We start from the raw sequence: 288,358 nt of genomic DNA, 5'->3' as shown, positions 1-288,358 counted from the left end.
GTATCTGAAGAAGTGTGCATGCACACGAAAGCTCATACCAAGAACTGACTTAGTTGGTCTTTAAGGTGCTACTGGAAGGAATTTGTTTTTATATGGGCCTGTGAGAAAAATTGGGAGGCCACTTTCATGCAACTTCTTATGAAAGTGAAGGGGGAGTCAGACTGAACCCTGACCAAAGGCCTGGCGGAACAGCTCCGTCTTGCAGGCCCTGCGGAAAGATCCACCAGAGGTAGTGCTTAGAGGAAGGTTTGTGGACTGTAAATATTACAGTGGTACCTCGGGTTACATACGCTTCAGGTTACAGATGCTTCAGGTTACAGACTCCATTAACCCAGAAATAGTACCTCGGGTTAAGAACTTTGCTTCAGGATGAGAACAGAAATCGTGCTCTGGCAGCGTGGCAGCAGAAGGACACCCCATTAGCTAAAGTGGTGCTTCAGGTTAAGAACAGTTTCAGGTTAAGAATGGACCTCTGGAACGAATCAAGTATTTAACCTGAGGTACCACTGTAATAATTAAGACTCTGCTATAGTTGGGATGCACCAAAGAACTCAACCGATACCTCCTTTCACTTCTAACAGCACTTGCAATTTTACTACAGCATTGGTTCATGTTCAATCTTCACAATTTTTAGCTATTATCCTAATGACTTTAAATATATTTAAAAGGTAGTGCACATAAAATTCAACTTATAATCTCATTGTGTCCATCCGCTTTTGCCAGCAGGTGCTTCTATGCTGAATATCAGCTACTTTGAGGGGGGGGGGGTGTCTCAGTATTAGCAACTTAAGTTGACAAGAAGCCAAATTGTATTGTTACATTCAGTTGAGTGGAGGAAAGGCTAACAAATCAGCTAGTCTATATCTCTCCAGCAAATATGCTGCAGATGATATAGTACCTTTCATACTAAACTGCTTTACAAACTTAAATTGATACTTACTGATCGCCTCATCTCAAATGCGTTATCTGTGGCTTCTATAAGATGGACGTATTAACCGATCAAGTCAAACCAGTAGTATTCGACCCAATGTGATTTGTTTTCACTAGCCTGATCCTGTGGCTTGCAGTTAGCTGTCGTGACACAAGCAAATGCTTGCAAAAGTTGCAATTTCATATTATATTGGTAAATAGCATGCACTACAACAGGGGATAATCTTTTTTGTGTGGTATTTGTTCCTGGTAAATCACAGTTCCCGTTCTCTGCCTTTGGGAGATTTGACAGTGTGATTCTTTAGCATTTAGCTGCTTCCCCTGGCTCTCTAAGAGTGAAATCACTGAGTTGGATGGAGATAGTTGTATTTGTTCTCTGGTACACAGGCACATAAATGCAGGTAGGTGAACAATGCAGCAGAGAGCCTGTTGTTTTGTATATGGGAGCTGCTCAGGTATATTTTGAGCCATGGCAGGATATTATGAGATAATTATGTTCTCCTAAAACATGGTTAACACCACCTTGTTTTTATACCAATGAATGTGACTCATGAAATGGCTTTCTGTAATGCACACTAGTGCAGATGGACTTCAGACAGCATGAGAGCAGGAGTGTCACAAACAACCCTTCATTTGCAAAATGTTGGATGATATGAAATAAGACAGAGACTTCTTGCTCTCCTTTGCTTAGGCTATGATCCTTTTACTGTCACACGGTATTAACAACAACAAGGCGTCCCCTGCTCTGGTGATGATGAGCAGTCTACTTAGAATGGTGGCTTCTGCTTTCCTGAGAATCTGAAATGATTAAACATGAAGTAAAAATATTTGGCCACCTTTTTACAGTTTAAATGTACACCTTTCTCTTTCATCCAAGTAATGGTGCTACTAGTACCCTACCCTAAGCCATGCCCAGTCTACCCAGGGCTGGATGAACTTTTAAGCAAAATAAGTATACCTGAGGGAGCGCCGCCACCCCCATCATTCAGCCTGGACACTGAGGTCCAGCTCCAAGGGCCTTCTGGTGGTTCCCTCACTGCAAAAAGTGAGGTTACAGGGAACCAGGCAGAGGGTCTTCTTGGTAGTGGAATGGTAGTAGCATGCCCACCCATTAGATGTCAAAGAAATAAACAACTATCTGACTTTTAGAAAACAACTGAAGGCAGTCCTGTTTAGGGAAGTTTTTAATGTTTGATGTTTTATCGTGTTTTTAATATTCTGTTGGGAGCTACCCAGAGTGGCTGGGGAAACCCAGCCAGATGGGTGGGGTATAAATATATTATTATTATTATTATTATTATTATTATTATTATTATTATTAGGCATCAAAGGAAGGTGGGCACCTCAGAAATTTTCCATTGCTGGATTTACCATGGACTATATGGTGCAGCTGAACCAGGTTCTACAGAAAAGAATCCCACAATAAGTTCATTGTAACAAAAAATGTAAAAGCAAGATTCATTAATGCTCAACTTTATAAAATTATACAATTGTATAATTGTAGAGGGCAATATTTTACAGTTTATTATTGTTCTGAATTGAATATATATGGAGGCACCAAAATCTTTTAAGTGCTTTGCAGGCGTCAGTAACCTTTTTCAGCCATGGGTTGGTCCACTGTTCTTCAGACCATGTGGTGTGCCAGACTATATTTTCAAAAAGAAGAAAGAATTCATATGCCCCACAAATAACCCAGAGATGCATTTTAAATAAAAGCACACATTCTACTCATGTAAAAACACCAGGCAGGCCCGACAAATAACCCAGAGATGCATTCTAAATAAAAGGACACATTCTACTTATGTTATAAACACGCTGATTCTCAGACCGTCCGCAGGCCGGATTGAGAAGGCCATTGGGCCGCATCCGGCCCCCGGGCCTTAGGTTGCCTACCCCTGCCTTAGGGCCTCTAAAGGTCTCCCATTTCCTCACACTTTGCCCAGGATATTTGCCTCCCTCTTTGCTATTAACAATTAAGATATATCTACAACAATCTGTTTGAGTCAGTAACCATAGCTACAAATTTCACAACTTGAAAACGTGGAATAATTTTCATACCCCCACCTCCACTCAAATTATAGATAAAATGTGTGATGGGGGGATGCAGCAAAATCTGTTTTTGCCATTCTCTCACCCTTATAATGTAACCTTTGTTCTTGGGAAAACAGACTTGATCTGCAAAACTGTGCTTCTGTTTGTTCAAAGTGAAACATCTATATCATAAAAAGTAGTAAATTTATCATATGCTCACAACAATTTATTGCTGTGGGACACCCTTTGCAGAAAAGTTACTCATGCCAGCTCAATCATCTATTTTTTTAAAACAGCAACAACAATGCATATAACTAAGAAAAGGTACACAACATAGATACATAGAATTGTAGAGTTGGAAGGCACCCTGGAGTAAAGCATCCATGACAGATAACCATAGAACTTCTGCTTAAAAACCTCCAAGGAAGGAGAATCCCCCACCTTCTAAAGGAGCCATTTCATTGTTGAACAGCTCTTACCGACAGAAAGCTCTTCTTGATGTTTGGTCAGAATCCCCTTTCTCGTAACTTGAAGCCATTGGTTCGGGTCCTACCCTCTGGAGCAGGAGAGAACAAGTTTGCTCCATCTTCCATGTGGCAGCTTTAGATATTTGAAGATGGCTGGCATATCTCTTCTTAGTCTCCTCTTATCCAGGCTAAGCATATCCAACTCCCTCAACTGTTCCTCACAACAAGCCTTGGTTTCCAGACCCTTGATCATCTTGGTTATTCTCCTCTGCACACATTCCAGTCAATATCCTTCTTAAATTGTGGTGCCCAGAACAGGACATAGTACTCCAGGTTTTGTCTGACCAAGGCAGAATAGAGCAGCACTATGGCTTCCCTATCAGGAACACGGGTGGTGCTGTGGTCTAAACCACTGAGCCTCTTGGGCTTGCTGATCAGAAGGTCAGTGATTCGAATCCCCATGACAGGGTGAGCTCCCGTTGCTCAGTTCCAGCTCCTGCCAACCTAGCAGTTCAAAAGCACGTCAAAGTACAGGTAAATAAATACTCCGGCAGGAAGGTAAATGGTGTTTCCTTGCGCTGTTCGAGTTTCGGTGTTCCATTGCGCCAGAAGCGGCTTAGTCATGCTGGCCACATGACCCGGAAAAACTGTCTGCGGACAAATGCCGGCTCCCTCAGCCAGTAAAGAGAGATGAGCGCCACAAGCCCAGAGTCGTCTGTGACTGGACTTAATTGTCAGGGGACCTTTACCTTTACCTTATATGGCTTCCCTTGATCTGGACACTATACTTTTTCTACCTTCTGGGAAATAAAATTTTGAGCAAGGCAGTTGAGGAATTTGTTGGACCTTACTTATAAAATTAACTATATATGTATGTAGCCATCTGCTGCCTTTTTTATATACATTTCAAGGCTTTTATATGTTATTTTCTCTTTTATGGTTTTATTTGCATAATGCCTAATAAAGGTTTGATAATATATCTATACTTATAAAATTTATAAAATCATGCTGCAGAAAAAGGGGTTTGGGTATTGTAGTACAATATACAATTTTTTGCATGTAATAGTGGGAGCATCTTTGCCTTTCCCCACCCCAGAAGGAAAGGAGGCATGAGGTTTTCTCCTCTTCTTGGAGGGGGGAGGGATTTCAGCCCACCTTGGCTGGGAAGCACATAACCTGTATGCTTACATGCCATGGGGTGAGGGATGCTTCCCTCCCATGGAAGCACTGATTTCCCCTACCCAGAATTTGGCTAATTTTGGCTAATTTGGCTAATTTTGGCTAATTTGGCAGATGTTCTAACTTGTTGTATTTTAATAAATATGACCTTTTTACTCCTTAACCAGGTTTCTTGAGACTGCTTTTTGGGTGTTGGGGTAAAGGTAAGTACACAAAAAGAGGTGGTCTGATGCAAGGTGGCTGAAACCAGCAAACTCCATGTTTAAATCCATTTGAAACAGATTCCTCCCCCATTCCTATCTTAGAAGCCACAAACACTTTATCTTTCTGGTTTTATAACACAATATAGGATGTCAGAGGTGAGGAAATGTCCTGAAAACATTTTTTTTTGTCAGATAGGGAACAGAACCAGCTATCAATTGTTGGTACTTTTCGGAACATTTAGAAGAGCTTACTTGCATAAGTTGGTTGGTTTGGGTTGTTTTTTTGTTTTTGTTTTTGTTTTTAGTGAACAGGTGCAATGGAAAACAATTCTTGATTCAGCACTTTCTTTGATCCCTTACTATACAGTGATTGATCATAGCAATTTCTTCCACATAAACAGAATCCTCCAGATAAGCTGGTTTCAGGCACCCAAGGCTATAAATGCACTACAGACCAAAAACAACAAGAACTCCTAATATTTTGCTTGCAGTATTAAACTTGTTGTCACCAGGGCTCAAAACAGTTGTCATAATGAAAAAAAAGAACTCTTTTAAGAGCCCTGATTTGATCAGTTTCAAAGAGGGAGGAAAAGAGCACCGCTGAAGTTTGTTATAGCTGGGAGAGGACATCAGTCTTTTCATTCTGTACATTTGGGGAAAGCTAACTAACAGCAACAAAGGACACCAATTGAGTACAGGCCCTCATATGCCAGAACTCACACAAGGATGCACAGCTATGAGGAAATTATATGGCTACAACAATTCAGATAAGGGCTTCTTAAAGAGTTATTTAAAGGAGATAAGTGGATTGACAGACACTGCTGTATGTAAGCAATGGTGTGTTTTCTAGATACTTAAATGCAGCCTGATTCAACAGTAGATAGGGATGCTTGAAGCTTTTAATCCTTGTAAATTCCTATGTGCAATTACCTGACCCATGCTTCTCAAACTAACGTGCAGATTGAAATTTAGTTGTCTGCTGGATTATGCATTTGAAACTAGATTCTGAGAGGTGTGTTACCATCCTTTCAGTAATATACATTCTAAAAGACTGTGAAAGGGTAGGGAAAATGTTGGCGAAATTATCAGGAGGGTAAGGGATGGAGGCTTTTTGTTGTGCTTTCTTTACTTTTCCTCAAATCATATTTCCAGTGGTCTGCACCGTGCAGCCATTTCTGGTACCCGTATTCCCTGAGGAAAAACATGACATCCTCAGATGGGCTTTCCTATAAGCATGGAAAGGCATGTGTGCTGCCTACTGTATGCTTCCTCAGTGTTTTATTAAAATGAACCCTTTTTAAACAAATCATTGAAATCATGGTGGATTTTTTAATGGTATGGTGGTGGTGGTTACTAAAAATCAATGCACCAATCTTAGTCGCTTAGTATCTCAGTGGTTCAATCAAAAGTCACAGGAAGACCTCGTCATGAAGTAACTGATCCCATGGGGCTTTTACAGATCGATGTGTGTTCAACAGGGAGGTAACAGAGTGCTAGAAATACATTGACCGGAGAGGAAACAATAACTAGAAACAATATGGTAAGCTTAACCTCACACCCACTGAAATTCTAAATAAATTCTATAGCGTGTTGAGAAAGAGGCGGCAAGATGGAAGCCTCTTTCGCAGCAGAAGAAAGCACTCAGAAAACAACAGGACAGGTTTCAGCACAACACTGGAGATTACTCAGGCTGCACTGAGCTGCTCTCACCAATCAAAGACATGTGGCTTCAGTCTCTTTTGCTAGAGGTCCTCAGGGAGTCCGTCTTAACTCAAAAGTAGCATATAGTAAGGTAGCGCATAGTGATGTTTTCATAAAAATGCATAGAAGATCTAAGCTTAGTTATACATATTGCAATTTCTTACAGCGTCGCTGATTTAGGAAGGAATAATAGTGATGCTCCACCAGAACGCCAGTGAGTTATGCGAGACTAGTTTGCACATCGAGTAATGATTTCTTCCCTGCAATTCCACCTGCCCGCTGCACCCGTTATTTCTCATGAAGTATATCGAGCTTTAAAACTTTAAAATCAATGTGGAAAAGACATAGCTGCAAAGCAAATAAATTCCCTTACAGTACTTTACCTTCCTCCAACTCTCACTTCTGGCTCAGAAACTCTGATTCTTAGTAACCTTGAAGATTAAAAACAAAACAAAAAAATGTGCTAATGATATTCCTGTCTCTCCCAGCTGGTGTTGGCAACTATTTTACTACTCGGCAGGAAACATTAAAGTCTAAATGCAAGTATGAGCTCCTCAGTGAAAGTACAATGTCCCACATTCCAATTTAACCATTGCAACTGAAAGATATATAATAAAACAGTTTCTGCTCTGAATGAATAATTGAACTGCTTCTGTGGCGAGGCCTCTAAAGATCCACGTGGTTCAATATTTTTGAAAGCAATCCCAACTGGAGGCCTTTTTCCAAAAAGAGCTTGCAGGGTTCTTCCTCACAGCTGCTTTAATTGCTTGTTCACCATCTTCGCTTAATGCTAATTTGTACAGTGCAGATGGTGGAGAAATCATGGCAAGGAACAAGTAGCCTTCTTAATGTGATGGTGGCTTTGTGGAAGGCTTTTCTGGGCTGGGTCTAGCAGGGAACATTGGCTGCCAAGCTTGTCAGCACACTGGTAGCAACTGGTTAGCCTCTCTCCCTTACAATTCTATTGACTGCTAAGCTATTACTTTCAAGCCTCTTATTGCTGGATAAATCCCATGAACTATGACTGAATAAATTAGCTGACAATTGCACTTTAAACTCCCCTTAGATTACAACTTTGGATATTTTACAAGATAGGAAGTTTGGGCCAAAGGATTGCATTAGCTACTGATCCTGCATGTAAGTATGGGATAGATTGTCCATTAACACATTAGATAATGTTTTGGGAAGTCTGCTCACCATCATTGGTGGGAGGTGCTGCTGCTAGACCATGGGCCATGGCACTGGTCCGGTGAATGGCCAGAGCTGGACAGCCTGCCTGCTGGCCATTGGCCAATGCCACTGGGTTTTAGGGTGGGCAGCCTTAGTCTTGGCTGGAGGGGAGGTTGTAGTCTCTGCCTGCCCCTCCTTGGTTAAGGGTATCCTGTTAAAGGGATCCAGGAGAAGTGATGGCCATAGCACTCCAATGGGGACCTGGGGGGAATACCCCTAGTTGAAGTACAGTAGGTCATAGGGCCTCCCCTAATGGTGGTTTGCCCTTAGATGCACTCCCAGCAGATGGACTGGAGTGGAATTATCTGGCCTTATCCAATGTCTATGCCAAACCGTTCACACCTGTAACCAATGAAAGTTGTGGCCTTTTTGAATCCATAAACCTATATGCTGTTTCTTGTTTTGTTATTTACTCCACAGGGTCCTGGCACACAAATATGCCCCCCTTTGCTGAGCCTGAAGATATGAGTTACAGGAAATTCAATGACCATCTGAAAAACTATTATTAAGGCACAAGACCCTTGTCATAAACCCAAGCAACCACCAATCAACACTAAAGTAGGACCAAGCGATGTTGCCTGTATATCTACTATGGTGAAGGTATCTCCATCAGAATCATTACTAATGTAATAAAACATACACGTGAACAGCAGTGTGGCTCCTGCACAAGCATAACATGCACATTTCTGAAGTGTTACATCTTTGTAACCTAACTAAATCAGGATCGATGGATGGTCCTTACTGAACTGATGTTGCTCTTCTTCTTTACTTTTCTTTCTGTTATATGTGCAGTTAAAATAAAACAAATAAGCAGCACAAGAACATAAGAAGAGTCTTTTGAATCATGCCAATGGCCCATCTAGTCCAGCCTCTTGTTCCCACAGTGGCCAACCAGATGGCAAACAACAGCAGCATAATGTGGGATGTAGTTTTAATTCTAAGGAAAATATGAGATTCAGCAGCTTCCCAAAGGACCTCATTTATAAAGGAAATGTTTTAAAGAAGATAAGAGCTCTCGGCCAACAAGCCTGCGTGTGCTCAAGAGATAACATCAGTTGCAAATTTCACCTCACAAATGTGGAGGGTGGCCTTGAAGTGGCATCTTTTCCATGTGTTTTTAATTAAGCGCAGTCTCCAAATATAACATTTATGAGATCCTCCAAACGATGTATGGTTACTCTAATTTGCTTTTGTAAGCTATGAAATTATTTACCAAACAAATAGGGAAGCACTCTTAGATCAAAGAGGGCTCTTTAATGAGGCATATGCAGCCTCAACTGTTTTTTTATGGTCCCATATGTGTGAAGTGGAAAATAAAAGTCCTAATCCACGAAGACAAGTCACACACGAGAGAGGAGAGAGAGAGAGAAAGAGAGAGAAACTTATTGTGACAAAAACACTAGATGCGGTTCCAAAATCCCTTTCAAGGAGCTTCCCTCTGGTATGCATTTGGGAAGAAATATTGTTACCCACTGCCTTTGTTTACTCTTGTTCCACCACTGCTTTGTTGACATAATTTGTGGAGTGGCCACCTCAGCAAGCCCAAGCTCAGAAAGGGATATTACTCTCCGGTAGTAAAAATGCTGATTAGCTGGAACTATGGCACAGAATCATACATCAGAAATATACCTACTGCGAATGATGTCAAGTCACAGCATGTTGGCAGGATGCTTGAGTTACTGAGATGCCTGTGGTTATCTGATAATGCAATAACAATCCATCACTAAAATAATGCGGAACCTCCCTCTCCTATGCTACAAAGCTAACAAGATCTTTATATTTATATATAAAAAAACTATGAATGAAATCACTACCTGTTCTGAATTTTTTACTTAAGTAAAGAATTGGACCACAATGTGGGGGGGGGGGGAGAGGGAGGGGTGGGGAGGGGGAGAGAGAGAGAGAGAGAGAGATTTACAAATTCTATCGTGTCTGAAAAGCAAATTTTTCCAATACATTATCTCTTTGGAGTCCAACTTTTTTTAATGTAAAACCAACTGAAGTCAAGGTAATCTTTCAATGTTTGACAGTCTATTGTATTTTAATATTTTGTTGGAAGCCGCCCAGAGTGGCTGGGGAAACCCAGCAGATGGGCGGGATATAAATAATAAATTATAATAATAATTTAAAAAAACAAATAAGGGTTCTTCAAAATTGGTATTTTCTTCACTTTTAAAACTTAGTTACAGTGGTACATTGAATTACAAATGCCTCAGGTTACAAACGCTTCAGGTCACAAACTCCACTAACCTGAAAGAGTTACCTCGAGTTGAGAACTTTGCCTCAGGATGAGAACGGAAATCGTGCGCCAGCAGCGCAGCGGCAGCAAGAGACCCCATTAGTGAAAGCACGCCTCTAGTTAAGAACAGTTTCAGGTTAAGAACGGACCTCCGGAACGAATTAAGTTCATAACTAGAGGTACCACTGTACTTAGAAAGCCCTTTAAGTTAGCTTAGTGTTTTGTAACCTTTCACTCGCTATCAAAACAAATATTTCTATTTATTTATTTTTTGCTGGCAGTATATGACAAAATTTTATTAATTTTCCAATATTACTGTTTCCATATTCAATGAGGACTGGATAACTAGAGACCACGATTTCTACTCAGTCACCTTTAATACCTATAATTGAGCTGTTGCTCCATTGTAATTTCACATCTTCTGAGGTCATGCCACATGCAAGTTGGGGAAAAGGAAAGAAATTATACTGACATACATTAGGTTTGCCATATGTTTGGGGTTTCCCAGACATGTCATCTTTTCAATGGCCAGAATCTCTGTCCAGATAGATTTTTACAATTTGCAATAAATGTCTGGGTTTTTTGTTCTTGAGGGGTTTTTTTGCTTGGGTTCCTGATCCACAACTGAACCAGCCCTGGTGCTCCCCCTGCTCACGTGCAAACAGAGGGGGGAGCATTGGGGAACTTTTGTTTGGCTCGATTGGGGAGTGGGAAGAGAAAGCAAATAGAGTAAAAATATTCCAGGATGAAAATGTATGTGGTTTTGTATAGCTAAGGAAACAATTTAATAGATGTCACTGTGGAAAAGAAATTACATTGTGTACAACATCAAGATCCATTTTCCTGTTACTGTATCTCCATCTCCTAAAACAGAACTAAAAATTCCTTAAACTACTTTAAAGGTAAAGGGTAAAGGGACCACTGACCATTAGGTCCAGTCGTGACCGACTCTGGGGTTGCGCCACTGATCTCGCTTTACTGGCCGAGGGAGAGGGCGTATAGCTTCCGGGTCATGTGGCCAGCATGACTAAGCTGCTTCTGGCGAACCAGAGCAGCGCACGGAAACGCCGTTTACCTTCCCGCTGGAGAAGTACCTATTTATCTACTTGCGCTTTGACGTGCTTTCGAACTGCTAGGTTGGCAGGAGCGGGAACTGAACAACAGGAGCTCATCCAATCGCGGGGATCTGAACTGCCAACCTTCTGATCGGCAAGTCCTAGGTTCTGTGGTTTAACCCACAGTGCCACCTGCATCCCTTTTAAACTACCTTATTCAGGTACTATTTTTCTTAAGATTGTTTAGATTGAGGTGAACATTAGAACAGGAAATATTTCAGTTCATTTTTCTAAATGTTTCTCTGAATCTTTTGATGAAGAGAATAATTGACTACCATGGAAGACAGATGAAGAAACAAAACCTATTATTCACCGCATTCCCATCAAAAAAGGGTCTTTTGAAGCAATCACCATTCCTATGTATGTATAGATACAGGTATTAAAACTGCTCTCCCTACAACAGAGGAGAGAGCTCAGACCATCCCTGAAGGAAACCCCCCCCCCTATAATTTACACCAACCAGTTTTCTGAGAGGTGGGGGGATAAACTCCCATACCAGGCATGTGTTCTGGACCCCCAGCTGAGATAGGAGAGAAGCAGCAGCCAGAACAACAATAGAGCAAATAAAATGTCTGCCATCTCTTCCTGCTCTGCATTTGTTACTGCTATCTCTGCAAGAGAAGAGAGCCGCTGGACCATCCCTGGAGGAGGGGCCCACACCCCAGTAATTTACAGCACCTGACCTTGACAATGGAGACCTGGGTGAAATGGTGAGTTAAAAATAAAAAGACGAAACAAACAAAGCTGGGCTGATATGGCTGATCTCCGGGCTAGGGAGGGGGGCACCAGTATTTGAGGGGTTTTTCAGTTTTATCTACTGGTTAGTGGGTGGGAATATATATTTTTGTTACTCTGCTGCCAGTGTTGTTATTAAGGTCATGGAGAGCCGTGTATTTAACCTTTAAAAAATGTTGAATGAAATGTTAAGGTTTATATATATATATTCTTTTCTATTTTATAATGTATTTCTGTATACATTCTTCAGTGTAAGTTGCCTAGAGACCTGTTTGGTGACAGGCGACTAATAGGTTTAATGATGATAATAATAAAGACGAAGCCACACAGCTTTCTATGACCACAAAGGCCACTTTCCTGAATACTCATTAATTCTCTGTGAAGCAGATATAAGTCAAGGGTTCTTCACAAATAATGATGAACTAATGGAAATCATTATCTGATTGTGGATATTCTTTCAAGAGAATGGGATAGAAGCATTCAGTTCTGAACGTTTCTTTCACTGTTTGCCTGTGAGGTTCCCATAGACACCTGGTTGGCTATTGTGAGAACAGGGTGCTGGACTAGAGAGTTCTTTTGTCTGATCCAGCAAGGCTCTTCTTATGTTATCATTTATTTATTTTATTTTAATTAGCTGCCTGCTATATTAGCTGCTTTTCTCACAGAGTGAGCCAAAGCAACTTGCATTGAAACCAGTTAAGAGCATCCAGTAGAAGCTCAGCTAAACAGACAAAACAGATCAGGACCTAGTAATCCCACTGTGCTAAAAAAGGAAAAAATGCCACAATGCCACCCTTCAGAGTAGAGGCTAAAAAATTTAGGGAAAGAGTAAAATATTTGGTGCCTAAAAATAGATGGTGCTAATAGTAGGCATGCTTCACTAGGGACAGCCTTCAACAAGTGTTGTGTTAATTGTTTTTCTGATCTTGGAGTAAACGTGGGGTTGGATCCAGATGAACTTAGTTCCCATTGAAATCAATGGGCGTCCACAAAATTTTCACATTGATTCACATGGGACCTCGAGTTCACTAGTCCTGTTATACTGCCTGTTGAGTGCAACCCATTCCTGAAGAATTTCTTTGACCTTCCAGTGGATCATAAGACTGAGTTGACTGTCATGAACAAAATGCATTTTAGAGATCTGCTAAAGGACAAGGGTGAATATAATGAATAAGCATCTTAATTTGCTGTGTTCAATATGTTTTGATGAAACATTCAGTCATGCTGTGGAAAGTCTAGCAGTATCGTTGTGGGTGACAAGAAAATTAATTAGACAAAATGGAAGCACATCACAAATGCCTTGGCATCAATAGGGGGGAAGAAAGATCTGAAATATGTACTGTACACAGAAACTAATTGATTGTCACCAATGAAAACAGCCTGTGACTCATTGACTTCAATTAAAAACAAAAGGGCAGCCAGAAATACTAGTACATTATTAAATAATTAGCCAATAGCGTGCCTTGAATTTGATCCAAACCCATCACTCAAGCTGATCTGCTCTAATGGTCATTAGTAGTAGATATAGATAGTAGACAACAGTAGTCTTTATTTCAAATAGTAGCCACCTGGCTAGTATTCAATAGTAAACAAAACTAGATTTTAGAACTAGATTCTAATAAGAGATTATATCCAATCCCTAGCCACTTCATCCACTGTACAGTACATCCATATATGGAACCTATAACTGCATTTATGCATATACCCTTTAAGCCCTCCTTCTGAGCGCCTACAAACAGCTGGTTACTTGCTACAGGGAAAACAATGTTGGACTAGAAACATGTTCAGATAATCAAGCAATGCAGTCTTTATGCACATAGCAGCCTGCAATTTAATATAGTGGGTAGTACTGATGAGCAGTGCCATAAGAGCAGGCTAAACAGAAACCCACTACAAGGTTCTACAATCATCAAACCCAAGTGATGACATTACACATCTTCTGTGGAAATGGTACGCACGACAAACTCATCACACACACCAAACAGGGAGAGCAGAGCACAGGTTGTCAGAAACCAGAAGGATGACTTTGCAAGATCAAGCTGACTGTGGGCCAAATAGCAGCCAGAACCTAGGACGGTGTCCTCAGACAACATCCAAGAACCTTGTGTGTCACTGGGTGTGAGAAGAGCTATAGGGGCAAAATACCAGGGACAGGATGTTACAAAGCTTCATCAGGACACATCTCTCTCTCTCTCTCTCTCTCTCTCTCTCTAATTTTAAAACATCTATTCAGAAGTTACAATACAGTTACAATACAATACATTTTCAATCAATATATCCCCTCCACAGGCACCTCTGTGGTGATGATGGTGGCATTAAAATAGCCTGTTCTTCAGTAAAAGAGAAAAAGGGAGACCAGATCATGTTTTGGAGATGCCTTTGATTAGTCACTGATGGTATGTGAGGTGTTCTGACTGAGCAATGCCCCAGATGTTATTAACCCAAGCCTCTATTGGTATTTTAGAAGTTTCCTTCTATCATTGAGCAAAAACTAGTCTAGCTGCTGTGAACAGGAAAGAAATTAATTCTTTAGATTTAAAGGTAGAATTTGGAGTCAAATATAATGACAAGTCTTTATATATGCCTGAAATCTATTTTTCTTTGTGCAGGAAATAAACACGGGAATTCACATCTCATGCTAGGGGAATCATTTTGCCTCGACAATCCTGGCTTTATTCTGCAAGAGCACAGAGAGTGCAGCTTAATTTAGGCAGAGGAGTGCCCTCCCAATGTATCTGGGGAAAAGTTATAGACTCTAGTGCTGTCTTATCTCTAGCTTCTATATGATGCAAAAAGAATGTCCTGATTTCAAGAACATTTCTTGTCCATATGGCAATCATAGATGCCCTTGAATGAGATGAAAGGAGGAAGAAGGTAATTCTGCAAAATGTTCATAACTGTAAAATCTGCACTGCTGTAAAAAAAAAGAAACAACCCCCCCCAAACCTGCACCAGCTTAAGTGAGTACATCTTACTAAGCATTGCATGTCAAATTCTTTCCTTCCAGCCATAACACAAAAACAATAAAGATCTTGTTAATAGCTCTGCCTTGAAGGGGGTGAAGAAACAATTACCTTGACAAAATAAGGCTCAAGGCAACTTCTTTCTTTCACAATATGAACTAGAGAAATAATAGCAATGTGGGCTCCCCTCCCCTAAATGTTCTATTTACATAAGGAGTTGTCAGTTCAGCATCATACACCATTATTTACAGGTAAATAGAATCTGTTGACGGCGCCACCTACAATGAAGCACTACACTGCTGATGTATTAATATCCCAAACCCTTCGGCTTTCATTCACCGTATCCATCATTTTATTTTGTCTGCTACTTACTGCATTCAGGCAGATTGTTTATAGAACTCAGCTGTTCATCATCACAGGTAATCTCCATGTCTGGAGCTATTTGCAAAAGTAAGTCCAGTAATAATTACAGATGCATGTGGTCTCACGGGCTCCGGGGTGGAAAATCTTTTAAAAATGATATTTCATTGCACTTTTTTTGAAGACGAAATGAACACATAAATCCAAGGAAGAATAGGAAGTTCAGTCTAGGGACCCACATATTATAAACAAAACTGGACACTGTCATTCATTAAGACAAATCTTTGTAGTGTTATATCCCTTAGAATTATGTCCTAATGCCGTTTTGACAAGGAAGTGGCACATTAATTAATTAATTAATAAACAAACAAAACTTTGGAAAAGTGAGAGACACAGTAAAGGAAAATAAAATGGCCCTATATCAATCAATCACCAGTCAAAACAAGATTGAAACATGAGGTCCACATGGTAACCTGCCCAAGGTGAAGACGGCTCTTGCCAGCCCTATATCTCTCACACTTGAAACCTTAAGAGGTGATTTCTAGCAACACATCTAACAATACAGCTGTCACTTGGCACCAGCCAAGACTATAATAGATGAGAAGAAGACAAGTGTTGCAGAACTCCTTAGGAAGGCAGTGGGCTCCCCTTCCTTGTAGATTTCTAAGCAGAGGTTGGATGGCCATCTGTCATGGATGCTTTAGCTGAGTTTTTTGCATTGCATTGACCCCTTGGGGGTCACTTCCAACTCTATGATTCTTTGATTCTATGATCACCACAAGGGACTCAGGATTGCATAGTAGTCTTTTCCCCAGTCTCCTTTTGGATATTCATCCCGTTCAGGTTCAGGTTCATACTCATTTGCCAGTTCCAGTTGACCTATTTCCTAGAACGGAGAAAGCTCAATAATACCCTTTAACCTAATTACAAATATTTTAATCTGGAGTTGCCCTGGGGATTAATATGAGAGGTTTTCTTAACAGTGCAGCCTGGTTTTGCTCAGCCATGCAAGTGCTGCAGGGAAAGGCTTTGCCCCACCCAATGCCCCAATTTGTGGATTATTCGCGGCACTGCCAGATCCATTTTGTAAATGGAGTTTAGAACACTCTCAGGTGCTAGACCTGTCTTGCCCTGCTGTTTAGCAACATCTCAGCAGCTGTGGAAAAAATGGCAAAGTTGTGGGTGCATTTGCTGTTCAAATTATTTCAAGCGCAACATCATAATGACAACAAGAACAATTACCTTTGACGAAGCTAGATGTGTGTACTTTTGTGTTTATCAACATAAAAGCCTTTACAACATGGAACATATGTGCATAAATGGCACAGATATGGCCAAAGCCTTTACATTATGGAGCATCAGGCTCATCAGATAAATGAGAGCTATTTTATGCTGCGTTATTGAGTTGAGCATTTATCATTTCTACAAAGAATTAGAATTGCTCTGCACTTTCACAAAATTCCAAAGGTGGCTGCTAGCTCCAAAGTTTTGTGACCTGTGTTCTAATCTCAAGAGCAAAACTAAACATCAGCACTGAAATCAGATTTCTCTCACACAAGCAGTGGATGTTGAAAACTGTTTCAGAGGTTCCATATATCTGAAATCAAAAATTCACCTTTTAAAAGTTTGCATTTCCATAATTACATTCACAATTAACAATAAATTCATAACTGCATTTCACAAATGCTGATTCAAGGAGATGTTTTATGTGTGTTTTGAGAGAAATGAATGCTGGGAGCCAGTGTGGTGTAGTGGTTAAGAGTGGTGGACTCGTAATCTGGTGAACGGGGTTCGCTTCCCTGCTCCTCCACATGCAGCTGCTGGGTGACCTTGGGCTAGTCACACTTCTCTGAGGTCTCTCTGCCTCACTCACCTCACAGAGTGTTTGTTGTGAGGGAGGAAGGGAAAGGAGATTGTTAGCTGCTTTGAGACTCCTTAGGGTAGTGATAAAGCGGGATATCAAATCCAAACCCTTCTTGCAGATTGAGAAGACTGGGGTTTTTAAAACAGAGGTTGGATGGTCATCTGCTAGAGATTCTTTAGCTGTGAATTATGCATTACAGGGGGCTGCACTAGATAACTCTTGGGGTTCCTTTCCAACCCTGTGATTCTATGAGACTAGCAGGGAGTGAGCCATTAAGAATGAACCAATGCTCTGGTGAGACAGAGGTGTGAAAATGTTGAATAAAGTGGTTCTGAAATGTTAGGGATGCCTCTAACCACACAAAAAGGCCCCCAGGAATGGTTAGCCCTTTATAAGTCATGGAAATGTTGCCCTAGGACATGGTGGATTGTTATGCTATACACCTCTGTAATAAAGCTAAATTAGGTGGGAATTCAACAGTTTACAGGTGGATAGATTGGAGGCCATATTATTAATGGTACAACACTGATAGCCAGGGCTAAACAAGGTTATTGCACGTAATGAGCCTGACTGCAAAGTAGAGTGGATATTTGCAGAGGTAATGAAAACTGTGCTTCCCAAATTAAGGTGTTAGTAAGCAGCAAAAGAACTCAGCTGCATCTAATTAAAAGTGCACACTGAGGCCGAGAGAGAGAACACAAGGGTAAACAAATCACAGGGAACACATTTTAGTATATATAGAGAGAGAGGGAGACGGGGGGTGGGGCAAGCGCAGCAGATAACTACGACACAGCTAACTGAGAGTCTTGATGCCATCAAACATTTGTATGCTTATCATGCTAACATTTGCTGTATCCCTCTGGTGAATACACCTACCCACAATCATTTGTTGTACTGTAGTTTGCAAGGTGATGAGGACAGCTTCTTTAACTCATGTTCATAAACAACAAGCACACCATGCAGTAGTTTCAACGAGTGTCAATCACAGGTCAGCATATTAAAAGGAAAGCAGGCACAGGGTAGGGTGTCACACTAGGAGTGGGGGAGACCGAGCTTCAGATCCCCCACTGGGCCATGAAGCTCACCTGGTGACCTTGGGCAATCCGCACTCCCTCATCCTAATCTACCCCAAAGAGTTGTTGGGAGGATATAGCGGGGAGGGGAGAAGAATGTAGTCTTTCTTGAGATCCCAGGAGGAAACATAGGATGGAAATGAAATGAAACGAATACATAAAACAGTGCTCATTGGAGTCTAGAGCCATGGTTGGTATGGAGAGAGAACATCTTCTAAAAAAATAATATGGAGTAGGACAATTAGGAACTGTTAGTTGGGACACTCAAATGGATCTTCCTGTTCAGAGGCAACATGCCTGTCACTAGCAGATGCTGATGGCAAGCAACATGTGCTCTGCTTGTGAGCTTCTAGGATGGGAAACCTCGGGTTCAAGAGGCATATGTGGGCTTTCAGACCTCTCCAGTTGACCCCCAGGACTCTCCCCAGGCCACCCATCCACCCACCCCAGGAGTACTCGTCATCTCCAGGTCAGATCCTTCACCAATTGTGCTTTGCAGCCTCTTTGAGGGTGCATTATAATGTATTATATTGGGGGAAATTGCTTACAAAATATATGAGCATTAGGGTATATGAACAGTAAAATGCTGATGCCATTTTTATGAGGACTTTAAAAAAATGATGTGGAAATGTGAAGAACAAAATATAAGTGCTGAACACAAAACAAAAAATATATATATAATTTTTTGGGATGGATTCGCTCATCCCCACTTGACACTCAGAAGAGAATGCATTCCACAGATGACTCAGCAGTTTGAGACATGCAGGGTTTTTGCAAAAAGCTTTTCCTTTTTTCCTTTCTCCCCATTTGCTTCTTTGGGGACGAGGGCTTCTGTACAATCTGGTTCCAATTCTCTATTAATATTACTTTGTAACGTAGTAGAATAGGGTTGTTGAAAAATAACCAAATCCCATTTGCAATAATCCTCTTAAGGAACTCAAGCTTCACTTTGCAAAGCATTATGCCAACACAAACCCATTTTCTGCAATGGATACCGTAGCTGTAAATGCATAGCACTCCAGCTGTCCTCTTCACAGTTTGCTGAGCAGGGAACTGCTTAGTGTAGGCAGCTTCTTATGCTGCTCGAAATGATAACTGTTTGTCATAGATGACAAGCAATAAGGATGCTGCTCATGTTGCCCACCTCCTATATTGGACAAATTCATTCACATGATCCATTGGTTGGCTTAATTTCAAATTAAGTTGACACGAAAAGTCACAACCAAGGAACTGCGCTTGCCATCAGGACCTGGCTGCTTCCACCTCCTGTGTCCTGGGAGCCATTACTAGGGAGCTGCTGACTGAAGAATTATGAGGGAATTTCTGGAATTTTGAGTCTAGGTATAATATGGGGCAGGGGTGCTGCTCAACATTAACACCATCACGTTTCTGGCTACCTTGGAATGTTGTTAACTGACCTATTAGTGAGTTTTATGCTGACATAATCTTGATATATTTTAAATTAAAATATGATGATGACACCACCTTACCTCCCAGAGAAGCCTGGGATGGCAAAACATTCAATACTCCTCAGTGCTCTGTAAGCCAGCATACCAGACAGCCTTAGTTGTCAGAAAGTTCTTCCTGATGATAAAACACAGAAGTGAGAAAACGATTAAGGCATCTGTAAACATCTAAAATCATTTATTGGTAGTGCTGTGTTGCAATGATGTGTATTTAGGCTATTGTGCTATTACTTTTTTGTTCCTTTTCCCTGTAAATTGCTTTGAGCACAAATCTACTTGTGGTAAATACAGTGTATTAATAAATTATGAAAGCCGCTATCTACATCTAACCAAAGAACTGTAAAGCTCTGTCACAGGAGAACAGGATGTGTGGTGGAGAGATGCACTATTTTGTGACATGCTGCCCATGCTCCCTTGAGAAAGCACCAGCAGACCCAAGATGCCTTTCAGACATACTCCTATTCCATTGGAAGAAGCACAGCAATGTGAATAAGAAGTGGCATAGAGGTGCCTTGCATGCTTCTTTTGACCCATGCAGTACTACTCTCAGAATCCATCTTTTCCAAAGCATTATGTTCTTCTACAGCCATGTGAAATAAACAAAAAATGTATAAGAATTGCTCTTGCTAGATCACACCAAAGGCCCATTGCATGTAGCATTCCATTTCTAGTGCTAGACAGCTACCAACATGGAGGCCTCTAGATGCTGTTGAACTAAAACTCCCACCAGCCCCAGCCAGCACGACCAATGATCAGGGATTATGGGAAGTGGGGTCCAACAACTTTTGGAGAGCAGCACATTGGCTATGACAGAGCGTGCTACTGGAGTGATCCACACGGCGGGTGGCTCTTCAGTTCTGGGAAGCAAGCACCGCACATAATTGTTTCCAGTAGTTTCCCATATTGGTGTTACAAAGTGAGAATTAGTTTTGGGCAACTTTCCTAGCCCTGCCTCCTGATATCCTTTAAGGAGAGATAGTGGAGGTTGAAACTGGGTCCTCAGAGTTATCCATAAAACATTGGATTGTTACCGAGCTTTAGCGCCTCAAGAAGGTCTTGGCAGGCTTGTCTAGAGATCTCCTTGCGATTTACCTCAGGGAAACATACTGAGGTTCTCCTTCACAACAGAATCTGAATCTGGCATTATGTCTTCTGAAATTGCAATATATACTCCACCCATCCGGAGTCTCAGAAACTTAGTCCAGATTTGCTTGCTGCTAATTAGCTAACCTGTTGGTTAGAAGATTGGCAGATAATCTTGATGTGACACTAACCCATCTGCCGTAAAAGCATTCAGCGCACCTTGTTTTACTTAGCCTTCCCTCATTAATCTTGCAAGACTTAGTGATTGTTGATGAGAGTGGAATTCCCTGATGCAATAGAGAAAGGCTTCAATATGAAATGAAGTGTTATCATATTAAGAAGGTGATAAAATGATCAGACACACTGGGGTAGTTTGACAGTAATTTAGCCAATATTGTATATGTGCAAAATAATGTAAATAAATTAATATATTGGCAGGCTCAGACTACACACTTGCAATCTGCAAAATCTGGATAAAATTAGAAGAAGAAGAAGAAGAAGAAGAAGAAGAAGAAGAAGAAGAAGAAGAAGAATTGATGAAGTATGTGTAAGGAAATGCAGATAAGGTTTTGAAATGTTTTTTGTGTGTGTGAATGGGAAGGGTGTGTGTGTGTTTTGTAGTTAATTGTGCAAATTTAATTGTGAAAAAAACAATAAAAAATTATTTACAAAGAGAGAGAGAGAGTAATTTAACCGATATTATGTTATGGTAGTGTAACTGATCTTTAAGCTACACTGCATCAAATCGGCAGCAACTGTTTTCCTACATAATGAGAACATTGAGAAGAATTCAGGTTCATACCTTCATTGAGTGGAATTTAAGAGATTTTGGTAGTGGAGCACAGTATTTGCATCATGATTCAAGCACCTCCTCTTAGATGCATGCAAGACTACAAAGCATCTGATGGCATTTTCCAGCAGTGGCAGGAGTTGCAGTAATATACAGGGGATTTGGAGAATGTAGAAAGCCTCATGTGGCCCAAGGGATTATCTACTTGAGTAACATGCATATTCCTGAATGGCTTCCATCATCGAAGGCCTTTTAGAGAGAGAGAGAGAGAGAGAGAGAGAGAGAGAGAGAGAAAGAGAGAAAAGAAGAAGAAGAAGAAGAAGAAGAAGAAGAAGAAGAAGAAGAAGTAGTCCCATCTTTTTCAGAAGGTTACATCAGTCAGTAAGATGCCACCTAAGGGTTCCTCCTAAAGGTCAAACTACAGGGAAGGGCCATAGCTCAGTGGTAGAGCATCTGCTTTGCATGCAGAAGGCCACAGGTTCAATCTTTAGCATCTCCCGGTTGGACTGGTTGGACAGAGGAATGGTGAGCGGAACCAGCTGGGGAACCACCAAGGGAAGAAGGCTCAGATCCCAGGAAGTGGTGGTGGAACAAGGTTGAATGGTCACAAGGAGAAGAAGGAGAAAACTAGGAAGAGGAGGTGTAAGGAGCTGAAGGTGTTACAGGGCTCAGTGAATTGGGAAAGTCTATACCAGAGAGGAGTCATGAAGTAGAGGCAGAAGCTGAAGCAGTTGAGTGGGAGGAGGGAAGTCTAGAGGCAGAGATGAGTCCGGTTGGTCATGGATGTCTCCCCCTTCTGCTGCACCAAGCTCCCCTCCCCCCACTGACTTACAGAACCAGAAGAGGCATGAAAAGGGCAGAGGAGGTCTTAGCTGCACACAGGCACAGTCTTCATTGGCTTGGGATAAGCCCTGGAGAGGAGGAGACTTCGACAGCTATGGGAAGGCAGGGACCTTGTGGGAATGTTAAGGATAGTAGGAAAGGACATACAGTATTGAATAAGTATTATCTTTCCTTCACTCATGCTAGTGAGTGATGTTAGCAGAGCATATTCCCCTGAATATACCTGGAAGCTAGTTAGCAGGTTCATTTGAATCTCTTAGTTAAGATTATTCCTGGTGTCCCCTTTTATTCCTCCTAAAAGAATAAAGACACAAGCATCTTTCTGAGTAAAGTAACAAAACGTTTGCTCACATATCCGTTCACGATTTGATCCTCAAAAAGCAGGCTTTTCTTAGCAGTTACACAAACCAAGTGTGAGTTAATCTCATATGGAGACTGAACTCATGTGCTGCTGGCTAAGAGCCAGCAGACAGCAAAATTACATTAATAGAACAAAATGGCTGCATGAGAGCAGCAACAAGACAGCAAGAATCAAGACTGAGAAAATGGCTGCATGACTCGGCTCTTTTATGGAGTCAGTCAGAGCCACACCTATCTCCCAGGTCACATGCAGGTGGAGGATGCTCCAGACCAGTGGAACAGGAAGTTACACTGGCTGGATGTACCCCTGCCTGTGCCCACGCTAGGGAAATAAGGCATGTTGCATTTGACTGCACCAATGGATTACATCCCACAAGTCTCAGCCACTGATTTCATGGAGGAAGACCCAGTGGGAGTGAGTTGCCATGCTTATTAGGCCTGAAACTCAGCTAAGTCTGTGAAGATCACATTTTTTTGCCAATAAAGAGTGAAATCCAACTATGAAATTTACTGACTGGCTCTCTGGGACAAGAGGGCTGGGAGGAATTCTGCTTGAAACCCCGGAAAGCTGATTCCAGTACAGGAATCTGTAGACAGTACAGAGTTAGATGGACGCAGTGATTATGACTCAGCTTAAGGCAGCTTCCTATGCTCTCTTCTGAATCCTATTACAGCAACATCTATTAACTTTTAAGGTGCAAGAGGACAAATACGAACAGACAAGTTGAAATGAAGGCCGTTATACAAGCCCCATTCAAGCAGCGACTCCCAGGAACAGGCCATAATAGTCCATCAGTGGATCAGACTCCATTACAAGGCATTCCTTTTATTACAGCCACTATTATTTCTAATGTTATAGGATTAATATTGCAAAATTATCACCATGTAATTGCCGTATGCATGGCAATATTTGTTGGTGAAAATTTATGTGCATATGAAATGATGACAGATGTATCCATAAGTATTAAATGCAGACATCAGATCCACACTGTAGATTTAGTATAATTTACTTTCACCTACTTATGATAATATTTGGAATAATTAGTTACAACTGAGCCTAAAGGATTCAAATTGCATTTAACTAGAAAAAATTTTACAAGCACTGCACACTAACTGTTATAAATGTCATAGCAATGTTTAATCACACCACCCAATGCATAAAATTCTTCAAAAAGTACTCTTAATTGGCAATGCACAAAATGCTTCGTGAAGAAATAATATGAGCGGCAGACACTATGATTAAGGTTGTAGCCTTGAAATTTATGAAACTGAGAACAGGATTGTAACTGAAATGGAAATATTGCTTGCAACCCTAGCACCGCTTGACCAGATAAATCTTGACCTTGAAATTATGAGCATGATTGGGAGTGAGGATTTACAGCATTTCTTAGAAAATTCAAGTAACTTCATTTTTTGTTTGTTTAGACTCTTGATTTCTTTATTAATTACTCTAATAATATGACAAGAAAGGTCACACAAATGTAAAACCAAAGCTTAAGTACATGAATCAGGATTACTATTCTTAGCACATAATATGGATTGCCTGGATTCTGGTTTTTATTTTTAGCACAACTTTTCTGATTCTTGTAATAAGTGCATCTAGATTAATATACATTTTCTGTATTAATTAAAGACCAAGAAACACGGGTGGTGCTGTGGTCTAAACCACAGAGCCTCTTGGGCTTGCCAATCAGAAGGTCGGCGGTTCAAATCCCCATGAAGGGGTGAGCTCCTGTGGCTCAGTCCCAGCTCCTGCCAACCTAGCAGTTTGAAAGCATGCCCAAAAGTACAAGTAGATAAATAGGTACCACTCCCGCGGGAAGGTAAACAGCGTTTCCGTGTGCTGCTCTGGTTTCAGTGTTCCTTTGCACCAGAAGCGGCTTAGTTATGCTGGCCACGTGACCCAGAAAAACTGTCTGTGGACAAACACCGGTTCCCTCGGCTTGTAAAGCGAGATGAGCGCCACAACCCCAGAGTCGTCTGCGACTGGACTTTACCTTTACCTTTTTAAGAAAGGCAGGATTCATTTAATGAGTCCTCTGCTTGCTCAGTGGGGCTTTCTCTCCCTTTCCTCCCCCTTTCCTCTCCCCAAGTCCCCCCAAATTTGCACTGAACGGGTCAAGAGAAACCCCAGAACAGCATATAGGGAGAAAAGTGGGGTGGGTGTCATTCCATCTGGCAAGTCAAAATGGTTGAGGGACGATTGTCATAATAATAATAATAATAATAATAATAATAATAATAATAATAATAATATTTATACCCCACCCATCTGGCTGGGTTTCCCCAGCCACTCTGGGCGGCTTCCAACAAAAGAATAAAATACAATAGTCCCTCAGATATTAAAAGCTTCCCTAAAGATGGCTGCCTTCAGATGTCTTCTAAAAATCTGGTAATTGTTTTTTCCTTTCACATCTGGTGGGAGGGCGTTCCACAGGGCAGGCACCACTACGGAAAAGGCCCTCTGCCTGGTTCCCTGTAACTTCACTTCTTCCAGTGAGGGAACCACCAGAAGGCCCTCAGCGCTGGACCTTAGTGTCCGGGCAGAACGATGGGGGTGGAGATGTTCCTTCAGGTATACATGACATTTAAGTGAAATCACGTATATTTGAAACACCATTGAAGAAGCCTTCAAACACCCCATTCCACCTCTGCTCTCCCCTTTTTGTGACATTTCTGCAATGCTTTTGGCTCACTTTTGGGTACAGCGCAATGCACATGTGCACAGTCGCACACATATCGGACATGCCAGAAATGGTCATTGCTCCCATGGCTTTCCAGAAAGTGCATCTGGAGAAAACTGCATGCAGTATGTTTAAAAATAAAATAAAATAAAATAAAATAAAATAAAATAAAATAAAATAAAATAAAATAAAATAAAATAAAATAAAATAGGTGAGCCTGTTACGATATAGAAGCAATGCAGCTGCAAACTGCTAGCTTGAAAGCAAAACATAATGGGAATGTTGGGACTGTCCTTGGGAAACAGAGGGACAGTCAATTCACAGTGTGAAGTACCGGAATTAGCTCAGAGTGTAATATGAGCTCTTCCGTTTATTCCTGTCCAGGAAGTGCAGGAAATGTTTGTCACTAGACTGCTGGAGTTTGAAGAGAGCAGTCATGTTTTTTGTAATGCTGCAAAGACAGAAATAAAGGCATGAAAATACGTTTCTGTCTGACTCTTTCCCCTGCCAGAGGGCAAGAAAGGGGGGGGGGTCTTCTCAAGCTGAGAAGGATCGCCTATTGCGACCTAGCCTGGATCTTGCTGGGGAATGCAGCCAGGGAGGTCAACAGGAGATCAAGCCGGGTGCCTGGGAAAGTTGCCAGTTTCTCCTGATATGGGCTTGATTTCCGACAGAGCCATGGTGCAATTTCATGAACATAGAAAATGCAATGTCAGAATTAAAGCATTAAGCCTTATCTGTGACTCATGAGATTGCGTAAACAGGATAAGACGCATGTATGTGGGAAGAGACCAGTTTCATGGGGTTGTGGGCCCTCCAAAATTATGCTTGGGTCATGTGTGATGTCCGTTAAGTCATTGCATTTTGACAGGTAAGAAGGACAACAACACTGTGAACAATGCGAAACTGTTTAGCACCAAGCAGTGGAGATAGTCCCATCTCAAGCTCTGTCAACTAGTAGCTATGAAGAGGTAATTGCCATCTCCATCCAGCCAATTCAATGGAGCCTGGATAAGGTTCACAATGCCAATGAGAACACACTATGCATGGATCTCCCTTCCACAATTGAAGTGTTAGTATTTTTCATACAAAATTGAACACTGTAACATTGCTAGGTAAACAACAATATACTTTTGGGGACAATTTAATTGATGGCCACAAGCATCTACTATGGTGAACAGCCTACAGAGAAATAAGAAGAGAGGGGAAGAGAGAGAGATAACAAATACCAGCTATATTGTTGAGTATTTCAGTTTGATCTGTTACCTCTTTTGTTGCAAATAAGTCCTAGGCTTTTTCATACCACTGGGCTTTAGTAGGCAATAAAGAACATTTCCATTTTAAAGCTAAAGGCATTTTTGCAGCCACGAGGAGTATCAAGATCAATTCTTTATGCAATAAAAACAATGGATAATTATCAATCTTATTTAAAGAGATCCATACTGGGTCTCCAGGGAGGAATTTGCCAATAGCATTCTTGATTTCTTTTATTAATGCTGTTTTAGTGGTTTTTTTAATAAAAAAATATTATATGGAACTTTCAAATATTGCTATTATAAATCATATATATGGAGCTTTTATTGTGAAAAAGTGTTTTACCCTCTGTGTTATGTTCCAAGTCCTATGAGGTGACTCACTGTTGTCCCAAATCTACAGAGTACAAGTGGACTTGGTAGTGGTGAAGAAATTTAGGGTTATTTTTCCAGGATAAGATCTGGAAACCCAGTATTCAACGCAGCAGTATTAGTATAGCACTTTTAAAATAATAATGTGAAGGCCATATTTTGCAGAGGTATCCAAATTTGGGGGGGGGGGAGTGGCATAGGAAGAAAGGCCAGCATAGCCCTCCTCTCCCTATTGTTTTATTTTGTGAACCAGCGATGTACAATTTTGCTAACACTTACTGAATTTGGAAGTCCAGAAAACAGTACAATTCTGGGAGTATGCTTTCTTTTGAATAAAAATAACAACACACATCCATGACACCTAAGCGAGAAAAAGGAAATCCTTAGGATCAACATGTTAAGACTATATTTTAGAAATGACCCTAAAGAAAAAGAAGTTAAAGCAAATAATAATAATAAAGCCCAAAAGCTTCTCATGCATCTCATGAAGCTGAGAAAAGTAAGCCAGAGTCATTTTGGATATTTGTTGTTGTTGTTGTAATTTAAAATGTTTTAAATAGCGTAATAACTGTGGTGTAATATTAATGTTGTGTTTTAATTGTGGTAACCCACCCAGGGACCTTAGGGGTGAAGGGCAGGTTGTAATGATAATACAATTTATTTCAGCTGGTGAATTCCCGCTGGGGGGAAAGAATCCCTGAGTGTAAGGAAGAGAATGATGAGATTTGATTGCTGTTCAGCGCTCCTCACCTGTGACAGACAGCCATGCGTTCCTTTCCGCACAAGGTGCTGCCTGGCTAGAATTTTCTCCCTCCCCCAACTCCCCCAAAATTGTACATCGCTGGTTCACAAAATAAAGATATGAAGGCTGCCCACAACAGAAGCCAGACTCTGATGGAGGAAGCTGTCAGCGCATAATGCTCCCATTACAAAGTGTTAGCAGCTATGTTCGAGGATAACTGTGGCATCAGGTGGGTTTCAGTCTTTAAGAATTATATGCCTCCAGCATCCTGGATGGTTAATAAAGGTGTAGTAATTGAAGCTACAGCTGCCATGCCTATAGCTTTTCAAACCACCTTTCGCTTATGAATTACCGAGCCTTTTTCTTCATTCATTTAAAAGTCTAGGGGGAATTGCTGCTTTTTTGTCCTACTTTTTGTGGCTTTGTTATGCTCTCCCCCCCTCCACACCCCACGCCCTGTAACTTTTATTTTAACCTTCTCTTCCTTTTCATTGCTTTTCAAGAAAGATTTCCCCCTAGGGAGGGCTGCTGCTCAGGTGAAGTTCAAAAGCATCACAACCGGCTTGTCTCGCTCACAGCTTTTCATAATAATTGACTGCAGCTAGTTTGAGGCAAAAAGAGAGGGAGACACCACTTTTAACAAAACAAAAAATATAAATAAATTATTCGGCAGTTTACACTCCACTTTTATTACTAGCGCTGTCCTTGTGGTGCTTTCTGAAGTGTGCAACACAAAATTGTATGCTCCGGCGTCTCCCTTCTTCCTTTTGTGCTCCAGGACAGAGTCAGCGGCCACCTTCTCCTTGGGACATGTACTAAGTGCATATACCGTCTTGCTATGATATGCATTCTCCCTTCCCCCTGTAGTTAACACAACTGGTGAAATTACGACTGTCCTTGAAAGAAAAGGGTAGGCATAAAGCCTTTAAATATGAAAGTGGGCAGCCAGAGGATTTGAAGCTGCAGATCAAGGTAAAGAGAATAAAGGGACGAGCTAACCATAGAGAGGGTTTTGTTTTGTTTTTCTATAGTTCTACCTTCAAGCAGTAATTCCTAACCATAGGCATTCCAATCTAAGCTTCGCAGGATTCAACTGAGACTTAAATGACTACATCTCCGGACTGAATTCCAGTGGAATAGCTGTGTTTTAGTCAACTGCAGCAGAAATGATGTCCTTGTGGTACCTTAAAGAGCCTTCCCACAGATACAGGCAAGCTGGTGAGGGAGACTCTTATCTGTAAAAAGAGATGGAGTGGAGGCTGCTTCTCCACCCTGTGATAAGGGTAGTTACCTAAAGGAATGTGTAAACGGTCTGTCCTCTGTGTGTGGATGTAAACACAAATCCTATCTTTGTAACCATCTTTCTTTGCTCCTTGTCCACATCTTCTTAAGAACATAAGAAGAGCCTACCGAATCCAACCAAGGGCCCATCTAGTCCAAGTTGGTGTCATTCTCTTAATGCAACAGTCTTTGTTTTTTAATGGGAGCCTTGTTCTGTGTGTAGTGGAGCATTCAGGTTGGTATTACCTCTTGTGGGGACGAAAGAATACCAGGGAAGATTCTGGAGCAGATCATTAAGCAAACAGTCTGTGAGCACCTAGAAAGGAATGCTGTGATCACCAATAGTCAGCATGCATTTCTGAAAAATAAGTCATGTCAGACTAACCTGATCTCTTCTTTTGACAGAATTACAAGCCTGGTAGATGAAGGGAACGCAGTGGATGTAGTCTACCTTGATTTCAGCAAGGCATTTGACAAGGTGCCCCATGATATTCTTGTAAAGAAGCTGGTAAATGCGGTCTTGACTATGCTACCACTCAGTGGATTTGTAACTGGCTGACTGACCAAACCCAAAGAGTGCTCATCAATGGTTCCTCTTCATCCTGGAGAAGAGTGACTAGTGGGGTGCCACAGGGTTCTGTCTTGGGCCCAGTCTTATTCAACATCTTTATCAACGACTTGGATGATGGACTCAAGGGCATCCTGATCAAATTTGCAGATGACACCAAACTGGGAGGGGTGGCTAACACCCCAGAGGACAGGATCACACTTCAAAACAACCTTGACAGATTAGAGAACTGGGCCAAAACAAACAAGATGAATTTTAACAGGGAGAAATGTAAAGTATTGCACTTGGGCAAAAAAAATGAGAGGCACAAATACAAGATGGGTGACACCTGGCTTGAGAGCAGTACATGTGAAAAGGATCTAGGAGTCTTGGTTGACCACAAACTTGACATGAGCCAACAGTGTGACGCGGCAGCTAAAAAAGCCAATGCAATTCTGGGCTGCATCAATAGGAGTATAGCATCTAGATCAAGGGAAGTAATAGTGCCACTGTATTCTGCTCTGGTCAGACCTCACCTGGAGTACTATGTCCAGTTCTAGGCAGCACAGTTCAAGAAGGACACTGACAAACTGGAACATGTCCAGAGGAGGGCAACCAAAATGGTCAAAGACCTGGAAACGATGCCTTATGAGGAACGGCTAAGGGAGCTGGGCATGTTTAGCCTGGAGAAGAGGAGGTTAAGGGGTGATATGATAGCCATGTTCAAATATATAAAATTATATATATATATATATATATATATATATATATATATATATATATATTTGCTTTCGTAGATTTTCACGGGTACAGGAATGCAGGTTTTGGTGTCCTCGGGTGTCTTCCCGTGTAAAAGTTGGGGTGTCTAGGCGACGTTTCGACGAGGTCTCACTCGTCATCTTCAGGCTGGTGCTTTCGGCTTCTTGTTACTGGAACAGAGCAGGATCTCAGTGTTTGAGTTCCTATAAATACTGTAGAGGGGGTGTGGTGTATAGCCTCCAATGTTCTGGGCAGAGAGGAAGTTCCCAGGCTAGTGTGCCTTTTCTTCTTTTGTTCCTTAATTACTTGAGAGATATCTTGAGTGATTTCTTGAGTGATATCCTGAGTACCACTTAGGTGGGTCATTAGGTGTGGATTAGTTGTTAAAGTCTTTGTGTCTTGACCTCTTGAACTTTGTGAAGAGTTTTCCTGAGAAGATGGCTGTACTGTACTTAGTTGTGCTCTGGCTTGGCTTCGTGTATAGGGGCGAGCTGTGGTTTTGTGGCTTGTGTCAGCCAGATCTGTGTAGGGATTGCAGGGGGGTGCAGCATCCGGAGGTGCCACCATGGATTGGCTACTGGATGGTGTCTGTAATTCATCTGTGGAGAGGGTCTTGGTTTGGGTCTGGTGTGGTTGATTGGTGTTGGCGTTCTGTGTGCCTCTGGATCTGGTGTCAGTTTTTGTGGGGAGGGCTAATTTCCAGATGTCTGGCAAGCGGGATGTGTCGTCACGCTTGTTCATGTTGTGAGGGTGTTTCTCTATCTCGATGGCTTCCATGATTATTCTCTTGTGGTGATGTTCCGTGTTAAAGAGCAATTTGGAATCTGCAAAATTAATTTCGTGTCCTGTTTCTTTCATGTGTTGGAAAAGAGAGGAAGTTTTTTCTTCTTTTTTGACGGCATTCTTGTGTTCTGCGATACGTGCATTTATTCGTCTGTTTGTTTGTCCAATGTACGTGGCTGGGCAGACTTTGCAGGGTATTTCATAGATCCCTTGGTTTTCCAACTGGATTTTATCCTTGGGGTTTCTGAGGATATTGGCTATTTTTTGGTTGGTGCAAAAGGCTGTTTTGATATTGTGTTTATGGAGGATTTTGCTAATTTTATCTGTAGTGCCCTTGATATAAGGAAGGAGGGCCATGCCATTGTTTTCTTCTGTGTCTTGGTTTTTGGGGGGTGTTTCCTTTTGGATTAGCTTCGTAATCCTGTTTTGCTGGTATCCATTGGCAATTAACACGTTTGAGAGATTCTGTAACTCAGTTGTCAAGTGGTCTTTGTCAGCCAGGCGTTTGGTTCTGGAGATGAGAGTCTTGGCTACGGAGTTTATTTGTGCAGGGTGGTGGTGTGATTGTGCATGTAAGTAGCGGTTGGTGTGTGTTTTTTTCCGGTAGATAGTGTGTCCTAGGGAGCCATCAGGTTTTTTGTAGATTAGGACGTCAAGGAAGGGAAGTTGGTTGTTGGCTTCTATTTCCATAGTGAATTGTATTTTGGGGTGTAAGTTGTTGAGATGTGTGAGGAAGCTATCCAGTTTTTCTTTCCCGTGTGGCCAAATTACAAAGGTGTCGTCAACATATCTGAGCCAAAGTTTGGGTTTGTGTTCTGACTTGTCTAAAGCATTGGTTTCAAAGTGTTCCATGTACAGGTTTGCGATGACCGGTGAGAGGGGTGATCCCATAGGTGCTCCTTCTATCTGTTTGTATCTTTGTCCATTGTGGATGAAGTACGTGTTGGTTAGGCAGTGGTTGGTCAGGTCCAAGATGTATTCGGGGGGGATTGTATTTGTTTTGAATAGCTGTCAAGGCTTCATTAATGGGCACTTGTGTGAAGAGAGATACAACATCGAAGCTCACAAGTAGGTCATTAGGATGTAGGTTTTGCTTCTTTATTGTTTCTATGAACTGGAAGGAGTTTGGTACGTGTGAAGAGATGGATTCTGCATAGGGCTGAAGTTGCTTGGCGAGAAATTTAGCGAGATTTTGTAGAGGTGAGCCTATGGAGCTGACTATTGGTCTGAGTGGTGTTCCTTCTTTGTGTATCTTGGGGAGGCCGTAGAGTTTGGGGCATCTGGATGATTTTTCTCTGGGGATGATTCTTAGCTGGATTTCTTCACTGATAGGAGAGGCTTTTATTTTGGATTTGGTGGTTTTTTCCAGGTAGGTGGTGGGATCTGTTTTTATAGGTTTGTAGGCAGGATCTTGGAGTAGATTTGATAGTTTTGCTTGGTAGTCCGATGTGTTCATCACCACTGTGGCATTACCTTTGTCTGCTGGGAGAATGATTATGTTGTTGTCTTTCCTCAGGTTGGTGAGTGCTTTCTGTTCTTCTTTGTGTAAATTGCTTCTGGGTGGTTTGCTGGAGCAGAGGATGTTGGTGACTTCAAGTCTGATTTTATTTATAAATCCAGTTGGAAAACCAAGGGATCTATGAAATACCCTGCAAAGTCTGCCCAGCCACGTACATTGGACAAACAAACAGACGAATAAATGCACGTATCGCAGAACACAAGAATGCCGTCAAAAAAGAAGAAAAAACTTCCTCTCTTTTCCAACACATGAAAGAAACAGGACACGAAATTAATTTTGCAGATTCCAAATTGCTCTTTAACACGGAACATCACCACAAGAGAATAATCATGGAAGCCATCGAGATAGAGAAACACCCTCACAACATGAACAAGCGTGACGACACATCCCGCTTGCCAGACATCTGGAAATTAGCCCTCCCCACAAAAACTGACACCAGATCCAGAGGCACACAGAACGCCAACACCAATCAACCACACCAGACCCAAACCAAGACCCTCTCCACAGATGAATTACAGACACCATCCAGTAGCCAATCCATGGTGGCACCTCCGGATGCTGCACCCCCCTGCAATCCCTACACAGATCTGGCTGACACAAGCCACAAAACCACAGCTCGCCCCTATACACGAAGCCAAGCCAGAGCACAACTAAGTACAGTACAGCCATCTTCTCAGGAAAACTCTTCACAAAGTTCAAGAGGTCAAGACACAAAGACTTTAACAACTAATCCACACCTAATGACCCACCTAAGTGGTACTCAGGATATCACTCAAGAAATCACTCAAGATATCTCTCAAGTAATTAAGGAACAAAAGAAGAAAAGGCACACTAGCCTGGGAACTTCCTCTCTGCCCAGAACATTGGAGGCTATACACCACACCCCCTCTACAGTATTTATAGGAACTCAAACACTGAGATCCTGCTCTGTTCCAGTAACAAGAAGCCGAAAGCACCAGCCTGAAGATGACGAGTGAGACCTCGTCGAAACGTCGCCTAGACACCCCAACTTTTACACGGGAAGACACCCGAGGACACCAAAACCTGCATATATATATATATATATATATATATATATATATATATATATATGATGTCACATGGAGGAGGGAGAAAGGTTGTTTTCTGTTGCTCCAGAGAAGCGGACACGGAGCAATGGTTCCAAACTACAAGAAAGAAGATTCCACCTAAACATTAGGAAGAACTTCCTGACAGTAAGAGCTGTTCGACAGTGGAATTTGCTGCCAAGGAGTGTGGTGGAGTCTCCTTCTTTGGAGGTCTTTAAGCAGAGGCTTGAGAACCATATGTCAGGAGTGCTCTGATGGTGTTTCCTGCTTGGCAGGGGGTTGAACTCGATGGCCCTTGTGGTCTCTTCCAACTCTATGATTCTATGAATTGTTGTTGTTATTATATTATGTGCTTTCTTTTCCTTGTCCTGAATCTTCCAACATTCAGCTTCTTGGGCTGACAGCAAATTCTAGCATTTGGAGAGAGGAGGGAAGAAAAAAAAAACCCTATCCATTTTCTCCAGATGATTTTATAAACCTCTACCATGCCTCCTCTTCCAAAACAGGACTGGAGGCTGAATGTCTCCATGTGAGCACAGACTTAGATGGAGAGGAGTCAGGGGTTGCCCCTGTTACACAGCAGCAGGACAGTTCCAATTCTGCTGGCTCTCTTCTCACCCCAATAACCCACTTGAGGAGAGTCCTGCATGTTACTGAGCAACAGGCCAGGTGGGCCCAGAGGAGGAGCCCACCCCCTCTCTGCAGCCTCCATCTGCTTGGGAAGGATCCAGAGTGAGAGGCTCAAAGGGAAAGGTGGGGCCAGTGGTCATTTTCAGCAACATTGCCAACTAGATGAGACAAGCCGGTAGAACTCTACTGTGTTCTGTATTCACTTTCTGTGAGTAAAAGCTAATTGCATTTTGTGTCTCAAGTTCTTTCCTGCCCTGTTGATGACCTGTGTTCACCTGCCAGCTCCTTGATGTAATGCTATTCTAGGCTGCATCAGCAGAAGTATAGTGTCCAGATCAAGAGAAGTAATTGTCCCACTCTATTCTGCCTTGGTCAGACCCCACCTGGAGTACCTTATCCAGTTCTGGACACCACAATTTAAGAAGCATATTGAGAAGTTGGAATATGGGCAGAGGACGGTGATCAAGATGATCAAGGGTATGGAAACCAAGCCTTGTGAGGAATGGTTGAGGGAGTTGGGTATGCTTAGCCTGGATAATAGGAGACTGAGAGGAGATATGATAGTCATCTTCAAATATCTAAAGGGCTGTCACATGGGAAAGGAATCAAGCTTTCTGACAGTAAGAGCTGCTTGACAATGGAACAGAGTCCTTTGGAAGGTGGTGGTCTTTCCTGCCTTGGAGGTTTTTAAGCAGAGGTTGAATGGTCATTTGTCATGGGTGCTGTAGTTGAAATTCCTGCAAGGGTCTGAAAACCAAGGAATGGTTGAGGCAGTTGGGTATGTTTAACCTCCAAAAGATGAGAATAAAAGGAGATACCTTCAAATATCTAATATCTAATTCAAATATCTAAAAGGAGATATCTTCAAATATCTAAAGGGCTGTCACATGGAAGATGGATTAACCTTGTTTTCTCCTGCTCTGTAGGGTAGAGTTTGAACCAGGAGATTCCCACTACATATCAGGAAGAACTGTCTGATTGTAAGAGCTATTCAACAGTAGAACAGAATTCTTTGGAAGTTGGTGGACTCTCCTTCCATAGAGGTTTTTAAGCAGAGGTTGGGTGGTCATCTGTTATGAATTCCTTATTTGTAGGACTGGATGACCCTTTGGATCACTTACAACTCTACAATTCTCTGATTCTAAGTGATGGACTATGTAATATTTCAATTCCTTTGTAAGAGAGGCTCATTAATATTTCCAGTGTGTCTGATAGCATTTAACTATTCTGTATTTATACATTGGTAACCACTTAAAAGCTGTGTACAGTGGCTTTACTGGATACTTCTAACATCCTTGACTGGCACAAATATGTTGCTTCAGCTGCAATACAAAGACACTCGGGGTACTTATAACAATAAGTGGTTTGGCTAATGATAGACAGCATAGCCTTATGAATTTTTTATTTACCCTGAGCTCTGATTTATGTTTCCTTTCTTTGAAGAATGGTGCTCAAGGCTACTTCCAGAAAACAGAAAAATCTGGAAAGGAAAGCTGTTGAACTTTTTGGTGGTCCGTTACTAAAGTGGTGCTTTTTAAATCCTTCAGCTGCAAACCACAGATACTCCCGCCACATCCAGCCAACCAAATGTGAGTGACATAATCTCTCTGCTCTCATCTTACCTTTGCTTGGGTCTAATGTAGGTACCATGTTTTACATTTACGGGATGTTGTACGCTGGGTGAAACGTGGAGGCTGCGGCTCGTTCCTGACATGAAGCTCTTATCTCTGACAATTATTTCTGCCGAGAGCTACCATTGTTGTTGTTTTATTATCATGGCTGGAAGACAGCTTGCTGGCTGTAGCATCACATCTAATCTTTGTTTTCTGCTTTGGGTACATAATGTGGTCCTCCTTTCGAGCCACAACAGCTACACACCACAGTGTTCTTTAATATTGCTATACAATCATCCCCAGCATAATCAGCATAATCTCTGATCCAGCAAATGCCTCCATCAGTGGAATGGGGAGAGAAAGCTTCTTTGCCAATACCCCTGTTCCAAAACCACAGCAAATGAATAGAATGCTTCCTTTTTAACCAGGTAAATCTTGAATCTATCCAAGCACAAGGATCTGAGCAGAATTGCTGTTGATCTTAAATCACGTTTAACCCCCTACATTTGAAATTCCGCACCTGGACTTGCACTGATTGTAATATATCGCCAACCAAAGATCAGCAGATGAAATACCTGCCATAACATAACTCATTTTTACACCTCCTGGTACTTGAGCTCTTTGCATGGATTAAGGTTGGTATTGGAGGAGAGCAGGGCTGCCATGCCTTTAACAACAAGTTAGTATTCTACGAACAAAAAACAGTATTCTAGCTTTTGTACGCTTTAAAGTATGGTTGTGAATATTTCCTGATTTTATTGTTTTATCGTTTTGTCAACTGCTTTGAGTTTTGTTTTGTTTTTACAATCAAGCAGTGTATACATTTTATGATGCAAACAAACAAATAGGTGGGAGGCAGATAATAAACTGAGTAAGGCTTTTCTAGTATGGAATGACAATCATGGGAAAAGCTTCCTCTGTTGGTATTCTGTCAGGCATCTTATTACTGGTGCTTCACCCTGATTTATTTAGGCTGCTCCTCCCTACCACCATCACCTACGAAAGAGGGTACAGATTTGCATCTGAAAATAAGTGCATGCACATTTTATGTAAGTTTATATCGTCCTTTGTGGATGCAGCAGGAGACCCAATCCACATACAGCATACCAGGCCAAAAAAATCCTGTTGGCAATATTTCCAAACAAGGAGAGTAGCTGGAAGGATGTTCTGCCTGCCAGAAATATGGTACTTAGCACTGCCAGTGAGGGCACAGGTAATAAGTCCTGTGCTGTCTTTTGGTTAATTTTGTGAAACACAGATTCCCAGAAGGAGGCGACCGTAGGACATTCCCACCAAAGGTGGGAATACTTTCCTTTATGCTGCCTGCATCACCAGCCCCAATCCCACAACCACTTCTTTCTTCTATTCTGCAGCCTCAATTTACACCTCTGCTTTCACTTTCATACCAATATCCTTACCTCCCAATCTTCCTGCTTTTGTGCAAGCACCCCATGTACACATTCCTGCATCTTCCTTCTCCCACACATTGCAATGACTAAGCACCCTTTCCGCCTTCTGCCCATTTACAAAGCCAATGTTGCCTCCTTTGCTGCTGCTCATTTGTGCCCCCACTGTCATGCCTCCTCCTCTCTCCTATTCTGCAGCTCCTGTAGATCATCAACAGATTCATACCTCCCACCTCCATGGGACTGCTCTACGCAAGATTAAGCCAAAATTTGCGGTAAGAGGTGTGCTTTAAATTGGGGGTGGGGTGGAATACAAGACGGAAAAATATGCAAATAAAATTCCAGACATAAAGAGGAGAGGGAGGGGACTAGTCTTTTAAGAGAACACGGTACATTTCATGGTGGGAAAGGTTATGGGGCAGGGAGGAAATATCAAGGCACAGGAGCAGAAAGGAAAAATGGGTTAGGCCTCTGGGATTGTTTTGTGACAGCTCAGAATATGAGAAGATGGGATCTCTGACAACAAGGACTTTTTAGCCACTGGTCTTGGCCTGTGCTTTTGAGCAGAAGACTCTCATTTTTAAAAAATGATTTTTGGGACTCCCTTTTTCAAACTGGCATGCATTCAGCACACACACAAGTGCTGATATAGTGATGCATTTGGTTTTAATTTCTATCAACAACTATGTGCAAAAATAGACTGCCATCACTTTCCCAGCAGTGTGCATCGAAAAAGGTTTACCTAAAAGGAAGGAGTGGGAGGAGATCTCTGAGATGATGTGCATTGTTTGGCAGAGGCTTGTGCTAGCAGGAAATATTTTATTTATAAACCACTTTCAGAATGTGCTGTGTCTTGTCAATAAGAAATAGTGGGAGAAAAATTATTTGTTTCTTTGCCGTGGGCTAAGTAAATGGATAGATTTATTTATTTTCATCTGCACTGTTTTAGTACAGTATTGGCTTCTCTTTGTGGAAAGCCAGAGCAGTGCTTTGATGTGAGCACTTTTAAAATAACTTAATTGCACGGCAGATGGTTAGAAGCTGAAAACCTGTGTGAAGGTGAAAAATTGCTTAAGGAATGCTCCTGCCCCATAGGGAGAAAGCCTTCTATTTGTAGGTGTTAGCTGCAGTTTCCATATCTGCGATTAGTCCTTAATATAGAAGGGGTAGTGTGGTGGAGCTGACAAAAACATGTCATCACAGCATGAGGAGCAGAACAAAGTGCCAGCGTTTCCATCAAATCAATCCCTCTTCTTCAAAAAATGCTCAGTAATAACCACTAGCAAATAACTTCAATCAGCAGGCTACAAGCATGAGATATTCATGTTTTTAGGAGCTCTTTGGGAAAATGTGTTTGAGAGAGAGAGAGAGAGAGAGAGAATTTTTTATACCTCCTAAATTAGGGCATGATTTTAAAACATTTAATCCAGATGGAATGCTGTTTCTTGAGGCAGACTGCTCCTGTATATTGAAAGCATTCTTGTGTTTAAAAAGCAGCAACCTGCTTATAAATGCTGGGTTTTTTGTTGGCTTGGTGGGACTTGAACCAGCAGCCTGCCTATCAAACCTTGGCTCCCTCAGCTGGTCGGGTAGGCGGTTTGAGCTGTGCCATTCTCACAACAGCCAACGCTTGGAGGGTCACATGAGCCTCACAGGCCAATCCAATGCCATGGGCTAAAATAACTATCCCCACATCTTCTAACTTCCCTCAGTCTGAGGGCCAAATCAGGTGACAAAATGGGAGCATCACACCTAAGGGTAATGGGCTGTAGCTCATTGGACCTATGCATAAGGTCCAAGGTTCAGTCCCTGGCATCTCCAGGAAGAACTGGGATTGTTCCCTTGCAGAAACCCTGGAGAATAATAATAATAATAATAATAATAATAATAATAATAATAATAATAATAATAATAATAATAATAATAATTTATTTATATCCCGCCCTCCCCAGCCGAAGCCGGGCTCAGAACAGCTAACATCAATAAAAGTAACACAGCATTCTAAAATCAATTCATTTTAAAATCAATTCAGAATCAAATTAATGGCAACCATTGGGCTAGAGTTCTGTGAGGATTACCAAAGGAGGGGGTCAGACTGTGCCTTGGCCAAAGGCCAAGGAACTACTTCCAATCACTGTAGACAATGCTGAACGAAATGGACCAGCTTGAAGGAGTGTCAGGGGGAAAGGGTAAAACTTCCTCTGATGACAGTCCCAGTTCCATTTCCTGTTTAGAATTTTGTCAGTTCATGCATTTAGCATCTCATCTGATTTGTCACTAACCTACTTTGGCTCATGAGAGGCACCCAACCTTCCTGTTCCATGATCAGCTTCTGAGACTTCCACATGCTTCTCTCGAAAGTCCTTTCCTTATTTTTACTTACTGAACAGCATTTCTAAACCACTTCATATGTGAAAATCTCTAAGCAGAATACAAAAATGCAACATAAAAAGCAATAAACGAGTATCATAAAAAAGAGGTGTGACATTAAAAAAGCAGTAAAGCAGCATTATAAAAACAGGAATTCAGAAATAACAAGGTCCAATCTCATGAGTGAGGGAAAGCTTGGCCAAAAATATGTCTTTGCAAGACATCTGAAGCAAGTGATAGATGGTGTTTCATGTATATAAGAGGGGAGGGCATCCCCAAGTGAAGGAGCAATGACATTAAAATGCCCTTTAGAAGGTCACCTTACACCTATAGAAGGTCACCTTACACCTTCTATACAAACCGCACAAAGCTTAAAATCACTACAGTGGTCAGGTTACAGACGCTTCAGGTTACAGACTCCGCTAACCCAGAAATAGTACCTCGGGTTAAGAACTTTGCTTCAGGATGAGAACAGAAATTGGGGCACAGCGGCAGCGGGAGGCCCCATTAGCTAAAGTGGTGCTTCAGGTTAAGAACAGTTTCAGGTTAAGAATGGACCACTGGAACAAATTAAGTACGTAACCAGAGGTACCACTGTATTATGGCTTCCCCAAAAAAAGTCCTGGGAACTGTAGTTTGTTAAGGGTGCTGAGAGTTGCTAGGAGACACCTCCCCCCACAAAGCTACAATTTTCAGAGTAGTTCAACAATCATTACTTCTTCCAATTCTGAGAATTGTAGCTTCCGGGGGGGGGGTAGAGGTTTCCTAACAATTCTCAGCACCCTTAAAATGCTATAGTTCCCAGGATTCCTTGCAGAAAGCCATGACCACTGAAGTGGTATAATCATGCTTTAAATATATGGTGTGGCTGTGTCCTTAGGGAAAGCAGTCCTCTCCCTGGAAATATTAAGAGTGGCTATGTTTTAAATATATGGCACAGACATGGTCTTAGTATTCAAAGCACTTTATTATCTCACCATCCCTTTAAGGATGGCTAGCATTAATAGCCCCATATTGTAGCGAGAAGAAAAAGAAGAGAGAATAGCTTGCCTAAGGCTATCCAGTAATTTCATGACTGAGATTATTTTTCTTTCTTACATACTTACCTGGGAGGAAGTCCCACTGAACTCATTGAAGCTTACTTTGGGGTAGATATCATAGGCGCCGACTCAATGGGGCCTGAGGGGGCCTGAGCCCCCTCAAAAATTCGTTTGGGGGGGCTCTGCCCCCCCCAATAATTTAAGAAAATTATTAGTTATATTATGCTTTGTAAAATCACAAAATTATGTTGGTATTTTTTATTTTCCTTGTTTGACGATAGTTACCTTTTAAAATACATTCAGTAATGAGTTAAAACAAAGCCACTCCCAATCTAGAGAGGGGGTGGGGTTGCGGGCTCTCAACCCATCAACAATCTCGCGGGGCTGGCGTCAGCCCCGCGAGAAGCGGGGATTCCCCCTAGCTCATTAAGATTCACCGCCCACAGCGGCAGCCAATCGGCTGCCGCAAAGGGCGGGCCCTCACAGGTTCACTTAAGGTCGGGGCAGCCCAGGGCTCGCCCCTTTCGTTCCCCCAGCAGCAGCGGTTTGGAGGTCTTGGACCCCCCCAATATTTTTTATAAGTCGGTATGGGCCCCCGCCCCCCCAATATTTTTTATAAGTCGGCGCCCCTGGTAGATATGCATAGGATTGGACTGTAATATGAAGATGAAGTCTAGGAAATTCCTCCTTCCGTATAAAACATGAATAAAGTCACTGTTATGGCAGAGTGTTGTTCACTTGATTTAGAACCTGCATCGTAAAGTTCGGCAGTAGTTGTTTAAAGTAAAAAAAAAGTCCTTTTTATAGATCAAACTTCTTGAACCTTCATTCATAAATCTCTTCTGTCCCACATGAGATATAAAAAGGATGTTGTGCTCTTGTAGAATGTTTCTGTAGCTCTATTTGGACCCTTAAATTATGTATGGAGAAAGGGAGAAAAACCTGTAATGGCAACATAAAAGATCTTTGGGATCATTTATAATCTAAGGCATTGCAACAGCACATACTTTCCCATCTCCTGCAGTGGTTAAGTTTGCAAACCTATTCACACAACCTGGAGTAAGTCCTACCAAACTCAGTAGGGCTTGATTCTGAGTAGACATACATAAGTGATACAGCTTTGGAATACTGCTGCATTAAAAATGTAGATTTAGATCTGTAATAAAAGAGCTAAAATGGATTCTTGTTCAACAGCATTTTCACGAATTTGTATGGGGCCCACTGGCATTTGCAGTAACGAGATTTTCTTTTTCCTTTTCTTACTACCTCTGTTCTTTTTTTCCACTGCAATAGACATTTTGATGCACACATACATTATTCAGCATTATTGAAAGGGGAGCAATGCTGAGCTGCTGCAGAAAGATGACTGTATCTAAATCAGTGCCCCCAATGTCCATACGAATCTCTTTCCTAGTAATCAGTCATAGGTTTGGCTCCAAATTTGGTTAAATATTCATCAAGTATTTAAACATTACTGTATCCTGCTGTAGGACAAAGGCATGCCAGGGTCTGCATCAGACATATAAATTATCTACCATCACGACCTGAAATATATTTTACATAAGGCTAAGGGAAAGACGGGAAGTTGGGTACTGGTGCCTTGTCATCACCATTCTTTATAATGTCTCCCTGAATGTGACTTTGAGGATGCTGCATAGGTTAGAAGCCTATGGAGTTCACAAGTGTTCACCTGATAACTCACCTCAGGTACTTTGTCCATAATCAAATTTACCTCCACCTGTGTAGGAGCTGCTTCTGCGTAGTGCAATGACCTAGAGCCTAAGCCCATGTCCTACTCACATGGTTAAATTAATCTTGTGTCCTCTTGCAATGAAGTAGAAACAGGAGGAGAAGGAGAAGAAGAAGAAGAAGAAGAAAGTTCTTATGCAATTAATGTCAGGTCACATAATTAGAAATGTGTATATATTTTTGGGTGATGTGGAAGATGGCTGACTTTGCCACAGATTCAAGGCCACCGTGCAAATCCTTCTGCAGATGCTTGCCAGTGTCATCATTTCCTCCCACTCATTTTCAGCCATTTGATGTAATCCAGAAGCCATTTCCAAAGTCTGCATTGAAAGCAGCTTGCTGAATGGCATATGCCAGGATTGACTATTACAGTGGTACCTCGGGTTACAAACATTTCGGGTTACAAATACTTCAGGTTACAGACTCTGGTAACCCAGAAATAGTACCTCGGGTTAAAAACTTTGCTTCAGGATGAGAACAGAAATTGGGCACCAGCGGCACGCCAGCAGTGGGAGGCCCCATTAGCTAAAGTGGTACCTCAGGTTAAGAACGGTTTTAGGTTAAGAACGGACCTCCAGAATGAATTAAGTTCATAACCAGAGGTACCACTGTAGTTTATCGAGTCCAGTACTATAAACTCTGACTAGCACAGTTCTCTGGGGTCTCAGGAACAGAAGTGGAAATTCCAAGAATTAATCCTGGGACCTTCTGCACACAAAGCGTCAATTCAAGTTTCTCTCAGCTTCCTGAACTATGGCATAATCCCGCATCAATTTGCCCATTTATGTTTTAAATAGAAGCCTCATAAAAATTCAACAGCATTTTCGAGTGCATTTCTTATAATATTTTTGGGTACGCATCTGGGCCTAAAAATGCATATTTGGGCAAGCAAACGAACATAATGCATGTTATTTCCATTAATATATGCATTTTAATGCATATTTTCACTAATATATGCATATGCATGCCATGTACCTGTGCATAGCTGTCAACTTTTCCCTTTTCCGAATAGGATTCCTCGCAAGAAAAGGGAAAGGTTGACAGCTATGTACCTGTGTTTTTGTACCTGTGTTTTGATTGGAAATTACACTGAATTTTTAGGGTTTCAGCTCGTTTATTGTTTTGTTAAGTCCTAAGATAGGTGTGCATTAAAATGCAAACCAAACCCAAATTTCTCCCTTATTCCTATCCAAAACTGAACTGTTTAATGGGGTTTCAAGATGCTTGAGGAATTCGGTGTGCAAATTCCAAAACAAACTGAACTGATTCACAAGTTTTAGACTAGTAGGCAGATTGGAATGCTGCTGTGGATTTCATGGTTTTCTGAATGTTTTGACTTGGTTCTCAGCTCTAAGCAGTATCAAAATGCATTTTAAAGTATCCAAATACATTTAAAAATAAGCATTTAAATAAACGTAACCTTTTTTATTGCTTCACAGAACCAGGACGGAACAGACTTAACACATGCAAAATGACATGAAACAGAAATAGATCTGGGTACCACAATTTAAACGTGCACAGAGGAGAGCAACCAAGATGATCAAGGGTCTGGAAACCAAGCCTTATATGGAACAGCTGAGGAGGTTGGGTGTGCTTATCCTGGATAAGGGATAAGAGGAGATTGACAGTAGATACGATGGCCATCTTCAAGTACCTAAACTCTAAGAGGCTGTCACATGGAAAACGGAGCAAGCTTTCTGACAGTAAGAGTTGCTTGATAGGGGAACAGACTCCCTCAGAAGGGAGGTTCTTAAGCAGAGGTTAGATGGCCATCTGTCATGGATGCTGTAGTTGAAATTCCTGCATTGCAGGGGGTTGGGCAAGATGACCATCAGGCTCCCTTCCAATGTTACAATTCTGTCATTTGTCCATCTCAAGCTGGAGGTATCTGCTCCAAGCTCAGTGTGTGCAGATTCTAACCTTTGGTCCATGAAAAGGCAATAATCATTATACAATATTTTAATTGCTAAATAGCACTTTAAGAATAGCACCTACCATTCCATTTAATGAAGTAATCAATCAATCAATCAATCAATCAATCAATCAATCAGTTCTCCTTATGTCTGATTTTCATTAAGGCCATCCCATTCACCCTTGACACATTCTCAAAGACCAGTTTTGATTCAACTTTTACAGACAGCATGGCGGGGGGAGACTATTCAATGTGTTTGTGGAATATAGTTAGGCATTTGTTCAATCCTCTGACCTTGAAAACCTCTTAATTCAGCAAGCATGTCAGTGGCATAAATGAGGTCAAGTCTTGAGTATTGGACAATTTTTGACAATCCTGTTTCTTTAGAGTGCTTAAAGAAAGGCTTTCAGAATTCAGACACAATTATCATTGCTTGAGGGACATGTAAGACCAAAGGTCATTTTAAAGGCTGATAGAGTGATGTTAAGCCCTTGATAATACAGCCATTCACAGCTGGCATGCATACACATACAGATACTTTTGGAAATGTGCTATTTATGTCCCTCATGTTTCAGTTAGAAACATGAGATTTTAAGACAAGCAGGATTCAGCAGGGGCTCCAGCAAAATTCCTTTGCATGAGCTTCCATTTACCTGTAGCTTACCTCTCTGAATTTTGGAAGCTTCATTCCCTTGGAAGGTATTGCCTGAATTGATCTGGGGTGAATTGGCCTCCTGTCTGAAATGCTGCAGTGAGATTTATTCCGCTGTGCACAACTCTAATATACTTAGCTCATAGAGACCTATTTTATAACCAATGCATCTCAAATGCATAAAAATCAATGAGCTGGCCATAGATTTCTGTGGTATAATCATGTGGCCCTGTAGCATAGGTCAAGCACTTCAGCATAACTTATTTACTGTAAAATATACAGCCATCTTTCACATGGAGCCTCAATGGCCAGTTCTAATCCAGATTTTTATTTGATTCACAGTTTCAGAGTGTTGTTCACAAATGGTGTTAAAAGCAAATCCAGGAGTCGGGAGTCATATCAATGCCTACAGTAGTTCCAAAAGACTTCCAGGTCTAGCTTGTTTTCACTACCAAAAACAACCATATAAGGATACACAATCCTTTCTATGGGCTCTTTGAGGTATATCTCATGATGCCTTGGTGAGAAAAATGTGCAAAGAAGAAACACTAAAATGGCGGCCAGCACCATATGCCCAAGAGAACTCAGCAATAAAGGTGGGCAGATCAAAACTTTGAGAAGCCATCATAGATCGGAAAGAACTATAGACAGAAAATTCCAAGCAACTATTCACAGAAACATAACCGTCTTCAGGGATTACAGCAAATTCTGTTTTGTTTGAGGCTGGCACTGTCCCATCTAGAACTGTTGAATCTAGAGAGAATTCCAGCTGGGGCAAAATGCAATAGTTATTCCTATTCTTTAAATGGCATGTAAACCCTCCACAAGTTTAATGTGACTTGTGCTGGAACACACCTTCTAGTAGAAATGGATTTGTTCCAGAAGTGGTCTACTGGATTGTCTGGTTCATTTCTGGAAAAGAGCCTTCTCACCAGAGCCAAGTTGTAAGGCTTGACATTATCAACACGCATCAACATCCCAGGCCTTAGCTTCTTTTGGGAATTATCTTAGACATTTGAAAATAGCGGGCCCTTGCAGTTTGAAAGACTATTCATCCCAACTCCAAGTCTAAAATCAACCACCAGGTATTACTAATCTGCAAACCCTAATCTCCAATAATCTTTATTGTATTTTTTTATCTTTTTGTAAACTGCTTTGAGGTTTGTTTTTAGAATAAAGCGGTGTATAAACTTAATGAAATAAAAATAAACCCCCCATGAATTCTGAAGTAGAATAGTTGTGTAAGATAACCATAATCAGTGAGTGAAAATTTGAATTTATCCTTAGAGGACCCCCCGATTTAGATGATTTAGATTATATGAAATATAAATTTGACATGGAAATAAAAGGTTAAATACCAGTCTGCAGATTCTATGCTAGAATGTAACACTTATTTACACTCACTTAATCTTTCTTCTCCCAGAGCCCAAATCATGCTTCCCCAGAAAAGAACACATCAAAATATTTATAGTTACAACATAGCAAGTGGGATGCATAATTCTGATAATAGCTTTTGGAGTACTCAATACAGGACATGCTAGTTTGGTAGATGTATATGACCATTTATTTATATTTATTTACATCTCTCTCTCTATTTACAGAGCCACTTTATCAGCAACTGGAACCAGCAAAAACACAAATATGTGAGAATTAAAATGACTTCTTGAAGAATCTGATGTACCACCTTCATCCTAGAACAAACAAATCATCTGTATCATCCATTAAACTGACTATATTATGTTGGGACAAGAGCTGTGTGATGCATGGACACTAACACCCAGAGAACAGTTTTTCACAGTTTCTATTTCTTTCCGTTTCTATTTTTCATCCTGAGTGTGCCAACAAACAGAGGCAATTTGGTTTCAAAATTATAGAGAAAGCATGCTCTGGGTTCTGAGACTCAAAAAGCGAAATCTACAACTGGAACAAACTGGGCATACATTTTCTTCACTTTATTGCATCCTACATTGAAGGCACTTCTGCAGTTACATGGTTTGTTTTTGGAAAGGTTTTTGCTTCTAGAGTTTTAAATTTCAAGTAGAATCACTTTATGGGAAGAATGAAGACAAAGAGAGGAAAACAGGTCTTTAACCAATAGGTCATCGGCTTGGCAGAACAGAGAGGTATGTTAAATGAAGTCACAATGTGCGGTGAGTCTAGTAGCCTCAGTAGCCTCTGAGCACTGTACTCACACCAAGCAGAGCATGATTCTTCAGCTCTCCATAACTGTTGCCCTAAGGAGGACTTCAGGCACAACAGCAAAGAGAAGACAGCCACAGATGGGGCCAACAGATTCCACTTCAGGCACTTTGCCCAATGCACCGGTGTAAAAGCACTATCAACCCTTTTTTTTTTAAGCATTTGCCACATTCCATACTATCTATGCAAGAAGATATAGCAACGAGAGATTGACAGAATTTATTCCATACTGACTTAGAAAATGGAAAGGCAGCTATTCTTCTTCTGCCTTTTCAGACCTTCTAATGAAATTTCAATCTGTCTTCTCCGAGAATCTGCCGGTGCACAGGGAATATATTTCTTAAGTTTGTAACAAAAATACACTACCAAGAGGACACAGTCATACCTAGAAAAATATTGCAAAAATGATAGATCAAATGCAACAAACAGTTAGGAATTTTACCAGCACCTGGATTCTGGGCAACATTCCCTGAGACATTAATATAATGAAGGAGGCAGAAAACAAAAACACCCCAAAGCAGGTAGAATATGGGGGGCTGCAAAAAGAGTGAGTTATTTTAATAATGGGACTAAGATCACATTGGGAGAGATTGGTGTGTAGAGCACATGTTTTTCATGCAGAAGGTCCCAGTTTTCAGTCGCTGGCATCTCCAAGTAGGATTGGGAAAGTCTTCAGTCTTGGGAAGCTACAGCTGGTCAGACATTACTGAGCTAAATGGGCTAATGCTCTGATGAAGTCAAAAGCAGCTTTCCTTAGCCTCAAAAGCATTTATAGTGGGTTTCAGTCTAGGCTATGTTGTGTCCTATATCCCAGCCTGTGCTACACACATGCCGGCAGCACCAGGATCCCACAGTAGGGATGGACCCCTGGCAGTGTGGACCAAAAAGTGAAGAATGCAAAACCAGCATGAGCCATGAAGGGAAATTCTGGGATTGATCCTGATCTGTACCTCATCTATCTTTCTGCTTCTCCAGCTTTTGCTTTCCAAACAGTGCCCCCCCCCCTTTTAAACAAGAGGCATTGGAAGGGCAAAGAGTGGGGATAACATAAATTTCAAGAATGATTCTTTGAGCTGGTCGAGCACATTTGAAATGTCGCGAGCTCAGGGACTCTGTTCAACCTATGGTGACTTTCCTTGTCTGCCTCTGATCACTGCATTGTGTCTCTCTAATGTCGTTTGTTGTGAACAATTCATGTTTCAATCCTAGCAGGAAATTCTAAAAAAAAAACCACACGTATGAAGTTACATGGTGGAGTAACCAGACATTTTGCAATAGACAATATCTTCAGAATTGCTCCTTGTTGTGTTGCTTAAACCAGCAAGAAAGAACACGACAGAACACCACATGTTACCTACAGATCTCAGGTAAAACCACAGCAGTGATCATCAATCTACCCTGTTCTTGTTTAAGCAGCTAACTAATCTAAAACAACGTCTCACCAGAAACAAAAAACGACATAAATGAGGAACCAACACAGGGATCAAACCCTGAGGAAAGAAACCAATATGGCAGCTTGATTAGAGGAGGTAATCATGTCAGTCCTCATACCGAGTTGTCATTCACCTCTTCAGCTTCCAGTAGGGTATGTCACCACCCTCCAGCAATGGTCTTCTGAATTCCACAAAGGACAAACAACAGTCCCTGAGTGGAAGAATAAATGCAGGTAAAGCTCATCTTAGAAATTGCCACATTCGAAGTCAGTGGGTGATGTAGCATTTGAGTCTTCCAAGATGCTTTACTGAAGACCAGAAAGCTGCTATTCGCCCGCAAAATAATTTTAGAGCTACACTACAAATTGCTAGATGGTGCAGAGTCTTGGATCTCCAAGGCCAGGGTTCAAATCTCCACTCAGACAAAAAGCTCTCAGGGTGACCTGGTGCCAGTGACTGTCCCTCAGCCTAACCTACCTCACAAGGTTGTTAGGGGGATACAATGGGGACAACGACTGTTGAGTACCTTGGAGGAAAGGTAGAACAGAAATATAATAAACACATTAATAAAATTTCAATGGGTTTTTGTTGTTGTTTTGCCATTTGTGTTGGTTTTAACAAAGACAATGAATCCACAGTTCATTAACATAGCAAAACTGGCATGACAATGTTATCACAAATTTCTGCAGTTGTGAATTTACCTTCAACTTCAAACAGAACTGTCACATGCTGCACTTTTTGCACTTCATTGCCATTTGGCTCCTTTCCCCCCATCTGTAGCTGCCAACTGATAATACTTCATGCACCTGATGAAGTGGACTCCAGTCCACAAAAATTTATGCTACAATAAATCTGCTAGTTTTTAAGGTGCCATGCATCTATTAGTAGTTATATGGAGTCTAAGGACTAAACGCATTAATAGCATGTGTTACCACCCGAGAGAAAGAAAGATCAAAACTTTAAGCAGAATATAAGAACAGTCATGTCCTGCCCAGAGAAGATTTTATGGAACAACAATTGTCAAACCATTAAGTTCTGCCCAATATGCAAAGGGCAGAGTACACTATAGGCCAGGGATGGGGAATTATACAGTCTAAGGGCCAACTTTGGCCTACCAGGCCTTCCTATTTGCTTCCAGGCCCATGGTCACATACTCTACACTTGATGTCAGATATAGGGTGGAAGAGGAAGTGGCCAAAAGTGGCTTTGCAGATACGGCTGATTGGCAGTGCCTGTAAAGCGCCATGCACAGTGTTCCCCAAGCATCTAACAACCAGGGGGTTAGGGGGAGGGTTCAGGGCTACCGGGGAGTGGGCCCCAGCCCACAAAATGGCTGGGGCATGTTCCACAGGGGTGGATGCACTGGGAAAACCGATCTCAGTGATCACGGGTAGGAGGAGGAGTTACGCTAAGACTAGACCATGTCATTACAGAGGGGGCAGGTTTAGTCGTTGTCTGAGGACTATCCCTGCCTCCGGGTCTGGTCCTGACCGGATGGATACTAGAATCAGCAAGGGATACCCACATGAACTGAAGGTGCTGCGGTGCAATGCTAGGTCAATGATTCATAAGACCACTGCCATCCATGACTTGATCATGGATGGAGGGCTTGCCCTGGCATGTGTAACAGAGACTTGGTTGAATGAAGCAGATGGGCCTGTCCTTGCCGCTGCTTGTCCACCGGGTTTCTCTTACACACAGCAACCCAGGTCATGTGGGCGGGGAGGGGGGGTTGCAGTGAGTTTTAGGAAGTCATTAGTTTGCACCAGGCGTCCTGTTGGGAAGACCCAGTTTTCCGAGTGCATGTTCTGGAAGTTGGGCAATAGGGGCAGTACAGGATTCCTTTTGGTGTACCGAGCTCCCCGCTGCACCTGTCCGAGCTGCTTCAGGTCATGGCGGATGTTTTCCTGGAGACACCTAGTTTGGTCGTCCTAGGGGATTTTAACATCCATGCCGACACGACCTTACAAGGGACCGCTCGGGACTTCGTGGAAAGCATGGCCTCCATGGGGCTGTCCCTGAATAAGTCTGGCCCAACCCATAGTCACGGACATGCCTTGGACCTGGTGTTTACCTCTATGGATGTTGGTGATCTGACACTAAGTAAAAGCGAAACGAAAGAAGTGCCATGGTCAGATCACTTCCTGGTGCAACTGGACTTCTCTGCGACCCATCCCCTCTGCAGGGCGGTGGGACCAATTCGGATGGTCCGCCCCCGCCACTTAATGGATCCAAATGGTTTCCAGAGAGTGGTAGGGGATGCTTTATCCCATGTTGAAGGCCTTTCAGCCGATTCCCTGGTGGCCCGCTGGAATGTGGAGTTAACCAGGGCTATTGACTGTTTGGCTCCGAAGCGCCCTCTCCGATTGCATGGAGCCCGGACAGCCCCGTGGTTTTCCACGGATCTGAGGGCAATGAAACAATCGTTGAGACGGCTAGAGCACCGGTGGTGGATAACTCATTCCGAATATGACCGGACACAGGTTAGAGCTCAACGTCGAGCCTACCAAGTGGCAATAGCGACGGCGAAGAAGAATTTCTTCACCGCCTCTATTGCATCTGCAGAAAACAGCAGCAGGAGACTTTTTTCAGGTGGTTCACAATTAAGTGGAGCCACCTGCAACATTGGGGCCCAGTACGGGCCACATGTTCTCCTGCAATGATTTTGCAAAGTTTTTTGCAGATAAAATCGCTCAGATTCGGGAAGAAGTAGACTCCACTATGGGAGCAGGGCCGGGGCGGGAGAGTGCTAGAGTTCTGTCTAGTCAAGTTGAGTGGGATCAATTCCAATCTGTTACCTCCGAGGATGTGGACAGGATGCTTGGACGAGTGAAGCCAACCACCTGTCTCCTGGATCCATCCTGGCTTATAAAAGCTAGCCGGGAAGGACTGGGCGATGGGCTTCGTGGGGTGGTGAATGCTTCCCTCCGTGAGGGAACCTTCCAAAACCGCTGAAAGAGGCGGTTATTAAACCGCTTCTTAAAAAACCATCTTTAGATGCGGCCACGATGGCCAACTATCGCCCAGTTTCAAATCTTCCATTCTTGGGCAAGGTGATTGAGTGAGCGGTGGCCGAACAACTCCAGGCACGCCTGGAAGAAGCGGACCATTTGGATCCCTTCCAGTCGGGATTCAGGCCTCATCATGGGACTGAAACTGCCTTGGTCGCACTTGTTGATGATCTTCGGCGGGCTAGGGACAAAGGTGAGAGCTGTTTCCTAGTTCTGCTGGATCTCTCAGCGGCGTTTGATACCATCGACCATAATATCCTTCTGGACCGTCTTGAGGGGCTGGGAGCTGGGGGCACTGTCATACAGTGGTTCCGCTCCTTCCTCCTGGGCCGTGTTCAGAGAGTGGTGGTGGGGGATGAGTGTTCAGACCCCTGGGCTCTCACTTGTGGGGTGCCTCAGGGTTCTGTCCTCTCCCCCATGCTTTTCAACATTTACATGCAGCCGCTGGGAGAGATCATCAGGAGGTTTGGGCTGGGTGTTCATCAGTATGCGGATGATACCCAGCTCTACCTCTCTTTTAAATCAGAACCAGTGAAGGCGGTGAAGGTCCTGTGTGAGTGTCTGGAGGCGGTTGGAGGATGGATGGCGGCTAACAGATTGAGGTTGAATCCTGACAAGACAGAAGTGCTGTTTTGAGGGGACAGGAGGCGGGCAGGTGTGGAGGATTCCCTGGTCCTGAATGGGGTAACTGTGCCCCTGAAGGACCAAGTCCGCAGCCTGGGAGTCATTTTGGACTCACAGCTGTCCATGGAGGCACAGGTCAAATCTGTGTCCAGGGCAGCTGTTTACCAGCTCCATCTGGTACGTAGGCTGAGACCCTAGCTGCCTGCGGACTGTCTCGCCAGAGTGGTGCATGCTCTGGTTATCTCCCGCTTGGACTACTGCAATGCACTCTACGTGGGGCTACCTTTGAAGGTGACTCGGAAACTACAACTAATTCAGAATGCGGCAGCTAGACTGGTGACTGGGGGCGGCCGCCGAGACCATATAACACCGGTCTTGAAAGACCTACATTGGCTCGCAGTACGTTTCCGAGCACAATTCAAAGTGTTGGTGCTGACCTTTAAAGCCCTAAACGGCCTTGGTCCAGTATACCTGAAGGAGCGTCTCCACCCCCATCATTCTGCCCGGACGCTGAGGTCCAGCGCCGAGGGCCTTCTGGCGGTTCCCTCATTGCGAGAAGTAAAGCTACAGGGAACCAGGCAGAGGGCCTTCTCGGTAGTGGCGCCCGCCCTGTGGAACGCCCTTCCAGCAGATGTCAAAGCGATAAACAACTACCTGACATTCAGAAGACATCTTAAGGCAGCCCTGTTCAGGGAAGTTTTTAACGTGTGATATTTTATTGTATTTTTGCTTTCTATGGAAGCCGCCCAGAGTGGCTGGGGAGGCCCAGCCAGATGGGCGGGGTATAAATAATATATTATTATTATTATTATTATTATTATTATTATTATTATTATTACCAGCTGATTGATAGGCATTTGGGAAGTGTTCTGAAAAATGCTTTGCTTTGACAGGTATCCATCACCTGGTGTCATTAGGATGGCAGATGACTGACAAGTGAGTGGTCAAAGCTGACCCATGGAAGGAGATAAAGATCTGACCTGTGTGGCCAAAAGGGTTCCCTGACCTTGCTATTGGCCAACAGCAAAGTACTCTATATGGGGCAGCCCTAGAGATTGGTCCAGAACCTGCGGCTGGTGCAGCAAGCAGTGCATAAGTTTGCTTAGCTGGACAACAACCTGCATGTGTGTAACACCGCTGTTGAAGGAACAGCACTGGTTGCCAATTTGCTACCAAGAAAAGTTGATAAGGCCCTAAATAAAGTGGGGCCAAGTTGCCTTAGGGGGCATCTTCTCCCAAACCTGTTCCGTGGGGTCATCAGCTGAAGCCATTTCTAGTGGCTGCTATAACTGCTGGAAGTTGAATAGTACATTTTTCTCACAATATGGACCAAAGTTTGTTACACATATCCCACGTGTTTTGTTAAGGTCAATATTTTAAAATCTAGTCTCCCCTTGTTCCTGCTCTTTTGTTCTTTGAATTGTTGCTTATGTCGCTGCTTCTGCCACTGCAGGCTTTAGGAACCTCAAGCTATCAGAATAGGGCTCAGTCAGCATGCATTAAAAAAAAAAAATCCCAAGCCAAATCCTAAAAAAGAAAAGCATTATGTTACAATCATTTCCATAGGCTGATTATGTATTGTGTGAACTTATAAGTACTTCATTTTGCTCATCAAACTTTTTAAAAGAAAAACTTTGAAGTGCATCCAGTCCAATGCCTGAGGTTTTAGTGAATGCTTCCAAGACAGAATGACTCATTTGACTCTATTCATTGTCTCCAGGCTATGCACGGTTTTTAAAACTTCTGCCTGGCCACTGGATTTTTTTTTTATCTCTGCTGCATGTCTTTTCACACATCTGTGAGATATCCACTTTATAGTTCTTGCCTATGCCCTCCACTCATTTCCAATTTCCTAGGCAGCTGAGCTCTAGTGATCATAGGTAAAAAAATGACAACACATTATTAATTTGCCTCTTCATCATTTAGATTATGGCAGGTTTTTGCAGACCTGCAGATTCACTTATTACACTCACCCATCACATCCTTTGACATTGTAAACCAAACAAAGCCCAGAAGCCATATACATTGTCCAAGGGGAGACTGAACAAGTCTGTTTCTCTCCCTTTTAGAGGCAAGGTCAGACCTGCCATGCAGCAGGAAAAAAGGAACACTGAGTATCATAATATAGGGATAGATGGGCAGGAAGTGATGCAGCAAGAGGCAGCAAGACCTTGTAGAGCAGGGATAGCCACATAGTGCCCTCCAGATGTCATGGATTCCAACTCTTCTTCCTCATCTTTCTTTTCATTATTATTATATTCAATTACTACAAACCCAGTGAGGAGGCACTGGGTGGACCCACCTGAAAGTGGTGTGCGGCTCTCTGGTGGTCTCTGGCCCACTGTTTAAGGGACACTAGCATGGAGGATGTCAAATAATGCAGGGAGGAGGGAGAGAAATCAGAGGCTCCATACTTCTTTCCTTTTATTTTATAGGGTTCCATCTACACATTAGCCAGGTAAATAGGGTAGATAGCACAGCTAACTGAATTTATAGACACTTTATGTATGGATGCATATATGTAGAATGTGGACACTCCTTGGTGAAAGGCTATTCACGAGAATTATTCAAGAACAATATGATTCCATATGTAAACTTTTTTCTTGTCTCAGCTGCAGATCTGTCAAGTCTCCCATGACTACATTATGCATCCTTAATGGCATTCTGCACAGCTTTTTAGTACAGTGTGGTATTGACCTGGAAACTTCATAATTGACCTGGATCTCCAAGGCTCATCTCTTACTAGATGGGTTGGTATAATAGACACAACTTATTGTCCACAAGAATGAGAATGAGATATTTCCATCGGCCTTCTGATCAAAGCAAACTCACACTAATTGTCAGGTTCCCCCCAATAATTTATCCTCATATTCATCTTCTTGTTTATTTGGTTGGGTAAGGATTCAGATGAGGGAACCCCACCAGCACACACACACACACACACACACTGCTGAGTTGGCTGTGTGAAAAGGGGCAGCGGTGGAGGGGTGGCGGCAGCTGGAGCCCATTTAGTTCCATATTCCTTGTTCTTGAAGAACAGGCTGCAGAAGACAATCTCACTGTTCCAAAAACCAAGAGTTCTCTTGGTCATGAGCCAAAGAACCACACAAGAAGTTCCGCACAAACTGTGGAACATCTCACTTTGTCACAGCCGCTTTGGAAAAATGCTTCTTCATGAGGCAAAGGCATTTCAGAACCATGTGGGATGCTTGCTTGTGTGCAGGCTTCAGCTTCTTCTAATATTCCAGGAGGGTGCTGCTCCCCACATTTTGGGGATATTTGTCAGAAGCAGAGGTGGGTATGTAGATCGATGCCTAGCAACTGCCCAAATGGCTTCTGTATTTGCCTTTGCGCAAGTGTCAAACCAGCCCATTCTGAGAGCATGAGCAAGTACTATCCTATACATTTCCCCCCCAGAAGTGAGTCCCATTGGATCTAACAGAGCTGATTCCTCAGCAGGTTTGTTTAGGGTTGCTGATGAAATTGGCTGTTAGAGGTTCACCTGGGACTTTTGCCAGCAGCTATGCTTGCTTAAAGAGAAATACAGCCATAGCATCAGCAATAATCGGCAGCATTGAGAAAGGAAGCATAGAGCATGCTTTTCCATAAAATAAAGTTTATAGTATAAGAATAATAATTTCTTATTTTTTTGTATCTGGTCTAGGAAGGAACCACAGGGTGTATAATTTCTTGCATTTTCTATTTGCATTAACTTTACAGAAGATGATGAGAGTTTCAAATCACTTCCCTTATTGGAATTGAAAGCTGGCAATTAGATTTAAAGTGGGGGAGGTGAAGGGCATGGCCTAACGTCACCATCTCCATGGAGCATGTTTTCTCAGATGCAACTCACATTTTCAGTATATCTGGCAAGTCAGATTAGTTAACAATATTATGCATGAGGCAGAAAAAAAGTGCAGGGAGAGTTCAGAATATTCTGAGAAGACAATTTCACACACACAAATCAGGCAATGATTTTTCCCCTGAGTTCAATTATCAGAGCTTGATGTGCTCTTAATGAAGGATCTTTGGTACACACAATGAATTGTACTGTCTCTGTTTTCCTCTCTTTCTGAAGCTTTTAGATTTCTGCCGCTGCTCCTGCAGGAATCGTATTAATAAATTAATTATTAGGAGAATACACATAGCCTCAAGGAGTATGTACAAGCTATTAACAGCAATATGCACTGGGTAATGAATGTTGTTTACTAGCTGAAATAGCAGTCAAGTTGTTTTTAGGTTATCAGGAGTTAGGCAGCATGTAGAGAAATTAAAATGTTCAGTAAGAAAATCTTCATTTGAGACGTTTCTCATTTTTCAGGGACGACTATTCAAGAGAAAAGAAAGAGATATTGCACAAAGCCCTCGGACATAGTTTAAACAATTCACTCCTGGACCAGGAGAAAATCATAGATGGCATCTACAAGCCTTCCATGAGATCCAGTGTGATGTAAATACTACTATTTGCCCTCAACTGGCCTGTGGACTCAGATATCGGATGGGATAATTCTTCAAGAGGCAACCAACTGGGGCACTGGGTTTTATATCTAGGCATGACAAGACAAATAGAACGACATACAACACTACATGCTGATTCTTGTTGTAATATACACTGACATACTGTGACAGCCAACGTGGAGTAATGGTAGAGTGTCAAATTCATATTCACCCAAGAAGTTCACTATGTCATCTTGGGCCAGTCACTCTTGCTCAGCCCAATTTAACTCACAATGTTGTTGTCAAGATAAAATGGAAGGACAACCTTGTTGGCTGCACTGAGAGGCTCAGAGGAAAGGCAAGAAATGAAGACACGCTTTTGGCTTTTATCCTGGCTTTTGATACTTAAGGTGTATGGGTTTTTTTGGACCCGCCTTATTTTATGGCTGTAAATTGTTTTAAGTTGTTTTTAATGTTCTTTTTAATGCTGGAACCCACCCTGGAACCTTAAGGCGAAGTGTGAATAATAAATATAACAACAACAACAGCAACAACATAATTTAATATATCAATAATAAATGAATGAATATATAGGATCTCAACTTCATGAGATTCCCAGAAATTCATAAAAGGTATTTGTTTATTTTGAATGCATATAATAATGAGCAAAATAAATAATACAGTGGTACCTCTGGTTATGAACTTAATTCGTTCCCGAGGTCCGTTCTTAACCTGAAACTGTTCTTAACCTGAAGCACCACTTTAGCTAATGGGGCCTCCTGCTGCCGCCGCGCCACCAGAGCACAATTTCTGTTCTCATCCTGAAGCAAAGTTCTTAACCTGAAGCACTATTTCTGGGTTAGCGGAGTATGTAACCTGAAGTGTACGTAACCTGAGGTATCACTGTACTTGTAGATATTATGATCAGTAAAGAACATGGAGCATTACTGAATTCCTTTCTTTCCCACACCCAAGCTCGAACCTCTGCATAGTAAACCACATGGAACATCAGGTGAATTATCTGTGCGTTTGTGAAAGTGGATAGCAATGCCTCATTCTCTTTGCTTCAACTATAGCAGAGAACAGAGTCTGGCCGAAAGGGTGTGCCTGACAGTTCTTTAATGGAAGGCTCACGTTGGCAAAGAGTGATAGCACATCAGGTCTTTTGTATCCACAGAAAGGCTATGTGGTAGTCAAACAGAGAATGAATTTATAATATACTGAAATTCTGGACAAGAGGGGATTTGTTTTCAAGGACTGTTATCTCCTCTACTGCAAGAACAGGGGGTTAAGCCAAGAACACAACTAACTCTTAATTAAAACGTCCCTCTCTGATACTCAGTTTGACAACAAAAGGGAATCCATTGCACCATATAATAGAAAAGGTTAGACACGTATCTTCATTAAAACTCCCAAATGAAGATCTCATTCAAGAGTTATTAGGTTTAATTAAAACTTCCCCCATAACAGAGGTCAATGGAACTGTATATGAGTAAGTTATTTTCATAATGAAATTTGATATAGTTTAGAAAACGTAACTCCTTTCCAAGAAGATGGCTACATGAAATATTTGAGTATTGATTAAAGCAATTTGTACACCTGTTGGAAAATAAGAAATCAGGATCTCAAATTAGAATATCGCCGTACAAAATATCTGCCAAGTGATTCCTTTTTACATACGAGATTAGTTTCATTAATTCTGGCTATCTCTGGAAGGGAAAATGGTGCTGCGTACTTGCTAGTTGAAAATAAAGCTATCTAAATGAATAGCCTTTCCAAGAAGCATGCAGAAAAGAGTTTATGTTTTAATTTTACCCCCGCTTGCTCAGCACAGGGAGGGAAATCTATATACGTGTTTATTGCTGTTGAGATCCCAAAATAACTACATTTTCAACAGTAAAACCAAAGCTATAAAATTTCAGTCACTGGTATCTCATATCTATCCATAATAAGTGGGTTTTATGTGCTGTTTCCTTGGGGGTGGGGAACCAAATGTAAGAGTAAGCAAGAGTCAGTGCCCTCTTTGCAGCTCCTGGAAAAAAAGACCAGAGATTGTTTTAAAAGGCTCAGTGGATACACATCTTATGGATGCCTATCCTGAAGCAGCCTGAAAACATTTGCAAGGAGCTAACTTTGGACCAAATGAGCCTCCAAACCTCATACATATCAGAAAACACAATTTAGTCTCAATATAGCCCCTATGTGCCTTTGTGTCCCAAAGGCATTCGTTCTCCTAATCACTAGCACAAGCTTGCTCACTTATTTCACATTTTTATATATGAAAAGAATGCAGCTACAAAAGTCACTCAAATTTCAGCACCTGGAAAAGAGGGGTAGAGATTCTATACGGTGTGTAGAATTGCATAAAGTGATTAACAGTTGCACATTTGCAGATGTCTAGGATATGAACTGTTCCAGTAATAACATGATTTTATAGGACCCATGAGAAATAGTTGGCCACAGACTGAGTGTAAAAATTTGATCAATCTTTTATTATTATTTATAAAACATGTAGACCACCCTTCCATCTGTAGATCTCAGGGCAGTTCACAACACAATCCATGATGAAGGGTGGAATATATACATTGCATGTAAAGAAACACACACACACATATTGGGAAAGTGTGGAAACATTCTCCTGCAAATCACAGAATCATAGAACTGTAGAGTTAGAAGGCACCCCAAGGTCCAACCCCATACAATGCAGGGATCTCAACTAAAGCATCCATGACAGAAGGCCACCCAACCTCTACCTAAAAACCTCCAAGGAAGGAGACACTCGGTCACCACCTCCTGAGGGAGACCATTCCCCTGCTGAACAGCTCTTCCTGACTGAAAGTTTTTCCTGGTGATTACTCGTAATCTCCTTTCTTGTAACTTGAATCCATTGATTCAACTCCTACCCTCCAGAGCAGGAGAGAACATGCTTGCTCCATCTTCCTTATCAGAGCCCTTAAGATATTTGAAGATGGCTATCATATCTCCTCTTATTCAGGCTAAACATACCCAGCTCCTTAAACTGTCCCTCAGAAGGCTTGGTTTCCAGACCCTTGATCATCTTGGTTGCCCTCTCTACATATCATCATTCATCACCATTTTTTATTTGTATACCGTCTTTCTATCTTATAATACTCAAGGGGGTTTACAAGCTGAAGGAACAAAAAATGTACAACTTGTAACAATCTAATGCAATACAAAAATGTGATAATAAAACAAAACTTTAAAATAAGCAACCTACATCAAAAAGTAACATTCAGCAGTTATTAGAATAGTACAAAATAATAATATCAACATATAAAAGTTAAACAGAAATCCACTTAACAGTTACAGTAAATAATTTCTAAACTATAATCAATAAAACAACGGCAAGCCGCAGTACATAAAATAATACAATACAAATTGAGAAGCAGAGACTAGAGGGTGGGGCAAGGCAAGTGGAAAGAGGCCTTGCCTGACAAAGTCTCTCCCCTCACAGTTCTTCCTCCAGGCACAGCTCCCTCATGAGGAGTCCCAGGGCCAGGGAGTGGGGCAAGGCAGGTGGAAAGATCAATAAGTGCATCGATAACCAACTGTGTTTTATCTTTTTTCAGTGTAGCTTGTGGGCAGTGTTGCTTGGGGTGGGCTCAGTCCACCCCATCCTTTCAGCAATCCGCCCCCTCTTACATATTCCACTGTCTATGGTCCCACAGCAACTCTACACAACCTCTCCATGCTTGGATTGCCATGTGTTGAGATATTTTTCCTCGGTTTGCTGGCTGATGCAAACTTGAGTTATTAGTGCTTCTTGAGGATTATTGTTCCCCACCCCCATTTAAGCAAATCTATTTTGTTGGCCGCTGTGCCTCCTTGTTTCATTTCTTAATTCCTCAACCTGTGTCTCCCTAATCAACAATTATCTGCTTCTCTGCACTTGTGATCCAGATGGGAAAGAAAGCAAACAGCTGCCCCAGCGACTATATTATTAGTGATGGAGCTTGCTTTGCTGTAGTTTGTGCTGAGCATTAAAGATGTATTAACTTTTCCAGCAGGCTTTCCCCCTCTAACAGTGGAAATCAAAGCCATAATCTCTCAACAGCTCTTTCTTAGGGAGCTGAAGAGCATATATAGTTCTTGGGTGCATAAACCCTAACTATGGTCTCTTCCAATAATATCAGATATTATTTCACCTCCAAAACTTTGCATTATGTACAAGGAAACATAAATACAATCAAAATCCCTGCAAATGTGCATGTTTTGCAGAAGTATGCTCAAGCTGCCTCCTTTATTCTGAAGACAACAACAAAGTATAAATGCCACATTTTAAACAACATGATTAACAAAGAAAAACAAACTCACTCTTCCCAACCACCATATGCCAAATTAATCATACAATAAAACAAACCGATCCAGTTCTATTCCCAGCCCCCTATACAACAATAAATGCAATTTAATCTAACCACAGCTAAAAATACATCCCATTCAAGCACACGCTTACATGTTCAACACATTCAGATCAAACACTTAAGCACTGTAACCCAATATATTCAAACTTCATTCTTCTAACACACCCTCAAACCATACTCTGCAACCACTCCCATAATTTTCATCCTCAATCAATAACCCACTCATTTGTCTACTCCATGAGACCCAGACAACCCTGGACAGATATTGACATGCAAGCAAGCTACAGTACACTGATACACCCTGGTGTAAAATATTTATTCCAAACAGTCCTCCTAATTTCACTTGCAGGAGTGGCAGAATCCATCCTCAATGGCAGGCTCTCACCACAAAGAAAGCAGTTTCTGCAACTTTCTAACACATCAGGTAAGGACACTTCACCTATCCCCACCTAAAGGGAAAAGGGAAAGAGGGAAAATACAGTAAATATGAGCACCTAAGGACATAAGAGGGACGCGGGTGGCGCTGTGGGTTAAACCACAGAGCCTAGGACTTGCTGATCAGAAGGTCGGCAGTTCAAATCCCCACGATGGGGTGAGCTCCCGTTGTTCAGTTCCTGCTCCTACCAACCTAGCAGTTCAAAAGCACGTCAAAGTGCAAGTAGATAAATAGGTACCGTTCCTATAAACAGCGTTTCCGTGCACTGCTCTGGTTCACCAGAAGCGGCTTAGTCATGCTGGCCACATGACCTGGAAGCTGTACACCGGCTCCCTCGGCCAATAAAGTGAGATGAGCACTGCAACCCCAGAGTCGGCCACGACTGGACCTAATGGTCAGGGGTCCCTTTACCTTTACCTAAGGACAGAAGAAGAGCCTACTGGATCTGATCAATGGCCAATCTAGTTCAGCGTCCTGTTTTCACAGGGGCCAAGCTGTGCACAAGAGTACTCCCCCCCCCCCGTGCTTTCCAGCAACTGGTATTCAGAGAGATTATTTCCCCAACAGTGGACATAGAACGTATGCATGAGTACCATATGCATGAGCAGCAGGGCACTTATTTCAGCCAGAACTCAGCTCCAGCACCTCTCAGGTGGGCACCATTGCCATTACAAGGGAGGCGTTCATAGTGAGTTCCGGCATCTCTTTTTCTAGAGACAAATACCTTATATGAATGTGTTGAGCATGATAAAATGCTTTGGAACTCTGAGAAGTCTCATTCTTGCAGTGGGCATTTCATCTTCACCAAGTGCCTTCTCCCCACCCCCTTTTTTGTTTTCATATTTTATGAGATGCATCTCTGTAAAAACTCAGCCTTCCACAAATATGCATTTAAAACTGAAGTACCCATACACAAGTGGGAAATGCCAAGGGTTCTTTATGTTTTGAGTCTCTTGTACTATCCTTTTCCTTCAAGCTGAGATGTGCATCAGAGGAGTTTATGGTACTTCTTTGTCCTTCAGTCTTTCATTTTTTTTTTCCCCTGACGCAGCATTACTGACACTTAGAACTCTGTGTGCATGTGTGTGTTGCTGGTGAAGCCAGTAAATGCTGCCCTGCAGAAGCAAATTGCTGAGTGCATCCTTTCTTCCTGCATGCGTATTTGTACTAAATGGGACAATCAGACCCCTACAGTTTTGATAAAGCAAGACTGTCCAGGCTGCCAGGTGAAACTAATATTGAGTCCTCGAGGCAAAGGGAAGAAGGAGCTGAGCTTTTCAAACAAAGCTGTGGGTGTTCAAGCCACATGTGAGACTGAGCCAGTTCTTTTTCAGGATCTCCGATATGTTTCCAGTGTCATCCTGTTCTGAATATGTGTAGAAAGCAGTGGAGTGGGGAGGGAAGGGAAGGGGTGGAAGTGAAATGCAAAAATGCAGCTAGCATCTATTTGCTTATTTTATGCTGGGAGGAATCAACTCCTAAAATGATGATGGCCATCATTTTTTAGATGGTGGCATTCTATCTAGATGTTCTTGAGTCACCAGGGAGATAAAGGCAAAAGACGAAACCAGTGACGAACACTCTATGATAGGGACTGGCCCCAGAGGGTATCATCTACTGTCTCTGCTGCAAATGGAGATGCAAGACAGGCACACAAAGGAAGCAGAAATAGGTAAGGTTCAATTTGGTTTGGAACTCTCAGTTGAAGGCAAAACTGGAGAATGCTTAGAATTTCTCAGAACTGACACCATAGCCATAGACTCCCAAGCCACATTACCTGATAGCAGCTGCTGCTACAATAGCTGCTATTGCTTTGACAGTATCCCCACTCCCCCTACTCTTCCCCTTATTGCAAAAGTGGTAGGGGGAAGGAAGTTCTCTCTGCTCCTCTCTCCAGCTGAGAAATATAGCTGTTTTCCATCTCTGAAATCTTAGAAAATATAGTTGTCCCTCTCTGAAATGAAATATAGTTTTTCCATAAACCCAATCCCCCAGTGTCCATGTAGAAAGAAGAGAATGTAGGAGAAGAAGGTGGAGGATACAGGAATAGTGAGTGTCAGTATGGTCTCCATCCCTCCTGCTACTACCATTGCAACCACTTCTGGAACAGTAGCACAGTAAGTAAGTAGGTTGGAGGCATAAGTCATTCCCTGGCACTGATTTGTGGCTGGTCACCTTAAAAGCAAGGTATGCATTGTGGATTGCCAAGGTTATTATTTGGAGTTCCTAGCCTAAGATAGTTGAGCTACCATCCCTTAGATTTCTCAGATTCCAAGGAAACCATTCTTAGCAATGAACCTTCTAATTTGGCAAGGCCCTGTAGATTTCTCCAGCAGAGCTGGAACTAGTCATGCAGACAGAGCTGCAACCTGACATAATCCTCAGTGAATTTTAGACTGCTGCTAAAACAAACAGCTAAAACCCATTTTGTGTGTTATTGCATATATAGCCTGATCTCTTTTGAGCTCCACTGAAAAGCTGTCCAAGGCCCTACTTTCACCTGAGCTCCTGATTGTACTTGACCTCCTGCTAGCACTCAAATTCCTGACTGATCTCCGAACTGCCTTCCACTGCTTAGGACCAAACCTCAATCTGGTTGAACTTACTGCTTTGAAGAGAATGAGAGTGGGAAGGTGTCAACCTGGCCCTCATATTCCAGAAAAGTGAATAGTGGTATCTCTTAATTTCAGTCTTTCAACAACAACAACAAAAGTTTTGATTCCTCCTTCCCCAGTTTTCTTTTACATAGGGAGACTTCTCATATCCATTTTTGATACATAGGCTTTTGAACTAGGATATTTCTAGAGCTCAGTCAAAATGTATCAGATGACATGATTTCTGAAAAAATCCTGATATTTCCCCTCTCCTTAGCCTTCATAAATACAATTCTCCACAATTTTAAATGTCAGCCACCATTTAGGACTACTGCTACTCCGCCTAATAATAATAGTGGCCCAGAATGACAGTAGATTCAGAGCAGTGTAGAAGTTTGAAAGTACGATGGAAAAAGAAAGAAGCTGTGCTGCTGCCGTTACATGTGGTGAGTCATTTCCTGCTGGAAAGTTTCTCCTCCCCTTAAAGAAATTTGATGGCAAGATTCCCCTTCCCCCAATTTATCTGTCCACAAATAAGGCAAGGAATTTTGAACAGCCATTTGCCTCCAACTCTACATTTTCCTGCAAATAAGGATGCAATTACTTTCAGTTTGCTTTAGTCTGCTGGTAAGGAGAAATGGTCCAAGACCACAACAGGTTCTTATATATTTGGTAAATGAACCGGTTTTAGCCTTTCCCTCACTTTTTCTCCCTGCTGATTAACTACTTCCAGCTGATGCACATTAAGCGCCATCCAGCACCCCACATTTATAGCCAATCTGATGTCTTTGTAGGCTTCTCTTCCACACAGCACAGATGGAGGACATTGATCCGAGGAGCATTTAGCAAGCTCACAAAGTGCATCATTCCAGGTTCATTGTAATTGCCATGCTCTATTCTTCTAGTTTTCTCTCCCATAAGGAAAATCAATCTGAGTAGTGACCCATTTATCTGATATCTTCAGTTCTAGGAAACCTCAGCCATAAATGAAGAAAGAGTGTGTGTGTGTGTGTGTGTGTGTGTGTGTGTACCTCTGAGAAAACAAAAAGGCCAACTACCCCTTTGTCACCTTGTTGATTGCTAATAAAAAAACCAACTTGTTAAGGTTCATGATATGAATGAGAAATTGAGTTAGCGATAGCCACAGAGCTATCCTGAGGGCACTAAAATGGGATTGCTAAGAATGTTATAATTGTCTTCATGCCTAAAGCCTGCTCGATAATAAATTGCAGCCACACAGGCACTCGGAGCAGAAGCCACATTCGATACAACACCCACAGCTGTTTTAAAAATAACTTTAATAAAAAGCTCCTCTGATTATTTCTGTGAAGACTTTTAGAACTTCCTTGCCCAATTATCTCCAATCAGGCCTGAGAGTTCAGTTCCAGGGTTAAAGAGCTTGCAGTTTCATTATAGATAAGCTCAGGGATATTGATTTGTGTGAGCCTCTCTCACTCTTTTTTTCTTTTCCGCCTTTTGGTTGGAACTAGCTATCTGTGGAGGGCAGAAAGTTTTCAAATACTGGGGCTCAGTGACATGATTGTAATGGCAAAAGAAGCCAATGCAGATCAAATGAGTCCATTGGAGCCCATTTTATTAGGTCCTTTGGACATAATTAACTCTATGTACTAAGGATATCCCCCTTTCCTTCTCTTTTCTCCTCTACTCTCCTCTCCTCTCCTTTCCCTCTCTTTGTAAATTAGTTAAACCTGGCAAAACTCATGTGCCCCACCAAGATGAGTGCAGTCTGTCATCTATAGAGGAACACCATGAACCCAAAAAGTGACCTGTTTTTGCTGCCCACCTGGTTCCACAAAAGTGGAAGGGTTGCCAAGCATCTGCCAGACCTTGATAAGTGGCCAGTGGACTGCATTTAGCTTGTTGCATCTTGTCAGTGTCACTGAGTTGCCCTAAGATTTCAGAGTGGAAAGCACACACACTTTGGACTCTGTCAGCAGCTACGGACCATTGACCACTGGGAGGCTGCACCCCATCTTCAAGAAAGAACATCACACAGCAAGTTATGATTGGTCTAGAATTAGGGCAACTGCAGGGAGCCTGCTTTCCTACTTCCTGCTTGAAAGAACACTTGGCTTCAGCTACCAGCTGCCTGAAGAACAGAAGACACAAGCTGGCTTCTGTCATTGGCCAGAGGAATAAAGGTTGTTGAATCTAAGGAAGAGCACCAGCAAGGGAAGATCTGCCAGGCTCCAAAACTCTGTCCAGGGAATGTCAAAGTGATCTCTTTCCTTTTCGTTTGTCATCTCCTCTCCCTTTTCCCTTGTGCGCCTTATCTCTTTAAGTGTTAATTCTGAAGGCAATGCCTGTCTTTCATTTTTGTAAATTGATAAGGGTGGCTTTAGGAGGCAATATTTGTCAGAAAAGCAACAGGAGAAAACCCTGATGAATAAGTTATGCAGACCTGGTTTAGGTTTAGGTTTTTTTTCTGAAAGGGAAATGCCTTTGAAACCAATGGGCCTTAGTTCTAAAAAAGCTGCATAATATTAATCAATCGTGATCCCACTTATTTGGGAGCAATCCCCACAGAATTCAAATTGTGTACTCCTGAGTAGACATAGTTAGGATTGCATGGCAAGTGATGTATTCATTTTTTTTAATTATACATTTTAAACAAACAAAAAAATTGCTTTGTATTTGTTATATATATATTTTCCAGATTACTATAATCATGGCAGATTACTATAAATAAACAGAAGGGTGGTGCTATGTTTAACTGGGAGTGCGGCTGCACTTTTACCCCACCCCTGACATCATGTCTCCTTTCTTCAAAAACTGCATGTTGCACATGGTTTCAAAGAAGCTCCAGTTCACAAGCAGCTCCTTTTGTATAGGGATTCCGTACAGCAAGGATACCTGCTTGTTCCTGTGTCCTGAAGACACTGAGCCCCTACACAGCAGCAGCTGCTCTCATGGCTGTTGACAAAGGACCTTTTCCACAATGGTTCCCCTTTTATAGACTGCATTCCACAAGGAGGCTCACCAGGTGCCTTTGTTACATATCTTCTTTAGGAGCCAGGCCTTTTCCCAGGCCTTTGGAGGGGTATTGTATTTGTTTGTTATTCTGGTACAGTATATACTTTTGTGTTTTTATATTGTAAACCGTCCTGTGATCTTCAAATGAAGGGTGGAATAATTTGTTGTTGTTGTTACTATTATTACTATTGCAATGTTTGAGGATGCATTAAAAATCCAGCTCTGACCCCTGATTAAGGCAGCACTGCCCTACAAAAGAATTATATGATTACGGCTCTAATACACCACTTAGAAAGGTCTGCTATGTACATTTATTATATCATTCAGCCACTTGAATATCTTACACAACAGAGAAAGTCCTTGAAAATTAGCTTTCTTTCTGACATGCATTTTTCATGGGGATGTGTGTTATGGAGGTGGTACAATCAGAGTGTATCACCCTACTATTGCCTATATGACAGATCTGTCACTTACTGGGGAATGCCTTTCCATAGTCTCAGTCATTTGGGAAAGGATTAGACAAAAGTAATGAGGGAGGCAGGATTTATGGGGCTGTTTGGTTGTCACGACTGTTTGTGTCTCTGAGCTTCATATCTTTGAGATTTCCCTAAAAGGGCTGTACAGTCTCCATTCCCATTACTCTACAGTAGTCTCATTGACTTTAATAGGACTACCCTGGAGTTAATGAGATGTAGACTGCAGCAATAAAGTGCAGATGAAGTGGAACAAAGAGCTGTATGAAATGCATGAGCCAATAAAGGCATTTGGGGCAGGTTATTTTGATTGGAAGAGCATCATCTTATGTTGATTTAATCTGAAATAATTTGGTTGATAACCTAACACACTATTTGTTTGCAAAATATTGGGCACACAGCTTTTACATGAACATTGGTGCAATTTCTTGAAAGTTCACAAAACCTGGCAAGAGAAAAGAAAAGGGTTGGGGGGAGATTGCATTTCCTTACCCCCCCCCCCCATTTCTGCAGCTTGTCAGTGTACATGTTAAAAAAGAGAGAACAGTGTACTGCAACAGTCTTCATTAAGCCATCTCGGATTTTGTACAAAGTGGTGTATGCCACTTCAGTATCTTAGCATGACAATTTGAGAGGTGGAGAAATAGGGAAGTCTGAGAATGGGGATCAAAGGCCCCAGCTGTGTGAGGCTACCCCCCCCCCCTCCACTAGTGATTGGACTGACTGAGGGAGAGTCAGGAATAGATCTGCAAGCAAAGGGTAGACAGATTTCCCCTATGTTTCAAACCACCTCCACATTATGCACCAAAGCCTTCAGATAACTTTATGACAAGCGCCACAAGCAATTAGACAGAGTTTCTGTGTCTCATGCCAGAGGGGCTTGTACCTCTGAATGTCGGCATCCCAGCTCTTAGAATTCCTATTATTAGTTTCCTTCACAACAAAATAAAATGGAGAAAATTATTGTTTGGGTACTTTGACTCAAACATTATGCTTATAGATTCAGGTAGGTAGCCGTGTTGGTCTGAGGCAGTCGAAATATAAAAATAAAATTAAAAAAATTGTCCAGTAGCACCTTAGAGACCAAGTAAGTTAATTTTTTAACTTAGAGACCAACTACTGGACATTTAATATATATATATATATATTATGCTTATAGCTATGCTTCAATACAGCTTCGTTTACCACCAACACCCAAAATCTATTGCTCGTTAGCCAACCTTATACAGGACAGGGTTGATTTTATCCTTAGGCCATGAAGAGAGGAGGCCAAGCAGCAAATCTGCCTCATGCAGCTTGATCAAACTGCTCCTTTGTATGCCAGCTGTAGCTAAGATTGCCAAATTCTAAAATCATATTGGAGTGTCTACCTAACCCTTTGACCACACAATTTTCCATTTTGTCTGAAATAGCAGTTCTAGTGCAGAACTGACCTCACAGGGCAAGTCAAGATGTAAACATAAACCAGCTTTTCTCTGCTGACAAGGACAAGGGCAAATACTCTGTCCCTACCTAGATCCAATCTAATTAAACTTCACAGGATATATCTATTGAATTTGCTTTTTAGAGTCCTAAATGGCATTTCACCCAAATGTGAAGTCTGGGGCTCACTACCCATAACAGGAAAACCAAAACCTACTAGTTCCTTCCTTCTTTCCTTTTGTATTAGAAAGTTCCCACCCCCCTCAAAGACTGGAATCTTTAAAAGGCAAAATCTGAGTAGATTTGATGGCTCTATCTTATTCTGTTTTGATACCTGCTTGTGAGGGCTCTGGGAGAACCCATGGCTTGGCAGTATGTCCATGTTCCCCCACCATAGCCTTCATTTTAGAGAGTTCTGTGTCATCTGGAACTCAAAGAGAATCCAGTAACTTAACCATGCCCATGTGTGTTCCTTCAACACAGTCTTCTCTTTTTTTTTTTAATGATTTTTATTAGTTTTACAACACAAACAAAAAACAAACAAACATAACACGACTTCCCCATGCCTCCCCTTCACTGCATCCTTATTTTAAAATTTTTTAGCAATCCTTCATCCGTTTTTATATTTAATTCTCTTTAAAATTTTCTTAAGTTTACAACACAGTCTTCTCTATGGATGTTCATAGATCACTTGATGCTGGATGTTAACAAACTTTTACTAAGGTGCCTAGCCATAAAGTAGGTCATTGAGAAACCCTACACATCACCCCAACATCATGCTCAGTGAAGGATCTGCAATCTACAAATGCAACTATAGCTTCCCTGGCCACCCAACTGCTGTTTGAATACTTCCAGTAAAGAAAAGCCCACTATCTCCAAAGGCAATCTATGCCACTGTCAAGAAGCTGTTAGGTTGGGAAGTTTCTGCTAATGTTTAGCCAAAATCTCCTTCCCTGAAGTTTCCACCCATTGGTTCTAATGCTGACTTCTGAAGCAACAGGGAACAAGTCTTCTCCACCTTTTGAATGGCAGCCCACTAAGATCACTGTCACAACTCCCTTTAACCACACTGACTTCAACAGATCATTATATACTGGAGGTTCATATTGCCTACAGATACATTATGCGATTGGTACCTTTAAAAAACTCGGACAGCTCATCAAACCCCCACCACTACCAAGCCCAATACATTGTAAGCAGGGAATCAGAATATAACTTTACACTAGAATTTGAGGTTTTGGTATTTCCACAGCCTCTTCTATTCCATACACTGGTCTGCATCAGAAACTCGAATAACCCCTATTCCATAGGTTAACTTATATCCTTTCTCTTTATATGACTGGAATAAATCTGCTCTACTTTCATACCATAAAAGCCTTCCTGGGTTCTATTTACCAGCCTGTCATTTTGGGTCTGAAAGGCACACGTGTATCTCTTGTTGCCAGTGCTCCATTTCTTCTCCATATCTTATTGTTCAGGCAGGCATGCAATTAATCCTGTTACAAACTAATGGATTTACATTGGGATTACATAAAAATGTTTAGTGAGCCGAAGGGTTCAAAACAGGCCCTTTCTTTTTGGCACAAGTGTTCTCTAAACTCTCATTTTCTGCCTCCCTCCACTGTGAATACAAATTATTTCATTCCTAAAAGGAGGGCATCCTCTTGTAGTGGCAGGTTGACACATTCCATTTTTTAGTGGAAGGCCTGCGAGGACCTGAAAGTTTATTAGTAGTCTGCAGCAGAAGTGACACTTCCTTCAGCAAGCCTGCGATGTGCCGACCTTCCCATCCCAGTGAACAGCAGCAACCTCACAGCTAGGAAGCTAGCCATGTGGCTCTACCCCATTGGATGAGCCATTTCTGGCCTATAATTATTTCACTCATCCATCCATTACTTTATAAGTTCTTTAGCCTCACAGGTATATCCACCTTTCTTCTATGATGGAACTCAATGCAACGTACATGGAGGTGCCAGATAGCATTCTATCCAGGCAGTGACCACATCTACTTAGCTTCAGGAAGCTGGTGGTCTCAGTGCACCTATACCCAAAGGATCTGGGCAAGATATTTAAAGTAGTTTTTTTATCTGGGCAAGATATTTAAAGTAAATAATACCAGCCATGGCCTCAAAGTGTTGTCTGAAGGCATATGTGGCTGCCACATACTAAAGCAAAGCATGTTTGAGTAGACCACCTGAGAACCAGACAAACATTCCCTTGAAACCCATGACGGAAGACAGGTAAGACACAAATGCAAGAAAGTACATGCATACATACATATTACATCAATAGTATGGGGTTGGCTAACCTTGGGGCAGATGTTACTATATCCATGCTGACAGGGGCTGGTGGGAATTGCTGTCCCCGTACAACCTGGCACACCAAAGAGGGGCCACCCCTGACACAATGCAATAATACTGAAAATGATCACCCATAGCAAATGCTTGTTGTTGCTGTTGTTGTTTAGTCATTTAGTCGTGCCCGACTCTTTGTGACCCCATGGACCAGAGCACGCCAGGCACTTCTGTCTTCCACTGCCTCCCGCAGTTTGGTCAAACTCATGCTGGTAGCTTCGAGAACACTGTCCAACCATCTCATCCTCTGTCATCCCCTCTGTCAGCCAGTGTGGTGTAGTGGTTAAGAGCGGTAGTCTCGTAATCTGGGGAACCGGGTTCGTGTCTCTGCTCCTCCACCTGCAGCTGCTGGGTGACCTTGGGCCAGTCTCACTTCTTTGAAGTCTCTCAGCCCCACTCACCTCACAGAGTGTTTGTTGTGGGGGAGGAAGGGAAAGGAGAATGTTAGCCGCTTTGAGACTCCTTAAAGGGAGTGAAAGGCAGGATATCAAATCCAAACTCTTCTTCTTCTTCTTCTTCTCCTTGTGCCCTCCATCTTTCCCAACATCAGGGTCTTTTCCAGGGAGTCTTCTCTTCTCATGAGGTGGCCAAAGTATTGGAGCCTCAGCTTCACGATCAGCAAATGCTTACCAGCATGGAAATTCCTCTCTTGCACAGCATCCAAGAAGACTCACCGATTTTAGCTTTGACCACCATCAAAGAAACCCAAAAGACACTGACAGTGCCCCTATATAAGCCCTTGGCAACAATGGGAGGTTATAGGGTTGCATTTTAACTTCTCAGTATATTGGATTGGAGCTGAAGCCTTCGTCTTTGGACTGTTCATGTGTTTCACTTTCTTTTTCCTTTTCGCTTTCCTATTTGCTAAGGATTAGGATGGAACAGAAAGTGAGTAGATTCTCCCTCCTTGAAAAGTGAGGAATGGTCCCCTGATTGTTTATACATAGCACATAAAGGATACTGGACACCCATTATCAGCTAAGCACAAAGATTGTGAGCTTTGGCGTCCAAGCTGCCTCTGAGTTGTATGGCACCTTCCCAGCACAAATTCCTCCACAGAATGAAGACTGCCATCGATGCAATGAATTTGGAGGATCCTGTCTCAGGAGAAGTAGGGATTTTGAAGGAATTTGACAGGATTTTGATAAGATTGTCAACATTTCTGAGGGTGGGGTTGTTGGTTTGTTTTGTAGAAGTGACACCTTTACACTTGACATAATTTCACTGCTATATTTTTTCAGAGCCATGGAACCATGAGCAAGGGAGAATGATGTGATGCTTAAACACACCCACCCACCCACCCACACCCACCCACCACCTACTACCAATTGTACAGACTTGTTTCTGTACAATTCTATATAATTGCATTGTTAAAGATTTATATGCAACTTTCAGTATAAGGTTATATAATAAATACTATACTATACAGTGGTGCCTCGCAAGACGAAAATAATTCGTTCCGCGAGTCTCTTCGTCTTGCGGTTTTTTTGTCTTGCGAAGCACCCCTATTAGCGGCTTAGCGGATTAGTGCTATTAGCGGATTAGCGGCTATTAGCGACTTAGCGGCTTAGAAAAAGGGGGGGAGGAAGCGAAAAAGCTCGCAAGACTCGCAAGATGTTTTCGTCTTGCGAAGCAAGCCCATAGGGAAATTCGTCTTGCGAAGCGCCTCAAAAAACGGAAAACCCTTTCGTCTAGCGGGTTTTTCGTCTTGCGAGGCATTCGTCTTGCGGGGCACCACTGTACTATACTATACTATACTATACTATACTATACTCAGGGCTTCCCCCCCCCCCCAGTCAGAGCTCACCAGAACTCAGTTCCAGCACCTCTCAGGTGGGCGCCATTGCCATTATAAGATAACAAGGGAGGCGTTTACGGTGAGTTCTGCCAGCTCTTTTTCTAGAAAAATAGCACTGACTGTACTATATATTATATATGTAATATAAGGAGAGCCAGAGTGGTGTAGTAGTTAGAGCACTGGACTAGGACCTGGGAGACCAGGGTTCAATTCCCCGCTCAGCCTGGAAGCTCACTGAGTGACCTTGGGCCAGTCACAGCCTCTCAGCCTAACCTACCTCATAGGGTTGTTGTGAGGATAAAATGGGGAGGAGGAAAACCATGAATGCCATCTTGAGCTTGTGGTAGAAAGGTGACAAATAAATAAATATAATTAATATGGGAAGCATGTCAGTATGCTACTGTATTATTTAGACAAGAACATTATCACATACACACATCATACTGTATATAAAACAGGTAGAGATATAATACAAGATAGATACACGTACCATAGTAGGATTAAATATTAAATGAGGACTGGAGTATTGCTTTATTTTAGATACATGCTTGGCAAACCTAATCCTTTATAGTGAACAGTGCAGGTTTATGAACAGGGACCAGGCAAAACCCTCCCTGTTCCTGTTAGAAATTTAATACATTAGTTAGTGACCCAGATTTCAAGATGAGAAGGAGCTTTTAATACCTGGCAGGAGCTCACATCTGTGTGGAAAAAATGGTAAGAACATTTGATCTATCATGCTGAGGGTGTGACATACAGCTTTGTGTTCTCTCTCTCTCTCTCTCTCTCTCTCTCTCTCTCTGTGTGTGTGTGTGTGTGTCCTTGTATTGCAAGGGAGACAAGTAGAGAACTAATTTGAAAATGTGTAGGATTTTTGTATCCCTGCATTCCAAGCACTAGCCACATTTTTGTCCCTGTGCCCTAATGGTGCGGGTCCTTGTCGTGGATGCTGTGGGAAAGCCATGCCTTTCACAGTTAATCCCAGCCAAGAGATAGAGGATGCTCAGCGGATAAAAGGCTTGCAGTCCCAGCTGGGGAAAGAGTTCCATTATTTCCCAGCTGCATAGGACATTCTGCACGGCTCGGTTTTGCCTGGATGAGCAGTGTGGCTTTCCGAGAGCTTGTAGCAGTTTGGCAGAAAACTGCAAAAGACCCTGAGACGTTTGGCTGCTAAGATCTGTAAGTACAAAATTGGGCTGTCTGTTGCAATGTGAATAATGCTGGAAGGGAAGCTTCATTTTCTTTTGTCTCTCCAACACTCCCCCTCCCCCCCCCCGCCGCCTTGTAGTGATTTGCATTAGCATAAGAGAGATAGAGAATAAAGGAGACTGACTGATTGCCCTTCTCTTTATCTTTAACCATTGCATTTTATAGAGAAAGAGAAGGGTCTGCTGCGTTTCTCTTAAATCTGTGTTCATGCGAGGGGCAAAACATTTATAAAAGAGGGTGCTGATACACAGACACCAGAATAGGCATATTTCTGAGTATCTTCCGACAGCTCGTGTGTGTGTGTGTGTGTGTGTGTGTGTGTGTGTTGGTGTGCCCGCGTGCAGCATTTAATGGGTAGCACACAGGATGACAGTGCTGATTTTAGCACTTGCACATGGCTTTAGACCCTCGCGTTTAAAAGGTAAGGAAGATCACAGTGGCTTGTTTCATTTTCCAACTGTTCCAACATATGCAAAGCGCTAAATGTCTCTTTTCAGCTCATTTCACTGAGTTTCAAGGAGGAAGTATCCTCACTAGGAGAGTGCTCAGTGGATCTTTTCTTTTCTGTTGATTTGGACCAGAAAACAAAATGTCAAATTAAAATGAACTGAAGTTCATAAGGCGGGGGATTGGTGTGGTTGTTTTCCCCCCACTTAGAGATCAATAAGTTGTGTTTCTGTCGCTTCATTTGTATGCTAGATGAGCTGTTGTATGTTATGAAAAGTTTGGAATGCTTACAGTACCAGAAACTAGAAGATGTGTGTGCATTTTATGCCAAAAGTGCAGTGCTTGATGGAGCAGTTTGTGGTTTCTGCAAGTGGGTGTGATAAAGGCTTCTGTGTGGATTCAGACATTTGTTACTTCTTTAAATAGTCTCGCCTTTCAAACACATCATTTAGTGCACGGTGAACAGTATAAGGCAAGGATAAGCCAATGTAGTGCCCTCCCAAATGTTGTTGGAGCCCCTGCTATCAACCCCAGCCATTCTGGCCAGGGGTGGTCCGAGTTCTAATCCAGAAACCTCTAAGGGGCACCATGTTGGCTGTCCCTGATATAAGGGCCTTAAGACACGTGAGCTATCGAAGGCCAGGTCAGTGGTCCTGTTCATTGGCATAACCTCACTGAGTTCAGAATTGCAGAAAAGGTGTGGTCATTTATATGCTGATTAAGAAGCTCCCTTCATTTAGTGCTGAACTGCATCGAACTTGCCGATGAGGCAAATACAAAGATGTGTCCTGTGAGTTGAGAAGTGCGGGAAGCAGCAGGGAGCTTCAGACAGAACCCTAGAATATTGTTTTTTAATGCATCCATCATTTATTTATTAACTAAAGAGAACTACATTTTTGCATGCATTTCAAAAAGTGTTTCCATTGCAAAAAATAAATAAATAAAAATTATTTATTTTTGTTGGTTACCAGGAGATAGAGGGTCCGTTCTCAAAGAACCTTTAGTTTTAGCCATTTGTATCATGTGGGAAGAGGAAAGGGGGGGGGAGAAATTAAAGTAACCCGTGAGAGAGAGAGAGAGAGAGAGAGAGAGAAAGGGAGAGAGAGACTCTACCACTGAAATGTCCACTTGGAATGCTGAGCATGAAGGCAACACAGCCACAATATATCTTCATCAGTGAGAAGCAGCTGCCTCTGCTTTGGTGTTCAGTGGCTTCATGTAAATGATTCAAGGCTCTCATTCTACACAGAATCTAGGTGTTGTTTTTTAAATACACACTGAGCCACATTTCATGATGATGGTGATGCTTTTGGTGTGTGCAGAAACTATAGGTTGCATCAATATTTGATGTGTGAATTAGAATTTGAGCTGGGGCGGTTTGAGTGTACCCATTGGCTGGTGGAGGAAGAGGAGTGCGGAGGGAGTGCACCCCCCCCAGTGGAGTGCCATTGTGGCTGCCCCCCGGCTGCGCTGGGCGGCACGCCCCCAGGGCCCATGCCATGCCCCCAGGACATGCGCCAGCCCCGCCCCCACCTGCTCTCCCCCCTCCGTCACTGGGTATACCTTAGAATGTGAGGTAACTAAAGTTCCTCTGCTTTCCCTCCCCAAACCAACAAGAACCGCAAAAGCCTTGCTGCTATGTCAAACTATGTCACGGGGTAGGATAATTCCCAGAGGTATTCTGGGTTGTGGCAGCGGGCAGATGACTGCCCTCATTTGGCTTCTACGAAAGGGAGGTTTAAAGAATATATAGCCCATCATTATTGCCCTAGAAATTACGGAGAGCAAAAGAGAAGCCCAATATGAGTGTTGCCGCCAGCAGTTTATATAGAAACTCACCACAAGCTGAATTAATGGTTAAAAAACAACTTTCTGAGGAGGTACGGGAGTCTGCGTGGAGTAGTAACCAACTTCTCCATCCAGTACACACCTCTGAATCAGAACTTCAGAAGCTGGCCTAGTGAATTACAACTGCTTGTCTTAAATGGGCTGCCTGCCATATATTTAGTTGACAATATATGATTATTTTTTTAATGAACTGCTCTGAGGTTGGTTGGTTTTTACAAATTACAAACGGGGCTAATAATTGCTTCTGTTGTGTGACATACTCTTTCCGCTGCTTAGGTAGAATTTTCTTTCCTACCTTGAGTGAGTGTTGGTTATATTTTCTGCTGTCTCTGGAGAGTCATGTGATGACAGTTATTCTCCCTGTGGTTCTTGTGCCATTACCTTTTGGACAGTCTTGCTGGGGTACCCAAACTAGTTATGGTTTCATCCCTCTCAGCTTCTCCCTATGGCTCATCTGCTCTTACAGCTGCAAAAGTGACTCTGGGAGTAAATCTTCGGTGTCTGCAATTTCATCTTAGTGACTGTTCGCTTTCTACTTGTACTCTGTATGACCTGAGATATCCTGAAGTCTCTGAGACTGTTCCAGGGTGTCATTGGCTGCCTTGGCTTTGAATCATTACATTTGAATTTCTGAGGAGTGGTCTCAGTATTTTGGCTTTTTATCATAGAATTTCTGTTTTTCTTTTTTGACAATCCAGCTTTGTTTCATCCTATGATGATCTGCCGCTCTAAGCTTCAGAAATGAGTCTTTGGCAGGTATCCTGGATTTGAGCCTTCTTCTCCTTAGCATTTGAGCGGGCAAGTATCCCAATTCCATGGGTAGTTTAGTCACCCATAGTATGGATCTTGTCAATGTTGCTTGACATTGGTCAGTATCTACTTTGCAGTTTGAACACATTTCTCTGCCAGAGCATTGGATTGTGGGTAATATGGACTGCTGGTAGTGTGCATCAAACCCCACTCTTTTGCAAATCCATGGGATTCTTCAAATTGGGATCCATTGTCAGGAAATAATTCATCACAAATGTCATGCCTTTGTCTGGTTTGTTATAGCACTGGATGAGGTGTTTTTCAATTACTTCAATGTAACAGCTACAGTATAATAATCAACCACTAGCAAGTAATGCTTTCCTTCCAGTTCAAATAGTTCTGTAGCCAGTTGCTGTCAGATTCTGCGGGACATCTCCTTAATTATCATGGTTTCTTTGTTCTGTTTTTGTTGTTTTGAACAAGTACAGCTGTCTCCAACCATCCTCTGTTCATGCCAGGCCAGTAGAGCATATCCCTTGCTCTTCTCTTGCACAATACCATCCCAAGGTGTCCTTTGTGGACTCTTTCCAGCTTCTCTGGAATTGCTTTTGGCATCATTTTCTATTGTTTGTTCTGTCTTATCATTCCAGAATTTTCTTATAGCCAAAGGAACTTGATGCCTCTTGCTAAACCACCCTCTACTTATCTCCACTAGCTTTCAAGATATTCATTACATTCTCTCTCTCTCTTCTTTCTGCATTATTTCTTCTAGTTTTTTTGTGGATGCAGGCAGGTGTTGTGATGTCATGTGCACATGTTCTTCTAAGTTTTCTTTTCTTCGCGTTGACATTTTCCACACAGTTGTGTGAGAGCAGATCAGCTATGGTTACTCTTATGCTGCACTGTTGCAGTTTTAAGATCATGTGCTGAAGACTTGGTGGAGCAGAAGTTAGAGGTTTCTTTAGTATGCTTTTGAGGGATTTGTGATTGGTTTCTGCAGTTTCAAATTACCCATAAATGGTGCTGATAAAATTTCTGACACCCAGCAAGGGTAGCAAATAGTTCTTTTTCGATTTGGGCATAATTCTAATGAATAAGAATTATGAAGTATGCACCACAGGAAGCCCTTCCTGTAGTGTTGGTATCAGTCTTTCTCAAGAGATTATGGAGCAGTGTGCCACCGAACAGCGCCTAGTGCAGTGTTTTGGTCTGTTTGTTGAGTAATACAGTGGTACCTCAGGTTAAGTACTTAATTCGTTCTGGAGGTCCGTACTTAACCTGAAACTGTTTTTAACCTGAAGCACCACTTTAGCTAATGGGGCCTCCTGCTGCCGCCGCCGCACCGCCAGAGCACGATTTCTGTTCTCATCCTGAAGCAAAGTTCTTAACCTGAAGCACTATTTCTGGGTTAGCGGAGTCTGTAACCTGAAGCGTATATAACCTGAAGTGTATGTAACCCGAGCTACCACTGTACTCTGAGCTCCAAGCACCCGCTGAAGCAGGCAGATAGTGGAAGGTTGACTGGGGGCTGCCCTGCATAAAGTGGGCAGCACCCGACCAGTGAGACATGATTACCTCTCCCACCAATAAAGGCAGCTTGTGGTGCTCATACCTTATGTCAATCAGGTTGAGCTTATAACCGCTGCCTCCCGTGTTATTTTTGCTGCATTAGCAGCCCCGAAGTGACCTTTCTGGGGCACAAGCCTGGGCAGTATATACTCAGGTCTTGGGCTGCCCGGATGGCAAGACCGTCTTCTCAGTCTCACTGATGTGGTCCAAAGGAAAGCAGAACAATACATTTAGCACCAGTTTGGCTGCAAGAGTTTTCAGAAGGAGGCATCTTCCATTCCTGTATGTAGTGGAGAGTTTCCTGCTAACTGCCCCCTCTATATGTAGTGCCACGCATCATACCCCATCCCAATCCTAAAGGTATCCCAGTGCCCCAAAGCATTTGGAGGGCTGCAGATGGAAATGGGGGCAGCAGAAACCTCAGTCTGTGAACAATCACTCTGTCCTGTTCATGGAAGGAAAGTTGAGATCCAAGGCATAATAAGGAGGTGGGAGTAGTTTCCAACATAACTTGCATACGTTCAAATGTCTATGCCTGTGCCTTCAAAGGTACATGTGCAGGTATTGTGACTTAAGCCTCTGCTTGCACCATTGCAGCACCTAATGTGGATAAGAGGGAGCTGTAAGTTTCAAAGCAGAATAAGAGGTTCTTAAACATGACACTAGAAAGTTCAGTCTTGGAGAAGCAAGGCCACATAAAGGCTTGGCCAAGAAGAATGCAGTCCACTATTTCATATTGTCCAATATTTGGCTCAAGCAAATGTTGGATCCCAAGTGTCTCTAAAGCAGGTTTCTAATAGCTGCATGCAATGAAGATGTTTACATATGCTGTACTTGATTTACCCCCTCCCATAATCTATGTTACTTTCCTTTGAATTCATTAAAGAGACTGCTTTGCATAGCTTTAACAGATCTCATAAAGTTTCTTGTATCATCCTGAACTGGCTGCTTGAATTGGACTAATTATAGATGAATTGGAGTTTTCAGCATAAGCTCAGCTTCTCAGGATTATACATTGTAGCTCTTTCCAATCACATTTGGATAAACTAAATGGGTATTAGCACTGTTAATAAAAGACCTGTTCCTTCTCCCTGGCCCATGGCTTCTAATCCCCTGACTAATAAAACAGTCAAATCCCATTCTCTCATGCTCTCTGTTAAATTATCTCTTCTTTACCCATATGTTACTGTTTCCAGCGAATTCTCCCACCACAAATAATTTTAGCCTGTTTAATAGCTTGCCCCATGAGTATCACCATCTTCACAGACACATATTCTTTCAGCATGGTGTTGTTTTAGCGAGGGTGATTTATTGTGTGTGATTTTTACTTCCTAAAAACAACAAAGCAACAAAGGGATAAAGAATAAAAGGAAACCACAGTCATCTAATATCTGTAGTTGTCAGAATGGGGAGTCACCCCCCCCCCAAGATATCTTTGTAGCATAGATTTGTCCCCTTGTTTAATTAGGGGAGATCTGTCACAAAATTGGACTGTGTATCTGTTCTGCTTCCTTTACATCTAATAATTTGAATTTTGTTTTCATTTCCATCACAACTATTTGTGTATAGCTTCCTACAACATGCAGACTCTGTGCCTGTGAGTTGTGTCCTTATTTTCATGTTAATACGGAACTAAGCTCTACATTTGCATATGTACACATAGGATAGACCAGTGCTATTTTTCTAAAAAAAGTGGTGCCAGAACCCATCACAAACATTTCCCTTGTTCTCTTATAATGGCAATGACCTGAGAGGTGCTAAAACTTAGTTCTGGTGAGTTCCCACTGGGGGAAAAAAGCCCTGGGATAGACTCACATGACCATTTCCCCCAATATGGTGCCATCCCCTCTTAAAGTGATACCTTTCTGCATCCCAAGCTTATAAATAGTTCCACACCAGTTTGAATCATTGTCCCAACCCATGTTTGAACATCTGTAGACATCAATATCCTGAACATGAGTTGACCTAGTTCATATTCCATCTGCCATATGGTTGCCTCAAGAGCTTGGGGCAAGTGCAGGTAATATCACAGATATCTGTCCTGCTGCACCTTACTATGTAATGGTAGACTGAACAGCTTCCTTAATTGAGAAGACTCACTTTGGGTCTAAATAATGTGCTATTCTGTGTGTATGGTTTTATATTATGTGAAGAAGCATTCAGGAATGAGATTCTGTCCCCCCCACCCCAGAAAGTCTGATCTGGTATAGTCCGTTAAGGAATCTTAATAGAATCTTCACAAGACTTTGCAGAACAGGAAGGTTTGCTCTAAAATGAAATGTAATATGGAACTGATCAGGTCACCTGTAGGCAGTTAGGCCAGCGTTTCTCAGTATTGCGGGCACCCTGTGCAATGATAGCTTTTTAGCACTTCTTGTGCTGAAATCCAAATCAGTTCAATCTCGGCTGTGCTTGCTCTACTTGCGTGTCTCTCTGTGAGAGAGAGTATGTGTGTGTAAAGCAAGATATCATTAATATCCCTTAGCTTTTTTTCTAGGAGAAGATTCTGGGGTTATCAGATTCGCACTGCGGGATCTGTATGGATTTCTTATAAGTGGAAGGAAATCGGGTTACTGCAGCGTTCTGGAAGATGGGAGTACGTTCTTTACTTTTCATACCAGATAATGTGCCTACAGCCTGTTTCTTTTATAAAAAAGATCAAATTGAGAAAGATAGTCAGAAACACTGCCAGATTTATTCATTCTTCTTGGCAGCATTCTTATTAAGAAAGATGGAAAACAGCAGAGTTAAGAGAAACAAAAACTCATTCTGCCAACCAAGAGAAGTTGCCACTATTCACAGAGGGAGCAGCAAAACCCCGAAGTTTAATAAAGGCAGCCAAGTTATTTTTGGTGGAATGCCAGTCTGCTCTTTTATTGAGTTTCATCCACATTGTTCTATGTTCAAATATAGATGAATGACAAACTAGTTATTTCGGTTATTAGTGTGTGCTTGCTTCACAGATTGCTTATCTCTTTTCTATTCCATACATCTACCGTGAAAAATGCTTACAGCTTTTATTTCAAAAGATTTGAACACAGGTCTCACTGGTTCAATATTCTAGCTGCTAAGCACTATACCCAACTAAGTTCTTCTCAGAGTAGAATTAATTAGTCATGCTTATTAATTCCAGTGGGTCTACTCTGAGCAGGACTAGCACTGGCTACAATATTTTATGTTCAGGTGCAAATTTCAGGAAACAACAACAACAAAAATTATCTGAACAGCGTGCCATTTCTGAGCTCTTAAAACACTAAATATTCCCAGGAAGTACACACGGACGTATCTGTTTGACCAGCATGGAATCAGGATTATTGAGTTTATTTATTGCAGCTGTATCCTATCTTTCCTCCAAGGAGCTCAAGGTGGCTTACATGTTTCTCCTCCTCCCCCCTTTATCATTGCAGCAAGGATCGCAGGTGGCGCTGTAATCTAAACACTGAGCCTCTTGGGCTTGCCTATTGAAAGGTTGGTGGTTCAAATCTGCATGACAGGGTGAGCTCCCATTGCTCTGCTCCAGCTTATGCCAACCTAGCAGTTCGAAAGCATGCCAGTGCAAGTAGATTAATAGGTACCGTTGTTGCAGGGAGGTAAATGGTGTTTCTGTGCCCTCTGGCTTCCATCACGGTATTCCTTTGCTCCAGAAGCAGTTTAGTCATGCTGGTCACATGACCCAGAAAGCTGTCTGTGGACATACACTGGCTCCCTCGTCCTAAAGTGAGATGAGCGCTGCACCCCATAGTTGCCTTTGACTGGACTTAACCATCCAGGAGTCATTTACCTTTACCTTTATCATTGCAACAGCCCTGTGAAGTAGGTTAGGCTGAGAGGCTGTGACTGGCCTAATGTCATCCAATGAGTTTCACGGTTGGGCGGGGATTTGAACCCTAGTCTCCAAGATCCCAAACCAACACTTTTACCACTATACCATACTGATATAGTTGGAGTACTTGGACTTGTTCAAGAGTGGATAAACTTTTTTTTCTGTTGAGGGGCAATCATTTTGGGGTTGCATGCCAGTGGTGGGTGGTGCTAGAGCAGATGATTGACACAACCAGAAAAATAAATATTGTGAATTAGATTTCAGAATGAAGATCTGCTCCAGTTTTCATCCTGGCTACTTCAGCTTAGAACTCTGAATCCTAAGCAGGTCTAATCAGAAGGAAGTCCCTCTTGATTTTGTGAGGTTACTCTCATATATATATGATTGCTGATTGGATATTCTTTAAAAATAATAACAAAACTGATCACTATAGACGTGGGGCATCATACAGGTAGGTTAGGACTGTTGTGCACACTGGCCAGATTGCAGGATGCCTGTCTTTAGACAATATCAACTTTGGTGTGAACCAGCACAACTCTTCTTATATTCTTATGTTCAGTTGTGTGGTCACATTCACAGCCATGTGAACCTACTGCATATATTACATCTTTTTTGTTATTCACTTTTAAAAGAATGTAATTCTTGCTTCAGGATCAAATTCAGATCAATATGTATCCGATCTCCAGTTTTAATAATAGGCTATGGATTGTTGTCCACTATATAATTTGTCCTGAAATTTCTCTGTGGTTTTTGTTACTGAAACACTAAAGGTCCCTGTATTCTAAAGTTGGAGTTTATGTGACTAGGGCATAACAAGGAATAATCTTTTGTACATACTATGTTAGAAATTAAATTACCCTTTAAGCAAGCCATTAATCATGTTGAAGCAGTCTAATGAGACTGAAATAAAGAGAAAGAAATAGCTGGGCCAACTTGATGCCACAATGAATCAATATCATTTTATCAAGATTATTTTTGCCTATCCCCCCTCCCCTTTACCTCTCAAGTAACATATTGCCAAAGAGGGAGTTTCTTACATACCCTGTTCCACTAAATAGGCTTTTTTTTTTAAATAATATTTATTAAAAATTTTCAAATATAACAGAAAAGAAAAACATCCAAATTTAAGGCCTTATTTTCAATGTCATCTTTCCAGGACTTCCCCTCCCTTCCCCCTCTTGTATTCCAGTTCTTTCAAATAGATTCAGCAAATTCTTACCCCAAGTTTTAAAGTTATTATCATTAACCCAATTTAAAAAAATATTTTCCCATCCCCTAAAGTCGACCTGTTCCCTTCCACGAGTTCCCCTCTTTAGTATACAATACAGATTAACATAAAAAAATAGAAAAAAGAATAAAATGTAATTTAACACCCTTTGGATTCCAAATTTCCCTCCCCCCTTTCCCGGTTGCGTTCCCAATGTCCGTCAATATCTACTGTCGTCCTGGAGCTCCCACATCTAAGCCATAATCCTTCACCAGTCCGCTTTGCCGTCTTTTTAATAGTCTTTGCCGTCTTTTGGCTAAATAGGCTTAATAGCAGCTACAGGTCTCATTCCTTATTTCTTCTGCCCCTTACCCCTTCAGCTCCTTTTTCGTCGTTGCTCATCTGAATGGGGTGGTCCTTCTTGGAGGATAAAAGTCTGATGGTGACCATAAGCTTCAGGTAGGCTTCTGAGTCACAGGTGGTAGGTCCCAAGCTACTTACTGCCTTTTTTTTATATAACAACCAGCACATTGGACTGGGACCAAGAAACAAATCAGCAACTAGCATAGCTGTTTAAGCACTGCTGAGCTATGTTTTCTAAAGGCTAAAGCTGGACCTACCAGATGCAGACCCAATAGGTAGCACCACATACATCAACTGGAAATAACCTAATCAAGTTCAAGGGCATGGAAAACTATAACCAGGTTATATCTGTCCAGGAAGCGCTAGGATGTTCCAGCCTTAGTTGGATAGGGTGAGTGGAGCCAGCAACAAAAGTTACCTTCCAGAAACTGGTAAGCAAGGTGGAGGACTTAAAAATTATTTCCATGGCAAGAGTTCCTCCACTGGGAAGATTATGTGAGATCTTGTGCAGCCTTCATGAAATCTCAGATGACCCCTTCATACAGCCCCCTCCTTTTCCATTTGTTTGTTTTCCTGCCATCTGTGCAAAGCTGCAATCATGTACCAGTAAGTAAAGCACATGTAAGTTTCAGGTCTACTGTATACCCCTGCCACCACATCTCTCCAGCCTCCATGCAGGCAAGCAGGAGGGATTATCACAGTTCAAAAGTGCACCCAAGGCAGGCAAAAGCACTCAAGAAAGGTGCAGGTCAGGGGTGGTGAGGGCAGTAGCTTAGGAGAATTGGGCATGGCCTGGGTCAGGTGCCATGGACTGGATAGAGAAGCCCAGAGGGTGTTTTTTTTCAAACCCTGAGCTAGAGTTATTCCATGTGCTATAGATGCTACTTCAGTGTTACTTTTAAGGATGTGGAAAACTGCAATGTGTTGTTACAATTAAGGTTACCAGATTTTTTTCCAGTAAATCCGGGGATACTTTTCAACTTCCTACTAAATAGATACATTTTGTCAGGGGACTGATTTGTAGATCCGGGGACTGTCGCCAGGAAATGGGGATGTCTGGTAATGTGCCATCCTAATATCCAAGTAGTGAGAGACTCCAGGGGGTCCTGTGCTTACCCAGGGCTCAGTTTCCTTCAAATGAAGGTCCATGGACACTGTAGTGTCTTTAGGATATATGATTTTATTTACACACATATACAAGCTGAGCATGGGATGGAGGGGCTCACTGCATTAACACTCCCATAGATCATGTTTCCCCTTTAGGTTTCCAGGAGACCCCCAAATTCCAGTACAGAGCAAGACATGCCTCTCTCCCAAGCTTCCATCTCTCATACACAACAGCTCTGACTATTGTTCTATATACTAGCCAGGTGCTTAGGGGTGGGAAAAAAGCAATTTGTTCTTTGGCACAGAGCAACTTCTTTGCAGATGCTCTGGAGGAGGTTGGTACAGCCAACCAAAACCATTACCTTGACAAAGGAGTATATATATGAGCCAGTAATTTGGCTTACTTCTATTCAATATGATGTTTTGAACAGTGCACGAGTACCTATTATATCACACTTTTTGAGGTTCATATCCTTCCTTTTTGTTTCCTGCTGTCACTCCAGCATGAAGGATGATCATTTGGACATCCTTAAGAGGATCAGATATGTCAGAATTATTTCTGTACACTACCAGGCCATTTGCTATGCTAATGGCGCTTATAATGCATTACAGAACAATATATAATGTGCATTGTCTCCATAAGGACATATATTTCAAAAGAAGGAAGTGCTTTTTTATTTAGGCTAGAGGATCAGTCTTGGTAAATTTTCTATCTGCAGTACATCACTCTTTAGTAAACTATTAGATGGAAACATACTGCATTTTAAGCAAGGGAAATGGCAAGAATTTCTAGGGGCTATGTCCCATTTAAGTCTGCTTGGTGTCACTAGAACATTACAAACAAGCTGTGATGAACAAAAAAATCTAGTTCTATGCTTCTTCTCAGCTGATCACAGACTGCATATCTTCATTATTAAAGCTGGCTGAATCAATAAAACAGATTTTGTGTTCATTCTCATAACATTATTTTTGTTCCTTTCTCGTGTGTTTTCATAAAGATTTATTTCTTGTACATATGGTTCACATCCTCCAATGGTCTCAATCTATTTTCAAGTTTGAGAAGATCCTCAACTGTTCTTTTTATGGTCAAACTGATCATGCACTGACTAGAAGAGTTATGTACTATAAAATCAGGATTTCTGTACAAGCTGCTGAAAGGAAATTTGGGCAGCTTTTGAATTATGAAATCTATCCCCTCCCCTCCACACACTCACATGCACACAAATATATGGTGGATTATTGATTCTGTAATGGAGTGGGGTGGAACACTGATCTCTCTCTCTCTCTCTCTCTCTCTCTCTCTCTCTCTCTCTCTCTCTCTCTCTCTCTCTCTGGACAATACCTGGAGCTTAAAGTGAGAACTTCTCTTCCTCTCTGTGGTTTCTCATCTGGTATGCTCCCTGTGTCCTTGGGTAGGCATTGTGGAGCTGTAGGTGTTTGGCTTTTCAGGTGAATCTGGCTCAGTGAAACATGTCTGTGAATTCCCTGGCAAGGGTTCACAGCCATCAGCCATCAGCAGAAACCTGGTTCTGCTCTTCACTTGTTAGGAAAAACCTTTCTGAAAGCCAGATCACACTCTTCCTTCCATCAGCCTTAAGGATGGGGCCATGGAAACTACACTGTCTAATAAATCTCCACAGGGAACTGACTATATATACTAGAGCTGTTGCATTCAGCTCTGACAACTGGTTGAGTACTGTATAATTTTGACAGGGCCTGGGTCTCTTATCAAATACATTGTGGGGTCTCAGAAAATCACATTACAAGAAATGGAGGGAGCAAATGCTTCAGACCTCACTCCCCTTAAACCTTTTTTGGGTTATTTAAGTCTACCATCTTAAACTAAATTTGGTGGCTATTCCCTGCAATGAAGATGTTTTAGTGTTCAAAGTTAAAAAACACACAAAACGCCTCACACACTGGCTCATTGCTCTTCTTGGTCATCCACAGCTGCTGCTGTAGCCATAGATATATTTGCTTATCTCTTGAAATTACCATGGCATGCAAATTGTAACACTACCAACTTGAAATAAATTGGTGACGAAATAGGAATGAACATGAACTTGGAAACTTTCAAGAGAGATTATCAGGGCTAAAGCTTTCATCTGAGAAGAGCTTTATTGATTCAGAAATAAACAGAATATCTAATCAAACCATTTAGCAATGGTTTATGTTTGACAGAAAGATTCTGATGCCCTTTTGGTGATCAGATTGTTAGTTTCTATGTTTGCATCTTATGTTTTTTTCTAAATGTGTAGGCCAATCCTGTGCAAATTTACATGGAAGTAAGCCCACTGTATGCAATGGGACTTACTCCAGGTTCTAGTGAGCATGCAATTTTAACCCATAATAATTATAATAGCCTGTCTTTTATATAGCAGAATTTCAGTATTTAAGGCACCTTAGCCATATGATCATAGTAGTGTAAAGTAAGCCAGTACTGTATTATGGACCCCAACTGCAGAATAAAGAGTAAGTAGAGCAACTATTGCCTTGCCTAAAGCCACCCTACTGAGCCTGTGGCCTGGGTGACATGTGAACTAGGGCCTTTCTGACCACAATGTACTCCCTTAGCTGCTTAAACACACATATAAAAAGGCACAAACACACATCGGAGAAGTGGAAGATAGCTGCACCTGTAGTGCCTAAACAAACCATTTTCAGGATATATGGAGAAACATTTCAACAGTAATGCTGAAAGACAAAGATTGCATTTGATTTAGGATACATAAATCTTTCCTGTCTTGTTAAAAGATTAGCTATAACCACATCAAACTCTTCAAACAAAGCTCGGACTATTTTAGATTGAGCAAACAGTTTAGAGCAGGAAAGTGATCAGGTGGGGAACAGGTACTTTTCAGCATTGTTGTTGTCAAAAGCTGAAAATTGCTTCTTGATTTAGGGTCCCTATAAAATTGTGCAGAATTGTTTGTAGAGTGAATGAATCCATAAAACCATTGTTCTGTGCATGGTGGATAATTTTACATTTTGAAACATATCCCTATTGTTGATTGTGGTGGTGATGGCGCCACTTTATGAACACTGTAGCCATTTGGAAAGACTAGTGTTATAGAAAAAGTACTGAAGAAACCCATATAATATCAAGCAGTCATTATTCAGAACATAGTTACATGGCTATACTTGCTGGAATGCATCTTGCACTTAGCATGTAATGTAACCTTGCCCAGTGAGTACCAAAGTACCCACAAATCTCTGATGTATTGAAGCATTCAGATATTCATCATGGAACGACAGCCTTGGAAGAGCTTTGTGAAAACACAATGGCATTTGAAATGCCTTTGATGCCAATAACAAAACAACAGAATGTGGGCATTTTTTAGATGTTAACAAAGTAATATGTGGACATTCCAGTCTTTCACATGATGTGATAACTCGGTTCCAGAGACTAATAGACCCAAGACTTACTCTCCACAAATACACCAAGAACAAAGGTTCCCAAACCTGATACTGGTGGTCTTCCGTGTGTGACTTTGAAGAAGAGCTGTGGCTGCTCAGTCATAATTGAAGCCTTCCTTTGCATTCTGTGCTGTTTTCCCAGCAACTAGCAAAGCAATGCACAAAGCACTCCCTAGCTGCAGTAGCTGCTGAAGGCTAATAGAATTGACATCAGTTCTGGTGGCCCTTCCTGTCCTTTTTCTCTCTTGCAGTTTGTGCATGTCCAGAGTCAGTTCAGGCACAGAGTAAGTCTTTTAAAGCCATGTTTATTTCTTCTTCTTCTTCTTCTTCTTCTTCTTCTTCTTCTTCTTCTTCTTCTTCTTCATTTACCTTCCTTTTACTCTAACGTCCCAATGGCAAGCCACACAACATCACAACACAATATGAAAAACAATTTAAAACAACTTCCAATCACAAAAATAAGATGGGTCCTAAAAATACGTGAAGCGCTTCATTTCTTTGTTGTTGTTGTTTAGTCGTTTAGTCGTGTCTGACTCTTTGTGACCCCATGGACCAGAGCACGCCAGGCACTTCTGTCTTCCACTGTCTCCTACAGTTTGGTCAGACTCATGTTTGTAGCTTCGAGAACACTGTCCAACCATCTCGTCCTCTGTCGTCCCCTTCTCCTTGTGCCTTCAATCTTTCCCAACATCAGGGTCTTTTCCAGGGAATCTTCTCTTCTCATGAGGTGGCCAAAGTATTGGAGCCTCAGCTTCAGGATCTGTCCTTCCAGTGAACACTCAGGGCTGATTTCCTTAAGAATGGATAGGTTCATTTCTTACCCTGTCACAACTTTTGTTCCTCTCTTCCACCCTCCATGGAATCTTAGAGTGGAAGGGGTCACAAGGATCATCTAGTCCAGCCTTCTTCAAAGTAGGAATCTTTTGCCGAACATGGGGCTCAAGCCCACAACCCTAAGATCTTATAAGAGTCTCACACTTTACTGACTCAGAGATGTTCTTAATGTTACTACAGCCTACAGCAAAAACAAACAACTATGAATTCCACAAATGGCATACTGAGATGGCAGCATTACATTATTCAATTTCTTATTCAAAGCACTCCAATGTGGCCCCAAACTATTCCTTTGTCTCCCTAGCCAATTTTCTTTTATTTGATAACTTTTCAAACAAAGCTATAACCCAAACCATTTTATAACAATACTATTTCATAGCTCCATCCAAATCCAATAACTGGTAGACTTGGTGTGTGTGTGTGTGTGGTTTTTTTGGGGGGACGGGGAAATGTAGATGCTGTCAACAAAGAAATTTGACGCCTGAGGCAAAGGGTGAGACAGCTTCTTCCCCTCCTTGCCTCCAGCTGTATGTACAGAAGCCATCAAGCCTGTAGATTAATGTTATTTTTACAGAGGTGATGGGGGAGAATCCTCACAATAATGGCATACACTAGGCTAGCTCTGGGGTGCAGGGCAGACTGTGGAAAACACACAGAGAACTCTGTCTGCTTCAATCCATCAGCATTTGCAGTTGCATCTCAACTTTGAAAACAGCATGTAGAGCTCTCCCTTCTTATCTCCCAAACACCTAGTAGAATATATTTCAAGTCTTTGCATAAACAGGGATCCAGATTAACCACAGTGATGGGAATCTTTTAAAAACTTACCTGTTGGTCACATATGAGTAACACAGCTAGCGCATGCTTCTCCAGCATTAGCACACCAAGTGTTTGGCTTATAGACTCCTAAACAGGTAACTTTTTTTTAGCACACCTGGAACCGCAATTGCACCAAATCCAAGTGTGTTCCTCTTCCAGTCCTTTAGCACAGGAGCATGGGACTTTCAGGATCTTGACATGGACAGAGAGGCAGTGGTAAGCACTACACACAGCTGGTTCTGTTTGGGGACAGCATATTTTTTAAACATGTTTTTCTGCTCGCCTCTGAAACAACACAATCTGCTGCAACTTTAACAATATCACTTTGAACTGGGGGGAAAAATGCTTCACAACATGTCTCCAAAAATATTCAGTAAGACACAAGAGTGTTATCTGTAAGTTTTTCCATATGTTTGGTGACACTTGCTTTAAAATTAGCTACAAAGAACTGCCTTTTTGACAAGACAGTCTGTGACAAGTTGTTAAAGAAAGTTATTTATTCTAATATTAATTAGGGGACCCTTAGCCATCCTGCAGCAAGAATGTGAAAGTGAACAGTAAAGTGAACTGTGAAAGGGGCAATTCATCTGGTGGCAATATAATATTGTATTGTATTATAAACATTTATGTATGACTTTTATATACAATATAATTATTATATGGTATGGTATGGTATTATGCACTTATGTAAGACTTTTGAATATCCGCATAGAGTGTTATAGCCCTTACAAAAACCCTTTAAAGGAGATTTTCTTTTTCTCATTTTGCAGATTGAGAAGGGGAATGAGTTGAAAAATGAGTTCATGGCAGAGATTAACCTCAACACTGGGACTCTCTAATTTACAGGCTTCTGATTCAGAGGCCTCCCAAATTATTCTAAACATACTCATTTTAACGTTGGAACATATGAAGATGCCTTTATATCAAAATAAAAAAAATCCTTCCAGTAGCACCTTAGAGACCAGCTAAGTTTGTGATTGGTATGAGCTTTCGTGTGCATGCTCACTTCTTTAGATACACTGAAACAGAAGTCACCAAACCCTTATATATAGTGAGAGGGTGGGGAGGGGTATTACTCAGAAAGGTGGTGGGAATGGGTGATTGGCTGATAGGTGTGGTAAGCCTGTTGACGACTGTTAACAACTGCAATTGGTCTTACAGGAAAAAGCAAGGGGTGAGATAACTAAAATAGCTTTATCATGTATAATGAGATAAGAATCCAATGTCTCTGTTCAGACCAGGTCTCTCCATGGTTTTAAGTTTGGTAATAAGTTGCAATTCAACAACTTCTCTTTCCAGTCTATTTCTGAAATTCTTTTGTAATAAGCTACTTTGAGACCTTGTATTAAATGTCCTGGGAGATTGAAGTGTTCTCTGTCTTGTGATTCCTGATGTCAGATTTATGTCCATTTATCCTTTGGCGTAGGGTTTGGCCTGTTTGTCCAATATAGAGAGCTGAAGGGCACTGTTGTTTGGGGTCTGAGTCCAATTTTATGTAAAGGCGGTATTGGAAAGTTGTCTGTGAGCCTCCTGGATGTAATCAGTTTTGTTCATGATGACGGGGTCTCTTCTCTAAAGGAATTAAATGAATTCTTTAGTTTTGGGCATTAAGGGCAGGATTTTTTTCCTTTTGCTTAATGGAGGATACTTCCAGGAAAGGGGAGGAAACAGTTTCCCCCCAGGTTTTTTTTAATATAACAAAGGTAAAATCACTTAGCATGATAGCAGAACCTTTCCATCTAACTTACTGATATAGCCCAGGCTTCATCCCCTTAAAAGAGATTTTAAAAGCCTACAATTTGCATCCAACTCTAGCAGAAACTTTAAAAGCTAGAGACGTTTCATCTTCTTTTCTTTTCTTTTTATTAAAAAGTTTGCTGCATGAAAACCCTCAAATAGCTCTGCTTAAAACTTGGGAGGCTGAATTCACTCTGGAAAGGCTCACTTGCCTGCACATTTCATCCACTTCTGTAAACAGGGTAGGGAAGTAATGGCTATAGTAGTCAATGGGATGAAACAGTGTTGGATTTAACTAATCAAGTTTGTACCCAAATAATGAATGATGACAAAGTGTAATTCAGCAAATCAGTTTGGCTGTTCCCAAAGGTTACAGATACAAGGCAAATCTTATGCTTGTCACGTACCTCTAGAGAGAATTTTGCTTTAGTCCTTCTTACTCATCACAGGAAGGTCTGAAGTGCAGGCAGCCCATGAATGGACGTGGGGAAAGTGATGCTTGCATACACACCTTATCCCACCTTTAAACCCCTACACATTCACTCAAATGCATGAATAGGGCTTAGATACTCTACCAGATCATTTCCACACAAGGTTTGCCCTATAGGAGTTAACCTTCCAGGTGACACAGGCAAGCTTCCTGAGTAACTCATTTCTGCCCACTGTCCATTACTCAGCACTAAATATTTGGGATATTATGTGGTAATTAAAGCTGAAATCAATAGGTCAGACGATAGGCAGAGGAAAGAAAACAAATTATTAATGCAGGATGTAAATCTTTCAATAAAATAAAAGCAATTTGTCACCAGATGCAGCCATCTCACTGGACCCGATGTCAGGATCAACCCTGTATAGTCTGAAATGCTCAGACTGAAAGCAAGCAATATTTTAAAGGCCATTTCCTCTGAAGTTCTGGAGATTAATGTTTTTCTGGTTGGATCCACTGGCTGAGTTTGTCTGAAAGTGTCTACAGTGTAATAGAGTCTACCATCACCATGCTTTCAGCAAGCTGGATTTTTCAAACTTGATTAACATGTGGGACTTATTTAGAAGCTGGCACATGCTTTTTTCTTTCTTTTTGATCTTGTCTTGCACCAACTTCAGATGTAATCAAAAAAAGGTAAACCCCCCTGCCAAACTATCTTCTTTGTATAACTATTAACAAAGACTTCTTTAGAAATTCTATATTATTATTATTATTATTATTATTATTATTATTATTATTATTTACATAGTTCTTTTCATTGCACATAATGCTGACTGACTGTAGTCTAACCCCGCAGTGAAAGCATCCTAGCTAGCAAGAAAATATGTACAGCTACCTAATATTTGGTTTACAGTTCTGCACATCCCAGCTGACAGGTGATTAAAGCTCTACGAGAGTCATCCTCTCCAATGCATAAATGGACTCATTTTTTTAAGCTCTATTTTTGCTCAGAGTATTTCCTGGCAATTCTCTGGGGAAATCTGAGACTTAGAATTTGTATTCATGTTGGAATTAAGGCTGCCAGGCTGAAGTTCTGGTGGTTAATAAGCTGGCAGGTTTCCAATTTCTTGTCTGAGAAGCAAAAATTGACCTGCCCACCCCTTCATTTCATTGTTAAAAAAATGATTTGCAAATAAAGACTATGAGCCATGACTGCAGGTGGTAGAAGTAACACGTGGCCTTTCTGATCCCACTTCTAAGGGAAGGACTCCGTTTACAGAAGGCAACTCATTGAAGAAATAACAAAAAAGTAGAGAAAAAATAACTAAGCCCTTAATAATTTGTTATAACACATTTAAATGTTTTATTGGCAGAAAGGAAGTCCCCAGGGCATTGCTAGCTACTGAAAAGATATGGGGCATAACTCCATAGACTAAAATTTGCAAATGATTATTTATCTGCTAGATGCAAATTTTGGCTTTGAAAGTCAACAATTTTACATCTGAGTAATGCCAGCTAAATTCTTCAGTTAATATACATCACCCCAAATCAGTTCCTTTGTACAGTGGTACCTCGGGTTACAGATGCTTCAGGTTACAGACGCTTCAGGTTACAGACTCCGCTAACCCAGAAATAGTACCTCGGGTTAAGAACTTTGCTTCAGGATGAGAACAGAAATCGTGCTCCAGCGGCGCAGCGGCAGTGGGAGACCCCATTAGCTAAAGTGGTACCTCAGGTTAAGAACAGTTTCAGGTTAAGAACGGACCTCCAGAACGAATTAAGCTCTGTACTTCAATTACTCCCAGTTCCCCAACTGATCCTGGTACAATTCCTAATCATCAACATTATCATCACTGATAATAATTAATTTTCTATACCACTCTTCATCCGATGATCAAAGGGTGGCTTACAGCAAGCAAGCAAGCAAACACACACACACACACACACACACACACACACACACCACCTTCCATTCATTACGTCCCCAAATCATCTCTGGATAAAATTGTCTGAAATTAATTTAGTTCCCCAAATTAATGTCTTACCCATAGCCAGTGCTTTTTTTTTTTCTTAAAAAAAAAGGTTTAGGGGTACTCTCATTTTGACTCAAGAAAAACACCATTTTATAAATAAATACAGTAAATGGACAAAAGTACAAAGATTCACAAAATGTTTAGGGGTATATGTACCCCTGCTCCCCCCCCCCCCAAAAAGCACTGCCCATAGCCAAGATCATTCCCAGATCCATTTTCTCTAATTTAATTTCCCACTCAGAAACACTTGGAGAAACCCTAGCAATGCCCCTTAGAATCTCAGAAGCCATTTGCTAAAATGAACATCACGTTTGCGTGTGCACACAAACACACACACACACACACACACACAGAGAGAGAGAGAGAGAGAGAGAGAGAGAGAGAGAGAGAGGTGACTGATGCAGCAACACAGGTGAGGCACCGCTACTCTCTCAGTTTCCAAACACAGTGTGTTGCTGGTGCTTACTGGAGGGAGAGCAAGAGGTGGGAGGTAGGGGAAGCTCAGTGTTGTTATTTGTCCCATAGCCCATATGTAAAGTGGAGTATCTAAGTGACATTTTGTATTTTGAAGGAACCATAATTAATAGTTTTTTAAAAAACCTGCAAAAGCCAGAAAGAACATTTCAGAAGTAAGAATAATAAACAGCACGAGGTCCTGCAAAAGAAACATCCCGCCGCCTGTGCCCAGAATAAAAATGAAGAGCCACAATAATTGAGAGATGTCTTCTGCACATTGTTCAGAACTGGAGATTTGTGACTTATTGCAAGCTAATCCCCTTCAGCCATTAGCTCAGTGCATGGCTGGAGGGTGGCAGGCGAATGCTGGTGTGGTTTGCTGAATAAATTGCAAATCAAAGGGAGTGGGATCACTGGCATGTAAAACACAATCTGCTTAGTCCTGTTTAGTCTACCTAAAGGACTGCATCTAAAAATAGCCACAAAAGACTTACAGCTCTTTACCTCTTTGCCGAGCTACACTTCCTTGCTCCTAAATGCAGCAAAAATAGAAATAAAGATGGGATAATTACTTATCTCGGTAAAATGATCACCATTTTTCAATTGCAACTCTGAGAAGTTAATGTCATACATAAATAGCTGCTTCTTGTGTATTGAAGTAGCAGATAATCATCATCTGAAGAAGGATCTGGGACCACAAAACTGATGAATGCAGTTATTATTCACAAGCAAAATGTGCATTATTGGTGTGTGTGTTATTCTGAGTCACCCCTCCCCTCCCATGAGTAGTGTGACTTTGGTTACATGCACATAAACATGACTTGAATCAGCATTCGTATGACGATAATGCATTGCTTTATGGATTTAAAATTGTAGCTGTTAAATGGAAATACCAGTGTCTAATATTTTATTTCTCAAGAATGTAATTCTCTTTCATTCTCTGGCCCTCACTCTTATTCACACATATCCATGTTTGTAGCCAGTCTCTCTAATACAAGACTAGCCAACAGGGAGCCCCCTAGATGCTGCCAGCTACAACTTCCATCCCAGGCCTCACCCAGAGGAAAGTTCGATTTGCCATTAACCCAGCTTGCAGCGAGTTCCTACACAAACAGCAGAATAGATACACTCTGACTGCTGAGGCTGATGGAAATTGTAGCCCCAAACACCTGGATCCTATCATATTGGTTGCCCCTGCTCTAATATCATCCTGTAAAGTGGGGGGAAAGGAAAAACATGTGAGAGAAAACCTTGACCTAGGATAAGCAAAAACTTGGCCTCTTCACTTTCTGAACTTTGCCTCTGGATAGTAAGATATTCTCCACGGTTCTTTTTATAGAACTATGTTTTTAGATAACTTCTCAAGGTGTTGGCCACGCTGGTGGCTTAAGATTTACATCAGTCTCAGAGTGCCTGAAGCTAACAAGAATTCACAGAGTGACTTAAACCACCATAATGCTGCCATCATGGGCCTGAATTTGTTTTGTCTTCCTTCAGTTGTGAAAAGTGCAGCCGACACGGCTAAACACCTGCAATCGCCACTGTGAAATGGTCATTAAGGTTATTCACATTACCCCCGGGAAGCTTTTGTGTGACACTGCATGCCTATTCTTTTTCTTCGTAACAAGCAAACTCAGGTATATAATTACTGTGTTTTGCCTCACTTCAGTTCCATCTGACTTCACTGAGAGAGCTGCAACCCATAAACCCACCGCCTAGGCCAATGACACTTTAATCCTGCTTTGTATTTAACTGATCCAAAGACAAAGAAGGGGTAGGGAGCCACTGATGTTGTCACTTAAGCAACACTTAAGGCTTGTTTAAGGAGCTGGCATGCGTATGTGGGCTCAAGTATAATTGCTGCTCAGGCAAGGAAGAGAGTCCAAGCTGCAATGCAGTGGATGGGACTGTGTTCTATTGGTTCTCTGCCTCTTATAACCAGCCAGAGGGCCTTCTCGGCAGTGACACCCCTCCCTGTGGAACGCCCTCCCATCAGATGTCAAGGAGGTAAAGAACTACACAAATAATTTTTGCTGCTGGTATAGAAGTATAGAAAATTGGAACAGTGGTTCAAGTGCATATTTATTTATTTTTATGAAATTGTCATCCGCCCTTCACTGTGAAGCGATATAAGAGTAGGATACATTACTGTTGCTACTACCAATAATAATCTCTTTCTGAGTAGGTGGTGGTGGAGCAACTGCATTGGAATCAGAAGGCCCTGGGTTCAAACCAAAGGCATATTGTGGGGGAGCCTGGGGGGCCATGGGACCGCCGGGTGCAAACTTCTGAGGACCCACATAACAGGTTCCTCACTGAAGCAGGAGCCATGGGGAGGCAAGCCATATCTGACTGGGCCTTTGTTGCTGAGGCGGCAGCAGTGCCTCCTTCTCCTCATGGCTGGCAAAGGGACACTTGCATGTCAAGAAGGGGGGGGGGTGAGGCGGCTGCCACTGCCCACCGAGGATGAACAGGGAGGAAGAGGAAGGCGAGAAAGCACTGCCTGAGCCATGTGTGTTGCCCAGAGTTCCTCACTGTAAGGACAGGAGGGCAAGGCAACACAGAGGTGCTCCTGGCTTCATGTTTCTCTGCCTTATCTCTGCTCCCAGGTTGGGCCTAGTTTGCAAGGAAAGATTCCCTTGATTAGAAGGCTGACCAGGGACCCATGTTATGCTGCTGGTTCAAACCCTGGCATCTCCGGGTAGGGTTGGGACAACCTATCTGAAACTCTGGCGAGCCATTGCCAGTCAGTATAGATGGTCCAATGGGGTGACTTAGATGGACCAAGGGTCTGATTTAATATAAAGCAGCATTCTGTGTTCCTATACACAGGGAGAGTAAAATGCATAGATTCAACTTGTGAAAAAGTAGAGTGTGTTAAGTTGTGTGTGGTTTCTTGGATTGAAGAATGTATATGTATATGTTTGTGTGTGTGTGTGTGTGTGTGTGTGTGTGTGTGTGAACTTCCAGCAAATGTATGTACCCGCTTCGTTCCCTCTAAGGTCTAGATTTCCCAGGAGTCCCAAATATTGCTCTCCATGTGCAATTTGCATTATTTGTAGATTATTCCAATCCATATTCAAATGCTCTGCTTTGAAGGCTGGATTAAAATTAGGCGTGTACCCATGACTAATTAGCTGGCCTGTTCTGCTCTAGACACCTCAGAAATTGTTTAGCCTTTAAAAAAAAAATCACAGTGAGACGTCAATGCTGATACATCTTCAAGTTCTCCTGATTACACCTGTAGAAAGAAGGCACTGTGAAAAGCTACGTGCTGGCACGTTGATCATGCCCGTTGCCTAAAATGCAGGTGGGAGGGGCAATCTAACGCTGGTTGTATTAATGAATTCCAAGTACATGAAGCAAATTGTTATTGTGCCCAAGAGACGTCATGTTCAGAATGATTACGATCATGCATATTGTATATAAACTGCAAGGGGGAGGGGGGAGAGGGAGAGGGAGAGGGAGAGAGAGAGAGAGAGAGAGAGAGAGAGAGAGAGAGATGGCAACGCCAACCATGAATCAGCTCCAGAGAACTTGTACTTTAGGAGATAACTCTGTATTTTTATAGTGCCTTTTCTAGGAATTACTTATGCCCAGAGGATATGGGTTTTTCTGTGCTTATGACAACTATATTCATTATGACTTATTACTAAAACAGGTTTTATGGTTTGTCTGTAAATGATTTCCCAGCAGAGAAATTGCCTCTTTATATATTATTCTGAATAAAACAACTTACTTCATATTAACAATTTAGCATGTATTTTATACCAACCGTACTAGGTGCTTAACAGGAAACACCCCTGAGACAACAGCAGGGGGGAAATGCAAGGCCTCCCTCCCAAGACATCCAGTTGCTTGTTTTGGAAAGGATCCAACTTCCTCGTCCTGAACAGTTTGGGGATTGGTGTTCCTGTCTTTCACTGTGGCTCCTCACTGTTAGGTTGGAGGTTAAAAAAATATAACATCCAGTTAGCATGGAACAATTCACTGCTTAAATTTGATCACAGCAGGCAAGTCAGAGAGCAGGGTGAGGACAGAGTGCTGGTGAGCTCTCAAGGTGTTATATGGTGAAAAGAGTCTTTTGCAGATCAAAAGACTTCTCACTGCTTACTGGCTTGGATGCCCTGCGACCTGGTTCAGGTTTGGACCCTGATGACCTCACTAAGGCATACTGGCTTGGTACTGAAAATGCAGTCGTGACCTATTTGACATGACACTGAGGTACAGTGGTACCTCGAGTTACAAACGCCTCAGGTTACAAACTCCACTGGAAGAGTTACCTTGAGTTGAGAACTTTGCCCCAGGATGAGAACATAAATCGTGTGCTGGTGGCGCAGCAGCAGCAAGAGGCCCCATTAGCGAAAGCATGCCTCTAGTTAAGGACAGTTTCAGGTTAAGAACGGACCACCAGAACAAATTAAGTTCGTAACCCGAGGTACCACTGTATATGTACAGTAAACAGCAGTGCTTTTTTCTGGGGGGGGGGGTGCAGGGGTACACATATGCCTAAACATTTTGTGAATCTAAGTTTGACCTCATTGAGGGGCAATATGAGTAGGAAAATGACAGTACCCCTAAACATTTTTTAAGAAAAAAAGTACTGGTAAACAGTGCAAATAATTGTAACTACTGATCAAATAAGACAGGAAGTAGAGGCATTGTTGGTAACCAGTCATCTACACTTTAAAAAAATCACCAACTAGTTATGTCACAGTTGAGCTTAATTAACTGAAGTTGAAGACTTTCTGAGATTTGTGTCTTTATAGCAGGGTGTTTGCATGGTTGTGAGAATGCCCTTGCATGTTTCTAGCCTTGAAGGACCTTGATTAAACTGACTGTAGATGTGCAAAATACCTCAATGAAGTAACTAACAAAATATTGTTAACATATCCTGATTTTTTGGTTTAGCATGTATTGCAAGATCACAGTTGCCACAAGCATGGGACTCCTTGACTGGCTTCCATAAATACCATAGACATTCCTAAATAAAAACGGACAAATCTAAGAAATATATAAGGTGGTAATAGAGGGTTTCATTGTCTTCTGAATGTGGAAGGCTCACTCGACACAAAAGTGCAAAGCTTTGGTGCTGAACCATTTTCATAGGGTTGGTCCAAACTTAGTCATGCTTAGAGCAGATCATTAAAATCAATGGAACTTAATGACTAAACTAAATTTCTATAGATCTCAACGTGTCTGTTCTAAGCGTGACTAACAGGATTCAGTTCAGTGTTGAGGGTATTACATAAAAGATCGTATGAGAAGTGAAGCAATAGTATTTACAACAAGGAGAAAGCAGAAATTATCTGCATCAAGAAAGCTGAGATAAATAGCAAGTGTGTTTTCTCCCAAGACTGCCTAGGAAATAGCAGCAAAAATGCTAGTAAATCTCCGAGACAGTCAAGCTGCCCTCTGCCTTACTCTACACCACTAAAAGCATTTGCAATTCACCCTGTTATGGGCATACAGAAAGTTCAAGTAGTCAAACTGCACAGAGACTGCCTGGGGGATAAAAAAAAAAGTTTGAAAAGAAAAATACTCGCTGAATACAATTGGCATTCATGAGGCAGCTCACATTAGCTGCCTGCAAATCAGGTGTTCAGCAGAGAATAGAGAGATCATATATAGAGGTCTGCTGTATCCCTGGCTGGGACTTTGCTAGATACTGTAGTGTCAGACAGCAAAGAATGAGCATGAGAGAAGGAGAGAAAGGCAGGGATCAGAGGCTAAACGCGGTTTTTGGTGACAATGGGTGTGGGGGAAAACAGGTTTGTAATATCTGCCAGGCTTTAAGAAGGACAAAATAAACCCTGAACCGACTGCATCCCCCATTGACCCCTTCCTTAAATCATTTATTTTTCCCATATTCATGCACTGAAGCAGTGCTTTTCCTTCCCTCCAGTATCGCATCATTTTCTTTGCAGTGAAGTTTGGAACCAACCTATGCATTAGCCAGGGGTGTCCTGTCTTGTTTTGCCACCTGAGGCAAAACAGGAAGATGCTCCCTCTGCCCTGCCCCCTGCTTACCAGGGTCGTGTGTCTTGATCAGCTTCTAACAAGATCTTGCAGAGCTCTCATGAAGCTCTCGCGAGGTGGTGGCAGGGGCAGGTGAAACTCATATGGGGGCACCACCCTGTGGGAATCTGCTACCCAAGGCAGCTGCCTGCCTCAAGAGTGGGCCGGTCCTGGCAGTAACCCCATGCACAAGTTGGGTCAATGTTATGGTGAGTTGGGAATGGGTCCCTGTTGCCAGTGTTACTAGATTTGCTTCTTTCAGTCATCACGACTACAGCTGTGTGTAAGAAGAGCCTAAGGTGCAGGCTAAGGGGCTCCATGTGATTGGGACATCCAGTTCCGCCAGTGCCCCACTGATGTGAAGCCCATACATGTGTGGAAGAGGTCTGCACTGGGGTCTTCCCTACCCTACACAACATGGTTGTTGAAAGAAGCAGGTGCAGGGGGTGGGGCTAAAAGGACAGCCCCACTCACAACAACACAGTGGAAAAATGCACCGGGGTGCCTGCAAGCCCCCAAAACTCTGAGCATCCTCCGGTACATGCAGCTCTGGAAAAGGCATCTCCCTTCTCTTCCAGTGCACTTCCTAGTGACATATACCAGCTGGTATATGCACACTAATCTTCTGGCATAACACAGCAAGAAGAGTGAGACATCATAGAGCTAATCTACTACAGTCATACCTCAGGTTACAGATGCTTCAGATTGCATTTTTTTGGGTTACGGACTGCTGAAACCTGGAAGTACTGGAACGGGTTACTTCCGGGTTTCGGCGGTCGCACACGCGCAGAAGCACTAAATTGTGCTTTGTGCATGCACAGAAGTGCCGAATCGCAACCTGCGCATGTGCAGACGCGCCACTGCGGGTTGCGGACGCTGCGGGTTGTGAACATGCATCCCGCACAGATCACGTTCGCAACCCAAGCGTCCACTGTATTTATTTACACACTATGTACAGACGAAAGCATAATGTCGTCCGTTCTCCCCAGCTCTGAGAGAATAAACAGAAAGAAAGAAAAGCGAAAGTATGGTGTAATAATACCTGCCGCTGAAGAGATAAGACTGTCTTCTTTTCCCAGACTCGTCCCAGACAGGCTCCCAGACAGGCATGCGATTTACAACAATCTCATCTGCAGCATCGGAGGAGTGAAATTGCTAACACTGTTGCACTATGCATGCAACTTCAGCCTGACAAGAGTCCTTCCGCACCCCCCCCCCCACAAGAAGAATGGCTCCTCTCTCTCTCTCTCTCTCTCTCTCTCTCTCTCTCTCTCACACACACACACACACACACACACACACACACAAAAACAAAATGGGGGAAATACATGCAGACTCTTTAAAGGTATGCTCAAAGTAGAGGAGGTATCTGCCCATCCATCCAAACCATAGCATATCTGCTACACCAAATTTCCCTTGGATGAATGCCAGTTTCGGAAAATGTTTCACCCCAGTGCCATCCAATCAGAGGAAGAAAAGGAAATTTCACAGTGGGAATGCCACATTAACAGGAAAATTTGATATGGGAATGAGCTTAATTTGAAAAGATCACGGGGGGAGCATCTTTAACAGCAAAAAAAACAAAAACACCTTTAATAGCTGCTTTTAAAGAGATATGTTTGTATACATTTTATTCCATTAAGAAGTAAATATCTAAACTGTTCTACACAAGATAGGCACTTCTACTCCCATTAACTCATTTTGTTGTCTCCCTGCCCATTTGCTTAAGACGGCTAGAGAATAATAATTAATTTAAGCAATAGTTATATCCAGAAAACAAAGGATCTGACAGCACCATTTATCTTTATACTTCACCAGAATTAAAAAAACAGGCAAGACACTCCAGTTTAAACCAGGCACTCTCATACAATAAATATTACAGTCTTTTGTTAAAAAAATATTCTTGGTGTAGTTTGACAGTAAATTATCATATGAAAGACAGTATTAGCAGCTGTAATACTAACAAGTATTTATGTTTGTCAGAAAGGTTTCTGGGTCTGCTGGCATTTAATAAATAAAGTTACAATAATACCTAAGAAAACATCTATCTTTATTCTTTCTTGTCATAAGCTGCAGTTTTATACCTGGGCATAAGCTCCACTGGACTCAACACCTGAGACAGGATAGACAAATTGTGGTTCCTCTCTGTTCCTCTTTCTTCACTCCCCATATTTCAACATCTGCCTCACAAATTCACCAACATTTTGGTACATATTTCTCATAATATGTACATTTTTGCCTGGAATTCTTTCTAAAGTATTTTTTACAAGCAAGGCATTGCAGCATAATGCATCTTGGATGTTATTTTCCCTAGCACTAGTCCTTTATGCAAACTTTCCTTGAGTATATACAATACTGTACTTTTTTGTTGTTATTGTTGGAGAACTGCTTTGCAAAATTCAGACATGTTTGAATGGCAGAGGATAAGCTGCTTTTCAGCTCACACATTGTTTTGGGAAGTGCAGATTACATAGGTTTGCATAAAAAATGTGAACTGAGCCACATTTCTCTCCCATCCCTATTTCCTTGTAGACATAAAATAGGACAGTGCTGCCTTTTTCTTTGTCAGAATGGATGAATTAAAAGCAACATTGGTGCACTAAAAACATGTGGCTTAAACATTCAGCTGTACAGTGGCAGAACCATGCATTGTCTTTATCACAAAAGGAGCATGCTTAGTTGTAATTTAAATAGACAGTTCGATAGTATCAGCACATTTTTGCATTATGGATTTTGATGTTCCCAGCACAATGGCTTAGTTTTACATACACGGAGTATTAGATCAATGATACAGAATGAAAGATAAAAGCCTCCCAAGTCAATGTGTTCACCTTAAAAAATGATTGCGCTGGTACAAACTACAGGGGGGAATTTTAAAAATTCAAAAAAAAAAAAAATCTGCTCAAAACCACCCTCTGTCTTTGGGCTAGCAGCATCCTAGCTCCTGTTGTTGCATACATAAAATGTTTTTTCTTCCCTTTTGGCAACTCTTGACCCGAAATGCCTAGTAAAAAAGCTGCTAGCCCAAAGATGGAAAAGCAAAGAAATACCAGCAAAAGAAGAAAGGCAAGAAAAATTTTTGAAATACGCTGAAATGGCAAAACTAGCTGGAAGACTACGAGATAAGGACAACAGAGACTTTCAAGAAAGATTGGGAATCATTTATGTTATACCTGCAGAAACAATGTAGTGAAACTTTAGCAGGTTTTGATTAAACACTTACAACTATCAAAATAAATATAGAAAATACAACAATGATCTCAAAACAACAAGAAAACAAGAATCATTATACTAGACTCCAAATTAAGAATAACAAAACAAGCAGAAGACATTTTTCTGTAAAAAAAAAAAACCAGAAGAGGAAGTTGAGGGAAGTCGGGGGGGGGGGAGTATTATGAGGATTGTATTATTTTTGTTTTTTGTTATGTGAACGATGTGAAGATGACAAAGATATGTAAAATCAAATAAAATTAATTTAAAAAACAACAACCACCCTCTGTGAATATGTGGTGGATGCTCACTGGATATTGGTTGAATATAAGGATGTAGAATGGATACTTGGTGGTTGTTCAGTTTTAATTCCTGATTGGTGTCCTATGCCAAATGTGAGAACATTTCTGGAACCTTATTTTTCTGTGAACCATGACCCATGACTGGGGTGAAGGTGCTATGAGGAATATGGGATGGGTGAGAATGATGCTGGAGATCCCCAAGACACTAGGATTTTTATCTCCTACCTAGGTGATACGGCACTTCAGCGTGAGATATACACTCATATTTTGACGGTTGCCCAGCATTAAAAGTTACTCCTATGAAACCGATATGTTGTTGTTGTTTAGTTGTTTAGTCGTGTCCAACTCTTCATGACCCCATGAATCAGAGCACGCCAGGCACTTCTGTCTTCCACTGCCTCCCGCAGTTTGGTCAAACTCATGCTGGTAGCTTCAAACTCATGCTGGTAGCTTCCAGCCATCTCGTCCTCTGTCGTCCCCTTCTCCTTGTGCCCTCCATCTTTCCCAACATCAGGGTCTTTTCCAGGGAGTCTTCTCTTCTCATGAGGTGGCCAAAGTACTGGAGCCTCAGCTTCAGGATCTGTCCTTCCAGTGAGCACTCAGGGCTGATTTCCTTAAGAATGGATAGGTTTGATCTTCTTGCAGTCCATGGGACTCTCAAGAGTCTCCTCCAGCACCGTAATTCAAAAGCATCAATTCTTCGGCGATCAGCCTTCTTTATGGTCCAGCTCTCACTTCCATACATCACTACTGGGAAAACCATGGCTTTAACTATACGGACCTTTGTTGGCAAGTGAAACTGATATAGCAAGGAACAAATTGGGACAGATCTTTTTCCGTTATCCTAGCTTTTATTAACAGGGATCTTTATTTATGTGTGCAAGAATATTAACCATGGCATTCCTCACCTGCAGGCCAAAGTGATTAGTACTCACTTTAATACCTCAGGATTCTACCACCTTCTTCTTCTGCACGTGCTGTGCATGTTTAAGTCCTTCTTTCTCTTCACCCAGTCATCCCACTTCCTGCAGTAACTTTGAATGACTTCAGTAAGATACAATCAGGTCATTTCCTTAAATGCTCACTATGGGTTGTATCCAATGCAGCGCTATATGAACATTCCATCAGTGCAAGCATTTCCTTTCCTTTCCTTTCCTTTCCTTTATTATTATTTTTGTTCAGTTTTACACTACACATTTGAATTTAAACATTAGTCATAATCATCAACATTTAGTATTTCCTGAATCCTTAGACTTCCCTCCACCCTTCCATGGTTTCCATTTTCAAACTTTTTCAACTTCATCATATAATGTCTCCATTTTTCTTTAAATAATCCATTTTTACCTTAGTTTTTAGTACATTACAAGCGTTACTCAAATCCTGCCCAAGTTTTTAGTTGTTTACAGTGTTCCCTTAAGTAAATTGTAAATTTACAAGCATTTCTGTTTATGTGATGGAACAACCTTCCCTTCTCCTCCCCTGCAAGCTCCCTAAATCTCTTCTAGGGGATTCCTCAACAGTTTTGGGGGTGGCACAGGACATGCATGGGGGCAGGAGAGGGGCAAATCCTGCTGTGCAAGCAGAAATCCTTGCACTGATGGAATGCATTCAACTGAATACCGCTTTACACTTACTTTCTTGCACAGTTCTGCATTTATTTTCTTCTTGTATTGCGTTGAACTAAACAATCACTTTTGGTTTTGGGTTCTTCATCGTAATAGCTCTTTTGCCAGTCTTAGAACACAAGCATATGTAAAGTTGCACAGAAGTAATCCCATTGTCTTCAATGGGATTTACTTCCAGGTATGATATAGGATTGCAGCCTTTATCTTGCTTTGTGGCCAAATGAATTTGAATCAAGAGAAGATTAATGGATCCATCCTCCTTAATGAGGATTTTCCATGTGCACCAAGAGTCAATCCAAAATAATTTTATCGTTTGATAGGTCTGTGTGATCAAAGCTTCCTCGTTGCAGCCTTGTACAAATTTACTCCCAACAGTAAATTATTAGTTTGCCCTTTGGGAGTAAAGGCCAAGTTGACGCCTTTCTTGATTTACTTAATCATACAGTGGCTGAAATGTCAAAGGAAATTAGAGCAACTTGTTATATAAACCCTTGGGAAACATGTTGCTTACTTAAGGATAGCACTTTTATCTGATAGGGGCATTCAACCATCGCTTTGCGATCATGAAAAGTACTTCAACACACACAAGACAGGGACATTTGATTCTGCCAGTTCCTCTGCCCCCATCTAGTTCAGCAGTTCACTCCTTATTCCATATTGTCCCAACCCTCAGGAAAAGCTTTCAGAAGAAATAGCAAGCTGGAGGAGGTGGGGTTCAGCAAAAACAGGGCTCCCTAAATGTGAGTGTAAGTGCTTTCCACTACCACAAAACCTCCATTGCCTACACATCTGCATAGTTAAAGATGTTCACATAGTCTGCAATCCTAAATTTGATTACCTCTTGAAATGAAATGAGAATTACTTCAGAGTAAAGATGCTTACAGAATTTTGTTGTTCATCATTGTGCTGTTAAAAGTCAATGTATTGCAATATACCTGGCCCAAGTGGAAATTAATTATTAGAAGAGTTTGAAACTTACAAATTTTTGCAGTTTTTAAAACTTGGGCATATATAATAGAGGCCAGCATTTCCACACAAGGCAAGCCAAAGTGTTCATGAAGCAGAATTTTGGACCATGGACGTTCCATGGCTTTTTCAGGCTTTTGGGGAGAGGAGTCACCTCTAGTTATGACATTTAATATTTGGGCAAAGCCCCTGACATGGGACCTCCCAGATGGAACACCTAAATGGTCCCCTTTTCAAATAGACTATATCAACTTTGATTTCATCAAGCAAGCTCATTCTAACATTCCTTCATCTGTAAATATTCGAAACATATTGGATTTAATTTGGATTTTGACACATTGCATTGAAACCATTTCCCCCATCCACATGAGGAATTAAGTACCATCGTTCAGTTTCGGCATTTCCCCAATTTTTGTAGCTCTGAAGAACTGCATTGTTGGCATTGGTGGGAAGTTTCTCATGGAATTGTGACCTCCAATGGTTCAGCTGATTCTTATTTTTGCGTTTTCCATTTCAGAGTTCCTAACTGAAGTTAAAATACCATTCGTTCTCAGAACCTCTTTTCCCTTCTCAATTTTTTTCCTAGTTTAATAAATGATTCATTTTGATACTACAGTAGTTCTTATTTTCAGACAATGTATTTGGTTTTTCTCCTTATATCTCCGGAGGCCTTTTTCATGCTGGTTTCTAGCTTAGGAAGTTATCCTAGCTATGTTCTTGGAACTGATATTACAAATGCTGTTTGCAAAAAATCTCTGGGGTATAGATTTCTGGGGCAGGGAAGGGGTGGAGCTTCACTAGTCCAGGACGCATTGGATCCACTGCCATCACGTGATAGCATAGGCTCCCAGCTGAACCTGATCTACCTGTTTTCCAATTTCCACCCATCCACTGTGCACAGGAAGGCTGCAGATGCAGAAGTGGCCCTGCGATTCCATAAAGCCCCACTAGGCTGAGGTGCTGGTGGTGTAGGAGTGTAGCTTAAGAAATTCCAATGAACTGATGGGCGTTTAGCTTTTCCTCTTGAAAGCAATCAGAGCTTTTATAAGCTGTGTGAAAAGCAATGTAACTATAAACAGATGTAAGTTGGGACAAACAATCATGACATCTTTTCCTCCAAGGAAAGAACTCATCGTCCCACAGCACACACAAAAAGGAGGACAGATACAATATTAGGGCCTGAAGGTTGATTTAAATAAAACAAGCCTACATATTTGTTTGGCATGTATACCACCAACCTATCTCACTATTTTACAGGCTATAAAGTAGTGACAGGAAGATCTACATAGTTTCTCTGATGATTGGATGGGAAGAATTTCTGACCTTGGAACGTGGAGATGATGTTGCTATGGAAACTCGTATTTCTGCTACTACTTCTGAGCTGCTTTGCAGGTGAAGTATTCAATTATTACTCTGTAGAAGTCGATTGATAAATATATCACTGTGTTTTATTTCTTAACAGAAATGCATGCATCTTAAGAGGACTAATCTGCACAAGCCACTGGTCTAAGCACCTTGTCATTAAGATGTCAGCTACAGTTACTTATTCCAAAGGCCATTTAACTCTGGCAAAGCTACAGCTTTTTGTGAGCTTCTGTTGACTTTCACTGATGCTGTTGTGGGCTGAGCTGGGAATGTGAAAGCCACCAATTGCTAAGGACTGAGCTGAGTGAGGATGATCTTTGTGTATGCCATCAACAGCTGCAGGTGTTCTGATCTTTAAGTGTTAAAAAGGATATTTTAAAAGAAATTCAGTAGACAGTGGGAAATTGAACATTTTCAGTCCAAACTAACAGTGTGCATCTAATGCGTTTGGGAGGTGATGATTCCCTGTGTGGAATTAGGACAAAATTCCTCTCTGGTTTGTCTTCTTAGGAGCTCATCTTGTTCTGCAGTTCTTGACATGATTAGTTTTACAGAGCCTTAATAAATACTCCCTTGGAGATCTGACAATGTGTTTTCTTTGCCCCTCCCTACTACCTCTTCTTGGCATGTCATTAACATATTAGAGAACTGGTCTTAGTAGACCAAAAGCATGAGTCAACAGTGTGATGCACCAGCAAAAAAGGCTATTGCTATTCTAGGCTGAATCAACGTAAGTACATTGTCCTAATCAAGGGAAAGCATAGTACCACTCTATTCTGCCTTGGTCAGATGACACCTGGTGTACTGTGTCCAGGTGGAGCAAGCTCTGTTTTTTCCTACCCCAGAGGGTAGGACCTGAACCAATATCTTCAAGTTTCATGATAGGAGAGTCTGACTAAACATCAAGAATAACTTTCTGATGGTAAGAGCTGTTCAAAAGTGGAACGGACTCCCGTGGAAGGTGGTGGACTTTCCTTCCTTGGAGATTTTGAAGCAAAGGTTGAATGGCCATTTGTAACGGCTGCTTTAGCTGAGATTTCTGCATTGCAGGGGGCTGGACTATATGGCCTTCAGGGTCCCTTTGAACTCTACATTTCAATGAAATAATTATGAAAGCAAATTCAGAAAAGCATGAAATACTCTTTAAAATAACAGAGTACACTGCACAGTAAAATTGCAAGTAGTATTTTTGCCTGGCATCTAAAAGATGACACAACAGGCGTCAAGGGTGTTCCTTTCAGAAAATTTAAACAAGCACCTTTGAAAGAGTTCAGTAACTGGCACTGAAAAACCACCTGCCAGTTTCATCTTCCCTCTAATGGAAGGTTTATCTAAGGAGAAAAGCCCTAAATGGAAGATCTTAACATCTTAAGGGTGGTGCAGAGAATGAGCTTATTTCTGAAGTTGGATATGTTCAACAAACAATTCCACTTGTCAGTTTTGTGGGAAACACTGTTTTGTGGCTTGTATGCAAAGTACCGGTAATGAGATCATTCCATCATCGCAAGCATTTCTCCTTCCTGGTGGAACTATTATCACCTGCCCTCTCCATGGACTATTCTCCTGAGCCTCTGGAGCAGATTCGAGGAGGATGCAGGGTTGCCTGGGGAAACGAGAGAAGGCAAATCATGTTGTACTACTAGGATTCATTGCACTAGCTTCTGCCAGGACTATGATTTAGTTGTATGCAGCTCATTCATCCAAAAGTCACAGTTAATAGATCTAGAAAAGTTATCACCCCAGGTAGATAAAGTTCAAAATTTAGGGCACTGTAGCTATGAATGCAGATGCTAGGACACATTGCCTTTGTCACAGAATCATCAAATTTTAGAGTTAGGAGTTGATGAGCATTCCTTAATTTTCTCCATCTGAGTCTTTTATAAAAACGTTGAACAACAATGGGCCCAGGACATAACATGTCTCTTTTTCCCAGGATGATGAAGAACCATTAGTGAGTTGCTCTTTGGGTTCGGTCAGTCAACCAGCTACAAATCCACCTAACAGTAACCTTGTCCAGCCCACATTTTACCATCTTCTCCACAAGAATATCATGGGGGACTTTCTCAAAAGCATAACTGGCTAGTAAACTTCCCGTATGCACCTGGTAGGTCCCTGTTAAGAAAGAAAGAATGAGATCAAATCAGAAGTCTTCTTGTGTCAAGGATTAATGGCATCCTTCAAGCAACACAATATTTAAGCTTGAGTGACCATTAGTCTGACTTGGTACAGCAATTTTTATATTATTTGATTCCGTCTTGGTATAAGGAAATTGATCAGATAACCGTCTGGTTCCTGGGCTTTAGCTCTTTAATCCTGTGATGTTTCTCAACTAGTAATGAAGGATAGTGTCTATGTTCCGTGGAAAATATCAGTGAGAAATATATAACTGAAAGTTAAGTTCATTGGTAATGCTGCAGTTTTATTTATGTTTTGCCGTTATGGTTCTGGAAATGGTTTTTACACTGATTTAATTGTGATGAGGTAGTAGCCTTAACCCTGCCCAAGAACAGTAGGCTGACTTAAGGGTGTGTAAGGCAGGACATGAGAATCACACAGCTCTATCATCCAGCATCTTCAAATATCTTAAGGGCTGCCACATGGAGGAGGGAGCATGCTTGTTTTCTCCTGCTCTGGAGGGTAGGACTCAGACCAATGGCTTCAAGTTGCCAGAAGGGAGATTCCGACTAAACATTCAGAAAACTTTCTGACAGTAAGAGCTGTTCAGCAGTGGAACAGACTCCCATGAGAGGTGGTGGTCTCTCTTTCCTTGGAGGTTTCTAAGCAGAGGTTGGATGGCCATCTGTCATGGATGCTTTAGTTGAGATTCCTGCTGTCAGGTGTGCATGCAGGAGCCAGGCCCTGTGACCAATAGGACTTTGCAGGACTGGGGCCTTCCTAAGTTTGTTCTGAAGAGGCAAGGTGTGGCCTCACAGGTGAGGCCGATTGGTAACTCACAGCCCCTGGTGGCAAGAGCTGGGAAAGGATATAAGGTCAGCATTTCCCTTTGGCTCTTTGCCACGGCAACATGCTTCCTGCCTTGCTGTGTTTGGCTTCTTGTTTCCTGATCCTTGAACCTCGGCTTCTTGACTCCCTGCTTCTTGATCCTCGGACCCTTGACTTCTTGACTCCTTGGTTCTTGATCCTCGGACCCTTGACTCCTTGACTCCTTGCTTTTTGATCCTCGGACCCTTGACTTTGTGACTCCTTGCTTCCTGACCCTCGGACCCTTGGCTTCTTGGCTTCTGGACCCCGTTCCTGCTCCCACCTCGCCATCTTGCCCCGGTCCTGATGTTGCCTGCCTGGACTTTGACCACCCATGAACCGGACCGTGACACATGCATTGCAGGTCCCTTCCAGCTCTAAGATTCTACTATTCTATGTCACTGTTCCCCATAAGCATCTTCCCTGTGAGGCAGCTGACTGAATCTGCTTCACAGTAGGGCTCACCCTGTCTATAATTTCAGGTTCCTTGGTGACAAGGAAAGGGCATTCAGTATTTGGGCTGTACATTTTCAAATCCTCTTCCAAGAAGAGTCTGGTGTATCAGGCCAATGGCCCATCTATCCCAGCATCCTGTTCTCACAATGGCCAATCAGATGACTTTAGGGAGCCTGCCCGCTGCACAACAGCACCTTCCTCACCTGTGATTCTCAGAGATTGCTGTTAACAAGATGTCAGATATTGCTGGATCATAACTCCTGTCATCCCTGATAATTGGCCACATTGAGTGGGGCTGCTGGATTTGAGGACCATGAGTTCCTGACACCACTTAGGGGGAAGTGGGGCAGATTAATACAGAAAAATTCAATCTCTTATTTTATGTGACAAAAATGAGTCAAATAATAAAATGTTTGGCTTGAAGCATGGCATAGCTAATCAATATTATAATAGCAATCAAAAGAACCATTAAAGCTAGAAGATAATGAGAATATAATGACTTCAGTAAAAAAATAGGTTTTGTATCATTCTACCCCACCTATGGGGCAGTTTGTTACATTGGACGGGGCACTTTGATACAAAGCGTAAATTGTATGAGAACGGTAATTATTTACAAAAAAAAATGAAAAAACATTTTTTATTGTGAGAGATCATAACCAGCCTTACAATTTGTTACTTAAAAACTAAATTACATATCAAAACTAACAGCGTTTCACACATATCATAGATTTTATGGCAGGTTTTCTTAACAAAACATCAAAACTTGTATTAATCTTTCCTCAAACATTTAAAAAAAAACTTTGGAAAAACTTAAAAAATATAAGAACTCACATTAGGTAGTCAAAAAATAGTAATTTAAACAAAATGCTTATAAAAAAATAAGGCAATTACTTAACGGTTTGCTTTTGCACATTATATCCACTTAAGTCAATAGAAAAAGTATAAAGAGATGATGTTCGAGATGTGCCCTTTGGGAAATTTGGTTTTGGCAAGAACAAAATAACATCCTTGAAATCAACGCTTGCCTTATCTTCTACAATGGGGAAGACAAGATCCTGTTTTTTTCCTGAGATATGACACTTGATAATCAGTCATATTACATTTAGAAATGACTTTGGCCACGTAGTAAACAACAGCTTTTTTCTTTTCAAATTTAATGAGTTTAGAGATTTCATGCAAACTTGAAACTAGTTGTACTATTGTACACTAGTGGGGCACTTTTATATGTATCAATGTGCCTGTGTCTTAGTGTATCCAAGTTCCCCAACGGACATTTTCAAAAAACCTAACAATTATTAATAAAACCACTGAACTTATTTAAAAATCACTTGTGATCCTGATTATTGAGTGGAATAACTTACCTTTGATATCTTTAAATCTTAACTAAACAATGTAAAACAGTGTTGGAACACTTTTACATTTCACATAATTTTTTAGTTGGCCGTGCTAAAAACACACCTACTCTTGTCAAACGCCAACGGCTAACTGGTGGGTGGTGTGGTCACAACTATTGTACTCACACATGTATAGACACGTTTTAGTGATGTTGTGGCACGAATAACATTTCTTGATATTGAAATATTGCTGGTGTATCAATGTGCCCCATGCATCAATGTGCCCGGCTTCCCCTTACATGATGGTAAGAACATGATCCCAAAAGGAGGCTTATAAATATTCAAATATAAATAAAATATGTACTGCTTTCTGTGTGGACAGTTCAGAAGAAATGGTCTTTTCTCCAATTAATGCTGCTTTGACTTTTATAGGGTCATTATCCAGTTCCCAAGTGTAGACATTTGCCTGACATCGGCCCCTAACTAATGTACTGAACTTGTTATACTTCAAAAACAAAACAAAACAAAAAAAACTTGGTCTCATCTTAGTCATATTCTCATGATGTGGTTATGCTAATTATAGCAACTACAAGTGAGCCTTAAATTAATCATATGATTCATGACTCAGCAGCTGCCTTTTCTTTGAATAATGAATCAGAAAATAATGCAAAATACAGGGTGGACAAAACTTAAAACAAAGCTAAGCTATATTGTTCATAGTAGAGTTTAGGCAAAACTGAAAATCTCTTCTAACTAAGCACCAACAAACCAAGTAAATAATCTAAGTAAGCAAACAATATAATTCTAATTACAGCATCAATTTGGTTTAAATTTGGCAGTGAGAGATTTTACCTTCTTGGGCTCCATGATCACTCCAGATGGTGACAGCAGTCACAAAGTTAAAAGATGCCTGCTTCTTGGGAGAAAGCAATGACAAACCTAGACAGCATTTTAAAAAGCAGAGACATCGCTTTGCCAACAAAGGTCCATATAGCTATGGTTTTCCCAGTAGTGATGTATGGAAGTGAGAGCTGGGCCATAAAGAAGGCTGATCGCCAAAGAATTGATGCTTTTGAATTATGGTGCTGGAGGAGACTCTTGAGAGTCCCATGGACTGCAAGAAGATCAAACCTCTCCATTCTTAAGGAAATCAGCCCTGAATGCTCACTGGAAGGACAGATCCTGAAGCTGAGGCTCCGATACTTTGGCCACCTCATGAGAAGAGAAGACTCCCTGGAAAAGACCCTGATGCTGGGAAAGATTGAGGGCACAAGGAGAAGAGACGACAGAGATGGTTGGACAGTGTTCTCGAAGCTACGAACATGAGTTTGACCAAACTGCGGGAGGCAGTGGAAGACAGGAGTGCTTGGAATGCATGGGGTCACGAAGAGTCGGACTCGACTAAATGACTAAACAACATCCTAAAACACCCATTCCACTGGATCCCTCAGAGGAGACACAGCGACTGTCCTTGCTTGGCCTCCTCCATCAGCAACCATTCTACATGGCAGTGGCAGACCTTGGCACCTTAAATTTCAGCAGCCCCTTGTGTGACACCAGAATCTGCCATCCCTCACCTCTCATCTTGCATTGGACATCATAGCTGCAGTGCCTGCTGTGGTGTCCCTGAGGCTAGGCAGGCTTGGATGTACTTCCCTAGGAACCGCCTTTATATATGGCTACCTCAATGGGAGAGATGCTCTTGCAAAAGCACCTTCTTCAGCCTGACTAGGACCAACTGCCCTTTAGATTTTCTTAGGACTAGTCCGACTATTAGGCAGAATGAGGCAGCAGAGTCTGGCACCCAAATGTCTTGGCCCACACTTTCTTCCCCAGAATTGCCATAATCAACAGCCATTCTACCTTGCTGCAACAAAGGAGGAGCTGCAGTTATTTTCTTGTGAAAGAGGAATCATTTAATCTCCTTTAGAATGTTGTGGACAATTGGACTCACAGTTGTGGGTTCCTTCCTGGAAATGAAAGTTGCCAAACTGCAGACAAATGGGACCATAGCCGTGCCGGATTTACATATAAGCTAGACAAGTTATACCTTAGGGCCCCACTCTCTTGGGGGCCCCCAAAAAATTAAAGAAAAAAACTGGATGTACATTTCCAAAATATAAGATAAAAAACAAATAAAATAAAACCTACACACAGCAACAGTGTTTTGTGTTGTGTATTAGATCCCTAAATTACCATGTAACATATATTCATCACAAAAAACCAGTGACAATTTGTTGTTGACAAAGGACAGCTGGACATATAAAGGGCCCCATTACCTTCAGTAGCTTAGGGCCTCCTCAAACCTAAATCCGGCCCTGGACCATAGGCTTTTGTTCTAGGCACATGTACAGTTGATTTGGAATAGGAATAACCAAAGGGATTCACTCTGTGGGCACACTAATTCCCTTTTATTGGAAGCTTGACTGGTCTAACGCAAAGAAGCTTTCCCTCTCCATCCTGGTGTCCTCCTTAAGCTTTGATTTTGCAAAGTTACTCCTTCCTGCAAAGCACTGTGACTGAAAAACACTGATAAAACCATTGCCTCATTTCAAAGCCCCACCACCCCACATTTGTGATAGTCATTATTGCAATCTTATTTTTTATTTCAGCAGATCCTTTTTCACAGCATTTTTTTTAAAAAAAAATGTCTGGGTTGCTAATGTGCCATGAAGCAGCTTAGGGATATCTACTTCAACATGTTCCATCACATAAGGACCCTGGAAGCCCCAAATAAATTTGATGCAACTTACTCTCATGTAAGTATTATAGGGTTGAACCATTAAGGATATTAGATGCTGAGATTGCTGTCATAATACAGAAGTTTGCCACTCCAGTCTGATCTAAAATCTGTATTGTGTGGCCATAAAATATGCCATTAGAAAAGAAAAAGAAAAGAAAAAGAAAAGGCTTTTGATTCCTTGAAAAGAACTGCATTACCACAGAACTGGCACAATGAAGCAAAAATAAGGTGAAATAAATCTTTCAAGGATATTTTAATTCAATTAATAGGACTAGATCTCCCCCAACCCCGAGAAATGTACATCTCATACCATTAAAACTGATGTTCTCTATTCTTCTCATTTTCTCAAAGAGCACTTATTTTTTATGTCTCAACGTCTTTTTTGCTTTTGCCAAAAGGAATAAATAATGCATCCATGGATAATGACATTGTAAGGAAACAGAATGGACCCCATTTTTCTTCTGCCTTCCCCTCTAATAACCTAGTGCTACTTAAGTGAGATAATCTGATGTAAACATATAACCAGAGGCAAGGCGTATGATGAAGATAAACTCTGAGATCATTATTTTAAAATCTGAATATTTGTTATTTGGATTCATCGTTCCCTTTTGCACTATTGGTAAAATGGCAGTGTTATATATTAATACTGCATAAGAAAGAAAGAAACATTTCGAGAATAAGGAGAGGACAACAGAATCATATGGTGCCAATTGTAACAGGAAGACAGGCACTGAATGTGAGAAGCAAACATTCCCTTTTCATCTTCCTGAACAGCTCCAGAAATTGAATGAAACAAACTCTGTATGGCAGGTTTGGCTAAACCTTGTTTTGGCCTGAGGACTAAATTCACAGTGGTAGGTGTGGCTAACTACATAAACTTGCATTCTCTGTCTCACACACAGGACACCCAAAGCCACCCCTCCTTAGCTTATCCATGTAGATGAGCTGAGGGGAAAGGAGTATTGCCAATGCTTGGAAAGTTCATTCTAAAAACAAATTAGTTCGAATTCTAGTTCACCCACTCCAAAAAGGAATTAGTTGCAGTTCCAACACACCCCTTTCCTCATAGTTCATTTAAAAGAAAACTATCTCATTTCAACATGAAATCCCTTTTATTCACAGAGTGTATAGGTAGGTCATAGAACAGCTGTTTTGTTGAGGCTCATTTCTCTCATATTTTGGGGTTGAATTGAGTCACCTGTCAGAACAATTGTATGTATATTTTTAAAAGTTAAGTGAGCCATCCCTGAAATGTCTTGACCCCGTCCTTGAACTCTATTCTAACATCTTCTGCGTACGCAAAGATTTCCTCCATTGGTGCCTGGTGTATTTCCATTTATCTGATTTTGAGATCCTTTCAAAACCTATACACCATTATTATTTCATGACCTCTCCAATGAATTTCTTTATGTAAGAGGAAGTACATTTTTGTCTTCCAACTACTGGGTTTTTATAGGTTTCTCCTATTTTTAAATATCAAATAATTTCACCTCTGCTTATGAAAGGCTTATTAACTTGAGGAGATACTCTTCTGGCAGTTCAGAAATAATTTAATGTTTTCATTTAGGTACATAACATATTCAAAGAAAAATTCTATTTTGCTTTTATTATCTCTTTTTATGAAGCTGAGACGCACAGGTGATCAAGTATTTGAAATACCTGGTGCAACTTTTATTGCTTTTAAGAGGAAAAAATAAATTTAAATAATTAAATCTGTAATAATCTTAACATCTTTAGGTAATGTGCAGTTAACCGAGGAAAAACTAGCACCAGCCAAAGTGTTCATAGGGAACTCTAAGGTGCCTGAAATAGTGGCCATGAATGTAGCTCACCACCCAATGACTGAAGTTTTCCCATATCTTGATGTCATGACATGAAACAGTTCCTTCGCCCCCTTTCCCCATCTGGCTGTTATCACTGGTTGAGAGGATACTATGATACAAGTATATCATACCAGATAGTACAAGTTGGACTGGGCAGTTCAGCTGCTTTCTTGTTTTAAAACTGGGTAAGCTCCAGAGATTCCCACCAATGGTCCTACCAAGTCTAGCTTCTATAGAGAAGGGAAAGACTTGGCAAAAAAGATTCTATCCTGTTTCAGTCTCACTGGTATTCAATCACAGATCCTTCCTGTTCTATTTTGTGTAGAATTTTCTGAAAGATCTCACGAAAGCTCCATATTTAAATTGTATACATATTGTACACACTTTTTAAGTAAAATAATGTAAAGCACACACTTTTCAATGCTTTCAATGCATTTATCTGTGAAATGTGCATTTTGTACCTATCCTTGTATCTATGCACTTCCCACTTGCCACACCAAACCTTGATGGCAAAAACTGGAGGGGCTTGTCACCTGACTGGGAGTTGTCTTCTGCTGTGGAAGCAAGTTCAGAAGTATCAACTCAGGTGGGTCTACTGTGAAACGTAGGCCAAACAAATCCCTTCCCCACCCCTACTGTAGAGAGGAATTTCCTCACAGTGACCAATATTGTGACCACATTTGCTTAATGATGCCCCCAGAACTCAATGCCATACCTAATGCAATTAAAGCCTCTAATTTGGGTGTTGTTGATTATCCCTTGTGGGCAATGGATCCATTCAGAAGCATATCCTGCCTTAGCTAAAGCAAACTGCTTTCCATTTCCTGGGAAAACCAAGCTACTCACTTTCATCCAAGTGCTAAACTCACTTATTAAACATAATCTGATTGGCTAAGATGCCCATGTGTCTATCCCAGAACCCTGTGGCGGGAAATACAATGGCTGTGACCAAAGAAGTGACCTCTGAAGAGGATCTTAGGGTTCAGGCATTTATCTATTTGAGAATACCACCACCACCCCTCCCTACATGCAACCAGCTAAAATCTCTTCCTTTTCCTAATTAGAATAATATTGGTACTATTTAGCTTGTAACCTTTTGAATATCCTCTTCATTCACTGCCATCACCATATGGGCTATTCACTGTGCTTTATCAACTTCATTTGATTTCACCTGAACAAGGCTATTGTGAGTGTTGCTATGGCGTGTACTGCCTAATCCTTGAAAAGTTGAAAGATAATTCATCAACAAACTCACCCTCTATTCAGGTCAAAGAGCTCCCTCTGTGTTGTACCTTTTAGTGAAGACAGCATGCTTGTTGTGATGGGAGAGGTGATGAAACGTCCTTTTGTTTGTGGGGGGAAAGAGACGCAGTCAGTTTGAATAAAGGCCCTGTAGATACTGACAGCTGTTTGCAGCAGGAATTCTCAGCTTCTGCCAGACTGAGCTGCTTCAGTTCAAGGGAGAGAATACATTCTTTGAGAATCCATGAATGTAACACCAACAAAGAAACCCGGTCTATTAGCAATTCCCACTTACAAGTGCTTAGGGCCTCATCTATGTATGGAAAAGAAAACACAAATGAACCCAGAAAATTTTTTTAAAATAAATCCCAAACCACCAAAGGAACCCCATATACCGAGAAAGCAAAAGCCCCTAAAATACAGGAATGGAACTTCCTGGGGTACAACCACGGCAATGATAAGAAGCACCCTTCAGATTTCAAACTGCAGTTAAGGGGGAAGAATTGTTTTTGAATTCTGCCCCCCTCTAAACGTTACACATTTGTCAGAGGAAATAGTGAGAAGACTGGTGTTGTGTAGTACCTCAGAAATGTGAGTCATGAGCTGGGAAATCCTCAATTCAGATCTCACCTCAGATTTGCAAGAGCAAGTGGCAAATCTCACTAGATGGCTTTGAGTCACAAGGTGGAGCCTTAAGCAACCTCTGCATTCTTTCTTTCTTCTACCTTGAAAGAAAACATATAATGGAAGGATAAAGAAAGTCTTCCTTCATACAGAATTAGCTTGTGGAGTTTGCAGTGATTGCCACTAGCCTAAAGGGATGAGACAAATCCAGAAGAACATGCCTATCCATGGTTGTTGGCCACAATAGCTATATAGGACTGCCAAGTTTAGAGGCAGTATGCCGCTGAATGCCAGCAGTTGGAGAACAGTAGCAGGCAAAGGCCTGTTGCCTTCAAGCTTTACTTGTATGATTCCCAGAGGCATCTGGTGGGCACTGAAGAGAACAAGACTAGTTGGCAAGACCTTTTGGTCTGATGTACTAGGGCTCTTCTTCTACTCTTAATAATGCTGTTCTGCCTTACATGGTACTTGTGTTAGGATTATGCAGATAATGTTTGGGAAGGATGCTCAGCTGTTTATAAATGCTAATTGCTTACCTCATTTATTTTGCTCTAGTAAGGCATCACAGTCATAGTACACACTTTGCCTTCATAATGGAGATTAGTTATACCCTCAGGCTTCAACTAGCACTGGGATTGTTCTCTGAAAGTTCCGGGATAAATATGTGTTTGAAAATTCATCTACAGACACTTATACATTGTGACACCATCTGGCAACATGGTTCAAAGAACTGCTGGACAACTAAACAAAAACAAAAAAGAACAATTTTTATTTATTTTTTTGAAAACTCTCAAATGACACCATGTGGGATGCTGATGTGGATCTGACATTTGGAATTCTGTATGACCTATTCATGGTTCTGAAATGGTGCATTAGGAATATTTGGTTTGTTCTATTCCCTGTGTGTGCTTATCCATATTTTGTACAGAGTTACATAGATAAAGATAAACCAAGGGGATTTTTTTGTTTAGTATGCCACGTATTTATTTCACAAACAAATCAGAAAGAAAGGCATTATCTCCCGTCTTCGACAGCCTTGCAAAAGTGGAAAGCATAAGAAAAAGAAAAACAATAATAACAAAATAAGGTTCTGAAAATAGGAGCTTTCTCTAAGCTGTTCCTATACCTTAATTGTTGATATTTGTTGTGAGCATGGCCTCCTAACACCTTGTAAAAGATGAAGAAGAAGAGGGAGAGGTAACAGGAGGAGAGGCATGGTTTAGGTGCAAACTTTGTAAATAAGATTATTCAGTTTTTGTACAGAGTTACATGGTCTAAACCACAGGGCCTAGGGCTTGCCGATCGGAAGGCCAGCAGTTTAAATCCCTGGGGTGAGCTCCCATTGACTGGTCCCTGTTCCTGCCCACCTAGCAGTTCGAAAGCACGTCAAGTGCAAGTAGATAAATAGGTACCGCTCCGGCGGGAAGGTAAACGGCACTTCCGTGGGCTGCTCTGGTTCGCCAGAAGTGGCTTAGTCATGCTGGCCACATGACCCGGAAGCTGTCTGCAGACAAATGCCGGCTCCCTCGGCCAATAGAGCGAGATGAGCACCACAACCCCAGAGTCGTCTGCGACTGGACCTAACGGTCAGGGGAACCTTTACCTTTACATTTACATGTGTCCCCATTATGCTACAGGTTTCCATTTCCTTTCTACCTCCTCCAACACTGATATGCATGTCTTAGGGCTGAGCCATTTGCAGGTGGAGAATCTGGGGGCCTATTTCTATGTGTATCTGGGACAGGACTCAAAATGGCTCAAATGGATTTGAGCAAAGGGGGGAAATTTACTGTGGTAGCTTAAAAAAACCACAGGGGTGGACAAACAGAGACCCACCAAATGTTGTTGGACTACAACTCCCATCAGTCCCACTCAGCAATGCCAACATGTGGGGATGATGGGAGTTGTAGTCCAGCAACATCCAAAGGGCCATAGGCGCTCTACCCCTGCTTTCCAAAACGGTGCTTCCCATGGTTGTGGTACCTTTCTTTTTTTCACTCCTGAGGCAGCTGGAACAGAGCTTCAGCAACCATTTTTCTTTACAGAATGTCACTACAATGACACAGCCGCCATGATTCTGGCAGCAGTTTTTCTTTCTTTCAATTTTGACCAAGATTATGTGGGTTGAGCTCAATAACAGCCAAAGGGAAGCCAGTAAATTTGACCCACGTGACCTCTGCTGCTTCCCTGGCAGAGCCAATCCAGAAAACAGAGGTCTTTCCTGTTTTCAAGGAAACCCTCCACTTCCTGCTACATTGATGAGCTCTTCCTTTATCTGGGCAGAAGGGGTTGAAGTTTCAGATACCCGAGGTAAGTGGGTTGGAAATTTGTTTAAGGATTTGTAGAGGGGGTCCATATACCCACTGATAGTGTTTTAATGATTGCTCCAAGGATGCTGCTCTTGGCCCTCTTGAACTTCAAAAGCAGTTTATAGCGATACATTTTTTTTAAAAAAGGATTACAGGATTTACAGTTAAAGTACATAGGAACCACAGGCAGTCTAGAGCTGATTCAAAATACCCAGTTGATAAGATGTAGTGTTCCTTATGATAATTGCTGTAGGGTGGCTAAAATCCCCAACAGACTCAATCATTTCCCACAAAAATGGGCAACACATACTTCCACAGCTAACAGATACTACATCTTCACACCTTCTGGTAATTCCATATACTAGTTTGTATCACAGATTTGATGAAATTGTTGGAAATTCTGTCATAATTTTGTATTTCGCCACAGAACCTTACAGATCCTACTATTCTGTCAGGGATTTATTCCTAATGTTTCCAGCATGATCATTCACCCCAACAGAATTCTGTTGCTGTTTGAAGTGGATTGCCCACAGAGAGCCTTTCTTTTTCACTGTCTTGGAAAATGTTTCTTTGTTTTTCTTTACACTAATGGCACTGACTAATAAAAAAAAAGCTGGTTTTTTTGGATTTCTGAGCATATCTCAGCCTCAACATTTCTAAAACTCTAAATGATCAGTGTAACATTGCCTTGCTGCATTATTAGCACCTTCCCCTTTCATTAGCATCATGCTGCAGACACACAGACCCCACCGGGAATGCCATGAGATATTGTACCGCTCATAAAGGCAAGCAGCCCTGCCCAGTTTCTATAAGCACAACTGGGACAAAAAGCATACACTACCTTGAGCAAGCTGCTACACTATTCCAGCAATGATAGAGGCAGGGACATAGCTAGCTGCTCCAGCACCCGGAGCAGCGGAGGCAGGGCGAACCGCCCTTGAGGGCACCACGGTGATCGGCGCACGGGGCAACATGGCGATCCGCCCAGGGAGGCAGTGTGACAAGCTGTCCATGGAGTCCACCTGGCAGACACAAACCCCACACTGCCATTTCAGGCAGCACGGGGCCCTGAGCCATCGCTTCACTCCCAGGAGAGACGTGTGACTCGGGTGCACTACAGGTCAGGCCCCGTGGTAAGTGCTGCCCCCCGCAGTCAGTGGCGGAGCTTCATGCTCCGACACCGGGGGGGGGGGGAGAGCAGGCAGGGGCGGGGCTGGTGTACGTCCCAAGGGTGGGGGCACCATCCGCAGGGGTGTGGCACACATCCTGGGTGTGGGGCACACCACCTGCAGGGTTGAGGCGCCCAGCATGGACGGAGGGGCAGCTGTGCTGGCACCCTACTGGGATCATGCTGCCAGGGGCGGGGCACTCCCCCCGCATTCCTCTTTCTCCACCAGTGCCCGCAATGTGCCATTTTGTCACCCCCTCAGAGCTGACACCCAGGGCAGACCACACACCCATTCCTACGCCCCTGGATAGAGGAGGTGTTGCCTCTTGGCTGCCGTTTCAGAGATCATGATTTCACCACTGAAAGAGTTTGAGGGGTTAGAAAAGAAGTTTCTTACCATCTTAACTTTCATTGTTTTAGAGTGGTTTTGGCAACATGACAGTAGGATTGGAGCTCTAGTCTCCAGGTTTAACTGTCTGCTGTAATCAAACACAGTTTGCCTGATTAGCCAAATGTGATTTCCCTCCCCCAAAACTCATACATCATGAAGTAAAAATGGTGTGGGGGAAACCTCCCTAAAATCCTACTCAGCCTTGTCAGGCAACCAGATATTCCCTTTCTCCAGGTAAAAAGGGGGGGGTGAGAGGTGAATGGGTGGGGCTGCTGCTCCAAAACAGACTGGGGTGGGTGGGTTAAGGCAGCCTGAATATTCGCCTCACTCCTTCTGTATCATCCTTCCTGCTGCATGCAAGGGGACCAGAATGCCCTTCTCTCTTCCTCTATAGATTGAGAGTCAAAACGTGAAATAGACAATGAGGGAACACCATTTAATTTGAGAGAATTTGTGCAGTAGCATGGAATTAATTACACTTAACAAATGCAAGTCTACCCAGATCATACTTTGACACACTTCAGAAAATGAACATTTAAAGAAAGCCCCTAACTCCTATATCAGTTTCTTTTAACTGCTGAGCAATTTCTTTTAAAAAAAAAAGTTACTTCAGATGAATTGGATCACATTCAATCACATTAATTAACCCATTTTGCTAAAGGCATTTTTAAAATCATCTAAAGCAGAAAATGAAGTTGCCTAAGATCTTTCTTGTGCATCTAACACAGCTTTGGTAATCTATTACTTAAGAAGGTTTAGTCAGTAATTTATTGCCCTTATTTGTTATAAAACTTAGATACTGTAATCATTACTGACCTAAATTGAAGCCATTTAGTGATATGTATAGCATCAAATGTACACTCTTCAAAATGCTCCCATGGTTTCCTTAAAATGGACATTTGAAATATATAGAGCTTCTCCTTCATATGCAGATAATCAGCATTGTCAACTGGGATAAACTTAACATCATAGGTCCTGCCAATGGCTATCACTTTGCTTGCTATGGTTAATGAAAGTGCCTTGCCAAACCAAGTTACTTATCAGGCCAACTGAGGGCTGTTCCTTTAGTTTTATCCTGTGGTTGAGGAAAGCCTAACCCTTCCCATATGCTGAAGAAGGCAGATTCTCACTCACTTTCTGGTCCTAGTACTGGTACAACTACATGAGGACGAGGACGAGGTAGAATAAGAATCCTACACCTTATTTTTCCATCTGTGAATTTTATCCTGGATCAACTCTGAAGCTTTAGCACATTTTTCTGTCTCCCCAGCCACCTTTCAGCATGCATACCTTGCTTGGTAATCCATGGGTTTTAGCGAACAAAGACATCCTGTTAACACTAAAACTTCTGCTTCTGCAATGAGACTCCCTCTCCCTTTCCTCATTCTGGATGCCACAATTTGTTATTTGGGATCCTACTGTAGCCTTATTGGATTTCACCGATTGGGTCCGCGTTGCTCCGGGACAGGAGGAAGGAAGTCAAAATGACACCAAGGTTGGTTCAAAGAAAGAGTTTATTCTGCTCTCCGGATAGCAGAAGGCACTTGCGTGGTGAGTCCACAGCAAGTACCAAGAAATGACAAGTTTCATGCAGTATTTATATCCTCCAGGCACCCTCTCCCTCCTTCCAACCACGTCAGCCTATGTATGCAGGTTGACATCACATATGTTCCTGCTCTGGGACTCTCAACCATAAAAGGGATTTTCCTTCCTGCACTCCTGACCATAAAAGGATATTCCTGTTCCTACTCCTATCTTGGAGCAAAAGGTCACTACTTCCGAGAACATGCTCTGGCGTTAGTCCCAGACTTGGGTCTCCCTGTCATTTGTGGTCAGAACATAAGATATGTCTGTGTCTGTTCTACTGGTAAAGTCAAGGCCAGTCTTGCCGTCAAACTGATAAGGGAGAGAGCTGTGTTCTTGTTTTGCATTTGCTCAACGGCTAAAGTTTATGCATTTTAGCTAAGGAGAAATGGGGATTTTGGTGCAGTTTAAAAATGCCTGCACAGTCAGTTTTGGGTTTGGGAAACCCATTCCTTCACTACAAGCCTCCAGAGCTGATTGGAGGTGGCACAACGGGCAATCGGGGAGAAGATAGTGAAAAGGAATCCCCTTGTGCAGGCAGAAGTCATTGCCCTAATGGGGTGACATCATTGGATGTGTTGCTCAGATATGTATAAATCCTCTGATGTGAAGGACTTATGTAGCAACCCTATACACATCAGAGAGGCTTACTTTTGACAAAGGGTTGAGCAGGCACGTATTGCCAGAGGTGTTCATGTCTGTCTGTCTGTCTGACTGTGTGTGTCCATGTGTATATGCTTGTGTTCCCTGTCACACAGAGGATTACCTTTTTCAGTGTGTGTACAGAAAACAGAAGCACCATGTGAACCACAGGTTGTTGGAATGAGGCAGGGAAAAGGTTGTGGTTTTTCCCCTTGCAGCATCCTGAGGACAATACACAAAGGGAAGCCTATTTTTTGCTGGATTACAGTGCATATTTCTCCCTTCCTGTTTTTTGTTTTTTGCTAATTGCCCCCCCCCACACACACACCATAGACCTTGTTGAAGGAATTCAGCTCTATAAACCAGTCAAAATTTGTAAAGAGTCCAGCCTACATACTTACTGGAGGAAATGCAATAGACCTGGCTAAATAAAAGCTTCAGTTGAAATTTAAGGTTTTAATACAGTGCCTGATAAAAGGATATTCATCCTGTTTCACTTAGACTAAAATGAAATACCATACAAATCTATGGTTTTCTCACGTTGCTTTTTATCTACTAATAGTTTGTGAGAAACAATTATATTTGTGATCATTAATATTATATTTTTTAATTATCTTAGAAATAAAGCTTTGTTGTCTATGATGAAACATATAAAAGCAAAGTAATATGTTAAGCAAAGCAGTGTTTTAGATTTTTAATTTTTCTTTGTGTAATGATTTATCAACTTTGTGTTTTGGCCTTTGCTATATAATTAGCAGTAATGCATATATATAAAAAACAATATTCAGTTGCCAAATGTAGTAGATTTCTTAATGTCTAATAAGCTCTATTATTAGCTCTATTATTTATGAAGTATTGGTCTGCATTTTAAGGTACTTCTAAACCCAGGGCCAGATAGATATAGAGATATATGAACACACACACATTCTAGTTTTTAGGATGGCCATTGTTCAAGTCATCATGTCATGTAACAAGTCAAATGAAATGAACCAAAATGCTGTTTCAACACAACCATCTTAATAAGGAGCATCAGAGCGACACATGGGTAGTTGTCTTTTGAAAGCAGTTTGAATACAACATTTGAATTTTTCTCTACACATTTTTACAGCTCATTGATGGACTCCAGCTATGATGATGTGCCATGTAGCTCTCAGAAAATAAATGGGAATTGTGCCACTCACTGCAGATGAAACTAGTGTTCCTTGAGCTTAGAGGGTGTCTTCTATGAGAGCTGTCCTAGAGGGTATATTTTCTAAATGCAAGTCATTATCTCCCTAACAATGGTCCATCTAATCCAACATCCCGTTTTTACAGTGGCCAACCAGATGCCTGTGGGAAACCTGAGAGCATTACATGAGCACTAGAGCAGTCTCCCTTCCTACAGTTTCCAGTATCTAATACTCAGGAGCATTACTGCCTCCAAGCATAGAGGCAGAACATAGCTATTATGGCTCACAGCTGTTGATGGCCTTATCCTCCACAAATTTGTCTAACCCTCTTTTAAAAGCTATTCAAGTTGGTGGCCATCACACCTCCTGTAGGAGCAAGTTCCATAGTTTAACTATGTGCTGGGTAACACTAGAGTCAGGAACACTCCTTGATGTCACCTTCTTTGAAGAGAAGAAATGGGACCACAGGAAGTTACCGTATTTTTCACTCTATAAAACGCACCAGACCACAAGACGCACCTAGTTTTTGGAGGAAAACATGAAAAAAAATATATTCTGAATCTCAGAAGCCAGAACAGCAAGAGGGATCGCTGCGCAGTGAAAGCAGCAATCCCTCTTGCTGTTCTGGCTTCTGGGATAGCTGCGCAGCCTGCATTCCCTCCATAAGATGCACACACATTTCTCCTTACTTTTTAGGAGGGAAAAAGTGAGTCTTATAGAGCAAAAAATACGGTAATTCTTCTTGAACTAGGTTTTCTGCTGTCCTTATGGTCCTTATGGTGCCGATCGTGTGCGTCTTGGTCTTGTGGCTCATTCCCCCTTATCTGTCCCTAGAATTTGATACTGAGACAAAGATTGGCTTTGAACGTGAATAGATGACTAATGGAGACTTTGCTTCACCTTATCCCACTATGGGAGTAGCAGATTTGCCTTGGGGAGGTCACAGGTCTTCCCATATGTGAGGGTGGTGGGTAAGCTCAGTTGGTAGAGCACAAGACTCTTAATCTCAGTTCAAGTCCCATGTTGGGCAAAAGATTCCTGAACTGCAGGGGGTTGGACTGGATGACCCTTGTCGTCCCCTGCAACTCTTCAATTCTATGATTCTATTAAGATAACGTCCAACAAAAGACTCAGCTTATTGCTTCAGATCTATAACCCATAGATAAGCCTTAGGCCTTTCTCCAAAGTAAACTAATGGCTATTAGTATACTGTGTGGCAATAAATCCCATATATTAATTATGTATTATATGAAAAAGTACACAATTATGCTTTGGCATATTTGGCAAAGCATTCAAATCACTAGAGTAGTTTGCAATGTGGGCGCCTTTCTGCTCTGTTCCTTTCCTCCTTTTGACACATAAGATTTGAATTGCTTTGGTTCAATTATTTTTCAATGAGTAATCAATCTTTATCTTGTATCAATGGGATCATATGAAGCATCCCATTGCTCAAATAAATATTCATAGAACACTCTAACTATTAATCTTAAGGGTCTTGTACTATTTCTAAAATTAATATCGCTTGCATTTCCCCCCCAATTATAGATGTAAAAAAATGCAGCCTTGCCTTTAATATTGCTTGGTTTTACATTGCCCTAATTGCTTGAAATGATTTACTTTTCAAGTTTTCCACATCCAGTTGTCAATTATCTACAAGCAATCAACGACTTACTGTCTGAAAAATCTTTAATGTATCTTTGTGCATTCTGATGATTTCTTTCTTGAACAGTACTCTGGGCTGCAAAATTAATTGCCTCCAAATGGAGGGCTTATTCAAGATTTCAAAAGCTGGTTGTTATATTGAACTCATACAAACACTAGAATCACTGAAAACTCCATGCCAGTGCTGACTTTGGTTAATGAACTGGCCCAGTGGCAAGCCTTATGTCATCACTATGCTACTGATGGGACCATTTTAGTAACACTGGCAATTAACCAAAAACACACACAAAAACAATTCCATATTTCATTTGAAATCATTCCCTTAACACAAGGATAGGACTTCCTGTTTGCTCTCTGCACACTCTCAAAATCTGGTCTGGGGATTTCCCCAACTCTCCAGAACAGGGTCATGCAGGGCAAGGAGAAGTCTCATTGTGCAGGTGGACGTCATTGCACCAACAAGATGACTTTGTTGGATAAATACTCTGAATGTGCAGGTGGATCCTGCTCCACCCTGTTTGTGTGAGAAGAAGCAAAACACCATGATCCCTGAACCAGGGACTGTGGTTTATGCCACTCCAAACAACAATAATGTAAAGCTGTTCTTGGTTTAGTAGCTTTGTTTGGAATGAAACAATCCTCAATCCCTGCTTTGGATTAACACTAAACCAGGAATTGGGGTTTGCTTTCCCCATGGGCTGGAGAGAAGAGGGTGCTGTCTGAGCATTCAAGGTAAACTACTAACTGTGGTTTACCATGGTGTGCAAACTGGGGCTGTAATTGGGAATGCTGCCATATTTATGAACTAGGCCGGAATATTATTTGCTACTTGTTATGGATGAGAAGGAGACAGTATGACAGAAGCATCCAATTGTTGGCAGCAGCCCAATGTTTCTTCTTGCATGTAGCTCTAACTCTTCACATTTCCAGTTCCCTCAATGAGCTTTGCTTTCACTTCTCACCTGCCAGCCAAGTAGTCATTGATGGCAAATACATCTGTGATCATAGGCTACACACAAGGTTTTTCAAGATGGACAGCATCCCATGTTTTTGCTTTCCATTGTTGTGGCTTCTTTCTTATTCATTGAATGGAAGAAGTTGAAATAATGGGTTACATTCCAGGATCATGGAGGGGTTTTTTGTTTTTGTTTAGCCTTAGCTAGAGGATATTCTGACAACCTTAATAAAAAATAGATGCACTCTATTGGGTGGGGAGGGGATGCTAAATTATCTTCCCTCACATATTACTAAACCCAATTGTCTTTTACTCTGTAAAAGTAACTGAAGTATAAAGTGTGGGATTTATTTAACTGACAGGGTATTAAATGTTATAGCTATTATCTTCTTCTGCAGTGTAAATTATTGAATTAAACCTTCAGTTAGTTTGGCAATAGTGGCAGATGAATATTACGACAGTACAATGCAGCACACAGTATCTGCCACAAAATCTGGGTCTCCCTTATAAGTCGGATTGCAGGGAACAAAATGCTTGTGCAGTAGATTGGAAAAAGGGTTCATTATTATTTATTTGTCTTGACTGGGAACACAAAACTAATGACATTCCATTGAGAAGAATTCATGTCAGGATTACTATACATCATAAAGACACATCCCCCTAACTTGCTGGTGAAGATTTGTCTCTGTAATTAGATGTCTGCTTCAGCAATACTTTGGTGTCTGAAGGACATGGCCAAGTTCATGACATAAAACAAATCACCTGCACAAAAGAAAAGACTTTATCTTTCATGCATCTTGCACAATAGTAGTAAAGGACTGTGCAGTCAATGTAGTGATATCATGAAATTTCATTGTAGCTAGAAATATCATTTTGGGCTTTCTTATATGTGGTCTTACAAGATTTTTAAAAAATAATAATAACAAATCCTATATTATTTCATCTTGCCTTTGCTCCATATGTACAGTTTGCATGCATGCTTGTCTGCTGAACGGATAGTCAAAACTTACTTGCAGCCACATATTAAATAATTTCCAGAGTAGTACTAGTGTTAGGAACTGTAGTTTGTTAAGAGCGTTGAGGATTGCAACTCTGTGAAATGGAAACAGCAGTTGCCAGGATTCTTTGGGGGTGTTATGTGCTTTCAATGTGTGCTGGATGTGTTTTAACTATGTGGTGCGAATCTGCACTTAGCTGCAGCAGAAAGCACAAAGACCCTTGTGACTCCTTAAAGGCTAATACATTTATTATGGCATGAGCTTTCATGAACTCCACTCCTCTTCATCAGATGCAGGAAGTGTCCTCCTGAGTTATGTATACACAGGTCCAGAGGTACCAAAGTTTTCAGGTGTGAGGGACACATTAGCCATTTAAGAGCTTGACTTCTCCTTCCTCAGCCTACTCAGGAGAAGAAGGAGGCAAATACTAGTAAGTGAGGTACTCCTAGCAGTATAACAGACCCAGGAGATCACCACACCGCTCTTCTGGTTTGGGATTCTTTTCTTTCTAGAAGATCACGCCCTCCTGACTGAAATGAGACCCAAGTAGGCTGCATCTTCACAGTCTCCTGGCTCAAACCCAGCCCTCCAGTTAACTCTTGTTTTTCAAGGCACTCTCACAAGGCACTGCATACTGTCTTTCTAAGTTCAGAGACTCCTTTCTCTAGCTGTAGATATTCTCCTCAGAGTGGACAACTCAGAACCAACTCTCTAACTCTTTCTCTTCTCTCAAAACCATCTCTCTGAACCCTCTCTCAGAAACTGCTCCTTTTATTCTCCCTCCCAAAGTGCCATCTCTACCCCACTCTGGGTAGCCAATCAGAGAGAGGCTCCAGCCCTCTGGTGGAATTCTGCAGCACTGCATCACCAGATACTGATCTATGACACCTTTTACTTGAGGATGTGCAAAATTGATATCTTCCTGGACATTCATATCAAACACTTTTGTGAAATTCAAATGTAAGCTTTAGGCTGTAGTCCTGTGCATTTTTATCCAAGAGTTAGTCTCAGTGCACATTTCTGGCTAAACAGGCACAGGATGCACTTAGATGAGTTATATCAGAGAGAGAATTCATAGACATTAACCAATATACTTTCATAAATGTACCATATCAAGGCAAGGTGGCCAAGAATGGGGTGTGTGTGCATTTCCTGATCTGAAAAAAAAACCCCACAGGCTTCCCATGGGCTTTAATTGAAGGGCAAGCACCTAGGAAAGCAGCCAAGTACAGACTGCTGGTAAGATGATTTGTAGAATGAAAGACTTGACACAAACAGTTCTTGGGCAACTCAAAGGTAAGGTAAGGTCAGCAAATACTCTGCCGATGACAATTTCACCAACATTTTCTCTTCTCCTTTATCATTCTTAATGCTATTTCTTTTCCCATTAATCGGTGGAGGGGTGACGGGCTGGGGCAGGGGGTGGGATAGTGTGAGAATTTTTCAGCACAGCACCTAGTTTGTTCGGTAATCTTCCACTACTGGGGAAGGAGATGGAGGAGAATGAGCTCTTGAAATTTCACTGCAAAGCTATATTGTCATCTTTACACTCACTTAATAAAAAAAAATGTTCAAGTAGCATTTTCTCCCTTTATTAGATTTTATTAGTAAATGTTTACTATATGGCGACTGTTAAAAAATACAACACAATCAATTGAACAGGTCATTTTCTATTTTTATTCATAATATGGGCAAAAGTTCAAAAGATAACATTGTTCAGGGAGAGGGGAACAGAAACAATTATTGAGAGTGTATCAGGTATTTATTTACGTAACGTATAGGTCATTGTGGGCAGCTGTAAAAGCTTCCATTTCTGTTATGTTTTTACAAAGCGTATAATTATGGAACATGTTAGAAAGCTATTCCTGGTGTTCTGTATCTTCCCTCAATCAGCAAACTACACTATAGGGACTAGCTTGCCTGAACTGCAAAGATGCCATTCATTAAGACTACGTTTTGAAAAATTGTATTGTTTCCTGATATTCCCCATATAATTATGATTACACTTTGCACATCTGCAATAGCTCCTGTTTGTTCCAGGGAGCTATCAGATGTTAAAAGGATTATTCTAAGTTATATTTAAACTATTTTCAAAATGTATGTTTTATTTTGATTTTTACAGCACTTTTCCTCCAAGGAGCTCATGGTGACATGCGTACCAAGTTTGTAATGTTTTCTATATTAATTCATTGTATTGTATACCACTTTGGTAACTTTTGACTGCAAAAATGGTTTATAAATGTGCAGTTAATAAACACTACCATCATCCTTGACCATTGACCACATTACCTTGGGACTAATTGGAGTCCCACAACATCTGGCCTGCCGGAAATTTCACACCCCTGCTGTTTACCCTAAATTTGGCTAATCCAGGGGCCACCCGCTCCACCTCAGATCCAGTTCCAGTTAGTTCAGGAAGTGGGAGCAATGTTTAATTAGGGTAAAGCCTATTTAAACAAGCACCCCAGATGATCAAACCCTCTGCTCCACAGGATCGGTGCAGGGTAGGGCATCAGGCAGGCAGGAAAGTTACACATTGATGGTTGCCAACCTTCTCCTGGGAAGATGCAGCCATCAGTGAGGTGAGTCTCAGGCTTTTGTGGGTTTTCCTCCTAATGCCTGCCTGATTCCCCATCCAACCTGACCCATAGGGATCCATTGTTGTCTGAGCTCAGCTTGACCATTGCCGAATGAGTGTACAACATACATATTCATACCAGTTAGTCATGTTTATATGAATGCCTGAATATGAGTATATTTAGCACTGCATACGTTTGCTTTTGTTGTATCGTAGGCGCCAATAATAGCAACGGAGCAGAAAACCAAAATGAACTGGAACTGATTCCCACAACTGCATACAAAAGAAAAATTTGCAGCCTATGCAAAAAAACAAAAAAAAGGAATATAAACATAATTAAATCCTCTGACAATTTATGATTATGAAACAAAATGCGATTTTCCATATGCTAGCCTCACTCTGTTAATCTTTATATTGGTTTAAGACGGTTTCATATAACAAACAAATTCTCTACCCTATCTGTGGGCAGATTTCTCTTCTTGCAGGAAAGGGGGGGGAAGCTCTTTCAGTTTCTCAGGGGTGAGACCTACCCTTAGCGGTGGCAATTGCACAGCTTCTTTCTTTTTTCCTGAGGTTTCTCCCCGCTGCCACTCTAACCAGCAGTAGCACCGGCAGTGTTGGCAGCCTGGTAACTGTTTCGCATCCTCCACAATGTCCCAGACCTGGCATCACTCCAGGGCACTGTGTAGGGAAAATGACAGCTGCTTCTTAAAAAAACAACAGTGAGAATGCTCAGAGAAAGTTCTTTTTCTGGCTTGTCAAAGAGAGAGGTGGGACTCGGCGGGAGGGAGTCTTTCAGCTTAGCTCTAGTTTCCACGCAGGTGTTTTGCTTTGCTTTGCTTTCTTCTTTTAAAAAAACCCCAACGTGTTCTTTAAAATAAATGTTTCATTTGCAGAACCCATTCTATATTATATCCTAAGGAAGCTGAGAAGAAACTCTTCTTTGATGACAAGGAAACATGGTTTGTCTGAAGTGCAATTACGATAGTTTAAGCTACTGCTAATTTGGAGTCTACCACTGTTGAAGAATGGGCAGATGTCCTCTTTTGTCCATATGCTCCTATATTTTATACACTGTTTGACGTCCATCAGGTTTCCAAATCTGTCCATTAAAAGTCCAGGAACATTATGGAGGCTGTGCTGGCAGCTGTTGTGTGTATATGTGTCTGAGTGTACTATACAGGCTGTTGCTGTATTTCCAGGACCACTTAAGTAATTATTGGGTGATTGTGATAATGAAAAATCATCAGGGAAAGTCTTGAGTGAGCAGACTTTTGAAGGCTTTTCCAAATGATGAGGCTTTTGTTGGGTACTTGCTCTGCCTTATACACCGAACTTTTAAGAGGTCCTGTACTTAAGCTGTGCCTGTTCTTAAAGCAAGTTGCCATTCTTTAAATGGTGGTTGTCATTGTCTCTTATTTCACAAATTAAAAAGGCAATTTTCGAAAAGGAAAAGGGGGAGGGGGTGAATCCACAGCTTAGGGAACAGGCCGTGCACCCCTTTGTCCCACCCTGCCCCCACAATATTATTGTTGTTGGCATCCATCTGTCTCAAGAGACAATGGAGTATGCCTCTGGGCGTCAAACTGCTGGAGAATCACAGCGCCTGCTGTGGCTGCTGAGACCACCTCAGGGTACAAGCCTGGCCAGTGTGTATGGGAGGTCTTGGGTTGCCCAGATGACAATACCCCGGTCTTAGCCTCGCTGATGTAGTCCAAAGGAAAGCAGAGCAAGACATTTGACACCAGCTTGGCTGCACGATTTGCCAGAAGGAGGCAGTATAGTTCACTGTATTATTACAGACAGGAGGTATGGTTGAGTGTTCCATTCTATAGTGTTTTCTATCAACTATAGTATTGAATTATAGCAATTATTTCTAAATATGCACTTATACATATAAATTAGTATATGCATTTTTATTTTTGGTGATGCATGTGGCGTGTCTACTTTGCTGAAACACACACACACACACACAATTGGGGGGGGGTGTACTGCTACTTTAAAAGAAGAAGGCAGGGAGCAGACTAGGACTGTTTTGTTACAGGATTGAATTATTGTAGTAGTCTGTGTTTAGACCTCTAGTGAGCTGATATGAATGTTTAGTGTGATTTTCTGCATCTCCCTGGATTGGAGTACAGCAGATGAAGACCCGAAGGGAAAACCAGGCAGCTTCAAACTAGGGCTTATCCTGCTCTTGGGTGAGAGAGGGAGGGAAGAAAAGTATTTCAGGTGGTTACGCATTTGTTAAAGGCCTACAAATCAATTTCCAGAATCAAGGTGGCAACCTAACTTGATTCAGTGTAGACCTTATTCATGCCCATTAGTTAAAGATAAATCAGAAAATGCTTGGGGGTTCTTATTCCAGTTAACGATAGCTTTCTCAGTTTGGTGGGCTGAAAGAGACTTTATGGAAATAGACAGCATTTTAAAAATATATATGATTTACTACATTTTATGGCCTGTTATGTCACTTACAACATGCCATCCAGTTCAGGCAAGTTTAATGCTTTATCTTTACAGCCACTAGTTCATCTCAGCCTGTTACTGATCTGAGATACTACATGGTGGCAGCTCTCTTTTTTCCCCTTAGATAGGTTTTTATTTTATGAGTATAACAAACGTATATATGTTTTGATATTCTCTTCATAATCTCCCCACCCTTGGCCTGCAACAATTATTGCCCTTCTGGATTTAGACCCTCCTCTCATGCGCCTAGTCAGAATCCTACCAATATCCTCTGAGATTATGAGGGGAAATATGATTGTTAGGCATCATCCCACCTCCTAGTTTCCAATATTAGTGTAAGCCCCAGGTCAAACTAAGATGATTCTAGCCAAACAGCTAATGCATGTTATCGTTCACAGTGATATTCCTTAAGGCTACTCAGCCAAGTGCCACTCAGACATTTTATGAGTCTCCCACTGCATTTTGTTAAATGCTTCTCTTCTCAGAAACAAAGCTAGTTTGAATATCTAGAGTTTGTTCATGGGCAGATTTCTACATTTAAAAGAAGATGTTAGCAACGCAAATGGGTTCTCTGGCATTATCTAATAGAAATCTGCCATCGAGAATCTGAATATAATTTAATGCTGTCATTAGAACATATCTAATGCCCTGTTTGGAACATGTCTCATGCCAAATCAGATCATTAGTCCATCCAGACTAGGGGAGCGCAGCAGGTGAGGTGGCTGGAACAGGTGCAGCCACTAATGGAAGGAGTGGGGTGCTAGATTATGATGTCACACAGGGCCCCACTGAAATTTGAGACACTAAAGTCCACCACTGTTCCATCTAGCTTAGTATTGTCTACACTGACTGACAGGGTCTTTCTGTGGTTTCAGGCAGGTGATGTTCTCAGCCCTACCTAAAGATGCTCAGGGTTAAACCTGGGACTTTTTGCCAACAGAGCAGATACTCTACTATTGAGCTACACCTCACACATGATGTGAATTTTAATCTGCTTTAACATTTAAACTTCTTGTATGTTTTAATGAATTGTAATTTCCCCTGGTTTTATAGTGTTATCTTTTTATAAACTGCCTTGATGTTTCTTACCATGAAGTGAGGCATAAATTATATGAAGTAAATAAAAAATAAATCCACCAAATGCATGGAAGGGGGAGCATTGCTATGCTTAAGAGCCTAGCCCAATATTGCCATGCCCATTTGACCCACAGACCCCTGTGCATTGGAAGGAAGCTCTGAAACAGGCATAGGTAAACTCGGCCCTCCAGATGTTTTGGGACTACAACTCCCATCATCCGTGACCACTGGTCCTATTAGCTAGGGATGGTGGGAGTTGTAGTCCCAAAACAGCTGGAGTTTACCTATGCCTGTTCTGAAAGAGGCACTTCTGAGTTTGCCCCTGCCAACCATTCCAGTTACTTGGTGGGCCAGTGGGACACATCAGTGTCAGCTGGTTAAGTTGCTCCTGACTGTCATGTTTACTGCATACAAGAAGACAACTAAACAGGGCCATAGGCCACATTGCTTCCACCATATCATCCATAAAGGATATTAATCATAGCTCACAATCCCAGAACGCTAGCAGTGTACACCCATTAGCATTATGCTTTTTAAATGTTAGTTTCTTATACTACACAACAAGCCACTTTTAAAACTATGGGGCAGAGAATCCAAAGTAGTTTGTCACAGGGCATTATGTCTCTTGTCCAGTTTGGGAAAGGCAATCCTGTTGAAGACACCTAAGAAAACTTCTGTTGTCCTTGGATATATTTGAAGTAATTGCTGGACCATCGAGCTGGTCTCACACAAAGTGACAGTCACCCACTTCCTGCTTGAAAAGGCACATACCTGTAGTTGAGGTAGCTCACAGCAAGGCAGATCCAGGTCTAAGATAGTAAGTTATTGTGGTCCCTGCTCCCTCTCCCCAGTTCAATACTTCAATAGTTAATGAAGTATTTGTTCTTAACTGGCTTCTTCTTTAAGAAGATAATGCAGTAGCTCTATGGATTGTGGACATTGTTAAATAATCAGTTGCTACAGAGGGCCACTAGATAAATGAGTTTCAGAAGTATTCTGTTCTGTAGTAGCAAGATTTATACACATGGGCTTTGGTACACCAAATGATTGCTAAATTTAACAAGGATAAGAAATGTAGTATAAAAAAGACAACATTGGCAACTTTATGGCTTGTAGGGCCCTTGAGGAGGGGCATAATCATTCACCTACATAAATGTGACTTTCTGAAAATATGACCAAACTAAATGCATAAGAATGAGTTTGCTATTAACATGGGTTATATTTTTTAACTATTGTATTATTAAAATGTACTTTTTCATTTCTAATTAATGATTTATGTGTATGTAGAAGTAAAAATGAAAACACCTCCAATTGAAAGTAAACTCTCTTTGAAGGAACAAAAGGAATGAAAATTCAAAGATTTTCATAAAACATTCATAAAATTCACACATATTTTCTTTGACACTTCCGTTGCAAAAAAAATATAAAAAGGTAAATTAACTTTTCATAATCTTCATCCTCCAATGCGGAACTTTTAGTCACTAAAATTTCTGAACTCATTAAATGCTCTAGAGATATAGTAGAACATAAGTAATTTTTAGCTTTTTTAAGTGTGTTGAACAATCTTTCACTGATATAAGTCTTCATTTGATACAAGTAATGTTAAAAAAAGAAAAGAATTGCCACCGTATTTGGAAATGGAGCACTCAGGCCTCCAATAATGAGCTTGTTAAGTACAGCGGGGTACTAAGGCACACTGCCATTAGGATGGAGCAGATCTGTGGGCTCAACCAGCATTTAAGCCCTCTGCCATACTTAGACCCAGCCCAAAGTAGACTTAGACTCAGACTTAGACTCAGCCCAAGTCTAAGACTCAGACTTAGACTCAGCCCAAAGTAGCCCTGCTCCTCCATGGAGTGTGGATCTGGTGTCCTTTATATTGGCATGACTTAAGCCCTCCTCCCATACTTAGGATTACTCCTTTGGTCATACCCATTAATTTCCTCAACCTGTACCTGTTTCAAAATTATGAGCAACAGGTGTTTCAACATCTGCTTTCTGTAATGTGGTGGTGAAAGCAGAGGACTCTCTCTCTCTTCCTTCCCCATTTTTGCAGAGCAATAACAGTTCACATATCAAGATGAATTTACCTAATTTACAATTTCCACATTAATATGTGAACTGAAACATGGGTATCTTTTGAAATTCACACTCCTCCAGATTTTGCAGTGCTGTTCTCTAGCCAAGTAATATGTGCAAAAATGCAAATACTGGGCCAAGGTGTGTGTAAAATGAATATATTAGTGGGAAATGTCATATATTAAATATAAATATTAGGTGAAATGTGCTTTGCAAAAATGTGTATTTTAGGCAAACTTGCATACAAAAAGTGTATAAGGAGAAAATGACACAAAAAGGCTGATTCATTTTCATGCACACTTCTTTTTTAAAAAAAAATAACAACTTTGCAAAGTGATACAGAAATGTTGAGAACTGAACTTAAGAAAGGAAAAATGAGAAACTGGGAGAAGCCAAAGGTGGACAGATTAAGTGGCAAGTCCTAGTTACTGCTGCAAGTCTTCCCATGGGGCAAACTGGGGATGCAGAATGTGGTTCTTAGTAGGGTAGAAAAAAAATCTTTGAGAGATGAGGAACTCTGGGTCTTTAGAATTTGTAAATAGGTGAGCACAATGGAATTCATTCGTGAATAAGCATACAATAAACACAATTGCAAGGAATTAGATTTTGACTAAGCTTTAGGAGAAGTATTTCAGCAGTGGAACTGACTGCCTGAGTATGTGGTAGGCTTTCCTTCGCTAGTGGTATTTAAGGAGAGGCTGGATTGGTATATCTCAGGGATGCTGCAACCTGCTCTGAGGATTATTCATTGAGCAAGGGTGGAACGCCATGGCTTCCAAAGCCCCTTTCAGATCTACAGCTATGTGCCTATGGTCAGACTGTAGTCTTGGGCATACATTCTTAGGAGTAAGTCCTATGTAATTAGTAAGTTCTACTTTAAAGTAAATATAGAGAGGATTAAGTTACAAATTCCATGAAATTTGACACAGGATTTGTGAAAAACCCAGGGAAAAAACAACAGGTTGTTTGCTTTTTGAACATTTTAAATTATAGTGTGGATTACAGAATTCAAAATATGCATGCAGGAAACAAAATTGGATGCTTGCTAACATGAGATTTTAAGGTCATGACAATCTACGCTGGCATAATTGCCTGATTCGCTGGTTCTATCAATCTCATTTTGACAGAGCAAGCCCCTTGCCTTGCTTTCCAGGACTTGCTCAAGGATCTTTCTGCTCGAGCAAGATACGGGCAAGGTGGAGGTAAGAGCCATCTGTATGAAGCAGGGATACAAACAAGGGCCTTTCCTCACCTTCATTATGTAAATAAGCCCCACAAATCTTCAAGAAATGAGGTGTTATTATCAATCAGACATGAAATGTTTGCTGCTGTGTGGGAAGAGGAAATTGCCGGGAGACTATCTAGGATAGGCTGGAGGCAATTTCCCCATGTAAGATTTTGAAATAAAGGGCATTGAGTGCCATATATTTATAAAACCTTGGTTATGAAAGCAGGGAGGTGATGTGGTATTAAGGGCACATGAATGTTGGATATTTGAATCGTGTTCAGACTTACACTGCTTGCTTGCTTGCTTGCTTGCTTGCTTGCCTGCCTGCCTAGACTTCTGCTCAGCTGTAAAGAGAACCTTTCCATACAGCAGGGATTGGGCACACTGGCTCTTCAGATTATGTTGGACCATCTTGCCAACCATTGACCATGCTGGGGCTAAAGGCAGCTGGGGGCAGGGGGCACAGATTTCTCATAATATCCATATAGGAGATGTAAATCTATCCCCATTCTGCCCCAAGCATACCAACCTATTCATGCTTTTTTGCAGCATATTGAAAGACACTAGAGCATGGGTAGAGATCTTTAATTTTTTTTTTATCCATAGGACCACATTCCCTTTGGGGCAACTTTCCAGGGGTCGCATAGCAGTGTTGGGTAGGTTCAGAGGAAAAGTGGGTGGAACAATTAATATAAGTTTTACCCCTCTCTCTGTTTCATCCAAGGAAGGAAAAAGCATTATGAGAACTCAAGGACATTTCAGCCAGGCAAAAACTCAAGGAGGGTGCAAGGCAGGGTCAGTAGAGCTGTGTGACATGTGAACAACCTCTAAGGGCAAAACAGAGTGGTTTGGAGGGTCACATTCAAACCAGCTTAAGCTTTCCTACCCCTGGTCTAGGGAACAGAGTGTGGGAGAATTCATAAGCTTTCATAAGAGAGCCAGTGTGGTGTAGTGGTTAAGAGCGGTAGTCTCGTAATCTGGGGACCCCGGTTCATGTCTCTGTTCCTCCACATGCAGCTGCTGGGTGACCTTGGGCTAGTCACACTTCTTTGAAGTCTCTCAGCCCCACTCACCTCACAGAGTGTTTGTTGTGGGGGAGGAAGGGAAAGGAGAATGTTAGCCGCTTTGAGACTCCTTACAGGGAGTGAAAGGCGGGATATCAAATCCAAACTCTTCTTCTTCTTCTCAGCTGTGCACCTTACCAAATCCATGGTTTTGAAGCTAGTTATTATCTTTCAAACAGAAAAGTGCAGTCACTGAATTTAGAAGCTTGGAGGGGTTATCTTGATATTGGTCAATGACTGTCATAAAACAACTTGTACTTGATCTTTCAGCCTAACATCTCACAGGGCTGTTGTGATAATAAAATGAGGCAAGTGCTTGTATGCTGTTAAAGAGTCATTTCTTTTTGTCCCACCCCAATGTGTGCATCAAAAGCTATGAGGGGAAACATTCTGCAGAAAGTATTTCCTTGGTAAAAATTGGCCAATGGAACTCAAGGGTGTAACACAGAATCCACATTAGTTGGGCTTTAACTGGTAAAAGAATATTAATTTCCAATTGTTGTTTCATCTCACAGATGAAGAAACTTTGCATGGACCTATTTTTATTCAAGAGCCATTTGATGTCATTTACTCAGTGAGTTCTGAAGATCCAGAAGTAATTTTGAACTGTACAGCTAAAGGACATCCTTTGCCAATCTACAGGTAAGGTTTTTGTTTTTCAACTGTTACCATTTTGAGGTAACTCAAAGAAGAGGTTAATGGAATATCACTCGGCTCTACAATTTTTCAAATGAAGACTCAGCAGCAAAAATGTAAGAAATGAACATTGATGTGGTGACAGACAAAAAGAAAGAAGGCTGAACCGCTTAATTTTGATCACAATAGGCGTTTGTGATGGGAACAAGGAATTCCTGTCATAAATTCTGCATGCAAAAACTCTCTATGCATCATCCCCATTCCTTCTCTCTCATCTCTTACTCTTTAGCTTCGTTTCTCTCTCTGTAGAAAAGCATTATTTGATATGTTCATTTAACAGTAGTGAAGTGATAATGACAAGGCCCATTTACAACATCAGCTAAATTTTCATAAGTTATTTTAAATTCCATTTTGGTGTTCCACAAAATAACAAAAACTTACTTTAAAACTTAAGTACAGGTATAATTGGCTATGAGTCAAAAAAGCCAAGATGCGAAATACAGGGTTTATGGCATGTGGCTTCAGGGGGTTTTTTCTTCCAGCAATGCTGTGGGGGGCAGGTACACCTTCATGAAAAAAATGGAGGGAAAGGTTTGGGCTATCTTTTTTAAAGTCAAGTGGCAAGTCCCCAGCCCAAACCCACAACCTAATTAGAAAACAATTCCAAAAAGAAATGTAGGAGGTCTCAGGGACCAGGAGTCTGAAGTGGAAGAGAACGCAGACCCAGGTCCAGATGAACTGCCACAAGATGAACCTGCAGAACCACTGCCCCACCTTCTGGGCTCAAGGATGTGGCACTGCTTTTTCTGACTCCCAACACTCCACTGCAGAAGACCCAGGTAGATCTGAGCCTGCCCCACTGTGTCACAGTAGGAGATTACCAGAAAAGTCTGGGCTTTGCTGCTAACGACAAGGCTGTACCACCTCCTGTTCCTTTCAACTTCAGAACTCTGTGTTCCTAGAGCACTGCCTGAATCCTGCCTGGCACTTAGTTTGGGCTGGGCATTGATTGGGGGAGCAGGGCAGCAGTGGCACCAGCCCTACAGGGTTCCTTCAGAGTCCCAAATCTGCTGTCTTTACTCCAGAGGAAAGCTGGTGAATGCCTTATTCCCTTAGCAAGGAAGCCTGGAACTTTTCTAACTATTAGGACCCCTGCCAAAAGCCAGGGAATATTAACTAAGTTAAGTTGCCCCACCACCTCAAAGCACTTTATCAAAGCTATGTGGTTTCCTCACTCCAAGCTTTGCCCAACTATTCAATACCTCCCTACTGACTCACATGCTGCCATTATTTTATATTTTATAATATTTTATAATATTTTATAATATTTTATAATATTTTATATTTTATATTTTATATTTTATATTTTATATTTTATATTTTATATTTTATATTTTATATTTTATATTTTATATTTTATATTTTAAATTCCTGCCTATCTGAATCGGTTCCCCCAGTCGATAATACCAACCAATTATACCATCAAACATTAAAAACTTCCTATACAGTGCCTTCAGATGTCTTCTAAAGATCAGCTGGTTGTTTATTTCCTTGACTTCTGATGGGAGGGAGTTCCACAGGGCAGGCATGGCTACTGAGAAGGCCCTCTGCCATTGCTGATGACATTGAGGCAAAGAGAAAGATGAAGCCTCCGTCTGGAACAATCACTGCTGCTGCTGCTGACTTTTTCTCTCAGCCTGTCTGCCTCACTATATGCTGAAGAAGCTTAGGTATCCAACAGCTTCACCCATTACTATCTGATTCCACCTCCAACTCAGCTGTGCTCATTTCCAACTGGTACAGGAGTTGAGCAGTGCAGCCATTGGGTCTGACCATCATCAACCCCTGACACCATAATTTTAAACTTTGGAGGGGAAAGCCAAAACCTCCTAATCCTACTAGGTTTACATGCATGCAGTAGAATCCCTCAGAATACGCAGAAAGTGTTATATTGGGAAGTTCCATCCCACTATGTTTTTGCAGAGTGAGGATGAAAGTTTGTTTTCTGTGGTGATACTATACATTTAAGGAAAGCCTATTGACTGCAGTAATAATTTTTTTGCAACTTCATTTCAAAAACCCATAATGCTTAACGACCTTACTACAAAAAAATATGGCACTGAAGTGAGCACAGAGAGAATAAGTAAAAATGAATCATTAAATCTTGCATTGTACAACAAACTACAGAAAAAAAGGGCTGACTAGAATGAAAACAAAACAGAAGACAAACTATAAGCATAAAGTACTGTATATATTATTACATATAAGAACTCTGCAAAAAAAAATTGTTCTCAGTTAAACTTGGCCTTTATGGGTGCAATCCACATCATGTTAAGTTAATTGATTGCTGTTTCACTACATACCAAAGACAATTACAGGTCAACTTAGCTGGCTGAAGTCTTTTTTTTTTCCTATTGTACAAATGGGATTTGGGTGCAGAGAGCATTTTGAAGGGAAGAAAATTTTCAAAGAACTCCCATTCCTGCCCCGGTCACAAATTTTGCTGCATGCAAAACCAACAAATTTCCTTCCAATTTGGGTGTATGAATCCACATGCCCACACCACCCACGAATTGGAGAAATTATTATTGTGGTGGATTTCTTCTGTGCCACAAAACAAAGGGGCAAAAAGCAGGGATCACATAGTTGAGGTACTCAGCCTGAAGTGCAACTGGCATGCTTACTCAAGCAGACTTTTCAGGGATATTGACTTAATGTATGACTCCCATTCTGGCAGTACTCTCCTGCTGTATTGGGGTTTATTTTAGCACATTTTAAAATTGTTTTAATGATTTGGGCTTAATTGTGTTTTACTGACCCTTATAACCTACACATAAATAAAGTTCCCCTTCTTCTCAGTCTGGACCTGTTTCATATTGGGATTCAAAATGGCCGTGTATACGCCATACATATAAATCACATGACTCCCCGCCCCCAAACCAAGAATCTTGGGAACTGTTAAGCATGCTGGAAGCTTGGCACTGTGCAGGGTGAACTATCATTCCCTGGTATCTTTGGGGAATTCATATACTTTAAACATATAGTGTGTGCTTAGCCTAAGTCTCCTCTGTTGGAAAACTAGCCCCCTCGGGAGAGGCTGGCCCCTCTCCAGGCTCCCGGGGCTTGTTTGCCAGTGATCTACTCTGGCTGGCATCCTCGCAGTCCAGGAAGATCTTGATAGGCGACATCTCCCTGCGTGGAAGATGCACACCCTCTCCTTCCTTGCATACCAGCAGGAGAAAGAAGAAAGTCAGAAAGTCTGTTTCATCTATGGTTTATTTCTGTCTGTACATCTGTACAAAAACATGTCCGTTCAGTTCAGTCTCCTCCAAGCAACTGCGAGAGACTTCCTTCACATGCGCAACAGGAAGGTCTCAAATTACACAAAGAACAAATCCCTGTGAATCGCCCTGTGAACTCCCTGAAACATCCTGTCTCACGGTCAGCTCCACCATGTGATGTAAACACCGAGCTGTTAGTTTGCAGCTGCGTTGTACTCATATTCTGACATCCTCAACCACCTCAAGCCAGCCAGCCTTCCTTCCTTGTCCTGCCATCCCATTTCCTCAGCCCATAGCTGTCAACTTTCGGATTTGAAAATAAGGGATCAGCAGCCTCACCTATCCCGGAGACAGTCTACAGGATATCTAACAATCCGGGATAGCAGCGGGAAGCAGCAGGAGATGGTGCTGAAATAAGGGAATTTCCCTCAAAAAAAGGGAAGGTTGACAGCTATGCCTCAGCCCCCAACTTACCTGATGGTGGAGTGGGGCAGTAGTCATGATGGCAAGGTTGCATGGTGCAGATCCAGGAACCCTGTAAATTTATTTTGTAACCATTATTATTATCTAGTAGTGTCATGGGCACATTCCCGTTTGCAGCTTTCTAGGTGTAAATGAATTAAAGTAGCCTTGCATGAAGGTATCGAGAGAGACACTTTTTTACTGCCCTTGGCCACTGTTGATCTGCCGCCCTCAGGTAACTGTGTAAGGAAAAGGTATTAGGAAAGAGTTTAGGGCAGAGAAGGAGGACCTATGGCCCTCCAGAATTTGCTGGACTACATCTTTCATCATCCCTGACCAGTGCCAAAGTTGGCTAAGAGTTGATATGAGTGGGAATCCAACAACAATCTGGAGGGTCACAGGTCCCCCAATTCTGATTTAAGGGTTCACTGGGAATTCGGGAAACATATAGGAGGCGATAGATGGGTGCACCTGGTAACATTATCAGAAATGGGGCAGGGTTTCAAAATTTGATATTTGGTTAAAGAGAATCTGTATATTTCCAGTTTTTTGAGAAAACACCTTTCCCCCAAGTCCAATTCTGAATCTAGCGGAAGGCAATTCATCTCATCCATCACTAAAAATAATATTTTTTTTGTGAGAAAACTGCATAAACTACAATTTATTCTTCAATACCAACCATCCATTCAGTTTAACAAGCTGAGCATCTCTCATCAGAGTGATTTTAAAGCTATTTCAATTTTGTGCTATGAAATGCTGCAGTGAGGCAGTTGCCTGGAAAGATCTTAGGATCTTGTTACTGGTACGCATCCTCTGCTATGTTTTCACCTTTTTTGAATTTTAGATTGCAAGCTTCTCTGGGCAAGGATGTGTCTTCTTGTACTATGTAGAGCACCATGCAGAGTATTGGTGGTATATACATTTTATATTCCATATTTAAACTTCAGGGGAAAGTCTGCCATTTTGTAGCTAAACTGGCGATAGCCATGCACAAGGGAGAGGAACTGGCATCCTCAAAAAAAAAAAACCCTAATGCAAGGAATTTCCTCCTTTACTGCAACCTCACCAGTCCCAATATAAGATGTTGGGGACTGAACTTTGCACCTTCAGCATGCAATGCAGATATGAGACATAGGGAGATAAAAAGGGTACAGAAATAGCCATCTCATTGTCTCAATAGGTCGTTTCCAGGTTTGCACTGAGAAGTTATTTTAAATTTCTCCTGGAATAGAAATGTGAGGACTTGTATAGATATAGAAATCAGTAGAAAAATCCAAAACTTTAATGTAGCTGAGTACGCTACACCTATCCACAATAAACAAACAAACCAAGAGGTAACAGCAATGCTTTCTTTTCTTCTAAAAAAATGTTTAGGGGTACTCTCATTTTCCTACTCATATTGAAATACTGCCCCTCAATGAGGCCAAACTTAGATTCCCAAAATGTTTAGGGGTATGCGCCCCCCGTCCCACCAGAAAAAAACACTGAGTAACAGCAAATCAAGGAATTCTTGTTCTTTCATAGTCCGTTCTTGTTTAGTGTGAAACATTTTAGAACACATAGGTAAAGGTAAAGGGACCCCTGACCATTAGGTCCAGTCGTGGCCGACTCTGGGGTTGCGGCGCTCATCTTGCTTTATTGGCCGAGGGAGCCAGCGTACAGCTTCCGGGTCATGTGGCCAGCATGACTAAGCCGCTTCTGGCGAACCAGAGCAGCGCATGGAAACGCCGTTTACCTTCCCGCCGGAGCGGTACCTATTTATCTACTTGCACTTTGATGTGCTTTTGAACTGAGGTTGGCAGGAGCAGGGACTGAGCAACGGGAGCTCACCCCGTCGCGGGGATTCAAACCGCCAACCTTCTGATAGGCAAGTCCTAGACTCTGTGGTTTAACCCACAGCGCCACCCGCGTACACACACACAAAACCCACCACCAAACATATTGGCACAAATTTCACAACAGTGAAGTTGTTCACATTATGCATTGGAATTGCCTGTGGTCCTGAGTGAGAACCCTGCTTTGTGGTTCACACTGAATGCTGCAGGTCAGGCTCTGAGTGGTTTATGACAACCCTGCAGTGTTGCCAAGCAGCACTGGAATTTCAACAGAAGCTGAAAAACTACATCCGAGCAATATATAACAACCCGGCAGTGGAGTTCACTCTTACATAACTATTGCAGTTTGAATAATTGTGCTGAGAGCGAGCAACTTACAGCTGCCCTGCAATATCAGGCAGTCGGTTGCATGCATTTCATGCTTTCTGGTGACACCTTTAAAAGTTCAAAAAGTAAAAAACAAAATTGGCTCATGAAGTAAGACCCAAATTAGAGGAGGAACTCCTTTCTTTGCTATTAACTTGTGTTTTATCAAGCCCAATAGTCAGAAGCTCAGGTGGGGGGGGGACACCTAACACACCAGGGGTTCACCATTCCATGTTGTTGTTGGGGCCCACTTGTAATAAATAATAATTTCTGGGGAAAGTAAACACTCCTCCTAGCATATGTTTTAAACATAGCCTAAACCAACCATGTCTATGGATTTGAAACTGAAATTTGTGGGACTTTAGGATTCTATAACAGAAATGAGGAACACCAATAGATTCAAAATGAGTCAGAACAGTTTATTAAAAGAGAATGTATCCATGATAATAATAGCTTTTAAAAAGGTTTAAATATAAACATACAAAGACCAAAAATGGCATATTCCCTATTCCACTCTAATATTCATCAAATGTATAATTTATTTCTAAATCATCAAGCCTTAAATGCGTGACTTTAATGCAATGTATTAAAATGTAAATATCTCTTCTAATATATATATATATATATATAATTGTTTCTATACCATAAATTATTCGTCATAATAGTAATGAAAAGCTTTTTAATTATACTAGTTGATGTTCTTGTTTCATATATTTAATAAAGGGAGATGATAAGGTTCTCAAATTGTTCTTTGTTTATCTTTCCTTAAGTGTACCATTTCTGTTAATTTGCTCATCGTGGCAAGATATTAAACTGCATTAAACCATTCTTGTTGTATTGGAACTATTGGAACACTCCATTTAGATGCTCTGAAATCGTTTTCAATTTTTTTGCTTTGCTTTTGGTAGCAGTTAATAGAACCCCAAAATAAATTTCATTGTTCTGATGCCACATATTTTAAAGTTATCCTAGAAGAATTTCATATGTTTGTAGTATTCAACCATTTCTCAATGATCGGTTCTGAAAAATTCTAAAACTTCTCACGTGTCCATCAAATGTCAGTTTTAAACATTTATTTCCAATAAAACTGAACATTGTTCATTGTCTAATTTTAAATTGTATTATAAACCTGCGCAAACTGGACTTTCTGCTAGATTTAGGCCAATGTCCCTCTAATTTTTCAAAGTATCCAGTTGCCTCATGTCTGGTTTATGTTCTTTCTAAAGCACAGTTTGCACAAATAAAAGTAAGAACGCTATACATTAGCATTTAAAAATCATGTCTAAAATAATTAAACTATACTGAATTACTCTTGAGCTAAGAATTAACTGAAATATTTCCATTTCTTGTTTTGTTTTTAATCTTAAGTAATTCACCAGAGTATGCATGATATGATTAAACCTCACCTGGCAATCATAGGCATCCATTAATAGCTTTCCTTCATTGATTGAAACATATTAATTAAGAAAAGGCCCTAACCAGGAGCTCCTTCCCTGATCTATATGCACAGTTTAATAATAATCATACTGTGTGATTAGAATGATTATGGGGGACACTGTGAAAAATTCATTTGCCGCGAATAAGCCAACAACTTTGCATCTGTGTTGAGAAACAATTATAGACCTTAATTGGGAGCCCATGTAATGATGACAGCAGTTATTTCAGTGATTGATTCTGAAATTAAAGTGAGCTGGCAAATTAAACACCAGTACATCCAGAGCTAGAAAACTGAGAAGAAGTTTTGGGTCCAGGGCATGTTAATTGCACATATATTGAAATAAATGGGGAGAGGAGTCAAAATGATCAGCAACTGCAGCCAACTATTACAATACAGTGGTACCTCTGGTTACGAACTTAATTCATTCTGGAGGTCCGTTCTTAACCTGAAACCGTTCTTAACCGGAAGTACCATTTTAGCTAATGGGGGCCTCCCACTGCCGCCGCCGTGCAATTTCTGTTCTCATCTTGAGGTAAATTTCTTAACCCGAGGTACTACTTCCAGGTTAGTGGCATCTGTAACCTGAAGTGTTTGTAACCTGAAGTGTTTCTAACCCGAGGTACTACTGTACTGATGTGCTGTAGATACCTTATGACTGCTTGATGCTCCAACATTCATAAATCAGTGGGGGTTCCAGTTTCACAGTAGATTAGAGAGTGGTGGTTTTTATGAGGTCATATATCCCAGCAATTTTGTACTCGCTGTTGACCAGCTCAGACCATTTCCTTCATGAGTGATGTTTATGGACAACAATGCATTCTAAGCTACAAAAGTGGTGAGGAGCGAACATTTAATTCAGGTTTGTTTCTAGTGGAATAAATCCAGGTAAAACAGAAGTGATGGCGGAACTAATACAACCAGGTTACAGACATTCATTGACATTCCAAGGTTTCAGGAGGGGAATTCGGAAAGACATATTTAGTGTACCTCTCCTTGTCTCTCTCTCTCTCTTTTTTTTTTTTTTTTTTTTGCCACTAACAGAAAAGGAAAAACACCAGTGAGCTTCCTGCTGTAGTGGGGGCCTCTCAGCAGGTGGCCAACCATGCCCAATCCTAATACCGCTCCAACCTGCAATAGAGCAGGGCTCCAGTTACATGGAAGAGCTGGAGGAGGGATCTGATCTCCCTTACATTTCATGACAGGTCATTTAGCTACCAATACTAGAAGGCTACAGTTCTGTGTGCCTGTGAGAGTTGGTTGAGATGGGGAAGAATTTGTGTGGTTATCATTAATGGTCTATAGAAGCTAGGGATGTGCCTATTCCTGGCCCCTTTTTAATTATGTGTGGCCCTAATCTCTGTTTTGTATAGTGTGACATTGGATGATGATACTAGCAGGGAGGACAGGTAACAAGGAGTTGTGAAGATGATGCCTCAGTTTCAGAGGTGATAGGCAGAGGAAATTATACCTGGAGTGGAGTGGCTGACCTCCATCTGGGACAAAGACCTAGATATTTGATCCATATCCCCATTTCAGCCCTCCTACTCTTCCAGAAGTTTCTGGTATCTTACCTGTTGATCCCTTTGGTTTGGTGTTATTGAATGCCAGGTCAGTCCATAATGAGATCATTCTCATCCATGTCTTGGTTGTGGATGAAGGGGCTGACCTGTTGTCTCTTACCAAGACTTAGGTGAGTAATCTGGGTGTCCATCAGCTGTGCCCATCTGAGTACTCTGTGCAGCACCCGATTAGAATGGGGAGTCAAGTGTGGTGGGGTGTTGATATTGTCCATAGAAGCACTATTTCTGCTACCAGAAAAGCTTTTGATATTGGGCTAGGTTTAGCATGTCTGCACTTGATGTTGGACCAGATTCCTTAATCAGTTTCCTTAAACAGTTGTTCTATCAACCACTCTGTGGCTCAACAGAGCACTCTCTTGCTGACCGAGCTAACTGAGGTGGTCTCTGGTATAGTGTTGGAAGACACCAGGATGATCAGAAATAATAATACCCAGGTCAGAAGCTACACTGGTCATGCATAGTTGTTTGGAGCATTGTGTCTGTGAATGATGGCAGTGCCAGGAATGTGATTTTACATAAGTGATGAGAATTCTGTTTTGCTACAACAAATGGTTAATCCACAGGACATTTTTGTTCTTGTGGAAAATATGATTATCTATGAAACACAATTTATTTTGGCATTTGTAAATAGCTGTGATATGTTGCAGACACGATTCATTTTCTCTCTAACGGGCTAACAGAGACAAATCATGTTTTAAAATAACAGTGTTATCATTATTACATTATCAATCTCAAACTAGTGGTATAAAAACATTCCTTTTCTGCTTTCTTCTTGCCCTTTGAAGTATAATTTGTTCTGATTTATATCTCTGAAATCATTGCTATAAGCAAATTTATTACATCACTGGCAAAGACTGTAAAATATTTCTAGGTACCTTTTATAGTAAGAAAAGGATGTAGTTGTGTCATCCTCCTGTTGCATTTGAATGTATAACTTCGTATGTATGAATAAGTTATAATTATTTTTTGTAGACATTTGGATGCTTGCCTAGGATACACCATTAAATAGAGAGGATTTTTCAAACAGTAAAATTTACAGGGGAATTTACAAGATGGATATAAAAACCAGTCTGCTGTGAAATATGGTATGATATTCTAATATTTTAACCATGGTTTTATTGTTGCAGGTAAGCTACAGCACACTATTTAAAAAGGAAACCTGAATAGCCTCCGTAAATTATAAGTATAATTTGATTTTTTTCCCTCAAAGGTGGAAGCAAAATGGCACAGATATTGATCTCACCATGAGTTATCACTACAGGCTGCTTGGAGGCAGCTTGGCAATCAATAACCCACATAAAAAACAGGATATTGGAACATACCAGTGTTTGGTCACAAATTCGTTTGGAACAATTCTGAGCAGGAAAGCAAAACTCCAGTTTGCATGTAAGTTGCATGGATATTTTATTTCCTCATCAATTTTATTTTTGCAAACAATGTATTAGGCAATTAAAACATCAATGAAATTTGCTATGAAATGATTGAACTTGCTCATCTTTCCCTTTTCATGCTGAATTACAATATCTTTCCCCAGTAAACACCAATAATGAGACAGATATACTGGTCCTTGCAACACACAACAATTATCTACAATCGAGGGAAAGGTCAAGAAAGATGAACACAATTAAGTTTTGCTTAATAGAGCTGTTGCTATTCCCTCACCCCACCCCCACCCCCTGGGATGCCTTTTTTCATGGTCCGATTGCTATTTGTAAGATACCTGCTCCTCACCCCGCTCTAGGTTGGAAAATGAAGTAATCACAAAAGTATAATGATGTCCAGCAGAGTCACAGAAATGTCACACATGGTAATTACCTTACTGACATTTAGTTGCATTAACAGGAATATACACCTCCGCACATTTGCTTTGTAATTGGCGTGCCATTGTTGCCTGCACCTAAAATATGTAGCTGTCCTTTAAGCACAGGTGTATGTGTGCCCACGCATAGTGAAAGCAATAATAAAATCCAGTAGACCACACGCACGCACGCACGCACGCAAACACAGAGAGTGATGGAAAAGATAGAAGAAATTTATGCAGCCACATTCTTCCCTACACCAGAGAAGTATAAGTATATCTAGGTATAAGTATAAGCCAGGGAAGTCAAATAGTGCTACTGCAGACACTGGGTCCTGAGTTTCCGTTCCATGAACACAACAAGGCACTGTTCACGAAAGGAGAGCTTTGCTCATGGACGAACCTGTTCTACTTAGAGGACACGTCAGTGTGTGGTGCTCTTCCTTGAATAGAAGGCTATTGTGTTGTGTGGGGGGGGGTGCAAACGTCCGATCCAAGCCATCAGCAGCAATCCAGCCAGAGAGCCTCATCTATCAAATTGGGCACTCCCCCCACTGTAGAAGCTTGAGACTGCAATTCTAAACACATTCAGAAGGGTGAAAGCCCCACTGAACTCAGTCGCTTATGAGAAAACAACACATCGGACCGATCCGTTAGGTTCTCCGCCGCGTACAGCTCTAGATCACAGCCTTTGCCTTCTTGCATCTCTTGTGAGAGCAGCTCTTCTTCAAAATGCAGCTTGGAGAAAGTTGCACGTCCCCCACCCCCACCCCGCCGCCACCTCCCTGCCATCCTCCTTTCGTCGTCCTCCATCTGGGCTGGCTGCCGCACTAAGAGAGCAATTGTTTTTAATGCTCATTAATAAAATATACTCCGAAAGGCAGCCTCATGGAGCTGTTTCAGACATCGGTGCTGGTATTAATTATTAATCCTTTTCTGTTCCTATTACAAATTGCCTGTCACAGAGGTCATAGAAAGGAGGCTGTAGAAACGGTGATGGTTCACAGACTTGTGCATGTGTGCAAAGGTGGTCATTCTTGTCTGTTTCTGCCATGGTCTTAAGCCATTTTTCTTCTGACTGTTCTTTTTTTTAAAAAAAAATATTTTTATTGGATTTTCAAAAATTTTTTAAACAAACACAAACATATATCATAAACACAAAACACAAAACAGAATATCTGTAGTTTCATACCCTTACAATCATTACCCTCTTTCAGTGACTTCCCCCCACCCCCCCCAGCCACCTTCCCATTTCATTAAATATCTCAGCAAGTTATTTGTTCAAATCTCTTAAATATTATTCATATCTTTTCTTATAATTTATCCTTTATCCATTTTTACTTTAAATCCCATTATACATATTAAGTTGTTTCTCTAAGGTCGGCCTAATTTCTCTCCCATAAATTCCTTGCTCTTTATATTAAATCAAAAAACAATAATATTTCTATTCTAAACCCCAGACTTTTACCATTCTACCCTCCCCTCCCCCTCTGTCCCGGTATTTGCCCCTTCCCACATTAATGTCCAAAAGGAAAAAAAACAGATTTAACCCGGATTTCTCACATCAGAGGCCCTTAGGCCCCCGTTAATCACTCTCCAGCAGTTTTGTTTATAGTCCTTTTTATTGATCTTCTCTTCTCGAAGGAATTCTGTCACCAGTTCCTCATATTTTTCAAACAAAGACAGTCTTTGTCCAGGATCAACAAATCTCCCATGTTGCAGCTTAAAGAAGAAGTCTCCATCATACTTGTTCGTTCTTTCGTAGCTTAATGTTTCAGTTGTTCCAGGGACTTCCATCTTTCTCTCTCTTTGCAGATTTGTGATCCATTGGTTGTCTTTTTCACTTCTTTTCCTCCCAAAAGTTACAGATATTTGATTGCTCTCTTCCTCCTGAACTCCTTCTTCTTTTTCTTCTTTTTCCCCCAGTTCTGAAGTTGTCTCTTTTTCTGCAGCTGCAGATTCTTTTTCCATCCGATTAGCTCCACCAACAGAGTTGTTTAGTTTAAGATTGAAGGTCATCAGTTGTTCTCTCATGGCTAAGCTCTGCTCTTGCAGAGCTCCCACCAGGGAAAACATTTTTTTTATCTCTGCCAGTAGTTTTCCTTCCGCAGCCATTGCAATGTCTTTAGTTCCCTCCAGGGGGATTTCCATCATAGTTCTTTTCCAACAGTTCGTTACTTTGTTATTCAGAATTAGTTTGTTTCCAGTCAATTTAATGTAACACTTTTAGTCCCAACAATATAGTTATAACACAGTTTTAACTCAATTTCCAAGCTGACGTCCGTTTGACAGCTCTTTTGACAGCTGTCAAACACCCTGTTTTTTCTCTCGGGTTCCCAAGCAGGGCACTGCCCGGGTTCGGGGGGGGGGGTCCGCCAAAAAGCAAAACCTCTGGGATTCCCCTCTCTTCACTCCAGCACAAGTAACTTTTTCAACCAATTTATGAAAGTGTTCTTTTTCCTTTCAACACCAGAGTCTTTCCGACTTAGTGCTCCTCTCCTTACTTTAAGTCTTTTGGTGGGGGGGGGGAGTGTGGACTTCCTTTTTAACACATCCCCCGCTCGTACTCAAATTCAATGATAAAACTTTTAGTGCCAAAATTTCCTTCTACTCACGAGTTGTTTTTTCAGTCCAAATTTCAGGAAGAAAGATAGCGCTCTCCGGTCATGGCTCGCGGCTTCGCTCCGCCAAGGCAGCGATCGACTCTCAGCTCCACGCCACTCTCCGGTCCCCTCCGTAGCCTTTAAAAAGGCTCTTCGCGGGTCGGGGAGGGCGCTTAAGGTGCCCACCGAGTCTCCATGTCCGCAGGCTTCAGCGCCTGCGGTTTCTGAGGGTCCCCGTGTCGCCGGCACGGCAAGACCCGTCCTTAGCGGAGCCGATTTCCTCCAGAGCTCGGAGGGAATCCGCCATTACCCGTTCGCGCTATCCCGGAAGTCCTTTCTTCTGACTGTTCAAAGGTAAAAGCAAACTGACTAATGGAAATGGCTATCAAAGTAGGACTGGAACCATCAGGACATGAAGTGCTCGGCGAACAGTCTGCTTTAATGCTCTCTGTGGAACCAGCACAGAATGAACTTCTCTACCCCCAGCTGTGTGTTATCCCTTGTAGGGAAACGTACTGTCATAATTCACACTATGACTCGTGTTGTTCAGCATTATGGCTCGTTTGTGGAAAGCTGGTCAGGGGGATGTCAATTCCTGTGGAGACTATAATGTGTAGCCCACTTCAAAGTATTCAAGTGGTGATAAATTTGTATTCAGGCGCTTACTTGAGAGTGAGTGTATTTATATCTGGTTGGTGGTGGTGGTGGTTTCAGTCATCCTGGGTTAGGAAGCAGGCTTCTTTTTAAACATGCGCCATGAGAAAAAGGAAAAACCTCAAGATGGCAAGAAGCTGAAAGGTTTCTTATTATGAAAGAGATTTATATGCATTTGATCAATGCATTTTGAGAAATCCTTGGGTTTGTTTTGACGTATGCAATATGAGACTGAATGACTTAGTCCAAATGGGAGTCCACAATGCATTGTATCAGGGGAAACTCTTGCAGAAATATGTACATGAGTCAAAACTGCATATAAAAATGTGTTTATTAGGAGAAATTTGCATGCTGATGAATTTTCATATTTTTTTTAAAAAAAAACCACTAGACAAACACGATTTTCTGCAAAATGTGAAGAACTGAATTTAAGACAGAGGGTCTTTTCTTTAGCAGTACCCCAGTTGTGGATCTGTGATCTTGGAGACATTTAGCTGGCATATTTAATACTTTTAAAATTTATTATTATTATTATTATTATTATTATTATTATTATTATTATACTTATACCCTGCCCATACTACTGGATTGCCTAAGCCACTTTTTTGTGGCTTTCTGAAATCTTTTAAAAGTAATCAATATTGCCCCATCTTAAAACTTAAACCAAAACCAAAACCTGGTACTTCTGTTGCTGTTTACCTGCACTGGTTTGCTTTCAGTTCATTTATTTGTAATTATTTATTTTACTTATTTAATATATTTATATCCTGCCTTTCTCCCAAGTCAGAATTCAAGGCAACTTCCAACATTTAAAAGCACCAATTGTAGAATACAGAAGAATAAAAATAAACTAGTTATAAGCAATAATTAAAACAACAACATCACAGCATAGTTGAAACCAGCAATTAAAATACAATTTGTCCTGACAGCATCATCTGCACCTATGTTTCCAAAGCATCTCTGAACAGGAAGTTCTTAGCCTGCTGAGAGAAAGAAAACAAAGAGGGAGCCATTTTAACCACTCTGCTCATTCATTCTTGGTACTGCCGTATTGCTTTAATGGCTCTTACAGAGCCATGGTGATAGGGGTAATTATATATACTCTGAATATGGCTTATTTGGTTATAACCCATATATTCCATGAGCAAAAAGCTTATTCACTTTTGTGGATCCAGGTTCCATCTTGAGCTAGTATGGGGATGAGAGAAGTGGCACATAAATAGAGAGGATCAATTATGAGAAAAGGAAAAACAAAAATTTATGCAGCTCTTTGTCTGTCTGTCTCTGATGAGGAAAGAAGCCTTGGACTCATTGTGCAAATTTACTGTTCATATCAGACAACATTCAATTATCTGCAGTTTGGTCCCCTCGGTTAAGGAAATCCAAGGCGATCATCCATGAATCCCTCATGTACTGTAGGCTTTAAGCCAATGGACTAGAAAGAACTGATATTAGTTTAAATAAAAGGCACAGAAGGAAGGACTTGCTAATGTTTTTTGAATCATAAGAAGCCTGGTAAAAGTATAGCTTGGAGCTAATTTCAAGTACTAGTTCCTAAACTGTTGGTTAGCAGAAGCCAGGATCACAGTAACTGTCCCCTGCAGTGCAATAATGTTCAAATGCCATATAAATATATGGGCACATTGATCCCTTGCGCTGGATTAAATGATATCATCTGTGGCAGAGTCTAAGCTTTCTTAATAATCTTTATGGTCACAAGATCAAGAGAATTTATAGATGACAACTGTAGACGTTCTGCAACTAGATGTAAACTGCACCATCTTTGGGTCTGCATATCTAAGACGCTTGTGTTTTTGAAGACAGAACAACATTTCTGATGTCACATTTCCCAATTGTGTCTTTTAGCAGTGTAATTAAAAATTGTTATGTCTGCCTGAACTTCAACTTGTACATTCATCATCATGTTTGCGGGATTTGTTATTTAATATTAATTTTTATTTTTTCTGTATTGTGGTCATAAAATAGAACCACCAGAGAGCTATTTATTTAAATGATATTTTAAAATAGTTAAATAATTATAATGACAGTAGTGATTATAATATTAGCATATAAGGTAAAGGTAAAGAATCCCTGGATGGTTAAGTCCAGTCAAAGGCAACTATGGGGTGCAATGCTCATCTTGCTTTTCAGGCCAAGGGAGCTGGCATTTGTCCACAGCTCCCTTGGCCTGACAGTTTTCTGGGTCATGTGGCCAGCATGACTAAACCACCTCTGGCACAATGGAACACCGTGACAGAAACCAGAGCACACAGAAACGCCATTTACCATATACCTTGGTACTCAGACAGCTTGGCTCCCGAACAAATTGGCCTCTGAACACCACAAACCCAGAAGTGAGTGTTCCTGTTTGTGAACATTTTTTGGAAGCTGAACGTCCGATGTGGCTTCTGATTGAGTGCAGGAAGCTCCTGCAGCCAATCGGAAGCCACGTCTTGGTTTTCGAATGGTTTCAGGAGTCAAACGGACTCCCGGAACGGATTAAGTTTGACAGCCAAGGTACCACTGTACTATATTATATTTAGCATATACTATATTAATGGTCGAAGGGACTCGGGTGGCGCTGTGGGTTAAACCAAAGAGCCTAGGACTTGCCAATCAGAAGGTTGGCGGTTCAAATCCCCGTGACAGGGTGAGTTCCCGTTGCTCGGTCCCTGCTCCTGCCAACCTAGCAGTTCAAAAGCACGTCAAAAGTGCAAGTAGATAAATAGGTACCGCTCCGGTGTGAAGGTAAACGGCATTTCTGTGCACTGCTCTGGTTTGCCTGAAGCGGCTTAGTCATGCTGGCCCATGACCCGGAAGCTGTACGCTGGCTCCCTCGGCCAATAAAGCGAGATGAGCGCTGCAACCCCAGAATCGGTCACAACTGGACCTAATGGTCAGGGGTCCTTTTACCTTTATATTAATGGTTACCATCAGCCTGACAATGACCAACATTTTGGGTCAGAACATCACCTGCATTCCACACATTAGCAATGCTCACCACATGCTTGAGGTGGTAGACGATTTTGTTGGCCTGAGTTCCACCATAACCAGCAATCTTTCCATCCCTGCTGAACTTGACAAGCATATTGGCAAGGCAGCTAAGGCAATGGCTCATCTCTCCAAAAGGGTATGGGAGAATGTGATGCTAACATTCAATACCAAGATGAAGGTCTACCAGGATTGTGTGTTGAGCATGCTGCTTTATGGAAGTGAGTTGTGGGCAACTTACAGCCCGCAGGAACGATGCCTCAACACCTTCCACATGTGTTGCATCAGGAAGATTTTGGGTATCACATGGCAGGACAGAATCTCAAACAAAGATGTGTTCTCCCAAGCCCACATTCCCAGCATGTTTGCACTTCTGTCTTAGGATTCCCAAGGACGTGCTCTACGGGGAACTGACTTCAGGCACCAGGCCCATTGGCAGACCAGCTTCAGATCCTTTCACAGTCCTTTAGAAGTGGTGTTATGTGGGAAGCTGCCTTATGCTGAATCAGACAACTCATCCATGTATCTCAGTATTGATTACAATGACTTGCAGTGTTTAGCATCTTTCAGTCAGGGGACATTTTCAACCCTACCTGGAGATGCCAGGAACTGAGCCTCAGACCTTCTGCATTCAATGCAGATGCCCTACCACTAAAGCAGATGCCATGCCACTATGTGGTATTGGCAGTATGCCTCCTTCAGTGAAAGCTGCTGTGTTCTAATATCACTTCAAGCTTCTGAACACTCTTCAAGAATAGCTCTGTGTAAAGCTTACTTGTTACACAGTAAGCAAGTTTGAGACTGCAGAAATAAATGTGCAATATGATGACAGCACAGCAGAGCATATGGCAAGCTTTTCTAAACTTCGCAGAAGGAAGATTTTTTCAGTGTTATCCCAGTAGTGCATAAGACCTCCATTTCTGGTTTCAGCTAAATTCAGTCATAAGCAGTGCTATTCTTCTAGAAAAAGAGATGCTGGAACTCACCATGAATGCCTCCCTTGTTCTTTTATAATGGCAATGGAGAGGTGCTAGAACTGAGTTCCGGCAAGTTCCGGCTGAAAAAACAACAAACCTGGGTCATAAGCCTTTTAATTGAGTGGTACCTCAGGTTAAGAATAAGTTCCGTTCTTAACCTGAAACTGTTCTTAACCTGAATTGGCGATGCCGCCGCCACACAATTTCTGTTCTCATCCTGAAGCAAAGTTCTTAACCCAAGATACTATTTCTGGGTTAGCAGAGTCTGTAACCTGAAGCGTCTGTAACCTTAGGCGTCTGTAACCCGAGGTACCACTGTATTTTAAAAATGCTGTGACACCTACACACACACTAAAATGGATGAAATAGATAAGGGAATGTAGACAGCATATTAAGAGCTTGAAAATACTGTTGCATGCCTCCTAAATCCTTACCCAGGATCTGTGTTTCCTTTGGGAATCAGGCACGGCCGAAGCTGTGGTGTCTTTATGATATTTGCTTTATTTTCACACATATACAACCTGAGCCTGCAATGGAGGGGTTCACAGCATTAACATCCCAAAAGTGTCTTGTTTCTCCAAAACTGAAATCTCAAACTGAAATCAACCACTGCTATTTCTCTCTGGCTTTCCAGCTTGCAGCTTTGCTTCTCAGTCACACCATGGCAAAACTCAACTCTAAACTCATGCTTTGTCCTTCTAACCATCTCTGAGTTGTGGGAGAGGCCTCACCCATTTACTGTCTGGACAGAGCCCACTTTCCTTGCTGTCTTAATGGCCCATCACCCAGGTGATCACCTCAACACAAGGACCTAGCCTGGCTTAACACATTCTGGATCCAGGGCTTAGCGAGTGGGCAGAAGTATACAGCCTACCCCACCAAACTCATAACAACACAATTAGAATACATAAGATGATAATAATAATAATAATAATAATAATAATAATAATAATAATAATTTATTATTTGTACCCCGCCCATCTGGCTGGGTTTCCCCAGCCACTCTGGGCGGCTTCCAACAGAGATGAAAAATACACTAAAATGTCACATATTAAAAACTTCCCTGAACAGGGCTGCCTTCAGATGTCTTCTGAATGTCAGGTAGATGTTTATCGCTTTGACATCTGATGGGAGGGCATTCCACAGGGCGGGTGCCACTACCGAGAAGGCCCTCTGCCTGGTTCCCTGTAACTTGGCCTCTCGCAGTGAGGGAACCGCCAGAAGGCCCTTGGAGCTGGACCTCAGTGTCCGGGCAGAACGATGGGGGAGGAGACGCTCCTTCAGATATACTAGACCGAGGCCATTTAGGGCTTTAAAGGTCAGCACCAACACTTTGAATTGTGCTCGGAAACGTACTGGGAGCCAATGTAGGTCTTTCAAGACCGGTGTTATATGGTCTCGGCGGCCGCTCCCAGTCACCAGTCTAGCTGCCGCATTCTGGATTAGTTGTAGTTTCCGGGTCACCTTCAAAGGTAGCCCCACGTAGAGCGCATTGCAGTAGTCCAAGCGGGAGATAACCAGAGCATGTACCACTCTGGCGAGACAGTCTGCAGGCAGATAGGGTCTCAGCCTACGTACCAGATGGAGCTGGTAAACAGCTGCCCTGGATACAGATTTGACCTGTGCCTCCATGGACAGCTGTGAGTCCAAAATGACTCCCAGGCTGCGCACCTGGTCCTTCAGGGGCACAGTTACCCCATTCAGGACCAGGGAATCCTCCACACCTGCCCGCCTCCTGTCCCCCAAAAACAGTACTTCTGTCTTGTCAGGATTCAACCTCAATCTGTTAGCCGCCATCCATCCTCCAACCGCTTCCAGACACTCACACAGGACCTTCACCGCCTTCACTGGTTCTGATTTAAAAGAGAGGTAGAGCTGGGTATCATCTGCATACTGATGAACACCCAGCCCAAACCTCCTGATGATCTCTCCCAGTGGCTGCATGTAAATGTTGAAAAGCATGGGGGAGAGGACAGAACCCTGGGGCACCCCACAAGTGAGAGCCCAGGGGTCTGAACACTCATCCCCCACCACCACTCTCTGAACACGGCCCAGGAGGAAGGAGCGGAACCACTGTATGACAGTGCCCCCAGCTCCCAGCCCCTCAAGATTTGCAATTTGCAAGAAGAAAATTGTCCACATATAATAGCAGGGTGTCTTACTGTCAGCTGGCTACCAGAATTATATTGTCATCAAGAACTCTTCACACAAGATGGTTTCCTACATGGACATCACTTTGATACAGCAAAACTGTGTGAAATGGCCTTTATTGCTGAAACATCTAGAAACCAAGCTTCAGGTCAGTAGCAATCTGGATTGAAATAAACTAGGATTCCTGCACAGAAAACAGACAACCTGAAGAATGAGCACCAAAACAAAGAGGCCTCGGGTGACCTCTTTGGAACATGGAGACAAGAGCATGGGAAACTGCCTTACACTTTGAGCACTGATATCTCAGGCAGTATTGTCTACTGGGATGGCTCAGTTGGTAGAACCTGTGACTCTTAATCTCAGGGTCATGGGTTTGAACCCCACCTTGGGCAAAAGATTCCTGTGGTGAAAGGGAGTCAGACTAGATGACTCTCGTGGTCCCTTCCAACTCTACAATTCTATGATTGGCAGCAGCTCTCCTAAATGGCTCAGCACTAGATATGTTGGCATTGAGATTGACCAAGGCAGAACGTATCAGGACTTGCATCATGCAATCTGAAGGAGAAGGAGAAAAAGGGGTTTTTAAGGAAGATAGAGGCACTAATTTGGTACAGTTGCAGATTAAAGTATATGGATACATAGGTACATAGTTGTGTGAGTAATCCAAAACTCATATTAATGTGTAGAGTACTGAATTGCTATGCACACCTAAAGCACAATAACTATTTTTTATAGCAAATGTGTTAGATAAAGCAATGTTGCAGGTTTTACTCGCAGGCGTTTTTTGTTTCTTGTTAGCTTCTTTCCCTGACTACAACAGTGGCGTTGTCCACAGGCATCTTGTATCTAGGGGCCTGCTATTTTCAGTATTACCTCCTTGGTAATATAGGAAAATGGTATTAAATATAAATGTCATAGAGGAAACAAAAAGGCACCATTTAGATTCTGTATTCAAACTGTCAGAAATAGTAGCTATGCATTCTTGACGTCAACAATGCCAAGAATATAGAAATATTTGAACTCTAAAGTAGATTCCCGCCCCCCCTTAGTCTGAAATGCAGTTGAGAGGCACAATCTTCATGAATATTAATTTGTTGTGCATAATATAGGCCTATTATTATGAATGAAGCTTACATAACTCAAATTTAAATGGTGTTTTTAAATGCACAAAAATTCATTAGAATGCTAGGGAATGTTTTCATTATTGCACCACTTTTATGTAAAAGTAAGTCAATGTAAATAAATAGGTGTAAGGGAAATATCCTCATCGAGCTGAATATTAACAGGGGCATCACAACTTCTTTTCCCACTGTCCTAAATAGCCAGGCTATATGTAATTACACTGTTGCAGTTGTTGCCAATTAAAGATAGCTCAAGATTACAAAGGTTGCAAGCCTTCAAGCAAAATACAGGCCGTCAGACATTTATAGTTGCCCACAGTAGCCTGGGGTGACAAAACCAGGAAGATTGCTAAGTACTGGCAGACCAGATTGGTGGGTCACAAGTGGTGTTCATTTTTGGCACCTTTCATAAGCTTGCCTCCTGGGATGAGCACTGCATCCCTTGATCACTTGCTTGTGGTAACGGTCTTTCACAACCATGCGGTGACTTGATAGCTGAAGTTAATGTACAGTAAACATGCTTCTCCATACAGAGCCAAATCTGCACTTTGATGGGTACATAATGTTCATAAATGGGTCAGTTGTGCATTTATTTTAATGTCAAGAGTATATTGTACTTTCAAATTTCCTCCTTCATGGAAATCAAAGAACAGAAGGGCATCGGAGACTCTGTAGTCACAAGACATTTGTATACTAGGTTGGTGGTGGAACACCCTCCCCAGTTAAGTTTTTTTCCTCCTTCCACTTATATTTTCTGCTGGCTCTGTTGTTCAGCTCTCTGTTTTTATACTGGGATATTTCTTTGGGGGTTGTGACCAATACTAGCCCTACTCAGAGCAGACCCATTGAAATGAATGATTCATGATCATGTTCATCAGTTTTAATGGATGTACTCCTGTTCATGTTTTACTGTTTAAATGACTGCAAGACTCAATATAGGCTGATCTGGATGAAAGGCAGGGTAAAAGTTTGTGGGCTCCAATTCTGTACTAACTTACTCTAGAGTAAGTTCCATTGAAATCAGTGGGACTTACTTTTAAGCAGACATACGTTTTGTCTGTTTTATAGATGGCTTAAAAAAAAACAACCAACAACCTAGTCTTCAGTCCTCAATTCAGACATTTTTTTTTATATATGATAAGAAACAGAAGGGAAATGATGTTGAGGAATGGATGGAAGTGGGGAAGAGTGCAGGCATGAAACAAAAATACCACTCATAACTATTCATGGAGGGTAAGAACAGCAGACCAAATATTATTTAAAATAACCAATTTGTCTGGGATGTGAAATGAGGTTCCTTCTAATACATGCAAATCATTCTGTCTCAGGCTCCGTCACTAATCAGAGGAAGGGATGATGGTTCCTATTTAATCAGAGGAAGGGATGATGGTTCACTTCCATTGCCACGTGAAAGTCACTTGTCTGTCACCAACTGTGATTTTAGCTTGTTAATTTCAAGAGATATTGACAAGCGCTTTAATTCACATACAAGATTAATGGGCTGCATAGGGAAGCAATACCCCAGAGTCAGACAGCCCTTTCACACTTGTAAATTGTCCACATTGTAAAAAGCTTTCCCTCCTGTTGTAAACAGGGCTGGAGCTGTTAATAAAGGAGCTTTTGTTTGGCATCTCAGGGTGAGATTTCAATGGGCTAGCTTGCAGAGTAAGCAAAAACATTCCTCGCTGAGGGAGCTGCATTGAAGCCTGTTGCTAATTGCTCCTCAGGAAAGCCGATGAAGTTCCACAATAATTTCCCATCCTTTTGTCCAAGAATAAAGTACAGTACTGGCAAGCATGCTTGAGGAAGCTTGGATCCATACCAAGGATCAGAAGCGCTGCAAGGAACCTGGGATGCCTGAGTGCCCTGACATATTCTTTGCGGTTTAGCCACGGCAGGTGTCTCTCAGAAAGCATGTTGATAATGGTGGCTTATAGGGAAATGAGGCACTTTCTTCAGGACTTGACTTTCCATTCTGCAAATGAGGAAATGAACTGATTGTTAATGTTGAGCGACGAAGCACTTAGAATATTGTATTTCTTTCTTTCCTGCCCTTTACCCAAATGTTCCAGGGCTTTAAAATAACATAGAAAACAGTTTAAAACAAGTTACAATCATAAAAATAAGATGGGTCCTAAAATATATACAGTCGTACCTTGGATCTCAAATGCCTTGGCTCCTGAACAAATCGGCTCCTGAACGGTTGAAACCCAGAAGTGAGTATTCTGGTTTTCAAATGATTTTTGGAAGCTGAAAGTCTGCCGCAGCTTCCAATTGGCTGCAGGATGCTCCTGCAGCCAAACAGAAGCCACACCTTGGTTTTGAATGGTTCTGGGAGTTGAATGAACTCCCAGAACGCATTCTGTTCAAGAACCAAGGTACGACAAGGTATGACTGTACACCTCAAGTGTCTTCAACATACTCAGGAAGCTGTACAATGAAGTCTCCAGATGCACCTCTTTGGGGAAGGAGTTCCAGAGCTTTGGGGCCACCACAGAGAATGCTCTGTTCTGGGCCACCCACCCCTTGAGCCTCTGAGGGTGAAGGGACCACCAAAAGGGTCCTACCTTTCCTCTGAAGAGGTCACGGTGGCATACAAGCTTCCTGCTTCCCCATTGTACCCTCACAACATTCAGAAGCCATGGACATAGAGAATGGCCCAAGTAAACTTTATGGCTGAGTGCTGATTTTAAACTTTGTCTCCCAGGTCCTAGTTCAACACTCTAACCATACCATTGGCTCTCATTGTGGGTGCCAGTGGGCCCAGATACTGAGTGATATTTTAATTGTTATATTTAGCCATAACCTTTGGAATTTTCTAGGCAACCAAAACTCCTGTCCTTGGGTCCAGTACACCTTTAAGTATCAGGCCTGGTTTTGTAGCAGAGCAACATGCAGCCTCCAAGTGTGTAGGAGTCCCAAGTCTCTCCCAGAGTGTAGAAATAAATCACAGGAAACTAGGGAGGTACTGAGCAGCATAATTCTATTCCATTTCAGCTTCACTTTCCAGTCATTGGTCTGTTCTGTCCCATTTTTTGTGGATTTTTAAAAAAAAGAATACACAAAAAGTACACTTAAACCATAGTTATTTTTTACACGTTTTACTGAAATATTGAAGTAAAATACACATTTTTACCATTGCTTTTTCGTGGGAGTTGCATTCCAATAGCCAAGTGAATTTGAGAGTGTAAGATCTGGTCAATGCACAGTTGGACAAGTCACTTGATAAGCTGTTGCAGTTGATGCTGAATCATAGGCCTGGCAACATAGAAGTACTGAATAAATGTGTATGTGCAGAGATGGAGCTTTTGAATTGTTCAGCAAACATAAAAGCTCACTTTCCCCCTGATTATTTCATCATGTTGTTTACCTTTGAGTGCACACAAATTGCATGAGCACCAGAAAGCAATACAGCATAGCTCAGAATGTCACAACCCTGGTTTTTTTTTTTTTTTGGTGTTTTTTTTTAAACTTGTAGCATATGTTTGGAAGCAGAAAATTGGAAAATCAATGCAGCTAAATCAGATCAGATATTCTGAAATGTACAAAAGCTGAGGATGCATGAATTTCTTTCCTCTTGGCTTCTCTGTCTCTGGTCCTGATGGTATCCTGCTGCGTTACACACCAGTTCTGGTCTGGAATTACTGTTAGTGCTGTTATTTCATCACAATTTAAAGATCTCATGTATGTAGGGAAGTTGTGCTATCACAGTCATGGTAAGCTAATCCTCTACAAGAGTTTGTATAGTGATCTTTACTGGTAAAGTCCCATCAGGACAATTGGATGTGGTTGGGGAATTTGGAAAGGGAATTGAAGAAGCATCCATCCATTTGTTTTAATTTGTTATGTATATATCCTGATTCCAGTCCTCCTATGAAAATGTCAAGGTATTGGATGTTGAGTAGTCAGGTTCAAATCCTTACTCTGAAACTTAATGACTGGCCACACACTAGTCACTTTATTTCAGGGGTACTGTTCACTTTAACATGGGGGGACTCCATTTGTCATTCTCTCTCAGGTGGCAAAATGCCTTGGACCACTCCTGCTTGTTTATTTACAGCCAGCCATTTGCAGAGCAGAAGCGATAATTTTGGGTGTCTTTACCTCCTGCTCCTGGGTTTTCCAACAATCACATCCATTATCCCAGTGAGCCACAGCCAAGTCAGCTCACAATCTTTGAGCTACAGCGCTTCCTGGCCTGATAAATCGGATTCAGATAAATATATATATATATATGCCTCCTTCCATAATATCTCTCTTTAATGAACATGAATAATTTGACAACATTTTAAATTTTCATATGAAATTTTACCTCAGATTTGGAAGTGGTGCATGCAGAACATTACAACATGCAGGGGCAAACACTAAATGTAAACATGATAAATCAAGAAGAATAAAGTCTTCACCATGGACGAACTTCATCTCAATGTAGTTCCTTACTTAAGTTTCAGTTTTCATTGCTGGCCCTCCCATCAAGCAGAGTGAGGGAGCCAATGCTGTGGTGCAGAAGCAGCAGTGAGGACAATGTTGGACAACAAAGCTGTTTATACCACACAGCGTGCCTTGCACCCCTTAAGTTAGCTTACTTTTCGTAGGTGCACTGGAAGTAGCTCTCCCATCTCTAGTGTTGAAATAAGATTAAACTGCCAGTCCAATTGGCTGTGATGAGGGACACCGTGTTCTCCGTCACCTTAGACAGCAAGATGGCATGGGCTAGGGTTGCCATATTTCAAAAAGTTAAAAACCAGGACACCCCAAAAGTTGTTGAGCTTTTCTTAGGAATACCTCAACCTTGTTGAGCTTTTTAAAAGACAAACCCTGACATTGTTGAGCATTTTTCTTTACAAAAACACTGAGAAAAATGCAATTTTTCGATTGACTTGTCTAAGATCCAGGACAAAGCGCTGCCTTTTGGAAATTCCCCCAGATGTCAATTCTGTCTTTGAAATTCCAGTAATGTCTGGGAAAATCCGGACATAAGGCAGCCCTAATACGGACCGGCCCTCAGGCCTTTTTTGTGAGTGATATAACATGTATTCTACATGTAACATTAAAATATAATACAGTCATATACAGCCTCCAGAAAGTGCTCTTAGAAAAGCAATATGTGTTATCGAGATATTGTTAGGAAGAAAACAGATAAAGGTCTCAAAGCAGTTAGATTTTTATTGATATTTTTGAAGGTTAAAGCCAGTCTCTTTATTTGCAGTGTTAGTAAAGTTCCCTTTACTGTCCAAGGTTCCAATAAATTATGGAATGTAATTTCCACCATATCCACCAGAGCTTTTCATTTTATTTTTGGTACAATTCAGACAAAAGATTGGAATGGTTTGTTTAAAAAATGAAAAATCAATAGATAGCAATAGATTTAAAAATATATATATTTGAAAGTTAGATGGGTCTACTACTCTACAATCATATATAAATATATTTAACAGAAGGTTTTCCTGTAATAACATATTTAACAGCAAGGTTTCATCTTGCAAAAGTAAGCAGGAACAGCACATTTTTGTGCTGGCCATGATCCAGTGAAGGAGCCTCACACATTATTGCAGGTATTTCTTGTTGCTGCTGCGGAAGATGAAAGAGGTCATTGCATTCCCGGATCTCAATCTTCCAAAACAGCAACAGAAATCAGTGTCCAAATGCTTCTGGGGTGCAACCAGGGATGTCACAGTAATCTGCCAAGCCTGATCACCTGTGTATATGTTGTCATACAGCTGGTCTTGAGAAGTATCCTACATTTGGCTCATGTCTGCCACTTTGTCATTTAGTTTCCATCAAGAGGTAGAGGGACAACTGTGTGCTGCTCCTCGTGATGACTCTAATAGGCAGGCAAGATGTACCATGTTGGTAGTCAGCTCTGTGAAGGATGCAAGTTTAGCAAGTCCTAGACTGAGCCTCAGATAAGGCTGCAGCTTAATCTGGGTAGTTAGTTTCACTCCCAGCAGCAGAAATTCCTATAGCTAAAGGGGACTTGCCTATTTCAGTGGCTCTCAACTCTTACCGTGTTGAGGAGGCAGTGGTTTCATTGGAGCTTCAAAACTGGAGTGGCAATGCAATCTCCTTCTGCCAGACTGCTGCTAAAAGACTGACCTCCTGTGCTGGAGCTCTTGGTGCAGTAGGGACCATGTGGTTGAATGTGTGGACAATTCCTCCTCCCTCTCTGATTCTTCCTCCAAGTTCCCCACTTTGTTCCCTCAAGAGGGGAAGTTGGACTCCAAGATCATGACAACTATCATCAGCCGCTGGATGTGCAGGCTCTTGGCCTGTTGATTTGGATATTGAGTGGAGAAACTCAAAGAACTGAACACAAAACCAGCAAAGAGCAGTTGTGAAACTGGCCAGGCTCCTTCCTCTGCCCCCAATTTCTGCAGCACGTCTGTCTGCTATGCAACTGAAACAGGCTTGAAACCCATTTTCAGTTTTACTTCTACTATTATGGATCATTGCATAGGTGGGTGGAAAGGAACGTTGAAACATACTTTATGGTTTCTACCAAGTCCATCTAGCCCAGTGTGCACATAATCTGCCGATGAAAAGGGAAATGTGCACATTTCCTAGTTAATAGAATCCTAATAGCTCAGCAGCATGCTTGTACATTCTCAGGGCAATATGCATACTCTCCAATAAGCATACCCTTTGTTCCTGTCAGAGATGAGCAACCTATCACCTACAAGCCACATGCATCCCATTGTCTAATTTCATGTGAATTATGGTGTCCCTTCCTGCTAGTTAACGGGGAAGAATTGGGAGGGAGGACTGTAGGATTGGGGAGGCTTAACAAAACCTATCATGATATGCACATTTTCTAGGGCCTAGAGAATATACAAAAATGTGAGGCATGCACATTCCAAAAGGCCTGCTGGACAGTATACATAGTGACCAAAGAATATAGAAATTATTATTGAGTTATGTTGGAATGAAGGTAAATTGACCAGGAAATTTGTACTGCAGTGGCTCTTCATGGTTCCAGACAGGGATATTTCCTAGGACATTCTAGGCATTGAAATATTGACCTTGACAGTGGTATAACATGGGTTGCATGGGGGGCGGGGAGGAAGGAAAACCGGAGGAAAGAAAACAGATGGAGTATGCATGCATATTCAACTACCTAAGGTGTTCATGTTACCCAGGAGAGCATAGCCACATAGATAAGAAAAGAAGAGTTGTTCTGTTGTCTGGAAAGGTCACTTCCTGGTTCGCATGGAAAAGCCATTTTCAGCGGAGCACAGCAATGGATGTGTGTAGCTGTATTGAGGCAGCACAGGTGTTGAAATTTTGCACTCTTAACAATTTTTTTTTTTAAATAATATTTATTAAAAATTTTCGATCAAACAAAATTATATATTCCAAATTATACAAATTATTCAATAATCAAACAAATCCCAATGTTATGCCTAATTATAAATTATTATTATTTTTTAGCTGACTTCCCATGCTTCAAGATCCCTCCTCCTTCCCTCCTAACATTTTTTTTGTGCCCGGGAGAACTGCTCCTGTGGGCCTCCACATGCTACACCACTGCTTCTGAATGCAAAGTGTGTGCTCTTAACACTGAGCTAGTCATCCTTCAGAGTTTCTCAACTGCTTGCTGCAGCCCTCGGACACAGTGAGCAAACATGTAACATTTAGTTTCATGCCAAGTGGAGCAATTTACACATGTTCCTGTAAGTAGTATTATTGTCTTGCTTGATAAGCTCTCCTACCCATTACCCTATTTTCAATGCTCCACTGCTGAGGCTCCCTCAGGATTTTTTGAGACATGTCAATTGGTGAAAGCATTGAGCAACAACAGAGATTCCAGTTGATCATTCTTTGAATTTTCATGATGATGCGTTAATTGTTAGTCTTTGAATATAACTTTCCTATCACGTGTGTATCAGTGCCATAGAAAGCATCTTATTATAGACATTGCTCAATCATTTGCGGGAGCTTGTAATTTAGGAGTAGTTTAAAGCCTCACAGAAGGAAGTTTCATAAAAGAAAAAAACTATTTTGGTTTGCCCTGATTGTTCCTAACAAATCCATGTTGATTACTACTCATCACCCAGATTTTCTTTTAGTGGTTAAAAACCAAATAGTGTGTATGATTTGGTCTAATTTTGTCTCTGGTACTGAAGAACAGCTAATCAGTCTGTAATTCCTTGAGTCTTCTCCCTTTCATTTTTAAAGCCTAGATAATATATTCACTCTTCCCTAGGCTTTTCAGCTTTTACCAGCTAACACCTTCAGAATCCTTGAGTAGTTACCATTAGGCCTCACTGACTACACGGATTTTCTACATATACTGTGATATTCTTTGTTATCCTGTCATCGTAAAAAAACATGGAGCAAGGCTGGCTTTATCGGTGCAAAGCTTGACACTGAAATCCCTTGGATTTCATGGATACTGATGAAATAAGGGGCAGAGGGGGATGCAGCAATTTGTTAGACTTGGACCTAAATCAATGTATTGAAGCTATGCTAATAAATCAAAGGACCTATATGGCCTACAGCTTATTAAATATTAAAGCAGGATTCAGTGGAAATACTCCTTGGTATGTGTCATTAATGTACATGCCAGGAATCTGCATTTAAAATAGGAGAAATTATTCCATAGCCCATTGCTTTCAACTCCAGAGGCTTAGAGTAGAGCTGAGCTAAAATTGCTCAGAATACATTTTTTTGCAAAATAAAAATAAAAATGTGTTGTGCTGTTTTTGTTTCTGCTTTTTATTACCTCCTCTAGAACAAAAAGGTCACTTTGTAGAATTTCTTTTCAATATTCACCACCATTTTGTATGTGGAGCCCCTTCAACATGACCTGGAACCATGGTAGTTCTGGGGCATTGTGGAGGCAGAAAAATTGTAGTCAGGCTACTAGTATCATTTTCCAGGGATAGTCCCAGATTTATAGAAGCCATCCCACTTTCTGATTTGATCCCGGAATGTCCTGCTTTTCCTTAGAATGTCCCTATTTTCATCAGAGAAATGTTGGAGTGTATGGAGTTGTGTGACCCTTGAGCCAAGGAGATAAGTAACTGCACAACCTTTAGAAAACATTTGAAGGCAGCTCTGTATAGCAAAAGGTTTTTTTTTTAATGTTTAATGTTTTATTTTGTTTTACATATGCTGGAAGCCACCCAGAGTGGGGTGTTGTTGTTGTTGTTGTTGTTATGATATAACACGGTCCTAAAAGGCCTACATTGGCTCCCAGTACATTTCCGAGCACAATTCAAAGTGTTGGTGCTGACCTTTAAAACCCAAAACAGCTTCAGCTGAAGGAGCGTCTCCACCCCCATCATTCTACCCGGACACTGAGGTCCAGCACCGAGGGCCTTCTGGCGGTTCCCTCACTGTGAGAAGTGAAGCTACAAGGAACCAGACAGAGGGCATTCTTGGTAGTGGCACCCGCCCTGTGGAACACCCTCCCATCAGATGTCAAGGAAATAAACAACTATCTGACTTTTAGAAGACATCTGAAGGCAGCCCTGTTTAGGGAAGTTTTTAATGTTTGATGTTTTATTGCTTTATTAATAATATTCTGTTGGGAGCCACCCAGAGTGAATGGGGAAACCCAGCCAGATGGGCAGGGTATAAATATTATTAGTATTATTATTCCATATTTTCATCAGAAAAATGTTGAGGGTATGCACACACACACACACACACACACACACACTGCTTCAAGAAACCAAGCAAAGTCCATCACCCTGTAGCAGCAATATTGTCATTTTGCATGCTATACAACTGACGAGAAAACAAAAAAAAAAAAACTCTCTTCCAGGCTTCCACAGTGGCTTATACAGATCAGTAATAAGGAAAATAATAAGCAGTGATAAAACAATGAACCTTTAAAATTAGCTGTCTTTTTCCCCTACGTACCTCTGTGGGAAATTGTCACTTTCCACAAAAATCAAACCTGAACCTGAACATCTAAAGTCTAACCCTATTCAGATCATACTTAGACAAACTATTTTATTCATTCACACAGAACACTATAAATCACTTCCTATTTCCAAAACTTCAAACTTGTATTCCATTTATTCAATTACTTTGGGTGGAGGACAGGGAAAGAGTGTTCCAAAGCAATTAGGAAAAGTAAGTCTGCACTATATTACAAATGTACTCATTTTCCTCCTAACCAGCTGCCCCCTCCTGCTAGCTCTGGAAAAACAACAGATATTCCCCAGACTAGAAAATGTACTAGAAAGATCACTAAAAGAAAATAGAAAATAGCAGCTTTTTAGGACCCAGAAATTCCCAAATCCTGTTGGGTAAAATAACTCACTCATCAATCACAACTTAGGACTTCATTCACTGGCTTAAAACAGTGAAAGGCAGGAAAAGGCAGCCTGGGCCATTTCTCTGCACATTTCGATCGATCGATCAAACCTTTCTCTTTCTAACTTTCTTTGAAGTGGGCTTTCTTTAAAAAAAAAATAGAAAATAGAAATTTCAGAATCTGGGCCCCTTGCAATTGCTTCAATTGCCCAACTGTAAATCCAGGCATATTAGTAAACATAAGACAGGGAAGTAGCCTTAAGAAACAAGTCAGGAAACAAAAGAAGCATGACAGAAAAGAAGTTCTCCCTTGACTGGAAGCATTTGTGTGTAATTAGCATCACAGGGTAATATAGGTAACAAATTGTTAATCTCCTGAACACAGACGGTGCAGTTACTTATGCAAATCTTAACAATGGGTGCACTTTGAAAACTGCTAAGTTCATAATTTCCTGTTATATTTTCTTGGGTGAAGAACTGCATTGTGATCCATCATAACCAGTTGCATTAGTCATTGTGCTGTAATAAATCACATTGTATAAAGCAGAGCTTCTTCAAAGGAATTGATCTCCCCCCATCCCACCCCCCATTCCCTTTAGGAGATGTCTCTAGCTTGAAAAGTGTCTCTGCTCCTAATGCTCCCCCCACCCCATAATTCAATAATGGACTATAATTACAACAGTAATATTTAAGATTATATAATGACAAAACATTTGTGGGATGGAATCAAAAGTTCAAGAAAGCATGAAAATGTATTAATTCCAAAGAACTGTTAGTAATTATGCAAGGTGATGAATTTTGCCTTCCACTAATTATCTATTACATGTATTAGGATGTTGTTATATCTTTGTTTGGTATTTAGGGAGACATGGCTATGTAATAGTCCTTCCTAAAATAAGTTAACATATTTATTTCATTAATTTTAAAATGTCACAATGGGATGTGTGCCCTGCATATAGCTTGGTTCTGTTGATTCTGCCATCATTTATTTGAATCAACCATTACTATCTTTAAATGCCCCTACACCCAAGGAGCTCAGGGCAGCAGAAAAAGTGGTGCCAAGGGTGGGGCGGTGGCACTGGGGTTTTTGCCTGAAGTGGAAAAGTGTCCTGGGTCAGCTCTGACCATGTATTCCCACAAATGCGTTTCTGTCCCACACAATATCTCCTAACCAAGTTTTCAACTGGTGAAACAATTGGTAGTCACTGATCTTAGAGAGGAGGCTTTGTTGAGGGCACCACTGAAGGTGGTGATCATCTCAAGCTCCTTTTGCATTTCTGCTGGGCTGGCACCAAGTTTGAGGAGGTCCTGGGTAAGGTACCTTATGCCAGAGACCATCTTGGCTGTGAATTCCAGAAGACCTCCTCCCTGCCTTGCAGGCCTTTTCCCACCTCACCTGAAAGGCTAGGGCCCTGACTGATTCCAGCTACAAAAATTGAGGCTGCTGAACAGACTCTTGGACTGGGGTATTTTTAGCAGGGTTTGTTGCCAGGAGGGAGAGGAGCTGTTCTTGCTGTTATTGAGATTAATTTTTGCATCTATATTTTAGATCTTACTATGATTTACGTGGAAATAGTTCAATTTTTACAGTTTTATTTATGGTTTATGACTACTTTAGTTACAGCACAGTCAGTGGTCATAGGTCATGGGAGTTCCAGGCCAGCAATATCTGGAGAGCCAGAGATTCCCCACCCATGTCTTAGTAGAAGAAAGTTGGTGCTAATAGGCAGTATGAAAAAATTACTCTTCCAAATTAAAAGCAAACAAACTTTGTTTTATCGTTTTAATGTTTTGTCATCCAATTAAGACTGAATGATAAACTCCTGGTGCTGAGGATGGAGCGGTAGAAAAGATATATTCTCTAGTCTGTGGCAGATTGTTATTCCCATTAACACTAATGGAACCAACACAGAGAAAAGGAAAATGTCTGTTTACGTTACATTAGAGCATTTCTTGGGATACAGTTGTTTATCACCTTAACCAAACACCTCAGCAATCACTTAGGATTTGCCCATCTTTTGACAATTGCAGTTCAAGGCAATTAGAGTGCTTCAAATTGTTGATTATTTTCTCACTTTACTATTGTTGCCATTTCTTTTATTAAAGTGTTGCTGTTTTGAATATTTAAGTTTAGCACAAGAAACCCTTTTAATGGGAGGGTTCCACTGCCAGTTTTAAACTGGCCAATGCCATAGCTGTCAACTTACAGATTTGAAAATAAGGGACCAGCAGCCTTGAAAATAAGGGATCAGCAGCCAAAATAAGGGATTTTGCTTAGCTTATACAGAAATCCGGCACTGATGGAGCCATGCTGCTTTTGCTGCGACTGACTTTGTTTTGCAGGGGGTTGCACTAGATGATCCTAAGGGTCTACAACTCCCACCAAAGAAGAGTGGCAGACAAAACTGATGAACGATGTCGAGATGGCAAATCTTACAGGCAGAATTAGAAACCAGGAAGAGGACCTCTTTAATAAAGAATGGGGAAAATTTATAATTTAGTTGAAAAGCTATTGTAAAGTGTTACATACATTGGTAGGATTGACAGAGAACTTGTAGTAAAAATTTGAACTATGGATAGACAAATGATTTATAAAAATAGAGTTATGAAAGGGATGCAGAGGGGGGAATCACTACATTAAGATGCTGCACTGGTTGGAGGGTATGCTAAGCAGCACGTCGGGGCTGCCGTCGTCTTGGCGCGAGGAGTTCCATTGGCCCTTCCCCACCCAAGAGGGGGGGAGGGAGAGAGACTCTCGCCCACGCCACCCACGAGCCCGGCATAAGGCGGTTGTGGCGCCGCCGTGGCCACTGAAGCGCTGCCCTTCTGTGTCCCTCCCCATCCCTTCCTCTTCCTCCTCCCTCAGGCCACCTCCTCAGCTGCCACCGCCACTGCCGCTTCTGGCTTCCCCTGGCAGCTTGGCAGAAGTCTTGCAAGAGAGGGGCTGGCTGCCTGCCCACCGCCACCCATCTCCTCACGACGCAAAAAAAGGGAGAGACGGAGACGCGGCAGCTCGTGCGCGCTCTCTCTCTTGTGGCGGAGGACCCCAAGCCACTGCTTACCTCCAGAGCCGGGCGAGCATGAAACCCATTAAATTTAAGGGAATCATCAATAAGGGACAACAGCGGGACACGGCGCTGGGATAAGGGAGTTTCCCGCCAAATAATGGACGGTTGACAGCTATGGCCAATGTATGTCCAACAAAATGCAAAGCTCATGTGTGCTTCATTTCTCGCGTATGTACGTGCATACAAATATTCACAAGAGTCTATATTCTCATTCTTCCTTTCAGATGCCAAATTATAAGGTTGTGCTGCACCTTCAAATGGTCCGTTTTGCAATCACTTGAAGGGCAGTGGGGCTGAAGCAAAAATGCCTCAAAAAGGGCAAGCAGAACTTTGGGTAACGTTTTGAGGGGTCAGGATCTGTGTCGCTGCTCATCCTATTCAACTGTCCTCTGCCACCCCACCCCCCAACTTTAATCCCAGAAAGTTTCTCCTTCTCACCCCATGCAACTACTAAGCTCACTTTTCACCTTTACAACCCCATTTCTGAAGCCACATCTCTCATCTACAGTGGTGCCTCGCAAGACGAAATTAATTCGTTCCGCAAGTTTTTTCTTCTTGCGAGTTTTTCATCTTGCGAAGCACGGTTTCCCATAGGAATGCATTGAAAATCAATTAATGCGTTCCTAGGGAGACCGCCTTCAGACCATATCCGGGGACAGTCTGTCCCCGGACCTCTTCTGAAGGCTGGCGGGGGGAGAAGGACTTTTCTCCCCACCGCCAGCCTTCAGAACAGCCTTCTGAAGGCTGGCGGTGGGAAGAAAAGCCCTTCTCCCGCCGCCAGCCTTCAGAAGAGTTCCTGCAGGGCTGCCTAGGCTACGGATAGCAGCCTGCTGCCCGGTGCGAGGGACGCTCTGAAGCAGAGCGCCCCTCGCGCGGGGCAGACATTCACAGCTTGGGGAGCCCTGCAGGACTTCCCCGCAGGGCTCTCCAAGCTGCGGATAGCAGCCTGCTGCCCCGCACGAGGGGCGCTCTTAAGCAGAGCGCCCCTCGCGCGGGGCAGACATTCGCAGCTTGGGGAGCCCTGCGGGGAACTCTTCTGAAGGCTGGAGGCGGGAGAAGGGCTTTTCTTCCCACCGCCAGCCTTCAGAACAGCCTTCTGAATGTTGGCGGTGGGGAGGAAAACCTTCCTCCCACCGCAAGCCCCGGGAACAGAGGAGAATCGCTGCGCGCCTTCTCCTCTGTTCCCGGACCTGTCCTGAAGGCTTGTGGTGGGAGGAGGGCTTTCCTCCCCACCGCCAACATTCAGAAGGCTGTTCTGAAGGTTGGCAGTGGGGAGGAAAAACCCTCCTCCCACCGCAAGCCCCGGGAACAGAGGAGAATCGCTGCGGGCCTTCTCCTCTGTTCCCGGACCTCCCACCGCAAGCCTTCAGGACAGGTGCTGTGCTTCCCCGCTGTCCCCGGAGATTTCCCTATGGGCTTTCGTATTGCGAAGCAAGCCCATAGGGAAATTCGTCTTGCGAAGCCGCCAAAAAATCGGAAAACCCTTTCGTCTTGTGGGTTTTTCGTTTAGCGAGGCATTCGTCTTGCGGGCCACCACTGTATTCTGCAGCAAATTGTGCCTTTCAACAATGGCAAAAGTTTGAGTAAAGCAGAGATGGTGTAACACTAAGGATTTTTAAAAAATCAAACCAATTTTAACAATGAGAAATAACACAACATTATTTCTTTAACTCCCATTTCAGTGTACTCATACCATGTTTAAACTCTATTCAAACCTCTGCCATTTTTTTTAAAATATCACCACTTTTCCCAATTCAGTTTCCTTCTGTTCCTGCTTTCTTCAAACCTGCTGTTGTTTAAAACCACAATTTCCCTCTACGTTGGTCTCCACCACTGCTTGACTCAAAGTTCTCCCTCTTCAATTCCTCAGCTGCCTCATGTGAAAGTGATAAAGGATGTGAAGCCCTCAAATATTTCATTGTATGAAGGTACTTTACTCAAACCTCTGCTGTTGTTTAGAATCACTGTTTCCTCCCCTCAGTTTCCCGCATACCTGCTTTACTCAAACTTCTGCTGTTGTTTTAATCTCCCCCGCCCTTTCCCACTGCCAGTGTCCTTTCTTTCTCATTCTCATGCCTTGGCTGCTGTTGTTGCACAGTCTTCCTCCTCTTTTGCTCCCCTCTCCTCCACCCCAGCTTCATGCAAATCCAGGATTGTGATGCAACACTACAGGTTCTCGAATGGGGACTTCACAATGACGGCTTGGCATTTTTATGTAGATAGGGAGAAAATTGAAGGTTGAGAAACCCCCACACACATAATGACAAACTGTGTTCAGGTTATTGTAAATGTTACATTGGGCGATACCCAACTAAGTCATATTCAGAGTAGGCCCACTGAAATGAATGCATATGACTAACATTAGGCATTTTTCAATTTTTAAGCAGCATATCCAGATATGTGCTTATCAAAAGTAATTTCTCTCCGAAGATCCCATTCTATAGAGAGACCAGATAAAGATGTCAGTCTCAATGGCAGCATTGTTCGCCATGATTTATTTTTAATAAAGGGTAATTTGGAGAATGCTCTTTCTCCTTCACACTTTGGAATGAGAAGAGTTAGATTAAGCAAGAAGCTATAGTAACATTTCTGAAAGCTTCAACAAGTACCTTATTATAAACTGATCTTCAAAATCTTATTTGTAGTAGTCTTAGATCCATCACATCCCTCTGTAGTATCTAAGAAGTGACTCCTCAAAGCAAAGGGAGAAAGGCACTCCTTGGTAACAAAAAGAAAAGGGGGGGGGGACATAAATGACAAGGTTTGAGAGTTACTGATTCCACTTCTAAAACATTAAATCTGGCTTGTGATGCACTAACTGTGCTTCTAAGGTATGTTTATTTGTGAGAAAAGGATGCTAGCGTGGCAGAGTTTGTTTTGAAATCCCCCCCCATGAGATTTATGGAGTGGGATCTGAGTGTGGGTGACGAAGCACGCAGCAATGCAGCAATGTTAACTGATCAATATTAATGATCCATGATAATGCATCCCACCTCTCCGTGTAGAAGGCCCAGGACAATCCCCGTCCTATAAAACGGGTATGGGTCTAAAGTCCGTAACTTTGAGCCAGTGGCAAATCTGACTTCTTCGTGGCAATTTTCAGGAAAGAGGTTACAACCCCATCTCTAAAGCCATGTTCAGATAAAAATGTATTGTGCGTGGAGAGGACAGGAGCACACCATGCCTAACTCATTGCACACTTGCCAGCTCTGCTTCGGATCTTCTTGCACTGAGATGCAAGGAGTGAAGGGGGGGGGGGGTTCTAAAGCTGTGTAAACACTCCTGTTGGCTCTGAATCCAGTGTGCTCCCAGCTCTGGTTCAAGAAGCAGTGTGCACACAATGTGAGACTCAATCCACACCTATCCTGCCATTTAATTACAAAATACCGTATTTTTTGCTCTAGAAGACTCACTTTTTCCCTCCTAAAAAGTAAGGGGAAATGTGTGTGCGTCTTATGGAGTGAATGTAGGCTACGCAGCTATCCCAGAAACCAGAACAGCAAGAGGGATCGCTGCTTTCACTGCACAGCGATCCCTCTTGTTGTTCTGGTTTCTGAGATTCAGAATATTTTTTTTGTTGTTTTCCTCCTCCAAAAACTAGGTGTGTCTTATGGTCTGGTGTGTCTTATAGAGAGAAAAATACAGTACTTTGTTTCAGTGTGTTTCCCCCCAACCCAGCTTGGGTTTACACATTGTGTAAAACAATGAGCAGGTTACATTTTAAACTAGTAATGCATTTGCTGCCTAACTGCACTCTGTCACCACCTGTGTCTCTTCTCCCTGCTTTCCGAGGGAGGTCTGAAGGGGGCTCAACTGTTGTTAGCATCCAGAACGCTGGCTTATGTTCTTTGTCAACTCTGGCTGCGCCTGTCTCTGATTGGAATCCCGTCGTATTGTTTTAAGAAAAGCAATGTTCATCATGAAAGCCCTGAGTGAAATTTCCAGAGTTGGCAAGATTCAATTACACCAGCTGAACAACTTGCCTGTTCTGTCAACTTGCTTCCCAGCCTTCTCTAGCATTGTCCCCATATGGTTCAGTGTATATCAGTAATGTTCTTGCGATAATCTAATTTGGTTAACACAAGGAAACATATGTTTTCCCTGCCATAAGCATATCTTGTCTTGCTGTGGTCTGCGAATGCTTTCCTCAGATGGTGATGACTTGCCACCCTGTGCAGCTGAGCCCTGGCATCGCCATGCCACACGTGGAAGGATCACATTCGCACCTGAGCATTCTGCTCAGTCTACATGATACCGTTACAGATTTGACTGATTAGCCAGCGCCCTGCCAATAGCCACATGCCAGAATGCAATGATCAAAGAGGATTGCCAGGGAAAGAGAGGAAGGGGCAATTGGAACAGAATTGCAGCCGACAGCAAAATGCAATGTGAGCAAAGTCGATGCTCACAACGTAAGACAAATGCAGGCAGAGGAAAAGGAGAATTATGGAGAGTCAGGTGATAACTTATTCATAGATTTCTGTGGAAAGCACAGTTAGCAAATATACCATCTGTGAAATAGAGCTGGCGTTCCTTAAATGTCTATTAGCAATTGCAATCCACTCCGAACACCTGATCTCTGCTCCACACTCCTTGATAACAACAACAAAATAAACCATTATGCTTTAATAGCTTATGTAATGTTATGTAATAGTATCGTTTTAGGTAATGCAATAACAATATGAGATTGTAAACGATCATGTAGATTTTTTCTTTTTTGCTTTTTCCGGAGCCCATTACATCATTAACACTTTGGCCATTAAAAAGCTGATTAATGATTTTCAATATGCTACAAATCTGGCTTTCAACTTTGTTTCCAACAGATATGTCATAGTAAACATTTTAGTTGCGGGGGGGAGGTAATAGGAATGCACATCTTTCGGTGTGGCTGTATTTTTGTGAAAATCAATACTACTTAATTATTTGCTTTCTTCTGATACTCTTAACCTACAGTGGTTTTTCTATTTTAAAATATCAAGCTGCATGGAATACTTTTCTTTTTTGCAGGAAAATAAAAATAAAAGATCAGTCTCTAGGTGTATTTCCTGTGTTAGTAATTTGAAGCCCAATTGTCCCAGCATGAGGAATACCAATGCCTGTTTCATGATGTGTGCATCCAAAGCAATCCAATAAATTAGACCCATGTTCAGCCAATGGGCATGTGATTCTGGGACTTGTGAAATTACTGTCAGTATGTAGCCTCATTAGACTTCACACATATCCATCCCCCTGAACAGATGGGTAGCCGTGTTGGTCTGCCATAGTCAAAACAAAATAAAAAAATTCCTTCCAGTAGCACCTTAAAGACCAACTAAGTTAGTTCTAGGTATGAGCTTTCGTGTGCATGCACACTTCTTCAGATACACTGAAACAGAAGTCACCAGACCCTTCTATATAGTGAGAAGGTGGGGAGGGGTATTACTCAGAAGGGTGGTGGGAATGGGTGATTGGCAAATAGCTGTGATGAGCCTGTTGACGACTCTTAACGACTGCAAAAGGTCTTACAGATCTTTGCAGTCGTTAAGAGTCGTCAACAGGCTCATCACAGCTATCTGCCAATCACCCATTCCCACCACCCTTCTGAGTAATACCCCTCCCCACCTTCTCACTATATAGAAGGGTCTGGTGACTTCTGTTTCAGTGTATCTGAAGAAGTGTGCATGCACACGAAAGCTCATACCTAGAACTAACTTAGTTGGTCTTTAAGGTGCTACTGGAAGGAATTTTTTTATTTTGTTTTGACCATCCCCCTGAAGTTGTTTTTGAGCAACCGTACCAGTTTGCAGTCCAGAACAAAACAATGTAAGCATGTGTTCTTCTACCTGTTTTGTAGAAAGTTGTTTTATATGAACACTGTTCAATTTATTCCCTTAATGGAAATTTCCTTTTAATCTTTAGACACATCCAAACATTTTGCTTTACTAGAAGAACAAGGGCATTTGAGTTCATCAGCTCAGTTGCATCATTATCTTGAGTTTATACATTAATCCAGTTTTTCCTTCACTTAGTTTTCACTTTTATTTTATTGTGGATCCAGATTGTTAATACTTACATGGAGTATGACTAAGTACTGTTGATATTAGTAGAACTAAAGTCTGGGTCCAACTCCATATAGGAGTAGTGTATCTTGATTTTCTTCAAGATTAAAATGGGCCATATAGTCCATTAGATCTGCTTATTTGAAATTTAGATTTATAATAAAATATATTGATCCTTAGGGCTTGCCGATCAGAAGGTCGGCGGTTCGAATCCCCGTGACGGGATGAGCTCCCATTACTCTGTCCCAGCTCCTGCCAACCTAGCAGTTCGAAAGCACGTCAAAGTGCAAGTAGATAAATAGGTACCGCTCCAGCGGGGAGGTAAATGGTGTTTCAGTACGCTGTTCTGGTTTCACCAGAAGCGGCGTAGTCATGCTGGCCACATGACCCAGAAGCTGTACGCCGGGCTCCCTCAGCCAATAAAGCGAGATGAGCACCGCAACCCCAGAGTCATCCACGACTGGACCTAACTGTCAGGGGTCCCTTTACATTTACCTTTTATATTGATCCTTTCATTTTGTTCTCCAATTTCTGTTTAACTTGAACATAAGAGTAAAGTACTCCGTTGAGGGCAGGCAAAAAGCTATGGGAAGGAAGATAGTATGGTCTAAACTAGTATATTAGAGAATAAAAAGGGAGAATCAGGTTTGTCTAATAAAGATCTTATTGTTCACCTGTTAACGGCTCATAACTTGTTTTAGCCACATACTGGAGAACTCTTAATACAGACCTTTATGAAGAATGATAGTAGAGATATGGGACATAATTCTTATGGATAAGCCAGCAGCACCCCAAAGAGAACACTGCACTTTGGGGGGAGGGACACCACAACATTCTGTATGACATGGTTTAATTTACTTGAATATGTGTAATCTATTGAACATGGCTTCCATACTTCAGCTTCTCACATGACACTGTGGAACAATACATTTGTTTGATTTATTCTCACTGGATGGCATCACTTTATGCCTTGATTCTAATGTACTATTCTTTAACGCTGTCTCTATACTTTGGGGGGGGGGCTGAGTTGGTAATAATGTTATTGTTGTTTCCTTTGTCAATAAAAGATGGTAAAAAGGAGGGGGGAGGTCATGCTCAGATTTCAGTGTGCCTAGGAGAAATGCACTAGCATTTTTTCCTGTAAAACTGGCTGAATGTTCAAAGCTGGTGGTAGAGGAAGAGGGAGAATAAAATGCTTTTTAAAAAAAAAACAACTGAGGATGAGCATAAACTTTAAACATGTTAACTGTTGTATGAATACATAGCTATAATCTCTGACCCTAAGAGGGTGCACAGTGTATTTATGAGACTGAAACTGCTTACACTTCAATTCAGCCACCTCTGAGTAGACAATATCTTCAAGGAGATGAGAACACAAAAATTGTAAAAAGCCAAGCTCTCAGTATATAGAATCATAGAATCATAGAGTTGGAAGAGACCACAAGGGCCATCGAGTCCAACCCCCTGCCAAGCAGGAAACACCATCAGAGCACTCCTGACATATGGTTGTCAAGCCTCTGCTTAAAGACCTCCAAAGAAGGAGACTCCACCACACTCCTATATATTTCAGCTAATAGGAAACTTACCAGTGTTGCGCTGGCATACTTCAAATGAAGCTTACCAAGAAAGCAGGCACTTTCCAAGAGCCAAAAAGGACCTAGGCATTTTCATGCTCATTCCTCCGAAGTCCTCCCAGTATGAACAGCAAAATGGTCTCCATGGTTTGGAAATAGAAATACCTGACAGATTTTTAATTATTTCTCTCTCCTTAAGATCTTGAAAACTTTGAAACCAAAGCAAGAAGCACCGTATCAGTCAGAGAAGGACAAGGAGTCGTTCTGCTCTGTGGACCTCCACCACACTATGGAGGTAGTATACGACATTCTTATTGTCCCCCCTCCCCAGTATTTGTATACTGTAATTTGATGAATGTGCAACACATTTTGGGGGCATGATTTATCCTCATGCAGGTTCAGTATGCATAGGGTTTATGATCAGAACTAGAGAACCTGCCCATTACCATGCTGCAGAATATAAGGCTTCAGTAGTACAGTTCTGAAAGTTGAAATATACATATAGCTTGTAGGCTTTGCAGATACAGATACAGATACAGATACAGATACAGATACAGATACAGATACAGATACAGATACAGATACAGATACAGATACAGATACAGACAAGTATAAAGTATTTCTGTTGTTCCTGCAGTTCAAGACATAACACAGACTCTGGCTCACTTCTCAAGACTGACCTTGACAGACAGCACAAGTCCCCGGATTGATAAACTGATGCGCCTTAATCACTTCTATAGTCATCACAGGGCTGTTGCAAGTGGCTTTGCTGACCATCCACTTGTTGGCTTATCTCAACCTTAGAGTAATTTGTGCTCATGAAGGAAATTAACCCCTTCCTCCACGTCCAATTCCTCCAACAACAGCTACCCCCTCACTATTTTTTTCTAAACTACAAAGCCCAACTGTTGTAATGGGGTGTGGCTCCAGCCCCTTGATCATTGTGCTTGTCCTTTTCTTCAGACCAGGGGGCGGGGTAAGGGAGAAAGTGACTTACCCCAAATACCCTCTTATCACTTTTTAATCCCCCACCAGCCATTTTGGAGCATTCAATGGGTTTTAATGTGTCAGTTTAAATTGACAGAATGCAGAGGTCTCCATAGATTGTAATAGGCAGATTTAAAATTGCTGCAGACGCCCAAACAGGAGGAATGGGTGGAAGAACTGGCCAGAGTTGATGTGCACGCAGAACTAGGCGTGTGTGTGTTGAGAAGGGGGGATGCAAGTTGGCTTTCCTCTGGGTTTTTATTTTCAGCTGGAACTTGCCGGAACTAAGTTCCGGCACCTCTCAGGTGGGTACGATTGCTGTTATAAGACAACAAACAAGGCATTCATTGTGAGTTCCGACACGTCTCTTTCTAGGAAAATAGCACTGCCTTTTCTCATCTTGTTTCTGTTCTCAGACATAATGCCTCTTTGAGGACGCCAGCTTCCTGTGCCAGCCCCATCCCTACTCTAACACACCTTTTCAATATTTCACATACTCCATTTCCCTCCCTAGATTTTATTAACTTCCTAACTACCTTATGGGGGAGGGATACTTTCAGAAGGGAAGCATCTTTGATAGATCCTAAGTGACATGCTGTTTCTAATTATAGTCACATAATATTATAGGAAGTCAGCATAAAGTTCCAGAGAAACCACTAGTGTTTACAGACTCATTATCATACTACGCTGATGTTGCAACTGGAACATAAATAATGTTTGTAAAATGGCACTGATGATGGCAAGGAGCTGGAATGGGGAAAGAGTCGACGTTTTGAAATGAATCAGTTGGCAGAGAGTTTCGCTCGGCTCATGAATTATACATTTAATTAAGGGATGCTAAACTGCTAGATTTCAAAACTTCTGATTTACTATGTTTTATTAAAAATACAATTTCCATGCTGCTCCTGCCACTGCCGGAGCCCGATAGAAAGAGCTCAGCAGTCAGCTGTCAAACTGCAGACAGCAGGAAGGAACAATTGCGACAGAAGGTGAACAGAAGCCACTGGACAGAAGAGCAGTGAGTCAGACAGATCAGAGCTGCTGGGGGGTCAGAAAGGAGGTGAGCTACCAGCGCCCACTAGGAAGCAGCTACTAGGGAAAGAGGAAAAGTAAAAGTGAGCATATGAATTGTCGGTCCTCAAAGCACAGTAGTGCAAAGGAAATAAAAAAAGTGTAACTCCCAAAGTGGGAAGTATTTGAAGTGCAGAGGGTGTCTGTGAATGTCTACCATCACCTGTGTGGTTGTGCAGACTCTGAATGCCTATGATAGCCTTTTTAAAAAGTACTGTATAAACCCACTTAAAATGCCCATGCAGACTGTCGTCTGTCAGGTCAAAGTTTTAAAAACCAATCCATAGCTCATTGGATAGAACTGGAGAAGATGGGGTTAATTTAGGCAGGGAGCCCTCTTTGGTTTTAGACTCTGAAGGGCTCTTTCTTCCTACTAGTCTGGTCAAGTGTTTTCATAACTTAATGGGGGAATGACCTGTGGTTGGCACACTGACAGCGAGAACCCTTCATGTGGAACATAATACTTGGGATTTGTTTTGCTTTTTTGAGTGTTAAGTATGTTCACTGTTTTCCGAGTCCGCACAAGTGCAATGGCTTTTATCGGCTAATTGAGGCAGCATACTGAGCCTAAACCATCCACTTTTGTTTGCCTTTGTTTTCACTTGCAAATTGGCATTGCTATTTGCATATGATGATCTAAGGCAACTGTGCTGTACAGACAAAGGTCTATGAAAAGTGGGCCCCTGTCTAAATCGACTGCATTGGGCCTGAATTTTAAGTACTGCTATCCCTATACTTCCTGTCCCACACATATGAGCCAAGATAGGGAGTGAAAAAGTTTGCCTCCTCTAGACACACCCTTTAGTCTTGAGTTGCTTAGATGAAGTCCTTCCAAAGGAAGTAGTGAAAGAAAGGGAAGGGTGAGTTTTGCCAGACTTTATAAAGTCATTCCAAAGAAAGCAGTCTGAAGACAGAAGACTTATAATTGGAAAACAATGTTTGGAGCTTTCTCAAGGGTAATGTAATCCACCCACTCGCTGTATTTGTCTTCCTTAGAACTAATTCAAAATCAGTTGTTACATATAATTATCAGCTGTATTTGCAGATGTACGTGTGTCCAAGGACTGACAGTATTATATTAACCCATTGAGGATACACTTCCTCCTATCTGATAAAAATGTGTTCCACTGCAACGTACCCAGCAACTTAGAATGAGAAAGGGAAGCTGTTAAAGTAGCCCAACACATAGGCTCCTTGCCTCCACACTGCTATTCACATTATCCCCAGGGCTGCTTCTCTCGAACCTGCTATACTTGATGGCAATTCATTCTAGTGTGTGACTCATCTCCATTAAAAACTGTTCCGTTGGAGATGAAAATGGGTGATTTGTGGTGGCTCAAATCATTACTGATTTTGCATTCAACAGGTGTAGAATATGTATCTGTCAACTGGTGTTCTTCCTGCCACCTAGATCCCTGGCTGGATTTTAAAATGTTCTGCTATCCATGATTTGCTGTTGACATCACTGCATCTACATGTTTTCCTAAACCTAAGGTGCTCTCATTGCAAATGGCAAATGGCAAAGAGAGTGGTGTTATTTCAGCATTTCATTTTCATTTAAAGAGTGGGGAGAAAACCACTTGAACAGGAAGAGGACAATGAATGAATCAGGATGAATGAAACACTGCTTGAAGGTTTACCGTTAGAGCCTTGCTGTTCTATGTTAGTTAACTTTATCAAAAACCAAAATCACAGTTTGCCTCCAATAGTGCTATCTCTCAGAGTTTTGCTAGGAAAATATGTGTAATAAGTGTTTGATGTTTTCCAGATTTATCCTATGCTTGGATTTTCAATGATAATCCCTTATATGTTCAGGAGGACAGTCGTCGATTTGTATCTCAAGAGACAGGAAATCTATACATCGCCAAAGTGGAACCTTCTGATGTGGGCAACTACACATGTGTTGTAACCAACACAGAAGCCAAACAAAGTGTGCAGGGCCCACCCACACCCCTTGTACTCCGTAGTGATGGTAAGGCTTGTTTCGCGTACAATCTCAATTAAACCACCTTAAAAAATGCAGCCTGCTGACTTGTTAAGAGGACTCTCTCTTGGTGATCCCACACAGAGTGAGGTTGGCAGCCGAGGGGTCCCGAAGAACGCTTTCTCCGTGGTAGCCCTGCAGGTTTAGAATGGCCTCCTTTCATGGGTTAATCATGACTGTATATTATTTTCATTCAGAAGACAGGTTTAGATGCACTTATTTGCTTCTCCCACCTGCGTAATTTGTGATTGTTATTAATGTTATGGTGCTTGCTTGCTTGCTTATTTATTTATTTATTATTGTTAACTGTGATTTTAATGTTACCCTTTGCTACACTGGGACTCTTGAATGAAGAGTGAACTATAAATACTTGCATAAGATATCACCTTAATATTTTTGAAGTGCAGTAGATTATCGCAACATTTGTGTTACCCATTTACATTAATCAAAGAGCTCCTTTTGAGTCTGAGTCTGCTCACCATTGCTAAAATGAAATAATTGAGCAAATAAGCAAAGGACGACAGAGTGGCTTAAATACACTGCAAAAGTTTTTTTCAAATGCCATTGAATTTTTTTAATGAATTTTATTTTGGTGACATGCTAGGAATCCTCTGTTAGAGATTGCTAGTCCCTGGGATTTCTGGGAAGAGCAAATGACTGTTAGGCCAGTCAGTTTGTAAGGAAGATATGTCAACAGTAAACCAAGCACATTGCAGGGGGAAAATAAATCCTAATCCACATGCTAATGTTATTATTCCAAGAATGCTCAGATTCAGATGTGACAGGCTTTCATTGTTTAGAGCTACAAAGCAGAACACTAGATTTAATCCAGTTTAGTCACTGAAGTGAAAGGCACTCTTTTTTTAAAAAAAAAGCTTTTAATTAAATGTTTGCAGTTGAAAATACATAGCTGAGAAATCTTTTGGTGAAGTGTTTTTGAAACGGGTTGGCTCCTTCAGGCCATGGCCCCTCTTAAGTGTAGCCAAAAGGGCTCTCATAAAATAGCAACAACTACTGCAAGGCATTATGTTCCATACTGTAAAGCTGTGGGACATTTTCAGCCCAAGGGCACATTCCCCTGTGGGCACCTTGCAGGGACCACTGTCAACAGTGGGAAGGATGATTGGCATAACTGGGAAAAGCAATGTATGTGACTTTGTACAACTGCCTACATTTCAGGAGGACAAAAATATTTTTTGTTCCTGTAGCAGGGACATATTTGGCCCCTCGCCTTTTCCTCAAAGATGACTCAAGAGGATTGCAACCCAAAGGTAGGGGGTGGAGGAGAGAGCCATTTGAGGCAGAGCGTGCAAGATCTCACACAATTTTGGGAAAGATATCATGCAAAATCTTGACAATCTCGCCCCAAATCAGTGCCGATGGTGGTGCCACTTCTCCACCAGCAGAGGACGTGGCAGGGCATGCAATGGTGGCAGAACAGGTGGTGGCAGCAGGAGCAGGTATGTGGTGTAAGGAGCAGCAAAACTTGTATAAACTACCTACGTGAGTCAGAACCCCGAAATCAGACAGGAAGTCTACATGTGTAGCAGTGGCTCCCTGCTGCAGAACACCAGGCCTACACCTTTGGAGATCTGTCAGGCCCACTGATGTGCTCCCCCTTCAGATATATACCAGATGCTTAAGATGCCAGAGATTTTTCTTACCAGCAGTTTGAGTAATCTCCTCATTTTTAACCTGCATAAAGTATAAAAAGGTAAAGGGACCCCTGACAGTTAAGTCCAGTAGCAGAAGACTCTGGAGTTGTGGCGCTCATCTCGCTTTACTGGCCGAGGGAGCCGATGTTTGTCCGTGGACAGTTTTTCCAGGTCATGTGGCCAGCATGACTAAGCAGCTTCGGGTGAAACCAGAGTGTGTATAGAAATGCTGTTTACCTTCCTGCCGGAGCAGTATCTATTTATCTACTTGCACTATGACGTGCTTTCGAACTGCTAGGTTGGCAGCAGCAGGGACTGAGCATAGGGAGCTCACCCCGTCGTGGGGATTCAAATCACCGACCTTCTGATTGGCAAGCCCAAGAGGCTTAGTGATTTAGACCACAGCGCTACCCGCGTCCCTTGCATAAAGTATAGGTGTTTGCTCAGCACATCTATATTACATGGTTAATGTGGTTGGTGAGTAATAAGTTGTGCAGCCTGGTGGCATACTGTTACATCTATATGAAAAAAAATATTTTTAAAGCATTTGAATATGTATTTAAAAAGAGAATAAAGCAGAAAAAAATACTTTAAATTCAGTGGAAATGGGATCTATTCAGCTAGTTTTGTTGAAGAAAGGCTTAAAATGATATGCGGTGGAAGGTATGAACAAAAATGTTTTGCAATTTCATCTAATGAGGGGTTTGCCCAGTTTCTCAGATGGAAACCCATTTCTCACGAGGGTTGGAGTGTGAAAGACATCCGACTTTAGGGCTGCATTTTTACAGAAATCAAGCCATCTTAGGAATTTGAAAAAGAATGTAATGTGCTGCATGACAACTGCCGAATGCTAGCTTCTTTTTCACAATATGGTTCAGGAGGTCAATGGGAAGTCACTTGTATGATTTGATTTGTAGACTTCATATTAAGCACTTGCATGGTGATGAAGTTTTCCACAGTAGCCTGCCCATGTTCTCACTGGAAGACATTTACTAGCTTCCATAAGAAGAAGTGAGGCCACAATTTTTAATGTCACACTGGTAATCTGTTGTAGTAAGACAGGTCTGAGGCACAACTGTAGCGCTCCCTGTTTTGATGTTCAACAGGTGTGATGGGGGAGTACGAACCAAAGATTGAAGTGCGTTTTCCAGAAACAACACTGGCAGCAAAAGGCTCATCCGTTAAACTGGAATGCTTTGCCCTTGGAAAGTAAGGTCCTTCTTTTTTTTTCTAAAATAAAAATAAAAAATCACAATGCTTGTTTGCTGTAATAAAATAAGGACATTTCTCAAATAGCCTACCAAATGGGTATTGATTTGGATTTGAGTGATATCCCATGGTCATAGAAAGGTTTTTTAAATTACCTTACCTAGAAATCCTGCAGGTCTGCCTTATAGAGGACAAATATACCATCTCACCAGAGCAGGAAGCTGCCCAAACAACCCTCCTGCTGTATCCCTGCTGTTAGGCTGTGGGGAATGGGTGAATTTTCCACCAAGTCATTGGTTTTTCATGTCAACTTTTAATAGGTTGTTAGCAGTTTCCTGATAACCAAGCTCCTCCAGCTAAGCATTCATTCTCACAAAACTATAATATATCTTTCTGAAAGAATGCTGATTTTTAAGAATGTGTGTGTGTGTGTGTGTGTGTGTGTGTACATTTTACCAATGGTATTAAATCCTTCAGTATGAGAAACTTATGCAAACTACTGCAAATGCTTCTGCTGTCCCACTTTATGTTCCATTTATGCAAAACTGGTGGCTTTTAAACTTCAGAGTACACCTATGCTTCAACATATAAGGCTTAATTTCTGATAATTTGATCCAAATAACTACAATATGGACACTAGTTCTTCAGATCAAGCATGCATTTCATTTCCCCCCTTAAACAGGGATAACTTAGAACAGGGGTGTCAAACTCAAATTCATTGGGGGCCGCATCAGCAGTTTGGTCACCATCAAAGGGCCGGTTGTATCTGTAGGACTATGTTGTATCTGTAGGACTATGTTGTATCTATAGTCCTACAGATACAACATAGTCCTACAGCAGACCCCCCTCCCCCCCCCACATACATCATATGTACTTACAGTACAGGAGAGAAGGGTTCAGGCAGCCGTTGGATCTGTCACATCACAGGATGGCATGCGCTCAATATAAAAACAAGTGGAGGTTTCCTGAATGCGTGTAAAGTGGAGGTTTCCTGTGTAGAATGGCCGGCACCCCTAGAGGGCAGACGTTCTCTGGCTTGTAGGCTGCCGCGCATGCGCTGAAGAGGCCGCTTTCTTGTGTCAAAAAAAAAAGTGAGAATAAAAGGTGAAGACTGGCGGCCGGCGGCGGCTACATGGGCCTTGTGTTTGACACCCGTGACTTAGAATCATAGAATCGTAGAGTTGGAAGGGACCCAAGGATCATCTAGTCCAACCCCCTGCAATGCAGGAAACCCAGCTAAAGCATCCATGAAAAAACATCCGAGGAATGAGAGTCCACAACTTCCCAAGGGAAACCGCTCCATCTTGAATTATAGTTTCGGAGTGAAAGTCCATACCATTAAAATCACGGTCAGCTCTGCCATGAGACAAGAGGAGACAATTACCTCAGGCATTGGGTGAGGGGGCGACAAATTTCCACTCCTTCTCTTCATCCTTGCCATGGCTCCTACATCTAATTTCCCTCACCTTCCCAGCGCTTTACTGGTTAACTGATATGCAGCAGAAGTGCCTGTGCCTTGACTTTACCTCTTTTCCTCTTCCTCACTCTGAGGAACAACTCAGAGTTCTGGACACTTGTGTATTTCCAAGTGGAAAGTACAATGATGTGTGTTGTCTCTGCATCACCTGCAAATATACGCTTACAAAACAAGCTGGGAAAGAGCTGTTAGCGTTATCCAAGCACTAAGAAAGCTCCTGAGTGCCATTCTGTATTGTGCTGAATAGAGTCTGCCCACCTCTTGTCATGACGGATGGGTATATTCTTACCATTGAGTTTTCCAAGCAGAGAAATTGCTGGCCTACACAACAGGCAGAAAGTGTGGTCCACCACTGCAGTGCAGGGAGGAGTGCCCGACCCAACCATCATGGTTGCCTGGTGCAAGGGAACTGGGACAGGCATGTCCCTAGGCATAGGTAGCATTGTTAGTCGCAAAGGGTTGGCAGTGTGTGGTTAATGCTGTTACTTGTAGCACCCTCAGCTCCTTGAAAAAGAGGAGCAGAGGCCTGTGAGGAGGAGGGAATCATACAGCGACTTCTCTCAGGCCAGGAACCATCAATGGGTACCCAACAAGGATGAGACCCACCCTTCTCATCACCTTTAACAGCAGTGAAGAGGCCTTATTTATTTTACAAATGTGCTGTATTAATAAAGTTGTAGCCATATTCACCCATATATTGTCTCACATCTTCATTTGGGTTTAGGGGAAATGTGCCCATCTCTTATTCATTTTTAAAATAAGAAATAATTAGGGCAATCAGAAAATCAATTTGCTTTGTTTTTTTAAACATCATTGCAAATGTAGTGTCAGCTCTTCAAGTTGACCCACATTAAGGAAAAGCTTAAACTAGGGTGAGGAAACAAATTAAATTGCACATCTTTAAGATGTGAAATGCTTAAAAAATAAATAAAGAAGCATTTTCTCACCAGCTAGCTTGCTTCTTTCCAATCCTCTTGGCAAGACACCACATCTGAAATGTCAGGTTCCTGTTCCGATTCCTAGATATATTTAGGTTTACTGTGACTTCTCTAGAGTATTATGACTAAATATTTTGGTCTGATTTAAAAAAACAAAAACCCCACAATGAGCATTTTCTAGAGAGTAAAATTTCCTCATAAAAGTTTCTTCATAAGTGTTAGATGGAATATTTGGAAAGAGAGTCCAGCAGATAAATGCTATTTCAGCCCTGCCTTCTTCTTATTCCTTGTTATGGGGGAAAACACAAATTGTGTGCATTATCTCTTAGTGGAATTAGTTTCAAAAGCTGAAGGTCAAAGGATTAATTTAGCTTTTGCTGTCTTTTATATTATTTGACAGCAGAAGACACAATTATAGTGAAATACCTGACAGAACAAAGACCAATTAGGGAGCTGGGGGGGGGGAGAGGAAGACTTACCCAAATTACAACCACAGCAGAGTTTAGGTTTTTAAAAAGAAAGCAACAATTTGTCATAATAGACCACAGAAATCACAGCTGGAGCTGAATTTGCCAAGAAAATAATGTAGGAACAGAGAATAAACTTGAAATTAACCCAATCCTAGGGTTTTGGTTCAGTCGAAAAAAGGGACAGAACAATCCTTTGGAGGTTGTGTGGAGAGTCCAGGCTGGGTAGAATGTCCTAAGTCCTGCTGGGCGCATTGGCCAGGGTGGGAGGTCAATGACAGCTCCCTCCCCCCTTTTCTTTTACTTGGTCATTGTAGTAATTGGTAACTGTAGAGTTAAATATTGTATCCAGTTATTATGGGTTGGAGCGAACACTCTACCTTCTAGCTTGTTGTGGTTACTTTCATTTTCTTGCGTTGTTGTGTGTTGGCCTTGCTTCTTCTGCATGCGACCCTCCTAACTGTGTCCTAGCATAGGAGCCCAGTTGCCAGGCAGGAGTATGCAGTGTGAGGAAGTCCCTTAAGTACCCTTATTCCGTTAGAGCTCTTTGCAAACATGCAATTTTGCTCAGGGCCGAGACCTAAATAATCAAGCAGGAAAACTGGAAGGCTGAACCACTTAATTATTATGCCCTTTTGGAACTTATTTCCCCCACCCCATGTCAGTGTTTGGTGCCAAAAGCCACCGGCACAGCTTTTCTCATCTCTGCTTTGTCTCATTTGTTTAACCAGGCATGGTCGTAATTATCTGAGCTGCAAATTTAATTTTATTGTGAAGTATCCTGAGAGGAGTGACATGAATGATGCAGCACAGATACTGTATGATTGACCGAGGGTTATTCTGCATGCGCCTTCATTTGAAGGGAGAGACAAGGTTTGCTTATTGGCTATTCCTGCGTTGTTCCAGTCAAACTGAAATTGATGCCCAGTGTGACTAGACTTGTCACTTCGAAGAAAATATTTTTCTTCTTCTCTGTTTTAATTTGGTAACTTATGGATTCCTGGGCCTGCTGCCTGTTCTGTAGGATATAAATAAAATAGTGACTGCAGCCAGTGTTCTTTCAATGCTTTGGAGCGTTCAGGCAAATAAATTATAGATTTATCTTCACTGCCATAGATGCACATTTCTGCACTGTGTCCACTTATTCATGCTGAAGTGTGTCGGGGGGGGGGTGTCTTAATTATTTGTGAAGCATAACACATTTGAGATCTTGTAATTCCTTTTACACAAAGCTATGTTTGCATCAGTGGCTATCATGCCAAAAACCACCCCTTTATCTGCATCTTTTAAATGAGGAAACATGGCCTCATTAATACTATTATTAGCATAATGCAAACATCAGTACCACAGTGACATCTGCAATTATATCCAACTTGCAACCAAACCACAGATTACACTAATGCAAATGCAAAAACCAGGTCAGATTGAGGACAGAGGGCATCATGTGCTGCGTTGTCACAGGGAATAATAAAAAAGTACAGTACACTAATGAAGCAAGTTATGGTAGTACAACTGTGCCACTACAAAGGAGTTGCAAAATGCTGCATATTACTCAAAAATTACCATAAAGTATGCTATCTCCAGGAAAGTAGTGAAACATGATTCTACCCAGTACGTTTCCGAGCACAATTCAAAGTGTTGGTGCTGACCTTTAAAGCCCTAAATGGCCTCGGTCCAATATATCTGAAGGAGTGTCTCCACCCCCATCGTTCTACCCGGACACTGAGGTCCAGCACCGAGGGCCTTCTGGTGGTTCCCTCACTGCAAGAAGCCAAGTTACAGGGAACCAGGCAGAGGGCCTTCTTGGTAGTGGCGCCCGCCCTGTGGAACGCCCTCCCTCCAGATGTCAAAGAGAACCACAACTACCAGACTTTTAGAAGACATCTGAAGGCAGCCCTGTTTAGGGAAGCTTTTAATGTTTGATGTATTACAGTATTATAATATTATTATTTTTTGGAAGCTGGCGGGGGTATAAATAATTTGGCAGATATAATTTGGCGGGGTATAAATTATTATTATTATTATTATTATTATTATTATTATTATTATTATTATTATTATTATTATTATTATATTGACAGTTTACAGACTGGACATGGCAGGACAATATTACAATTTTTTTAAAAAAAGTCTTAAGCTAGTGCTTTAAGACAAGAAGTAGGAAATAAAGATATAGAGCTGTGCCACTCTTGCAGTTTGGTGTGGTTGGGAAAGATTTGACCAAACTGTTTAAGTGATAAAGTGGAATGTTTCGGTGGGTAAAATCGCTGCCAAAATTGGGAACAGGTTTTCGAGGGGTGTGTTGAATCCTTTCTGGAGCAGGAGTATGCCATTTACCATTTTAGAAGTACTTGCACCAGGACTTTTGGCTATGCAACAGAATTTCCCTTCCCACTTCTCATGTGCGTCCCCTCCCTCCCAATCCCTCTCCAAATATACTACATAGGGTTCAGAGAACCCCCCTAATGTGCTTAGGGTGGCCAAACAAGACTTCACCAGCATTGGGTACATTGCAATAACAATTTAGTGTCTGAAAGTTGGCAGCTTGTGGGAAATTCAAGTTGAAGCTGGCCTAAATCAAAGCAGTCAAGCTTCTGGCAAGAATTCAGGTTCTGAACGTCTTCAGGGTTTGTTCTTCAAAATGGGAATTGAAATTTTGCTTTGAAATTTCTCATTTAAAAAAATGGACTGGCATAATTGAAAAACCCTGTAAAGTTTGAATATTGCAAATATTAACTTCATGTCGAAAAGTATCCCATAAGTATTTCAAGCATATTTTGCCCAGTTATATGCTTTCCTTCCGAATCACTATCGCATCCAGTATCAGGGGAGAAACATACAATATACTGTTGTTAGCAAAGGTTATTTTTTCTGATTATATTATTTGACACAACGTATAAACACTAGAGTATGGAATTACTTACTAATGGGTATTTGTAGAACTGAAGTAATAAAGTGAAATCTGCCCTTAATTCAAACACTGTTTTTCCAGTGTCTTTAAATTATCTCATAAAACATGGACTCTTATTAAAATGAACAGTAGCAAAACCTCTCTCTTTGGATATGAAATTTTAATGTGGTCTTTTTGCAAGAGTTCTTTTTCCCCCTTGTTAAAATATTTCCACTTCTTAGTTGCAATGGATCACTGCTAAGCAGGCCTTTCATAATGAATTGAGAGTCATGTGTCGCCACAGCTTCAGAACCAAAATCTCATTCCAAGTATGTTTACTCAGGAGTCCAATTGATTCATATAAGACATTTCCATGTAAGGGTATAAATGACTGTAACCTCTTCACATGAACCTGAGGCCAGGTGAATGCCATTATTTTCGTAGTTGTTCTTATATTGTTCTTGGAATGTATGAACAACTCTAAGAGTAGCCTTAACAAATTATAGTTCCCAGGATTCTTTGGGGGAAGCCATGACTGTTGAAAGTGGTATGACACTGCTCTAAATGTATAGTGCAGATATGACCTGTGTGCATAATTTGGCTCCATCCCATTTTTGCATTGACCTGGGGTTTATTTATTTTTTATTTTTTTGCAAAAATATGCATTTAAATAACTTTCAAATAAGTATTTTTTACTTTCAAAATAGGCATTTTTAACTGTATTTTTCTCGCAAAATACATATTATGAAGTGTATTTTGATTATATATAATCAGTCAAGAACTTCATAGAAACATCTTAGAAGTGCAGATTCAGTTCTGATCTGTACATTAGTCCAGGAAGATCAGTTCATAGATTCTGACCAGATGTCAGGAACCAGACTAAAGTGTATTGCTCTGAGGAAGAATGGTGGGACCCCCCCCTCCCTCTGTGCAAGGGCCTGATCCTGAAGCTCCTCTGGAGCAGGAGGATAGTATCGACCTAGAGCAACGGTTTGCGGAAGAACACAGTTCAGAAAGTGACAGTTGGGCTAGGCTGGGAAAAGAACAACCAAGGGGAGAGGAACAGGAAGAGAGAGAGCTGGCTGAATCTCCCTCACTAGAAAGTGATCAGGCCATGAGCCCCTAGAGCCCGGCATCTGGATAGGGTAGCTTCTCGGAAGGCTCAGTGGTGGAGGGATCATATGGTGAGGAGAACGGATCCTGAATGCTTGTGCTGTGTTCAAGAAACCTCTCTCTTGCTGCAAAAGACTGCTTTCACTTTGTGCTGTTGCGTGTCGAGGTCCCCAGGGTCACCCCAAATAACTCACACATCACACAGAAATTTTGTTTAAGGTTTTTGGCATAATTTTGGCCACAACTTTATTAAAATACAAAAATGTGAGTGGTTGCTTAGGCATTGGTTGTGACTATCTGCCCCCCAGTGGGGGACAGACTGACATTCCACACGCCTGCGAAAGTCAGAAAAGGGGAATACATTTGGGGGTGGCGACGGAGCAGGGAGCCTGCCCTCAGCCCTCCCCAAATGCAACCAGGAGCTCTTGTGTGGCTCTAGCCCCTTGACAGGGTTCGGACAAAAGCAATAGTGAGCCCCTGTACTCCTTTAACAGAATCCATTGCAGCAGCAGCACTAGAGGGACAGGCACAGCCAATCCATGCCCCTCAACCAATCAAACCATAAACCAATGCCTAACTGCAACCTTACAAGTTGTGACGATTTGCTACGCAGTAGGCAAAAACCAAATGGCACCAGCCAATCAGCCAGATGGACAAAATTCCTACTGGGCCCCTGCCCCAAGAGCAGATGACTCCATGACAGGCATAGCAAAGTCAAAGCAAAGAACCCTAAAGATAGGGAGGGAGGGACGGGGAGAAAAGAGGAAGCTCTACACCTTGTGCAGGGAGTTTTAACATTTCTGGCTGTCAATCAACAAATGGCAACATTAACTTCTTCCCAACAACAAGGGAAGCCCAATCACAACAGTGGCCAATGATCGATTAGCCCGCCCCACAACTTTGGAGTGTCCTGTCGGCCCGCACCGCAACATGTGCTCTCCATGAAGGAGAACACGCTTTATCTACAGAGAGGGGGAAGGTAACCCTTGCCTGGCTACCTGACACCAGATCAGGTCAATTCATATCAAAATTCATAAAGATCAACTTCCTAAAGCATCCTTATTGATCCCACACAGCACTCTGTGATAATAGTCTCTACCCAGAATTGCTGAGGATTGGCTAGGTGACGTAGTGTTGGCTTTGGGCTTTTCTTTGAACAGCACGAACAAATTCATTGCACTTTCTTTTCTTCCCCAGCTGTTTGGAACTAAAACACAGCCTTCATGTTATCCAGGAGACACACAAGCTTTCTCAGTGTCAGCATCTTGTACATTTCCTCCACACACGAAAACATGTGAACGCTGCATTTTGGGTGTGATGTTGTGGGGCAACAGGAAGTTTATGGAACCTGTGGATTTGGTTTCTTTTCAGCAAGATAATATTGAAAGATGTTCAGCAATATTCTAATATTGAAAACTGTTCAGCAATATCCTAATACTCATCAGGTAAAAGGCCCCTGAATCCATCTGTTGACCCATATATAAAGGCTTCCTGTCTTTGCAGCATGCACCACATGTTCTCATTTGCTAGCCTTCACCTGTCAAATGGGCATATCCATACACATTCAGAGAGAATCCTCTACTACAGCCTGACCTAAATATTTCTGCAGTACAAAAGATATTCTCCTCTTCATGATAAGCAGCCTACCATTTCTCTATACATTGTCATACTGGGATTATGGCTTCTGCTTGCCTCCTATTAACACAAAGGGAACACATGGAGAGTTGCAGCAAAGATGCATGAACCCAAACGCAGGCAGCAATGGGAATTCCAGATATTATACCACAGCAAAGTGTCCTGGTTTAGTTGGGGCCGCCCTACTCTGCAGCACAATTGATAATCCACCCCTGCCTAGAACTCCTTATCACTCTCTTGATTCTTGTATCATTTCTTGCAGCTCAGCACAAAGCCATTATCCTTGGGAGAGAATAAAGCACAGCTAAGTGTTTAATGCAACAACTTATCTAAGTAAAGCAATGGTAATGCACACACTGCCTTTATGTGTCAGACAGCTTTAGTCTCATGGAAAAGAATAAAAATACACAGGCACACACAAAAGAAGGAAAGGGAGGAGGGAGAGGAGGAGGAGGAGGAGGAAAGGACTTGGGAAAGATCCCTGAGGAAGTAATTATGAGTATTTGATATGGAAAAGGAAAACAAGAGGACAGCCTCATCGCAGGACACAGTAAACCTGAGCTGACAGCCTGACAGAAGAGGCTTCTCCTCATGGAGTGCCGCCTCTAGCTTTGGTGGTTCATTGCCAACTTTGTCTTATTCCACAAGTTACATTTAAAAAAGACTGTGCAGTTTACAGAGCTTAGAAAAGTATGTAAATGGTTCATTTCTGGGTAAGATAAGTGTAGGTGATGAGTTCTTAATTTCCCCCATCCTCTACTAAAATGAGTGTTTTTAATTTAATTGTTGAGAGTTCCTGCTGTTTTTAAACAAACAAAACAAAACACCATCAAAATCGACGATGGGCTTGGAATCAAATTCTGTAACCAGTTTTAATGAAAAGAAGTCATTTGCCTATGGCTAAAATATGTGACATTGGTTTAAAAGCCTGTAATACCCTCAAGAATGCCACCCATGATCTATATCAATCTACTACAAGTCTACTCCAATTACATCTCTTCTTTGACCTGATCAGAAAATGTTTCACAGTCATACAAGAGATGATAGAAGTTTGAAAAATGAGTTCCAATTAGAGCAGCGCTTCTTGGTATGGATGCCCAAGTCTACATTAGAAATGAAAAATAACAACTGACAGTGAAGGGCTGGATGGAACACAAACTTTGCATGGATCAGGTTTCAAGCCAAGTCCCCAGGATCTCTAGTTAAAGCGTTAGCTGGGGACAGATCAAACACACCCAATAGGTAGTACCAACAATGGCATGAAATGCTAGAATTCAAGAGGCACCATTTTATTCTTGAAAACTCTCACAGAGGGAAGAGTTTCCCTGGTCACAGAACCCAAGAACAGTTCCCCTGCCATTTTTTCACATACTGCAGTCTTTGCCCCCTCATTCCATTCACTTATGGATTAAGGAAGAGTCCAGTGGCTCTCCTAGGTTTCAGGCATTAGTCTACCCCAGACCTACTAGGAGATGTCAGTAACTGAACCCGGGTCCTTTTGCATGGAGTGCCCTACTTCTGAGTAGCAGCTTTTCCACTCAGTGGGCAGCATAATTGTTACCCAAGTTTACAATATTATCTGAGTTGTCCCTGCAGGTACCGGTGCTAACAATATGTCTGTCTGAAATGTTTGCCAGTCAGAATAGATCCTACTGGACTAGATAGGGGTGGCCAGGCTGCTTTTTGGCTCTGCAAAACTGTGTCAGGAGAGAATGCTCTTGTGTCAGGTGTGAGATACATGGGTATGGTTGGTGGAAGAAGGCCTTGTGGGCCAAATTCAAACTCTTGGTGGGCCAAGTTTCATCTGTGGGTTGGAGGTTCCTTGCTCCTGAAATAGACTAGTTGTCTAGCAAAGTATAAAGCAGCTTTGTAGGATCACAATACTGTAAAGTTGTGGGTTTTTCAATTCTGCAGACATTGATTAGGTCTGGACCAAGTCTACAAAGGTAGCATGAGCCCCAAGTTCTCCAGTGGAAAGGTGTTTTGGATTTCCACAAGCAAAAAGCCAGAAGGTTAAGCAATTGTATTTGTTTTATTTAGTAAAACAAGTTATACCCCATCATTCCACTATAAAATAGCATTCAGAGCAACCAGTAACACCCCCCTAAAATATAACACAAACATAAACAATTCAAATGTTATACAGTCATACCTCGGGTTACAGCCGCTTCAGGTTGCATTTTTTCGGGTTGCGGACCACCGAAACCCGGAAGTACAAGAACGGGTTACTTCTGGGTTTTGGCAGTCGTGCATGCACAGACACGCTAAATCGCGCTTTGCGCATGTGCAGAAGCGCCGAATTGCAACCCGTGCATGCACAGACGCGGGTTACGAACGTGCATCCCGCATGGATCACATTCGCAATCCGAGCATCCACTGTACAAAACCGATAGGAAGATAGTACTGCTTAAATATCAGAGTGCTTCAAAAGTGCAGAGTCTCAGGAAAAGATGTTGTACTTACAATGGATCACACCTGCCAAGAAGACTCATGAGACGAAACATTAGAATAATGGCCATATTTCTTAATATAACAGCTTGGAAGAACTGCAAACAGTTTAACCAATCAACCAAATTCAGAAAGTACAGACAAGTGAGAATTTTAGTTAATTCTGGTAGAACAGCATCCCTTCAGATCCTTTAGCATGTCATACAGTTGCAGACGGTGACTCCCCAGCAAACTGGGCAGCAGCAGGGGGCTTGATTACTAGGTGAGCCTTAAATGTGAATTCCAATCTGGGTGCTACTGTCCAGCATTCACACAAAATGTGCATGTTGGGCCTTAAAGGACATCCCCCATAAGTCCCACCAGTCCTACTGCCTGGCAAATCACTAAAGGGTATCCTTAACCCAATAATGCCTCCGTGAACCTCCTGTTTCTCTCCCCAACCACCTTACCTGCACACACTCCTTATACAAAGGTTGAAGAGCTTTGGATGAAGATCCATCAGGCCCCCCCACATGGTCCTCCCCTCAACCTGCTCCCTTTGGGAGTGTTTTCCTTGAGGAAGGAGAAAAACAAATGCACACCTGCTACAAGAATAATATTACTTCTGCTTATTGGTTTCTATCTCCATATAGCAGTGGTTCCCAATTAGCTAAGTGTTAGAATTCCTGCTCCATGATTTCAGTCATGGGATTGTTGTCTTTCACATGATGTTTTGACTCCACAGAGTGGGAAGTGACGAAGACAGGATGTTTGTGTTATTGTGTTCCATGAAGTGGGACTATTGTCCTTTGTTCTTTTTCTCTTTGCTGTCTAGAGAGAGAGGGAGCCATGTTGCAGTGCTCCGTGTGTGTTTATATGTAAATAAAGTAGATTAGCCAAAATGCTGAATTGCTGAGCTCTGTCATGCAAGGTGTGCAAACTCGGCGGATCCCTAAGTGTGCCGATGTCTGTTGGCATCCGTTGCTGTGATGTTCAGGCTGAAGAAAGCTTTTGAAGCTCCCAAACGATCGACCAGGAGGGAGAGAACATGCCTACTCGAGTGTAGGCTGACCCTCCTGTTTTTCAAAAGCAAAGCCATGGACCTCCTGCTTTTGAAAATTTTGTTATCTCTATGGTAGTTTTTGTTATGTGAATGGTGCCACAGACCCCTTTGGGTGGGTTACAAGGCCCCCCTGTGGTCCACGAATCACCAGTTGGGAACCACTTCTTCTATACAATATTATTCAGGATTCAAACACTGGTAAAACCTTCAGCTGATTCCATGTAGTGGGACACAGGCCCATGTGCCTACTTCCTACTGCACCTTGGAAGTGGATTGTGCAAACTCAAAGCCCCAAGTTGCTCAGTAAAAGATGGAGAGCCAGACAATGGCCACCATCTACCCAACCAACACTTTTTTTGCGATTATTTACATGAATCAGAACAGTTTGTGTCGGATAGATTTGCATCGCATCTGAAACTTTGCATATTTCTTTCTGTGGCAGCTGCAGCGGCAACAGCGTTATTGCCAACACTGCCTCAAAGTCTCTGTTAAAAGCTGTTCTGAAGGCATTTTTCAGTTTTTCTGCTGCAGCAAAGCAGCTTATTTTCCTTTGCAGGAGCATGAAAGGCTGCCGTGAAATGCAAGACTATTAATATTTCAAAGTGTTCTGGTGACATAATAAATCAAGAAAGTGAGCCTTGTGTGTTTTCTGATGTTGCCAGAAACTCTAGAAGTATTTATAGCCGTGTTCACACTTGAATGTTTTATCATATAAAGAACATTGATCTAAATATAAATTAAAATGATAAAAAGCTATAAAAATGCAAAACAAAGCATTTCTCTCCCTAGTCGATAAAAGTTCTCCTTATTCCAGTCTCTCTAGGCCCCTCCTTCTGCTCATCACTCCTTTGCCTTTTGCTTGTAATTTATAATTCTCAGCTTCCTCTTTTAGTGTCATGTCTAATGTTCCATAGGTTTGATTTGTAGTGATCCACTCAAACAGAGTAAAGCTTTTGTTTGTTGTAAAATGCAACCAGTTTGAGGCGAGTTTGCGTGTGGTTTCCTTCTCTGCGCTATTCTCTCTGCAGATTCACATTTCTTGTTCCTGCCTGAGGGGATGGATTTGAGTTAGATTATCTTTAAGGCACCTTCAACGCTGTTCTTTGCTTCCTCTTAGACATTTCAAGTGCATCTCAGCAACAGTAGCAAGGCTTCTAGGATCTCTAGATCTTGTCATTAAGCAGGCTTATTGTGAAAATAAAACATCATGCTTCATGTGATGTTTGCAAGCATGTGTGTGTGTGTGTGTGTATTTGTGGAAATCCATGTATTGCAGTTTACACCTGACAAAGTAAGCTGTATCCTATCAAATCTCATGCCTGGATAACGTCAACAGTCTTTACAGCCTTTACAATGTTAGAACCTTTTGGCAATTTACAATTGCAACGTTAGAGCTTTTTGGAAATTCTACCATACGGGTAAAAGTATATTTCTGGATTCCTTCTCAAGTCTGTTTTGTGCAATGACTGAAAACAGCTGCTCTCCCTTTTCAATTTCCCTACAAATCATTTACTTAGTGCATTCACATCCCACCTTTTTCTCTGAGGAGCTCAAGATGAGGCACATGGTTCTCCCCATCTCATGTAATCTCTACAACAAACACTGTGAGGTTGGTTAAGCTGAGAGGCAGTGACTGGCCCAAGGTCACACAGTGAGCTTCATGGCCAAGGAGGAGATTTGAAACCTGTATCTCCCAGATCTTAGGCCGAGACTCTAACCACTGCACCTCACAGGCTCTCAGTAGCACCAAACATTTGGAAAATGGAGCCTTGACAGATTTTAGGAATAGTTGTGTATTTCAGTTTGAAATGGAACCTCTCCCCCACCACCACCTTATACTGTATATAACATCAAATAACTGCTTATGTTTTTTGGTGGTTGCTGATAATTTCAAAAGTTCAAGGATTTACTTTCTCCCTTCATATAAAAAGTATTACGTAGGCTCTTACGTTTTCTAATGACTTATATTCATTTAGTCCAGTTCCCAGTATCATCTGGAGGAAACCTGATGGTAGCCCATTGGCTAGAAAAATCCACACTTCCAAAGGAATCCTTGAAATCCCAGACTTTCAGCAAGAAGATGAAGGCTCCTACGAATGCATTGCAGGAAACATTCGGGGAAGGAATGCTGCAAAAGGCCAGCTGCTTATATATGGTGAGAAAATTGAATTATTTCCAGATATAATACCAACACTATTGAGAAATACTACTTACACCCTTTGTTTAGTCCTCACAGGAAGAAATCAAGGATAAAAATAATAAAGTGACTGGTGAGCTGAAATGTTGTTCAGAATTCAGTGAATATGAAATATTGTGCATCAGTGGTAGACTAAAAATGTAGCTCATAGCATCCTAGGGCTACAAAGGTAAATACAAAGAAAAATGGAGGGGGAAGTGGTTTCATACATACAAAATATTAAGTGGCCGAGAGAAATTTTGTCATCTCCTCTTCCCCCCGTTAAGGGACAGGGGTGGCACTGTCGGTTAAACCACAGAGTCTAGGACTTGCCGATCAGAAGGTCGGCGGTTCGAATCCCCGCGACGGGGTAAGCTCCCGTTGCTCAGTCCCTGCTCCTGCCAACCTAGCAGTTCAAAAGCACATCAAAGTGCAGGTAGATAAATAGGTACCACTCCGGCGGGAGGGTAAAAGGTGTTCCTGTGTGCTGCTCTGGTTCGCCAGAAGTGGCTTAGTAATGCTGGCCACATGACCCGGAAGCTGTACATCGGCTCCCTCGGCCAATAAAGTTGGTCACGACTGGACCTAATGGTCAGGGGTCCCTTTACCTTTACCTTCCCCCTGTTTATCTGTGACAGAGCTCCCTAACTTTGTGCCCAGCAGATTTTCAGGCTATAATTCCCAGGACTCCTGACCATGGGCTATGCTGGTTGGAGATTATGGAAGTTGAGTTCCCCCAGACAGATAGAGGGCAACAGGTTGGGAAAGACAGGACTAAACAAGGAAGAAGATCCCAGTGGTTTGTGGTGATGGTGGTGGGCTTTTTGGAAAAGGCACTGTCAGCACGTCCTTCTAGAAACGGGGAAGATAAGCAAAGAATTAGGCAAAAAGGTGAAATATTTAGGGATATGACTGACTGCAAGGAATCTTAATCTATTTCAAGATACAGGCAGGTAGCCGTGTTGGTCTTACGCAGTCTATATATATGTATGTGTGTGTGTGTGTGTGTGTGTGTGTGTGTCCCCATCCAGTAGCACCTTAGAGACCAACTAAGTTTGTTCTCTGTGCATGCACACGAAAGCTTATACCAAGAACAAACTTAGTTGGTCCCTAAGGTGCTACTGGCCATTTTTTTTTATTTCTTTATATATTTTATTTCAAGATAATTATATAAAGATTTGGAAAGGTCGAGCGAAACCGGTACAAAATGGAAATAGAGACCTTGTGGCAGTGGACCTTTTATTGGTACCTGAGAAAATACCCACATTTGCCACCATTCAGAGCCACCCATGCTTAAAACAGTTCAGTGTTCGAAGCAAGGAAAAGAAGTGGATGGATTGATGATCAGGCTGGGAGAAGGAGCTGGGAAATTATTGCAGGGGGCAGGGGATTCAGAAGAGCATTCATTTTTGTATTCTGATTTTCTATTTCCACCCCACCCACCCCCAGCTTTATCTCAAGCCCCATTCCAAAGTTTTTGTCTACAGTCTATGGGTCAGGCTTATATTTCCATAAAGCTCCATTACTGAACATAATAGCTCAGTGCATAGAGCATGAGATTCTTATTCTCAGAGTCATGTGTTCGGGCCCCAAGTTGGGCAAAAGATTCCTGCATTACAATTCTATGATTCCATGTAACCAATAAAAGTCAATTGATGTATAGGAAATCACTTTGTATTCAAACCTTTAAAATTATGCTCTTTCCTTTTACTCCAAAATTATGTTGCATATGCCAGAAAGCAAAGCTAAGGTCAAATGCTTACAAAGAAGATACTCTCCAATTGTGTTTCTCCACGGAAAGGAGGATCTTTCAGTAGAGGGGCAATGAGACAAAAAAATGTAGGCGTAGGATGTAATTTTCATGAATCTCCCCTTTCCTTCTCAGTTATTTGACTATTCCTACCTATCATGCTGTTTAAAAGATTCCCCCAGCCTTATGGAGCAGATTTTGGAGGGCAGGGGGACTGCAGAGTGAAGGGAGATGAGCAAAAATCATACCCCTGCCTCATTCTGCTAACAGAAACCTCTGCTTGATCAAGGAACACATTATATCACAGGTGTCATAATGGGATAAAACCCAGGGTAGCACACATTACAGCCTTAAAATACATTGAGACTGGTTTTTGTTTTTTTTACCTTGCCGCATTTCATTTTGATTTTACAAATCCTACTACACACGTCACATATGATGTGTTTCCACTCCATCTGGTGTTGGCACTTTCCATAATCAAAATGAGTGAGTGAGACAGATTCCCCCTATTCTTCTTTGCGGAGATTAGCCTGCATCTCTCCCCCACCCCCTTCACTGCCTCCTCTTGTTTTAAAATGAATGAGATCCTAACCCACTTACAAGGGGCTGAATTTGAATTTAATGAGGCTGAATTCTAAGAAAACATGAAGGGGATTAAAACAAAACAAATTCCTTCCAGTAGCACCTTAAAGACCAACTAAGTCAGTTCTTGGTATGAGCTTTCGTGTGCATGCACACTTCTTCAGATAGCACACGAAAGCTCATACCAAGAACTGACTTAGTTGGTCTTTAAGGTGCTACTGGAAGGAATTTGTTTTGTTTTGACTATGGCAGACCAACACGGCTACCTATCTGTAAATGAAGGGGATTGTAATGGGCAGGCTGCAAGTGGTAGCTGGGTGGGAAGTGGGATGCTCCTCCATTATACATACCAGTGGACTGTGGGTAATTGTGGGTGACATTGTGTACATGGATTCAAAGATCAGGGTGAAAATGCACTAAAGTCAGAGTGAAGGGTAATGTGTGCATATGTCTTAGCATAGATTTCCTGGTCGCTGCCACTCCAAATGGGGTTTTAGGTTTTATTATGCTGTATAAGGTAAAGGGACCCCTGACCATTAGGTTCAGTCGTGTCCAACTCTGGGGTTACGGCGCTCATCTCGCTTTATTGGCCAAGGGAGCCAGCGTACAACTTCCGGGTCATGTGGCCAGCATGACTAAGCCGCTACTGGCAAACCAGAGCAGCACACGGAAACACCATTTACCTTTCCGCTGGAGCGGTACCTATTTATCTACTTGCACTTTGATGTGCTTTCGAACTGCTAGGTTGGCAGGAGCAGGGACCGAGCAATGGGAGCTCACCCCGGCATGGGGATTCGAACCGCCGACCTTCTGATCGGCAAGTCCTAGGCTCTGTGGTTTAACCCACAGCGCCACCCGTGTCTTTATTATACATTTAACAGTGGATTATGCTGTATATCCACTGTTAAATGTATATTTCTGTACTAATTCCTCATATAACACATAAATGTCACAGACAAAGAAAGTCAACAACAGAGAAATGTCACCTTCATAACACACAACATTTCTCCTGAAGAAGTAAACAGTAGGCTGTTCTGATAAGCTTATTTATTTGAATTTATGTTTTAATTTGTCTCTTGTTCCAAGGCTTTAGGGTAAAGACGCCTACAATAAAGTTACAATAATTTTGTGGGTTTTTTTCCATTAATAACAGCACCTCCTGAATGGAATAAAAGCATTGAGAATGCCTCTCTCTCTCTTTATGACACATTGGTTTGGGAATGTGAAGCAACTGGGAAGCCAAGCCCCTCATATAGCTGGTTTAAAAATGGCCAGCCCCTTGCATCAGAGGTAAGATCTGGAGTTCATTTTGGCTTCAGCTCAAAATTTGTAACCGATTCTGCTTTTTGTGAAGCTTTACTGCTTTTCTTTTGTTGCTTTGAAAATCTAACTCTCTTTTGAATCAATCAGCAACTGGTTCCATTGAGTGATTCCAAATTTTAGCATGACATAAAAAGGTGAACAATATATCACCATCCACCATTTCCACTCCATGGTTTGAAGGAGAATGCCTGGTAGCGCTGCAACAAAATATCTGTGTTGTACACACCTTTATCAAGCCAGAGTACAACGTCCATTCATTTGTCCATTGCTTTTTTTATTTGTGGGTGATTATTTATCACATTGGTTATATGACTCAAAAGAAAAGTAGCTGAAAAGGATTAGGAAGTAGAGCTTCCATCTGAAATAAAATGCCTATGTTGATGTGTTTCACATTCATATGATTTTGTGGGTCGGTGGGTGGAAAATAGAGAGAGAGAGTAAGATTCACTCTGAGGACAGCAACAGCCTGCAGGTTGAACTAAGTATGCAGAAGATATTTGCAGGAAGCTCTGTGGAAGTAAAAAGTGGAGAAGTAATGGAATGTTGTTAATTAGATTGCTGTGTACCATCCATACAACCTGAGGCTGTGTCCTCATCAAATTTTTAAGCTAAGCAAGGTTGGGATGGGTCAATACTTGAGGGAGAATCCTCTAAGGGAAAACCAGAGTGCTGAAGAATCGGTTTAAAAAAGATCAGTAGGAGTCACCCTTTCTTCAGCTACCCTACTCTCTCTCTCTCTCTCTCGATTGGCATCATCTTAAACCATTAAAAAACCCTGCAGTTATGCACATTTGATTCTTAACACATATGCCCAGAACCAGAGCTACACACATCATGATGATCACACAGACATCTTGTGCATTCAGTCCTTTCTATTCATTTCAACAGAAGGGAATGTTAGAAGTCTTTACTCACATCCCTCCACAAATTTGACACTTGGAAGAGACAGAGCCAGCCAACATTATTATCATATTTCTTTATATCCCACCTTTTTCCCTGAATGGGACTCAAGTTGGCATCCAGAGAAAAAATAGAAACAGCTTGAAAACATGGGCGGGGGCAGGACCAATAGTTAGAAAACAAACGTGTGTGAGAGAGAGGAGAGAGAGAGAGACGTTGGCCTTGACCCCAATGCCTGCATATTTGGTGAATACAATCTTCACAAGTAAAGAGACAGGACTGTAATTCAGCGATAGAGCATATGCTTTGCATGCAGAAGGTCCCAGGATCAATCCCTACCATCTCTAGGTAGTGTTGTGTGGGACTCCTGCCTGGAATCCTCCAGAACCGCTGCCTATCAGTGTAGACCAGTGCTTCCCAAACTTGGATCTCCAGTTGTTTGGGGACTACAGTTCCCATCATCCCTGACCACTGGTCTTCCTAGCTAGGGGTGATGGGAGTTGTAGTCCAAAAACAGCTGGAGACCCAAGTTTGGGAAACCCTGGTGTAGACAGTAACGAGCTAGATGGGCCAATGACTCGATATAAGACAATTCCATATTTGGAGCCTGTATTTGGAGCCTTTGGAATGAGGGTGCTCACTGGCTTGGAGACACTACTTGTGTAGAGTGCAGAGAGATCAGCAGTGTGTGTGTGTGTGTGTGTGTGTGTGTGTGTGTGTAGCATTGGGTGAACATAACTGTTGTCTCATGCAAACAATGAATTGAACATATGCTTTGTCCTTATTTGCGTGTTGGGGTCCCCAAGCCACCCCCTAAATAAATCACGCAGCAAAAGAGGCTGAAAAAATTGCGTGCCAAGAATATATAACCTTTGGGCCAACCCTCTAAATGGTAACATCAAAATCTCCCCAACAACCTGACTTGGCCCAATCACAATCATGGCCATCCAAACGGTTCCACCCAGCAACCTAGAGGGGGTTTCTTGTTAGACCCCACCGCAACACTCGCTCTCCATGAAGGAGAACACGCTTTCTCGAGTGTGAAACCTGATGTAACCCAAACAGCACCATCCATGCACAAGAGGCAGGTATCAGCACCCTTGATTTAGGGTGGGAAAACTACCAGAGCTTGAGCTCAGGGACTATAGAATTCTGACTGACTGACTGACTGACTGACTGACAAAGAAGAATGAAGCAGAAAACCAGGAAGATGGGAGATAGAATGGCATATTCTAAAAGAAGCACGGCTAATGGTTTGGTTAAAAAATGTAAGAGCCTGCTGGAACAGGCCAATGGCCCATCTAGTCCAGCATCCTGTTCCCTCAGACGCAGCCCAATGTCTGTGGAAACCTGCAAGCAGAATTCAAGTACAAGACCCCTATGCCCTCCTGCAGCCTCCAGAAGCTGGTATTCAGAAGCACCAGTGCCTCCAACTGGAACACTCTACAGTCCCCAATTCAGTTGGAAATACCACTTGCTCATATGTACATGGGAGCTCTTGTATTCAGATAAGTTCAGAGTACACATCCAGACTTCCACACACAAAATTGATTACTGCATCAGCAGCAGTCAAAAGGCTACTGCATTCTTCGGCCAGCAAGTCTTTTAACACATATAACAAAGTTATCATAACTCAGGCCACATATAGCAGATCCTCAAAGGATCCACAATGCAACCTGCAGCACCCCATGCCGACTCCCTAAAATATATTGAATCATGTCAGGGATTCACGTGAACAAAGTGTCATCATACTCCCAGCCTTCCTGCTGATCTAGAACCCAGGTTAAAAGGAATAATGCGTGGTATCTATGACGGAAATACAGGGTGGTGCACTGGAATTGTATTGGCAGCTGATTCAGGTAAACCTAATGTGTCAGAGAGCAGAACTACAGGTTTGGCCCCAGGGGATTTGAATTTGACAACCCTGACACAGAGGATATATACACAGACATATGTTCTTTCTTCACTCTAGCAGAGACAACTTCTCTTTCTCCTTAAACTAAATAAAATAAAACATTTTAAACATGGTTTTCATGGTATTAATATTGGCTTCCTTCCTTCTTTTTCTAGGAAAGATTTCAAATCGAAAATGGAACTCTTACTATAACTATGCTGAACATTTCAGACTCTGGCTTCTATCAGTGCGTTGCAGAAAACCAATACGATTCCATCTATTCCAATGCCGAGTTAAGAGTATTAGGTAAGTTAACCATTCCTTCAAATGGGAAGACTGGAATGATGTAAACAACTAAGTTCTGAGAATGAAAGTCATATCAGTCATGGAGAAGACAAGCCAAGAGGAAAGGCCCATACATTTCAAAGCTAAAGAATGAAAACTCATTAGTTCATTTTCTTTGAGCTGCTATGCCACATATTTCTATACCCACTTTTCAATTTAACTTATTTCTAGTTTCAGCCCCTGACTTTTCCAAACATCCTGTGAAAAAAACGTCAGTTGTCCAAGTGGGAGGCCAAGTTGCGATTGGATGCAAGCCAGAGGCCTCTCCCAAGGCTGTCATTAGCTGGAAGAAAGGCACTGAAACGCTACGGCAAAGCAAAAGGTAACCCCTTTTTTGTTTATTTCTAAGTGATTAATGCTGGAACACTGTTTATCAAATCTTGGCAGGATCCAAGGACCTACTGGGGCACCTGGAAGGAGCTTTCACTATTTCATTGATTTTTTTTTACTCTTTTTAAAAAAACAACCAGCTGAAATCCATGTCATATCACAAACCCCTCAAATATCAACAGCAGTGTCATGTGACATAGTGGGCGGCTGTTCATTAATAGAAAAAAATGTCTAAAGATCATTGGGTATATCCGATGGTAGTTATTTTCTCCTGTAGGAGAAGCCTGGGAAGTAGAAGCAAAATCATTTCAAAAATGGTGAGATGATTGAAGAAATATGCCAAAATAAAGTAGAGCTGCTGGATCAGATAAATTAAATGATACAAAATGATAATCTGATTGAAGTTGACTCTAGGTAATCTGGCTATTGCGTGTACAAGAGCATTCTAACTTTTATGTTTTTATTTATTAATCTGTACACCGCTTTTATGCCAAAATGGCATAAATATTTTCTAAGTTGTACGTTTGTCAGTCTTACAGGGAAACATAAGCCTATTATTTTCACCTTTTAATATATTAGGTTAAATAAATCAGGTCATTGTTTCTTCAACCCGAAGCCCACTCTTTAACTCCACAATGATAATTTTACCAAATGGTCCATCTTTTGGTATCTGAGGAGAAATGTATCCCCTTTACCTACAGGGGCCAGATATGTGTTGGAAATTCAGATTTGGAAAACTTCTGAATTCTGAGTTTGATGGCTACTAAACACAAATAGAAGCCAGGAGCTCCAGCGTCATCAGCAGAAGAGTACATCTCACATGAGGATATGGAGGAGAAAATTGCATGTGTCACCTCTTTTATTTCTCTTCCATGGTACATTGTCAAACAAGACAAACAGTAGAAGCTCTTTAACTAAAGTTAAGTGACTGAACTGGTGTTGTAACTGCTGCATTACACAACACTAACAAATAAAGACTATACAATGATTGCTAACAGATGACCTATATGGGATATTAAAAGTGATGCATAATGTTAAGCCAAAATATTTATTCTCTGAAAAGTTTCATGTGCATTTGAAATGTTCTACTAGGGACTTTCGTTCATAACTTTTGTATAACCAAATGACCCCATGTTTTAAATAGTTCAGAAAGTTGTTGGTGGTCTCCTAACCATACCTCAAGCCAGGGCTTTTTTCCAGCCATTGCTCATAGGAGCTCAGGTGGGTGCACTTGCCATTCTAAGAGAACAAGAGAGAAGTTCATGGCACCTTTTTTCTAGAAGAACAGCAGTGTTTAAAGCCTATTTTATAGGGGAATTAGTTTTGATGCCTCTCAAGCCTTTTCTACCCTCTCTTTGAAAACTTCTTGAAGTTTTGATATTTGATAATTTGATATTAATGAGGTGTAACTAGGGGCTGGATGCTCTAATTTTGAAGGGAGGTTCTGGTTCTGGTTCTGTAGTTAATTTGAATCTGGTGGGGAATGTGCTTGATTGACAGACTTCTCAGAGGTGAGTTTTTCTATCTCAAAATAGTTAAGAGAGTTTGCAGCAATCCAAGCTGGTGTTGTGCATACTAAGAAATGAGTGTGACCTTAGGGAGACACTCTAATCATACAGTTGTGGCAAAACTCATGTGGGAAGGTTCTCATGGCAGTACAGTGTCATGCGCAACTGTTTCCACTGTCGTTGCCTTTCAGTGGTGCTAGGTTGAACCTCAGGTAGAAAATTAAATACTCCTACGCAGTAAAGTCATGCTCTCTATTATAGAACTGAATATAATAAAGACAAAGGTCATATATGCCTTGGAGAGATGTACAAAAGTCCACAGAGCAGGCTTTAAACAAGAAGTGTTTTCTCATTCCAGTTCATTAGCCTATTCCAGTGCTTCAGTTTGTCTTATGTTTTCTGTTTAGACAGATAAGAATGGTGTAGAATTGGAAGCGGAATGTAAATTTGGCAATACTTGGAAATATTTTAAATCATTTTGCAATAATAATTTTTAAACTGGCATTTTAGCAATCTAGGTGGATAACAGTTTTGTTGTTGTAGCTCTGCATTTTGAAGCACCAGATTTAGACAGTGAAGTGGTTCGTACACAGAGTATACTAAACTATGACTGATCAAGACAACATGAATGTGCAGACTGCTGTGCAGTTGCTTGCTGCTGCTTCCCAGCCTTTTTTACTCTTGCACAATGCTGAGCTAAGCCAACGTTTGGCTTAGCATGTCATCTGAATCTGGGCTGCTGGTTAAGCTCTCCCCTCGTTAACTACAAATTCTATTGTATCCAAGAACGCACCTTAAGATTGTTCTTCGGCTTACAGTGTCATGCAAACCAGACCACAGTTATTACAACCTTCTTTAAATAGTATCTGATACTGGTCATTCAGATCCTAGTTTTCTCTTATGTGAAACATTAAACTGCCTTCTGTTCTGAATCTCAGTTGGAATCTTCACCCCCTTTTTTTCCTCCTCACCCCCAGCACCCAAGTCATCCTCCTACCTAAACATTGTATTACGTCCTCATCAACCAGAAAGTTCATTTTCATTTTCATTTTATTAAATAGACCTCTGTGGGCTTTGGCTTTTAGAGCTGAGACAATGCAAGACAATCAGGACAGCACAAGCTTTCGAAGACAGTTTCACCATAAAAGCAAAATAAATAAAAATTGATCTCTTCTCTTGATGACGTACTTGTATTACTTAGTGGACCAATGAGATTGATTCCTTAGCTGCTAACTTTAATTAATCACTTCAGCTCTATTTCTGGCTAATGGGTGAAGTGACAGAAATCAAAGGCATAGATTTCCCTTCATGCTTCCAGTCATCACATTTTGCAGTATCTATTGAGATATGAAAATGCATGCAAAATTTCAGGCCACTCAGCAGAATTGCTTGGATATCTTTTTCTTGTTGCTTCTCACTTCAGCTGAAACCACATTAACACTATGTAGAACTAACAGGCAGCATCACTTTTGCTCTATCAGTTCCTTCTCCACTTCTCAAGATGGAGAGTTTAAAAATTTCAAGGCTGTGAAAAAATTATTTGAGTAATTCCAATATTCTTATTGACTTCTTTTGCTTCTTTTAAATTCCAGTTTTGCCCATATTTTTCTACTTGAAGTGAAATGCAGTAGCATTTTTAAAAATATGATCTATATTAAAATAGCAGACCTGTGTACAAATACTTGTATTAACGTATAGTGCCATGTGATGTACCCTATCATTACACACATAGTTATTTACAGCTGTAGCTATTAGCCTGGTCACATAGTGATTATTCTTGATTAAATCCAGATCATTTATAGACAAGTTAAAAAGCACAAGTCCTAATACTGTTCCTTAGGGAACTTAACTTCTTACATCCTGTCATTGTAAGAACTGTTAATGTATTGCTACTTACTCACTGTTTCCTAGTCTTTAACAAGTTACTGCTCCCATGAGTGCTAAGCTTACTCTTGAGCCTTTGGTGACACAGATTATTGAAAGCATTTGAAAGTCAAAATGTGCAGAGTCTACTAGATCAGTGTTTCCCAACCTTGGGCCTCCAGCTGTTTTTGAACTACAATTCCCATCATCCCTGACCACTGGTCTTGCTAGCTAGGGATGATGGGAGTTGTAGTCCAAAAACAGCTGGAGGCCCAAGGTTGGGAAACACTGTACTAGATCATCCCTATCCATATGCTTAGTAAGACCCTCAAAGATCTCGAAAGGTTTAGCTAGACATGACTAGCCATTGCAGCAACCATGCTGGTTCTTCTTCAGCAAGACTTGTTCTTCTGCATGCTTGGTAATTCTGTCTTTAACAATGGTTTCTACAAATTTTACCCAAACAGATATTAAGCTAAGTGGCCTGTAATTTCTAATATCCCCCCTTTTAATATAAAAATTGTGTTATTTGGATCATTTTCGAGTCCACTGGTATGGAGGCTGATCTTAAGGGAAAGTTCCATATTTTTTGTCTGAATATCAAAATGCGAGAAGGTGGACAAGAACATTAACAGAGAAACTCTGATAGGAGAGGAACAAAACATTTCTTTCTTCAAAGTAACAATAAGAGAGGTGAAGGTCTGCACTTCTCTCTTTCCTATCATTCTTAGTTCTCATTTCTTCCTTTGTTGTAACTTTTCAGCTGAAAGTGACAATTTGCTGGCCTCAATTTATCAAAACTTTCATAGTTTTCCTTTGTTGGATGTGAAAGTGGACGAAACTTTTTTAATGAGTGCCCTTGCACCTTCTCGGAGCTGTGACTTCTGCGTGGTCCATTGGCACCTCTGGAAAGTTCAGCACAGATTTTGCTCAAACATTAGGATCCATCAGCCAGCAAGTAACAGTAGCAAGCTAAATTATTAAAGAAAATGTTAAATTCCCCCATACATAACTTCTATATATTGTTAAAAAAATAAACCTTTTTTGATAACTACTACAACAACAAAACTAACCTGAATTCTTTCCCTTGTTCTTTACCCAATAAAGGTTTTTGCTGAGTCCACACAGCACAGAATTCTTTTAAATGTAATTATGTGTTCATAAGTTCATGTTCATAGATATGCAGAGATAGTCTTTATGGAACTTAGATTACAGCAACAGTGATTGGGTTGCAATCATAGAGAAAGTAGGCAGCGTGGCTGACCAGGAAGGAAAAGCAATCAGAAGACACAGACAATTATTCAAGGGAGTTAAAGATGTTGCCAGAAAAAGGATGTTGGAGGACAGAAATCAGATAGACCAAGATGCAAAAAAGAAGATGTAAATATATACATATAAACGTACATTATCTGTGATATAAGCGTAATATAATCCTATTATTGAAATAATTTAACTGCCCAATACATGGAGAATATGGAATGAGATTTAACTTGACAACTGTGAAACACTTATCGAACAGGAAAAATGGGTGTGTCCATGTCTAGTACCTACACACAGAGAAAGCAGCTCATAGGACTTAAGAGAGCCATATACAGTATCACTTATCCCCAGCAGGCCAATGTGCAAGGTGAACAAGACTGCCCACCTCTCAGTCACATGACATCATCATGAAGTCAGATAAAACATTTCCCTTTACAGACTGTATTGAATTCAAACTGACCTGCAAAGGAAAAATGTGGGGAGTGGAGCTATGTTCCTGGGGCCCTGGCCCAACTGTTGGGCATGTTGCTACATGTCCATGCATTAGAATGACTGGCTGATTTGAAGATGCCTGCACTGCTTGCACATGGGCTTCTTCAACTGCAGATGACCACACAAACATGTGGCATCTGAGGTGGGGCTAGGACCATGGATGGGGCCAAGAGTGCAGCCCAACAGTAATCGCTTGATGCCTCTTTCACATGAAGTCATGGTGCTTAAGTAACATGGCTCTGAGGTGGGAATGGATTGAACTATAGGACGTGGGTGTACAATATGCTCAGTACTGAAGCACATGCTATTTATGTTGGATGTGAAAGGTTCCCTTCTCAGCATCTCCAAGGAGGCTGGGAAAGACCTCTGTCTGGATTCCATGGCTCATAGGCGTAGACAATATGGAGCTAAATATATCAATGTTCTGACTGTTCTGTGTATCTGCTTCCTATATTCCTAAATAAAGATAGATTGGGAGTGATTCACTCTAGGCAGAAGGGTCATCAAAATCCCATTGAATTCTCTTTAAACCTCTTAATTGTTTCATTGAAGACTTGAGTCTTTTACCATGGCTCACAATTAATGGTATTTCAGTTCACCAGCACCAATATTAGACTTAGAAACTAATGATGTTGTGACTATCTGAGATTAGTGGATTTTTTTTATTTTGTACAATAAAATATACAGGTAAACTGAGATTTAAAACCAAAAGAAATGTACCTGAGCTCCAGACTCTTAATATTTCACTGCACATTACTAAGTGGGTGGTTTTATTCATCTTTTGAAGCTGGGCATCATGATTGGGAACCAAAGAGATTAATTTAGGAGTGCCTAAGAATTTGAGTACAGCCAGTGACTTCTCCCCGCCCCCTTGAACAGTAGTCTCCCATAATAAACCCTTTTAAAAGGCTTCCTGGGTTCAATTTTGAGTTGTTATGTGGCATGAGGTTGCTGCTGTTTGAACACAAACCCAAAGCTTCCCTAGTTGTGTGGTTCTTTGAATGCCGCTCCATGAATCTAAATCAGGATCTTAATAGCTGGATATAGGAAGTCATTGTCTTCAACTTTTAAACTTCAGGATTTATGTTTTGTTGTGTTCTTTTATTTTTTATTTTTAAGCCAACAACATCTGCTTGGTGTGCTTTCTGTTTCTGTCTTCCTCCCTGTTTCCACACTGTGATGGGATGATGAGCTGCTTGTGCGTAAATGCTTAGTCCCTCAGAGTTTGCTCAGTTTAGCAAAGCTCTGTCTTTAGCGGAGCCCTTAAGCATGGCTCCGTCAATCGCTGGCAGAATCCGACAGTGGGCGTTTACGGAATTTACTCCAGCATAAAAGCTCCTTGACGGAAACGCGTCGTCTGGATTCACAGCGCGACAGTTTCCGGTGAGGAGTGGGTGTACCTATGGGAGGTCCTGAGACTTCTCCGCTGTTATCGCTAGAAGACTCCCTGAGCCATTCCTTCGCCTCCCTCTCTCTCTGATCTCCCATTCTCCCCCTGCTGGTGCCTTCCTCCGCTGCTGAGTCTCTCCTGACTTCTGAGAAGCCCCTCCACCTCCTGTCTTTCCAATGGCAGTTCCCTGACATCCACCTCCCCTCCAGGGCCCCCTTCACCCCCTCCCGCCTCCTCCCCTACTGGCGGTGAGGATGGAAAACCCCGGAAGGAACACTCCTCCTCATCAGAGGATTCAAACACTTCTCGCCACTGCCTCCCGTCTCTTCTTCCTGATTCCTCTTCCTCGTCGGAGTCTACTCCCTCCTCCACCCCTGACTCTGGGAACCCTTCAAACTCCCCCTCCTCATCGGTGGTGCCGAAGTGTTCCCTCCTGAACTGTGCCACGGGCTGAGGTTTCCTCGGGAACCGTTGATGAAACGTTTCTATTAAAACCTCGTCATTGACCTCCTCTGCCGGTACCCATGTGTTTTCTGACTTCGCTTCCCCTTCCCATTCTACCAAATACTCTACTTGATTCCCTTTCCACCTGGAATCAATGATTTCTGCCACATGCATGTTGCGTTCCCTTTCTTCTATGACTGGTGTTTGAGTAACCTCCCTCTCACATTCTCCCCACTCTCGCCCCTCTCGGTACGGTGACAGTAAGGACCTGTGAAATACTGGATGCAGTTTCATATGGTTGGGCAATCTGAGTTTGAATGCTACCGGGTTGACCTGTTGTATGACCTTAAAGGGTCCCAGCCGTTTGGGTCTCAATTTCTTACACCCTCCCTTGAACGGCAGTCCTTGGGTGGATAGCCACACCCGGTTTCCCACCCTTATGGTTTCACCTTCCCTTCTGCTTCTGTCTGCTTGCTTCTTGTATTCTTCCTTGGCTCTCTCTAAGTTGAGTTGGAGTTGCCGGTGGATCGCTTCCATCTCTTCAACAAAGTGTTCCGCCGCCGGGACACTCCACCTCTCCCCTCCTTCTCCTGGAAATGCCCTGGGATGACACCCATAATTTGCCAGGAAGGGACTCATCCCTGTGGACACGTTCTCCGCGTTGTTGTAGGCAAATTCTGCCAGGGCCAACTTATGTACCCAATCATTTTCTCTGTCATTTACATAACACCTCAGGTATTGTTGTAAAATCCCGTTTGCCCTTTTGCCTGCCCATTTGTTTCTGGGTGCCTGGCAGTTGAAAAATTGACTTCTACGTGCAGTGAGCTCATTAGCTTCCTCCAGAACCTGGAAGTAAATTGTTTCCCTCTGTCTGAGACCACCCTCAAGGGGGCGCCATGCAATCTGAAAATATGCTTTACAAACAACTTGGCGGTTTCTTCCGCTGTGACTGCGTGTGAACAGGCTATGAAATGGCACATCTTAGTTAATAGGTCTACCACCACCATGACAGCTGTTTTCCCTTTGGATTTTGGCAGATCCGTCATAAAATCTATGGATACCGCCTCCCATGGCCTTTCTGGTGTGGGTAAGGGTTCCAATAGCCCCGCTGGTGCCAGCCTCTCCCCTTTCGCTCGCTGGCACCTGTCGCACCCCCTAACATATTCCCGTACGTCTTCCCTCACCTTGGGCCACCAAAACTCCCTGGTAACCAACCACATGGTTTTGTGCTGCCCGAAGTGCCCCACTGTGGGGCTGTCATGTAACTGCTTGAGCACTCTGCCCCTCAGTTCCCCATCGGGTATGTACAGTGCCCCTTTGTAATACAACGCTCCGTTCTTTTCCTCAAACCCCCCTGTGTTCTCCCCTGTCCCCCTGAGTTCTCTGAGTTTCTCTTGGGCATATTCATCGTTCTCGGTACCCTCTACCAGTTCTCTTTGCCCCACCAATGCCGCCCCACACACCCAGTGGTCCTCGGGGATGATATGCCTTTCCTCAGGCACTCCCTCCCCCTCTAAATACTCAGGTTTTCGGGAGAGAGCGTCCGCCCTGACGTTCTCTGGTCCTGGTACGTAACGGATTTCAAAATGGAATTTTGAGAACTCTTGGGCCCATCTCACTTGTCTCTGGTTCAGTACTCGGGCAGTTCTCCAGTATTCTAGATTTTTGTGGTCGGTCCGCACTTGGACCTTGTGCTGCGCCCCAATCAGCAAGTGTCGCCATCTCCGGAACGCTTCATGAATGGCGAGTAGTTCTCGGTCGTATACGGTGTAGTTCCTTTCGGATTTGTTCAACTTCCGCAAGAAGAAGGCACACGGTCTCCATTCCGACGTATCTTTTCCCGGCTGTAGAAGCACGGCCCCCACCGCTCTGTCTGAGGCGTCAGTCTCCACTCTCATTGGTTGCTGTAGATCCACGTGCAAAAGTTGTTCTTCCGACGCAAACGCCTTCTTTAGTCTTTCGAACGCTCGCTGCGCCTCTTCTGTCCAGACAAATTTCTTCTTGCTGCTGAGACAATCAGAGATGGGTGCCGTTAAGTGGGCAAAGTTCTTGATGAACTTCCGATAGAAGTTTCTGAAACCCAGGAACCTTTGCACGTCCTTCTTAGTTTTCAGTGTCTTCCATTCCAGTACCGCTTGAACCTTGCTAGGATCCATGGCCAATCCCTTGTCTGACAACCGGTACCCCAGGAATTCCACCTCTCTGGTATGAAACTGACACTTCTCCAGTTTCACCCACAGCTGGTTTTCTTGCAGTCTGCTCAGTACCTCTCTTACATCTCGCACATGCTGCTCCTCATTCTCTGAGTACACCAGGACATCATCTAAGAACGCTACGCAGTTCTTGTAAAGCAATGGTCCCAGGACGTGATTCATGAACGATTGAAAACAGGCCGAGCCCGCCTGTAGACCGAAGGGCATAACGAGGTACTCAAAGGCCCCCAAGGGGGTGAACATAGTGGTTTTCCACTCGTCTCCCTTTCTCATACGTATCAGGTTATACGCACCCCTTAGGTCCAGCTTGGTAAAAATTTTCCCTTTCCTCACCCGGGTCAGAATGTCATCGATTCTGGGCATGGGGAAAGTCACTGGTTCTGACACCGCATTTAGGGCCCTGAAGTCCACGACCGATCTGGGTTTATTAGTATTTTTTTGTCCACAAAGAACACTGGGCTGCCCCCCACCGCTCGTGACTCTCTGGTGAAACCTTGCTTGAGATTCTTGTCAATGAACTCCCTTAACTCCTGCATCTCCCTGTCTGACATTGCATACAGCTTGCCCACTGGCAATTGTGCTCCTGGGAGTAAGTTGATTTGACAGTCAAAGGGTCTGTGCGGGGGCAGTTTATCTGCTTCCCTTTCGCTGAAGACGTTAGCCAGGTCGGCGTATTGTCGTGGTACCTTCCCTTTGTCTGTTATTTCCACCCCTGCTAGCGTGGCCTGGGTTCCTACTTGGGCTTCCCTTTCCTTGCAGTGCTTCCCCTCCTCTCTCTCTCACACACACACTTTAATCTTCTCAATGAATTGCAAAGGAGATAATCACAAAGGACGACACATTTCATATCTACACAGTGTTTCCCAATGACAAATATTTGTATTTTTAGTTTATACACCCCAAGGTGTGCTTAGAAAAAAACACACAAATGGAATATAATTGCCTCTTTAATTAGCAGGAATATTTTTTCTCTCACTTATTGTTGCTAATAATTTTATTTACTCAAATGCCTTTAATAAGCCTGTTCAACTGGAATTTGGAATTCTGTTTTGATCCAAATTAACCTCAGGTTTAATAGTATATATTTTATTTGCAGTGAAATTGTGGCAACTGATTTCAAAGCTCATTAAAATCTGCTCTGAGATAGGGAGAAGACTCTTTTACACATAGTTAAATGGAGTTTTATTAAACTGTGGTATTATTGCCATACAAGTTACACACAGATAAGTAGAAAGATCATTAAGATATTGTTACAGGCCACACCAATATCTGCTGTGCGATGCAAGATTCCAGGGGTCTTGGCATTAACCAGGGTTTCTGTTTCCTTTGGGGAAACGAGGGGAAATGAGATGGAGACAGGTTATGGCATTTACATCAAGAGGGGCTCATCAGCATCCTAAGCACCATCCCCATGTTTCTCTTTAACAGCCTGCTCCAGCAGGCAAGCATGGCTATTGCCCATCAGTCCCCACATGGAGTCTTCCCCACTTCTTCCTTCTCCTTCCCAGCAGCACTTGCCAAAAACAGCTCCGCCCTTTACACTTCCAGCATCCCCCTGCCACCTCCGGTCGCTGTAGCAACCTCTGTGACTCAAGCACATTGCAAAAGACAGTGTCCCCTGTTGCTTGCATCAGGCATCCTACCACAAAAGCTACTGGGCAGAGGGTCTTGTGTTTTGCTGATGGCTTACTATTATCAAACAAACCAGACCGTTATCAGCCTTTTGTTTCTTGAACCACACAGCCGCCAGAGAGCCATAGTTTGGCTGGCCTCATGAGGAAGCTTGCCAGGATTATTCCCAGCCCCTGCTAAACAATTTAGGGTGAATTTAGGAGTTTGCTCAAATTTCAACCCTTCACTGAATGTAGAATGTCTCCCCCCCCCCCGCCAACTCAACAATATAATGAAAATCATAAGAGTCTAAGATGTATTCTAGTGGCACTATTGACAAATACGTCATTAGGCAGACCTAATTCACTTGACCTAATTCTGCTGTCAGTTCAGAAGCACACAAATAAATTAATTTAATGATTTTAATATTCCTCTAAAGAAAACTGGAGGGACTGAGTACAATGAAATCTGCCCTTGTATTTGCTCTCTTCTCTTTATTTTTCCCCCATAGTTGGCCTATAGGCTGAAACTATAATTCGGTTAAACTCTCCTTTTCACTCTTTTCTGTAAGAGTAGATGCTTTTGTGTGAATTGTTTGTAGACTTTTCTTTTATGAGATGTACTGAATGGGGTATGAGCAGAAGAATGACTGAGATAAGAGAGGTGAATGAAAGCTGTGTATAGTCTTTGGCCTCTGTTCAGAGAAGCATTCACTGCAGTTTGATTCAGGAAAAAAAGCATACTATTGTATCTGAAGACCAGTTCTTCCATCTAAGGGCAGCTCCACATACTACAAATGGCTTTGAAAAATACCAGTGTATCTTGCAGCCGACAAATTATTTATTTATTTATTTAACTTATTTGTAACATGCCTGCTTAATAAATGTTTATCTACATGGATAACAATGTGGATATCACAGATGAGCATCCATATATGTATTTGACTCCAGAATGTACTAGTCTGAAAAACCAAGTCCCAGAATGTGATGTCTAATCATTCACATGGTTTCTGTAGGAAACACTGGAGCAGCATTGGGGTTTCCTATTGCACTCATGTCTGGATGAGCTCTGAGCTGCCCCTGAGCCAAGACTAGGTTGCCTAATGGCAGTGGACTTTTCTTCACTGGAATGTTTTTCTATATAGCAGGGATAGGGATCTTTTGAATATTGCTGAACTACAAATCCCATCATCCCTGACCATGTTGGCTGGGCCTGCGGAGAGCTGCACGGGTTCTTCATTCTTGCTATCAAAGAATTAATTTTGTCCCAGGAGTTCCATAGTTGTTTAAAATAAAAAAATACAGATGACATTAAACTTGTATCACTGCTTAGAACAGAGTAGAAGAAGCATAACACCAGCTAACTTCTTTGTTTAAAATCTATTAGCACATGCTGATTAGTTTCTATTTTTTGAATTTCCCATTAGCCTTACTAAACAGATCTAATGCTTTCATTTTCTGCAGATCAAAGGAATCGGTCATTAACAATATTTTGTTCAGATGAGATGCTTGGCCCATTTTTAATTAAAATGTGAACATATGATCACAGCTTGATTTCTTTCACACTTCCATTTAAATGTGTGTGTGACTCTTCCAAATGAACACAGTTGTTCTTTTTCAGAGATGTGTTTCTGCATAGTATGAGCAAAGGTCTCTTAAGTCAAAGACAGCAAAAGAGTGTTTCTCTTCACACACATACACATATACAGGTGACTGTAGGAAAGGGAAGAGGGAAATGTCATGCTACATTTCTTCCATGTGGTAATGCAATGTCGAAAGAGAAGTGTTTCTACTAATAAAGAAATACATTTATGCACAGTACTGTCAATGATAGTATATTTTTATTTGCAAAATATTAAATATTTAACAGTTTATTGTTTATTTTTAAAAAATGTGTTTAAACATGCATTATCATACTAAGCTCATGTGGTAAATTCATAATGGAAGTGGGACCTGAACCCAGTTTTCCAAAGTACAGTGGTACCTCGGTTTTCGAACGTAATCCGTTCCAGAAGACCCTTCAAGTTCTGAAACGTTCAAAAACCAAAAACTTAATAGCCGACAGCTAGGCCTCAGGTTCTTGCACTCAGTGGACACTGCACGGCATGTTTGACTTCTGAGGCGTGTTTGAAAACCAAAGCATTTACGGTACTTCCGGGTTTACAGCGTTCGAAAACCAAAATGTTGGTCAACCTAGCATGATATAGTGTTGCATAGTCCATATTGCATTACTAAACTAGCAGCAATGTCTGAAAGAGTAAAGGTTATTTAATTCAATGGCTCCAATGGCTCCAGTGGAAGAAAGTGCATCCATATAACATAAACAAGAACACAGATTTAAAATTAATATTTGCCCTAAATGAATTAAACCTCAAATGCAAAAGCCTAAGCCTGTTTCTTTTTAGGTGTTTCATTTGGGGGGGTGTGTCTAATGTCCAGTTATAAGGATAGTCATGAAAATATTCTTCTCTACCACATTCTTGCCTTCCAAACATGGATTGCATATAAACTGTTTGTTACATTAATATTTTTACCTTCCCCTCAGGGAATTCAGAATTGCATACAGTGTTCTTCCCCCTGTTCTTTTTATCTTCACAACGACAGTATGAGATAGGCTTGGTCAAGAGATTGTTACAGATCCAAGCTTTAAAAATAAGGTCTATTTGCAGTTCCCCTATTTGGGTAAGGTCCCCCCCCCCCGCCCTGCATTTGGACTGTAGCATGGAGGGAGATTTAACCTCATGGACCAAAAACCTCAACCTTTCTCAGCAGCCCCATTGGAGCTGCTATTAAAATAACATACTGTCTGGGTCTAGTTTGGAATTAAGCAAATATCTGCATGAATATAAATGGTAGAAGCAGACAGAACAATAGTGTACAGTGGTACCTCAGGTTACAGACGCTTCAGGTTACAGACACTTCAGGTTACAGACTCCGCTAACCCAGAAATAGTACCTCGGGTTAAGAACGTTGCTTCAGGATGAGAACAGAAATCGCGTGGTGACGGTGGGGCGGCAGCAGGAGGCCCCATTAGCTAAAGTGGTACCTCAAGTTAAGAACAGTTTCAGGTTAAGAACGGACCTCCGGAACGAATTAAGTTCTTAACCTGGGGTACCACTGTATCAGTATGCAGGGCTCACCAAAAACTCAGTAGGTCTATAAGAACACATTTGGTCAAATACAAAATCGATAGAAAGCCTTTTCCATGCAAGAGCCTGAGTGTTCAATAGTGCTGTATTTTGCATCCACAGAAGAATGTGAATCATCAGCAAGTGTAGCTTACTGCAGAGTTCATGGTGGTTAATTATGGCAGCATGCAACACAGGATTTCCATTCTCGGGTTTACTGTCAATGTTTACATTTTAAAAAGAGAAAGCTCCTTATTCAGGAGTTATTTTAGAACTCCTTCTGACTGCTACCACGGTGTTTTTTTATTTATTAAACATTTATTTCAGGAGCAAAGATAATAGATCTACCTCTAATTGGACCAGCTGATTTTAAACATAACAAGACACTTATCTTCTCAACCTCTCAAAGGGCGCAGGGTAACCTAAAACATGAGTGCCCACTGTATGCCTGAATGCACGAGTCATTATAATCCACTGAGCCATGGCTTTGTAGAAGTGAGCATAGTTAAAAACAAAATCTAAGCTAAAGTTCAGGGAATAAATCAGCATCAGTAATCCATCTCTAAGTGGGACTGACTTCCTAAATTAAGAAAAATTTTCATTAGGGTGACTTTTCAACTCTATTAAATTTGTCAGAATGGTTTGGATGTCTTGATAATGAAATCTTGCACCTTTGACTTCAACATAGAACTTCCCATGTAGTGTTCCAAAGTGAATTTATGTTAGAAAAGCTGTGGTGAAAATGCCGTTCTGACGTCCTTTTTGTGAGCAACATGTTTGTCTTGTATGGATATATATTTTGCAAAATAAGAACTATTGATATTTTAATTTTTTGTCAAATACTTGTCCCCAGCTAGAGTTGACTGACACCTGACCAAAGTGACAGTGGAATACACCTGGCTATAACCAACCCACCAAGGCTTTCCTTGAAAATGCTCCCCTCCATCCCAGAAAAACATTGGCAGGTCAGATGTGGCCCATACACCTAAATAATGCAACCATAAGGAAAGTTCATGACAACAATACCTAAAGGACTGCCTCTCTCCCATATGAACCAACCTGGACCCTGTGATCATCATCTAAGGCCCTTCTTCTTGTGCCCCCTCCAAAAGAGGTCCGAAGGGTGGCAACACGAAATGAGCCTTTTCTGTAGTGGCTCCCCATTTGTGGATGCTCTCCCCAGGGAGGCTCACCTGGTACCATCATTATGTATCTATGGGTGCCAAGCAAAAAGTTTCCTCTATAACCAGGCTGTTGGCCTTTAACTATCTGTGGCCTTTTAGAAGTGGGTAGGATATGTAATACTTTTTCCTCTTTGTTTTAATGTATCTGTGTGTGATTGTTTGCTTTGGGTTGTCTAGGGCAAGATAAAGTGGCTGACAAAACAAGCAAGCAAGCAAACAAACAAACAAACAAATACACACACTCTACTGAGCTCAGTGGGCCTCATTCCCATTTTACTGTATGTAGGATTGTGGCTTATCCCTAGTATAAATAAATTTGTGAGAAAAGTAATCTAAGAAACTGGTCAGAAGATCAGGATCATTATTATTATTTCATAGAAATTAAACACAATTTGCAATAATAAACATTAAGAAGAAGTATAGAAACAAAAATCACTTTTGTTGGTGCAATTACTTAAGATATCAATGCATGCTGGAGCATTCATAAGGTTGCTTCACCTTGAAAATAGTCAGTCGGACTTGACCTACAAAGTTGACCCAGTTTGAATATGAGCCCCAAGTTCTGCATTGATTTGCAAACAAGAACTGCTCTTCTAACTTACTTATTTGCTCTTTTATCCTCTCACATACCATAGCCTTCCCAGGATCAGGGCCCACCCCAATTTCCTGCTCAGCAGGCTCTTCACATCGGCCACTTTTTGTTCTTCTATCGAGCAGTCTATTCTGTGACTTTTGGCCTTTCTATAAACTCCATAGTATGAACTCATCACATACTCTGCTGATGGAGATAGAAGATGGACAGAATGGCTGATTGTCCTTACTTTTATCTCTCGTACACTTTTTCAGCACTGGCAGTTTTGTCAGGCAGCTCACACTGTTGATTTTAAGTGTCTTAGTGCTTCTCTGTCTTTGTATTTATAGGAAAAGTTTCCCCAGGATGGGACTTCTTCTTCCTCTCCTCCCCCCACCCCGCATCCCCCTGTGCTTCTCCCCACTCTGCTCCAGAGGGTCCCCCCATCCCTCCTGAGCAATTCTGGGAACACACACAGGAGCCTTGGGGGGTGGGGAGAAAAAAGGGAAGCCCCGTCTGGTAGAACATATGTCTGTTGCACAAACAGGATGTCATCACTGGGTACCACACCCTCTCTTTAAAACTGATATTGCAAATGCCACGCAGTATGCATTAGAAAGGGCAGTATATAAATGTTGTAACTAAAAAAAAAAAGATGGAAAACAAGCTGATTATCACAATTCAATTTTTTTAATGTTTCATGCATATCTCCACGAATATTTGTATTTTACTTTCTTGGCCTGTTTCACTTCCTTGGCATATTTCATCCACTTCTATACAGCACCGAAGTGGACTAAACTTCCTTATTTTCTAAACATCAGGTGTCATTTCTAAGTTGAGGGACATTTGTTGTTTCCTCCTCACACCTCCTTCTCTCAGAGTTGTGTCCATGGTTCTCTCACTCCCCACTTTAGCCTCACAGCTGTGTGTGTTAGGTTAGGCTGACAGTGGATGACTGGCCCAGGGCTTCATAGCTGAGTGAGGATTTGAACTCTGGACTCCTGAACCCTTCCACAAAACTCTTAACTACTACACAATATTTCAATCTTTTTTCATTCTTGGGACCCCACGGCTCATCTATTTCAAACCCCTGCAATTCAAGAATATCAACTAAAGCATCCATGACAGATGGCTATCCAACCTCTTCTTAAAAACCTCCAAGGAAGGAGAGTCCACCACCTTCTGAGGGAGTCCATTCTACTGCTGAACAGCTCTTTCTGTCAGAAAGTTCTTCCTGATGTTTAGTCTGAATCTCCTTTCTCAAAACTTAAAGCCATTGGTTCAGGCCCTACTCTCTGGAGCAGGAGAAAACAAGCTTGCTCCATCCTCCATGTGACAGCCTTTTGAAGATGGCTATTGTATCTCCTCTCAGTCCCCTCTTTTCCAGGTAACACATACCCAAATCCCTCCACCATTCCTCGTAAGGCTTGGTTTTCCATCTTGGTAGCCCTCCTCTACACACATTCCAGTTTGTCAACATCCTTCTTAAATTGTTGTACCCCATAGTATATCAGTACAGCTGATTATTCACGCTAAAATGTTGAACCTTACATTTGTCCCTATTGAAATTCATTTTGTTAGTTTTGGCCCAGTTTTACTTACTTGTACTCAGTTTAGTTCTTCCTTTTATCTGTGTCATCTTGTCACTCACACATTACCTATCATTATTATTAAAATGCCTTTTCTTCACTGTTTTCTCTAACGGCCCCAGAGTCTAAACTCTACCATAATAGATTCACCAAATATGCACATTCATTGAGCTTTTAGTTTGCTTTCAGTGTGTAGCAGTTTATGGAATATTAATAATTCTGTCCCTCCCCCTTGTTCAACCCTTATATATTATGGCATTCCAAACAGGGCATCTTCAGAGGGGAAAAGAGAAAGAATCTGTGATTCTTTCCAACGATAATGTATCTTATCTTCTTTTAATTCAAGCATTTAAGCACTACACAACTCCACAAGGGTAACCATACAGGATTTTCAGACAATGTGAAGTGTTTGAAAAGCTCCTTTTTTTATCTATTTTAGTCACTGGATGTCACCAAAAAAAAAAAAAACTTGGGGAAAAAGAAACCTTTATCTTGGTGGCTTGATGCAGAGCTCAGTGATGCCAATTAAAAAGTATTACTTTACTTTGAAGAGCATAGACGTTCTTATCTGGAAATGCCAGCATGCTGATAGCATTGTGAAGTCTACCTTTCTAGCTTCTCATACAATTTGTCACTAATCTCCCATCTGATATGCTGATTCTTGGTCCTGCTTCATGGAAGACATTCCTCTATCCAAAGGCATCCTCTTTTTCAAGTGTTGTCGGGTCCAAACCTTGTTTAATGACTAAGAACTCTAAGGAGGGAGAGCAGCAGCCTCCTCAAAGTTGCCCCATCAATAGCTAGCACATGGAAAGCAAACTGAGCAGGCACAGAGTCTTCTCCACAATGCATTTCTGTGTATTGGATTTATACCTAACTTACAGTAATTCTTTCTAAACCTGCACCTGCATATATAAAGCGCTTTCAGGGTTGGTTGTTGTTGCATCTCGAGGCCCCAACACCCACCCCCAAAATAAATACACACGGACACTTATATTAGTTTAAGTTTTGTGGCAATTTTTTTGGCCACAACTTTATTGAAATATAATCACATGAGCGGTATTGGCTTAGGCATTGACTCCCCATTATAACTGACTCCACCTCTCAGGGTGACCATCAAATGGGGTAAACCTGGAGGGGCAGGTGATGGCTGCACCTCCCCTCCCCACAATCCAACTGAGCCAATGCCTAACCGCTGCCTTACAAGTTGTGACGATTTGCTAAGAGGTAGGCGAAAACCAAATGGCTAAAGCCAATCTGCCAAATGGAAAAAATTCCTACCCAGCCCCTGTTCCAAAACAGGTGACCAAAACCAAAGAAAGGCCAAGCGACTCTACCTAAACTAGGGAGGGTGGGCGGGTGTTCAACAGTGCGAAGCAAGTGCCCCTCCTTGTGTCACACTGCCGTTTGTAAAGCCCCTGGGATCACGCCACCCACTGGCTATTGGCTAAAATCATCTGGTGTGATCCCATGGGAATGGCCAGGACTTCTTGCTCCTCCCCCCCATTTTAACCCTATCAGGTAAGCTCTTGGGTCCCCCGTGCAACCAGGACCCTCTGTTATGAGGATCCCATTTGTTGTTTTCCAATCAAACGGCATAAAAATTCTATGAATTTTTTTAAAAATCACATAGTTATAGAATTGGAAGGAACCATGAGAGTCATCTAGTCCAAGTCCCTTTCAATGAAGGAATCTCAACTAAAGCAGCCCTGTGGCCTGTTCTGCCCTCTGGCTTAGGGATATATTCTCTGTTCTGATTTGGTGTGTTTGAGGCCACCCTAAGTAATGGTTCTGAGGGTCCCATTTCTTTATTTATGAAATATAACCATATGGTAATACAGATCTTTACCACTTGTGATTCCACTAGGCCAAAAGCAGCCCATCAGCCATACACAGTGCTCCACCAGGGCCTTAGTAAACCTGTTTGCTGCCTGCCGGGAACTACACCTAGAAGACCACCGTACAAGGCTTAGCGGGTTTTGCTCACCATGGTAGGCTGCAAACTGAAGTGAGTTGGGCCTGCTTGAGCAGGTGACTGCTGTGAACAGCCAGGGCTGCTTCTTCACACAGCAGAGAAATACACATTCCTGAAAGAGGGTTCCTCTATTATCCAGAGACCCTTGATCTTTAACCAACTTTCATTACAGTACCCAAGTAACACATACATGCAGGCTGGAACCACTGGTGGAGGAAGAGGAGTGCGGGGAGAGCGCGATGCAATCCTGCTGGGGTGCCATCGTGGCTGCCCCCCTGCCCGTGCTGGGTGCCACGCCTCCAGGACATGCACCAGCCCCACCCCTGCCTGCTCTCCACCCCCCGGTGCCGGAGCATGAAGCTCCACCGCTGGCTGGAACTAGACTTCCATCCTTTGGAAATAGATAAAATGGTATTCTTCTTAGAGAGCTCTGCGCAACTGATCACATGCCAAGTCAAATGATAGGTTGGGCACCAGCACCTAGTCTACCGCGGTTGGAGTTCTTGGGAGGTATTACACCCATAGCTGACACTGGGTCTCTAGCACACACTTTTAAAAAACAAACATACAAACAAACAAACTCCCCCAGCACTGATGCAAGAACTGGGTCTGTGTGGCTGGACTCACCAGCACCGTCACAACTTTTAATTTCTCTGCAATGCACTTCCCCATTGAACAGACTGGAAGCAAAGCACATTTAGTGTTTAGTGCTGCACATTAGTTACAGGGCTTGGAATATCTTTCCTGCATTCATTGAAGCACAGACATTATTGTTATTATTTATTAATTTTATATCCCACTCTCCACCCAAAGTTCACAGGTTGCTTTACAACATAAAAACACAAAATATATAGCATCATAGCAGAAGACATGTGCCAAACCAGTTCTTTTCCCCATTTTGATCAATTCTCTACCTATATAAATGTATTAAAACTTAACTGAGGACGGTATAGATTTTTAAGTTGAGTCTAGGCAGAGAAACAAAGCGGAGGTACTAAAGCAACTTACTGATTCAGCAATGGGACCAAATAGAGGAGGGGATGCCATCATGAAAAGCAAATCCCAGGGAGTTAGCTTTTTAAAATAAAAATAAAAAAATCTGACACCTGATCACCTCAAACACTAAGCACAGGTGTGAGAATTCTCTTGTGTTTGACAGTTGGTTGAACACAGCCTGTGATAATTAACTCCAAATTAGTTTCTCTGGCTCTGCTCACGTTATAGTTTGCTCTTGCATTTTGCAGTTGGCACAACAATGTTATACAATGGATAGTAGTAATAATTTTCTCTCTCTTCAGAAAAATGTGGCTTGGATTATTTTCTTTGGGTCACTTGACTTTGCCCTCTCCCATTTTAGGACTGCAGTCAAATAAGGGGAAGGGATGGCAATTGGGTGCTCTGTAGATTAATACAAAAAACAACAACCAACAACAACCCACAAGTATTTGGGTTTGAGTTAGAATGAGATAGCACTGTGGTGGGGTGTTGTCCATTATAATGCACTCTAATGTGGTACAATAATAAGCGGGGACTGTAGTGCATGAGCACTCTTACAAATTTATGCCAAACCTAACAACTCCCAGTGTGGTTTTTGATTATGGCTATGATGATTAGGGTGGAAAATTAATTTGGTTCTCATTTAAAAATGAACTTACAGTGGTACCTCGGGTTACAAACACCTTGGGTTACAAACACTTCAGTTTACAGACGCTTCAGGTTACAGACGCTTCAGGTTACAGACTCCGCTAACCCAGAAGTAGTACCTCAGGTAAAGAACTTTACCTCAGGATGAGAACAGAATTTGTGCGGCGGCGGCACAGCAGCAGCGGGAGGCCCCATTAGCTAAAGTGGTGCTTCAGGTTAAGAGCAGTTTCAGGTTAAGAACGGACCTCCGGAATGAATTAAATTTGTAACCAGAGGTACCACTGTAGTTAATTTACACTTCCTGAAACAATACAGGAACTGAAAAGCATCCATCTTTCAAAATACACACTTCTCTGAATTTTGCAGTGCAGTTCTCCAACCCCGGAATGTATAACTGCACACACTAGGGCAAAGGTTAGACAAATAGATAGAGGAGAGGCTACTAGCCATGATGGCTATGTTCTGCCTCCACAGTTGGGAGCAGTAATGCTTCCGAATACCAGTTGCAGGAAACTGCAGGAGGGGAGAGTCCTCTTGTGTTCAAATTCTGCTTGCAGGTTGGCCACTTGGAGAAGTGGATGCTGGACTAGATGGACCATTGGTCTGCTCCAGCAGGCTCTTCTTATATTCTTAAGTAATATGTGCTTAAAAATGCACATATTAGTGAAAATAACATACAAAAATAAATTAGGAAATATTGCTTGCAAAATGTGTATATTAGGCACAACTAGACTCAGTAATGTGCTTGTTAGGAGAATGTCACAGTAAAAAGCTATTGAATTTGCACGAGGACTTTACAAAACAATAGTTCACAAACTGATGTGGGACCGTGAAGAACTGAACTAGGGTAGGAAAAACGTGAAACTGAAATTCACAGATTGGCTCATAGTAATGCACTAAAGTTATGGCAAATCATTTGGTGCTGTTTTCGTTATTTAACTGGTCAGAATGTAAGCAATGCCAGATGACTAATAACTTTCTCTAAAATTGTGAAAATTACATAGGTCACATACTTCATATTGTAAATAGTTCATTATCTGAGATCAGGAGTATTCTTCACCTGAGGAAACGCAACATAATTAGACTTCTTGTTGTGGATTTATTCCTTCCTCAGAAGAATCTGATGCTGAGCAGAGAAGAATTCAGGCTACTGGTGTTGATAGATTATTAGTCAATTTTGGTATGCCTAATCTGTTGTGTCTAGTACAGTGATGAATGATACACCGAGATTATTGTGCTCAGTTTGCTGTAGACAACATCAACTATGATTAATGTCCAAATATTAAAAGTAATATTACATCATTGTTAAGGCTTTAATGCTCAGAACAATATCCTGTTAATAACTGGTTTGTGTGGTTCTTTTCTTTCCCCCTTCTCTTCAGAATCTTTATCCCAGAGGATGGCAGCCTGAAGATATATAATGTTACCAAATCAGATGCAGGTGTATACACGTGCATAGCAATGAATCAATTTGGAGTTGCTAGGAACTCAGGGAACCTGATTGTGAAAGGTACTTTATTGTCTTCATCTGCGCTTTATGCATATTGAAAATGCACATGCATATTTGATTAACCATGCTGAGATGTCAGAGAATATAATAGTACTGTCAGAGGCACGGTTTGAACCAAATCTCCTGTCTGGAACAGGGCTGCTGAGATGCCTTTGGCAAACCGGAGGGTGCCTGGCCAAACTGCAGGCGGTGCCAGTGCTTTGATATCATTCTTAGATGGTGATACTGACAACAAATACACAATCAGTTCTCAGGCTCCAGTCTGGATATTGGTGCATTTCAAATAGGTTGCTTCTCTTCCAAAGATGTGATAAAGTATAGAGGGATAGTACGGTGAAATACACCTCAACTTCAGATTCAGAATTTAAACACCCAGCCCTACTTAGGTGTTTGTAATGGGGTTTAAATGAAGACACAAGGTGGGAAGGGTGCATGAGTGCATTAGCTCTGTCCTCATCCCAGTTCCCAGTGTCCCTCCATACTCCCAAGAGATAGTTCTGCAGTGGAGAAGCCTCTTGAACTCATTGAGGCTTTTGTGCAGTACAAAACCCTGGGGGAAAAATATTTGAGTTCTATAATATGTGGGATCCTCCATGGTGAGTTCAGGACGGTTCCCTGATCCATACGGTCACACTTGGACATGCAGAGGGCATGAAGGAACTGGTATGAGGAGCACACACAATCCCTCACATATTGAAAGTTGGTGCCTGAATAGAGCATATGTCTCTCATGTAACTGCATACAATCATACCTTGGAAGTCGAACGGAATCCATTCCAGAAGTCCGTTTAACTTCCAAAATGTTCGAAAACCAAAACACTGCTTCTGATTGTCTGCAGGAAGCTCCTGCAGCCAATCGGAAGCCACGGAAACCCCGTCGGACATTCGGCTTCCAAAAATAGTTCGCAAACTGGAACACTCACTTCTGGGTTTGCATTGTTCAGGAGCCAAAACTATCAGGAATTATGCTGTTAGACTTCCAAGGGATTTCTTCTACTCAATAACATATCGGGGAGATACAATGAGCATCTGGCATCAAGAGCAGAGACCCTATGAGGACAACACAATGAGAAGTTACATTGTGATTGCTGAGCCTACCTTGTACCAGATCAGGCATCTTCTCCATGTGACCAATATAACCTGTTCTGAGTGGCTGCAGCTCTCTAGGTTCTCAGATGGAGGTCTTTCATGTTTTAATGAGAGATGTCTGGGACTGAACCCTGGTACATTTTGTCTGCAGCACATGTACACCACTGAGCTATGCCGCTTCATGAACAAATCACACTGGGGGGGGGGGAGCGGATAAACCAGGGATATCCATTTTCTGATGAATAGCTCCTAGACATGAGGGGTGAATCCCACAATACACAACCACCACAAATCTGCCTGCCATGGCTTTCCCCTTTAATTTCAATGAAGGGAACGTTTCTGCTAGAGGTGCATTCCCATGCATGGTCGGAGGCTTTTTTCACTAATTCTCCATTCAGCCTGTTTCCCCACTCTCACACTATTCTCAAGGATGTACCCGCCATTTGGAGCAGCTCTTTAATGGGCAGGGCAGATTTCTGCACACAGGTAGTCTGTATCCAACCCATATCAATGAAGGTTTGGGCCAACATGAGCTATTCATCAGCTGATGTGACAACTATCTGTGTAGCAAAATATGGAGTGCCTGTGGACAGCCTTCTGTACAATAGCTTGTACTGTGCAGATAGGAAGCGTAGACATACAAGAACTCTGCAGCTCTGTAGCTATGGGTGAACTCTGGCTGCAGACGGGCTTAAAATACATCCTGTCATCTTTGTAATGGCTGCTGTGCCTGAAGATAGGAGAGTGGGGGCAGTTCATGGCTGCCAGCTAATAGAGATTTTCCTACAGCTCAAAAGATACAGAAGCATTCTTAAGGGCTTGGGTTAAGCCCCCAGTGATAAACCCATGAAGAGATTGTTTAAGTGCCAAGAAATGGCAGCTGTAGAGGGGCAACTTAAGTATTTGTGTGTGCTTTTTCCTCAATCTGATCTTGTTTGGCATTTTAAAATAATTGGTTTTCTCTACAGAAAGCTCTGCATTCTGACATTAAATTGTGACTATAACTGATGAGGAATGGGTTTTAGGGGCAAATTGCTTTACATGTAATTACCAGCCCTCTGCAAAAAAAGGGTGACACTAGATAACATTAACAGTGGTGGTATTTTGAAGAAATATGGAGTGGCCATTATAGCTTGTGATAACATAGTTGCGTGTCTCTCCCCGCCCACCTGCCAATATACACACTGATTAGTTTTATTTTTATAATGTCAAAATACTTTTACCTAGCCAGCAGCCATGTTACTGTAACACCAGCAGTCAAGTGAATTACATTTCACTTGGTTGTTACGAAAGTGGTAACAGTGCAGGTTGGATATCTTTTATAGCCTGGCTAGCATAGAGCAAAACTGCCCACATTTAAGCTGTAGCTGCGATCCAGGGAATGCTGCAGCTAAGTCCATTGACCAAGGAATTTTGTTGTTTCTTCTTATAATAAAAAAAAAGCCAGCTTCATTTTACTACTCTTCTACCCTGCATGCGTCCCAGTGCTGGACTGCAGGCTCATACAATGCATAAAAAGATAACACACAAAATGACACTAATGAGGGGAAATCCTACCCCCATACAGCTCAAACTAGAGTCAGGGCCAAAGGCCACATTCACATGGCAGTTTATTTTGCTTTCATGATTTTCCCTTGTTAGGTTTTACATTATATTTCTGGAATGATAGTGGAATATAGTGCAGGTCTAGTGCTCATTTCCATGTTATTTGCTTCCCGGGGGGCGGGGTCTATTCGCAAATAATATGAAAATGAGTACCAAACTTTTACTGGAAACAGTATTCTTCAGCCACTAAATGCCTGGGGAAACAGGAATCCTGAAAGTTAATAATGATGGAGACAGGAGCACCTCTCTAGGCATTCCACAACTACTTGGCTTTGGCCTTTGTTTTATACAATATGTGGTACTCATTGCTTAACATTTTCAAAAGAGTTGTCTCCCCTCCGTCCAGCAAACATAAGCAGTCTTTGTTGTTCCAAAAGTCAGAATATTTATTGGCATTATTTGACATGCCCTTCTTTGGCTGCAAACCCAATTCCCACGCAGCAGGAGGCCATCACCTCATTCACAGCCGTGCTAGGCATGGTGGCTGGGGCAGAGAGTAGGTGCCACCTCCAGTGTGGGGCTTTCTGTGGGCTGCTGCTAGCAGGAAGCTCACCAGCAGCAATCTCACCCACCTGCCCATTCAGCAGCAGATGGAAGCGTGATCTGCCTGGCATCGTTGCCAATAGATGGCAAGACTGGCAGAGAGAAACATCTCAGTCCAATCCAACCCCCTCCCAGTTCCTCTCACGTGCAAGGAGGAGGAGGAGAAGGTAGGGAGGGACAGTGGGATTGCTCTGTTACTCATTCCTTTTGAGATGGTCATGCCTGTTTCTTCAAGCACCGTAAATATGTTCAGCAATATACTGTATATATTTGCTGAAGTTAGAAAACTATCATTCAAACTTTAGTTTCCCTTTTTTCATCCAAACTTCAGTTTCCCTTTTTTTGTTAAATGTCTGTTATTCCCTAAGAAAACTGTTTGGGCCTTATAAAGTCAGCTAAGCAACAGATAATGTCTTGGTTTGTGTATATAACATCTTACCAGGAATTGTTTAAATATATGCATGCATTTATGCTTAGAATCTTTGTCTTATCCATTGGTGGCTCTAGCAACTTAATGTAGCAAACACTTTAATTTTAAATAGCACATAAAAACCAGTGAGAGATGTGCCATTGCAACAGTGTGCACACATGTATATTTTTGTTCAATAAAAAAAATCCAGCCCCAGATTATATGTGCAAGCAATTCTCTGCGCCCAAAGTTACTTGGATGCCTCCCAGCATTTAAAGATTCTGAAGTGTTGTATTTTTTCATATAGCGGACATGTACCCTAATTGTGAATGATGTGACAATTAAATTTTTCAAACGTAAAGAAAAGCCTTAATTTGACAATTGCAACATTTATTAAAAATCAAAATAACAACATGCTATCATAATGGTAGTGTTTGCAGGGAACATTTGTTTTGGTTCCCCTCTGGATAAGTTTTGGCTGTTCAATTATAGGCCTCATTGCTTCAGCATTATATTCAACTGAAATGTCAGAATTCCGAAAAGCATATCTAATGGGCAAATTAAGTTTATTGCTGCTTATTGAGTTGTTTATTCCTTATGATAAGAAGTCTTTATTATACCTCAAGTGCGCTGAGTGCATTGTCTATTTTTCTCTTTGGAAACGGGACATGCTCCATAATGCATGTCTGCAGTTAGTAAGCAAGACAGATAGATAATGGGAACGTGGGAGCTTTTAAGAGGCATTTAGAAAGATTTGAGATGGAAATCTTAAGGAAAACCTCATAAAGACAACAGCTTGCATCAAGAGAAACAAACATCTTAGCATCACTCATAGCACTTGATGTGATCTGGCTAGACTGATAGACCCAGAGAGACTGAGCATCAGCCTTCTATAAAATATGCTTTTTTGTTTTGCTAAGACTGCAAGAATGCACACGTAGACTCTGGATAATGCATGGCTGAACTGCTTAACAAAGCAGAACAATAGAACAAAATGGAACGATGGAGCTCAATGCACACATTGCAAGGCAGCGAGGAGTAAATGTGAGAGGCTCAGTAGGAATGAGCATGATAGCTGTGCTACCTCTGTTGTTGCTTCTGTTGCCCACATGGAGGGCATCTATGTAAAGTGGGGAGTTCTCCTGTACCTATGGACCCATCATTTTCCAATTCCAGAGGGCTATGGGAACAATGATTGGAGGGGGGGAGCTACTGCACACCCACACACCCACACACCCACACACATATTTACTCTTTTCTGAATTCCAACACCTGCATGGGGCTTAGGCTTCAGCATTTTGTGGGTTCTCATATTTCCCTTTTAAAAATTGTTTTTATTAGCAATTTCAACATAACAAAATATCAAAAAAGATCATACAGTATTCATTATTTGCCCCCCTTTTTCCCACCCCCATCAAACCCTCCCCCCCGAGACTTCCCTCAGCTCCTCTCTCTAATTTCTCAGCACATATTATTCTCTGCATGTTCTAAAACCATGTTATCAACCAATAAATTTGTGTATTTTATTCAAAACCTGCCAAGGAGTCCAGTTCATTTTGTTGCCTTTTTAGATAAATTGTAAAAAGCTCCCATTCTTCCTTAAAGTCACAGTTGTCCTTGTCCTGCAGTTTGTATGTCAATTTAGCCAGTGGGTCCTCATATTTCCATGTTGAGGTGTACTCAGAGTGTTGGAGCCAGGTATTAAGTGGGTACGTTGTGGCAAATGATATGTTGTGTTTCAGAATATGCTTAGATGCTTAAGAAGCTCTGCACCAAAAGTACAGTTACACAAAGGCAGGAAGGAAAGACCAAGTCCACAAGTACTGTGTTTGGAATCAGGGTTGACAGAAGCGTACAATTCATGTTCATGCATTTACATGGAGCTTTTGTTGTAGTTTTTAGGTTCAGGCTGCCTTGACCAGTTCATTCAAGATCCATCCTGATTTCTTTGTGCAAAGCTTATATGGTGATAGGGATGGCTAATTTGTCAATACTGGTTCCTTCTGTTATATAACAACAAGCACTCATTCATTTGCTTGTGGAGTGTTTACAATTTCTTCCTGCAATCATTCATCCCTCCTATACTTTTCTATACATTGCCCCACCCCTTTTCAACCCTGTGTGTGTGTGGATGTGGATGTTTTGCACTAAGGTATCACAGCCCTTTCATCCATTTGAAATGCACTAACCGAAAATTTCACTAGGTGCTTCAGTCCTTCCTACAAAATACCAATGCAGGCACCCAGAATGACAGATTTGGAGAGAAAAGCATTGCACTTTCTAGCCTGTCCCCCCAAAACATGCAGGATATATTATATCTCGATATTTTCTGACGAATTATTTCATACTTTCTACAACTTAGGAACAGTGGAGTCTGCTGTTTACTTTTTCCATTTTTCTAAAGACCTTAACGTTATTTTTAATCATAAAAAATACATCCCTTATATCTTCATTTCACACCTCTTTCTCCCTCCTAGCTACCAGTACTTAATTCATACAGTATTTATCATCTTGACTAAGCTTGATGTTGCTTTTTTTTTTGTATGCATATGATCCTCATGATTGTATAATGCTTTCATCAACAAAAGCTGTTTTTGCCTAAACTGCTTATAACAGGGAAGTTGTTATCTCTAATTTATCTGACAATCATGCCAATGAGAATGGAGGGGTTCAAAGCTCTAACTCATTCCCTTGTCCCTTAAGCAAACTGTAATTTTCGTTAATTAAGTGGCTGGGAGTGTAATCTAAATTACTTGAAAGGGTTTTTTTTCTTCTTTCAACCGATGCTTTTGGGGGTAAACACAAGTCCTTTGGGATCTTGGTAGTTCTTTCTAAAGTAACTGATTTTGTTGTAAACTACTGATGCAACCACAAATGGCTTATTCTGCCTTCAACAGAGAGGACTATCATTACTACTCCACCTTCCAATATGGATGTTACAGTTGGAGAAAGTGTAGTCTTGCCTTGTCAGGTATCCAAAGATCCATCTATCAAGGTTGCGTTTTCATGGTCATTCAATGGAGATGTTATAGATTTTAAAAGAAGAATGAGTCATTTTGAAAGAGCCGGAGGAGTAAGTTTTACAGACACTTCTTCATATAATCAATGTGTGTGTGTTTGTGTGTATTTAACCATTCATAAAGCACATGGGTCCCCTTGCCCTAAATTACATATTTTTGTAATATGCATTGGGAAATCATAAAGCTATGTCTGTTTAATTTGTGGCTAGTGTTGTTGTTTTGTTTTTGTCTCTGTGTTTAAAAAGATGATAGTTCTAAATCTGCATTACCATTTATGTCCATCGCTGAATAGTTGGTGATAAATGTGCAAGTGTGTCAGCACCAACCTGTGCTGTGCTATTCCTGCAATGGCTATGGATGCTTGTCCCTCAGTCCCTTGGTCCCTATTGGGCATGATTTGTCAGGGTAAGGCTCCTCAAAGTCTACAGTTAAGGCCAAATATTAAAACAGTAAGAAATAGCCACTAGGATATACATCCAAATCAGAAGGCTCCCAGCATGGTAGCTCTAACTTTTATATATATATATAAATATTTATTATGGTTTTGTATAATAAAACAAGTATTACAATCAAAAAAGAAACAACAGAAAAAGAAAAAGAACACAATAAAAACAACAGCGTAACAAACACAATGTATGACAATAAAAATAAAAAAGAACAAAAGTTAAAGAAAAAATAGTTTTTTGATTCTTGTCTTCATAACTCTCTTTCCTGACTTCCTCACATCTCCCTTTCCTGCGTTCCCCTTTATTCAATCAGATTTAGCAGCTCCTTACCCTTTTTCAAATCTTAATCAATATTATACATTCCAACCTATTATGTCTTCTATTTCCCCTTTCTCTTTAATACAATCTTGCAAATTCTTTATAACTTGATCCCTTATATCCATTATTTGGTTTCGACATAATTTTACTCTGGTCTTACCCTTTTTTTCCCCTTAAAACATTTTTACATATTTCTTTTTACTCTGTCACTGATGCCATATTATCTTTCTATCCAACATCACTTTAACATTCAAACATTTTACAATGTTTTTGGAGATATTCTTTGAACTTCTTCCAGTCCTCTTCCACCGACTCTTCTCCCAGGTCTCGAATTCTGCCAGTCATTTCTGCCAACTCCATATAGTCTATCCCAGCATGGTAGCTCTAACTAACAACAATCCCTAAAAGGGTTAACAACCTGGGTATCTGGAAATGTCTTTCCTACAACTGAGGATGAGTCCAAACTATATTTCTCGACTCACCAGAAGAAATGGAACATGTCCTTTCAAGTACGAGTGATAAAGACTTGTTCTACTGGAAATCTTCATATACTGCGTCACAAAAATGCACCTTACATATTTCTATGGGCATGCAGCTTCCTATGGCATTTTTTTCTGATGGTTAAAAGACTTGGGTTTAAGTCTTAGGTGACCAAAATAAGCTGCTGTCTGGGGCAAAAGACAAGGATGCACACACACACCCCAGCAATTTCATGTGCAGATGGCAATTGAACGTGGAGTTGAATATTCAACACTAGTGATCTGACAACTGTCCTCACCACACCTTAGAAAAGCAGGCTAGTTAATAGGGCATAGGGCAGGCTTGGTGGCATACAAATTTTGTATTCCAGTGCCTCATTGTCATTCACTACCACAGCATCAACTGCCTTGGGTGGCTGCCTCACTTTGTCTAATTTTAATACTACTACTACTACTACTACTACTACTACTACTAATAATAATAATAATAATAATAATAATTTATTTCTACCCCGCCCATCTGGCCGGGTTTCCCCAGCCACTCTGGGCGGCTTCCAACAGAAGGTTAAAAATACATTAAAATATCAGTCATTAAAAACTTCCCTAAACAGGGCTGCCTTCAGATGTCTTCTAAATGTCATATAGTTGTTTATTTCTTTGACATCTGATAGTAGCGCTCATGAAGTCTCCCAGTTCTGGTATCCTCCCACCAGAAGTGTTATTGCTTTATATTTTTGCTTTCAATGCTTGCTTTATTTGTGGAGGTGCATTAAAGGCATGTAAATGAAATAAACAGATGATAGCAGTATATGCTTGGACTTTAAAACGACGTATTTTATTAATGCTTCGCAAATTACAGAAATATCCACTATAGAAAATGCATTAGCTGTCTATTTCTCCTCTTCTTATCTCAAGGAATCAGTAGGGGACCTTATGATAAGAAACATTCAGTTAAATCATTCTGGGAAATACAGATGCACAGTACAAACAGCTATGGACAACCTATCTGAAACAGCAGAAATTATTGTAAGGGGTAAGTCTATTATCTATAAAATGCCAGCTAACTGTAACACAGGGAATGATATTATATGCATCAGCATCAGAGAAGAGGTTGAATGAAATGTAAATAACTCATGATCTACAGCTCAGATATGTTTCTTACCACCATATATTCCCATCAGAGTAAAATTTGCCCGGTGGGCATCTAAGCAACTCAAATGCAAACGCCGGCAGACATTATTTCTTCCTCACACTTTTTTCACACTCTAAAAATCTAGGATATATATGTCTATAGCATATCATAGCTGTTAAACCGAATCTATTATTTGCTCAATAATCTTGTTAGAGGAGAATGCTTAGTTTGTGCATCCTATATCATAAACAAATATATACCTCTAAGGTATGTTTGGATCTCAAACTTTCTTCATTTCAGTGCCCGCTTAAAAAATGTATTAGTTTTTCCAGGCAGCTGTAGAATACTCAACTTTAGTTAATCTTATTATTATTAGGAGTGTGAAAACCACACTGTGTTTTTAAAGCTTGGTGGTTGTGATTTGAATATTTTCCTGCTCTTTTCATTTCTTATAATTGGATTCAGGTGTGTGTTTTTTTAAATTTTGCAGGAACTGGCACATAGTCTTGTGTGCATCCCAACCTGAGATTGGGTGATGAAGGGCAGGTTAGAAATACAGGGTGGTATTTTACAAAGTTTTACTCAGAGTAGACCCATTCATATTAATGGATATGATGAACTTAGGCCCATTAATTCCAGTAGATCTGCTCTGAGAATAACATTGTAAGGGGTGGTGCTTGCACAGTATATGTGCTTTATAGGTTGACGTCAGACTTCTCAAGAGTTCCTCTCACAGGACACTCCTACTAGAGGGAGAAGCTAAGTAAAATAGGAAAATAAGTTTGGTGGCCTTTGGGGCCAGAGATGGCAGAGAACTATTTTGGATTATTAAGAAAGTGAAGAGAGAAGTATTTTGTATAGTTTAGGTTGTAATCTAGGAGGAATGGCTAGACAGACATCTGTGTTATGCTTTAAGCCATATGGCCTTACAGCAGGGGGTTAAACCAGCGGGTTACTTCACTTCTGATTTCTAAAAATATCTCTAATCAATCTAGTAGTAGATATCAAATGCACAACAGAGCCCTAAAGAGCCGCACCATTTCAAAGTATTCTGCTAAAGTAAATGTGCATTTTCTTCCTTTTTAAATAAGGCACTCCAGGTCCTCCCAAAGATGTTAACATTGAACATGTTTCCAGTACAACGGCAGTGCTAAACTGGAGACAAGGAACAGATAATAATAGTCCAATCCAAATATACACTATTCAGATAAGGACCCCTTTTTCAGTTGGGTGGCAAGCAGCTTCAACAGGTATACAGCCACATTTCTGACTTACATTCTATGCTATAGTTTCACATTCTTCCATCGCTAATCATTTTTTGCTTTTATGTTTTAGTTCCTGAAGTTATTAATGGAAGGACCCACACGGCAACAGTGGTTGATCTGAACCCTTGGGTTGAATATGAATTTCGTGTTGTGGCTGGCAATAGTATTGGGATTGGAGAGCCAAGCACACCATCTGAGCTACTAAGAACTAAAGCATCCAGTAGGTTTCCTGAAATTGTCTTGATGGGTTGAGAAACTCCTTAAAAAAATGTAACACTGTTCATTTCAAAAGTACAGTGGTACCTCGTGTTACATACGCCTCAGGTTACATACGCTTCAGGTTACAGACTCCGCTAACCCAGAAATAGTGCTTCAGGTTAAGAACTTTGCTTCAGGATGAGAACAGAAATCATGCTCCGGCAGCGCGGCAGCAGCAGGAGGCCCCATTAGCTAAAGTGGTGCTTCAGGTTAAGAACAGTTTCAGGTTAAGAACGGACCTCCGGAATGAATTAAGTACTTAACCCGAGGTACCACTGTAAGCCATAATGGCTCACCTCTACTGCTCAGTGATGTTGGCTTTGGAGATCGTTATTCAAATGTTACGTTCTTCTGTGTTTTGGTATCCCTGTTATAAGCTAAAAATTGGCTTGCAATTCAAAATATTGTGAGTGGGTTTTTTTTGTTTGTTTCTTTCTTTTTGCGGGAGGGTGGTGTCCAGGAACAATGGAAGGGTGTTTGACAGTAGCCTCTCCTCCCCCGATCTCTTATTCTGAAGGGGTTACCAATTGATTCCCAAGAGTCCAAGTGTGAAGGAAGAATGGCTGGATGCATCACCCCTTCCAGCCGATTAGCTTTTACTTCCTTAGGCATCAGTCCTGGGAGTAAGTCCCATTAAATGTAGAAGTCAGAAGGCAGTTCATCCCTGTTTTAATGATGCACAGAGCTTTTTATTGCTAAGTACTGGGAAAGCATAATTCTATCATTGTAAGATGAATGGATAAGGAAAGTATGTTTCTTATTATGCTGCACAGACTATTTTATACACTGTAGAATTCAAAACGATAGGGTTTACAAAGTTCCTTTAAACTTTGACCTTTCATAGACAGCTTCATGTGGCTTCGATATCCCCTCATTAGGACTGTCAAAATCTGTAGAGTAGACGATACAGAAATAGAACAGAGGCACTGGTGTTGTGTACAGGTTAAAGTATTGAACCAAAGAGTCCTGCAGATTTGGATAAACTCTACTCACTTCACTACTCAGATGCCCCATAGGCAAAAGGGAAACATTTCTGTTGTGCAGCTGGCTGCTAAGATTCTAGATTACTAATTAAAATCATCCTCAGAGTAACAGGTGTGGCAAATAAAGAGCAATGAAAGGGTGAATTAGAAAGTCTGTCTTATAAGGTCTACATTGCCAGCTAAAACTCGATCGAGCATTTGTAGATTCCTGGAGGCAAATGAGCCACTGCTCATTTCATTAAAATGGAGCTGAGAATTAATTGCGCTTCTGCCGATGCAGTTAACCGTAAATTTTCATCTGCTTCTCAACTATGACCCAGTTGAGGCTTTGTTGAGCAGTAGTATAAATTTCTTTCCCATGCAAATACAGTAAATACTGAACTCATTTAACACAAGCACTAATTGAGCATTAACTGGTTCATGGAACAGTGGAATGTTAGTTGAGCTTGGCTTGAAAGTCTCCTTTTAATTCTTCATTTAGTTAACCACCCCATTTCCTTTTCCTTCTTAAACTTTTGCAGATCTAACACAAATCAATTGAAGTGAACGGCAGCAATGAAAAAGGATAATGGCTGCCCCCCCATTCCCAAAATAATGTGTTATTTTCATGAATATGGCATATCTGAAAATAAAATAACTCAACAAAACAAGAAGTCAACGACCCTGTGTAGATTTCTAGTTGAGTCTATTATGGTCAGCCTACTACTAATTTAAAGTACTTAGTGGCTTACCACATAGATTGTTCCTGTGGCATTGCACATATCTAAGCCACTGCCAGCTTATCTCAAGATCCACTATAATGAGATGATCTATACAGGCACATTAGTTTTATCCCTATAGAATCCACTCCCCAAGTGTTGAGAGAACCCATAGCCCAGTTGAGAACTTATCTGTAGTTCAGCCATGGTCAGTTTTGGAACTTATCTGCATTGGTCCAGAGAGCAATGGAACCATTGCCAACCAGGATGCTAAACTTCGCTATTGACTTTGGATCTCATGTATTGATTTCTCTTTTCATATGGTCATTCAAAGAAGGATTTACAAAATTACGAATGCCTTTTTAATTTTGCAAATTTGTGATGTTTTGGTTTTTGCTTTACCCTCCTAGTTCCTACAGCAGCACCAGCAAATGTGAGTGGAGGTGGAGGAAGCCGGTCTGAGCTCGTCATAACATGGGAGGTAATTTGTAAATCAGCTTCAGCTCTTCAATATAATGAAGGGAGATTACAATACAGGTGTAGCAAAAGCAGGTTTGTTGCACCACTGGTAGCAATTTAGAGAAGTAAACTGTGAGCAGCATGTTATAAAGATGTTTAGAAGTCATCTGTAGCCCTCTTATCATCATTATGCAGAAGGCAGCTTAACACTCTAATCTGTTTGGGTATTTTGCACATTAAACATTCCACACAGTTTTGTTTGCATGTCTCTTGCTGTTGTTTTCTCCCATTTGGAATATTATGCTGCCAAGGCATACCCTGTCATGCATAAAAGGAGACATGGCCTTTCAGTATCAAATACCACTCAGTGTATGTTTAGAAGGCAAAATCAAATACCCAAAGGATAATTCATGCTGAAGGAAATAAGTTCAGTTGAAATCACTGAGACGTAGTTCCAACTAAGAGTGGCTTTGGAGGTAACTGGAGAAGTTCCCAAACCAAATGCACAATCACTTTTGCAGTCCAGAGGTGGATCTCCTTTTAATGTTCAAATGGGAATTGTCACAGACTATACCTAGGATGTGAGTACGCCCCCTTGAGCAAGTTTCACTTAAAACATTAGAAGGTACATGAATTACTGTTCACTTGGCCCAAAGCTAGTCTGACTATATGCATGCATGTCTTCTATTTATTTATAGGATTTCTCACCTGCCCTTTCTCACCCAGGGTGGGTTACGACAACGTAATACACAATTATACAAAAAAAGATAAAGTAGTTGCCATTATACAGTGAGTAACGCCATTCCATATTGAGCAGAATAGTGTTCCTTGAACAAAACAGGTTTATAACATTATGTGTGGCGTTGGAAAATGGATAAGGTTAAGTTTTCTTCATCATACTGAGAACCCAGGGATGTGTGTGAAGACGCCCAAGACCTCTCAAAGAAAGACACAGTTGACACCAATATTAGTTTAAGGTTATTGGCATAGTGTTGGCCACAACTTTATTGATTAGAGAATGTGAGTGGTTTGCTTAGGCATTGGTTCGACTAGCTGCACCTACATCTCCGGCAGGGCAGCACTGACAACTGGACACTGGCAGAAGTCAGTAAGGGTAAACAGACTGGGGGAGCACTGGTCTTACCACAGATGCAACCTCACCCCACAATGCTCCCCAGTGCTCTGGCGTGGCCCTAACCCCTGGAAGGGGATCGGACAAAAGCATGGCGAGCACCTGGATTCCTTTAACGGAATACCCTTTTGCGCATTGGAGGGGCAGGTGTGACAACCTCCCCTCCACTCCACATTGAACCAATGCCTCACCGTCAAACCTTACAAAGTTGTGATGATTTGCTACGCGGCAGGCGAAACCCAAGTGGCACCAGCCAATCAGCCAAATGGGAAAATTCCTACCGGGCCCCTGTCCCAAAAACATACGACCCATAACGGCATAGCAAGGTCATATTGAACCCTAAATATAGGGAGGGTGGGCAGGTGATCCAGTGCACGGGGCGAAAAGAGGAAGCTCAACACAACGTCCCTCAGTTAATGCATGAAACGATCCCATTGGCCAGAATTACCCCAGCAACCGAGGGACCACCAATCGGGTTGTTGTGGCTATCCAATCACTCCCACCCACAACAGCAGTGAGGTCAGTCTTGATGATCTCACCACAACGCGTGCTGTCTGGGAGGAGGACACGATTTATCATGTAATGGTGGGAGATTTTCTGTATAGACAAATGAAAGTACTTCTTCAAACAGCACATAACTAAACTATAGATTTCAAAATGGCAAGATGATCAACATGGATGGCTTTAAAAGGGGATTTAACCAAATTAACTGAGGCGAGGGTCACCAGTGGCTATTGGTCACGCTCATGGTTTGTGTGTGAATACCAGTTGCTGGGGAACACAAGACAGGAGAGTCCTGTAGCCATCATGTTCTGGCTATGGGAACCTTATAAGCCTCTAGTTGCTTCTGAAATAGGATGATGGCCTAGGCATACCTTTGGAGTGATTCAGTAGGGCTCTTCTTATGTCAAGTTTTTTAAGCCAGAAAATTGACTACACTAAATATAGTAAAAGGAGATGATAAATACTTGAGTTTCCAACCTAAGAGGTTTTTTCTGCAAGTATTTTTTTCCCCAAAGTTAAAGAAAAAGAACACTCTTCATTGCAAAATGTGTAAATTGGCACAAATAAAGTGACAAACTCTTTCTTTTTCTGTCCGTAGTTCACTTATGCTGCCCTCACTCTCGGAATTTACTTTACAAAGATGGGTATGGCAAGAGTCCAGTGCATCATTTGAGCTGTGTTCTTTTAACAAACAGCTGCATTACACCCCACTTTCTGAGAGAAAATGTTTTTCTGTCAGCATGTGACAGGGAACATGTAAAATGTGCTAGTCCTTTATTCCCATTGACTTGACAACTGACAGTCGCTTTCTGTGCATCACTCTAGAAAAAGAGACCAGGAACAAAGAGAGTATTTTGACTTATTAGGGAGAGAAAGGAAAAGAGCTTAGGCAAGAAGATGGACTTTTGGGGTTTCAGAAAGATTTCCAGAAATGACAAAAAAGACTCTCTCTCTTTAGCATTCAGTAATTTTTGTACCTTTCGGTTTAAAGGAATATGAATACCGAAAAATTGTGCCACATTATAAATTATGGGTATTTTTTTTTAAATGTATTTCCCAGAGTACACTGCAGCATTTCTTTTATCATATTTCTCTAACTGCTAAGCTAGAAAAGTGACTCAGAGCACATGCTAGTTTCAAAAATTCTGCACATTAACTGGATTTTAACACTTGAGTTTTTATTTTGCAAAACAGAACACCACAATTCTGCTTTACTGAGATTAATTGATCAACCAGCCAGGATAAATTCAACATTACAGGAGCATCTCCCCAAAATTAAATAATCCAGCAAGTAGTATGAGACATTAGGTAGATGGACAGATGATAGATATGCACATTTCCTGTCTCTCTAATATCAATCACCGCTATATATTGCAAGTCTGAACAAAGAACAGCAGCAAAAAACCACAAAGGTGTGATTACTTTTCTGGTATGTCGAGTAAATAAATAAATATTACTGCTGTATACTCACTTATTGTCACAAGGGTAAGCAGTGAATGCTAAAAGCAATTAAAAAAACAAACAAACATTCTATCTATGCATTTAGCTACTTCCATCCATATCCAATTCTCAATGGCATAGTATTGCTACTTTCTTACTGTGATAATCCAATCTCAGTGCTTTATTGTATCATTGTATATTGATCCCCATGAACATACCTTCGTATTCCGCAGTATCTATATGAACCCTAGTGATGATTAGTTCCTCTAATTTATTTCGGGATTCACCAACTTAGTTGGCTTTTAATGTTCTTCCTCTACCTTTGAAGCAGTGGTTCCTTTGAAGTGATTATGGATATGATGTTTTACTAAAGAGCACAGATGAAGCCTTAATGGCTCCAATATTCCACCAGTGTTTCTTTTTCCATAAAGTACGTATAAGGAAAAGGACGCCCTCATGAAAATAATATCAACATAGTCACCAGTGCATATTTTTTCCATTTGGTTTATTAAGAGAAATATTGCTTTGGCCAGACTTACAGATAGAAACATGGCAATGTTGAAACTATAGAATGTTGAAACTACAAAAAATAATACTGGTTATATTCTTGTGACACACACTAAACTTACATGCAAATCTCGGGGCACTATGATCTGGGAAATGGCAATGGGAAAATGATTAACCCTTTCCCCAGACCTGCCAATTTGGACTGCATTCCTATGTGAGCTTTTAGTAAAATAGAAATACCAGGAGGTCCATTCATGAATCTAGTGTGCCTCATGTAGCATGGCCCAAAGTTGCAATCACCAAGTTGGTGCACACTTATATAGCAATAGTCACTTCCATTCTGTTGTCATTCTTTAAAAATTAGCAATTCAGCACTCCAAAGGGTGTGTAGGACGGTGGAAAATCAAAAGCAAACTAAGATGATAATGAAATGAGTCTAATTTTTAAAATGTAGTGCATGCTTTTTAATGCTGCTGATTAGGTCTTTTGTTTCTAAATTGATTGCCTGAATTGATTTATTTTTATTGTTATTTTCAATATTAAATTGACTGATGGAGCAAACATTATGATCTTCTTGGAAGCACAGTCAACCAAATCAATACAACTAAAATATACTGATAGAGAGAAGATTCAATTAAAACAGCATATACAGTGCTTGCAAGTGGTTACTGATTGATTTTTATGCCTCTTGCAGTCAGTTCCTGAGGAACTACAATACGGGGAAGGTTTTGGCTACATTATTATGTTCCGGCCTCTGGGCTCTGCAAGCTGGACAAAGGCAGTGGTTGCCTCAGTGGAGGCATCCAAATACATCTATAGAAATGAAAGCATCACACCCTTATTCCCTTTTGAAGTGAAAGTGGGAGTCTTCAATCACGAAGGAGTAGGCGCAATGAGCCCAATATATATTGTGTACTCTGGAGAAGACGGTAAGCAAAATCATCCATGTCTTACCATTTATGACACTGTTGGGTCTTCTTACTTTGGTGTAACTGATATCCGAACCATATTGTGAAGTGTTTGACATCACATCCTAGACAGTGGCATGGATGCATTGCTGTGCAATAATGTCATGGTGGTTCAATAGCTAAATTCACTACATCATAAGAAGTTGGGTGCCACAGGAAGTCTTTAGTTGTGAGAGATCAGTCTTTTCATGATTTCTGCAGATTTATAATCCCTTCTGTTTATTTTTCATCATAACAACTTGGTATTACATTGTGGTCTCTAAATGTGTGTTTTCTGTGCCACTATTGCTCTCCCAGAGCCACAGATAGCACCAACTGGAACCATTGTACAAAGTTTCTCAGCCTCAGAAATAGAAGTCTCTTGGAATCCTGTTGTGTGGAACAGACATACTGGAAGGGTTCTTGGCTATGAGGTGGGACACTTCATATTAGATTTTTGTAGTCAAATATAGCTGGTTCATTGATTTTATATATATATATATATATATATATATATATATATATATATATATATATATATAAAACCTTACCCTTCTGTTCCTTTTTCTTTTTGCCCCACAGTTCCCTAGGTTCTACTGTAACCTTTTCTGTTCACTTGGTGTATGCCAACATTTCACATCCATTCTTTCTTGTCCCTCTCAGCTTCCAGCCTCCCAGTCAAGCTCCACTTTTAACTGCCATTTTCCTGATTTTCAAGATCGTTTCATCCCATTATTCTATTTGACTCCTCCTTTCCAGCACACCATCTTCTCTGCTATTTCATTAATAGCCTTTCTGGTTTCCTGCCTCCTGAGCATCAGCATTCTTGCAACACAACTTTCCAACCTCAACCTCTCCTGCTTTTGTATACATATCCTTTAGTCTAATGCCTTGCATGTGGTTATTTGCAGACAGATTGGTCTCCTTTCAACTCTGAATAAGATTCTGGGGTTGTTGTTTTTTTAGACAAACTTGCCCTGTGCAATTAGAATCTCTGTAAATATTCCATGGGGACGCGGGTGGAGCTGTGGGTTAAACCACAGAGCCTAGGACTTGCTGATCAGAAGGTCGGAGGTTCGAATCCCCATGACGGGGTGAGCCCCCATTGCTTGGTCCCTGCTCCTGCCAACCTAGCAGTTCGAAAGCACATCAAAAGTGAAAGTAGATAAATAGGTACCACTCCAGTGGGAAGGTAAACAGCGTTTCTGTGTGCTGCTCTGGTTTCACCAGACCAGAAGCAGTTTAGTCATGCTGGCCACATGACCCGAAAGATATACGCCTGCTCCCTCGGGCAATAAAGCAAGATGAGCACCGCAACCCCAGAGTCAGCCATGACTGGACCTAATGGTCAGGGGTCCCTTTACCTTTACCTTTAAATATTCCATGATTCACTGGAGGGCAGCTTACAGATTGGCAATGGGAGGCAGCAAATTGCACTGTCTGTGCATTCTATTATCTCAAACCAGATAAACAATTTTCTTTCTTAGATTCCTTCCTTTAATAGCTTTTAATAGCTATGGGTTGCACCCAATGTTGTCGTAGCACTCATGGAATTATTACCCTCTCTCTTGTATCCCCATTCCCCCCCACCCCAAGGCGGGGGGAGCTGTTCTGCAGGGTTTGTGGAAAGATAGTTTGCAGGTTTGCAAACCTTGACTTCGCACACAAAAAGGGCCCAAAAGGTCCAATTTCTGTTCTTATCCTGAAGCAAAGTTCTTAACCTGAAGCACTATTTCTGGGTTTGCGGAGTCTGTAACCGGAAGCATATGTAACCCGAGGTACCACTGTAGTAGTGAATGGGCTCTCCATGCAGGAGGTCTCAAGTTCAATCCCTGGCATCTCCAGGTAGGATTGGGAGGTATTCTTGTCTAAAGTTCTGGAGAGCTGCTGTCAGGGTCTCCCTCAGTATAAGGCAGCTTCCTATGTTCCCAAGCCTACTGAAACCTCCTCTTGTGTGGGGATGGTGCCACTGTAACTACATTTGCTGCTGAACCTCAGAGTGGATGGTCTAGTTCAGAAAGCACATGCTCTTCCACATCAAACAACTGTTAGAGCTCAAAGGGAGGCCTAAGTCAATAGTTATTGAATTGTAACTACATGGGCAAGAAACATAATAATTAAGATCTCTCTAGGAATCCTCTTTCATTTCATTTCTTTTTCCTTTTTCCTTCATGGTTTAATTATAGATCGACAAGCTCTTAAGCATTACTCACCTTATCAAAGTTTCCCCTTTGGATAGCTATAAAAGGAAAGGAGTCCTAATTTGTTTATGTGTAGGTTTTTTTCCCCCTGGTTTGTATTCAGGATGCAAGAAATGCTATAAATATTCATGCCTGCTTTTATATCCTGACAGCTTCAATTACAAAATCAGCTGTCCCTCTTGAAGCATTACTTGTCTACTTGTCTTCTTTCCAATCAAGGTTGTAATTGGAGAAAAAGCAATGAACCCTTGCTCTTAAACTTTAGGTCTTGTACTGGACGGACGACTCAAAGGATTCTGCAACTGGCAAAGTCAGAGTCAACGGCAACATCACGGCCAAAAATATCACCAGCCTCAGGGCCAATACAATGTATTTTGCCACAGTGAAGGCTTTCAACACAGCTGGGACTGGACCATCCAGTGTCCCCGTTAACGTCACTACAAAAAAAGCACGTGAGTATCTTAAACAGCCAATGACTTTTTTTAAAAAAGCACAAGTGCACTTGACTCACAGTAACCTGCTGCAGCACAACTTTGCCTAGTAGAAAAGCATCATAAAGTTCCACAACTAGTATGTCTGTCCTATATTTCAAAAGGAAGTGATGATATTGGATGCTGAACTACAATAACTGATAAAGTTGCCACCTTTTTTAAAAAAATGCAGTGCTTAAGTACTGCATGGGTATTGGAAATATGTCTGTGTGTTACTAAGTGAAAAGTCCTCCCCAATTCAGAGACTGATTGGGCACCCAGCTTTCCCAACACGATTAAAGCAATAATCGCAAGCAGTACACCAGTCAGTTCACTTCACCACATGAAGTAAACCACGCAATTTACAAAATTTCAAAGGGATTAATGTGGGTCACCATGAAGTGCCCAGCCCACCATATTTCTTTGCTCTCCAAGTGCTACCCTTCCTTCCTGGAAGTACAGGCAGCTGTGCAAGGCAGACCCGTAAGAAAGCAACACCTTGGATTGGGAGACAACCAACTCAGATGAAAATGGCAGGCACCTCTGTCTGTTTCGAGTCGTGGACTAATTGTCAACAGCTCCTGTCTAGGAAATGAGTTGCCACAGGTCTGCAGTTTCTCTACAAGATTTATTGCAAATGCTCTCTACAGATGCACCTCTGGGGAGGTGGGGGACTGATTGTGTCATGAACTGTACTTTTCGAAAGCATGGGGCAGAATACTCTTCCATTCTTCTCTTGCACAACTCTCATTGAGGGCTACCTTTTGTTACAAAATTCCTGCATGGAAGATATGTGCACTTAACAGCAGTGGCAGACTAGGGGGGTCTCATAATACAGCAGTGCCCTGCACAACACCAACATTTGGCGCACACACCCTGCTTCTCATGCTCCATTCTCAATAATAATTGCAGCATCCTCTGTGGTGCCGCCCAATGCTCAGCACCCAGTGTGACCAAACTGGTCGTGCTCCCCTAAATCCACCTCTGCTAACGGTAAGCAGTTCTAAATCAATGAATTAAGTCCAGTCCTTTTAATAGAATCTAGTACAGGGGTTAGCAACCTTTTTCAGCCATGGGCCGTTCCACTGTCCCTCAGACCATGTGGTGGGCTGGACTATATTTTGAAAAAAATATATGAACAAATTCCTATGCCCCACAAATAACCCAGAGATGCATTTTAAATAAAAGCACACATTCTACTCATGTAAAAACACCAGGCAGGCCCCACAAATAACCCAGAGATGTATTTTGAATAAAAGGACACATTCTACTCATGTAGAAACATGCTGATTGAGAAGGCGGTTGGGCCGCATCCAGCCCATGGGCCTTAGGTTGCCTACCCATGATCTAGTATGTGTATCATTTGATGGATTTTGTTACTTGTTTGGGAAATACTCCTTTTGTCATTTTGAAGGCTTGATCACATTTACAGCTGGAATTTCTACTAACCTTCAGTTGAACAAGGTGCATGTAACATTAGAAATTTCAGCACCTTAAGAATAGCAGGAAAAAGAAAAGGGTGAGGATATGAGATGGTCCTTTTGTTTGTTCTTCCTTTCCATTGTTAAAAATGGAGGAAAATAACATTTTAGCTCAACGAGCGTGGCTGCTTCATTATAGCACTACTGCAGAAAATCTATAGTTCATCAATGGGTTAGAAGTGTTCTACACTCATTCATTTCAATAGGCCTTTGTGCACCTGAATGCTGGATTGTTTTTATTGGGTTTAATGAGTATATATCTGTTTTCAGTTTCTCCCAGTAGTGCCAGACAAAAGCCTGGTACAACCTGTAACTTCAAAATAGTGTGGAAAGAGAATATCCTAGGAGCCAAGAAGAATCACATCACATTTGAACTGTGATGTATTGTGAGGAGTCTAAACTGACATACCTTAAAATTCCAGAGGAAAAATTAGAATATGGTGTAAATATTCCCTCAGTTTCCCTCTTTGATTAAGCATCATTGGAAATGCATGAGAGCTGGAATGGTGTTCATAGTCCTCTGTGAAAATATCTCAATGTTCTCCACCTATCTTCCATTGATTTGATGAGCCTACTATTCATCCTTCTCATTCAAAATCACCTTGGGCTTACAAGAAATAGTGAGTCCCCAGTAATACCTTTTAATTAACTGGAACATCACCTTGCCCTTTTTCGTTTAACTCTTTCTCCTTTTTAGGTTACGTATGGAGAGGTGGCCACTAATGCACAGGTAAAGGGTGTTTTGTGGTTATTCATTTTTAATGCATGCAGAATCCTTATAAACACTCTTCTGCATAGTGCACATCAAAGAGGGAGTGGACGGGATGAGGACTTCAAACACTTTCCATATCTTACACTCAGTGATAGAAGAGAATATAGAATTTGGGTGGAGGAAGTATCATAAAAATGGGGGGAAACAACAAATCCATAAAATGGGTGGGATTCAGAGTCTCCATGAGCAAATGCTGCTTCTGGGGTGCTTCAACAGAGGAAAGTAGGGGGTATAAGTGATTTTTCATTGATTCTTTCTTCCCCCTGCAGCCCCCTGTATGTCCAGAAAAACTGTTCTGTGGGGTTGGAGGATACTATGGAACAGTGTGGGAGGTGATACCCTCCTCCCTGGCCCAGCCCTATCATTGGGCAGAATGAGATGGCCACCTCAGGAAACTCAATTTGACATCAGGAAAGGGCAAGAAATTGTGATTTTTACATTTATTATTATTATATTCTCACTCCCAGATGCAACCCATTGCATTTTAGTAAGGCCATGGAAGTGAGAATCAGACCAAAAAACATCAAACTATTAACAACAACAACAACACAACTAATGGATTTTACTTGTGGACTAACTTGCATAGTAAAGTGAACTATTCATTGTTTCAATTTCACCTTTTCTAGCTTTATATTTTTAGACTGCATCTTAAATACACTTGCTAGTAAATCAGCCTATTGAACACAGCAGGACTTGCTTTTTAGGAAGCATGCATAGGATTGTGCTGTTAGTCTTTCACAGGTATATGAAGTGTACCTCTCATACAAGATGGTACCTGAAATTGCAGTAGACTCATTAACAAGGTCATCTGTTGCATCACAATCCTTCTATTGGATAGTTAAGTTCAGTATAACATAGTAGAATGTAATATAGTCCTCTCCAGAAAGAACTATATCCTCACATGTTCATGGATGCATTGATGGGAGAGTTGTGTGGGAATGGGACAATGTGGACCATCTGTTAATCTCATGCAGTCTGATCTTCTTCCTGTCTTTTGAACTGCACATATTCAGCAGGGAGAACCTACACACCTCTAGCTGAATACACAATTAAGGTTCATCTGCACAATTGGGATCCTAATTACATGGAGAACACCTGAATGCATATTGGTGGGCAGGCCATCTACCAAATGCAAGGAAGTTGGGAGGGTGGAGCTAGAATAGATGGAGGAAAATTTCTGAAGAGGACTTGATGAAATAAAATTAGGCATCTTGAGGGAAGCTTGTCATTGGCTTAAATGCCAGCTATAGAAGGCTCAAATACAGTTCCACACAGTTCTATCTTCCTACTTCACAGAACAATGATGTGTGGGAATGTGCACCATATAACTTTGGAGATAGTAAGAAATCTGGTTATACTTTGTATATTTTTTTCCAGCTGTGAACTTGTGGTCAGTCTTTATATGGACAAAAAGAAACTGTTTCAATTACCTTTAATCATTTGCTTAGTTGTTTCTCATCAAAACTCTTCTGTGTCTTTTTAAATAAAATCAGATCAGAGCTAAGAAATATGTCTAGAATTTTCCAACTATCTTTGTGAAATAAATATTTATGGAATAAGATATATTTATGCCTTTCCACTTATGCAGGCATGTACTGTAGATAAAATATTTCACCAGTTGGCAGTGGCTACCCAGTAAGAGTCTTGTCTCAGTAGCCCTTGAACCAAGACCCCAAGAAACGGCACACACAGGGCATTCAAAACTTGAGGAATTTTTTTTTACCAGAGTCAGGCCTGGAAATGAGCAACGGGTACTCAAAGGACTAAACAAGCCCCTCTCCATCTCTGTTGAAGTCTGACCTGAAGAAGAGTTCCTGGCTTCAAATCATCTGTTCCAGATGCCTCAACTGTCCCTACCACCCTACTAGTTTTCCCTGAAACCAACAACCCTGCCCTGCGCCCACCCACAACAGGCACTTCTGTTCACTAGAATGGGAGAAGATTTTGGTTTCCTCCACAATTTGTAGCAAGCCTGCATGGTTTATAGCCCACCAATCATGCTCAGATTGAAACATGGACATGCAGTTTAGATCACATGTGTACAACCTTTCCAGGCATGATTTGTTCCAGCTTGCTTTCTCACCCCCCTTTTTATTTTTTTAGTGAGGTGGTTTAATTGACTCCTCTTATCTGTTCTTTCTAAAAGACATTCCTTGAGAAAAAGATGACAACCTCCATATACCTATGGGAGAGGCCACCTTCCCTCCCTCCGCATATGGCACCCCTGAAAACCAACTAGGGACATTTTACAGAAAAAGATAGGGTACCCACATAGGCATATGAGGGTTGGCATCTATTTCACTATACAATTCCCAGGACGGGGAAGCACATCATAATATATTGCCACTTGTGGGGTTTTATGAGTCAAATGTTTTTGGTGAGTGTGGCAAGCATCACATTCCCTAGCTGGTTTGAGCTGCATGGTACATCCCAGGCCAATGATTGTGGAATAACTGTGGAACTTTTAATGAAATATCTTCCCAGCATCTGGGTGCAAAAGCATACAGCTAACCAGATTGTGGGCTCTATTAATAATGTAATTTGTTAATACAGTTTTTTGATCAGTGGGTTCTGTTCTTCCCCGCCTGTTATGAATAGAATTTGCTTCACATAGGAAAGGCGATTGCAATAAGAGTCTTTAAATAGTTACTTTGAGTTTGAATCAGTCATATCTGAGTACTTTTCATGTTAACAGTTTGTGCAGCTTCTGTCTGGAAATGATGCATATTGTCCTTATCTTTTATTAAAGCCCCAAGTCAACGCCCAGCCAACATTGCCTGGAAACTGACAAATTCGAAGATATGCTTGAACTGGGAGCATGTGAAAACAATGGAAAATGAGTCTGAAGTACTAGGCTACAAAGTAAGTATGTTAAACATAGGAACTCCTGTGAGTGGCTGTATTTTAAGTAAAGTATTGCTATTTTTTATTTGGATCTAAAAATCAATTATATTGCTTCATCAGCTTATTAAGTGAAATGTATTCAAGTACAGAGCATGTGCCATGTTTGATGGGCACTCAGATAATAAAAGTGGACTATCCTGAGATCCCAGAGAATCTAGATACATGACTCTGTAGTCAGTGCAGAAAACTGTTTTCACATGAGACATAAGTGGTGAACATAAATACAAAATGTCAATGAGTCTTATGCAAATCATGCTGCCACAAATGTTATTTTTGAAATGGAAAATATCATTCCAAAGACTATGGTATATGCAGAGGCTTTAACCACAATGGAGATGACTGACCACAATTTAAATTAAGAACCAAAAGGCTGTTCTTCATCATCACATCTATACATCGAAGATCAGGCAGATATCCTATGTCATAGGTTTCATTGAGGTGAATCTATGAGGCTGTACCAGTTCTCCAGATTACGAGTTTAACTTGACCAAGTGGCCTTCTATATCCCCCTCCAAAAAAATCCATCACTGCTCCATGTAGAAAACTAGAATAGTAAAGGTAGGCTAGAACCCTTTCCCCTGAGAATCTAGTTCTCTACATATATAAGTTGTTTGTTTGTTTCTGGAACATACATATGCACCCCACTCTGCCATCTAAGGCTGCAATGAGAACTTGGCAACATATTAATATTAATAATAATAATAATAATAATAATAATAATAATAATAATAATAAATAATACCCCACCCATCTGGCTGGGTTTCCCAAGGAAACACAAGAGGAGTTGTAAATTCCTGATTTTCTCTACAGTTTAGTAGTCCGTGGTTTTATGGATTGTATTGTATATTATTGCATTATTGTATTATGAACCATGCTATGATCCTAAATGGATTAAGGGCAGTCTATAAGAGAATCCTATAAGTAAGTCAGTTCAAAATAACAGGATCTTTATCACGTGACTCTTTATCTTGTTAGTCATGTTAGTCAAACTGGGTTGAGAGCCATCAAATATAAGAAGGGAAGTGTGCTGAGGAAACAACTGACCCATTTCTCTGACTCTGATACATGACTATTACCTGCAGTTGCCATGTGGAGATGTACTATGGAAAGGGAGGGAATAAGGAAGGGTATAGTTTCTATTTCTGCCTCCTCTCTTGAATTAGATGGACTGGTTATAGGCTCGCTTCGCACATCAGGTTCAACCATGCCTAAGACATGGTTTAATGATCACCTGCAGATAATCAAAGTGACCATGGCTTGTTTTTTCATACTTTGCCCTCCCTCCACGCCACCTACTTCATACCTTCAGCTGTTTCTCCATCCAACATGGCTTAAGCCTTTGTGGTAGCATCTGCTAGCATTGCCTAATCCAATAGAATCATAGAATTGTAGAGTTGGAAGGGACCCTGAGAGTCATGTAATCCAAAGCCCTACATTGCAAGAATCTCAACTAAAGCATCCATGGCACATGGTCATCCAACCTCTACTTAAAAACCTCTAAGGAAAGAGAGTCCACAGCCTCACAAGGGAGCCCATTCCACTGTTATTACTGTCAGAAAGTTCATGCTGATGTCTAGTCTTCTTTCTTGTAACTTGAAACCATTGGTTCAGGTCCTGCCCTCTGGAGCAGAAGAAACAAGCTTGCTCCATCTTCCATGTGACAGCCCTTTAGGTTTTTGAAGATGGCTATCATATCTCCTCTTTCCCAGACAAAAGATACCCAACTGCCTTAACAATTTCTCCTAAGTTTGGTTTCCAGATGCTTGATCATCTTGATTGCCCTCCTCTACACATGTTCCAGCTTGTCCATATTCTTCTTAAATTGTAGCACCCCAAATTGGACACACTACTCCGTATGTGATTTGACCATGGCAGAATAGAGTGGTATTATTACTTTCCTTGATACGAAAACTATACTTCTGTTGATGCAACCTATAATAGCATTAGCTTTTTTTGCTGTATCACACTGTCTACTCGTGTAAGTTAATGGTCTACTAAGACCCCTAGATCCTTTTCAGTAAGTCAGGTGTCTCTCATCTTGTATTTGTGCAGCTGGTTCTTCCTGCCTAAGTTTAGAATCTTATATTTTTCCCTACTGAAATTAATTTTGTTAGTTTGAGCCCAGTTCTCCCATCTGTTAAGTTCATACTGAATTCCGATTCTGTATTCTGTGGCATTAACTACCAAATGAATTTGGTGTCATCTGCAAATTCATTTAAAGTAGATACGTGTTCCCTTACTACCTCTTTTCAAATCTTGGGCTGCAGCTTCCTCCTTGCACCGTTTATTCTGTTATCACCAGGTTGGGCATTGCTTTCCTTTTGGATGAAGAGGCAAAGTAGGTGTTGAGCAGTTCCACCTTCTCTCTGTCACCCATTAACATTTCTCCATCTTCTTCATGCAGAGGACCTACTACTTGCTTGTTGTTCCCTCTTGTTTCAAACATAGTTGGATAAACCTTTTAATATTATTTTTAACCTCTCTGGCAAAATTCAGCACATTCTGAATTTTGGCCCACCTGACCTTCTCCCTGCAACTGTTGGCTACTTGTGTATACTATTTCTTCATGATTTCCCTTTCTTCCATCTCTTATACATGTCCTTCTTAAATCTCAGCTTATCTGTAAACTCCTTATGCAGACACAGATGCCTCCCATTTTTCTTGTTGGAATTGCCTGCATTTCTGCTCTCAATAGTTCAGCTTTAAGAAACTCTCATCATTTTGGGCTCTCTTCTCTTTCAGTATTTCTGACCATGAGATCTCACCCAGTAGTTCCATTAAGATTTTTAAAATCAGCCTTCTTATAGTCCAGAATGCATGTCCGACTTCACTCAGCTTTTCCTTGCCTCTGTATAATGCAGTGGTTTTCAAAGGGTGTAGTGTGTCACACTGGTGAGGCAGGGGAGGATGGCAAGTGTGGTTGGAAGATTCAAGGATAATCAAATAAACGTTTGAACATTTCAGTGTAATATAGTATAAATTTGTTTTTATTTGTAAAATATGAATAGAAAACTTTTCAAAATGAGAGCAAGAGCATCAAGTGATACCACAAGCTCACATCTCTCATTGAGTTTGTATACATACTTAAGGTACATATGTAAGAGACTTGGTTATAATTCTATTTTGGGAATGATTCATGTTTTATACTTTCTGGATGTCCAATTATATTACAAAGTAGTGATGTTCTGTGTTATAAATCAAGCACTGTTGGAGTTGTTTCTTTTGGTTTTCCAATATATTTCTTATCCTTAAAAAATCCAAACTGGTGTGGCCCAAACAATTTTTTTTTTCTGATAGTGTGGCCCAGAGGAAAAAAGTTTGAGAACCACAGGTGTAATGAAACCCAAGAAGACATGATCACTTCCTCCAAAAGTTTCCAGTAGTTCCACTTTGTCAAACAGTTTCTCCCTGTTGGTGAGGACCAGGTCGAAGAGAGATCACGCCCTTGTTGTTTATTCCACCTTCCATAAAATGGAATTGTCAGCTAGGCAACTGAGAAATGGTCTGTCACCATATCCCTCTCTACAGGGCAGCTGTGAGATCAATAAATAAGTTGGCTTTATGCCTCCTTTGTTTAATCCTTAGTCACAACATAAAAATTTGACCATGGTGCCATTATCAAACAACTGGTTCCCCCATTCATTCTGACTCTCTACTACTTTGCAAATAGTATTCATGTATCTGGCCCCTTGAAATATAGGTATTTAGCTGAGCTGGTGCTAGCTTGAATGAAATATTATTTGGGGGGAACGTAAGCCCTACCCCACATAATTGATCACAAGATGGTCACACACACCACTGATCACACACACCATTTGAATGACAATGGCCATTAACTTTGGGGGGGGTGCCCCTGAAACATTTTATGTGTGGGTTCAAAGGGACCTTGGCCCCTAGGAGTTGGCTCCAATGGAAGGCAATTACAAGAAGGCAAGGAATTCCCGTGACAAGGGTTTGAGCAGCACACTTAACCCAGTAGCAAATGGTGCAGGCAAAGATGCATTGCTTACCTGACTTCTCAACACTGTACTCCACTGCCAGTTACTAAGAGGGGTAAGGTGGTGGAGAGCATCAGATTGGTGCAGCATTGGCAAACCAGGTAAGCAGATTTGCTCTGCCCACACAGCCCTTCTGGATGCTACTGATTTAGCCATTGGAAAGCTCAGAGAAGGAAGGAAATAAGTGCATTTAACTCTCACGGCTGCAGATCAATGGAAATCACACATTATGCAAATGTGTCCACAACAGCAACTTTTTACATTGTGGAACCCCTTGGGCTGCTTTAAGGAACCCCAGAAGCTCCAAGGAACACAGCGAGAAGTGCTGGATTATAAGGTTGAAGATGTGCCGCTGCATGAAAGACAGGGAGGCATTGTGAACATATCCGTGCACCTCTTCAGATTCCACATGGGGAATCTCCATAGGGATTTCTTGTAAGCAACTGGAGCGGTCTGTGTTTTTGCTGAATGTGCCCACAGGGTGCTTGAAAATACGCTGCAGAAATGTTTGAGAACACAACCCACCATACGGAGAAGCCTTAACAAAAGCAAGCGGCAATAATATAACAGGTCCTGCCCTTCTCTTGTTTTATATTTAGATTCTGTATAGGCAAAACCGACAAAGCACCACTCATATATTGGAGACAAACAGTACATCCGCTGAGCTGCTGGTACCTTTCGAAGAAGATTATCTCGTAGAAATAAGAACTGTGAGCGATGGAGGGGAAGGGAGCAGCAGTGACGAAATTAGGATTCCAACCATGTCCAGTGAGTTACCTCACCCCCCCCCCTTCCCCAACACTGTTGCTGTGGTCCCTTGACTGCTGGGAGGAACTAAAGCTGGATAGACCTTTGACACTAACTTGATATTATGGTATCAGGTAAACCTGGGAACAGTCTCTTACGTGTCTGGTTGGGAGAAAAGGAAAACCAATTAACATGGGGAAAATGCAGCAGAATTTTAAGGGGGCTGCGGATCTGCGGCTTGCTGATTTAAGTGGAGGCTGCAGCTGTGTGGAAATCAGTTACTGGGTTGGGTTGAAATTAAACTCTTCAGCATAATAATCCTCGTTATTTACTATTTTAAAGGTTCCTAAAATATACTGGGGACTGTGTATAGGTTTAAACAGCCAATGTCTCTGCCCACAACCTCCCAGTTATTTATTTTAACTGAAGGGTAGGGGAGATGGAGGGACGAAGAAACAGTTTGCCTGTTCCTATGCAAAACAAGGGGTTGGTTTCCTCCCCACACACAATTATAGGCACCTGCACCTGTGAACTAACTGTACTGAAAAAAATCTCATGACCTATTCACACCTGCGGCCAGTGCTTTTTTTCTTTAAAAAATGTTTAGGGGGTACTCTCATTTTTCTACTCATATTGAGGCTAAACTTAGATTCACAAAATGTTTAGGGGTTTGCGTACCCCCCAGAAAAAAAAGCACTGCCTGCGGCCATCAATTTATCAATAGGCATGTGTGAACTGTGGGAACAGGGAGTCGTTCAACTGGAAAGGAAACAAAAGGGAGGCGAAAGGAGTAGCAATGAGAGGGTATTGCAAAAGATCAAAATGGAATAACATGAACATGGAGACTAGGGGGCAATTCTGTGCAAAGGGGGCAAGAGACAAGAGATAGCAAATGGATGACTTCAAGATTGATAATAGAAAGAAAAAAGCAGAAGAAATGGAAAGAGTGTACAGAAGTGAGATGAGAGCTTAGTTCATTGAGGTGAAGGAACACCCTTACACGGAGCTTTAGGTAGGGTACATTGCTGTACTAATCAGTACATGTTTCAACCAAAAGCTACTGAAGAGGGCCTTAAGGGGATTTGGGGCAGGGGCAGGATATGGTGCAAAGCATGGGGGCAAATCCAGGTGTCCTCTCCACGTCCTCCCTGCCCTCCAATGATTCTTATATAGTTGTTATTTTAAACCAGCTCTAGTATTCTGGTACTGATGGCTGGTTCTGCCTCCACATAGGGAATCAGAATGCACAGAGTGCTGGAATAAGGAGATAATACGTTACCAGGGCTGGGAGCTTAGCCGTCATTCTCCACTGCACATCAATGTCATGTCATGCCAAAGTTTATTTCTAGGTGGCTTTTCAGCCAAAGAACCACCAAAGTGGCTCACTAAAGTTAAAATGCAAGGATAAAATGTAAGTAAAAGAACGAGAGGCACATTACAAAATGCAAATTCAAAGCAGGGATCTCACTTTGTTTGGATTTCTGCTACTTCCCGCATTAAAATATTTGGATGAAGGGCAGATGCAAATGGTCCAAATAAATAAATAATAGCACATTAAAAGGTTTTTTTTAAAAAAAAAAAAAAATACACAGCATCAGGGGCTCTGAAAACCAACTCCACTATCATAGAAGGCCTGGGGGGTGGGGTGGGACATGGTCTTCGCCATCCACTAGGAAGAGTAAATAGAAGTTATGAAATGTGCATCTTGAAAAAGTCAGTTGCAAGGGCTAGTTCCCCCCAGGCAGGAGGCATGATGACGCATTTCAAGTAACCTGACCACAGACCCTCCAAAGACTTTGGTGGGTGAGCAGTTTCATATGGATAGAATTAGGTTGCAAAGCTGGTGTTGTTCTATTGAATGGTACCATCAGGACAAGATTTTGGGGCAGAAATCCAGGTACCTACACAGCTGAATAAACATGAAGCCCACAAATACTTCCAACACCTGGCAAGCATGCTGTAAGCAAAGTGATATACATTTCCAGCTTAAGGGGGGGGGGGGCTTCCCTTGTAATATAATTAAGTCAAGAATTCAGAATAATCTTATTGCCCCACTGCTTTCCTTGACTGAAATCCAAACACAAAATATTAACTGGTTTGTGGGTTGAATGTCCTAGGTCAGGCACAGGCAAACTCAGTCCTCCAGATGTTTTGGGACTACAACTCCCATGATCCCTAGCTAACAGGACCAGTGGTCAGGGATGAAAGGAGTTGTAGTCCCAAAACATCTGGAGGGCAGAGTTTGCCTATGCCTGTCCTAGGTACTTTATACTTTATGCATTGTACTGTACAGTTGCAAGTCTTTCACCAATGGTGGAATGAAACAGAGCAATGAAACAGTGCTTCTCAAAGTGCAGTCATAGTCAGCTAATAGTATTAGACCTCATCCTCCTGAAGAAAAAAAATAATCAAAATGATGGGTGGAGGGAAACATGCAAAGTAAAGCATGGTGATTATTAAGCACATTAAAACCAGCTCTTATCAATAATGCCTCGAGCATGTGAATTTGAGTGTACTTTTCTATCTCTGTTTCCTTTTGCAGGTTTAAGCTCCAGAGGGATGTATACCTGCGGCTCTGAAGATTACATAATGACAACTAAGATTATGATTCTGGTTTATATACTCAGCTCCTGAGTATTTTGTTGAACGGAGCCAACAAGCAGCCATTGGACTTTTGAAAACAAAGCAGCCATTGATGGTCAGAGACTTTCCTCCCTTTCACATATTGGCACATGTCATATCTGAAAATGGATTCTATTGAGAAAGATAATGAATTGCCCTTTAAAATGTAAATATAATTGATTTCTTTCTCTTTTTTTAAAGCATATTTGCGTTTAAGATGTCCCCAAAATGAACAGAACAGAGCCAAAATTGTAAAAAAGAAAGAAAGAAAAAGAAAGGTAGTTTGTATTGCAGGGATCTGTTGTGGAAATCCAGTATATCTGTATGAGTTGCAAACGTACAAGATATCTACAACAACAAAACCCAGTGATCAATATGAAAAAGGCTTGCAGTTGTTTGTGATGTATAACATTACCTGATCTGTATTTCTCACTTTGGTCTGTAATGAAACACTGTTTACTGCATTTTCAGATTTAATAAAAAATATTTCTTTACAATTTTCCCCGTTTTTATCAGTATCTTGGACTAACTGAAGACTTCATTCGTAGCACATGTATATTCTGATTTAAAATTTAAAATGAAGAAGCCATGCCAAATGAATTAACAAGGATGTTGTTTTCAATGAAATCAGAATATTAAGGATACTGAAGTCCTATAGACATATTCACATAAGGATGGGCTTGTTTTGTTTCTCTAGATTCTACCCGTAGCCTACATTTTGAAAATACAGTTTGAAAACTAGTCATAGTATAGTTGTGAAAGGTGCTCATACAAAATTTTCATCAGATATTTCCATGGATGAGAGGCTAACTGTACTATGGTTGAAGAAGTCCTTCCTTTTGTCTGTGCTGACTCTTCCAATGTTCACTTTCATTGGATGACCTCAAGTTTCAGTATTATGCAAAAGGGATCAATTTTATTTCCAAAATCCCAAACATGAGATTCTCCTTTATCACAGCTAGGTCAATAAATTCATTAAGCCCAATATCTCTTTCTTGGTCTGTCGGTGCCTGTTCAAACCCATTAACATAGAAGTGACAGTAGGATTTTTTTGCTCCAAAGTGCATCATTTCATAATTACTTGCAGTGAACTGCATCTGCCATTTTGCTGCCTGTTCACTCAGTTTGGAAATATCTTTTGGGGGTTCTTTGAAATCACTTTTTGTTTTTTACTAGCCTGAATAATTGTGTGTCACCAACCAAAATGGCCATGTCACTGATTATCCCTGACTCCAAATCATTTATAAACATATTAAAAAGCACTGGTCCCGAAGCATCATTGGGAGATCCCATTTGTTACATCCATCTATTGTGCAAAGTCTCCAGTTATTCCTACTCTCTGCTACTTCTTGTTCTGTGAGTTACTTATCCATAAAGGTCTCTTTCCTCTTACCCAGTCCTTTGGTGAGAGACTTTATCAGAAGCTTTTTAAAAATCCAAGAATGCAATATTTAGTGGACCGTCCACTCATGCTAGAAATTAAACCTTGTACTTCCTGCATGCCAAACATGTGCTCTACAATTGAGCTACATCGTTTCCCCTAATACTTCCCATTAGTATATCAGGAAGCCAAAAACAACAGATCTGTTCATCTTCTCAAGAGCAAATGTGGTAAGTGAGGCAGTAATATACAGAGTCCAGCTGACTGTTCTAAGCTGCAGCCTCCATGGAATAACATTTTCTTTCTCTGGTAGGAAAGAAAAATGAGCTTTTCATTTCCATCTTCATCTTGGCATGTGCAAATCTGATTAAACCTCTTGACCTACTGAGTTTGTAATTCAGACCTTGAATAAGTGGATATATAAAATTCCTCAGAAATAAGTCTAGATTGACAAACGGCTCATTTTTCTGTCATTCACTGGAATATATCATCTCAAGCACATCACCTCAAGCATTGACTATAAGCTGTCAAATGAATTAGCAGAAATGTGCAAATAGTAAAGGACATGATTAAAAGCAATCCCAGGTGAACTCAAGGCAGGGTGGAAGCACTCTTTCTGACCACTGCCTCACAGCTCACATGTTAGCCTGGGGCTTGTCGATGGTGAGCCATTTGCTGAAAATTAAGAGCTAGCAAACTTCTCATAATACAATGAGGAAAGCCTGGAATAAATTGAAACTGGCATTCAAGTGAAATAAATATAATAGCAACACTACCATCACATTCTGATACAAAATGAAATATTTTCCTCAGGAAATTTCTAATAGGCACTGTGCAAACTTGACATTCCAATTCAAATAACAGATCACAAAATTTGTATTTCACATTTCTGAAAATCAGAGGGAACATGAATGCACACAAGTGTCCACTGATACCCCATCACTGACTTTGTCAAACCCTTTGTCATACTAGAGCACTGTCTAAGAACCCCAGATTTGGATCTAGGCTCTAGGTTACACAAAGAACAATCCCAACCTTGGGGGGGCAGGTGTTAAGTGGAACAACCTAGAATCCTGTCTGTTTGCATTTTCCCTTAATGCACCCTTCCTTCAGTTTCAGAGCTGCCTACAGCTAGGACATGTATGTTAACTAATACTTTTCCAGCAATCAAGGCTATCATGTGCTACAAAAGTGCATTCATTATGTTATGTTATTTTATTTATTTAAACAATTTAAGTTTTGTAAATTGCAGTACAAAAACGCAGTACCAAAAATAGAGCTATAAGATCAAGCTTCAATTAAAAATCTATTGGAATAATAAAAAAGTATTCAGTAGGCATTGGAAGTTTATAGGGAGGGGCTTGTCTGACCACAATGGAAGGGTGTTCCATAAAATTGACCACATAATACTAAACACGCTGCTCAAGGTGTATAGGAGCTGTGCATCCCATTCATGGGGGATCACTAACAGTGACTCCTCCAAAGACTTCGGTGATCAGGCAGGGATATAAGGGCAAGGAGATAATCAGGTAGGTTAAACAACGTTCTACATGCTTCCCGCTTCATTTCTATGCTCCATGCAGTAGCTGCTAGTCCTCCGCACTACTTCAAAAAGTGCCCCAGAGTGGCAGAATCAAAAGAAAGTGGTGAGAAGGCTTGTTAGCAAGAATTGTCATTTGAAGAAGTTGTTTTTCTGCAGGAAGTGATTGAAGTCAGATTTACAATCTAAATTCAAGCCAAACGTATGAGCATTAAGCATAGAAATGTCTAATAACATGTTCTATGAAGTGAGTTGTAGAGCAGGTGTGCACTGCTTGGCCAAAATGGGCTGGGGGGAAGGGGGCAAATGAACAGCCCAAATTAGGCCCATGGGCCAGAGGTTCCCCACCCCTTTACTGGTATACTTTAATAAAAGCAATTCCGTGCATCTGAATCTGATGCAATGAAATGACTGCATCTGAATGCAGACGCTAAGCTCGAAGAGCCTTGAGAATGCTGTTTAGCACTGGTTAATATTTCATGATAGTTGACATTTGAAAAATGAAGATATGCGAAATTAGTTTCATCAAATTTGAATAGTCAGTGTTGGTGCTATGTCTGGCAATTTATCGACACAGCAGGCAGGTTACAATTCACACCATAGCTTCCCATGCTAATAACAATTTCAGGTTTTTCTAATCTCAATGTGTCACAAACTTTTAGAAAAACATATATGGGGGGGTTGTTAAGTTGAAAATCTGTACACCCAGTTGTTAGATTTTCTTTTAAGATAGCATTCTCAAGTCATTAAAAACCTAGAATCAGAAATATTGTTCTCTAGTGCAACATTATTGACTTTATTTTATTTTATTTTACATTTTTCCATTTGAAGAGGTTTTTGGTCTTTCTATAATTGCAGCAAAATAAGGATAGATCATGAGGCAAAGGGGCTATTTATAATAAAAACTGGACTATACAAACAGGAGGCTGCATGATTACATTGTTCATAGACTATACCACTTGAACAACAAGTTTGGGGGACTGAACTTTGAATTGCTTGCCTGTGGAAGGCAGGGGGAAATCCTTCGCTGTGCAAAGAAAATTCGCAAGTCAGGGCAAAATTCAAAAGAGATAACTGTAAAGTCCTGCATTCAGGGACCAAGAATGAAAAGCAGCAAGCATCTAGATCGCAAGATGAACCTGAGTCAACAGTGGTGGTGCTAAAAAAAATAGCAAATGGTGGTGACATGGTGTCATTTTTACTGCCCTGGTGGGGGAAACTGTTGGGATACTGCCAGGGAGACAAAGGCATCAGGCAGCCTACATGTCATCTCCAGACGATCTCTCGGTCTCCCGTAGAACAGCATCAGTCAGTTAGCGACACGAGCCTCAGACCCATTCCGAGACTCATGCACGCCCTTTCTGCAGAGTTTCCACAATGGAAGATTCACCCAGAAGAGCATTTTTAAAGCTTTATTCAACGTTGGTCAGAACAAAGGAAAAACATGACTGCTTGCATCCATGTCAAGGAAACAGCCAGAAAAAAAGCTATATACAAAACGGAAACTCCCTGTGAGCAGGAAGTACGCAGGCTTGTGACACACAACAGCCTGTTCCCTTTTTAAGGAGGAACGGAAATAGCCTAACAAAAACAAGCCCAATAATAAAAAGGAACATTTTAACTGCTAAAGAAATACAATAATGAGCATTTCCTACAAGCAGTGCCCTGCCATGAGTCCCTTAACTCTGCATTAGCACATAAGTAAGTAGCAGGGACTGACACCTTTAGAAAATTTGAATCACACCAGCGGCGTGTCATGGCCAAAGTCTGCAGAGCTGTGAACCAAGGCAGCCTGGAGACAACGACTTGACCCAGCAGCACACCAGGAGTATCTGGAGGCTGGCAGGTCTGTGCATCCTTCCTACATTCCCATCCAGCCATTAAACATAGCTCTAGCAAGATTGACAGTGGCATATTTCCATCAACCACTTGAATGCCTTTATTTAGCCACTTTTTGATACTGTGTACTTGTTATTAAATGGACGTATCTCTGTGTTTGTGTCTGTGTCTACACACAGCTTACTCTTAATTTTCTCTATTTAGATATGAGAATTTCTCACTAAGAAGTGTATTTTGATTAATTGCCAACGCTAGGGTGGGCATCTCTTAAAACAGTTCTTGAAAATTGACTCCCTCCTAATCAAAATAATGTGCATCAATCCATCCATCCATTCATAAATAAGCTATAATGACTAAGTCATAGATACCTTTGTTATTTTGCCCTGAGGTGTTCCAGGCACAGTAAAAGTAAAACTGGGCTGAGAAGGGAGAAAGGGGTAAATAAACAGAATGTAATCCAAAGTGTGCCACTGATTTCACTTTTGCACCCCTGTTGCCAAGAAAGCGATGGTGGGAGGAGGGGGGGAACCCTATTGTACAAGTGGAAGCCCCTGGGAAGGGCTTCTGATGATGGGGTTCATTAGGTGAATCCTACCTTGGGTGTTGTTGTCTTGGGTGTTGCCTGTTGTCTTGAGGATGTTTTCAATTGTGCTCTATACATTTACTTTTATTGTACTATGGTGTGGTTCAATTCATCTGGAAACCACCTGGAACCAATGATGTGGGAAGGCGGAAGAGGAGGAGCAGCAGCATATAAATTTTGCAACTAAATAAGCATGCAAATGCTGAAGGTTTGTTTCCTGAAAGTGGCTAAGAAAAAACGTAAGTATGGAACTTTATCCACTCTTCAGGCTCCATCTGCACTGCATGTTCTCTGCTGTCAACGGTATGTATGAGATGCATCTCCAGAAATAAAGCTGAAGGAATCTTACCACACAACTTGGCTGCCCTCCCCAACATATGTCCCTTTCCTCAGTGCCTATCTGCCACAGGCTTTCTCCTGGCACATTTTGACATTTATAACTAAGCATGTGCTGCACACTCAGCTTTCCTAAGGGTCTGGGTTGCTCAAGGCTGTCTCACCAAGCTGCCAGGCCTCCAGCTATCACCTCTCATTGCCGTTTCAGGCATAATATGCTGCCAGAATCAGCTTTCCATACCAACAAAAGTCTTGTTGATGATTCTGTCGCATACCTGGTGCCCTATGGTTTAAATATGAAATATGAAAGCTGGATAGATCTGATTCCCACTGCCTGCCTCCACAATACCAATGAGTATTTAGAGTGTAACTTTTTTAAAAACAACAACTATTTAGTTGGGTTTTATAATCAGTGATCATTAGAATAATAAATGATACAAATAAATATGTCTATGTCAACTGTACATCACAAAAAATAACATAACAGAATTGCAGTAATATCTCAACATATGGCTCATTATTAGTGGACAATGTATAAGTTATTTATTCATGGAGCGGTTGTCAATTTGTTTTTTGTTCTTGTTTTTATCATGTATTTGGTGTTTTTAGATTGTATTTTTATGTTGTGAACTGCCCTAAGATCTTCAGATAAAATACGGTATATAAATTTAATAAATAATAAGGAGGACGAGGAGGAGGAACCATTGGTGAGTTAGATCAGTCCACCAGCTACAAATCCACCTAACAGTAACCTCACCCAGCCCATATTTTAACAGCTTCTCCACAAGAATATCATGGGGCACTTTGTCAAAAGCCTTTCTGAAATCAAGATACACAACGTCCACAGCATTCCCCTGATCCACCAAGCTTGTAACTTTATCAAAGAAAAAGAAATGAAATGAGATTTGTCTGGCATGACTTGCTTTTGATAAACCCATGGTGAGTTGCACTGTTACTGTGTCAAGAACATGTTGCTGAATATACCTACAATAAAACTCCAGTCTGGAGGGGATACACACACACACACACACACACACACTACTGCAATATGAAATTAAGTATTGTTGCATGCCACCTCATTCTCCAAGCAATCCAGGTTTCTAGGAGCACTTCCCCTACCAGGACCTGTGATTGACAGGGGCCCCACCCACTTACTCTCTGGCACAGAGTCCCCTTTCCTCTGTTCTCCTAGTAACCTTTTACCCAGGCTGGCCTGGCTATTCCAGGAATTGAATCTGTGCTGGATCCAGGAATTAGAAGGGTTTTGCATACAGCCTACTTCCTCCACCCCAAACTGGTACCCACAAACTCGTAACATTAGAAAAGGTTAATTTTTGACTTCCAGACTTTGAAGTAACAGTATATCCTTTTTCTTTCCAAGTAGACCCTTTTTGGTTACATTACTCTCTATTAGAATATGAGGATGATGCTGTCTGGGTCTGATCAGAGTTGCAGTCCAAAGCATTTGGAGGGCAGTAGGTTAGCAAAAGCTGACTTAGTACCTGTGTATGAGCTATATAGCCCTTAATTTCCATCCCTCTTTGAAATGCCTCATGTGGCTTCCAGATTATGCTCAGGGCCATTTCTGATGCAACTTTTTACCATATCTTAAAATTCATGTCAATGTCACATCAGAATGGTTTGGTGCCAGTTAATTGCATGTCACGTTCCCCCTGGACATTAGTGTTTGGCAGACTGGCTTCCAGTTGCTTCTCTGCACACTCGTCTATGGAATTAAAATGACATGCATCTAATCAGTCCAGAATGACCTTGCCACAGATCTCTAGACATGTTCAGGGCAATGAACTTATACAAGAGTTAGTGAGACAGAGGATGCAACCGAGATATCCGTAGAGTGGGAAGGAAGTTTTCAAAGGTAAAGAGACTGTGGACAGCAGACACAAAGAATGAAAATAGATTTTCATTCTGCTGAGTGGTGACATTTTAATAAGAAGCTAGCACCATTTTACAAAGCATTATGGTTGTGGAATGACACCAGTCTGACATATATTGTAATGGTATATACATACTCATGTCTATGAACACACTGATTCTTATAGAGAAACAATGTAAGCCTAGACTTCTGCAGTGTGTGACAGGTAAGAGAAGGCTTAGGAAGTTGGAACAGGAAGGGACTGGTCCTGACTGGACAACAACAACAACAACAACAACAACAACAACAACAACTTATTATTTATAACCTGCCCATCTGGATGGGTTTCCCCACCCACTCTGGGCAGCTTCCAACCAAATATTAAAAACTAATATTAAAAACTAAAGATAATCTAAAGAAGGTCTGCATCCATGTGACAGCAGGTAGAATTGTTGCCCAAAGCATGATAGATTTTCCTGCTGAGATTTCACATATCACAGCATTCCCATGTCACCCACATTACCTTTAATGTGAGATCAGACAAGTGTTTAAGGACTCATTTGTGCTGAGCCTTCAACATTAGGTTCAGATGTCAGGGTCAGATCTTGTAAGCAGTATTTAGGATGGGTGGCCAGGGGACCGCCTTTGGACCAGCAAGACTTGTAAGCCACCAGAGTGCTTTCCTGCCTTTATCTGGGATAGCAGGATCCCATTCAGGAGCCTGCTCTTTAACAAAAGTTAAGGATGCACTGGCAATGCTCATTTTTTAAGGATTTGCTCTGCCATGGTAAGGCAATATCCAAGTCACCCCTACGTGAGTCAACCACCTGAGTTAACTACTACTACTACTACTAATAATAATAATCCAATGAATACTAGGATTTACCACTCTTCAAGGGGCCTGCCAGGCCACACTTCGGATGCATCAATTGCATCTTCTGGCATTTCAAGTAGGCAAGGACTTCATCGTCAGTGCTCTGCCCTAAGTAAATAGAACACCAATGATCAGTGAATTATTTGAAGACATGTTTTCATCCTTCACAATTTATCCACCGAAATCAGCATTTTACAACCTATTGATTAGTGAGGATATTGAGCCACACTCTGAGTGTGCTGGCCAGCTGCATACAGCTATGCCGGAAGAGGCTGCGTTCCAGTAGTGATTGACTTCTTTTTTTATTGACAAAAATGAGCTGATACAGATCGGCTTTCTGAGTGAGCAAGTGCCACCGTTTTGTATTCCAAGTTTTTACCGCAAAGATTGCAAGAGGAAAACAGACTCAGAAGGAAACACAAAAAGAAATCCAAAATACTGTATAATGCAGTCTTACTTTCACCATTTTTGCAGCCAAACTGTTTATACATATATTTATATATATAGTCGCCAGTAGCAACTGGATGTCCAGTCTGCATGTATTATTCTGGAAAAGATGGAATATAATTTGAATGGTCTCCTACTTCCCAGTTTCTAGCCCCTTATGTTTCACATAAATGTATTAAACCCATGAAGAACGGTGTGAACTTAATGAGTTTAGAATAATAATAATAATAATAATAATAATAATAATAATAATAATAATTTATTCTTATATTTTGACATTTTAATTCCACTCATTGTCACAACCCCTTGGAATAGGTTGGCAATATTTCCTTATCAAACCTGGGGAACTGAAACAGAGAGTGTAGCTTTTCTCAATCTGATGCTCTCTGTACGATTTGGACTACAACTCCCATGAATCCCACAAGACACATATAATCTTGGATAATATTATCAATGTAGTGATGCATATCAATAGAATAATCATCAATTTTCAGTTCAGATTTTGAGACAAAATTTAATCAGGCAATTCCCCCCCCCCAAAAAATGATGTGATTTCTAGAATGCTGCTGGCATTGTGCAGGCCCATGCAAAGGGAAGAGGGCAGCCGGTTACACTTGCCACAGGCCTCAGAGGTCTAAGCTGGACTGGCTACTTTTTTGTTTGAGTTTATAAATATATTTTCTGCAAGGGCACGCTCCCCAGTATTGTGCATCATATCTCCACCAAAATAGAAAAATGTCGATAAGACTTGAAAATCATCTGAATTTTATTGAAAGTAAAATGTTAAGGGAAATCTACACTGGTTCATGCTTAGATGAGAGTTATAATGAATTTTGCAGACGCACACAAAATCAATGAATTTCGCAAGGTAGAATTTGGCTAAAGAATGGAAAAACTTCTTAGGGTAATAGTAATGTTTTGGGATGTGTGAAATCACACTGCTTTTTCCCTGATTGAATGAAAACCTCTCTTCCTCCACCCCTTCTTTCTTAATACTACTTTGGCTATTGCGTGTGAAGACCCCCAAAATCACCTCCAAATGAAGACATAATAGATACAGTTTTTAGTTTAAGGTTTTTTGGCATTAAATTTTGGCCACAACTTTATTGATTACAGCATGTGAGTGGTTGCCTAGGCATTGGTTCCAGACTACCTGAACCTGGCAGGAACAGGACTGACACTGGGCACCATCATATGTCAGTAAGGGAAAGCATCCTGGGGGAGCGAGAACTCCTTCAATCTCGCAGCTCATCCCACATGCTCCCAGGGGCTCTGGTGTGGCCCTAGCCCCTTGACAGGGTTTGGACAAAAGCAAGGCAAGCCCCTGGATTCCTTTAATAGAATTCCCTGGCAGCAACAATGGAGGGTCAGGCACAGCCAACCACGTCCCCTCCCCAAAACATTGAACCAAATGCCTAACTGCCAACCGTACAAAGTTGTGATGATTAGCTACACGGTAGGCAAAAACAAAGTGGCATCAGCCAATCAGCCAAATGGCAAAATTCCTACCAGGGCCCTGCTCCAAAACAGATGACCCCTAGACAGGCATAGCAAGGCCATAAGGACAACCCTAAATATAGGGAAAGGAGGGAGGGTGATCCTTTGCACATCGCAGGAAAGCGAAACTCTCCAGCGACGTGCAGCATCTTAAGTAGCCCCTCAGCAGCCAATAGCCAACCCAACTGACCAAATTTCTGCCCCAGCAACAGAGGGGCAACCAATGGGGCGTTGTGGCCATCTAAACAGTCACACCCCACAACAGGGAGGCAGTTTCTGGTGATCTCACCGCAACTCGTGCCCTCCATGGTGGAGGACCCAACTTCTCAGAAAAGTTTTACAAGAACAAACCTTCAAATTCCCTCTAGAAATAAAATTTAGTACCAATTTAAATGACACACCTTGATAGACACAGTGCAGCTAAGGTAATAAACAGCAAATCTTATTTGTTTGATTTAGCATATTTTCTTTCTCACCTTTTCTCATAGGGCCTCAGAGTTGTTTTGACTGCCCTACAACAATCCTGTGAGGTGGGTTGCACTGAGAGATACTGAATGGCACACAGTCACTCAGTATATTCCATAACTGAGTGGGGATTTGAACCCAGGTTTCCCTATCCCTGTTGACTCTGACACTCTTTGCCATCAGTGGCCTGACCCTCAATCAGCACAGATCACATCCTTGACAGCATTTAGAAATTAGCTGCTCAGGTTGGGGGGGGGGCATATAAAAGTTGTCCCTACAGTTCATTTTGAGAAGTGAAAAGCGGTTACCATGAAAGCCAAATATGCTGCAGATATCCATGAAATATTAGACTAGTCATCGCAAGTGTTGTGTGGATTGCTGAAGTCTTTGGACAAGGAAAACATTGCAACTTAGGGTAAATGTGTTTCAGTAAAAAATGTAACTTCAAAAATTTGCCCATTTTATGGCATGGGGAGGGGGGAATAAGAAAAAGAAAACATTGCTAAGCCTCGGGATCTATAGATGTGTCAATTTTAACTGTCTTTTAAAAAAAACTGCCGAAAGAAACATATTGGGACTTCATAAAAATAGCTCAAGGTCAAGAGGGGTGCAAGGGAACAACAGGTGTTAGTCTATGGTTAACAAGAAGATCCCTTCCAGCCAAATGTCTGTCTTAATGAGTGCTATTTCCATATACAGTAGCAGAATCAGCAACGAGAGAGAGAACTATTTGACACTAAAGAATAAAAAGTGCACTTCATATTTGGGATCTGGATGTGAGTTTAAGATAGCCTGGGCCAGCATAATTATGAAGTTACAATGCTGGAAGGAATTTGAGGGTCATCTGGTCATAGTCCTCTGTGCCCCCCAACCGCCCACTGCAAACATCTTCATTCATTGTAGTAATGAAGCTCATATCTTACATACCCTTGTTTCAAACAGTTTGTGGAGCTTCTAGACTAGAGCCTTGCTTTGGCAGGGATAAATATTCATTTCGGTTGACCCTGAAGGTCCTACTCACACCGAACAAGGACCTCTGCAAAATGTACTCTTACTGGGAAACTTGTGTATGCACAGCAGCCAGACCGAAGCGAGGGTGCACATAGATTTTGTTGTGGTTTGATTGTTTGGCTTCTTCTTGCCTTGCTTTGCAGTATGCAACTTGCTTCACTTGTTTAGGTCATCTTGGGGGCATATGCTCTGCAAATGCCATTCTGGGGTTCATCCACTCTCTGTGCACAGCACTCTGGGAAGGGGGTCCTTCCTTACAGCAGGGGAATGAAGAAGATTGCATTTTTGACCCTTTCAAATGCAGCAGTTGTCTATATTAGGATCTGATCAATAGTCCATTTAGCTCTGCACGCTTTCTCCCGCAGAAACTGTGAAAAAACTCACTGGCAGAGCAAGAGGGAAATAAGCATCCCTCATTTGTTTCCCAGCCCTGTTATTCTGCAAAATTATCCAAATGTATAACGGAATATGGGAAACAAACCCTAGACTTGGCCATCTAGTGCAGTGCTGTGAACTCTGACTGCTCTTGAGGGTCTCTTACAGATTGTTTTCCTGAGCCTTCCCTGGACATGCAAGGATCGGCAAAGATCCAGAGATACCAAGGATTGATCCTTTGACTTCATGCATGCACACTATGTATTCTGCCATGAAACAAATATCCTCGCCATGTCTCAGTGAGCTCTGGCACGTCCTATGATCAACCTTAGCAAGATGATTATTTTGTATGCAATGAAATTAGAAAGAGAACCAGATACATCTACGTCTGCATCTAAATCTACACAATGCATCTATACAATGGTTTATAGCATAAATATGCAACAATTTCCTTTCCAGCCTAGAAAAGAATAACAGCAGAGTAAAGAATAACAGCAAATAAACAGTGGTTCAAAGTACAGCTGTGCGGCAGGAATTGCTGGAACGAGGCATAGAAAGTGTCATCCAACGTCTTTGGGACTCCACTCTCAATTTCTGCAGGGTTTACTCCTTAGCCTTTTTTCTCCCAAACATATTCCACAAGGCAGCGGAGGTTTCGAATCAAAGTTTTCCTTCTCCTGGGCAGGCTACCTTCCCAGGTTGATGAGCCCCATCTGCCCCTCACTTCCCTCTACAGCACTTGCAGAAACCGGCTTCTTGGCCATTGGGCCTACTATTGGTCTTGTCTGCTCAATCCGCCAGAATTTGTCTTTCCAAGCAGAGGCAGTCCCTTACTCATTGAGGGTTTGAAACCCATCAACTACCATCACCTGGTTTAGCTGGCCGGTCAAAGCCGTTTCTTGGGGTGTGGCCGCTGTCTCATGCTGACAGCTTCTAGAAGTTACAGGTGACAGCTGAGTGCAGAGTGGGGACCAAAGGTGAACAAACTACCCAGAAGGAGCATGACTGGTGTCCTCCACCAGAGGTGCTACACCTCCCTGAACACCCCTCCCTGGGAGTGGGGAAAGCCAATAAGTAAAAAAGAAAAGAAAAGCATATTTTGGAAGCTGATTATACAGATGCACAGAGTCAAGAGATGAATAAATTATTCATTATCCCTCTCTCCCTGTGAAGGAAAATCAAAGAAACTGAGCTGAATTATTAGACAGTGCATAGCAGCAGACATTTGTATCTAATACCCAGTGTAATAATTTATCTAATTTATCTCTGGCATGACACTCATGAGTATGGACTCCCAATCATTTCCAAGCATTATTCTCTCTCTCTCTGTCTCTCTCTGTGTGTGTGTCTTTTCACACCCCCAGCGCTTAGAGAATCTCTTCTATAAATACAGCAGTGACTTTTTGAGTCACTGGAAGGAAACATTTTAAAAATGACAATGTGTCCTGCACTTTAATAACTGTTTGGAAAACATTTTAATAAAACTTCTAAGAGACAATATGAAATTAAATCAGGGGCTATTGCTTACTATTATGCCAGCCAAATATTTTTGGGGTTAGTTTTGTTTTACTCTAAATTAAAGACATTAACCATGATTTGGTCACTTTTGAGGCAGTTCGTTCCTTTAAACCAAATAAAGCTGCCAAGACTTATTGATTCATAGGCTCTACAAACTGTGCTGGTACATAGCCTGGCATTTAATAACATTAAGTATCCCGGACCAAATTCGTGCTGTCTGTTTTAAATCAAATCTCGAACATGGTGCGTAATGTTTAAAAAGGTTTCCTTTATTATTCACAGTGAACAAGATGCTCCTTTCAGCATCTCACCCTGAGAAGGATCTTGATGCTGACATCTGACAGAACGGTATGTGTTCCTTTTAGAAATTAAAGCCATATGACACATCTATTCCAATATACAAAGGTCTTCAGATAGTTGCTGTAACAAAAAGTGCTCTTTACTACTAGCTAGTGAAACCTCATTATCCTATCAGTACTTTTACATAAGAAAACAAGGAGAGCTTTGCTGGATCAGGCCAGTGGCCAATCTAGTCCAGCAATCTCCAAGTGGCCAACCAGATGCCTGAGGGAAACCGCAAGCAGGATTCGAGCAGAAGGGCTGTCTCCCCTCCTGCAGTTCCCAGCAACTGATGTTGCTGAACTGCATTCTGCTAACAGTACCCAGGGATCGTTCTGTTTACTAGATGTACGCCAGCCTTCACAGTACTGTACAATGGTACCTCGGTTCTTGAAGGCCTTTGAAGCTGAACGTTTCAGAACTTGAACGCCAAAAACCAGGAAGTAAATGCCTTGACTTTCGAAAGCGCCTCTGAACTCGAACAGGAAACGCAGCTTCTGTTTTGAGTTTTCCGTATTGAGGCTTGCATTTTGAGGCTTCCACTTTCGGCTTTCGAAAGTTTCGGAACTCGAACAGACTTCTGGAACGGATTATGTTCAAAAACCGAGGCACCACTATACTTAGTTCCAAGGCAGCTTGCACAATTAATTGATATCATCATTATCATCATTATCATCATTACCCCACCCATCTAACTGGGTTGTCCCAGCCACTCTGGGCCACTCTATCATCTATCCACCTATCATCTATCTATCTATCTATCTATCTATCTATCTATCTATCTATCATCTATCTATCACTAATCTGAGAGAGGGAGTAATAATAGACTTGACCACTGCAGCAAACATTATTTAGGACTGACACTGAAGACTATCTGAAGACTGGTCAGTATGCAACAGAGACAGTGCACTCCTAATGTCCTCTGGGTTTCCTGTTGCCTGAGACACAGGCAATTCACAATGAGCTTTGATTAAAAAAACAACAACAACCCCAAAGAACTTGAATTCTATAGACTGGGGTTGGTACTCAATTTTAGTCACAGTAGATCCACTGATATTAAGAAACCTACCCCTGCCATACTTATTAAAGTCAATGGGTCTACTCTGAGTAAAAATTAGTTTTATTAGTTCTTATATATGTTGGAAGCCGTCCAGAGTAGCTGGGGCAGCCCAGTCAGATGGGCAGGGTACAAATAGTAAAATTATTGTGATGATTATAAGTTACCTAGCACCCTTAATTTATGAGAAGCTATTAAGGCCACCCCCAATTGTAAAATATGGACAAAGCCATGTAGAAATGGAAAACAATGTTTGGAGCTGATGTAATCTTATAAGGACTATGTCACGACTGAGTCAGCCCAGCCAGCTTTCAGTGGAGGAAGTAGGCAGGAAGAGATAGAGTCAACTACCAGAAGAGAGGAGCCTAGCGGAGCGCCAACTTCCCCGCCCTTAAGTATGCGGATTGCCAAGGGAACTATCTTGAACCAGGTCTCTCAGGAGGAGAGAAAAGGTTAGGAAGAGAAGATTGACAGACGGTTTTCTCAGGAAGAAGTTGGAGGGGATCCAATGAGCCCACGGAGTCGCCGCTGGGGGAGGGTGTGTGATAGGAGGCGGAAGCAGAAACATAAGGGGCAGAAATCCCATTTAAGTTGGAGGCAGGGGAGGGACTCGGCAGAAGAGTCATTGTAATACATGAGGGCTGCACCTGGGTTAATGCCGTCAGGTGTTATCTGTGTACTTGGTCAATAAATCATTCTCTCTACTTAACTACGCTCCCTGTGTTGTTGAGCTGGAGGCGGGATTCCTGACAGACTATTTCAAAATCCAGGTCAGGCTGCCACCATCATCTATGAACAGGTGTTTAGAGTCATTTCAGACCCAATCATTTCCAATTCCCATTTCCTGAATTCAGATCCTTGGTTTCCTTTTTAGGTAAGTAACTCCAGCTATGAGTCCAGAAGCATGACATTTCTGGATATGAGATGCTGGAGACAAACAGCAGGAGGGTGTTCTTGCCTTCCCATCAAGCTTGCCAAGAAGCATTAAGCTGCTCACAGCAGGAAACAGAATGATGGACTGAATGGCCCTTTGGTCTGATCCAGTAGGGCTCTTCTTTAGGCTCTTGCGACATACTCCCATCCCCACTCAATCACTAAGAGCCATGTGGTGACCACTTGAAACGGCCTCTTCATAATGGACGCACCACATGGCAGCACTAATGCAGAGGGAAGCTTGCCATGTGGATCACTACATCATATAAAGATCTACCATTTCACTGTCAGATATTTCTGGAACTAGCAGAAATGGAACTGTGTGTGAAGTACAGAAGACAACTATTACACACTGTGAAGAAATTGAGCTTTCACCTATTTTGTGTAGATTTGCCAGAAGTTAAAATGCTTTTGCCACCCATCATTTTGTTTCTCAGAGAGTTCAAAATACAGTGGTACCTCGGGTTACATACGCTTCAGGTTAAGAACTTTGCTTCAGGATAAGAACAGAAATCGGGCTCCGGCGGCACGGCGGCAGCAGTAGGCCCCATTAGCTAAAGTGGTGCTTCAGGTTAAGAACAGTTTCAGGTTAAGAATGGACCTCCGGAACGAATTAAGTACTTAACCTGAGGTACCACTGTGTGTGTGTGTGTGTGTGTGTGTGTGTGTGTGTGTGTGTGTACACACAGAGGGGGCTGGGGACATCTCTGTTTTGCGCCTCGTGTCAAGTCCCCCCCCTCTCTCTCTCTCTCACACACACACACCGCCTAAAATCAGATTACAGATTACTTTTATCATTTAATAACTGGAACTTGGGCTAAACTCCAAATATCAATGTTATTAAAAATTGACAGGTATTATTCTCACATCAAAGGTATGGGGGGAAATGGTCCAATCAGTCTTCATTGTATTCTTGAATTTTTAAAACTGAGTAACACCAGGGATTATGCTGAAGTGAGTTTAATTTTGCAAAGCAGTTTTGTAGCTTTTTCACTGCTTGGCCATATCAAAGTTTACGTATTTTCAGTTCATTCGTGAAAAATGACATTGAACATAGCTTTCCTTCAGTAGGAAATAGTTCAGCCTTAGTTAATCTTATAATAAAAGCACAATCAATAAAAAGATTAACTATTCTGAGGAGCCATATCCAGTTATTTATTTGTCAAGTTGCCATATTTCAAACAGTGAAAATCTGGACAGGAAAGTTGTTGACCGTTTTTGAGCTATTTTTTATCGAAAATCAGCAAAAACGGCAGTGCTGGCATGGGATGCCATATATCTGGAATTTCCTACACATTTGACCGAATTCTGCCCGGACGCTACTGCCAACCATCGTATGTGTCTGGAAAATTCCTTATGTGTCCGGGAAATTTCGTACGTATGGCAACCCTATGAATAGCTTTCATATTGTCTCTCTAACAACATACAGCCTGCTCCAGTGTAAGAATTTCCTGCAGCACCTCTCACATAACATTTGCTTAGAATGGGATAAATGATATCTGTGTTTGCATCTGTATAAATGTAACTCCTTTGTCATATGGACCTATTATCTGTACTCCTAGTTGTCAGTTTCTCCCACTAGAATTGCAAAATGAAATGTGCACTTAATTTTCTGATAGCTCTGATATCCTGCCGGATAGCCTTAAACATGTCTTTCTCTCTCTGGAAGAATCGTGATCAATCCTTCCTTACATCCCATATAGGATTGGGGGTGCATTAATGCTTTTGAATTATGGTGCTGGAGGAGACTCTTGAGAGTCCCATGGACTGCAAGAAGATCAAACCTATCCATTCTTAAGGAAATCAGCCCTTAGTGCTCACTGGAAGGACAGATCCTGAAGCTGAGGCTCCAATACTTTGGCCACCTCATGAGAAGACTCCCTGGAAAAGACTCTGATGTTGGGAAAGATGGAGGGCACAAGGAGAAGGGGACGACAGAGGACGAGATGGTTGGACAGTGTTCTCAAAGCTACCAGCATGAGTTTGACCAAACTGCGGGAGGCAGTGGAAGACAGAAGTGCCTGGCGTGCTCTGGTCCATGGGGTCACGAAGAGTCGGACACGACTAAATGACTAAACAACAACAACCCCTCAGGAGTTTGCTCCCAAATAGGAATCTGATCGGGATAGGCTACAACATCTTATCTTTGGATAGGATTTGTAAATCACTTTTTTGCAACCAAGTGATATAGACATTTTGTAAAATAAAAATAATAATAATGTGATAAACACTTGGGACAGACTTCTACATATTTTTCTTTTTAAAAAGAAATCTAGCTTCCATCATTCCACCTTTGCACATCCCTTCATTTACCTGGGCTTTCTTCCAGATAATCTGTTTCTACAAAGTAGTGCCTGCCCTCAGGTTGCCTTCAGTTTGTCACACTCCTTATATGAGCCGAACCTCTGTTAAAGAGGGGGAAAGGGGAATTCATTTCTTACATCAGGAACAAACTACCATATGTCTGTATATGAGGTCATGGATCCTTTGTAACAGACATAAGATTGTCAATTGCTTTAAATGCCATTTTAATAATAATAATAATAATAATAATAATAATAATTTATTTATACCCCAACCGTCTGGGCACTCTGGGCAGCTTCCAGTCGAATGTTTAAAACAATACAGCATTAAATATTAAAAACTTCCCTAAACATTTTAGGCAAGTAACTCACTTAAAGTTGATGTTTTATTTTTAGTTTCTTAGCTAATCGATGTATTTTTACTGTATTTTTAATGAAGTTTATTAAATTGTTGTAAGCTACCCCAAGAGCTCTGTGTTTAAAATAAATTGATATTACACCAAGTATGACAAATAGGATTGCACCTCAAAGACAAACAGAATGGTACCCCATCATGATATTTCTTAGAAAGAAATAAGAAGCAAAAGCTAGAGTTCAAATTGTCCAGCTGGGAGTTTTCTTCAGTTAGAACACACAGAGACACACAAACACAGAGGCATCTGATCAAGTGTGCTATAGGCCATGAAAGTTTATTCCACTATAAATGTGTCTTTAAGGTGCCACAAAGCACTTTGGTTATTGTTATAAAAAGAGAGAGAGAATTATTAGAAAGCTAATGAGAAGATAAGACTAAAACATTAAGTCCTGACCAATTACTTAAAATCACGCAAGGAGATGCAGCAAAAAGACAACATTAAGGAGCTGCTAAACTGGGGGAAAGGGGTGGCGCTGTGGTCTAAACCACTGAGCCTCCTGGGCTTGCTGATCAGAAGATCGGCGGCTCAAATCCCCACGATGGGGTGAGCTCCCGTTGCTCAGTCCCAGCTCCTGCCAACCTAGCAGTTTGAAAGCACACTAAAATGCAAGTAGGTACCGCTCCAGTGGGAAAGTAAATGGCGTCTCCATGCGCTGCTCTGGTGTCAGTGTTCTGCTGCGCCAGAAGTGGCTTAGTCATGCTGGCCACATGACCCGGAAAAACTGTCTGCAGACAAACGCCGGCTCCCTTGGCCTCTAAAGCGAAATGAGCGCCACAACCCCAGATTCGTCTGTGACTGGACTTAACTGTCAGGGTCCTTTACCTTTTTAAAATGGGGAAAATGTGGGGTGGGGTTAATTTTAAAAGTTTAGGGACTTATGTTGGTGACACTAAATTTCATTTATAGCATTGGGTGTGGTGGGATACAGTAGATGTAACTGAACAGATCACTGCCCCTTTATTCAATGGCTGAAAAAACTGCCCAACGTTTCACCACATGGTGTGATCCATGAAAACAGTTGAAAAATTACAGCCTAAAACCCCCACAATTTTCCACTGGGTTGCAAATGATTGCCATGGGATGTACTGGCTGAGCTACCACTAGATGAATAATCAGTGGTTGCCAGTAGTTAAAGAAAATGTTTTAACCATGGGTTATTTTTCCACTGAATATTCCTGATGCAGTAAGTCCTGACTATTCAATCCTGGTGTCTTCAGTCATCAAAGGAATTGTATTGCAAATGAATCAAAGTTGTCCAAAGGAATGCTGAAACATTGTTCTACAAAGATGGACTCCTGTGAAGATGGGCAGGGAAGAACATGCATTCCTTTACTACAGTATTCCTTTCATATGGCGAATAACGTATGATGGTTATTAATGTTATGAGCATGTTCTATTATAACCAATTTTTAATGTGCTATAATAGCACTGTTAATTCACATTTTCATCTAAAGCAGAAAGGAACAGATTGTGTTAGAAAATAAATGTCTCTATTACATTCCAAAAGCACCTTACTGGGAGAACCAGACAAGAGAGGTAAAAATGTGTTTGCTGCGTGCATATTGTGAAAATATCAAAGACTCTTAAGTAATGTTTTCAATTTTTCATTGGCTAAAAGGCATTTTCTCTTAACTCACTTTTATCTGTTTAGCAGCTATGTCTTTAAAGTTTCCCTTGTAGCACAAGTACATAACTGAGAAATTAGATAAGAAAGCCGCCACCGCAGAAGAGGAAAGTTGTTTACAGCGGTAATTTGTAAAATGCATTGTCCTCAGAACGGCATACAAATGAGAGCTGCGGTAATGCACACTATGCGGCGGCAAGATTAAGAAAACGTAGTGACAGCACACTCCCATTGCACCTTCCCAGACTAATCAAAACACACCAAATGAAACTTCCAAGTCTGGCATCTTACATAGTTGTAAGCAAAAGAGCTGGGTGAATCTGAGAATTTCTCATCTGTGTCACTAGCTCAGGTGTTTGCTCATTCCATCCCAGCACTGGATCTGTTACTTTTTAAAAAACTAAAAAATCAGTACCAAAGAAGTTAATTAAAAAACATATTTAGCTACTTATTCCCATTGGAGCCTGGTCCATTAAGGCAAATGAGCCAATGCCCCACCAACCTCAGCCAGCCCTCACCTGCCTGCCTTCCTACTTGCATCTAGCGCAGTGGGTGGCCGTGGTTCTCAGCTTCCTCTCCTTGCAGTACTTGGGAGGATGAGGGCAACACTAGAATAGGGCAACACTGTCATTGGCTCTAGCGCCACCTACTGTTGGACTCCCTGTCTTCCGCCCAATCAGTCTCAAAGGCCATCCCTGAATTTCTGTATGTATTTTCACATGCAGTATTTTTATTATTTACTTATTTTATTTAACAAGATCTCTATACCACTTAAATTTTAAAAAATTCTAAATAGTTTACGTAAAATA

General features: G+C 41.5%; 1 protein-coding gene across 7 annotated transcripts; it reads left to right on the top strand.

Moving 5' to 3' along the window:
* Nucleotides 1–73,790: 73,790 nt before the first annotated feature.
* LOC309336529 (contactin-6-like) lies at nucleotides 73,791–267,639 on the top strand. 7 transcript variants are annotated; one of them, XM_081852433.1, is made up of 23 exons: nucleotides 73,791–73,885; nucleotides 108,593–108,727; nucleotides 141,790–141,916; nucleotides 152,083–152,258; nucleotides 184,313–184,408; nucleotides 187,940–188,143; nucleotides 190,917–191,019; nucleotides 205,006–205,184; nucleotides 208,691–208,827; nucleotides 211,831–211,960; nucleotides 212,171–212,321; nucleotides 234,583–234,710; nucleotides 241,253–241,428; nucleotides 243,534–243,651; nucleotides 244,842–245,000; nucleotides 245,086–245,235; nucleotides 247,365–247,435; nucleotides 251,691–251,925; nucleotides 252,262–252,377; nucleotides 254,410–254,596; nucleotides 259,617–259,729; nucleotides 264,369–264,537; nucleotides 267,059–267,639. In XM_081852433.1, the coding sequence occupies exons 2-23, from the start codon at nucleotides 108,673–108,675 to the stop codon at nucleotides 267,148–267,150; spliced, it is 3,072 nt and encodes a 1,023-aa protein (XP_081708559.1). In that variant the 5' UTR covers nucleotides 73,791–73,885; nucleotides 108,593–108,672; the 3' UTR covers nucleotides 267,151–267,639. The 7 variants fall into 7 exon arrangements, 5 of the variants coding, with proteins under 5 accessions (XP_081708559.1, XP_081708562.1, XP_081708558.1 ...); XR_014154051.1 differs by lacking the exons at nucleotides 73,791–73,885; nucleotides 267,059–267,639 and adding exons at nucleotides 73,938–74,347; nucleotides 256,793–256,825 and having other exon boundaries at nucleotides 264,369–264,390; XM_081852432.1 differs by lacking the exon at nucleotides 73,791–73,885 and adding an exon at nucleotides 73,942–74,347.
* The last annotated feature ends 20,719 nt before the right edge of the window (nucleotides 267,640–288,358 follow it).

This window comes from Podarcis erhardii (assembly GCF_964252035.2).
Source record: "Podarcis erhardii genome assembly, chromosome: 2".
NCBI classification, from domain to species: domain Eukaryota; kingdom Metazoa; phylum Chordata; class Lepidosauria; order Squamata; family Lacertidae; genus Podarcis; species Podarcis erhardii.
Note: the sequence above shows the minus strand (reverse complement) of the source record. Positions and strands in the feature narration are given on the sequence as shown.

Excerpts from the sequence above, each read along its gene's own strand:
- LOC309336529 (XM_081852433.1), top strand. The coding sequence starts at position 108,673 with ATGATGTTGCTATGGAAACTCGTATTTCTGCTACTACTTCTGAGCTGC. Across the intron at positions 141,917-152,082 it reads CATCCTTTGCCAATCTACAG|GTGGAAGCAAAATGGCACAG; the intron begins GTAAGGTTTTTG and ends TTTCCCTCAAAG. Across the intron at positions 254,597-259,616 it reads CGTCACTACAAAAAAAGCAC|CCCCAAGTCAACGCCCAGCC; the intron begins GTGAGTATCTTA and ends CTTTTATTAAAG.